Source organism: Camelina sativa, chromosome 18, assembly GCF_030686135.1.
Source record: "Camelina sativa cultivar CO46 ecotype springtype chromosome 18, ASM3068613v1".
Classification (NCBI taxonomy): Eukaryota; Viridiplantae; Streptophyta; class Magnoliopsida; order Brassicales; family Brassicaceae; genus Camelina; species Camelina sativa.
In genome coordinates this window covers 18092389-18308945 of record NC_141897.1, presented here as the reverse complement: position 1 = coordinate 18308945, position 216557 = coordinate 18092389, and the positions used below count along the sequence as shown (strand labels likewise).

Genomic DNA, 216557 nt, shown 5'->3' with positions numbered 1-216557 from the left:
TCAATATTTGACTATTAATAAATATGTATCGAAACATATGTACTATTAAAGAAAGACTAGCTTATATTATATGTTTAAAATAATACCTTATATTAATGAAAGACTAGCTTGAATAACTTCTTCTTTTGAAACAGTTTATGTAAGTGTTTGGATACATATTTATTACTCGTCAAATATTGAGAAAAATCCTTAGTTTTGGCTTATCTAAAATATTTTGAGCAAATAATTTTAGTTCATGTGCACAAAATATGTTTTCAAATAACATTTTCAGAAACCTTGAGCCATAAGAATGATTGCAGATATATTAATTGTGTAGTTTTTCATTACTTAATTAGGTCTAACAGTTTTATATGTTTATTTTTAGTTTAAAGCATAATTACCTTGAAAATCGTTTGTCCACTACATAGCCCAGAACATTGTGGTAAAGCAAGTTTAGATTGAATCATAGTTACCTTAAAAGTCATTATTCATTAATTAGATAATAAGCTCTCAAACATAACCAACCAAAACATATATTAATCATCATTTAAACTCTTACAATTTATAAATGCGTAACACAAAAAATATTATGCTACCTCATATTCATAATGCGCCCGGTGTAACTACTCGTTCATATTCTGTCTATAATTGTTCTCTTGGAACATATTCAAATGGAGAAAAACAAATTTTAAGAGATATGTTAATTTATAAACCATAAACAATCAAAATGTATATTTTGATTTGTCTCTTTATTTTCAAAACATTATATATAAGGGGGATTTTCAACATTTGGATTGGCAAACGCACATTTTTCCTCGTGCCCTAAACAACATCGTATTGATATGGGGACCATGCCCATAATGAATCAAATGATCACAGATTATTGTAAGTAGTGAGACAAGCTGAACCAGTTAATAAACTAAGGCCTGAATGTTTGTAGATTATGATAGAGATTTTGGTTTTTGTTTTTCAAAAACTCATTTTTATACCAATCAAGATTTTAAAATTTTGGTTTTCCTAAAATTTAGAAAACCTATTTTGTTGTAGTCTTCCATTCACGATTCTAGATTTTTTGTTATCCTATAATTTAGGAAATATGGTTTTTGCTTTTTTACGTTAATTTTTCTCAAAAACCAAAAACTATTTTTTTAGCATTTTCATAAATAAAAACTAATAGAAAAATCTAAAACTAAAATCTAAAAACTAAAAACTAAATCCAAAAACTAATTTTAATAATAGCATCCATTCATGGCCTAAATAGTATTCATTTTGGTATACATATTCAAAAAAGCGTAGAATATATGTTTATTAGAGGTAAAAAAAAATCTAAATTAAGAAATATTTCAGATAAGCCAAAACTAAGGATTTTTCTCAATATTTGACTATTAATAAATATGTATCGAAACATATGTACTATTAAAGAAAGACTAGCTTATATTATATGTTTAAAATAATACCTTATATTAATGAAAGACTAGCTTGAATAACTTCTTCTTTTGAAACAGTTTATGTAAGTGTTTGGATACATATTTATTACTCGTCAAATATTGAGAAAAATCCTTAGTTTTGGCTTATCTAAAATATTTTGAGCAAATAATTTTAGTTCATGTGCACAAAATATGTTTTCAAATAACATTTTCAGAAACCTTGAGCCATAAGAATGATTGCAGATATATTAATTGTGTAGTTTTTCATTACTTAATTAGGTCTAACAGTTTTATATGTTTATTTTTAGTTTAAAGCATAATTACCTTGAAAATCGTTTGTCCACTACATAGCCCAGAACATTGTGGTAAAGCAAGTTTAGATTGAATCATAGTTACCTTAAAAGTCATTATTCATTAATTAGATAATAAGCTCTCAAACATAACCAACCAAAACATATATTAATCATCATTTAAACTCTTACAATTTATAAATGCGTAACACAAAAAATATTATGCTACCTCATATTCATAATGCGCCCGGTGTAACTACTCGTTCATATTCTGTCTATAATTGTTCTCTTGGAACATATTCAAATGGAGAAAAACAAATTTTAAGAGATATGTTAATTTATAAACCATAAACAATCAAAAGGGGACCACGTGAAAGTCCATTTAAAACCAAAAGATAGCTTGTAATGATACTATTACCATACATGTGTAATCTTGGATAGGTCACATAGATTTGAGCAAATATTTCTAGTTTCATAGGCATAAAATATGTACTTAAATAATAACTTTGGGTGCCAAAATTATTTGTTGGGGTATTAAATGATGAGATCGGTGAGACCTATTTTAAACACAGATATTTCGTATTGAATGTTAATGTTGTTAGCTATTAGTTTAAACTTCAAACAAACTTAAGTCATAAATAACATAGATATATGTATTTAACACTAATATTGCTAATCACAAATCTATTATCAAATAACAGTTTTTTTGTTAAATTAAAAAAATTATTATAGCATAAATACTTTTGATTACATTTTTATCATTATTTGCAGGTTCACTACTACACAGTAGACAACTACACTTACATGACTGACATTGAAGATGTAGATAGTTCTAAAGCAACTTTCAATTTTGCAGCTTTCATGTCATTTACTGAGGAGCTATTAGACTACCACATCAATAAAAACTATCAAAGTTTAAATTACCAATGTATTTTTACTATTATATCTTTCAATTTTCAATTTATGTATAATTTTTTTGATTGTTTTGTAGTGGATGTTTTATTGTGATCGTATCGAAGATGGACCTATCACCCCTACGCATACCGTTCTTATGGTAGGTTATGGATGTCACCACGGACAACCATATTGGATTGTCCAAAATTCATGGGGAGAATTTTGGGGAGATGGCGGATATGCTTATGTCTACCGCTCGACCGTTGCCTTAATCCAAAATACTTTAGTCCAAAATGCTCAAACGGTTCATAATCAAATGCTTATTAAATTCAATATTAATCCAAAATGCCTTAGTCCCATATGTTGCAAAATTTAATACACAAACGGTTCATAATCAAATGCTTATTAAATTCTCCAAGTATTATATATTTGCAATTAGCAATTTTATTCTCTAACTATCCTAAGCAAAATTTATTCTTAAATTTGTTATTAATTTAGCTCAAAAATTAGTCATTGTAGTAAAAAGAATGATAGATTGTAATAAATAATGATATTATACATGTGAATAAGCCATGCGATGAAAATCTATTAAAAAAAATAGATTTGAGCAAATACAATTTCTAGTTTCATAGGTACCAAATATGTACTTAAATAACAGTTTTGGATGCCAAAATTATTTGTTGGGGGTGTTAAATGATGAGATAGGTGAGAGCCATTTAAAAAACGATATTTTGTATTGAATGCTAATATTATCAGCCATTAGTTCAAACTTCAAACTGATTTAAGTCATAAATAACATCAATATACGTATTTAACACTAATTTTGCTAACTACAGTATTAGTTCAACACTTAGCAAACATTCAATTTTAATCGAAAGGATAAAGTCACAGAAATACTAGAATAGATTTCACATATTTGTAGAATCATGGATTTTGCATAACAAATCAATGTAAATACGAAAAAATAATTTGAATGCTCATATATTCTTTAATTATTTACATTGTGTTGTACCCCTAAAAATTAATCTTATAATACAAATTGCAGTTTTAGCAACATTAATTTTTATGTCAATGTATATGTTAGTTTGAGGATCAAGTAGAATATCAGAAAATTTGATTACATACCTGAGAGAGAAAAAAAATGGAAGTCTAAACACTTAATTAGCCGCCGTTTTGACACAGACTGTCTATGATAGACAGTTTAATTGGGCTTATGATAAACCCATTAAGTAGTGAAAGAAAGGCCCAAACAGCCTAAATCTCCTCCGGTCTCCGTCGTTGTCGTTGCCTCGTCCTCCTCCTCCGTCTCAGTGTCATGGCGCCTAGAATTTTGCTTAGCGGAGATCCTCTTGGACGTCTCAGTCAGCTCTTCAAACGTGTCCAATCGGTATCTCTCTTTCTCTACTCCTTCTGCTCTACGATCTCTCGTGATTCTGTATCTCTTAGGGTTTTAATCGAAGTTCCAATCTTTACAGGTTAGCAAATCCGCTGGTCCGTTTGATGCTCTGATTTGCGTCGGCCAGTTTTTTCCTGACTCTCCGGAACTTCTAGATGAGTTTCTGGATTACGTCGAAGGTCGAGCTCAAGTTCCGATTCCTACTTACTTCACCGGAGATTATGGCGTCGTCGCCCCTAAAATCCTATCGACGACTTCGAAAAAAGCTGAGAATCAAGGGTTTAAGATGGATGGGCTTGAGGTTTGCCACAACTTGTTTTGGTTAAGAGGAAGTGGGAAGTTCACTCTTCATGGTAAGGGTTTCAGAAAGAATCGATTTTTATCAGTTTTTTTTTTTTTTTTTTCAATAGGTTATTTGGTGACTTTGGTTAATGATATTGTGCTTTTGTTTGTTTTGTTTAGGTTTGTCTGTTGTTTACTTATCTGGTAGACAATCATCTGATAGTCAATTTGGGAAATATAGTGAAGATGATGTTGATGCTCTTCGTGCACTTGCTGAGGAACCTGGAGTGGTTGATTTGTTCTTGACATATCCTTTTTTTTTTTTTTGGTATAAGTTGATGAATTTGGAACTATTGGATACATTCTCTATTCTCTATTGTTCGAGCCTTCCTAAAAGTTAAGTTATTTTACAAATTGGTCGTCCTTAATTACTTTACACTAATGAATGGCCTGCTGGAGTCACAAACAGAGCTAAGGTCTCTGATGTTCCTGAAGGAGTTTCTGATTCCTCTTGTAGTGATTTCATTGTTTCTGAATTGGTAATGGAAGTTAAACCTCGGTAAGTACTTTTTTCAATTCTTATATTGTTGTTACTTGGAAATTTTGAGAAGTTAGGAACTTAATTTACTGTTTCTGTTGCCTTTTGTGGCAGCTATCACATTGCAGGTTCTATGGGGGTATTTTATGCCCGTGAACCTTACCTCAATGCTGACTCTACTCATGTAACTCGCTTTATTGGTCTTGCTCAAGTGGGAAATAAAAACAAACAGGTGTGTTCTATATATTTCCTTTCACACAGCTTGGTACCTCATTGTTTTTGTCTGTTGATATTGGTACCTTTTTCTTTGATTACATGCCTCTGAGTGGTACTCTTAACTGTATGCATTGCTCCTTCTAATATGTAGATAACTAGGATGCAGAATCTGTGCAAGTTCATGAATCACATCAAATGGAATTTTTTGTTTGTGTTTTCTGCTAATTTGTTTCTGATCATCATGCAGTTTTCAAAAATTCTTCAATGTTACTTCTTTTCTCCTCTTTGCAGAAGTTTCTTCATGCGCTTTCTCCTACACCAGCATCTACCATGTCACCATCAGAACTTAGTGCAAGGCCTCCAAACACTACAATACGTCCTTATACTTTACAAAAGGGAGCTGCTGAATCGAAGAAGAGACCAAATGATAGTGACCCTGATTCACAGTATTGGAGGTATGATGTCTCAAAGCGGCAAAAAATTGGATCTGAAGGGGAAAAGCTCTGTTTCAAATTTATATGCTCAGGTTCCTGTCATCGTGGGGAAGATTGCCATTTCCAACACAACGCTGAAGCAAGAGAACAGTGTCGTAGGGGTGTTTGTCTTGATCTTATCATCAAAGGTAAGTGTGAAAAAGGCCCAGAGTGCAGCTACAAGCATGAGTTTCAAGATGAAAGCATACAAAGGAAGCCCAGGTCTGAAAATGCTAACAGGTAATTTCTGATTTTGCTTCTGACCACTATTCTTGCAAAGTGGGTGCCATTTTTGCTAGGGGCTGAGACAGTAATTGTTGTTTCAAAATTGCTTTCTCAGGTCAAAAGAATGCTGGTTTTGTCTGTCAAGCCCGAGTGTAGAGTCACATTTGATCGTCAGTGTAGGAGAAAGTTTCTACTGTGCTCTACCCAAAGGTTATCTAGGGTGAATCAGAGCTCAGTAGATACCAAAATGGGCTGAGAAATTGTTATAAGAGCCAAGGAAATGATGCAGTTTTCTTTGAATTTGTCTCTAAACGTGTTTCTCATGCTAACCTCCAGGTAAGAAAAGTCCTATTGCAATTCAGGTAGATCTTTTGAATGATACAGTTGCTTACATTTGTTTGATTTTTCTACTTTATGTAGGTTGTTCCTGTTCCATCATCCAGAGCTCGTCTTCTTCCAAATATCTTTAGTCTGGCGGCTGAAAAACTGGGCTTTAAGCTTGTGGCGGCTGAATTTTCGTATTTCTTTCTCTATCTTATCGAATCCATCTAGATTATATATACCTATGTTCGTCCCTATGTTTCTGAGTTACTTTTTTGATTAAACTATGTTGTCTTTATTGCAGTTAGTGATAGTTCTGATGGCAGAAAATATCTGCAGAAGGAATACGATGCAGCTTTGGGGATCTTCTATGTGGAACTTCCTGATGGAACGGTTTTATCACACACCCTGGAAGAGAACGAAGTTTTCCCTGCACAATTTGGACGGGAGGTAAGACATTTCAGGCATGGGTGACTATGCTTAAAACTACTAAAGAAAGATGCCATCGATAGTTCATATGCATGAAGATTTAAACAGTGTTCTATTTAATACGGAATATGGAGTTGAACATTCACCATAGAACTTTCATGCTTAGACCATAATATTTGAAGTTTTTTGATTCGATTAGATAGATAACATCTGATCCACCCTAACATTTTTAGGATCCCAAAGGCATTTTGTTGCTTAGGAAATGACATTGGATTTTACAGGTTCTAGCAGGGCTGCTAAAGATCCCAGATAGGGCCGATTGGAGAAACTGCAAAATTAGCCAAGAAGAGGAGGCAAAGCTAGCTAAAGATTTCAAGAAACAATTTCAAGAATTCGACCCTTGCCAATAACGTTGCTGAAAAAAAGATACGATCAGATACTATCTTGTGGGCATCAATAATGTAAACTCAAAGTCTCCAGTGCACTCAGGTATTGTGTTTCTGCTCTAAGTTTAATGCCAAAATTTCTACTATCTTTTGACGATTATTTTTCATCTAACCGCCAGACTTAAAATTTTCTCTAGGTGGGAAGCTGAATCATGGGATGCACCATCATAGATAGCTTCGTTTGTCTCTCTCCATCTCTAGAATCAGGTTCATCAACAGTGTTCTTTATTTTGCTCAGTTAAAAGCTAACAGTCTTCTTCCATCTCTTTTCTTACTGTTTTGCTTGTAACTTCTTCTTTTTGCATCTTGTAAAACAGTTTCTTTGATAAATTATAGTTTGTTGAGATGTAAGAGAGTGACCATCACGGAAACACACAACAGTCATGTCTAGCATTTGCTTCACCTGTTTTCACCTAAACTACTGACTTTTTGTTGGTTGGTAAAAAAAAAATTTTCTCATCTACAGTAATTAATCTCAATCATTTCTAGCCAAGACATACGTTAAATTCTAGAATGGTTACTGTAATAAACAAAAACCCACGCAGCATCAACCTTTAATAACTTGATGAAAACCACATTCGTGTCTAAAGAATGAGAGTGAAGCTGGTTTTAGTGAATCAGAGTCAAACTCTCAGGCATTTGAAAGATGGTAGCTTGAGAACGAGGTTAACACATGGTAAATGAAGAGAGAAACATCATCTCTTCATCTTTAAGGTTATAAATCAAGCTTTTTCTTTTGTTGCTGTTGGTTGTTGCAGCTTTAGCAAAAGAGTAAAGGAAACAAAAACCAAACCCTCCTATAAAGGGTTTATAGATTCTTGTCTATGCCTGTGCACATGGCTCTGTAGTATTGTTATCTTCTCAATCCTTTAAATTTGTATGGTCCCATATAGTAGGTCTCTCTCTTTAAATGCATCAACAACCCTCTAGTATTTTAGGCTAATTTGCATATTTTTGTAAGATTAATTTCCCCATTTAATTGTTGTTTTCCTTATTTTGGAAAAATGAATAATAAATAAAATTTGTCAGTGGTGGTAGTACAGTCCCACCTGGACTTAGTCGGTTCCAGTTCAGACTTCAGACATCAGAGAGGAATATTTATTAATATCGGTGGGTATATTAGTAATCAATTTGTCACGAGGCTCGACCATCATACGAAATATCTCATTATAAATAGGGAGGCTGGCTAATAATTTAGTACTAGTACTAGTTAGAATTATTAGGTAATAGGTAGTAGTACATATTTTTGACCACTTTAGATTTCGACAATTTATATAACCTTTAATCAAACTCAGTTTTTATTCTTTAATCTTTGTTTATGGTCTTTCACCTAATTTATATTGGACTTTATAAATACTATACGATATTCAAAGAAAGATTGTTTGAACAGTAAAGAAGAAACAAAGAGAGAGCTAAAGGTCGTTGTCCGTGATCACTTCTTATAGTTTAAACGACAAGAAGCCAAACTCAAATCTGGTCGTATTGAATCGTTTTGCTGATGTCCCCACACATACGACACCAAATTACGATCTGCAATTGCATTGTAATCAAAAATCGTATTGAATCCTTCTCGTTTTCTTCTGAACCTCTATCATTCGTTTTTTTTTGTCGGTGCTTGCATTTGCATTGAAACGAAATAAGATTTTTGATTTTGTTTTATTTAGAGTTTTTGTTTTATAAGTTCAAAACCTAAAAGTCATTAATTAGTGACAACGGAACTGATTCTTACACCACGGGTTTTGTAACGATTTTTTTTTTGTTGTTGTTGTGAAAAAGTATTCTTATAGGTGAATTAATTCTTACTAAAGAAGAGCTCTGGTGTTTGCTTGGCTTTACTCTACTTATGAACAAAAAAATATATCATAATCTACACATATCACCATTTTGCTTATGTAATAATTCAAGATTTGAGATATGCAAACTTAAGTTCGTTTTTTTCCAAAGGGGGTATAAGCTTAAAATACAATATAAATTATAAAGATGTCACTTTCTATTTAAAGGTTGAATATATCATTATATATCAATATCATTCATACAGTGATTCTGTTTGGAACTAGCGTGTGATTATGGACTCACTATTTACTTAAAACGATTAATACTATAATTTTGAGCAAAATCTATGTTTTCTTTTGTCCACGTTAATGAAATGACGTTTCCGAACGTTAATTTTGCATGGTTGTGATCTTTTTATTTCCTCACCAAAAAAGCTACACCGAGAGCGAGCAAAATCTTGGGAAATACGAGCAAGACGATGAAAGTCAAAGTTTGGTGTTTTTAAACTACTACAACATTTTAACAATTTGTTTATGAAGATGTATCCTAGATTGTCTATCAAAGTCCATCTCTTTTTCTTTCTTTTTTTGGTATAAGGCAAGTTTAAATATTAATCCGTGATGGATCGCCTCTGTAATCACTAATACTATATTTTATAGTTTTCCCGGGAGGTCTTCATCCACTAGAGAGAATGATCAGTACACTTTTCTTCTTGGTCAACATGTTATCAAGTGGACCTAATCTTTGACTTACAGTAAAACCTCTAGAAATTAATAATATTAGGACCAACAAAATCTATTAATTTATAAAGGTTTTAATTTTTCGATTATTTAATAATTATTAATTTATAGAGAGACTTTCCTAATTTAGTAAAAAAATATTAAAAATAAAATTTAATAGTTATAACTAATATTTTTATAAAATTAATTACAATGAAAATAACAATTATCATGTTTTGACGATAGCACTCAAAGATTTTTATATTGTAAAAATATCAAAAATGAACTTTACTAAAAATTAATATGTTTATATATACATATATTTAGATAATTCTATAGAATTATTAATTTATTTTATTGATGAGACCATATATTTATAAAGGATTTTTAAAAAAAATATTATTTTATTATATTATCGAATAATGTCCAAAATTACACTAGTCCCAATTTAGGACCGGAAAAGTTTATTAATTTAGAGAGGTTCTACTGTATTAAATCTTAAAATTCGGCTTGTGATCAATTTCAAAAATTTTATAGACTTCCATTTTAATTTGATGGAAGTATATAGAAGATGTTACGTTGGTGCTTTTGTTGTTCCCATCAATTAAAGTGAATTGTTGCTATCAATTTTATAACCATAGGTTTTTTTAATCTATGTATATATCTATCTTTTTTTTTTTTTTCTTTCATAAAGCAAACAAAGTAAGATATGAAAACAACGTTGTGATTCTTGTAATATTGTGAAAAGAATGAGAAAATAATAAAAAGAAAAAAGAATATACGAAACTTGTATTCTAAAACAAAGAAGGTTTTATTGTTATTTTGAATTTGAAGGAAGCGTAACATACGTATTATTACATGATGTTACGTTATGGAGTTATGGAGTTATGGTCATATGATAAACAACAAAATCGGTTTGAAAAGCTAATCCACACTAACTTTGTTTGTTTTTTTTTTGGTGAAGATTGGATTAAGGGGATATAGGATCGGGTTAATTAATTTGTCTCCTCATTGGATTCATTTTTCTTTGAATTCAACAAGTTTTACAATACAAAACAAATTTCAATCTATTCCACCACTTATTATCTTTGACTGTGGAGAATACTGGAGATTAATCATTATGAAAACTTAGACTTCATATGCATGATCGTACAATTCACTAGTAGATATCGACTAACATAAATTTAATTTAGAAGGGCGTGGTGACTTTGAGTTGAGGAGATATTGAAAAATATAAAAGTTTAGTCATGCGTCAATTAAGGGTATGTTCAACAATATTAACCAGTTTAATATTTGTTCCCAATAATCTTTTTTTACCTTTTTTAATATATATTTTGTATCATTATTATTGCGTTTGTAACCAAACGGGACTTGAAGTTCAAATAAGATATGCTTCCAAGTGTTTGGTTATAATTTCAATCGGAGACAACAACTACTGTTTATAACCATGTCCTACATATATAAAAGAATGATTTACACGACAGAAATTTGTTAATTTACAAGAATCATGCCAACATATATCTCTATATGTAGCATATATAAACATATAGTATACTGTTAAAATGTTTCAAAAAGTGTCAAATAAGTATCTTAAAAGTGGGTTTAGCTTTTTGCTAATCTTATCTAGACTGACATGATACAAACTTACCCTTTTAATTATCAATAAATCCAAAAATAATTAAATAAACGGTGGTTGGTTAATCAATCTTAAAGATTCAATTATACAGTATATAGATCTTTGTCTCACTACAAACGTAAAAATAATTCTAATTTTTATGTTTTGGGAGACGCTTTTTTCACATAATTCTCAAAACCCAATGAAATCAAAACATACATGTGTAGGAAATCTATTTGTGTAAGTTAACATAAACATCTTCATGGAAAACAAAAAGAATTTTAAATTAAATTCACTTCTTCAAACCAAAGGAGAGCAAAAAATATAAAAAAGAGAGGTCAATAATAAACAAATGGTTACTAAAACCCCACTAGGCTCTTTCTCAGACAATACACACACACACTAGTTTTCCTCCATTGACACTATCCCACTACCTTCTTCTTATTAAAAAAAAAAAAAATCCCACCTTTTCTGTTAAATCAAATCTCTCTCTCTCTCTTGATCTCTTGTGACCAATTGAGAGAAGAAAGAAACGTTTTTTTGTTTTGTTTTGGGTTCAAACATGAGAGATTAATTGCACAAGACCTCTTTTGATTACTACCGTTCTCTTCCACCAAACTCAGTTCCTGTCTTTAATTTAATCTCTCTTTCTTTCTTTTTTTTGGTGTGAAGTGAACATTAAAAGAGAAAAAATATATAAAAATCATTCCTTTGCTTCTTTCTCACTGTTCCTTTTGCTGAAGAGCTTCTTCATTCTTTCTTTCTTCTTGCGTTTGAAGTCATTTCATCTCCTTGTGCCACCACTTCGATTGCTTTAAACTTGGGAGAGCATTAAAAAAACCCATCAATCAATTCTTTTTCAGTCTTTTCCTCGTGATCATCGAGGAAGCTTGATCTCTTCTATGGAATGGAGATTTTTATTCTCCTTCTTAGGATCTCTCTTGTTTCATCAGTTTTAGTTGCTGCTTCTTCTTCCTCAGGTCTGTTCTTTTTAAATTTCATTTGCCCTAACAAAAAAAAAAAAGGCAATTATTTGTTTTCACCTTTTTTTTTTATTATTAAATTGGGGTTGATCAATTTGGTAAATTTGAAACCTTTTTTTAGTTTGGTTTTTTTTTGCTAAATTCTAGAAAAAAGGAAACTTTATTGCAAACAGTCACAATGCGATTTTATAATGTGAAGTTTTTATGGTTTCGTGTTAGAATCCAACAACTAGCTTTTTTTTTCTTTAAGGATCTCAAATTTTTGGGTTTAATTGTTTGAACTTCAGGATTGGATTTGTTATCTCCGTTATCATCATCACCACCGTCTCCATTACCGGAAATTTCAAAAGGGTTTGGTCAAGCACCGAGTAATTCACCTGAATCTCATAAATCCGGCAATGTGCCACCGTCTAAAGCTTCTCAGCCGTCTCTTCCTCCTGTAGCTGACGTGGCAGCTCCACCACCGTCAGATTCCGTCGGGAGTGAAGCTCCGACCGGTGAGCCTATCGTCTCGGTTCCTGTTGCTCCAGGTGAAGTGTTGATCTCTTCTTACAGACAATTAATCGAACACTTGCAAGGCACTTTTGAAACAAAAAAAAAAGGAACTTATAAATTGGGTTTTGATTCTAATTCAGCTCCAGCTACAGTTCCTGTGAAAGAGTTACCGGGAAATTCGCCTCTGGTTCAACCCATTGCACCGACTGCTTCACCACCTCAGTTCATTCCAAGAAATGCACCAAAGGAGCCTCCGTTCTCAGGAAGAGTTACTCCAAGTATGTGTTATATACTGCGAATTCCTGATATATAGTGATTAAAATCTTGATTCTTTAGCTTGCAATGTGCTCTAGTCTTTGACTTGAATCTTGAAACTTTAGCATAAATCTTGATTCTTTAGCTTGCGATGTGCTCTAGTCTTTTAACTTGAATCTTGAAACTTTAGCATAAATCTTGAAGCTTTTAGCTTCCAATGTTGTCTAGTCTTTTAACTTGAATCTTGAATCTTGAATCTTGAATCTTGAAACTTTAGCATAAATCTTGAATCTTTAGCTTGCAATGTTGTCTACTCCGCAGGCCCGGTTACATCACCTGTTTCGGATGTTCCTCCATTCCCATCAGTGGCTCTGCCTCCGCCTACACCGAGTAGTGTACCTCCTAGGAATTCTTCTAACAGTCACAAGCATCCAGTTGAAAAGCCTATTGCTCCTGGTACAGTTTTGCTCTCCCCGTACCCTATTTATGTTTCAGGTGTATTGGATTCGTTTTATGGCATAAACTCATTTGTGGTCTCTGAATCAGTTGCATCTCCACCAACAGTATCAATTGACATTTCCCCGCCAGTTCTTCCCGTCTTACCAAAGCTAACACCCTCTAGCTCACCTGGTATGCGGTTGCGGAATTAACTTACTCTGTATATATTTTTCCTCGTATTCTTACAAAAGTGTCTCTCTTTACTATCTGAGATATCTCTCAAACTGTGCAGTGCCCACCTCAACTCCAACAAGAAGAAATCCGGCAACTACGCACCCAGTTTTTCCCATAGAATCCCCTGCTGTCTCACCAGGTTTGCTCAAATTTTGAAATGTGTTTTATCCGTCAACAAAACAGTATCCTGAACATCAACATTTCCTCTTCTTTTCTATAGATCATGCTGTGAATCCAGTAAAACATCCACCGCCCAGCGATAATGGAGATGATAACAAAAGTCCTGGTGCTGCACCGTCAAATGAAATTGCTAAACCCTTGCCTGTCATCCCACATAAAGGTTAGACTTTTTCGAAGGCATCAATCATATAAGTTACTGTTATTTCCGGTAATCAAGAAGACTAAATTCATTTTATTATTACATTACAGCTTCTCCTCCTTTGATAGCTCCCTCAGCCCCCAAGTTCAACGGACACTCTCATCATACATCTCCATCTACTACTACTCCACCGCCAGATTCTACACCAAGTAATGATCACCGCCATTTTTCATCATCATCATCTCCTCCTCTACCTTCAAACCATCGACATCATCAAGAACGAAAGAATATCACAAATAGTCCAGCTCCTTCACCACCATTACCGCATCACATATCTCCAAAGAAGTCAAACCATCGTAAAGGTTTCCACTTTGAGATACTTAGATTGGTCAGTCATCACACTTCTCGTGATCTTAATTCTCTGTTTTTCTTATGTTGTGTTGTTGTTATAGGTTTAATGGCCCCTCCTCCATCAGCACACCATGCTCCTTCTTCTCCCATTCCTACTTCTTTGATTTCTCCTTATCACGCTCCAGTCTCTTCCTCTATGAAACGCATCTCCCCGGCTCCAGCACCTTCTCCAACCCAAGGTTTGACTCTGATCTCAGACAACAAATTTGTAAAATCTGTTTATATTTAACCTCTTTGGTTGATGTGAAATCCTAAATTCTGTTTGCTTGTCCTAAAGTTTTTCCTCTCAGGTCCTCTTCAAGACCTTCGAAATCTCGGAAATTCCCACTCGGTCCACCGCTTCAAGCATTTCCTCCTCCTCCCCCTAATTCAGGTTCTTAAAGTTTTTTTTTCATATATTTTGGGAACAAAGCTGTCTTTTTTGGGGGTCTTGTTTCGGTGTGAAACTAATTGCTGTTGTTGTGTTCTGTAGATTGTTCTTCAACTGTTTGCTTGGAACCGTACACAAACACACCTCCAGGATCTCCATGTGGTTGTGTCTGGCCAATTCAGGTTGAGCTGCGCCTTAGCATGGCCCTCTACGACTTCTTCCCTATGGTTTCAGAATTCGCTCGGGAAATCAGTGCTGGAGTTTTCATGAAACAGAGCCAAGTCCGTATAATGGGAGCTAACGCCGCTAGTGAACAACCCGAGAAATCCATTGTTCTTATCGATTTAGTTCCGCTCGGAGATAAATTCGAGAACATGACTGCAATGCTGACTTACCAGAGATTCTGGAGTAAAAAAGTCTATATAGATGAACTAATCTTTGGCAGATACGACGTGATTTACGTTCGTTATCCTGGTTTACCTGCTTCTCCGCCAACTTCTGGTATGACCATTATAGATCAAGGACCATACTCCGGTACTAATAATGGAAGGGCAGTCAAACCGATCGGGGTTGATGTTCCAAAGAAGCCCCACAAGAAAGATCTCAATGCCGGAAGTATTGCTGTGATTGTTTTATCCGCAGCTGCTTTTATCGGTTTATGTTTCGTTATCGTTTGGTTCTTGGTTTTCCGACGACAAAGAGATCAGCGGCGTCTTTCTAAAAGAGTGCCAGTTGCTCGCTCTTCGCTGCCTTCCCTCTCGAAACCATCAGGTAAAAAACGGTTACTGATAAGGCACCCTTGTTAGTACTACTGTTGCTGTTGGAAGAAACAGGAAATAACTAAGTTGAATGTGCAGGCTCGGCGAGATCTTTAACCGGAAGCCGGTTTAGCTCAACGTCATTGTCATTTGAATCAAGCATTGCTCCGTTTACTCTCTCTGCAAAGACGTTCACCGCAAGCGAAATAGTGAAAGCTACTAATAACTTTGATGAAACGAGGGTACTTGGTGAAGGTGGATTCGGGCGGGTTTACGAAGGTGTTTTCGATGATGGAACTAAAGTAGCAGTTAAAGTATTGAAGAGAGATGACCATCAAGGCAGCCGAGAGTTCTTGGCTGAAGTTGAAATGCTTAGCCGTCTTCATCACAGAAACCTTGTGAATTTAATCGGTATTTGTATCGAAGATCGTAACCGTTCCCTGGTTTATGAACTCATACCAAATGGCAGCGTTGAATCTCACCTCCACGGTATGTTTTCTTTCCAGACCTCATATATACCTATGGTTTTGGTTCCGTTTGGTTTTCTTATTTTTGAAGCTAATCTCTTGTTTTCTTTCTGTTTAATATTCAGGAATCGATAAAGAATCTTCGCTGGTAGATTGGGATGCTCGGTTGAAGATAGCTCTTGGTGCTGCCCGTGGTTTAGCGTATTTGCACGAAGACTCCAGCCCCCGAGTTATACACAGAGACTTCAAGTCCAGCAACATCTTGCTTGAACATGATTTCACACCTAAAGTCTCTGACTTTGGATTGGCTCGAAATGCCCTTGACGATGAAGATAACAGACATATATCGACGCGCGTTATGGGAACATTTGGGTAAGATAACAAAAAAAACCACAATTGGTACAAACTGCTGCTAACTTTTTTTGTTCCTGTTCAGATTTGAACTTATTAATGTTGCTTTTTGATAGGTATGTGGCACCGGAATACGCAATGACTGGGCATCTTTTGGTGAAGAGTGATGTGTATAGCTATGGAGTTGTGCTTCTCGAGCTACTTACAGGGAGGAAACCGGTGGATATGTCTCAACCAGCAGGACAGGAGAACTTAGTTTCATGGACTCGGTCTTTTCTCACAAGCACAGAAGGGCTTGCAGCTATTATAGATCGGTCTTTAGGACCCGAGATCTCATTTGATAGCATAGCTAAAGTCGCGGCGATAGCTTCGATGTGCGTTCAACCTGAAGTATCGCACCGTCCTTTCATGGGAGAAGTAGTGCAAGCTTTGAAACTTGTCAGCAACGAATGCGATGAAGCTAAGGAACTCAACTCTGTAACTTCAATCACTCAAGACGATCTGAGAGATGACACTCGAGCTGAGAGCTCTTGTGGTGGAGGCTCAGGGAGGATGGCCCGGTATCCTTTGCTACCTAATTACGACTCTGAGCCTGACACAGAGAGAGGACTTTCAGTGTCGGATATGTACACAGGGTCAGGGAGATTCGAGAGACAGTCTAACTCAGGTCCCTTGGCCTCGGGTCGAGGCAAGAGGTTCTGGCAAAAGATGAGGAGATTATCAACCGGAAGCTTGAGCGAGCACGGGACACCAACTGTCATGTTACGATCCGGTTCACGTTGAACGATCTTTTGCAAGTTATAGAACATTGGAGTTTTTGGTTGCCGCCCTTGTAAGTTAAAAAGACGGAAGGGAAGCTGGTGGCTTGTCTTACAAGCAACTCTTTGCCTCCTAGAAGTGGAAACCGGTTAATCGAAAAAACCAAGAGAGATAGATCATCATTCCCAGGGTCAACAAATTAGTTAAGAGAGATGTTTGCATGTTAGAAGAGAAACAAGAGATTCTGTTTAATTTGAATGTACATATCACGTTTTATGAGCTAGCAGCATGATCTTCCTTTTACAACACTCCGGTACAGACCACCGGTTCAACTAATAAAATTGAATTTAACAAATATAAAAGCCATACATATTCTGATTGGTTGTTGCGTTTGGACCAATGGAATCATATAAATCGTGTGTATATCGATGAATATAAAAAATATGTCAGCGTCGCATCGCTGCAAGGGAAAACAAAAAAAGTGCACAGATCTCATTTATCTCTCTCTCCTCTACACACAGTGACCAAACAGATGGCACGTCCCTGTAAGTTTCGAAATCAATTCGAGACCCATTAACGTCTTTTCACATCACTAATTCTGTCTTTTCATTTTTTTTTCTTTTTTTCGTTTGGTATATATGAGAAAGAGAGAACATTAAAGAAAAAGAAAAATATCCACCCACTTTTGGTTTTATCAGAGAAAAGTCCAACTACATAGTTAGTGTATCGAAAATTTACTCACCGACCAGCTTCCTAATTTTAGTAACTCCTCATCAATTTTTCCATACCTTTTCCTGGATTCCTTTTTTTTTTTCTTTACATAAAAGTATTAGTATGATACTATGAATTTTGAAAGTAACTATCAACATTACTATATCATCACGAGTTTAAGATCCTTGTTCCTTTGTCTTTAGATTTTCTTAGTGGACTTCTAACGAAAGAAAATGCTAAAATTATATTATTAGAACGTGTAACATATTTTCAATAACTAAAAAAGACAGGAGAGCTTATAGTTTATTTGATTTAGACTTAATATAATTTTTATCATTCATTCTGACCCACTTACAGGACTCAATTCACTGTATTTTATTGATATTATCACCAAAAAAATGTATATATGTCTACACTTTTGTATATATAAAGTGTGCAAGAAACAAATATCACAACAGTAGTGGTACGGTCTCATTCTTTATAATTTACTCCTCTCTTTTGAGTTCCGAGAGAGAGAGAGAGAGAATGGAAGACGAAATGAGGAAGAGAGAAGACGAGACGGCGGAGAAGGAAGTGACGACGACGACGAGGAATACGCTAGTCGCCGAAGAGTATACGCCTGATGAAATCATGAGTCTCGTTGAGTCATCATCATCATCTTCACCGACGACGACAATGACGACGACGGAGATCGAAGGTACTAACTTTTCCGGCGAAGGGGGTTTCAGAGTGAGGTTTATCGACGATCCGTACGCGGTTCCGTTGGTTGTTCAGTCTTCTTCCGGTTACATCACGATCAACGTCAACGAAGAGAGCTGCGGACCTTCGTTCTCGGACAGCGACGCTTCGGCAATGGCAAGCGTCGACGCCAGTGGTCTGTACTGTTTCGAGTACGGAGGCGAGAAAGGCGGTGGCGCGTGGAGTACAAACGAGGTGAGCGCGAGTGAGTCGTGTGAGTGGAATGACGATTTGCTTGCGAGGTTTCTAGGCGAGGACGAAGAAGACTGTGTTTGACCGTCTTTGGAGGGTAGTTTGGTCATTGTATTTTCTTGGAGGGTAATTATGGGTGAAAAAGTGAAAATGATTTACACGTTGTTGGTAATAGGGTAGCAAGAAAAATGGAAAAAAAATAAAAATCAGTAAATGGATGGTCGTACTCTTGTAGAAGAATAGGGCTAGTTGGTAGTTAAGTGGTTTTAATGTGACCATTTTGGTAATTCGGCACATTGAAGTACTAATGCTTCTAGGGCTTAGGGACTATTTTGTAAATACGGAAACTATTAATCCCGTGAAAAGTAAGAATGCTTTATTTAACAAATGAATCCCTAGAGTTTTGCATGTTATCATCATCTAACGTACGTTTTTAAATTAACCTAATTGATACTTAATTAGGCCTAGTTGAAGGCCCATTAAGCATAAGACTGGGAGATCAATGTAAAAAGGATTCCTGGCAATATTAAAACACTCATTTGTATTATTTCTGTGAATTTTATTTACTCACTGATAACTAGCCAGTAGTAAAAATATACATATACAGGAGGTATAATTCTTGTATTCATATATTTTTCTAGCTCTGTCTCTATCTTCAAAGCAAAGCCAGAGAGAGGTAGACAAACAAATCAAACCAGCTATGTTCTGTCCTGAAAACTTGGAATCAGAAGAAGCTGTTTTCATGTTCTTTTCACCAATGAGATTCCATTAGGATCACCACCCCATTCTTCAAACACAACTATAACGTTCTGAGACCTTAGCCATGAACGAGGTACATGGTACCATCTTTGTGAAGCTTCACCACAGTTACTCAAACATTTCTTTGCGTCGTAAGTTCCAGCGTAGTTACAACGTCCGCAAGATCCTTGAGCTTTATAACCAGGCCAGTGACGTCCAATGTTTCTACCATTTATCCAAACTTGACCTTTACCCATTGTGTTCATGTCTAAAGCCAATGGTTCATTTCCTGCTGGTGTGGCAAAAGTAGACTGCAACCCAAACAAAAGATATTGGTTTCTCAAATTTTCATTGTTTCAAATCTAGACATGATATTAAGTCCTTGTGTTTTGTCTTACCTTGTACCAGGTCAATGGTTGCCTCTTTACCACAAATGATCCTTGAGTCCATCTTACAGAGGAACTCTCTGTGTTGGTATGAAGACTCAAAGCTTCACCTTTTACACCAACCTGTTAAAATCAAATTAAAAACAGTGTTATGAGTTTAGGTTTGTTACTAGGAAACTCAAACTTTAAGTTTGTTTTGAATTTCAGGGAGAACCTTATAGGACCATTTCCATTTCGACATATCCCATGTTCCGGAGTTAACTCCCTTCAGTGTGACCGGACCAAGAACTCCTTTATTCCACTGTTCAAAATGCGTACCAACGTTCTGCAAGCAAATTAAGAAGCACAAAAGCTCAGAACCTAATTATCTTCTTGGCACCAAAACCGGTTTAAAAGAGAGAGCTAGAGTATCTCATCAGGAACTAACCGGGAGACCAACTGCAACACTCAACAGAGCAAGCTTGTTGACACCTGCATGTAGTTTAATCTTCTGGCTAAATGTTACTTTTGTGTGCGCTAGTGCTCCATAAGCACTTCCTGAAAACAGAGAAAATACCAATAATGTTGTCAAGTTACAAAAACTAAACAACACCGAGACAAAGAAAAGCTTCTGTTGTTGCTATTGTACTACCTGAAAGCTGCCCATTGACAAACACATGAACAACATGTCCAGCTGACATAACTGTAAGAAGCGGGTAGTCACCAGTCTTCAAAAACCTCTCACCAGCACCAATTGTGACGCTGAGTAAAAATACCCGTAAACAAAAACAAACCATGAATTTTCTTTTCGAAGATTGAGACAAAAACAAAGAGAGTTCTGATGTTGGGATACTTACTCAGTTAGATACCAGAAATAGTCAGATTTGTCCCAAGTCATGCTTAACTGTTCCACAAGCCCGTTTCTTGCAAACGTACCAGCTTCATTCGCAGAAGGAGCCGCTTCGTTGTATGATCCCCAAGAGAATCCGGTACCAGTAGGAACCATATTCCTGTGTATGCCTGGTGCATTAACCTGATTATTCAAAAACACAAGAGTGTCAATTCAGTCTAAAGATTAAGAAAGGTAATTTTCTTTTAACAAAATAAAGTTTTCTCTGTTCTGTTTTTACCTTTGCAGTGTTATAAACCTCTGTTTTGCAGTCAGGTAAAATACTAACTGACCAAGGAGGCAAATCATACGGGAATCCACGGAACATAACTCTCGCTGCAGATTTCTCATCTTTATTTGATAAAAACGCAGCACAAGAGGATTTAGACCAGAACACATGAGCCTGAAAGAAACAGTCAAAATCATAAGGTTCCTTTCTCAGTTGAAATTTAACATAACTACAAGTTTGAATAAGGTTTGATCTATACTTCTTGTTTAGCTCCAAGCCATGTAACAGTAGCATCAGCAGAAACCAAAGCTGGCTCACTGAGTTTGATGGCTTTATGCAATGCTTTCAAATGACTATACTTTGGTTCTCTTGTTAAGCCTTTTTGAATTAAACAGAATCAGATTAGTTAATCATTCAGACATATGTATAGTGTTTTTTTTAGTTTGGTTAGTAGCTAGTACCGTATTCATCAATAGGAGCGTCGTAGTCATAGCTTGAAGCCATGAACTCACCGGCTGTTCTGTCGAAATTTGTTCCTCCATGATACTATACAAAAAGATATATAAATAAACACACATTAAGCCAAGTCGATGTGTATTGATATGTAACTCTGTTTTTGTATTATATACCATATAGTAGTTGACGAAGGAACCTCCTTTTGCTATGAATCGTACAACAGAGTATGCAATATCTTCGACTGGTCTGTACGGTACAGCACCTCCAAACTCTGTGTACCAACCGGTCCAATTCTCTGTCCACATCTTCGGCTTGTTGATTGAGTTTGGTTTAAAATCCTCACAGTAATAACCATTGCATGTGTCTATCTGTAATTTGCAATTTTATACACATTAGTGGAAATAATAAAATATGAGGTAACATGCAAATACAATTGTAAATATCTAGCAAAAAAAAAAAAAAAAGTTGGTGAGATATATGGTAGTTATAATATAACTTATCAAACCCTAGTAAAAAATCATACCAACTTAATACTTTAAAGATCAAAAAGCCAAAAAAAATAACTTTTTCGGTAGCAAAACAAAAAAAATTGTTTGTTGTACTTTAGCCAAATTATATTAATATGATTAGAAAGAAAGAGGAATGAAAGAACGTACAATAGGAGAAGGAGCATCTTCTTGCTTGCACATAATCCATGGAACACCTGTCGAGAGTCCTAATGCCATTTGAGCTACCCATTTTGTATAAGCCTTTCCTGGTGCACCAATCTCCCATTCCACTGGTCCATATTCATTCTCAATCTGTCCAATTTTATTCATATTTATTATGTAGAATAAAAGAACTTTTAATTTGAGCCATATATGTCTTGAAATCATTGGCTAATGATATTTAATGAAACAAACCTGTGCAAGAATGATTGGTCCTCCTTGAGTTTGAAACAACTTTTCTGCTTTCATCAGCCATACAATCTTTTCAGTAAATTTCTTCATTGCCGCCTATACAAAATCATCAGTTATAATTAATATCAAATCATCCAATCAGAGAGGATGACAAAAAAAAATTAATACGATGAGAGGGAAAAAGTGAGTTTTGTTTTAGAGTTTGAAACCTTGAAGGGTTCATTATCCGTTCTAAAAGCCATACCGGGAACGAATTTGAGCCAAACCGGAAATCCCCTATAAACCATCAAAATATTTTAAAAATTTGTAATCTGATAACCAATCAGTTTGGTTTTTATAAAAGGAGGGAAATAGTGAGTTTATTATATTTGTACCCAAAGTTCCATTCAGCACAAACATATGGGCCAATTCTGAGATTAACATAGAGACCAGCTTGGTGCGCCAACTTGATGAACTTAACCAAATCATACCTGTCTCCAAAATAATACTGGAAAGAATAATAACAATAAAGAAAAATTTAGAAGAGATGTGACTTGTGAATGAAGAAAATCAAATAAAAAAAAAGATATTTTTGGTAGATTACTTACTTGTCCAGGAGAAGGTTCATGGCCATTCCAAAAAACATAAGTCTCAATAACATCCAAGCCTCCTTCTTTGGCTTTCTGTATAAGACCAGGCCACATCTACACAAAAACAGAATTTTAAATACTTCTTCTGAAAATAAAATAAAATACTTTTTTTTTAATATATTATGTAGATAACAAGCAAAACCCATGTGAAGGAGAAAAGCTTGGGAATGAAACACATTACAGAAAAAACAGAGAAATATGAAAATTTTGAACATAAAACTCCAAAATATCAAAAATTTATAAAAACATTGAATTGTAAAAATGTGAATAAAAGATGATTGATGAATTACCTCAGGGGTGCTTCGTGGATAGTGAATTGAACCAGAGAGAAGGATTCTTCTTTGTCCATTGATGATCACAGCTTTACGATCATAAGAGACTGTTGCTTTTACTATACATATCAATGATGAACAACAAAGAATCGCCACAAGAAGAATATAGGATTTATCTCTAAAGATCAATCCCATTTTCACTGAAAGAAAAAAAAAATCTGATAAAAGGATAATTTTGGGTTTGGATTAAAATGATTGTTTTGGAGTTATATATCTATATATATATATATATAAGGAGAGAAAGAAAGAGAGAGAGAGAGAGAGAGAGAGATATTTATGTAAGGTATGATCTGTATGTATAGTTTTAATGGAGTGTATATCTTTTCTCTATTCTAGGAAGGGATTTTAAAGATAGAACATCTTTTTTTTTTTTGTCACCCTTAGAAGATATATATATAGTCTAATCGTCTTTGCTTTGTTCGGGTGACTTTGAAACGTCACAAACCTTTTTTTTTTCTTTTTTTTTTCATTTTCCTTGACTTTTTTCTGTTATTGACTATAAATAAAAAAATATTCAGAAATAGTTCATTTGATGATACAATTTGCAAAAATTTAAAAGGTAAAGAAAAAAAAATTAATAAAAGTATGTGATTACACACCAAATTTATGAAAAATAATATTAATATTACCTAGATGAAGGTTGATAATTTTTGTTTTTCAATAGTATTTGAAAGCTTGCACAAAACATTCCATCAATTATACTAGTATATAATTAGTCTAATATGATCAGCACATATAATATATTCCGTCTATACTATTGTTGTTGTGTCACTATCCTAAATCATATTCGGTAAATGTTATTGTTTACAAAAAAACAAAAACAAAATGAATATGAATATGATAGAACTTGTATGTATAAAACTTCTTTGCAAGCCAAAAAAAAACAAAAATTGTAAACTTTCTGATTCCGTTTTGGAGGAGTACAAAGCGGAGCTTCATTTTCTTTGTAAACAAAAAGCCATTGTGTATGGGATGATACAACTTTTCTTGTGTTGAAATATTCTCCATAATGTAAGATTGTAGTAATGTGATGAGTTTTATTAGTTCACATCTTTAGTTTCCGCCTTGACTTTTGGGAACAGAGGTCAAGTTGCCGCATTCATGACCCAATTAAAACCTCCACCTTCCCACCGGACTTGGCCTACAGAAATTGGAAAGACTCAAAAACATGCGCCTGTAGTAGATATTATCTAGAACCTCTAATAAACAGTATAAGATGACAGAATCCTCTTTAATTTTGATTAGCTAATTAAATTAGCTTAGATACAGTTTTAAATTATCGTTCTAGTTTATATAGAGCTTAAGTCTAGCTAGTTCATATAAGGTATATGTTTTTTTTTTTTTTAATTATGTATAGCTAAATACTAGAAAACATATTCTCTTCGTTTTTATATACACGTTTGAACATGTCTTTTTATAATTTCAGTATCTTAAACCAAACTTTGGAATAATTCAAAAGAAAAATGAAAAAAAACAAATGTCGTAGTTGTTAACAAACGGGTAGCTTGAAAACTAAGTTATATCTGCTTTTTCAATTAAAATAAGGCTAATAATGTAAGTCATGCATCTCAGATTTTCCATGCATCTATCGCTAAATCAAATTAATAATCAGAATCGATCGGTTGACTCTTTTTGGTGCTTTCTGATAATTGAGATGGCTCTCTGAATTCTTGTTAACCAAGTGGCCAGTGGGTTAATATTGCATTCCTCAGACCTTTTCATTCTACTGCACGTCTATACATACCGATCAAATATATTGAAAGAATTATAACCCATACAAAAGAAAAAAAAAACTTACATTATTTTTTGGGTTGATACAAAAGGTATGACCAATGAGAGTTTTTGACAAAATAACAGGTTGTTGTATGTATTTATTCATTGATATATGATTTCTATTTTATCCTAAAACATTCGTTCATACGATATTACGATGATTCCACATCAGATTTAAAACGGAGGAACCCACAATAACTACAGTTTCACTTGAGACAAAAATGCCTCCATGCGTGTAATTAACCGATCAAGTCTTCTGACGATTCGATTCTCATACCCGTTATCCAGATGGGATAAGGGCTTGTCTTTCTTTCCGCCAAGTAGATTAGTTAGCCACGTCAGGCAGTGTTTCGTCCTAGTGGGTCACAAGTAGGCTCTTCTTACTCTCTTTTTTCTTTCCTATTATATATTTGGGTGACTAATCTTTTGTTACCTAAAAAGAAATATAAATATGTATGAATGGATGACCCCCAAGTGTCGAGGTCTATATATCAATTCAATGAGAAAAGAAGTATATATTATCAATTTTAATTTGCGTTATGGGATATTCAATCTTTGATGTCATAATCAACCACCAAATCTTAATATTTAAATAACGATGTGAATTACGATATTTATATACAAAACTCAAAGAAGAATTTTAATTTTGTGTTTGTTATAAAATGATAGTTACGTAACTAACTCGACCACGAAACCAATACATTTATCCAATCCACGGTTTTTGTGAAAGGACATCGAAGTTTTAATTTTTAGCTTCCATTTTCCGATACTTACGCTACACTTATACGTCAAATGTCTTAATCGCATATTTACTTTTCTTTGGTATTACACAATATTTCTGTGAAAAAATAATCACAATTTATAAACATATTATTCTTAGAGTATTAGAATTACTCTTTTTTAAAAATTGTGTTGACGGTAACTTTGAGTTCAAACTCTGTCTGAAAATAGATGATTTACGTTTTACAAATTAGAACAATTTTTTTTAGATATTGGCTGTAAACTAGAAAGGTTAAAGAAGATTGTGTAGCATAATGATAATTGGTGAATTATCATTTTACGTAAAGCATATATGATATATATCGTTGTATTTGTATATATTAAAAAAAAAGAAGCATATATCGTATGCGTGTGTGCTGAAATGATGTGAGATTCCATGTAATCCGTTTTGGAATGGATCAAAGGATCTCGTTTATATTGAAGGTTACTATGTGAGACAAGACATGCTGATTAACGTAATATAAAACTAATTATCATATAAATACTTGTTTTAATGAGTTGAGTTTGATTGGTAATGCTTCACTACAATGATACAAATCGTATATCATAAAAAGAAAAAAGAAAAATAAGCGACTATCATTTATCTCTCTACTGTTAAGTTTATCTCTTAAAACTATTTTGCTATTGTTTCTGTCTCTTTCTTTGGTGTTTTATATCACTAATTTAAGCTTACATAAATTTTTATGATAGCGATTAAAATGTCGTTGTTCCAAAAATAATATAAAAAGATGATTCCAAAAATAATATAAAAAGATGAATAAGTCAAATCTTGAGTCGCACATTGCATGGTGTCTTTTTCAGGCGGCTATGGTCCGTGGATAACCACTTTTATTTGTTATATTATTCAGTTAATTATACTGCTGAGAACTAGTTAAAATGGTTTTATCTTTAATTAATTGAGTGGTTTCATAATTAATTAGTTAAGTAGTGGCATAAGTCTTTTAACGTGTAGATAATGTTCAACAATCATTGATTGTTGTCAACTTATTAATATGTAAGTTTCAACTAATGCGTTTCTTGATTCGGTCACTAAAAGTTGTCTGAATAGTTTATTCAAATATATAATTATGAAAGTGACATTCTGTTATCACACACACATCAACGCATGGTGATGTGTCCTGTTAATGGAAAGTGCAAGTATAAACCGTTCATAGTAATATCAACATAATCAGGTTTTCCTAGATAATTTTTTAACCAACCAAGCTAATTTATAGACAAATAATTATACTCAATAATAATATTCGTGCATTTCTCACCTTGTAAACTTTTAAATTCTAAGCACATAAATTCTTGTGATGTAAGGAAAATATATGGGGATCAAAAAGTGTTGTACACTTTAGTTAGTTGGATTGGTTAATTGCGCCAAACACGTATATATCACAGAGCCAATGGTGGTTCATGACTACATCCACCGTCCAACTATGGCTCAACAACATGGCTCATTTTTTTGCTTTGACCACACCACACCACGCGCACCTAAAGTTACCTAACCCATTAGGCATTTCCATCTCTCATTTTTACGTTGATTTCATTTCATTTCTATTTTTAGATATCTTTTTTTCCTTGCTTGTAATTCAAACAATGTTCACATTTGGTTGATTTTTAAAACTTTATTCATATTTTTTAGATTTTTTTTATTTAATTTGTTTACTTGTAATGCATACAATGTTCACATTTAGTTAAATAGTTGTTGGGGAGGAAAAAAAGTCTTAAGTATTAGTTGAACGTCGAGTTCGACCTCCAAACCATGTGTTAACAATCCTATTTTCAAGCTCAACTTACAAGAATATCATCCAAATTACTAACTAAGTAGCTGTAAGCTAGTTTATTAGTTAATGATTAAGCGGTTGCAGGATCAAATAATTTAATTAATTAGTTGGAGTCGGATATTAAATCTGATTAGGTGAAGACTTATAGGTCTTGTCAAATTGCTTAGAGTTGAATCCTTTGGTATTAATCTGATTTATTCAGTTTAGTTTGATTCGTTTACACTAAAATGGGTATTGGGGACAGTTTTGGCTTTTCAGGTTTCATCTAATTCAACATTTTAAGGTGTTTTAGCTTTAATATATTGGTTGGTTTGGTTAAGTATCCGGGTTGGAAATAATTTGTTAGATAGTTATTAATTAATCTCTAATTTTCATTTTCTAAAATACCAAACAAATAATTAAGCACGATATCGATGAAAGTTAAACCACGACTGAGAGAACTTGCATCATTTGGACTTGGAGTTTTTGAACCGACTCTATAGACAATATCGAATAATGTTATTATTTATGAATACTATTAAATAGACCAGCATCCATTATTAATTGATCAAATATGAAACTAATGCACTTCATTCCTTGAAAGAATCTTTATATTACTACAAATTTCTTTCGTGATGGATATAATATTGCAAGCATATTTAAACCAAGTTCACACTGAGGAGTCAATACCCTCTTGAACAATAATTTGCACCGATCATATTTTCAACTTACGATTTTTCGAATATTTAAGATCGCATGAACGCAATTGATGACGGACGAAAACAACGCGTTTTCGTTTGCTACCGTAGATGTGATGTGATTGTGAATTGAGTGAGTTATATATGTTAGTTGGGCGTGTGTTATTATTGAAATCCACGTATATCTTTTTATCATCGAATTGCTTTGTTTTAAGGATAAGAAAGACATGACACATCTCTTTAATTTTCTTTTTGATAATCATAACATATATTATATAAACTATATATCATACACTATATACATAATTATCCACGAAATAATTTCAAATAAATCTTACGAACTCTGACTCCTTCAATTATTTTATTTTTGTGGACAGTCGTGGCGGATAAACTAATCTTGTTCACATAAGAAACAAAAACTAGAACGCTATTTTGGTTCTTGTCAAGTTGACCACTAAAAGATGATTGGGCTTACAACTTTAAAACTAATCAGGCTCCAAAATCTACTTCAGTCTTCTGGGCCTGAAAACGTTGTTTTTCAATTTCGAGGTTTTTTTTGGGTTAAAGAGCTAATGAGCTCGCAAAATTAGTGAGAATCCAATCCACAGTCCATATTACATTTTTACTGCTAACTAAAAACGAAATCATGGCTCATGGGTATAATATCTCTCAATTTTATCCAATCAAAATCAACACAAAATGAATATAACTTTCCAAACAAACTCATCTACATCATACGTGGTATCCTATCCAATATAAGTAGTTGTGTGTTAAATAATACAGAAAAGAAACAAAAGATAATATATACAAGCAACAAGAATAATATAACCTTATAACTGCTACTTAATTTGTAAAACACTTTTTTTAACGTTTCAGTAGTTTAAGCTTTTCAAAACCATTTCCAAACCAATTTTTTGTTTACCATCAATAAGTTAATGTTTGCCGTTATTTCAACCGCCACCTTTTACAGCATAAACGGTTGATTAAACCACCGAAGTTTAAAATGTTGCCAAAATTAACTCTATTATATATGTATCCATCCCTAAGGCTCATCCAAGCCAAAATTACACATGTAGATATTTTGTTTTCTGCTACTCCAGACGCATATGATTTGATCGAAATTGAATGAAGTGTTTAATAATCTGTGGACTGTGATATTAAATAAACGAATCATTTCATGTAGGGAGAGAGAGAGAGAGTTTCACATCACAAAAATCAATGTGCCACAAGACAGAGGATACGGCGATGACGATTAGTGAGAGAGATGAGATCAATGGTCCCTTTGGGGAAATTTTATTGGGAAGAAACAAAAAAAGACAAGTCATGAAAAGTACCAAAATGTTGGACATAACTCCATTTGTACTGACACTTAAAATTGACATAATTCATCATAATACAACCCTTTATATATATACATATCTCTGTCTTGTTGCTTCCAAAAGTGTTTACTTCCTTGGAGATTGTGATATATAAGCCGCATACGTAGCCCATCTCTCTATCGTTTATTTTCTTTGGGATCTCCATCTTTCTTTTCATATGTATGTACGTATGTATATGTATATACTTTTGATTTATTGTAATAATCTTATAATCTATCCAAATTGACTATTTTTCCCTTATTATGTTTCAGTGGGTGCAATTAATCAGGGCTTACCTGATGTGCACGAAAGTGATACCGACCCGTAATTATGTTAGTTATCAATCTTTCTATATTAGACGGTCAGCTTTAACCGCTGATCAGCGATTAGTTGGTCAACCTAAAAACCGGTATATTAACCAATGTCACGAATCGCTCTTCTTTTCTTTTCTTTTTGGGTACCATTTAGACCTCCACAGTTAATAACTAAAAACTATATAATTTTAACAGAAACACTTTCAAATACCCCCAAAAATAACACACTTATCAGAAAAATTATCTTAAGTTTTTTAGGTGTCAGAAATATAATACTTATAAGATCTTTTAAATCAGATAGTACTTACTCGTAGTTAAGTACTGTTTTGTTAAAAAATTGTTGGTAATATTTAATAGATTTTGGTAGTAATCTTGGGAGAAAAACATAAAATCTAGTTTTCAGGAATTACCTTTTAAAATTTAATCCAATAATACTTAAATTTGGCATCATAATTTGATTAGAAATCACTTTTAAAACCTTATCTAACACATTTTGTTTTTTTTTTAGTGGTATATTATAAAATCAACAAAAAAGCATAATTAGATATGCTATCTTGCTAATCATTACTTTGGCGGTTTGATTTTTAAGTTCGAGCTAGCCGATCGGGTTAACGACTGTCGGTAAAGAGAAGTGTGTGACCACTTTCCAAATATGAGATCATGTTTATGTTTATTTGGGAAAAGAGACAAGACCAAATTGTTAGAAGAGTTGGATTCGAATGCTCCATATTGCCCCCCTTGCTTGTATTTCAGATAAAATAATCAAAATCTCTTCATTTACAACTTGTCATGTGTGATCTTGTTGGACACTTCGTGTGGATATTTTCTTTAAAGTAATAATATTTTGTAAAATTATAACTTATTATCAGTCCATTTTACAAAATCGGAGATCTATACGAAGGAAGGAACAAAATCTCTCTCGGCAATTCATCATTGTATGTGAACCTTATATGACTATATATGGCGGCCGTCCACTGTCTCCTTTTTTTTTTTTTCAGTCCCTATTTTTGTAATCTTATACTAAAAATTTAAAATAAATACTTTATAATTTCTTTGCCCAATAAATACATATAAACTTTATAATTTTTCTTGGTCCACTTTGATCTCTAGCTTCTTCTTTTTATTTCATTTTAAATTTCCGATTCATATGTAGCTTTTAATATATTATTTTATTAAAAAATATTATTCTAGGTTAAATCGATATTTTGGTGCGTGTGCCTTTTTTTTTTCTTGGGTTAAAAAAAAATCACGTCCTTCTTATTGTAAGATTTAGAATAGTTTTATTTAGATTCGGGTTTTTGATGTAAAATATCTACAGGTATAGGAATAGGTGTTAAAATCTCGAAGGAGATATAATTTAGATTGATGGCATGCTGCTGTCTTTTTTTTGAGAACCTGAAAGAACAAAAACCTTTAAGAGCTCAGAGAGCTAGCCTAGCTAAAGATCTCTCTCTCTCTCTCTTTCCTCTATGGCTCTATCTCTGCTCACATCGATCTCCGTTTCCATGATCCAACGGCTCCGATTAGCTCGCTTTTCAAGAAGACAAGAACCCTGAACAAAGAAAACTAGTCAAACATTATAATATCATCCAATATTGAGAGAGAACTGGTCAAACTACCTTTGATTTGCTGATAGTTTTTCTTCTTTTACAACCTTTAATTTCGTTAGTATAGTGGTTAGTAATAGGGCTAATGTTGATAAGCATATACAGTATTGTAACACTGTTATTGACATCAAACATTCTAATGCTAGTAACGTTACCCACGCTCATCTATATAAAAATACACGTTGAAACCATGCATTTCAAAAGTAATATATATTGATGTCAAGTATTTGTTAATTTCCATATTATTCTACGCATGCATATTGATTTGCTGTGTTAAAATATCTCTATAACTTGTTTTAATTGATGGACTGACCCAATTTGGTAAAGAATGAAAAAGTTGGCTACAACTTTTTTGATCCTGAAAAGCAAAATCCCTAGAGGCCAAGACTGATGAGAAGTGATGTAAAAATGAAGAGTACAATTCATTTTTTTGTACCGTTTTTTTCTCCCTGGATACTTACCGTTAAACTAACCAATAGTAATATTCATTTTTTCCTGACACCTATGCATTTTACCAGTTTCTTATTCAAAAAAAAACAAATGACTTTTTTTTGGCATGTGATGGTCCAGGATCTAAGAACCCACCATTAATTTATCTATACGAGTAAAGGAAGTTGGAGTAAGGAAAACTATCAACTGTGAAAGTACTTCTTTTCATCTTTCTTATCCCGTTTGCATATTATCTTTTTGCCCCTAGTACTATATGTGAGAACGAGACCTGTGAGACTAATCCTAACATCCATGATCCATATAGTTATTGTGCTCTTTTGGGCACATTATTTTGTTTGTTTTGGATTGTTGTACTTATAGTAAACGAGGTATAACTAATGAAAAACACATATATCACTTGGTCACATACCAATGATCTATATACTTATGATCTCTTTATGTTCGATCGGGAGAGTAGATAATTTATGAAATTGCGTAAATCATTTTGCCCATGCAGAATATCTCATTTGACTTTGTACACTGTGATATTGAGCAAATATTTATGTTGTTTAACGAATAGTGCTAAGTTCGGATCTCATAAGATGCACTGGCCAAATCTAAGTTTTTGTTCAAAAATAGGGAGTGATAGATCGCATTCAGATTGATATAAAAAGCTACTAAGGTCCTATTCGTTTGTTCGTTTGTTCATTTGAATGAACCATTCAGATGATCCATCTAAATGTTGTTCGTTTTTGTCAAAAAAATGAGCATCATCCAGAATCATTCACATGGATAATCAAAATGAGTTTTAAAATTTTAGGCAAATATTTGAAACTCATTTGGATGATTCTAGTTGGACCATTTAGATGGAGATACTTCATCCACTACAAGAAAACACTCGATTTGCGATGAAAAAATATCTAGCAAATCCCTAAGGGATTTGCGAGGGAAGTCAATTCTTCGCAATTCGTTTCTCGCAAAATGGTCAACATTGCAAATCCCTCGCAATATTTGTTAGGAACTAAATCCCTCGCAAAATCATTGCAAATTGCGAGGAATAAAAGCGGTTGCAAATTTCTTGCAGTTCTGTTCATAGTACATCTCTCGCAAAGTTTGCTATGGATTTGCAAGGAAACATAAAAACGAAAAAACTAAAGAAAACATTATGTTCTTAAATAATTTAATATATTTAAAATTTTATTTAGCATATATAAATATATATATAATTAAAGATTTAGTGACAGGTTTTTTAAAATTAATATATATATTGATATTAATAAAACCACCCAAACCGAGAATTGGTTAAGAGTTACAAAATTGAACCGATTACAAATTGTCGGTTGAACCGAAGACTAAAATCAACAAACAAAAAAACCCTAATCCCACAGCCGACGAGCCCCTGTTGCCGACGAGCCCCGTTGCCAGCTGCTAGTATGTCGGCCTCTTGGCCAATTAATCCCTCAAAAATGATCTTCAAACCAACCAGATTCTCAACCCGGTGAAGGGGAAGAACCAGCACTAGCTCCACTCGCGGCACAAGCCTTTTGCTCCGCCACCGTCTCCTTTAGCACTCTTTTTCTGTCGCCGGATTTCTGTTTCCATTTTCAATTATAGTGGTGGCTAGAAGAGGAGTTCGGATTCAGAGATCTTCAGGCAATAGATCTAAATCTTGCTCTGTCTTGTTTCGTGGTGGTGGTCAAATCTCTGTCTGCGGCGGACTTTACTCAGGTCTAGATTTTGCTCTGCCACTGTCTCCTTTAGATCTCTGAATTTCTTTGATTATCCTTCATCATTTTTATGTCAAGAGAGGTGACGAAGTAAAGAAGGAATAAGGAATAAGGGATAAGAGATAAACCCATGATTATCCTTCATCTCTGGTCGTAACTTATGTTGTTGGTTTAGGGATAAGGGATGGATGAGGATTGAGGAGAAGAGGTGACGAAGAGGAGAAGAAAAACAAAAAAAGGGAAACAATGGTGTCCATCAGATTTAATCTAATCAACGGTTCATGATAGGCTAAAAGACCAATCCATGTCTCTATGAACTAACCAATAGGGACTCAATATCTTTTGTTTTATTAATTTTGTAATTTGGAGTATTATTTGGTATATTAAAGGTAGACAAAATATCTTAAACGTATTTGTAAATTAAATTCATTAATTTGCTTCGCTTTAAAGTTAAACATATCTTAAAATATATGTATATTCACTAATTTTTCTTAGTTTTTGAGTTAAACGTATTTACAAATATTTATATCTTTTTTGTATACATGAACTTTTTTCCAAGTATTGAACTTTAGAGAATATTAATATTTGAATTTATGATTTAATTTCTAAATTCCAAAATTTAAAAATTTAAGTTTTAGAGTTTATGATTTAGGATCTGTACTAGGTTTTTATGATTTAATTTCTATAATTAAACAGTCACATATAATTGAGATTCCAGGTTTAGAGATTTAAATTTAAAAGTAAATATATAGTATTTTTAAAAGATTGTATTTTATATAAAGTAGATATATATATGTTTATTTTTTCAATATCGGTTTTATGTATATATAATGGAAAAGTTTTGGTTTTGGTTTTACGATTTATGATTTAATTTCTATGATTAGAATTTTTAAAGTTTAGAGTTTATGATTTAGGGTTTTGAGTTAGGCTAAGAGTTTGATGTATAGGATTTGGGGTATAGAAATTTCTTTGATGAACCTTAAGAACACTCAAATGTATTTAAAATAAAATTCTATTAAGTTTTATAAGTAGTTTTTTGAATTTTATTTTCTCAATTTGCTACAGATTTGCGATGGCTCTCGCAATTCCATCGCAGATCCCTCGAAAAATTGCTATGGATAATATCATCGCAAACCCATCGTAAATTTGTAATAGATTTGCGAGGAATGTTAACTTATCTTGCAAATCCCTCGCAAATTTGCGATGGATTGTCGGGGATCCTCTTCCTCGCAAATTTGCGAGGAATTTGCTAGGAAATTTATGTTTATAGTAAATGCCTCGCAATTCCATCGTAAATTTGCGAGAGATAATTTCCCTCGCAAATATTCCTAGCAAATTAATTGTTTTCTTGTAGTGATCTAAAAATAACAAATTACAAATATATCCTTATAATACAAAAATCTATTTATCTACAAAATTATAAATAATATTTTTACAATTCTTACAAAATATAAAAAACGCATGATAAATTTCCGGCCAAAACTAAAATTAAGTATTTCCAAAAAAGTCATAAAATCAAAAAAAAATTTCGCCAAAAAAAACCCAAAATCACATTTTTCCACCAAAATCGCAAATTCATATTTTTCCCGCCAAAAACGTAAAATCACATTTTCCTGCAAAAAACGTAAAATAACATTTTTCTGCCAAAAACGTAAAATCATATTTTTCCGACAAAAACCTAAAATCACATTTTCCTGCAAAAACACAAAATCACATTTTCTCGCCAAAACCGCAAATTAATATTTTTCCGCCAAAAACGTAAAATCACATTTTCCCGCCAAAAACGCTAAATTACATTTTTCCGCCAAAAATACATAATCTAATATTTCCGCTAAACCTGCAATGTCACATTTTCCTACTAATACCGTAAAATCATAATTTCCCGTCAAAAACGTAGAATCACAATTTTCCCGCCAAAATTGAAAGTACACATTTTCCCGCCAAAAACGTAAAAACATATTTTTTTGTCAACGTAAATTTACATTTTCCCACCAAAATGCAAAAATTAAATTTTTGTCAAAAGCACAACAAAAATTTCAGAAAATTAAAATTTATAAATGCCAATAATAATAATATTGATACTAGGATTTTTAGAATTGTTTTTTGGTATTGAATAAAAATATACTCATATATATTTTAGATCAATAATTAAAATTAATATGATTAAGATCAAGATTAAAAAAGTATTATATCAAAACATGGGCATATTAGTCATTTTCTATTCAAATCTATTTAGATGAGAATGTAAATAAACCAAACAAACTCATTTGCATTTAGATGCATCATCCAAATGAACTATTTTTTTGTCTTGTTTGTTGGATCATTTAACATTGAGATGAATCATTTAAATGTATCATTTAAATAGATCATTTAAATGGAAATGTTAAATGATGAAACGAAGGGCCTAAGTATAGTAGATCAGATTTTTTCTTAGATCATTTAGTCTGAGAAACTGATATATAACAAATATAAATTGATGGGCAACATTTTAAATTTTGAAATTAAAGATGGATTGTCTTTTTGTGTGTGGGGGTCCTCAATGATCTGTAAAATCTTATGAGAAGGAATTGAATAAGTTTGGCAATACTAAGGTGGGGATGTTTTCTTCCTTTACCATTCTAAACCTATCTCTTCATCACTCTGTTCATCTCCTCTCTCTAAATCTCTCTCTCCCTCTGACTCATATTTCCTATCTCTCAATCATGGATCCTCTCTTTCTCTCTCCTCTGGGAGAGATTATTGATATATCACATGCACAGTTGAAAGGATCACGAGTTACATTTTAGTATACTAGGGTTTCAAGAGATCTTGAATTTGTTTTGTCAATTGAGTCAACTTAGATTATTAGGAAATAAAACTAACGAATCAGTGTTGGACTTATAATTATTTGATCGTTTGCAAATTCATACTACAAAAGCTGATCCACTGCCATTTATTTGGAAAAAAAACACTAATTCTTTTTGTCATGATCTATTTGAAATTATTAGTTTTCATTTGACGTTTTTCTCTTCTATATATATTTTTAAAGCTAATTGACTTTTTTTGTTGTTGTTTGTTGTTAGTTTTTTTTGTCAATAGAAAAATTATATAACGCTAGTTAGCTTTTCATTATCAATAAGAAATTTTTTTATAACTTCTTAAGCTTACTGTATCAATATATATATTCCAAACTGTTTTCTACTGATTAATTTAGTAGAATCATAAAATATAACATTACTAAGTTGAAAGATCATCTAACCTTTTTCATTAGTGATTCTTTGATACGATATGGTTTTAGTTTAGGGGGTATGAAAAGAACATGAGAAATCCAAATTTTAACTTTTTTCTTCTATAGTAAAGCCTTAATGAGATATAGGAAACCCTAGATTTGAAAAGACTACAAGTAAAAGGATCTTATATGTTCAACAATGATCATGATATTGATTTGTGTGGCTCTCACTCTCGAAAAAAATTATATAAATTAGGGTTTTATTTTTAATGTTCTGTGTTTCTCTAGTGGGGTAAGGAAATTGCAGATAGGGTTCGTTCTGAATGGGGCCGTCCAGTACCATTCCACATACACACACTTTGTCTCATGTGTTTGGTTTCGTATGGGTGCCATGGACTCACGTGAACCTCTAGATTAATCAATTATACATGTACATATATTTTCAACTTTCTCTAAATTTTAATAACGACCATAGTACTATCAACTTTTTTTAATTGCAGATCAACTTCAGCCACGCAGCTTCTCGTTTGGATAGATAAACAATTATGTCCGTTATAGCATTAGCATATGCAGAGACACTTGTAGATTTAATCTCATAGTATATGGTCAACTGGAAGAAAAAAAAGAAGAAGAGAAGTTTGGGGTAATTTTTTGACATTTAGAAAATTAAAAAAAAAAAACATAAAACGGACACGATTACCATTACTATTACTTTTAAAATCTTTGGTAAGGTATCCGGACTTGTCCGAAAGTAGGATTTTAGAACAGTATTGTTTTATCCATATCGTCTAAAAATCACTGTACAAGTTGATGTATACATAAGACATAAGTACCCTGACTCTAGACTCACGTAAACCATATATATAAAATATAAGTATATAATAGCAACCATGTGTGTGTTGGCTCGTGTCTCATCTCATTGCCTTTAAAAAGGATCAAACATAGTATAGCTTGGACTCTTTTTGCCGTCTATGATCTCTCTCAATCTCGCATCTTAACTCTATATATATATATATATATATATCTCTCTGTGTTTTCATCTCTCTTTCTCAGCAATGGGTTCGAATTTTCATTACTCTATAGATCTTAACGAAGATCAGAACCATCACGAACAACCCTTTTTCTATCCTCTTGGATCCTCTTCGTCTCTTCTTCATCATCATCATCATCAAGTGCCTTCTAATTCTTCGTCTTCTTCCTCGTCCATTTCGTCTCTCTCTTCTTACCTCCCTTTCTTGATTAACTCTCAAGAAGATCAACATGTTGCCTACAACAACACTTATCATGCTGATCATCTCCATCTTTCTCAACCCCTCAAGGTATAATTATAATTATATATCAACTTTAATTTTCTGTATAAATTTTATCCTTGCACGATCGTTTTTTTAGCTGCAAAACTTATGCTTAATCATGTAAATTTCTCAAAAAAAAAATATTAATCTGAATTTGTTTGCAGAAAAGTTTACATAAGAAAATTAATTGATTAAATAAAAAGGGAGAATCGAAGATATAACTGTACGTATGCCAGATTTGTATTTCTTGCTTGGTCATAAACCTTGATCGTTGATATATATCAGGCCAAAATGTTTGTGCCTAACGGTGGATCATCATCATCATACGATCACATGGTGCCAAAGAAGGAGACAAGACTGAAACTAACGATAAGGAAAAAAGATCACGAAGACCAAACCAATACTCTTCGTCAAAACCCGACAAAACCCGATTCAGAATCCGACAAGTGGTTGATATCCCCAAAGATGCGGTTGATCAAGAAAACAATCACCAACAATAACCAGCCCACTGATCAGACTAATAATAATAATCATAAAGGAAATGATCACTGCCCTCTAAATCAAAAGACTAATTCCGAAGAAGATCAGGATAAAGATCTCAATATCAAGAAAGTCTTCACCAGGACAACCACAGCTGCGACCACGGAAAATCCCTACAATACGATCAACGAGATTGGTTATGGTAATAACAATGGCGTGATTAGGGTTTGCTCGGGTTGTAACACGACCAAGACTCCTCTTTGGCGAAGTGGACCTCGAGGTCCCAAGGTAATTAATCAATATATATGTCATACTATATGTTTATGTATCTAAGTTTAATGTTAATTCATACTTTTAGTTTAAAAGAAATAGCTATATGTTAAGAACGCATAGATTTAGATTTATTTAAATCTACTACATCCTTTAGACATTAAAGCATTAATCAATATTTAATCGTTTTTTTTGTCATCTACGCATACTAATTTTAATTTATTATCGCAGTCTCTTTGTAACGCATGTGGCATAAGGCAAAGAAAGGCAAGGCGAGCCGCTATGGCCGCTGCCGCAGCTGCCGGTGATCAAGAGGTGGCAGTACCGGCCCGAGTGCAACAATTACCGCTGAAAAAGAAGTTGCAAAACAAGAAAAAGAGATTAAACGGAGGGGATCAAAAATACAATCTTTCTCCTCCAGTGGTGGCCAAGGCAAAAAAGTGCAAGATCCAAGTGGAAGAGGAGGAGGAAATGGAAGTTGAGACGGTTCCGGGAGATTCCGAGATCAGCAAATCAACAACTTCTTCTAATTCTTCGATTTCGTCGAACAAATTTTGCTTCGATGATTTGACGATAATGTTAAGCAAAAGCTCAGCTTATCAACGAGTGTTCCCACAAGATGAGAAGGAGGCTGCTATTTTGCTCATGGCTCTGTCGTATGGAATGGTTCACGGTTGATCAGATAATCACGATCTCCTGATTACAAAAAGGTTTATTTTTATAGCTATATAGACTATAGTGATATAATAATAATGATTAATTGTTAAATCTCGGAGTGAGTAATTTAGTTTTTGCAGTTGGTCTAATATCAGGAGTCAAAAGATTTTATAATAAGTGTGTGAGAGTTTATTACAATAGCTAATAGCTCTATATGTTTATGGAGATTTTGGTTTAGAGTTTGTGTCGTTTTTTTTTTTGTTTTCTTCCGATGGAGCATTAATCACCCGATAATGTGGGTGTTCTTGTGCATTTACATCTTTATATTGTGTAACGAGATTTGATAAATAATATAATCAGTTAAAAGTAAATTTACTTATCTTTATACATATATCATCACAAATGAGATCAATCGTAATGGATGACCGGCTTTTAAATGTACGTATATTAGTAAGGTATAACATTCACAATGTCATTTTAATTTTCAAAGTTTATACTAACTACGTTGCTTAAGACATTGTTTTTTAGACTTGGATATCTATTGGATAAGTCGGTTGCGGAAATATAATAAACACAAGATATATAAAAGGATGAGGCCTGAGGGCAAAGATGATGATATGGGATAATATGAATGTGTATATAAGACAAGAGATCATGTGTAAAGAAGATAATACGTTTGTGTTGCAATTTAAGGCGACGACATCAATATTAAAAGAAGAGATCTTCAAAATTTTGCAAGCCCACATATTTTCCCTTCTAGTTTTTCATAAAATTATCTTACTAATTTATTTCCTACTTTTATAAAAAACATATATGGGGTTGACCTATGTCTCATGTCTGAATCAACCACATGAAGAAATGCTTTTTCTTTTGTTTAGGGTCACTATGTATATAGTACACAGTACTTGCTACGCCAATCATGGGTGGATGATGATACACAAAACAAATTAAAGGCTATAAAAAAAAGTTAAAAAATATCAGAATTTTTTTTTCTTTTCATAATATGTTCAGGATTACGTAACTTGATAAAATATTTATGAACGTAAAATTGTCTCTGATAAAAAGAACGTTTAAGCTTCTAAGTTCTAAATATCACTATATCAAACCAATACTATATTATCACTACGTGACCAATATATTTGGTTTTAAATGTCACTACGTAACAAATATTTTATTGCACAATAAGACCTATTTACATACTTTTGTCAACACACACATTATTTTATTGAAAATAAAAATTAATCCAATTGATGACAAATATCTTTTAACGAAATCATGCACTTATATACTTAATTATTGTAAACTATTGTAATCATGGAATGTAAGATAATTAAGAAAACCCTTAACGATTAAACTATGTTGTATGCATTGTCTCATCATCATGGAATGAGGCAAAAAGCATTAAATTTTTTGGCATATAGAGAAATTAATTAAACTCTCATCAAGAGAACACACACACAGTAATAATAATGGGTCCCCTCTCTATTCCCTCAACATTCAAAAATCTAATTCCAACCACAAACGTATATTTCCATCTAATCCTCTGTTTTTTTTCCTCTTCTTCCATAACCATCAATTTCGTTTTTTTTTTTGCTTCAATCCTGCGTGTGTTTGTGTGTGTATACTGTTACCTCTCTGACAAATGCCAGGAACTATCCAAGTTTCAGGTAATAATAACGGAAGAAAAATAAAGGAAGACACTTTCAATTTCGGTCAAAACACCTTTTTTTTTTAACAAATGTTGTCTTTGTTCAATTCCTCAGTTTTGGGTCTTATTGATGATGTTCAGACATCTTCTCCTCCAGGTTCTTCAAACACTTCCATTAAAGGTCTTAACTTGACTCTGTTCCCTCAAAAAAACATTTACTTGATGGACGAACATTACAAAAAAATTATAATCTTGTCTTCTTGTATCAGTTGCTATGGGGAAGCTAGAGTATCGAACTTTGGATTCAGGGGACTACATTTTGTAATTTCCCTACTGATCCTTTTTGAATTTTCAAGATTTTTTAAGTTTGGAACTTTTTTGAGATTTTTTTGGAACGTGTGACACTTTCTTGTTTCTTTGATTCAATGTGGTAACCAGTCCAGTAACGAGGCTCCGAGAAAATCTGATTGTTAGTCTGTTAGATGTCAATGGAAACATAATCTTACACAAAGGTATCTTTTTTTAGAACTGTAGAGAATCATATTGGTAGGTTTTTTAATTAGACATATTTGATTTTCTGAATTTGGAAAGTTTTGGCGGTATAGAGATAGAGACCAGAATGATAATAGAGAGTGGTTTCTTGGAAGAGAAACTTTCCTTCAATGGCTATGGAAATGTCCACTTGAAAATGCAGTTTATTCTAACTGAAGAAGATCGAAATCGCATTCGTTTCTTGGTAAAAATTAAATTCATTGCCTTTATTTTCTTCATATGTTCTGTTTCATTAAGCTCTGCAAAATTCCAATCTTGATTAGTCCATTGGTTTTGATTTCTTTGAAAGAGACAATCAGCATTGCGAAAGAAGCACGAAGAGCTTGTCAATGGCAGTTCTTTTACCAAATCTAAAAGCATTGCTTCAGGTTTTAATCTTTGAAACTAATTAATAACTTTCTTGTTTTTTTTTTGGTTTGAACATTGTTAAGTTGTGTTTCTAAATGTTTGTTTTCTTTTACGGCTTTTGTTGCACTTGATGTGATGAGAGATCTGTCTTCTTTAAGTCCAATGCAAACCCGAGACATCGTGGCTGTTGCTAATCCTAAGAAAATTCTTGGTCTGTCTCGAGAAACTGAGCTTGATGTATGGATATTAGTCACTTTGATAATGCTATCACTTATACAAATTTCAAAAGATTTTGTCTTAGGCTACTGATTTTCCCACCTGATGTAGATTAATGCAGATAGAGAACCGGTTTCGCCAAATCTTATAATGTGGAAGCCTGATGTAAATGAAACTGTTCGGCCAAAAAAAGAAGAGAAGCCGAAAATTCAACTATCCTCAAGTAAGAAGCTTCCGGAGTTTAAAAAACCGGAGAGTGTCTTGGTAGTGAAGCAAGAATATAAGGGTTTGAGCATACGGGAAATAAACCCTAAGCGGGAGTCAATGAGGAGGAGTATGTCAGAGACAAATTTGAGCAATGTGCGGAAAATGATTAGCAACTTTGAGGTCAAAGTTACTCAGGTATTTCTTGGACTGGTTTTGAGTATGAGTCTCTGTGATCAAGATGTTTTGATTAAGATTCTCTAGATCTTTTGACAGGATACAAAAATTCGGACAACAAAGATTCAAACTGGTTCTTGTAAAGATGTGGAGGAGAAAACTAAGGCGCATTCACAACAGGAAAGCGCTGTGACTCTAGAGAAACCGGAAGAAAGGAAGATAAGCTTTAAGGATATGGAGAAGCCAATGAGTATAGAGGACACACAGAGATGTGATGATTTAGTAATAGTTTCAAAAGATGAAAGGGCAGTAGTTACAGAGAAGAGCGATTCTTTAAGTAAGCAGAGGCGAAAAAGAAGCTCTGTGGTAGAAGTAAGAGATGGTGAGAAGAAACCAAACAAATCTGTGCGCTTGAAGGATTCTCAACTTGAGAATGCACGAGGATCCCGTCTCTGGATATTTCCAGATGAGGCAAAAGATTTATCCTGCGAAAAAACAGAGTTTGGAACAAGACATTTGGATTTGGCAGAGGCAAATTTGTTACAAAAGAACAGAGAAGAGTCCAATAGGGAAAACATCGGTGAGGTACAAAATCAATGGCCTTTGGTGGTTTTTACAATCTTTGTATGATATATATATGAGATATTTTTGTTTACCTAATATATTTTTCAGAGGGGGATCAGCTGCAGAAGTATAGCGAACGTGAATAGCCACAACAAGTGGAAGAACATTGAGAGATCAAAGAAACATAAGACTGAGAATTCTGCAGATTCAGAAAGTTCACATGGACCTGGTGGGCAGGTGACTTTATCAATCGACATGTTTTATTCATGGCTTATTGATAAACCAAAATCTTATCATCATAATCATAGTAATTTTCAGGTAATGCGTGCGTTGATAGTGGCGGGGTTTGCAGGGTTAGTGTTTTTGACACGGCAAAGAACTTAAACAAGGTTAGTGTTACAATATTGGAGTAACACTCTTAAACCCAAACTTTTAATATGGATGTAATGTGCACAGTAGTTTCAAACCTTCAATAATATGCTTATAGCTAGGCGAACAAAAAAAAATAAAGCTTTAAACTTGATGATTGGATTACACATAACTGAAAAAAAAAAAAAAAGAGTTTATAGTTACGGTTAATGATGTTTTTCCTATGACCAATTCTTCTGAATACCGACTGATATAACAGAAAACAAATTTGTTAAATTTGAGAAACATGCATGTATAAAAGGGTTATTTTAAAATTACTACAATGAATAAGGATCATAGATAAAATAAAAAAAAATTAACTTTATCCATGTTAACAAACAGGCCCATTAAAACTTTTATCACAAACGGGTTAGCTGAATATTAAAAGTACAGCCCACATAAATTTTCATAAGTGGAAAACAATTTTTCTAGTTAGCTTTAGTTTCTGTAATTTCTTTTTCATTCCTCCCAAACCAAAATCAGGTCGCAGATAATCTTGCTAAGCAGACCCGTACTCTCTCTCTCTTATGTAGATGAAACGTTGTTTTATCAATAAAAGAACTGGTTGACAAAAAAAAAAAAAGTGGAAAACAATTTTTTTTCGAGATAATTTGTATAAGAATATTGCATCTTATCATTTACAGTATTTTTATTTTATAAGATATGTTGTTTAACTTTTGCAATGAAACTTCTTAATAATATCACTTTTGTTTTCAGTTGATTAATTTGAAAGAATGTAGAAAACAAATAGTGTATATGGTAGGGAAGATAACATATTTTATATAAAGTTTACTTTTATTCTAATATGTTCTATTTTTTTATGTATATGAAAAGAACATTTATAGTCACATCTGGAGGTTGTTAGAGCTAAAATTCAATGCTATAATTAGTTTTTAAAGAAAAGGCTAACGAAATTGTATTTTGAAATTGAATTCAACAACTAACTTGCAGAAAAGGTTAACTAATATGTTCTCCTAAGAGACAGGAACCATAATTATTCCTTCTCTCTCTCGATCGACGTCACATGTTACTATGTTAGAGTCTCCTTCCATGATTTTTTTTTTTTTATAAAAAACAACAGAATTATTATTCGCCATTCCTACCATGTATAATTTGATGACAAAATAAACATTTTTTTTGTTTTCTTTTAGTTTATTAACATATTAACATTTCTTATAATTTACAAAAAAAAATCTAGCTCTTCAAGTTATTTAAATTTTCCCAATTTGTGTGACAAAGAAACATAGTATGTGTAGAGTTTTATTCCCTACGAAGCTAAGATATCTAGGAAATGGCTTATATTTTTTTTTTTTGGGACAAACAGAAATGGCTTATATATAAACAAAATGATCCGTTAGATATAACTCTTGTATAATAGAAACCAAATATATGTGAGACAAAATGATCTAGATAGGATATTTTCTTTCTTGGCATTAATTTTATCGACCACATGATTTGGATCTTTGAAAAGATATATAGGCTTTTGGATTTTTTTTGTTTTTGTTTTTGAGTAACAATGAAATAATTTGAAGCCTCATATGTGTATAGTCCATTGATAAGCATAGGACCCGCCAAAAGGAGTTGGGTGAAACGTCTTTGTAACTTAAAAGTGATTATTGGTGTCTTGACATGATAACCAGGGACCACTCACACCCATAGTAATTATTTTTACTACCTCAATGGAGTGTATCAACCAATGGTTCCCCATATAGAAACAAATATACCTATTTATAATAAATATATACGAAATTTTTGTATATATATTCACCTAAGGTAATTTGATTCGAGTTCATATTGGACTGTCAAATGGGGTGGGTTTTAGGTGAGGGTTTATCAATTCCTTCTTTTTTTTTTCTAGTTTGTGATAAGGTTTTATTTTTAAAACCCTAGTTTTAGAACAAGAAAAACAACCAACTAGAAAAAAAACAACCAACTAGCAATAAACCATATTTAGGCCACCTGACTTAGGTTCACCTAAACTCTAATGCCGTATGAGGAATCACGAGCTTCCAATTTAGAAAACAATTGATAATGAGTCAACTCATATACGGATATACGTCCCTTGTTTCTTTACTTAAAGTTATATTGCAATCCCGACTAAATTTATTCCTAACAATATAATATTTTCTTGATTCAAATTGGGATTCCAATATAAGAAATCCCAAGCAAGAAAGAAAAGCTATTCCTACAAGAGTATTTGCACCCAATCGTAAAAAGTTTTATAGCAATTAAGAAATAGTAATGCAAACAAATATGATTGTGTGTATTTGTGTGAATACTTTTTGAACTTGTTTGGACGATTATTCTCTTCATCTTTTGTAATGTAGATATTTTTGTTTACAAACATATTTTGTTGACATGTGTACGTAAAACCATGTTAATATGAAAAACATTTGTTTCAAAGATAAATCCCAATTTTCTTAGATGAGGATCTATATTAAAATAATTATTCATTGTCTTATTGCCATTTACTTAATATGTTTGGGCCAACTTACCTAATAATAGAATATTTTGTCCTCCAGTCACTATGATTCCTTTCCAATAGTAGTGTCACTATTAACACAGCTTACAGTCTTGCACTAAATATAGAAATTTTTTTAGTGTGACCTATATTTTTTTTTGCCAACAACAAAACTATTGCAATTCTGACAAAGACCCCTTTTTTTTTTTTTGGTAAAGTGGATTTAACGTTAAAGCTTATTTAGCTCTGGTGGAATCTCTATCGATTCCTGAAGTTATGTACGCTATGTTTGAAACTCGTTTTTATAGTTTTCTTAAAAACTATGTTAAATGAAATAACTTTATAGAAAAAAGTATATGGATCCGTGACAAAAGTCTTACAATGCAGAAACCATATAATATTAACCAAATTATCAAAGTAACTATGATGGATCAAAATCTAATTAGACAGGATCATTTGATTATATTTGTAAACCTTTGAATTATACTAGTTATATTTATATTTTTCACGTAACACTAATTGGTCTAATACTCGATTCAGGAGATTGAATGGATGCAAGCTTCAGCTCAAGATCGAGTCCACCGGAGTTACCCGACCCCAATACTTTCGGATCTGGATATCCAACACAAGGATTTAGTAATCCTTGTTTCCAAACAATCTTTGAGGTCGACCCAATATGATCACTACATATACTCTTTTGAAGAGTACTATTTTCTTCAACCTTGCCGGCTGAAACCTGTTGAATTAATAAATAAAATTGACAATAACAGAATTATTTTCTTCTTCTACTAAGTCATTAAGAAATTATACTTATTATGTCTATAAAGCTTAAAAAATTAAACTAATTAAACCTTACTGTTTGACACCAAAAAGATTTAAAAAAAAAAACGAAAACCTTGACTTTTTGGTTTATACAAACTCCGACATTTTAAGTGGTAAAAGAATTTTGGGAAAATAACTTTCTAAAACAACATAAAAAATCTTTTCTAACTTTTGAAGATGTGACTTTTGTTGGATACGAATTTTCCTTAAAAAGACATTGAATGATTCTTTGATTTTTTTTTTCATGCATAGAGTTTAAATTATTTTTGTTATGTATATAGAAAAGACTGGAACTTGCCATATCGAAGAGGCTGGTGCGGCGTCTCTTGTGATGGAGAGTGGTTGTTTGACGGAGAAAGTACTTCTGAGCATGACTTGCCACTTGTGTCGGCGATTTCGTGACAACGAAGTTTCTAGAGATTCCTCTCCAATCTCCTTTTCCAAGCTTCTCTAACCCAATTAGAAACGTCCGGTGCTCTTCCTCCGTCCATGGAACCCCTACACACAAAAATAAATCATTATTCTTTCGATGGCTGAAAACTATATTATTTTTATTTAGTTTAATTTTCCAATCATTATTATTTTTTTGACCACTCTAAATTTTATATGTCTATAGCGGTTGCATGCTTTAGACAGTAGTCCAACTTGGATATGCATACAACTTCACCTTTATGTCAAAAAAAAACAATCGACCATCGGTGATAAGATCGAGGACTAATTTAACATGTTTTGATCATCCCAGTCGATTATATAATAGTAAAATACTATAGAATATAAGAGATACGAAGATTGGATATAGATGTCAAAGTTGCAACCTTTTTTGCGGTCGGGTGTTTTGTGAGTGAGACCGTCGGAGAGGTAACCGGCGAAGGAAGAGGAAGAGGAGGAGCATGCTGGCAAGCAATCCATGCTGAAGCTTTTCTTCATTGCGGCGGCCAAAATTGATGGAGGAGAAGGAGGTGGTGGAGAAGAGTTTGTGGTGTCTAGATGAACACCAAAGAGCCTAATTACTCTTGTATGGTAAGAAGAACATGTTCTTGAGTTATGTCCTACGTTTCCACAGTGTGAACATCTTCTGCCCATTGCAATGAATGAGAAAGAGAATGAGGGACAGAGAGGGAGAGAGAGAGAGAGAGAGAGAGAGAGAGAGAGAGAGAGAGAGAGAGAGAGAGAGAGAAAGAGAGATGATGTTGATGATGAAGAGGGATTTTGGGGTTTATGTAAAATGGTGGAGAGCATAAAGAGAGAATATGATTGGATAAACCAAGTTTATTATTTATTGGAGGTTTTTATAATTTAAATTATGTTGTCCAAGTTGGTGTTTTCTACTTTTAGCCAATAAGAAGACGAGCTTACGTATAAAAAGACAAAAGAAGGAAGGTGTGTCTTTATCAGTGGAAATTTATCATTAATATGGACTAAAATGAAGATTCTAATCTAATTGATTTGTGCTTACAAAAATGAAATTAAAATCTTGATTTATCTTTGACATAGTCTTCTTATTATTATTACTTCAAAAGTTCCGTGTTCATCCTTGATATAATCTGTGATATGAAGAAAGAACGAGGTAGCCATATCAAGAATGGAACATATATATATATGTATTTGTAAATGATAAAGGCTAGCTATATCCTTTTGCAAAGGAAAATATGGATATATGGTTGAGAGAGAGAGGACTTGGATCCTCCAATAGTTTTGGGGAGGTGGGTAGTTGGATGACCTAATAAACTGTGGAAAAGAAAAATAACAAAAAATGATTTACAATTTTGTAGATAGAGAAACAAACAACAAACGGGTCTTGTGTACATAAACAAAGACAAGTCTTATGTTGATGTCAAAAAAAAAAAAAAAAAAAAGACAAGTCTCACTTATTTATCGTTATCGTTTGATAGAAAATAATTTGGATCTTACAATACTTTCATGAATATATTTATATATATAAAGTTAACTTTGCACACTTCTCTTTTCTCCACATCAACATCCATCTAATCAATATTTTTTTTAAATAAAAAATATTCTTTTTAATATTCATTCATTGCATATTTATTATTTATAATTAATAATAGTAAAAAATAAATAAAAAACGAATTAACTAAAATTAATTAAATTTTAAAATAGTATAAACAATAATATAATTTTTTAGTAAATAATTAAAATAATAACTATCTAAAAATGAATTAAGTGAAATAAATAAAAATTTTAAAATAGTAAACATAATACTATAAATTTGTTTTAGTAACCAAAAAATGATTATATTCCAAAATTTAGAATGGGTTAATGAGTTTTAGAATGTAAATAAGATGTTAATGGATGGTGTGGAGTAAAAACACAAGTTATGTAATTGTATTTATAAAAATCTAAACATGAAAATAAAATTGAAGTGAAACATTAGTTTCTAAGAAACATATACCATAAAGATTTATTATTAAATTTTACTTATGAGAAAGAAAAGATTAATTACTTAACTTAACTTAACTTAAAAGTTTTGATCTAAAACAAAGACATATGTTTTTTTTTGGGAAAAATATGAAAAAGAATTTTGAAAAAATAATCTATCTAACAAAACAGAATCAATGGTTAGGAAATATAGAAAAAATAATATGTAAGCCGTTACAAAAAGTGGCATGTGATTTGTGTAAGGTATATTATCAACTGAAACTACAATTTTGTAACATGATATAAAACATATATAACAAATATAATATATATATATATATATATATATTATCAAATGCTTTTAACCCAAAACATTGGCAAAAACAACATATTTAAAGTACACTATGATTTTTATGAGAAGACAAAGCTGGGGCATCACAAAATTAACATCTGCAAATAACATATGAAATTTTAGAAAAATATGTAACTTGGATTCATTGTAGGGTTTAAACATTTCATCATTTAAGCATTCTTGACTTAGTCAGAAATTTTATTATGACAGATAATGCATTTGGACAACCTCATTGTAGCGACATAGCACTAAAATTGTTCATGAAACTTTGTATATTCGCATTTAATGTAGGATATCGATATGTTTAAATGGTCTCTATAATTAGGTCAACGATCGATATTAACGTTAGAACTTTTAAAATTATAAATATGAAATAAACTCTTTTAAAGGTAAGATTGTCGACAATATTATTGCGACACTAGACAATATATGTTGTATATATATTAGTAAAATAAGTACGACATTTATATATATTTATCTTTTAATCTTCAAATTATATTCATATTCAATGATTCTTATTGATAAAAAAATTAACTAAAACCCCACGTAAAATCGCAAATAGATATAACAAATAAATATTATCTTTAAAAATATATATGTTGTATATAACTGAGTAAAGTAAATTTAGTATTTATATAGATTTATACTCAAAAATTGAAATGATTATATTTAAGCTCAACAATTTCTATTGATAAAAAATATTTTAAATTAAAATCCCGCGTGTGCGTGCGCGGATACAAATTCTAGTATATATATATATATATATTAGTTGGACGGAAGAGTCATATGTACATATTTCTATTTGGATTGCCTGATTTGCTCAAATATTGTAATTAAAAGTAGTAGACAAAGCACTACCCAACATGCATTTAACTATATTTATTGTTTATGGTTAGCATTGGTAAAATAGCAATATGGAGATTCTGTTGGTAAGTTCGGTATGCACAGCAAAGTATTGGAGAACAATGATGAGGATTCATATTGATCATATAATAATCTATTAATGTTGATATTTAATGGGGATTCATGTTGATCCTATAATAATCTATTCAAGTTGATTCTATCCCACATACATATAATATGATATGATGGACATTCATGTTGATATACTATATAATAAGAAGCTAATAATGTTGATTCTATCTTCTTCTACATACATAATTAAAGAGAATATGACTGGGAGTCATTTTTATCACACAACTAATCAATAAACTATTGATGTTGATTCATATGAGAACAACGATGGGGGTTTACATATCATCATATGAATAATACGGCTACTTAATTCTAGTCCAATGATATTTGGTTTTAGTGAGGTAGGTTATTTCTTTGGACTAGAATTAATTCTAGTCGCAATGATATTTGGTTTTAGTGAAGAGACACAAATGAAGACGAAGACTCATAAGCAACACACACCTTCTCATACCAAAAACAAAAATAAACTACTAAAAACCCTAAACCCTAAAAGCCATATTCCTATATTTCATGAAAATATTCAAAAAGTGATCAAATTAATTTCAACAAGATAAGAAGAGACCCAGCCCCAAAAAAACAAAACAAAATTTGCTTCTTTAGTAAACGAGGACTATAACTTGAGAATGTCAAGAACTTTTAAGATCTGGATTTTGTAAAATAATATTACATGAAAGCTCATTGCTTCAGCAATAACGGGAGTCCGGAGATACTACATTCTTGAGTTTGTGTCGGTGCAAAATCGATCCTACTCTGTTTTCCTCTGTTCTAAGAGGAGACAAAAATATAAGTCCACAATTAATGCAAAGAAGAAATTATAGATCAATAATAAATCACTTTCAGAAAACCAAGCAAAGCAAAAACCACAACCAATACCAAAACCAAAACTAAAACCAAAACCAAAATTAAAACCAAAACCAAAACTAAAACAAGTCATCTTCTCATTACAACTACTCTTTCTTCAAGTTATGTTTCTTCAAAGATTCGATCACTCTTGTCATCTCCTCATCCTGATTATCATAAGGTTCGGAGTGCAATAACACCTGCTCTTTCTGCTTCAGTAACATCATCATCTGTTTCTGCATCTCCATTATCATCTTTTGATTCTGTTGCACCAACGACAACACTTCTTTTTGTCTCTCCATCAATCCCACTTGGTTTTGAGTAATCTCATTCAACGAGTATAATATCTCAGCTTCTCCTTGAAAACCTTCTTCCACGTTAACATTCTGAATGACCGATTCTTCCAAGGACTCTTGATCAGGTCTCATATTGTATTCATGAACAAGCAAGCAATCGATAAGGACACCAACAGAAAGTGTTTCTGCAACATCCGCCAAGACTCTATCAAATCTGGGAGGCAAAGAGGAAAGAATCTTCTTCACCACTTCTTTATCTTCGACCTTCCATCCACAAGACTTCATACGAAACACAAGCTTCATTAGTTTCTCAGTGAATCCAAGAATTGTTTCCGCATCGCTCATTGTCATATTCTTGTACTCATTCTTGAGATCAAGAAGCTTTCTAGCTTGAAATATAGGACCACCTACTGATCTCACCATCAAAAGATCCCATGCTTCTTTTGATGATTTAGCACAAGCTATCCATGGAAAAATCTCAACGCTTACTCCAGACTGGATCTTAGAAAGCGCGTTCGCATCTTTCCGTTCCATCCATTGTTTCCACCAGATTGAATAGTTTTCAGCGGCCGCATCATATGCAAACGAATCATAACTCACTCCTTCGAATTCATGAGATGTCGATGGAGTTACCTGCACCGGTTCTGGCTGATGGATTCCCATCTCCACCACATCCCATAAATCAAAAATTTTGAGAAACGTTTTCATTTGCGCACTCCAGTACTCGTAGTTGTTTCCATCAAATATAGGAAGATAAACAAACGACGATCCCATTATAATCCTTAATTCGCCTAGAACAATGATCTCTCAGATAAAACCTTAGAACTAGCTAGCTCGTGAATCAAAATGAAATAGAGAACGGTTATGTTGTGTATTGTTTTGTATGAAGACATGAATTGTTGTGTATGAAGAGGTTTAATTATATAAGGATAATCGATTATACAAATTGTTAATGGTACAATTAGATACAAGATAAGTCTAAATATAAGTGAGGATTTATCCTAATCAAACCTGATAATATCTCTACACAAAAATTAAATTTTGATTAGTGTTAATAATTAAGAAGAGTATTTTCGTATGCTAGATAATAGTATATTATCGTCAAATCCTCTTCTCACTTTTTCGTTCAAAATATTTGCAAACAAAACAAATCTGATTGATTTTTTATTTTTCTAACTAATGGCATGATTAATTACAGATTTTTTTTTTTAAAAAACCTCGAAATCTTAGAAGAAAAAAATCAATTTTTTTATTAAGCTAAATACATTCCTGAATCCAAAATAAAATAAAATGACTCTGTTTCTTTGAATGGACTTAACTAACGAAACTTGATAAACAAGGTACGTCGTGTACTAACAAACACATCTATCACAGTTAATTTCTCAGTTTAAGTCGCATGCTCTGTTTCAGATACAGAGTTAAACAAAGTTCAAAAGGCTTATATACGAACAGTTTTTAGTCTAATAATGATTCAAATTCATGTAAAACTATCATTGGAACTATAAAATTCACATCAATAAGATTAAAATCTGGAGAATTGAAACTTGAAACAAACATTCTACGGATTATGCTGGCGCTGAATTACAAGTTGACATGAAGTTGAAGCCTTATATATAGATTTTAACTCCTTCACGATCCTCCGGTCCTTCTTCAGGCCGTTGCGATGGCGATAGTGATCAGAGAGGAAAAACCGAGAGATCTTAGACATGTTTAGACAACAAGCGTTTCCCAAAATGTATTCAGCTATTTCTTTATCTTCCAATCTTCCTACATAGCCTCGCCACTCAAGAGTTTCAAGATGGAAGGTCAAGCACTCAGGAACAGTATCCGGTTTACTAACAGGTACTGTCTGTTGATCATTGAGAGATTTTGAAGGTTTCTGTGGAAACAATTAAGACAATCTAAAGTTAGGTATAGAACAAACAAATGAGAGCCGTTTAATGTAAAACCGTAACATTCTGATTTACCATGTTGAGTTTGAGAGCTTTTAGATTAGGAGAAATTTTGAGAAAACTCAGAATTAGATTCCCCTGAAGTCCGTTGTGCAAATACAGCTCGAGATGAAAAAGACGGTGGAAGATACTATCGGTAAGATCCAGAACCTGCATGCCCTGAAGTACAATATCATCTTCAAAAAACTAAGTCATTGCGTGAAGAATGATACAATAATAAAAAAAAAAGGTAATGAGTTTACCATTGTAGAGAAAGAGTGTATTGAAAGACGTTCAAGAGAGCTAAAATGTTAGTGCAGAAGAGACAACAGACATACAATTTTTAACGAGGTTCACCAAATACCTATATCATCAAACTTTGTTGGTAATACTTATTGAGCATAATTAGTTAGTGCTTAATATTGGACTTACACAAACCTAAGATCTTTTCTTAACTTGTTCCCAATCTATTCCCAACCCACTAAGAGATCCCTAAGATCAACAACACTGATCTACACCCATGACTCTCACTTAGAAACAAAAACCCTCACCCTTTTCCCCCAAAGATGCCAAAAGGCTTACAAGGTTTTTCCTCTCTTTTTCACGTTTTAAAGAGATAAGTTTCTAAGTCTTAGACCCTCTATATTTAAGGGATTTCATGCCTCTCACAAAGCTAACAACTTTCCTAAAATCAAGAGGAAATATTCCATTTAACTTTATTCTTTGTTATACGAATATTTCCTTTTTCCATTAAATCTTCTAAATATCTTCAAGCTTCCTTTTTTTCGTGTTTTACCTTCAAGTAATATCCCAAAACGTGTCTTAAGTATATCTTCATAAATCTTCAAAACCAAGACATACAAACAAAATCAACAGGCCTCTGATGCTCTTTTATCAGACAGACGCTTGTGCATACATCAGACGCCTGTGCCGAGACAGAAGCTTGTGCAGACATATTTTGTACATCTTCCTGAACTTCATCTTCAACTTGAGCTTGCCCACATACACTTATATTCTCCCCCTTTTTTACTGAGTTTTATAACTCAAGCACAACACTTCATGATTCTTGGAAATCCATAGCACAACCTCTTGAAGACTCCCCCATAATAAAAAAACATCTTGGAAAATCCCCCATAAACAAAAATCATATTCTTCTTACACCATCTCCCCCTGCTTGAGTGGTAAAACTCATTAAAAAACATTAAGAGCTCAAGTTTACCTTGACAAAGCATCCTTGACAAAGCATCCTGAAATATCAACCATCAGCACAAGACTTTGATCAGTCGTCAAACAGACAATTGTCTTTCTTCTTATTATCTGGTATGTGAGACGACATCCTTTGGCTCAACATCTCGGTCTCCAACGTTTTCTCCATTGGCCTGAATCTTGGAATTTTTCATGCACATGTCTTAGATGTCGTCTCTTGCTTTGAACACCTCCCTGATTCCTTGAGTAGCCACTGTCAGAATACAAATGTTTGTCCCTTGATGCATGCTTTGTGTAGTCTTCAGGACGATATAAATCATGCTTCTTGATCTAAATTTGATTGAATCTTTGACACTCTTTGTAAAATTTCTTCCTTCTCATGACTTGTGTTACCCTATTCAAGAACTTGTAACACTGAGCTTTGATATGACCAGATTTCCTACAATACCAACAACCAATCACTCTTCTCTTAAAGTTGTTGTGTACAAATGCTTGCCAAGATTTCAGCCAGTTGTAACTAGTCTCCTTGCTGACAGACACCTTTCGGACCTTTGACGGAGATATACAGAGACTTGAATCTACAACTTTTGAAGCCAAGGTTTCTCCTTTAACAAACTGAGTAGTTGCACCAGAATCACTTCCATGGTAACCCAAACCCCATCTGACATTACATGTTCTACCAGTTGTCAGAATCTTGTCAAGATCCTTTGTTCCTCTGCTCAACTTATTGATGCTTCTTATCTGATCTTCTAAACGTTTATCTAAATCACAAGACTTTACTTTCTCCAGAGCTAGATCTTCTTCTAGATTTGAAATTTTGCTTAACAAATCATTATTCTCTGTGACAAGCCTCTGATTTTCCTTTTCCCTTTGTATCAGATCTTTCCCCAGAGTGTTGATTTGATCATTCAACAACAATTTAAGTTCTTCTTCTGCTGGCTCAGAGTCCTGATCCGTACAACAAATTGTTCCATTATCAGACTTCAGTTCCAACTTATCAGCAGCAAGTTTCGTTGAGCAACAAAGTGCAACAAACTTTGACTTGTTTGTTTGAGGCTTTTGTGTGTTTTTCTTCCTTTTTAGCGAATGCAGACTCTTGAACCCTTTCTTCCTCACTGAAGGACAATCTGATTTAAAATGACCAAAGCCCTGACAACCATGACACTGAACCTTATTCCTTTTTTGTTCTCCTATGATCTTCAAACTCTTTTGTCCTTTATGCACCACAAAACTCTTAAGTTCTCCTATTTTATTAGCCATTGCATTCTCTTCACTAGACTGAGAAAACATCAATTCCTTGTGTGTTCTTACCTACATCAGACGATAAGTATTGCAACTCATAGTTTAGCAATCTACTTGTTACCTCCTGAAAAGACATATTGTTTATATCAAGAGCAACATCCATCGCAATTTTTACAGGATGATATCTATGAGCTAAACCCCTCCACAATTTCTTGACCAACTTCCTGTTTTTGTAATTCTTTCCAAGAGATCTAGCTTCATTCGCAATAACATAAATTCTACCACTAAAAGCAGTAATGTTCTCGAACTCATACATCCTTAGGTTCTCAAACTCAGAAGCAAGAATATCTAACCTTATGCGTTTCACACTTGTTGTACCTTCAAAGATAGTTTGCAGAATCTCCCAAGCCTCTTTAGCAGAGGTACAACCTTGAATCAATGAGAACTGATCCCTGCGAACGCCACCAAATATTGCTGAAAGTGCCAGAGAATTCAATCTGGACAAAGCTTTGTCAGATTTTGACCACTCTGTGTTGGGTTTTAGAACAACCACCTGATTTCCGTCAGAATCAACAGCAGTCTGTTTCGGCGACTCCCATCCAAGTTCGACTGCTGTCCATGCATCTTCATGAATTCCTTTAATTCTATGCATCATCAACACCTTCCACATCCCATAATAATCTGGATCTAACACCAATAAGTCTTTTGCCATGAATAACATCGATTGTGCCTCCATGTTCTTCTTCCCAAGATCTTCACCCGTTTGTTGAGTCAGACTCTGCACAGATGCCTGCTCTGATACCACTTGTTAGTGTAGAAGAGACAAGAGACACACAATTTTTAACGAGGTTCAGCAAATGCCTATGTCCTCAAACTTTGTTGGTAATACTTCTTGAGCACAATTACAGTTAGTGCTCAATATTGGACTTACACAAACCTAAGATATTTTCTTAACTTGTTCCCAATCTATTCCCAACCCACTAAGAGATCCCTAAGATCAACAACACTGATCTACACCCAGGACTCAAGGCTTACAAGGTTTTTCCTCCAAACCCTCACCTTTTTCCCCCAAAGATGCCAAAAGGCTTACAAGGTTTTTCCTCTCTTTTTCACGTTCTAAAGAGATAAGTTTCTAAGTCTTAGACCCTCTATATTTAAGGGATTTCATGCCTCTCCCAAGGCTAACAACTTTCCTAAAATCAAGAGGAAATATTTCATTTAACTTTATTCTTTGTTAAACGAATATTTCCTTTTTCCATTAAATCTTCTAAATATCTTCAAGCTTCCTTTTTCTTCGTGCTTTACCTCCAAGTAATATCCCAAAACATGCCTTAAGTATATCTTCATAAATCTTCAAAACCAAGACATACAAACAAAATCAACAGGCTTCTGATGCTCTTTTATCAGACAGACGCTTGTGCATACATCGGACGCCTGTGCCGAGACAGAAGCTTGTGCAGACATATTTTGTACAGTTTCCTGAACTTCATCTTTAACTTGAGCTTTCCCACATACACTTACAAGAAATCTCATGAGGTTCTTATTCTTATATTCATAATCATAAGATTTAATAAGGGCCTCAGCTAACATGGGCATATCCTCAACAAACTTAAAGCAAAAGAGACGACCCGAAATTTCTAAGTACTTCAAAGAAGGAGTATTTATCTCAAACATGGTGCTACGGAGGAATGTCCCTTCACATATAGATAATCTCTGTAAAGAAGGTACCGATATGGTAAACGAGCCCAGACAGTCATAGCGGTCTCTTTTGATGAAGAGATTTAGATCTTCAAGAACAGGACAAGCTGATAAAAGAGTGGTGAAGGATTCTCGGCACGAGTATTTCACTTTGTGAGGTGCAAACATTTCAAGGACCGGAAACAAACCGGGGTTAAAACATCCACAACTACACTGTTCTGGAGTTTCATCACGATCAGTATTTGGTAGACATGAAGACACCGTGAGAATCTAATAGGACTGTGACTGTCACTATTAGAATTGATTGTGATCTCAAGAAGAATGGACTGTATATTTGATAACATACTATCTATACCATTGAGATGTGTCATAAGTTTGAGATCCAAACTCTTAAGAACCTGAGCTTCATGTGATTTCAAGTACATGCGACAAAATTTGTCAAATCGATGGGAGCCACAGTAGGGAAAAGAGTATTCATCAAGATCAAGTGTTGGCATCATCTTCCACACAAGCTTCCATCGTTTAGACAATAAGCTTGTCGAGATGGCATGTCTTGCCGGAATAAACGAGAATGTTCGGAAAAGCAAATCGTCAGGTAAGTGACTAATCCTATCCGAATATGAAACCTCTTCACTTCCTAATCTTGGAGCTTTCATCGCCCAATCGTTGGATATGAAGGATGGAAAGAAAAAAACCCTAGCTAGCTGACGAGTTCAAAAAGAAGTTCTTCGGAGAAGTAAAAACCCTAGCTTTTGTTTTTTTTTTTCTTTTTCGTTTTATTAGTTTTCGACTCTTGATATATACATATGTCATTTAACATTTTCTTTATATTATTATAGCAAATTTTTTCTTTTTTATGTTACATAATTTGGATAGACAAGATTCTACACATAACCAACACTATTACTTTTGAAAAAAAAAAAGAAAAACACAATTACTTGGAATCAAAACTCCGGTAAATAAGAAAGAACCATAAGCTGTACTTTTAACCATTGATTCATTATCATATTTTATTTTAAAGAAACTAGAGATAATGTTTTTTTCCCATCAAAATTAGAGATCCTGTTTTAATTTAATTATTTTATGAATCTGAGTTTATTCATTATTTTGTATAGAAATTTTACTTAAATTAACTAAAAAATTATCTTCAAAAGCTACAATCTAAAACTCTCTAAATTCTCAGTCATGGACATTAAGATTATATCAAAAATGTTAAAGAAAATCTATCAAATGACATTGATTAATATCAATTAAATATATTTTTAATTAAGAAAATGCAGTCTTGTCTTTCTAATTGAGATTTCTTCTTAGATTTTTGTTTTAATACATAACTTTGTTTTTAGATTGTTTTCATCTATTTTGATAATAGGATGCAGATTGTTAATAAAAACATAACTATACATATTTATTTGGAATTAATACAAAATACGTAGATAATTTACAAATTTAAATGAACAATCATAATAATGATAAATCAATACAATAAAAGTAGGATGCATTTCTTTCCCGTGTTGACACATCATCATTTTGGAGAATTATGGAGCTGACACTTCAGTTAAAATAGCTAGCCAATCAAATTATAAGAATTAATACAATTCAACTTTGATATCCAATAATATTCATCTCTCTTTCTATGTCACCTTTTATACTTAATTTGCAGCATTTTTAAAAAACGGTCCAAGCCCAACAGGCTAATAGTAAAATACAATTACGTAGAAATCTAATTGTACTCATAATTAAAAGCCAAGTAAATAGTCCAATTCGTATAAAGATAAAATAGGTAAAGAAATGGTTGTCGTTCAATTAACAAACCGAAAAATTGTAAGAACATCCAATATTTGATTTCTGCTTGTGATTAATTGTGAGAACTACGGTGAAGTTTGTTATTCTTTAACGGAGATAGTAGGAAAAATTGGAATATTGGATGTTCAATGGAAATAACAAAGTAATCAGTCAAAATGACAATGTTGCTTTGTATTTTTTCGGAGACGCATTTTGAATCCAGTAAGAGATACGGTAACCACACGACTTCACATATTGGAATTATCTCTGGCAATAGAAAAATAATGAGAGGTAAGAGTATGAATGCTGTGGGAAAGCTACAACAAGAAGATATAGTTAAAGTATGTGGTGAGAGTCAACACTATACCAAAATTGTCCTCAAAATAATTAAAATAAAACAGTAGAAAAAATATTCCCGTAGCGCGGGCACGATCCTAGTTCTAATATAAATACTTGAATCACATATGGTTTTGAGGTAAAGACATCAATCAATGGAGTCTTCATTTTCTTTTACTCACATCGTCAAAGTATATTATAAGGGAAGCGTCGTAGGGGAAGTCGATATTTTCGCGTTCGAGAACTATAATAAGTGTCTCGTAGATGATCTGTCTAATATGTTTGGAGTGACAGTTAATTGTAAGTAACTTAAAAAAAATGTTTTTAGTTGAAGAAAAATAAAATATATCATCTTACATTTTGTTTCTCGAAAGCTATCATCAAAACTATACAAGAAAAAACAAGTACTTAGTTCATATGCATATTTTCTTTGCAACGATATACAAATACACAAGTAAAAGAAAATATGTAGTCTAATTATTTGTGTTAGTGTGTTGTTTTGTAGTCTAATGATTTGTTTTAGTGGTGTACTGCTTTGATCAGTTCTACAAACGTATTAAATGTACAAACCACATACATAATTTAATTTTTCTAAGTAGGCGACGGAAATAGCTGTGTATGTAGAAATCACTATACGTTGACGTATACAGACAACGATGAATATTGGAGAATGGCCGGAGACATCCCTTGGAGTATGATCCATCTCAATTTTTTTTTTTTTTTTTTTTATATATAATCCCAGTTTCATGTGCCTTGACTCTATGTTTTGTTGCAGCAAATTTCTGAGTACAGTTCAAGTATTGATCCTTTGGAGGCCGGAACCCCAACCGACCACTTTACAACTCTTCAAATGAAACTATTATCTAAATATCTAATTATTTCTGTATTACAAAGTCAACTTACATAATTTTACCAACTATTTAAACAATACTCGTCTCTCTTATTATCGGTCAAATTGTGTAATTGGTTAATATTAATGAGAGAGATGTGCATTCATTCAAAATCCGTTTTGGGGATGTGAGTTAATCTTGAACACATCAACGAGCAGACATGATACAATCTCTCGTCTTGTTTTTGTTATCTCACATAATAACCTAGAGAGTGAGTGACCCCTTGGGAACAAAAAAACAAAGAATAAACTAAACCGGAGAAAAATTTCACGACCGTATTGGGCTAATCAAGAGCCATATTTTTCTTCATAGCTTCATAAACAATGTACCTAATGCTTGCTGCTGGACCACTTTGAGAAGATTGGGTAAGATGTAAAGGTGGATGAGGCAATAATAAAGTGCATAACGTAAATAACACAAAAGCTTTGTTAACGAGGTTTGATTTTTTCTACTCCCCAAGACAACGTCCAGATTTTAATTCAGCTAGAACAAGAAAGCAAATACGATCTATTCACAAACGCGTAAATCAAGTACAATCTTCTTAATTCACCGTTCTGTTCTATTACATGAAATCTTAAAGATAAATTTCTACCCTTAACTAAACTCACAACGAGCCTAGATTTAAACCAAAATAACCTTATCATAGAAAATGTTCCTTTTTCTTTTTACATAATTTGGTTCGACAAGATTCTACACATGGCCAACACTATTACTTGGAATCAACACTATTAGTTTCTATTTTTCTTCTTCTAATAATACATTAAAACAAATTTAAAAGCTAATAATACTTTTGATTACCAACGGATAAAATTTTATAACATTGTATACCTGCAATCAGAATAATTATAAAACCATTTGAAAGGCTAAAACAGAGTGTTTTTGAATTTACTGTTGGTGTTACCACCTCCAAGAAAATACCATGTTTGGTAAGTTTGGCTATTATATACCCACAATGACACCATATGTCCATATGCACTTTACAACATAATCCTATCATATCAATTAGACAAATTACTAAGCTTAAATCATGTTATTCGATATTGTTATTTGCAAGGGATTTGATGACCATTTATTAGATGCACTCTCACGAGATCCAAAATTGCATAATTTTATGATTCGAGAGAGAATGAAATAAGTAAAGTAGAGATTAACCTCTGACTAAAATGATTTTTTAAATTTTAATTATGGAGATACAGACCACAAACAGTCCAAATTAAATCAGACTTCACAATTGTTGCAGACATTAATACTCCTAAAATCAAGGGCTCGTTATACCTCTCAGGCTCACACTCAACTAGTATAAATTAACCCTCTTTGAGATCATTGTAAACACAAGTTCACAAAGAAGAGTCATTCTAAACATATATACATTTTTTTCTATTCTTTTCTTTTCTCAGAAATGGCTCAAAAAAACTCTATTCTTTTTGCCACTATCTTCTTTGGTTTGATAGTCATGTCTTCATTGGCTAGTGAAATATCAGATTCAAACAACGAAGAAAACAAGGCGATGGTGTTGACGAAAGAAGTAGAAGTAGATCCAAAAGGGTTACATCCCATAGAATGTATCGGGGCGATCAAGAGCGTGGAAGGTTGTTTTGAAGCAATTGGTGGGATGTTCAAAGGAAAGTTTCATGGCATGAGACATGCTTGTTGTAAAACGCTTAACGGGATTAATGATAACTGTTGGCCCTCGTTGTTTCCCGGAAAACTCTACCTACGTATCACGCTCAAACTAGTTTGTCTCTTTAGTGAGATGTAGCCCTGGGCAAAAAATCCGGATCCAGAGGACCCGAACCGGAACCGACCTGAAAAAAACCGAGAATTTCGGATTCGGATTTTGTCATTTACCCGATTGGGTCCTGTATGTGTAGACCCATGGGTATCGGTTCGGTTTTGGGTTTTACCCGATACCCGAACGGTTAAACCGAAAACCCGAAAATTTTAATTAAGAGAGAAAGGGGATTTAGGGTTCTACCATTCAATTCCATCGACCTTTCAGTTTCTTTTTCGATACTCGATACTCGACTCTCTTTTAATTTTTTTCCATCCTTTATATGAAACATCGAGATAATATTGAAAACATAAAGCTGGAAACCGTAACTAAGATCTGGGTGCCTTCTCCTCCACCTTCTGCTTTGTCGAGAGTCCAATCAGAGGTAAGGTTTACTACTTTACTTTGTAGTTTGTACTTCGATTGGTCGAGTTCATATAGCTGTATATGTACTTCGATTTGGTCGAGTTCTGGGTTGGGGTTGTGATATTCTGATGTAGTTTTGTATATGTACTTCGATTTGTTCGATTTGCTCGAGTTCTGTATATGTAATTGGTCGAGTTCAAGATTATAGCTGTCTTTGTACTTCGATTTGGTCGAGTTCTGGGTTGGGGACCTGGGGTTGTGATAATATTCTGGTGTAGTTCTGTATATGTAATTTGATTTGGTCGATTTGGTCGAGTTCTGTATATGTACTTGGATTGGTCTCATGATCGGCAGCAGTTCTTGATTATCACCGTGTGTTTTTTATTTTTTTTGTAGAGTTGTAGACAAATAAGATAGAGAGTAGTAATGCTTGAGTTTCTGTCTTATCTAGTAAACTCATGTCATTGCTCATGTCATTGCCCTTTGTTGTTTTATCTAGTAAACTCATGTCATTACTCTAGTTTATGAGTTTATGTCTTCTTAGTTTTGAGTTCTAAGTTCTAACAAAGGGTTTTTTTTGAATGTTTGATGTAGATGGCGTCTTGTGATAATCGAACAGGGACAGACAATGATCCGATGGAGGTTGAAAGTGAAACTGACGATGATGAATTAGAGGGGACATATGATGAGGTTGAGACACCTAGTTCTGGTAAGACTCGTAAGAAAAAAAGGAAAAGAAGCTGAAGGAGTTAGTAAAGCAAAAAATAAGGAAAGGTCGTATGTTTGGCAACATTTCACCATAGTCCAAAAGAAGAAAGACATGTGTAGTTGCAATTATTGTGGAAGAGAATTGGGTTGTGCAACCAAGTCCGGAACTTCTACACTAAGGAAACATGTTGAGAAGACATGCAAGACATATAAGGTATGGCTAAGTGCTAATAAAGATAATGTTCAATCTGTTTTAACTCTTGATGGTGTTGGTGGTAATATTAGAGTGAGTAAGGTCAGTGAGGCAGTGTTTAGAGAAGCTACTAATGAGATGTTGGTTCTAGCTGAGTTACCACTAGCTTTCGTTGAGTGCTTAGCTTGGAGGCATTTCTGTTCTAAAGTTCAGCTGTATAAACCGCATTCTAGGAGAACGGCTACAAGAGATATTGTCGAGACTTATGTGAAGAAGAAGGCACTGATGAAAAAAATTCTTGAGCACAACAAACAGAGATTGTCTTTGACTACAGATATATGGGTTGCTCCCACTACTGGAGCTAGTTATATGGTAATAACAGCTTATTTTGTTGATGATATGCGGAGATTAAGGAAGATGATCATAGGATTTAAGAATGTTTCTGATCATAAGGGTGGAACAATTAGTAACTGTCTTATGGACTGTTTGGAAGAGTGGGGCATACAAAAAATATTTTGCATCATTGTTGACAACGCTACAGCTAACACTTCAGCTATGACTAAGTTCAAGACAACATTTCTGGATAAGTATGGAAGTGATGCATTGATACTGAAAGGTGAATATTTGCATTTGAGATGTGCTACTCACATACTGAATCTGGTTGTAAAGGAAGGATTGCGTGATATCAGTAGCAGCATGGAGGCTGTTCGCAATGGAATACACTATGCAAGATCTACATCGAATAGGCTCAAGGCCTTTGATTTTCGGGTGGAATCGGGAAAACTTAGAAGGGGTAGCCTGCCTTTAGATGTGAAGACCAGATGGAATTCTACCTATCTCATGATAGAACAAGCTCTAAAATTCAGAGTTGCATTTGAGAGGATGGAGGCTGAAGATAAACCTTACAATGACTACTTTCAGGAGAAAGTGGATGGACATAAAAGAGTTGGGCCATCATTAAAATCAGATTTGGATTCAGTTGAGAGGTTTGCTCAAATTCTTGGCATCTTTTATAAGTCGACATTGGTTCTTTCAGCTTCTACAACTGTTGCTGCTCATAAACTCTATAATGAGATAGTTTCTGTTATGAGAAACATTACCATTTTAGGCACAACAGGAGATGATGATGACATGCATAAGAAAGCGACATCCATGTTCGCAAAGCTGGAGAAGTATTGGAGTCCATTTGGTGATAAGGTTGAGATGAACACAATTGTGATGGTAGCAAGTGTGTTTGACCCAAGGAAGAAAATGAAGTTTCTTGAGCTATGTTTTGATAAGCTTTACGGTAAAAGTAGTGTAGAGTCTACTCATCTGTCTGATTCAGTGAAGAATATCTTGAAAGATTTGTATGATGAGTATACCAGAGCCAGTTTGTTGAATAAAAGTAGTGAAGGGTCATCTTCTCATTCATGGTCTGCGGCTCAAGATCAGTTTGATACTGATATGAATGAAAGACGAGCTCCTGTTGGATATGAGGATATGGCTGAGATCTTCGATGATATGGTGAAAGAAACGGGGATTCATACTTCTTCTAATGAGTTGGAAGTGTATTTGAAAGAGGATATGGAGACTTCAAATATTCTAAAAGGTTTAGAGTATGATTTGTTATCATGGTGGAGGGTCAACAGTGGGAAGTATCCAGTTCTATCATTGATAGCTAAGGATATACTTGCAATGCAAGTGTCTTCAGTAGCATCAGAATCTGCTTTTAGTACAAGTGGTAGAGTTTTGGATCCAAGCAGAAGTTGTTTGACACATTATATGATCGAAGTGTTGATGTGTACTGAACAGTGGCTGAAATGTGAGATTCATATCAATGACAAAGGAGTCTCAACCATTCAACAACTTCTTTCTGAAATTAAGTTGCAAGATGATCTTATGAGAGGTACTTTTTTTTCTTTTAGTTCAGTTTTAATCTCTTAAATCTTAATAATGTTCGATTGATTTCTATTTTCTAACATTATGTCTTCTTCGATTTTCTACAGAGTTTTAACCTGATTTCAAAGACTGAAAGATCAGTAGAGTGATTGATTGAGAGAGTGAGCTATTGAGGTATTTCTCTATCGAGTGACTCGGCCATAAATTGTTTTCTTAGTCTCTTACGGTTGAGTGTATAGTTTACCAATTGATTGATATTGTTCTGTGTTTTTTATTGTATTGGGTTTACCCTATTGGGTCCTATACTCGTATATCCGAAAAACCGAACCCGATTGGGTTTTACCCGAACCCGAACCTGATACCCGAATGCCCAGGGCTGGTGAGATGCATGAAGACTTTATCCATAATAAGTACTAGCAAGCTAGTATTATATTATATTTCTGCCATTTTTTTGCTTTTGGAAAAATAAGATGTGGTCAATCACGTCAACGATGTAATCTTCCCATGTTTATTTAGACCAATAAAGGATAAAACTATTTTTTTTAGTTTCTAATCTTCCTATGCAGCAATATGATTACTATTTGGACCTTCTTAATTATAAAATTGGATTAGATGAGTATTTGATGATGATTTACATATATACTTTTGTTTTTTTTTTTTTGTATTTGAAACCAATGATGATAATTTAGATACAGTAGAACCTCTATAAATTAATAAGGTCGGGACCATAAAATTTTATTAATTTATAGAGGTTTTAATTTATCGATAAATTAATAAAATATTAATTTATGAATATAATTTTTTATGAGAAATTCAGAGTTTAGAAGAAATTGCTACTACTATTTTTCAAGGTGATGATGTAGTTGAAGAAGATATGACAGTACCTTTAGAACCAGTTACACGTAAGGAAGCAATTATCGCGTCAAGAACTCTTTATAATTTTTAGATGTGATTTGAGAACACAACACCAGAAGTTTTTGATGCAGTCAGAAAGATTAGAGATGCTCTCCAACAATAATGCAAATTTAAGAACAAACAAACAACAATAGATTCATATTTCATTAGATTTTCTTAGATATATATATATATACTAGTTTATTTGATTATTAATTTATGATATTGATGGGACCATATTTTTACATGGGATTTTCAAAAAAAATATTAATTTATTATTTTATCGAATAGTGTCCAAAATTACACTAGTCCCAACTTGGGACCGGAGAAATTTATTAATTTATAGAGGTTATTAATTTCCCGAGTATTAATTTATAGAGGTTCCAGTGTACTTGCAAACTAATAGACAAATACGTAAGGGGTAATAAGAATAGGTTGAGTTAATTGGGATTCATTATTGTTCAAGTTAGTATAATCTCAATCGTAGAAGTAGGTACTAAGTTAGCTAAGATTAGTTAAGATAAGTAAGTTGTTGGAGTGGTAAGAGAGTCAGTTGTCTTTTGTTTGTAATCTAGTGTTAGTGTGTGTTTTGATGATGTTGTAAGAACCATCCTTGTGATCAATATTAAAAATGTAGACAATCAAAGTGTTATCTCTCTAAGGTTCTTCTTGTTTTTACTTAATGACAAAACAGAGAGTAAAACAGAGTGAGAGATGTAGAGAGATATAGAGGGAACGGACCTGCAACTTGTAGAAGTGATACAAGGTCCTAATCAAAGTGAGAACTATCTCAATAAAAAGGGGGAAAGTTTAATAATTCTAATGGAAATTCAGATTCGAAATAATAAATTTATCTCTTGCTAAAGTTCAAATCCAAGATATAACCCATTTCCACGAGAAATTTCTAAAATTTAACTAAAAGCTGACAAATGGTTGAAGCCTTAGACATAGATTCCAACTCCTTAATCATCAACTGACCATTCTCCATGTCCCTTGAACACAGAGAGATTGTAGCATTCTTCAAACAACGAGCGTTTTTCAAAACGTACGCCGCAGCTTCTATCTCTTCATATGTTCCTGCGTAGCCTATCCACGCGAAAGTCTCGAGGTGGAAGCTCAAACATTCAGGAACCGAGCTCGGGTTAGAGACTGAAAATGGTTGATCCTCGACAGTATAGTTGGGATGTTGCTGATCAGAAACAAAAGACATTGTGTTAGATCAATTCAAAGCCCTCAAAACGCAATACTAATAAATTGGAGACTGTGACTTTTACTTACGTGGTTGAGCTTGAGTGCTCGTAAAGACGGTACATCTTTCAGCAAACTCATAAGTAGATTCGACCTAAAGTTGTCGTAAATGTCTAATTCCAGATGAAGAAGCTGCTTGGATATGAATCTATCTGTAAGGTGAAAAACCTAAACAAGAAAACATGATTATAGTGTTTATCTTGAAAACAATGCTATCTTCAAAGAACAGAGATTAATTGTGGGAGAAGAAAGAAGTTACCATTGAAGGATACAAATCTAGGGAAAGATGTCCAACTGAGGTAAGAACTTTAGGAAGCTTCTCATTCTTTGACAGATTAACTTTAACATCTGCCTCCACCAACTTAGACATATCTACAACAAAACTGTAACAACCTACGCGATCGAAGATCTTCAAGTACTTCAACGAAGGAGCAGTAATCTCGACGATGGCCTTGTCGTCAGCATAATAGCTTTGTTCTTTAGTGAAAGATAACCTCTGTAGAGAAGGGACTGATATGGTAAACACAAAACTGCCTACACTGCAAGTTCTTTGGATGAAGAGATCTTCAAGAACAGGACAAGCCGATAATAGTATGAGAAAGAGTCTTCCTGACTCGAACTTAACACATTTGAGGTACAAACTTTTCAGGGATTGGAAGCAAACGGGAGACTCAACAACATCAACAAGAATATGGCCTTGGAGTTTTAAGACAGCTAGTGTTTGGAAGACATTGAGGTTCTTTGGGAAACTGATAGTACTGTAATAACAAGGATAAGTAGTAGAAGAGATTGAGATCTCAAGGAGAGAGGAATGAATAGTGTTTGGGGAGGAAAACAGAGAATCTAAGGAATCAGAGTGTTTCCTAAGTTTGAGATTTAGGGTTCTGAGAAGTGGAGCATCATGTAATTGCAAGGACCTGAAACAGAATTGGACAAAACCTCCAGCGGAACCAATGTTGGGACAAGAATTTTCATCATACACAAGAGTTGACAACATCTTCCATACAGGTTTCCATCGTTTAGACAATTGACTTGTGGACATTGCATCGCTTACCGGGATTAGTGAGAGTATTCGGAAAAGCAAATCGTTAGGTAATTGGCTGATCCTATCTTCGTACGTAACCTCTTCGGTTCCAGATCTTGCATCATCCATCGCCATATCGTTAGATCTGATGGAAGAATATTAAAAATAAAATAAAAAAACCCTAGTTTTTGGCTCACGCGTAGAGGAGCAGGATTAGAAATGACAGATATGAAACTTTGTTTGTTTGTTAATCTTTTTCTAAGTCTTTTTGGTTTTTTTTTTTTAATCACATAAGATAAGTTATAATTTGTTATGTACTGTACATTTGGAGAAAAATGTAAATTAAAACAAAAAAAAGTGGAAAGATGAAGATCTCACCTTAATAATTTCTCTTTGATTTTGTGTCAAAAATTAAATTTTAGTTCTATATATTTATCAGTTATCACTACATATTTGTTTGACTAACTAGAATAAGAAGAAAGCAGATAAAGGACAAAAATCATCTAAAAAGGTTAAAACAATATTCCCCCTAATTTTTATTACTCTTTGTTTTAGATTATTTGCCATCCTCAATTTCCAATGTAATTTTTACAATAAAATTCTAAATATAACCTTATTAAACTAACACAATAAATAACATAATAAATTATTGGTGAGGTTAAACTTGTTAATTTACACCGTTTTTTAGTTTAAGTAAAATTCTCTAGAATGACAAAGTAATTAAAACGGGAGGGAGTATGTTCTTAACTCGAACTACAACATCCTTCTCCCCACCTGGACAACCTTCTGAATATATAAGGATTGAAGCGGTTTTTAAGTGACGAGCGTTTTGCAGAATGTAAACGACGACTTCTTTCACTTCCTCTCTTCCTACAAAGCCTCTAAATTCAAGATTTTCAAGATGGAAGGATACGCATTCAGGAACTAAGATCGGTGCAGAGACTGGAGGAAGTTGATCCTCGGTCCCTCGGGTCGTATAAATAAAATGGTTCTGTGAAACATATATAAATGCATTTTAAGCTCTCTTGAAACAGAGATCAGTAAGTAACTAAAGGGAAATTAAGTGAAACATATTTTTTCAATACCTCGTGAAGCTTGAGAACTTGTAGTTTAGGGGAATATTTGAGCAAATGCAGAAGCATATTAAGCGGAAGTTTGTGGGAAATATGTAGTTTCAGACGAAGAAGCCGATGAGAAATTCCATTGGCAAGAGGTAGAACCTGCACTCCACAACATTATTTAGTTATTACCAAACTCCAAAAGCATATACAACAAATGCCATCTTTCAAATAAAACAAGACCGAGAAGGGTCATCTAGTTACCAATATGGTAGTAACTTACCATTGAAGGATGTAGATGTATTATTGAAAGAAACTCTACCGAGGTAAGCAATCTGATCAACTTCTCAGCTTGGTATTGTGAAAGTATTACTTTTGCACCCACCAACTTCGGCATATCTTTAACGAATTTAATACAACCACTCCAGTCTATGATCTTTAAGTACTTCAAAGAAGGAGCATTAATCTCTAATTTTAGGTCACCGTTATCGACATGGTCAGTGATATGTAATCTCTGTAGAGAAGGTACTGATATGGTGAAAGGGTGGATGCGAGTATTGACATTTGTTACGAAGAAGAGATCTTCAAGAACAGGACAAGCCGATAAAAGTATCCCCAAAGACGATTTGGACCAGAACATCACACTTATGAGATGCAAACTTTTCAGGGACTGGAAACAAACAGGAGAATCAACAGCAACATTCAGAGTAATAGTGCCTTGGAGTTTCGAGACGACTAGTGTTTGGAAAACTTTAAAGTTTTTTGGGAAACCTATATAATTCTTAGATAAAGAAGTGATTGAGATCTCAAGGAGAGTGGAAGGAAGGTTTGTGAATAACAGAGAATCTATGACTATGGAAGCAGCTTTCTTGTCAAGTTTGAGGATTAAGGTTCTAAGAAGCCGCGCTTTAGGTAAAGACATGCTACAAAATTGGGCAAAGCCAAGGGAACCAATAACGGTGGGACAAGTTTCATCATACACAAGTGTTGGCATCATCTTCCATACAGGTTTCCATTGTTTAGACAACAAGCTTGTGCTCATTGCAACTCTTACCGGAACTAAGGAGAGTATCTTGATGAGCAAATCGTCAGACAAGTTACTGATTCTATCAGAATTAGTAACCTCTTTGATTTTTAATCCCGCAGATTCCATCGCCCAACCAGAGATTAGAAAAGTGCTAGATCGCTTCGTTAGATCTCAAGGAAGAATAGAACCCTTTTTTGTGACAACGAATAAAACCCTAATTTTTGGCTTGAGATCAAAGGAATACACAGATACAGTACAATAAAACTAGAAAATTTTGGTCGGTCTTTCTAATTGTCTTCTGGGCCTTGGCAGCTGTTTGGACTTTGGAGATCCATTAAATATAAAAAATAAAATACTACAGTGTCATATTTATATAAAAATTATATGCTAAACTCACTTGGTCTTGAACCACACTTCATGGCTTCATGCAGTTCCCAATTCCTCAAACTTTTTTTTTGTTTTTCAACCTGATTCTGCCCCGAATCCAACAGTCATACAAACACAAACGCCTTTAAGGGTAATGATAAACTGGTAAATAAGGCATTCCGTCCAATATCCTCAAAAAGACTAATTAGTGCCACATATAGAGCCGGTTATTTACTTCCTTGCACCAGAACTAAAGCAGATGGAATTATCAGAATCAGTACGAACAAAACTTGGTAAGAAAACCCAAAAACTTACTATGTGGTCAAATAATTGTTTCAGAAATATCTTGTTACAAAAAGAGGTAAAAAATCTGATTAAACACAAGCTGACATGCTTCTGAACCTCTCTGGCCACATTCTCTAACTCGTTGAAAATCCGATTCCTCTCTGAAGAGAACATCGCCATCTTTAGATTACTCGCATTTGTTAATATGTATTCCGCCACTTTTTTCTCTTGCTTTGTTCCTTTGTAATGTCCCCACTCGAAGATCTCTAGATGAGACGATAAACATATGGGAACAGAGCATGGTTCGTTCCAGCTGTGATCCATCGATTCAGTACTACATTGAACACAATGTTTCTGTGACAATAGAAGAAAACATTATAACAGATGTGTTAGAAGTTTTAGAACCGTTCAAAAGCTGGAAAAACAAATTATGGGAACTGCATAAATAAATTACATACCAATTTGAGCTTGAGAACCTGAAGTCTTGGAGCGTCTTTGAGAATAAGGTTTAATAGATTCGACCACTCTTGAGAACATGTACATAGCTCAAGATGCTCAAGATACAAGAAGGAAGTGCCGCCGCCACTAGGATATGTGATCTGCAATAAAAGCAAAACACACAAAAGAGGTTAAATATTATATGATTTCATATCTTTGATGACATTAATTCAGATTATTAAAGATGGGGTTTTTACCTTTGAAGTTTTAGAACACAAAGAGAGATGTTGGATTGAGGTAATAGATCTAATAAACTTCTCAGATTGATCACAGTCAACCACTACATTGGCCTTGACCAGCTTAGGCATATTTTCAAACTGTAACAAGTTACTGAAGTGATCTTTAATGCTCAAGTACCTCAAAGAAGGAGTATTTATCACAAATCCGTGTACATCCACGGGTCGAGATACCGCATACGTATAATCGATAGATAAACTCATCAAAGTAGGCACATTGATAGTGTATATCTTCACATTGACATATGTTGTTCGTCTCACAACCAATTCTTCAAGTTTCGGACAAACGTTTAAAAGCCTTTGAACAGATTTGTCGGCTGAGAACAGCAGATGCAGAGTTTTTGAGGGATCTAAACCGCATATAATCATATGATCCATCGTTATCCACGAAAATTAGTCTTTTAAGTATCAGTGTATTGAGATTCCAGTAATCCCAACTACGGAAGCTACTCGGAAATGTTTGAGGTAAATAGTATGACTCGATACTCACCTCAGAGAGATCAACCGAGGAGTTAGCCAATGGTCTGAAGAAGAAATTCAGTTGATCACGTAGGTGTACCTTGAGATGGAAGCTCTTTATAGTCACTCCAGCATTATTATTATTACTAAACCGTAACGAATTAGAAACAAATTGACCAAAGTCAAAACTATTGCATCTTAAGCAATTATCACAATTGAGTATTGTCACTCGTTTCCAGAGACCACGCCATCGGTTCGACAAGACGCTCGTGAATACCAACGTTTTATAACAAAGTGATGACAATATCTTCAAGAGCAAGTCATCTGGTAATGAACTGATCATGTCTATTTTCTCATTATTCAGATTTTTCTTCTGAATTTTACTGTCCCTTTCCATGAAACTCATGGCCAAGAGATGATATAGAGAGAAAAACAAAAAATTGAGATAATTTGTTGTGTCTATATGAATGTGACTTTGGGGTTAATATAAAGAAGAGACTCTAGGCTATTTCTTCTACCCACAAGGCCACAAGTCTCAATGCTAATAGGAATATGCCAAAACACAATTTATATTCTACCCGGCCGATCATATCCTAATCCTACTAATAAAATCTTTTTTTTTTTCTTTTACAATAATTTCATACATTACTTCTTTTTTTTTTTAATTTTTGCCTAATAATGGAAATTAAATTCAGATGTTACATTATCTTTGTCCGACATAGTAAAATCTTTCTATTATTTTAACAAAGATAATGATGACAAGTTTGAATATACAGTATTGGCAGAACAATACAAAGCTCTGTTTGAAACTTTGAAGTTTGAACAAGGTATTCATCGAGCTTTCTGATAAAAATCCACATTCTAACAGCTTTTAAATCTTTGGTAAAGAGATAAATACATTGTAAGCTCACATGCTCTTGAACTCCTTGAAGCAATTTCCAATTCTTCAAACATCTTGTGTCTGTGCACCAACTCATCTGTTTCAGGATAGATAGTTGCAGTCTCTAGTCTCTTCGCGTTCTTCAAAATATAAACCGCCACTTCTTTATCTACTTCCGTTCCTGCATAGTCCCTCCATTCAAAGGTTTTGAGATGGTACAAACATTCAGGAACACTACTCGGCTGAATCGAGCAAACCGTACGACCCTCACACATCAAATGGTTCTGCAACCAATGGTAAAAGTGCATTAGGCTTTTAAACCGGAAACCAAAGCATGGTTGAGAAAATTTGGGCTATGGAAGAAAGTACCATGGCAAGCTTGAGAACTTGTAGTTTAGGGGAATGTTGGAGCACAGTCACAAGCATATTCGTCCAGTTACTTTCACATAAACATAGCTCTAAACTCACAAGCTGAGATAAAACGGTGCCAGTGGGAAAGGGATACTGCATTTAACCAACACAAGCAATAAAGAAAGCAAATGTAATGACATATACAAAAGTCTCAAAGTATTTTTTTCCGTTACCAATGGAAGATCAAAAGAGAGCAAGAACATTACCTCTTGAGGTAAGCATAGAGAAAGACACTTGACACAGGTAAAACACTTTAGAACCTTGGCTTGGCAGGACACAGATAAGAGATTTGCCTCGACAAGTTTGGGCATATTACCTATCAAGGTAAGCTCACCAAAGTAGTCCACAATGGTGAACTGCTTCAAACAATGGTAATGTACCACAAACAAATCATTCTCAGTCTCCAAGTCTTGCAATGTATTCCTAATGGAGAAACTCACAAGGGATGGCACATTAATAGTGAAAGTCGCCACATTGTCATCGTGACAAGTTTCTACAACCAAATCTTCAAGAACAGGGGAATTTGATATAAGCCTAACGAAAGATTCCTCATCTACATATTTCACAAACAAAAGGCGCAACGTCTTGAGGGATTGAAAACTAATCTGAGAAGGAACTTCCAAAAAAATCACCTTTTTGAGTTCCAAAGTCTCAAGTGTTTCACATCTAAATAGCCTATCCGGCAATCTTATAATCCCATATTCATAACAAAAACCTATCGTCAGATCACGGACGAAACGTTGAACTGCAATTCTGACCCATAAATCAATCTCCGAGGGGCTACATCCCGAAGCACGGTTGAGATGAAAACATTCAAGAACCGGTGCCTTATGCAGTAGCAAAGTCCCATAAACCAACTGTGACATATTTATGCAATGACTCTCATCATTAGTCTTTGGAACCTCATCCTCATCTTCCCTATCCTCCGGGTACTCACCAAAGATAAGTGTTGGCACCAATGTCCAAAGAGACTTCCATCGTTTAGACAAAATGCTCATGGCTACGGCATCTTTTGTTTGGAGTAATGACAGTATCTTGATGAGTACATCATCGGACAATTGACTAATTTTGTCCATATTTTTGTAATTACAAGCACAGAGAACTCCCAAAGCTTATGTTTTCCCCCAAACTTTCACTTGTCAGTACCTTAATCTCGAACTCAAAGAAGAAAAAGGTGAAGACTTTACAATCTGATTTTAACCTGGAAACGACATGGATACGAAAGAATCATGAAATCTCAAAAGGGTCTCAAGCAAAATCAAGTCTTTCACAGATTGAGGGAAAAAAAAAAAACAGTAGCAATTGAAACAGAGACATACCCGTGTAAATGTAACTTCTCCTCTCACCGCTTCATCATTTGAGAACTGAGATAAACCTTAAATTGTTAGTTAGTTTGTTCCAATGTCTGAAACTCAATCAGAGGAAGGGAACTGAAAAGCCTAACAGTGAATTTTAGATTTTTTTTTTACTTGATTTTTTAAGCTAAAACCCCCATAAATATTTATGGCACAATAATGGATTTTTTTTTTTTTTCGTCACTTGTTCAAACCTTAGATAATGACAGATTTGTAAATACAGACGAAACATTCTAGGCTTTGTAACCATGAACAAGACAAAAAGCAAATCATTTTACAAGAATGTAATAGCTTTAAATCCACATTCAACTAGTTACTGAAAAGTTACAAATACTTTCAACAATGTAAAATTTTCTTCAGCGGTCAGCACACTGTAAGCTCACATGCTCTTGAGCCTCTCGTAGCAAATACCAATTCATCGATCACTTTAAGTCTGCACGCCAAAGTGACTAATTCAAGATCGATAGTTGCGGTCACTAATCGCTTTGCCTAATTCAAAATATACATAGCAACTTCTTTCTCTTCTTCTCTTCCTTGTCTCCACTCCAAGGATTTGAGATTGAACAATAAACATTCCGGAACACAACTCGGTTGAATCCAGCCAACTTTACGATCCACAGCTATACAATGATTCTACAATCAAATATTGTCGAAAATAGGGTTGCATTAGTTATTAGATATATACCTTGAGACCAGAAAACAAGACATGAAACTAGTCCTAAACTAGGAATTTACATTCTTTGGGTAGGGATGAAAGTTACCATCGCAAGCTTGAGAATATGAAGTTTAGGGGAATGTTGGAGCACAGACTCAAACATGTTCGACCAGTTCTCTGAGCACACATAACTCCAAACGCACGAGTTGAAGTAAAACGCTACCAGTAGGATACTGCGCCTGCAGAGGGCACGACATATAGCAGAAGAGCAAAGCAAAAGATTCAATATTCACAGCTTGCAAGTGTTAGAAACCCATATAGAAGCATCAATTGAGAACAATATTATATCTCTATCCAAACATAGAGAACGGCGTTTGATAGAGGTTTGATAAAAAAGCCATAACAATAAACCCACATTAAACTAGTTAACTGGACAGTTTCAACACTTGGTGAGATTAATTTCTATCCCATTGTAAGCTCACAAGCTCTTGAACTCCTAGTTGCAATTTCCAGTTTCTCAAACATCTTATGTTTGCGCGCCAACTTGACTGAGTCAGGGTAGATAGTTGCAGTCACTAATCGCCTCGCGTTCTTCAAAATGTACATGGCCAGTTCTTTCTCTACTTGTGTTCCTCCATAGTTTCTCCATTCAAATGTTTTGAGTTGGTACAAGAAACATTCAGGAACACGCTCGGGCTGGATCCAACAAACATTACGAACCGTAGCTAGACAATGGTCATGGTTCTGCGATCAATGCACTACACTGTCAAAACCGGAAACCAAACATGACTAATAAATTTGCACTCATTGGACAGGGAAAAAGAAAGCTACCAGCTCAAGCTTGAGAACTTGTAGTTTAGGGGCATGCTGGAGCACACTCACAAGCATATTAGTCCAATTATCTTCACAGGTACATAGCTCCAAACATACAAGCTGGGATAGAACGATACCAGTAAGATACTGAGCCTGCATTTACATAACTTCAGATCATCAAGCTCATAAAGCTCATAACTTCAGATCATCAAGCTCATAAGCAAAGAAAAACAATGTACTCTTTCAGATCATCAAGCTCATAACTTCCATAGGAACAATTAATCAAAAATATGTTGAGATCAACACAAATTACCTCTCCAAATAAGCAGAGATAAAGACGCTTGACAAAGGTAAAAGGTTCCAAAACCTTGGCATAGAGGCACTCGTATTGAAGATTTGCCTCTACAAGTTTGGGCATATTACCTATCAGATTAAGTTCACCAAAGTAGTCCATAACTTTCAACTGCTTCAAACCATGGGAATGTATCACAAACACTTCATCAGAATTTGGTAAATCTCGTAATGTACGAGAAACGGATAAACTCTGTAGGGACGCCACATTAACAGTGAATGTCACCACATTGTCCTCGTCACAAGTTTCCACAACCAAATCTTCAAGAACAGGACAATTTGATATAAACCTAGAGAAAGAGTCCTCATCTGAGTACCTCACAGAGAGAAGGCGTAACTTCTTGAGAGAACGAAAGCTAAACCGAGAAGGAACGTCCAAAGCAATCACTCTACAGAGTTCCAAAGTCTCAATTGCCTCACATCTAAAAAGCCTACTTGGCAACGTAACAGGGCCATGATCATTATAAAAACTTATCTTGAGATCACGCACAAAACGATCAACTGCGATTCGAACCCATAAACCAACCTCGGAACCGCTACATTCTGAAGCAATGTTGAGATGAAAACATTCAAGAACCGCTGCCTTATGTAACAGCAACGTCCCGGAAACAAACTGCGCCAGGTTTCTGGATTGATTCTCTTCTTCATCTTCATCCTCTGAGTCTGAGTAATCATCAAAGACAAGTCTTGGCACCAATGTCCAAAGAGACACCCATCGTTTAGACAAAGTGCTCATGGCGATGGCATCTTTTGTTGGAACTAATGATAATATCTTGATGAGTACATCATCGGACAATTGACTAATTTTGTCCATAACTCCAAAGTTTCACTACTCAGAACCGGAATCATGAACTCAAAGACGGAAAGATAAAGACTTTACCACTTGAACTGAACCTGGAAACATTAGGAATACGAAAGAATTGTGAAATTTCAAAAGGGTATCGGAATTGTAAAAGAGGGATCGATCAAGGTCAAGGCTTGTCGCAATAGATAGAGAGAGAGAGAGAGAGAGAGAGAGAGTAACATATACAGAGTTAAAAGAAGGTAAATCAAAGCCGAGACATATCCTTTCGTAACTTCTTCTCGTCACATTCGAAGAAGCAGAGAGAGTTCACAACAGTCACACATACACACTCACAAGTTCGTCGTCACTTGAGATCGATTGAAACCTAAATTCTCAAATTGATTTTTCTCCAATGTTGTAATAACCGAACGAGTGAACCGGATATTAGACTATGATCAGGTAGCCTTTATATCAAGAACCCATGACATTTATTTTATTTTTGTCGAAGTGATATATTTTGCTTAGGAAATCAAATGTATAAAATAAAAATAACAATATAGTAAAATCAAGAAACGCAAAGTAATTTGTATCTGAGAAATTTTATATTCTTTTGAAGAAAAATTTAAAGGCTTTTACATCTTAGTAATAAATAAATAAATAAAAGATCAAAATTCAAACTGGATTTTTAACTAATATAGGTAGGCATTTGTTCTTGGTTCTGAAGATTCCACCATATCAAAGGACTTGATGAGCATTCCCGTAGTATCGGTTAATGAGCGACGACTGCAAAACGTAAAAAAAGCAAACAGAGGATTCACATTTTCAGAACAAATAGGGAGAAGGTGGTTTGGTTTAATGTCATTTCTTTTGTGCTTACCGTCTGGAATCTAGGGACGTCTGGTGAAGCCTGAGGGTAGAATTTGTAGAACTTCATGTTTTGGAAGGCTTCCTTAGTTTCTTCGCTCATTTCTTCTATCGCTTTCAGTCGAGCTTCTCTTGCCTGCAAGAAATGAATCACACCATATTTAGCAAACAGTCTCACATAAAATGAACAGCTTACATATCTTATCTCAGTCTGGTTACATTTTTTTACCTCTCGTTTAGCTTTCATTGCTTCTCCAACACGCGCTGTGACAAATTCCTGAGTAAAAAAGAACAATGGTAATTAAAGATACACTCAGGCGTCATGAACTGAGAATTGTGTGACAGCCTCAAACTTACTTTGTTCTGCAAATAATCCTCCTTCTTGAATCAGACTATCAACAAATTCCTGAGATAAGATATGGACAAAAAGCCATCTCAACATCAATCATCAAACCATGAATGCAATTTGCACTCTTTTGAAACCAAATGAGGAAGTAATTAAACTTTAATCAAACGCAAACCTCAAGCTTTTGAAGCTCCCAGTTAAAATCACATACAACCTGTAAAAAAAACAGAACAATGTTCCCCTATCAAACCATTTCATGTAAATGTAATACTAGTAGACCTGTAACTTCCAACACAACATTCATTGCATAGTCAGAAATTTTTACCGGCGGATTAGAGGGAAACAATATATCGATTACAGCATCATGTTCAATTTCAGATTCCTCAAATGGTTGATAGAAATCTGCAAATACAAGAGATCTTAGATTTTTGTTGTTGCGTAGTAGCACATTAGCAACAATGAACATAAATTTATGGTATAGGAATAAAACTCACAAGCAACGCAATAGTCGAACTTCTTAGCATCGTCTTCATTCATATCTCTGAGAGCATCTCTGCAGGTAAATGTACAAAAGCTAAATTAAGTACATGCCAGAACTGGTAGGTTCAAACTACACTCTGTATAAAATCACCTTCATACATGCACCCTAAAGAAAAAATCCCTTCATCTGATACATGTTTCTTACCTAGACAGTGTACAGCGCATGCTAAAAATTTGAGAGTTCATCCTACCAACTTGTCCATCTCTGCAACAAGAACAAAGAAAAAGTAATTAGCAACTGCATGTAAAGATCAAAAGTAAGACCGTTAGCATAACCTCTGTCTCTCGTTTCAATGATTTTTTAGGCCATAGAAACGTAAGCAAATGTGAAGCATATAAGAGTTGTTGGAACTCATGCATGGTACCTATTATCAGAAGGAATGTAAGGAACCCATTCCATCCACATCTGCTTCATTGGAATGATTTCCATTCCACGCTGAATCGATCCGATATCTAGCTTGTCAGAAGGCGGAACGGGTGATTCAATCTGCAAAATATAAAATAATATATTACTGATATCAGTGCATGGTAGCAGCAAGCAGACCTTTTGATATATATAGAGAGATTTTAAAACAGTTAGTACTTACAACAATAACTGTTGGGACATTGATAATCATGTGTGCATCATCGTAGAGGACGAGCTGAGCTGTAAACATATACAAAAATGTAAAAAATGAATTTAAAAGTGCCAAAGGTGATTTGAAACAAGTGAGAAACATCATCATACGTTCTGCACCTCCAAAAACATAGACTGACTTCCCATAGAACATTCCTCCTTCTTCAAATGCTTCCTGAAAGATATTAAAAGAAGCCAGAATCTCTCAGGCGACATCAACAATATAAAATTAACCTGGAGAATGTACTAATAATCCAAAACAACTTACTTCAAGAGTTTTGAAACTCCAATTGAAACCATCGTAATATGTATCTAACTGGTCCACCTGCAATCACAATTTAAAACAACCAACCGTAAGCAAAGATTTATTATATCAATGGTGGAGACAGTAACTCCGATCAACAATATAATATTATTACCTCAGTTCCCACTGGAAATGCAGCCTTCCACAAATCTTTCTGAAACACATACCAAAAACAAGCGTACATGTAAATTTTGCGCCATTGATACTACACACGGCACCGATGATAAGAAAAGAGAAGGACACAACCCCTTAGATCTATACATTCAGGTGCTCATGATATATGAAACCCTAAACCCCGGACCAAGAAACGCAATCTAATCATCGTACAAGAAAGAAGAGGACTTTACCATGTTTTCGGATAATGCGAGAGGAGAGGAGAGCGATGTGTTTGCTACTCTTATGAGGTGTATGTGTAAACAAAGAGAAGAGATGAGATGAGAGGGGATGAGAGGGAGATTTGGGGTTTTAAAACAGAGAAATGGGAAGCTTCAGTTTCACGCTGATAACTTATCACCGTTAGATTCTTTCTGTCTGCAATTTTCACGCAGCTTTCTCCACCGTTGGATCCTATTTAGCTTACTGTTGACGCCAGCGTTTTTATTACAGTTTCTTTCCTTTTATTAACTAACACGCGATGGATTTTGTACTCTTTTTTTTTTTTTTTTTGGTCACCGGATTTTGTACTTTAAACCAGACAAAACTGGTTCTATACCAACCTAACCGCAATTTCTTAACTGATCAAGAAAAGGAAGAGAAGATGTTGACGAGATTACCTGCGATTATCAAACAGAACATGAGGAGAAAAGAAGAGAACGATGTTGTCGTCGTCGCCGCCCCCGAGACTGTTTAGTGAAAGTGTTGTAACCTCTTAAGCAATTAAAAGGTTTCAAGTTTGATCTGTCAACCCAATCGGTTTAACCAACAATCCCAATTTGCGGAGTGTTAAACCGAACTATTTAACCTTTAACCGGCCATGAGTCCATCACACATATGATCAGTGTAAAAATCTCAACAAACTTTACTTGAATCTTTTGTCTCAGTGATTCACAAGCTTTTACATATACAAAAGCAAAAAAAAAAACTCACTGAAGCTGTAAAATACCCTAAATAGTGTACAAACTCCATAAGAAGACTTTTTTCCTTGTGAAGCTTCTCTTCTACATTGGATTCATGACAACGTCTCCTTCTAACATCCGCAACACCTTCATTGATGAGAGAGAACACAGATTCCATTAACGTTCGAAAAAAATCCATCAAAACATCAATGTAGAGGTAAGTGTTTTTTTGAGATGCGTTATGGGGTAGCAAACCTGAGACATTCGTGGCCTCGAGTTAGGGTCACGGCGAATGCAGAGGTAAGCACATAGTGCCATACAGTAAACTTCTTGCTCACAGTAGCAATTCATTAGACGTGGATCAAGAAGTTCGTTAATGGCTTGTTTCTGCAACAACGGTCTTGCCTGCAAAATAAATAAAAAAAGCAAAAATGTAAGCATCTGAGCTTTAAAGACTAAAACTTTGATATATATAGTTGTCTTTTTGGTTTTACCCATTCGGTGAGACATTGTTGACCTTTAGGACGTTTAATGTCCATAGCTTTTCTTCCTGTGATAAGCTCAACTAAGACAACCCCAAAAGAGTAAACATCTGCTTTCTCTGTAATCTGTCCGCTTTGTGCATATTCAGGTGCCAAGTACCTGAAGATTAACAGAAAAGGTCATCTTGGTTTTTGTGTTCTACAAGTATATATAAATCAAGAAGAAGAATATCTCAAGATCATGCCATAAGATTACCCGAAAGTTCCAATCACTCGAGTTTCAACTCCTTTATCTCCTTCTGGTTGCCATCTCGCTAGCCCAAAATCTCCAACCTAGGATGTTAAAAAGTTTCAAGCTTTGCACAAAACAGAAAGACAGAAAAGGCTTTAAGCATGTTTTAGTCATTCTTTTTACCAAAGGCTCAAAATCATGAGTGAGGAGAATATTGTTAGGACGCATATCCCTATGAACAATGCAACCGACTCTGCATTCTTCATGAAGGTATCTCAACCCACGAGCTGCTCCAACCGCAATCTTTTGTCTCGCTGACCATCCCAACGGCTCTCTCCCCAAACCTACAAAACTTTTCATTAATAACAATGTTTCAGAAAAAAAAAAGGAGAATGTTCTTCTTTGTATACCAAGAGTAGAAACTTTACCATAAAGATGAGAATGCAAGGATCCATTGCAGATATACTCATAGACGAGCAATCTTTTCCCATCCTCCACGCATAGTCCAATGAGCATTACAACATTCCGATGTTGTGCACAGCTCAAAACCTCAACTTCAGAGCAGAATTCTCTGTCACCTTGTGTACTAGCAATCTTATACTGTTTGACAGCAATGATTTGACCATCTGGTAAAGTTCCTAAGTGAACCGAACCAAACCCACCTTCAGCCAGGAAACTCCCTTTAGAAAAACCCTTTGTTGCTGTCTCCAACTCGCCAAAGGTGAACCATCTTGGAGGGTTTCCGAATTTAGGTGCCTTGTGTTGACATATGGTACATAGTGGAGGAGGTCCAGGAGCTGGCTTTCTTGATAAAGAAACCACTTCTCTCACGCTTTTGTTTAAGCATGTATCAGATTTACGTATTTCCTTTGGTGCTTCAGGTTCTTTCTTTGATAAAGTGAGCCTAAGAACTGAGAATCTTGATTTCCTCGGAGTTTCGGTTTGAGCTTTTGATAAATCACCACTAGGACTCAGAACATCAGCTGAAGTCATAGGATGAGAAGATGAAGAGGCCATTGATAAAGGACTCCACTTTTCACCATCAGAGTCAGAATCAGATTCAAAGAAACTCTTGTTTCCATCACTGATCCACGAATTCTCGTTCTTGAGTCCCTCAAAGACTCGAGAAGCTAAAAACGGCGAGGCTCCAGCATCAGAGCTAGATATTGATGAAGTGCCAATGTCAGTATGTGAAGAACCTTCTTGGTCTGGACTGCTAGCTGGAGTCACAAACGGTTCCCTCAGCTTTTTTCCGGGTCTTGTGCTTCTCCGAGGCTCAACAGACTTTGAAGTTAACCTCGATATAGCTTCTGGATGCTCTGTATCTGCATTTTTCACCAAATTGAGACGAAGAACCTTTGGCTGTGACTTCTTGATTACCACAAGATTGCACTCCAATTGCTCAATACAGCATTTCTTCTCATACTTCAGTCCCCTGTTCAATAATTCTCAAAAATATCACCAAAGCTGTTTCCAAAACTATGCATTTGCAACACACACACACTAACACTTAAAACATATTAGTGTTACCTGTCCAAAATCACCCAATTTGAGTTGGATTTCTTGGCTTCAGCAGCAATAACTCCATCAGGTGAAGCGAAAACAATTTTGATTCTGACATTTATCTGCATTATAAAAGCAAATGAAACTCTTTATGATCCCATTAACCAAAAAAAAAAAGCTGTTACTTTTATAATCTACATGAATAAAAAGTTAGTTTTTTCCTACCTTCTCTGCGTCATAAACATTGTGTAACTGAAACATCATCTGAGAACAGGACTCATGAATATCATCTTTCCGATCTGAATTCGTTCCAGCAAGAAACCTTCCATAACCTGAGGCACAGTCACTGGTAAACCTCGAAAACCCCCAAATCTTTTTACCTGAAAAAGCCAAGAAACAAAAAGATTAAAACTCTTTACACATTAATTCACATTCTTCTCCTCAATAATTAATATAACCAGACAAAACCAAAGCAAATTCTGACTAAATAATTAAGAACAACAGTCCAAGATCTCAAGTTGTTCCCATAGTAACTCTGCCTTGCTAATTAAGAGACAAGAGAAGGGAAGAGAAAAGGATGAATTACTTGTATAATTAGAAGGAACAACAACAAGAAGCCTAATACGATCTCCAGGTTGAACAACGTGAGTTAAAGTCCATAAAAGAGCTGCCTTTGGGATCTCTTTTGAAGCTCTCACAGCAACCATCACTTTCTTCCCCACTACAACACCTCTCTCTTTACAACTCTTCGGCTTCATTCTCTAGATTTAGAAAATCACAACCCCAGAAATTGAAAGAAACCCTAAACTAAACTACCCAAACTACTTCTTCTTCAACCCTTGTTTACATACACTTTTAACACTTCACTCAATCTAAACCCACTTTTGTTCTGAAATGAGAAAGTGGAAGTATCACGCAATCCAAGATGCTAAAAGAAATATTATAAAAAAAGTTGAGAAATTTACGCGTGTGTGAGTGTGTGTAAGTAAGAGTGTGAGATTCAATGTCTCTCAAACTATTTTTTTTTTTATCTAAGAAACACAAAGAACAGATGCACAAAACACAACAGCACAAGAACCCATAGTGCACTGTACTCTCTCTCTCTCTCTCTCTCTCTCTCTCTCTCTCTCTCTCTCTCTTTCTCTCTTTTTCTTAATAGCCAATCCCTAGATCTCTCCCACACACACACTCTCTTTCTTGCTGAGAAATTTCAAAGCTTTTGGTTTGGGTTTAGAAGACTTTAAGCTCCACGAAAATGGTGTGAGCATTGCTTTGCTGTAGAAAACAAGAAAATGTTGCTCATACTTTTGTAAAGTGGGGCCAAAAAAAAGCTGATGCTGTAAGTCAGATTTTGGATTTTTTTCAAAACACTAAATTTCTTCGACAAAATCAGAGGAATTTGGTAGAAGATGATTAATAAAAAGCAAAGTTCCAATCAGAAATATCTAAAAGGAAGAAGATTTATAAAGTATATAAACTGCGGAGAAAGAGGACAAATAAGAAGTATATTGGATTTGTAAGCTCTGTTTCAAGGAAGAGACAAGAAAGACAATGGTGTTATTATTATTATATGATTATAGAGTTTCTTTCTTTCTTCTTCTCTATTTGTTGTCTCTGTATTTTTAAAAATATATTCCAAGAATATTAAAAAGAATAAAGAAATATTCACAAAGTACTCTGCTTTACTCTAAAGAGAGCCAAAAAAGAAGCCAAGGATGATGATACATTGATACTTAATTCCTTTTATAACACTTTTCTTTGGCTCAATTTTGTTGATTTGATTTTTTTTTTATAATTTAGTAGTGTACAAATATAAGACCGTTTCTTTCTTCATGGACAAGTTATGGCCAACTTTCTTCTTTTATGCCGGAAAAAAAAAAGAACATAATAGAATCGGTTCTCATAATCAGTTTCATCGAGAAAGAAAGAAAACAAGAGTACAAAATGATATAAATATAATTAAGGAGTTGAACGTTGCACTTGTTCATCAGTGCATGCTTTTCATGTATGCTTTTATTTCTTTCAGTGGAGAAAGTGAAAAACAAAAGTTGAGTAAAGTTGATTTGCACTTTTATTAAAGCATGAAAGGTGCTTCAATAAATCAAAGTCTAGTGATGCGATCGAATATATCATATGTTATCTTGGAATTTAATCAATTTCTTAAGATCTTATGATTTATTTTTTCTTTCAAAATATGTATATTTACTGTTGTTAAAGTAAAAAAAAAAAAAAGGATGAAAACAACAGTTTGGATTTAATAATAGCAGCATGAGCCACTTGTCGACCTCCCATATAATCACATGGCTCTGGCTCCTCATAGCTTCAACGCGGTTAGCATCCTTAGTTAGGAGTTAGGACAAGCCATCAAAACAAGTACTAAATATGATGATGAGTCAAAATAATGAATGATATGACATTTTAACTGTCTTTAGGGCATTATAGGGGAAACTATTTTGGGTGTTCTTAGAGTATAAATATTGTGAAAATAATATAAAATCAATAGTTAAGATCTTTTGTTAAAAAGTTAGTTATTGGGAGAATATGTTTAAGATCATAAAATTTAATAATATAATATTCTTAAACATATTATAATTATAAAAACTTATAAAATAACATATAAATTGCAAACTTATAAACTTTTACAAAAATTCAAAATACAATACCAAATTTTTATGAAACAAAAAAACATTGTAAATAAAATTAAAAAAAAAACAAACATATTACTTAATTAATTAAAGCACACAAACATTTTATTTAATGAATACATAGTTTATCACGGGTACATACCAAAGATTGTAAACAAAGCTAACAATCAAGCCTAAACAAACATCCAAATAAGCCGATCACGGGTTCACCATACGGAAGCAAACAACAACAACCATACAATTCACGGGTTCACCATACGGAAGCAAACAACAACAACCGAAACTGAAACAAATTTACTTTAGCTGGATCAGTTGGTCCATGAGCTGGATCACTTGGTCCTTGAGCTGGATCACTTGGTCCGTGAGCTGGATCACTTGGTCCTTGAGCTGGATCACTTGGTCCTTGAGCTGGATCACTTCGTCGTTGAGCTGGTTCAGTTGTGTCTCATAAGCAGGTAGTGGTTGAGCTTCACGGCTCGACAGACTTGTGAATCCAATCGCAGTTGATGGTTGTGGAGGATAGTAACAGGTCTCAGCCTCCTCTTTTGAATCGGAACTATAGTCTAATGGGCTGTTTATACCATAGTCGTATTCACGGTCCATGACTTCTTCAACCTGAAACCGAAACACATATATAAGTTCCCAACTAATATAAAACATATTCTCAAACATTCGAGATTCATTCTAAACATAGAGACCATACATAGTTAAACATAAACAACAAACAAGATGGGATTCATTAAAAACATAGAGACCATACATAGTTAAACATATTCTCAAACAGCCGATATTCATTCTAAACGTAAACAACAAACAAGATGGGATTCATTAAAAACATAGAGACCATACATCCGCTTAAAAACATAAAAAAAAACATAGCTAAAACAGTTCAGCCATTAGCTTTTTCTTTAGAGCTTTTTCATCCTCGTCTAGAGTTTCTTTCTTGGCAATGAGAGTATCAAGAATGGACATCTTTTGGAGTTCTTTCATGCCCTCCAAATCCTTCTGTTTTATCTCCCACATGTGACTAAACTCTGCAGATGGTGCAGCCTTCTCTTTACCTTTGTTCCTTACCTTTTTCGTTGCCTTTATGCCCGGAGGCCTGCTCTCGTGCTCACAAACGACATAACCTGTAGATGGTGCATCATCATCAGCTTTTCTTTTGTTAGAGCTGGTTGTCTTCGGAGTGGGGTTCATAGTCTCCAGGTTTGCCCATTTCTGTTCATAGCGTAGCACATTCCAAGCATACTCCAAACCAAACTTCTTCTTGTACATGTTAGTGTAGATTTGGTGAGCATTTTGCAAAATATCTAAATCGTTCATGCCACTAGCTTTCTCACCCTCTGCCTCTGCAAAAGCTCCACAAAACCTGCTCACTTCCTTACTGATTTTTTGCCATCTTTGTCTACAATGGGAAGTTAAGAAGGCTAAAGTAGGGTTGAGACTGACTGTTAGGAGTTTTGTTTGATTCCATAGCAATCAGAATTCAACAAAGAAGAAGCTTAGGCAGAGATATTATTTGAAAGTTCTAAGAGATTGTAGAAAGAAGCAAACAAGATGGATGATAGAAGAGAAGTAAAAGATATGAGAGATTGATAGAAGAGTCAGATGTAATATAGAGAAGTTAAGAAGATCATTAAATCAAAAGTTTGGTGTTGTTTGAGACTTTTAATTCTAAATAACCATTACCTACTTCAGTCCAATCAGAAGTAACTAAAGGTCATTGAGTTTTATTTACCTACTCAACTAGTTTTCTTAAAGCATTACAAAGTTTCAAAACTTTCATAGACAACTCGGTTTCAAAAGCTTTAAAAGTTTCGAAAGTTTCAAATCAGTTTTTAAAGTTTTTAGACAACTCACACCTAAAAAGCAAAACTACAATCACAACAATTAATACTAGAACATGACCATATGCGAACATGACCAGCTGATAAAAGTTTAGATGCTGAGACATACAAAGCTAAACAAATGGACACTACTACACAAACCACAACACTACACAAACCACAACACTACTACACAAACCACAACACCACTCAAATCAATACACCAACCTTGTGACTTACCTATTAGTTTCGAGCAAATGCAGGTTTGTTGATGGTCCTTGATTTAATTTGCCCTAGTTAACCTCACCTACAAGCCTCCGAAACAAAGCAAAATCAATTAAAGTTAATCAGTGTTAAGGTTGATTTCAAAAACAACATAGAACACTCGGAATTCAGTCATAAGAAAAAGCTCACTAAAATCCATGATTGATTAATCAAAACCGTTAATTGACAGATGAGACAAACCCTATACCATGTTACTAAACCCAAACCTAATTCACAGATTTCACTTTTGCCCTAAATCGATGAAACATCCGAGAAACAATGACTGAAAGAGGAAACGACGGGACTACCTCTATATCGCCGGAGATGATCTATGCCAGACAAAGGAGACGACGAGACAAAGGGTCAACAAGAAGATTTCGACTAAACCATCAAATCGCCGGACATATCAATCGACATAAGAAGAGAAGTTAAACGGATTCGTCGGAAAACCTTTGCAAAGATCGATTTCAACATGCAAGAACTCTCGATTTTGGTGTTTTAATCGGAAGATTTTGGTGTTTCTACGGCGAGGATGAAGAAATCGAAGCTTTCGCCGTTTTCTCTCTTTCCTTCGCAAAACCTAGTCTTGATTTGGAAGAGGAAGAAAAATGAAAAAAAATTTCTCAATTGCAAAAAGACACAGCGACTCACGTTATGCCACATATCATAGAAATGGGCTCAAAACTGTTTTACTTCAAAACCCAAAAATATGATCTATGTCCACTATTCAATTTTTTTTATCATGTAAATGGGCTTGGAACACCCCAACTGTTTCCGCGTTAATGATGGCCTTAGGTGTGTGATGTGTGCATATACAATGATATACCTTCGAACTTCCAAAGTGAGAAGGTCGATCACTAAAAGGTCTCTATTGTGCGTTCGACGTATCCACATGCCACACACGACCCGGTTGGTAAAATATCATCCCATGAATGAGATTAACCTTCAACAACATAATTTTTATTTTCTCATAAAACAATTATACAATGGCAAATGTTAATTTGATAACTACTGTCTCTAATCCTAAATAATAATACATTTTTTTTTTAAATCATTTAAGGCATATTTTGTAAATATTGATTTTTTTTTTCCGAAACTTAACAAATAAAATAAAATTGGTGAAAATGAATTATAGGTTTTCAATAGATTTTTTTTTTTTTTGGCTGAGAGAATAGAACTATTGAAATCTGTTATTTCTTTAAAAGTCAAATAAATGGGTACTAAAAATCCGAAAAATAGAAGATAATCTTAAAAGTCTTCATTAAGAATGTTTATATTCCCTTATGCTAATTACGTTCTCAACATATGACTAATGTAGTTAAATATCAACTATTCCAACGGTAACTAATCTATAAACCGTACAGAAGAAGCTTCACAGTTCCAACGGTCACTTAACACTTTTTCTCGTGGGACTCGGACACAATAAAACAAAACACATCCACTTTTGGTTCGATACTTATCGGTTGTGTCTTTAATCTTTATCGGTTGTGTCTTTAATCTTTATCGGTTGTGTCTTTAATCTTTTGACCATATAAAATATCATTGGTATCATCGGAATGGAATTTGGGGACGGCGTTTCCTTCGCCGTCGTCCCCACTGTCTTCAAGAGAGAAGACTACAAGCGGACTAAACACGACTCTGTTTTCTCCAAATGGCAGGTCCTCTCTCTATATGTCTCTCTCTCCTTTGAGATCGGTTTCTGTGTCTGGTTCTTTACTCGATCTTGTGTTTTCTCTATAACCCATTTTGGGATTTCTCAGATTTCAACTGAAATGAGAAATCAGATCTTCAATATTCCTGGAATTTGGTGTAAAGATCCCATTTTTGATGCCTATTGTGTCTTCTTTGATCTCCAACTGCTTAAAATCTATACAATAAGTTTGATCTTGTATTTGCATTTGCGTCATCTATGGAGATTTGCGGAAATGGACTTTAAAAAGTCTTCATTTTCTCTGGATTAGAATTGGGCACTGGCTCTTAGTCTCATTGATTACATTGCTACTTGAAGGGGTTTGTTTGATGTTAGTTTTATCTCTTATGCGCATACACAGGTTCTTATAGGATCCAATGATTGGGAGGACTTCAATAACGGAAAAGATGGTGTAGGTAGATACAGAGTTCAGAACTTACCCCGTAAATCTTTCCCGGGTCTGTATGAGCTTGGTGTAGCGGTCATTGGTCAAGACCAAGGTCGAAAGCTTGAACCTGATGATGTTCTTGCTGCATATCTAGGACAAGCTGAAAGTGTTAGGACTAGACTCCAACGTTATGGAAGATCCGGTGCTCATTTGCGCAATGTTTACAACCTTGTCGACTGTGAAACCGTTGAATCATCTCCAGTTAAGAAGGCTGTTACCGGGGGTTTATTTGAGGACATTTTCTCCAAAGGAGGCTCGATACTATACAGATGGGCTCCGGTAAGTATTTACTACATGTCTTCTTATATTCTCTGTTTGTCTGTTAAGTATACAAGTTTAATACTAACTCATGTGACTGTTTCATTGCTTTAATATGACTTTATCAGATGGGATCTAAGAGGGTAGCTGAGGCAACAGAAGGAATGCTTTTGAGCACATTTGACTATGCTTGGAACAAAGGAAGTAACGGAGAACGACGCCAGCTTGATTTACTCAAGAAGCTCGGTGATCTTGAGTTTATGAGGAAAAGAAAGTCCGGTATATCACGAATGTTTTTTCCTTTTCTTCGGAACCAAGTTGGTATCAGAATCAAAGGCGAGAAGCATGTGCTTAAAGAAGAGAGAAAGCTAAGCTGTGATGTTGTTGATGAAGAGAAGAGTAGTAATTTCCTCACTTCAATACTCAAACTCACCCGGTCTAGACCGCAACCGGTTTCAGACAGGTTTGATGAGATTGATGGTTCTTGTACTGATTCTGTTTGTGGAGTCATACTTGAGAATGGAGGGTTTTGCAATAGAAGTCCAGTTAAAGGAAGAAAGAGATGCATAGAGCATAAAGGGCAGAGAGTTTGCCGTGTTTCACCCGTAAAACAGTCACCGCCGCCAAATCCCGAGATTTTCACCGGACAAGATCATCACAATCATAATGATTCTGATGTTACCTGTGGAGTGATCTTACCTGACATGGAACCTTGTAATAAGAGTCCTGTTCCAGGAAGAAAACGATGTGAGGACCACAAAGGCATGAGGATCAATGCTTTTCTCTTTCTTCTTAATGAGACAGATCGTGAGAAAACAGTCAAAGACGAGAAATCTGATCCTGAATCGCATAAAGAAATAAGCAACGAAGAAGGTTCGCCTCGCTTCTGTGAAGCTACGACAAAGAATGGCTTACCTTGCACAAGAAGTTCTCCTATAGGAAGCAAAAGGTGTTGGCAACATAAGGAGAAAATTTCCCCAGTATGTTTTCAACCAGAAGCCGCAAAAATCGTAGCTTGTGGAGTTAAATTATGCAATGGATTGATCTGTGAGAGATCTCCCGTCAAAGGACGTAAGAGATGTGAAGAGCATAAGGGAATGAGAATCACCTAACCTTTTTATCACTTTGTTTAACCGGAATTGTTTGTTTATACCAAACCGTTTTGGTTTCGGTATTGGTCTGCTGAAAGAATCATCTGTGCCGGATGACTTAAAATTTCATTTTTATTAATTTAAAATCAATTTTGATTTGTTCAGTGAACTTGAAATGAATAAAAAGATAAACTGTTATGGTTATAGTTGCATATTTGCATTTTTGCCTGTATCTTTAGATGCTTTTAGATTTAAAAATACATAAACCCGCCATTTCTCCACTCTGTTACTTGGACTTCCACGATGCAAGGAACTGTAAAATCACCCACCTTTTTTTCAACTTCCCCACACTACTTCCATAACTTTCTATCATCTCCTTATACAATCACACATGTTACGAGAGATCTGTGGAACTGTGGAAGAAAACATAGGCGAAGAATAAATTCACAATCAGAAGCAGAGCCGTTTGTTCTGTTTTGTTTTGTTTGACAATGTCGTTTGTTCTAATATCGAAGATGGCGAAGTTGAAGATTAACCATATGCGACACACATTTACTACCATGCAAAGAAGCACAACCGTTATGCCGGTGCTAAGTCAATTCTTGAATAATAGGTATATTTTCTCATCTCATCTATTCACAATGTTGTTACATTTGTATCCTTTGTTTTTTCTTTCACTTAATGGTCATAATGTATCAACAGATTGATCGGAAAAGAATTCAGTTCCGACGCCATCGACCACACTAGGTTGAAGAGAGAAGACTACAAGCTGACTATACACGACATCGTTTTCTCCCCGTGGCAGGCAATGTCTCTCTAAGTTCTCTAGTCTTGTTACATTGCTATGGTCGCTTTGGTCTTATTCTGTTTTCATATGCGCATTATGATAGCTGAGCATAAACTTAAAACTGCATACACAGCCTCTTATAGTACCCAATGATTGGAAAGATTTCAATAATGGAAAAGAAGGTGTCCGTAGATACAGACATGAGGACTTACCCCCTAAACATTTTGCGGGTCTGTATGAGCTCGGTGTAGCTCTCATCGGTGATCAAGACCTAGGCGAAAAGTTTGATCCTGAAAATGTTTTTGCTATATATCTAGGACAAAGTGTTGACCTGAGATCAAGACTCCAAGAATATGGAAGAAGCGGTGGTCATTTGGCGCCCCACGGTTTATATAAATTCATATTCTCGGAACAAAGCTCGATTTTTTTTAGATATGCTCTGGTATCATGTCATCTTATCTTATCTCGTTACTTCTGCTAAGTAAATATATATATATATATATACCTTTGAATTTGATCTTAACTCATTTGATTTTTAATGATCTGCTTTATTTTGATTCATCAGATGAGATCTAAGTGGGAAGCTGCTGCAGCAGAAAGGATGCTTTTGAGCAGAGTTGAATATGCATTGAACAGATGCAAGAACGGGGAACGACGCCAGCTTGAGTTACTTACGAAGCTCAACGATCCCGAGTTTATGAGCAAGAGAAAGTCACAAGTGCTGGACCAAGTTGTTACCAGAATCAAAGAAGAGAAGAGTAACAATAATTTGCTCACTTCAATAATCAAACAGATGAGACCATTTGGTTAACCGGAGCAAACCTACTTCGACTACTTCAAATCATTCACGTTTCAAAATTGTAGTGTTGGTAGTTAAATTGTATAGTCTCTGTTTGTGTATTTAAGGCACAATTGTTAACCGAATTGTTTTGGTTTGGTTTATCGAAGCAATCTTCTGTATCGGTTTATTAATTTACTAATATAACCAGTGACGTGTTCTCTTCAACAGTGAAAAAAGAAGTTTGGTAAGAACTGTCTGCAGAATCACCACCGTCGATTATGAGAAATATGAATCTAATCTAACGGTGATCGATAAAGATATAAAACCAACGGCTCTGATTTGTTTTCTAGAAAGCACGTTTAAAACACGCCACGTGGGCAATCATTATCTTTTAATCTAATGGATTTAATTATTTAAAATATTTCGGCACGATGAAAATTATAAAGCCTACAAGGTTGGAAACATTGACAGGTGAGGGAGATAGAAATCGGAATCTTATATCGCCGTCATTAAGATGCCACCGGCCGGAGAACTCCGAGATCAATCTCCATCGAAGAATAACAATACACAATCTTCCGATACTCAGTCCGCAGATGCAGCAGCGGCGGCGGCAGCAGCGATATCTGCAGCAGCTGCAGATGCGGAGGCTGCTGGGTTGTGGACACAGATCAAAGCGGAAGCTCGCCGTGACGCTGAGGCGGAGCCGGCTTTAGCCAGCTATCTCTACTCGACGATTCTTTCTCACTCTTCTCTCGAACGATCTATCTCGTTTCATCTAGGAAACAAGCTTTGCTCCTCGACGCTTTTATCAACGCTTTTGTACGATCTCTTCTTAAACACTTTCACCTCCGATCCTTCTCTTCGTAACGCCACCGTCGCCGATCTACGCGCCGCTCGTGTTCGTGATCCTGCTTGTATCTCGTTCTCTCATTGCCTCCTCAATTACAAAGGCTTCTTAGCAATTCAGGTGAATCCCTAATTCGCGATTTGATTTTTGTGAAATTAGTTTGATCCTTCAGTTAGGTGAATCTGCATCATTTGATTTGTGAATAGTGTTTTTAGTTAGATTGATTTTGTTGAATTTGAATCCAGGCGCATCGTGTTTCACATAAGCTATGGACACAGACTCGGAAGCCATTAGCATTAGCTTTACACTCAAGAATCTCTGATGTGTTCGCAGTTGATATCCATCCAGCAGCGAAGATCGGAAAAGGGATACTTCTGGACCACGCAACGGGAGTTGTTATCGGTGAAACAGCTGTGATTGGGAACAATGTTTCGATCCTCCACCATGTGACACTTGGTGGAACTGGTAAAGCTTGTGGAGATAGACATCCCAAGATAGGTGACGGTTGTTTGATTGGAGCTGGAGCAACTATTCTTGGAAATGTGAAGATTGGTGCAGGAGCTAAAGTTGGTGCTGGTTCTGTAGTGTTGATCGACGTGCCGCCTCGAGGTACAGCGGTTGGGAATCCGGCGAGACTCGTTGGTGGAAAAGAGAAGCCGACGAGTCTTGAAGAGGAATGTCCCGGAGAATCGATGGATCATACTTCATTCATCTCGGAATGGTCAGACTACATCATCTGAAGTTCTTATTATCATTGTTTCTGTGTTTTTGAAAGGGAAAACCTTTCGATTATTTGCTTGTAGAGAGATATAAGTGGTTCTATGAACTGTGAGTGAGCTTTGATGTATTTGTAATTTACAAAACGTCTTAGGATGTCGATACAATAAATGGCCTCTTTTACTTTTGGTATCGGGTTTGGCTCTGATTTACAGTTGTCTGCATCCATTTTAAGGGCTCTACGAAGATCGAGTAGCACTGGACTTGTTCAGACTAAGAAGAATTGGTCTCCATTTCCATTTGCAATTCTTCTCTGCTGTCTAAACTCTAAAGTTGAAGGACGATCAAATCTCAAACTAAAAAGGTTTCAATCTGGTTATCCAAATAGTTCAGGATCAAGACTGTAAAACCATTGAATATATACAGGAAGATTCATAATCTAAATAGTGAATCCAAGCATAAAAATCTCTTAAGTCTTGAAGGAACCAAAGAAGGTGCAAAATGAATTTATTACTTGAATCTGCAGAGTCCATCACAAAACAATTGTCACAATGTCACAACAACAGAACATTTTACATATGTATAAAAAATGAAATAATAAACAACATTTTGTGGCTTCTTAACAAGAGAACTGTCGTATCTGCTGACTACAAAAGAATGTGTTATATATATAAGGATGGCTTGAATTTTTCCTCTTCCGTCTTCTTCTCGAATCTCCCTAGTGATTTGTTCTATATCTACAAAAGCCCTAAGATTTTCTCCTCAGCAATTAGAACCAATGAATCAGTAGCACACAAACTTAAGCCGCTGAGAGTCGGGTTTTGATAGGCTTAAGCTTTAATCCCATGCTTTCAGGAGAGAGAAGCTCAGGTGCAATACAAGAAGGGCTAAGAGGACTTCTAGGGCTCTCTGTGAAAAGACATGGTCTATATAATCCATAACCCATCAAGAAATATTCCATTGGGATCAACATTGCATGCGGTTGCTCCTCTGTTACCATTGAACCACAAGCCTGAACCTGATAAAATTTCAAGAAAACATGATAAGTAGCGAGAAAACCAAACATGTTTCGATATGTAGAGTAAATAGGGATGAGAATTTGATTTCTCAAACCTCAACCAAAGCACAGTATCCTCTATCCAAAGTTGCTGCCATGTGAACAGCTTCTGAGTAGAAGGGAGATTGATCTCCGATGAAGATAAGTGTCCTGCATTTTAGTTTCTTCAATCCACTTGAGATGTCAGGTCTCCTGCAAGAGCAAATGTTTTGGTTTGCATAAAGTAAAGAAAGGCAAGATTTGACAACATGAATGAATGCTGCTTAGATAAATGATTGTGAAGTGTATGTTGTGTTACCGATCAATGGCGTCAAGAAACCGCATAACGTTTACGCTTTGTCTCTCATCAAGCAGCTAAGAAATTATCAAAAAGTGAAAGGTGTCAAATCACTGATATAGAGAGATCTATCTATTGACTAATCAGTAAAAACGAGAGTTAAACACTGACTCTTCTGCAAGCCTGTGCTATATCTGACTCTGGAATCTCGACGTTACCACGGACTTCCTGTAGCAAGTAGTTGCAACCGGTTTGAATAAGGGAAGTCTGGAAATGCAACAAGTGTAGTAGAGAGCAATGCTCACTGCAGTGAATATACCTTACTAAAATATCTCTGTAGCAAAAATTCCTTTACAACTCCACACATTCCGTAGTAATATAACAACTTTGAGATCACCTTGTTGTAAAACCATTCTGACCAAGACGGGGCCTTGCATAATGGTGAGACAAGAATCAAACCGAGAACACGTTCTCTATGTTTCATCTGAAAAGTTTTAAAACAGAGAACAGATTATAAACACAATGTTTGTTTGAAGCAACAGACAATGAGAAGAGAAAAATGAAGAGGAACATACCGCGAATAAGGTGAGGATGTAAGCACCTGCAGTCACACCCATACACATCACAACGCCAAGGCTGACCAAAAGCTTATACATTGTTAGTTCCAACATTTTCATTAACAGAACAAAAGTTTAGAGCTTCAATAAGCCAGATATAAGGGATTCAATCATTACCCGAAAAAGTTAAGAACTTCAAGAATCTGGTCTGCCAAGTCATCAGCAGAAGGGGCTGAATCATTAGGACAAATCGGAGCAGCTCCTAACTGCAAGAACTCTTCGTGAAAATGCAAGAAAACGATGACAATCATGTGAGTAATCACGCCAAGCAAATTAATTACCAAACTAAATTTAAAAAGGAACTAAAATATGGACCTCATGCCCTGGTGGACTGATATGATAAATGCAGAAGTTATGTAGCAGCAAAGAAGCTGCTTCAGGGCAGAAGAATAATCCTTGGAAGCATGACATATCTGAAGAATGAAGCAACAAAAACATTCAAAACTTCAGCAAAAGAGACCAAGGATCCTGTAATTTAGCCTCTAAAGATTCCTTAGACTTACGGTTAAGGGCCAAATCAGGATAAGTAATCAATGCTGGCTTTTCTCGGTCTCCATAGACAATGACAGATACAACACCACTTGCAGTTTTGACACGATGCTCCTGAACACAAGAAACCAGCAAACTTTAACAAAAAGCAACATGAACAACAACAGAAAACTAAGCTCTATAAGTTATAAAAACCATACACTATCTCATACCATTGTCTTCTCCATATTGTTTATCTCCAGTAAACAATTAATCTATTTACTAAAGATAGGAATATGACAACTGACTTTAGGTGGAAAAGACATATATGTAATAACACACAATAAAGAAAGAAACACAAAATGAAACAATCTCTGTTAAAGCTTTTTCCATGTGCAGCTTTTACCACTTTAAGGGCAAAAAAAACAAAATCAAAACTTCATCATCAACAACCAAAGAGGATGGCCTAATTCTAATAACTGTGAATTTTTTTATAAAAAGGGGAATGACAGTGTAAATAAAAGATGAGCTAATATGAGTGTTAATGAGATAATAAAGAAGCATTAGTCTTATTAAACAATGGATTAAAGGTAGACAAAAACAGCTGGAGTTTTCTTTATTCTTATAATTTTATAAATAAAAAAGGCAATAAGACAAGAATAAGGAATACAAAAGAAGAAGAAGATATCTTTGAATAGAGAAGAAGATCCCAAGAATAATCCCATCTGGAAAGAATCATAAAACAAAAAAAAAAAAGTTTCACAAATCCACAAGCAAAGAATTTTTCAAGAACCAATTTTTTTGTTTTGTTTTGTTTTTCTCAAATGTATGAAACACAATTGAATCTTAATCAGAAAACACATCTGAATGTTAATCAGAAAACACATAAAAGATTAGTCTTAAGCAAGTTTAAGATAAACCCCTAAACGAAAGTTTCGAACTTGATTCGGATCCGATTTCAAGAAACCAAAAAAAACAACCGAGAAAGATTTGGAAATTGGAGAGTTAAAAAGAAGGGAATGGAAATGAAACCTTGCCACCAAGATAGATCGTTTCAACGTCGACGGAAACGGCGCCGTATGAGTCAGCCATTGGCAACAAAAGCTCCTCAGCTTCCGCCGTCACCGTCGCCGTCGTCGTTTTTATTAACAGCTGGGATAGCAAAAAGCTTCTTCTTCTTCTTCTCCCAACCTCTAGATTGTTTTTTTGGCTTTTCTGTAGCTTAAGCGAATCCTTTTTTTCTCTTTCTCTCTCCTCTCTCTCTCTTAAGACCTCTCTGGAAAAAGAAACGAATTTTTTTTGTTTTTTTTTTTACTTCTTCTTCGTTTAGTCTCTCTCTCTCTTAAATTTTGCGGTGATTTCTCCATAGACGCCGGTAGTCGTAACATGACACGCGAACGGTCAAAAAAATTAATTTGGCTTTTTTATAAAAATGTAAAAACGATTTTTTTTTTTTTTTTTTTTTTTTTAAATATGAGGACAAGTTGAGGAAGGTGGGAAAAATTGGTTGCAATTTAATAACCGAAATTTAAAAACTAAAACTGAATATAACTTTTTTATAGGATGATTAGTTTTTATTATTTTAAAAAATTGAAACTAAATTGGATATAATGCATACAAAATAATTTTTCATTGATGCAATTTTAAATATTATTATTTTATATTTGTAATTTTTATGTAAATTAAAAACATACGTCAATATAACCAAACCATACTAAATTTAATTAATTTTTTTTAATATATTCCAAACTTTAATATAACTAATCACAATCAAATTATTGTATTCACACATGAAAATGTTTTCTGATAATTATTTCTCTTATCAATTACCAAGTTAACTTGATTCAAGAAAATAACAATAATGAATTTGAATATAGTTAGAACATCAGAAGAAAAAAACAAAAAATTTGTTTTCAATGACTTTGCACAACTTTTGGCTTTAGATTCAAGCTGGTGTTATTAAGGTCTTATTTTGTTGGATTCCTAGCTATAACTTCGTCAAAATCTTTATTTTTTTGTAATCATTTTTCTATATTCAATCTACTTCAGTCAATAAACTTATTTTATTTATTTAGTTATATTTTTTTGTAGTATAATTGTTCATTTTAGATCCTATAAACATATTTTTGGACTTTTTAAATAAGTTATCGACATGCTCAATGGGAATCAATAAACTTCCCTATTATAATTGGATACAAGAAAACAAGTGTTACCGAGATTAGTATCAAGAAGCTCAATTTCGTTGGACACCAAGAACAACTGATGAATGTGTTAAAAAGAACTTCATAAACAAATGGGGCGTTCCGAGAATCGAACTCGGGACCTCTCGCACCCAAAGCGAGAATCATACCACTAGACCAAACGCCCTCATTTGAACATGTTTTAAACATAAAAAATATATTCGTCAAGATAAAGCTGAATTAGGTTTTCCATTTTGGGCCTTTAACGGGCCTTGCTAAAAAGTCACGTGCGGATCATGTGGTGTGTATTTCTCCATCTGCAATGCGCTCATAACATTTACATAAAAGAGCCCTAAAGCTGACTGACTGTGTATCATCATCGCTCTCTCCGCATTTTCCCATTAACCCTCCAATTTTCCCGCCTTAGTCTCACTCTCTTCCCGCCTTAGTCTCACCGGAGAATCCATGGTTCAGAAGAAACAAGCCGCCGCCGGTCCAGGTACCGAGCCTAAGAAGCGTCGTCGTGTCGGTTTTTCTCCCGCCGGTGAGTCATTTCTGTTCTTGTTTGTTTTTTTTTCCCTGTTCTCGCGATTACCCCACTTGCGTAGCTCTGATTTCGTTTTTTTTTCTTTAATCCGTTTCTTATGTGAAGATGCTGGTGTGGAGGCTAACGAGTGCATCCAAATTTATCTCGGTGCGTATTTTGATTTTGGATAATTTCAGTTTGATTTTTGGGGATATAGCTTCGTACGGAAATTAGGGTTTCGTATCCTGCTTTCGACTTCCGTGTTTGTAGTTCTTTTTTTTGGTTTTTCCGACGAAGTTTGTTGCAATTCGTATATGAAATGAGTGTAATCTTCGTTATTAGAACATTATGAGACGAATTGTTGTGATTTAGTCCCTTCCTCTGTGTCATGTCACAGTACTCAAATTGGTATCAGTTGGTAGTTCTCTGATGTTGAACATGTAGAGCATATCTATATACTGAGGTTTTGTTGATTAAGATGTTTATCTTTTTTTGCCATATGATGTTAGCTCAATGAGTCATAAAAGTATTTTCTGTGTGAAGCTTCTTTAAGGTTTGTTTGTTGTTACATAAGTTTTGACGTTTGTTTTTTGTGATGGGTGATTTTCTAGTTTCTAGCAAAGAGGAAGTTGATTCCCCTGACATTTCGTGCGTGAAGCCAGTTGACTTGAATGATTTCATTGATGGAGATGGCAAGATATATGGTTACCAAGGTTTGAAGGTAATGTGGATTGACCATGACATTACTTTACTCTTTCTTGATTTTCTTGTTTCCGTTGTTGTAATTCTGTTCTGACATAATCTGGCTGACGATTTCATTTTGATTCAGATAAATGTATGGATCAATAGCATCTCATTACATTCATATGCTGATATTACATACCAGAGCACAACCAACGTAAGTCTTGATTCTATATGTTGGATTGTTTTTTATATGGCTTTCTTATAATGAAACTAATCTTGGAGCATCATTATCATGTTATCTTTTGGTATGTGTTTCAAGGGAGACAAAGGCATCACGGACCTGAAATCTGCTTTACAGGTACCAATCAACTTTGATGTCTCACCCTTTCTGAGATACCTGCTTTTTTTTTTTGCTGTTCTTTTATTACTCTGATTGTCTGCTTCATTCATCCCAGAACATATTTGCTGAGACCATCGTTGATAACAAGGAAGAATTTCTGCAAACCTTTTCAACACAGAGAGATTTTATCAGGTGCATACCTGCTGAATGCTTTCATACTATTTCGAACTTGTTCCCAAATTATTTAACATAGGTTTATCTTTGTAGTGTCTGTATAATGTTAAACATTTTTGTTGATTGTTCTAGAAATATGGTCACGGACGGAGAGGTAATGCAATCTGGAGCGACAGATGGAAGCAGCAATAATGCTGAAGTGGTTTCTTCAGATCTCCAGGTAGGTTTTGCTTGATATGTTTCATGTATCCTATAATCTTAATAAGTTTGAGCAAACTAGTTTAATATGCTTTCATCAGCTGTGAACTGCAGATTTATTATGATATAAATTATGGTTGATTATCCTCAGGTTATACGGATGCAAATTGGTTCTCCAAATGCTGGACTCCTCTATAGCCGATTGGTACCTCTTGTTCTTCTTTTTGTTGATGGTATATACCCATCCACCTTTGCTCTTTCAAATTATCTTGAAACTTTTTTTTTCCCTCTAGTTAGTACTAACAATACATTGGTCCATTCTTTATGATCAGGCAGCAACCCGATTGATGTCACTGATCCTGACTGGCATTTATATCTCTTAATTGAAAAGAAAGAGGACAAGGAAGATCCTTTGTATCGAATTGTGGGCTTTACTGCTATCTATAAATTCTTTCGTTATCCTGACAGGTTACGGATGCGACTCAGCCAGGTATAACAATATATATAGCCCAACTATCTCAATCCTTCTTGCAGTCATATTGATGTAACTGTTTATGTTGTGTTTGGATTTCAGATCCTGGTCTTACCGTCCTTTCAAGGAAAAGGACTCGGAACCTATCTCATGGAGGTAGTAAACAATGTGGCAGTCGCAGAAAATGTTTACGATTTGACAGTGGAAGAGCCATCTGAAAAGTTCCAACACATTCGCACTTGCGTCGACATTAACCGCTTGCTCACTTTCGATCCAATCAAACCAGCAATTGATTCAGCTGTTCAGACTCTCACAAAAGGAAAACTATCGAAGCGAGCTCAGATACCTCGATTCACCCCACCTTTGAACGCCATCGAGAAAGTCCGCGAATCTCTGAAGATCAACAAGAAACATTTTCTCAATTGCTGGGAGATTTTGATTTATCTTGCACTTGATCCTATCGACAAGTACATGGAAGATTACACATCTGTCATCACGAACCATGTGAGAAGCGACATCCTGGGAAAAGATATAGAAACTCCAAAGAAACAGGTCGTTGATGTTCCAAGCGAGTACGAGCCAGAAACATCGTTTGTGGTTTTCAAATCACTGAATGGAGAAGAAGGTAATACCAATGTTCAAGTTGATGAAAACAAACCAGATCAAGAGCAGCAGCTGAAGGAACTGGTTGATGAAAGGATTCGTGAGATCAAGTTGGTTGCTGAGAAAGTCTCTAAGGTTTGTCCAAAGGCGTGAGTTCCAATCAGAACACTTTATGAGAGTGTTTTCTTATCAGAAGCTTTTTGTTGAATGATCAAAACTATATGTGATCTTCAGAAAGACAAACCTGTTTGTATTCGTTTTGTAGTGGAGGAGGTTGAGTAAACTAATGTACTTCCGGATTAGTGGTTTCGTCCGGTTATATTATTATTGGTACAATTTACATCGTTACCTCGTAAACTGCGGTTCAATTAAGACTGTCGACGATAATTGGAATATTCCGATCGAATTTTAGCAAAAACTGGAATTCTGGTTAAGGAAACCAATGCTGGTCGTATTAAAATTACCGGGCGAACCGGTTGTCAAGACCAAAAAAAAACATAAGAAGAACAAATCTCGAAGGTGGGACTAATTCTGCCGTCTCCAAAGGCAGAAGAATTTGTTTTGTGTTCTGTTTTGACAGAGTGAGGCAGAGAGAGAGAGAGAGAGAGAGAGAGAGAGAGAGAGAGAGAGATGGATTTGATTGCAGGAGAGAGCTCGAAGAAGGTCTTGAGGAAACATGGATTCAGGTCGCTGAAACTGATGAGTGTGGACATGGAACAAGAACTCGGTAACGAGCCTGAGCCTTTTGGTGCTGATTATGGAAGACTCGATAATGGTCTTGTCTACTATGTTCGTCGAAACTCAAAACCAAGGATGAGAGCTGCTCTAGCTCTCGCCGTTAAAGTCGGGTAGCTCTTCTTCTTCTTCTTCTTCTTCTTCGATTTTGACGACATTTGAATTTGATTTGTTTCTTCGTTGATGAATTGAATTTACTGTTTATTGAGTTTTTCTCACTGAGTTTTAGGGTTCTCTCTTTGGTTCTGAGTCGAATTGTTGATGTATTTGGTCACTGTGCAGTGTTGATCTAACTTTGATTTGATTTGTGACTTTTTTTTATGAACAGATTTGTGACATGCATTAATATATTCGTAGTGTATGAGCATAAGAGAGAACTGGGATGAAGTTTAGTTGAATGATGCAATGTTTTGATTACGCGTTAAATGATGCTGACACAGTTTTTGGTTTATTGGCAGTTCAGTTTTGGAAGAGGAGGATCAGCGTGGTGTTGCTCATATTGTAGAGCATCTTGCATTTAGTGCGACAACGAGATATACAAACCATGATATTGTCAAGTTCTTAGAGAGCGTCGGAGCAGAGTTTGGGCCCTGTCAAAACGCAATGACCACAGCGGATGAGACTATCTATGAATTGTTTGTCCCCGTTGATAAGCCTGAATTGTTATCACAGGCTATTTCCATTTTAGCAGAGTTCAGCTCCGAGGTAATGTCTCTGTGACTCTGTCTCATCCATTTCTTTTTGTTTCATTTTTTTTTGTCTGTCTGAAATCTGTACTCGGTTTGTTTAGATTCGAGTCTCGAAGGAAGATTTGGACAAAGAAAGAGGTGCTGTTATGGAAGAATACCGAGGGAATCGGAATGCTACTGGAAGGATGCAAGATTCACATTGGCAGCTGATGATGGAAGGTTCAAAGGTATGTGATGTTTATTGTTAGTCCTTTTTGCAGTTTAAGAGAGACTTCAATGTGTTCTTAAATAAGACTTTCATTTGACTGCAGTATGCTGAACGTTTACCTATTGGGTTGGAGAAAGTGATTCGATCTGTTCCTGCTGCAACTGTGAAGCAATTTTACCAGAAGTGGTATCATTTATGCAATATGGCAGTTGTGGCTGTTGGAGATTTTCCAGATACAAAGGTACCACGATTTTCATTTATGACTATGCTATCACTTTTGTTCCCTGGCTATTCAAGCATTTATGATTATGTTGTAAGGTCAGAATTTGTTGATAATCCTTGTTTCTAGACTGTAGTTGATTTGATAAAGACACATTTTGAGGACAAGAGATCAAGTAGCGAGCCTCCACAGATACCAGTGTTTCCTGTTCCTTCTCATGAAGAGACACGATTTTCGTGCTTTGTTGAGTCAGAGGCAGCTGGGGTTAGTCAAATTTAACTCTCTGAACGTCTTCCATATTAGCATGATGTCAATTTCGTAACTACTAAGCTTCTTTTGTGGTCTTTGGCTTGTAGTCTGCAGTAATGATTAGCTATAAGATGCCTATAAGTGATCTGAAGACAGTGAAAGATTATAGGGATATGCTTGCAGAGTCAATGTTTCTACATGCTCTTAACCAGAGACTGTTCAAAATATCTCGTAGAAAGGACCCTCCATTTTTTGCGTGTTCTGTGGCTGCTGATGTCCTGGTGAGCCCATTGAAGGCCTATATAATGAGTTCTTCTTGTAAAGAGAAAGGAACTCTTGCATCTCTAGAGTCTATGCTTCTCGAGGTCTCTTCTCCTTTCCCTCTCTTCCAAGTTTTCTTCACTTTCTTCTTCCACCCCTTTATTGGTTCACTTGTGTTTTAGGTTGCTAGGGTGCGCCTTCACGGATTCTCGGAGCGTGAAATATCTGTTGTTCGGGCTCTCATGATGTCCGAGATTGAATCTGCTTATCTGGAACGTGATCAGGTCCAATCAACGAGCTTGCGGGATGAATATATACAGGTAAAATCTGTGATGAACTTTAATACTCAGCATTCTGTCTTTCCCATCTACAAAAATCTTGCTTAAACATGTTTTTCATCTTGCAGCATTTCCTTCACAAGGAACCTGTTATTGGGATTGAATACGAGGCACAACTTCAGAAGACTCTTCTACCCCGTGAGAACATGCATACTCTGCTTATAGAGTGTAGTCACTATAGTACCATTTTTGTTATATAACTCGTATAAATTATATTGGTTCCTCTTTGATGCAGAAATATCAGCGTCAGATGTAGCCAGATACTCTGAAAAGTTAAGAACATCATGTGGTTGTGTGATCAAGACAATGGAACCTAGATCTGCTGCTACGATTGATGATTTGAGAAATGTTGTCTCAAAGGTTAATAGTCTTGAAGATGAAAAGATGATTGCTCCATGGGATGAGGAAAAGATTCCAGAAGAAGTTGTCGATGAGAAGCCAACTCCAGGGTAAGGTCTTCTTTACTTTTGGATATTGGTTCTACTGACTGTAGTTTTCAGAGTGAATAGAGATCCTAAAAAACTATCTTTGTGCAATTATCAATTTCCTCGAGAGCTGACTAGTTATGAAGAGTTTTCTGAAGAAACAAAATAACATCCTATCGTATCTCTTAAGTCTTTTACGAAACTAAATGTTGTTAAACTAAAAAGTAGACAAAGCTCAACTGACATGCATATATTTTTTTCATTTCTTATTATTTATCATCTGTCACTAATGCTCAATGAAGGGAGGTTACTCACCAGCTTGAATATCCAGAAGTTGGGGTTACAGAATTGACGTTATCAAATGGAATGCAAGTTTGCTACAAGTCCACAGACTTCTTGGACGATCAGGTGCTATATTAACTGACATTACAATAGTTTGGAATCAGCATGTGTGTGTATATGCTTATGCATAGATGGCAATATATTAAGCTCTGAGCTTCTTCTTTTTCTTATTGTTCCATAACTTCATGATTGGCCTTTTCCCCTTGCAGGTTCTTTTTACCGGGTTCTCATATGGAGGATTATCTGAACTCCCTGAGAGTGATTACATTTCATGTTCAATGGGATCAACAATTGCTGGTGAAATTGGTATGTTTGGTTATAAGCCATCAATGCTTATGGATATGCTTGCTGGTAAGAGAGTTGAAGTTAGCGCAAGACTCGGACCGTATATGAGAACCTTTTCTTGTGATTGTTCACCCACAGACCTTGAAACTGCTTTGCAGGTTTGCCTTCTTCCTCCATATGAATGTGTATTTTCTAAGGTCTTCCTGGTTGATCTCAGGCTTGTTACTAACATATTTAGCTGAAACCTCGCAGTAGACTTCATTAAGACATTAACTATGACCTCTTCGATTTATACTTCATTAACCATAACATATTTGACTGAAACAAACAGAACTCTATGAAACCTACAGTAGAGTTCATTAACATATTTGCTAATATCTAAATGATAGAACTTGAATATATTGTGAATCCTAAAATGTTTGGATTCTTGTTTTTCCTCTAATATGTTTCGACTCTCTTTGAATTGTACTTGCATTATCTTGGCCTTAGAGTTGAACTTGATTATACTTCTTTGCAGCTTGTTTATCAACTTTTTACTACAAACGTGATGCCACAAGAAGAAGAGGTTGGAATAGTAATGCAAATGGCAGAAGAAGCAGTCCGTGCTCGGGAAAGAGACCCATACACTGTCTTTGCCAATAGAGTAAAGGAACTCAATTATGGAAATTCTTATTTCTTTAGGGTAACGATATCTTCCTTCTTTTTGTCGAAATATTTCTTGGTTAACGCACAACTGATTCTAACCCCTAGTCCCTCTGATCTGTAGCCGATTCGGATTAGTGAACTCAGGAAAGTTGACCCTTTGAAGGCTTGCGAATACTTCAACAGTTGCTTTAGGGATCCATCAACTTTCACAGTCGTGATTGTAGGGAACCTTGATCCCACTATCGCGCTTCCTCTAATTCTTCAGTATTTGGTAAGTTAGATCACATCGCTGGTAATACAAAAACTAAGCTCGGGGTAATTGACTACATTCTTGCGCTCACTTTATGCAGGGTGGAATACCTAAGCCTCCTCAACCAGTTCTCAATTTCAACCGTGATGACCTAAAGGGCTTACCATTCACTTTCCCTACGAAGATAACAAGGTAAGGTGTATCTTACTTTGATACATCGACCTAACAGAGAAATGATACTGTGTATTTCTATTTCCCTTGATAATTACATATTTGACTTTAAACGTGGAAATATTACAGAGAATTTGTACGAAGTCCAATGGTAGAAGCCCAGTGTTCAGTCCAGTTATGCTTTCCTGTGCAGTTAACAAATGGAACAATGGTAAGGGACTCTGCTTTATCATCTGAACCTAGCCTGCGTTGATTACACTTATGACATTTTTTCTTCTTGTACCATTAATTTTTATGGTAGATCGAAGAAATCCACTGTATCGGCTTTTTAGGCAAACTACTAGAGACCAAGATAATCCAGTTTCTCAGGTTCACGCATGGGCAGGTATATTTTGTTCTTTGCGTTAGTTTTCTATGATGATCACACCAAATCTTTAGTGACCTAACTTACCTATTAAGCAGATATATTCTGCTGAAGTCTCAGTGTTTCTTGGCGGGAATAAACCTTCTAGAACTGCAGATTTGCGTGGTGACATCAGTGTAAATTTTTCCTGTGATCCAGAGATCTCCTCTAAACTGGTACGTCCATTGTTCTCACACGATTGATAATGGTTTCTCTATATTTTTGGCTGCCTTTTGGTGACGAAAGCCACCTCTCTTCGTCTTTCAGGTTGATTTAGCTTTGGAAGAAATTGTAAGGCTTCAAGAGGAAGGCCCTTCGCAGGAAGACATTTCAGCTATCCTTGAAATCGAACAAAGAGCTCACGAAAACGGCCTGCAGGTTTTTTAGTTTTTGCCTATTCACAATCACGAACCCGTCACAGACAAAAACTTATTTTGCTGCTGAAACAAAACGGATTTTATTTTCTGTTCAGGAAAACTATTACTGGTTAGACAGGATTCTACGTGGATACCAATCAAGGGTCTACGCTGGCGATTTGGGCGCCTCTTGCAAGGTCAGTTAAAATATATACTGTGAATACTCGATAGCTGTTATCATTCTTAATAAAGAGTTATATATAATGGGAAGATACTTCTCTATGGTTTACAGATTTTAGAAGAAGGGCGTTTGCGAATGAGAGAGTCACTTGCACCACAAACAGCGCAAGCTGCATTACAGCGAATCCTTCCTCACCCGTGCAAGGAACAGTACACTGCTGTTATTCTCATGCCGCAGAGATCTCGTTTTGGATTTCTTTCATCTATCTTTGCTTCACGGTCCGAGACTCCTTACATCCGTGACACCAAGGTCAGTGTTTAGTTGTTCTTTCTTTTGTCTCCAATCCATAGATGTAATTTTGCAATCATTATAAGATAAATCGTGTCTCTTTGGTTACCAGATTTTGGCGGGCATTGCGAGTTTGGTTGTTCTTGTTTTTGGCATCTGGAGATACTCTCGCAAGTAAAAGTCTGTTCTCTCCTTCTGTTTTGTTTTTGTATTGTTTATTTTTTCGATTTGCTGATTTTTTTAACCTCAAGTTTTCAGAGCTTTAGATGTATCAATGAACCTCACCGTTTATTATGTATGTTTACATTATTTTTACAATAAATTTAGAAAGACAAATTTATTTATTTTGCTACATTGTTTATACCATGACTCCCATAGTTTTTCGGCTTTTGGTCTATGCATTGAGACAGGAATTGGCTAAACCCTTCTCTTCAGCTAGCTCTCGTGCAGAGTCATCCATTTTCTTCCTTGAAAACTCGTCTATACTGAGTCCTTGTACAATCTTCCAACTCCCTTTCTCACAGATAACCGGAAACGAGTAAACTAAACCAGGTGGTATACCGTATGAGCCGTCAGAACAAACACCCATAGAAACCCAAGTTCCTTTAGGGGTTCCAAGAAACCAATCACGGATATGGTCACAAGCTGCGCTAGCAGCGGATAAAGCACTTGACTGTTTCCGTGCTCTTAAAACGGCTGCACCGCGTTGCTGAACTTCCGCAATAAACTCGTTCTTCAGCCAGTTTTGATCTGTGACAAGTTCTTTTATCGGTCTATCTCCAGCTTGTGTAGAGACCGTTGCGTGATTGGTGTCGGGATACTGAGTTGAAGAATGGTTTCCCCAAACGATCACGTTCTTCACACTGCTCACCGGAACACTTAGCTTATCTGCAAGCTGAGCTAGAGCTCGATTATGGTCGAGACGTGTAAGGCAAGTGATATTTTCTTCCGGGATAGATGGTGCAAACTCTTTTAAAATCAGAGCATTTGTGTTTGCAGGGTTTGCTACAACAAGAACCTTGCAATCCTCTGACGCATAATTCTCTAAAGCCGAAGCTTGTGCTTTATATATCACTACATTTTTCGACATCACATCTTTTCTTTCCATGCCTGGTATCCTTGGGTATCCGCCGATCATTATTGCGATATTTACATCTTTACATGCTTCAACAACATTAGTTGTAGCGATAACACCTTTGAGAAGAGGAAAGACTGAATCTTGAAGCTCCATTTTCAGAGCTTCCAGTGATCTTGATGTTGGTTCTATACCGAGTAAATGCAGAATCATGGGTTGATCTGGACCTAGCATCATACCTCTTGCAATCATTGGAGCAATTGCATATCCTATGTTTCCTGTTCAACCGAACCAAACCAAACATTCAGTTAGTTTTAAGTTTTAAGTAATAAAAAAAGACGTAAAATTTAGTATTTAGTTGAGACAATTACCTGCTGCACCGGTGATCAAAACCCTTATGGGATCTTGCTCAATGTTTAACATATTACACATGTATATTATCATTTTCCATGACAAAGCAACACAAAACAATAGAACCAAAGCTTTCTGAATCAAAGAAGTATAATCAATTCCTTCTATAACGAAATCCATTTTTTTTTTTTCCAATTGTAAAATATAATCAAGCAAACGAATGGGTGTTCATGTTTATCCGAAGTTCAATTTATAAAGCTAAAAAAAAAACCAAGAAGACATAAGGAATCTCTGAAAAGCTTCTAAGAGGACATAACTTGATACTTACAAAACTTCATAGTACAAACTCTCAAGTCTTAAGTCATATAACAACAACAACAAGGAATCTCAATCTATGAAGAGATCCTCAAAACTTCTTTTGTTACTTCGTACGGATGTAATCTAAAAGTTTACGGTTTCGGATCAATTTTTCGGTTTTTTTTGGTTTTACCGGTTTATCAAAACCAACCAGTTTATAAATTTGATTAAACTATATTTTGGGCCTTTAATGGGGTACTAAAAACTACGAAAGCGCAAGAAATAGGCCCATTTAAGCCCACTAAATGAATTTTTTAGGGTTAACACAAAGTGCCGCATATATATGCTTACTACTCCTCCCTCGTCGCCTTTCTGTTTTCTCGACGTTCTTCAACCCAAAGGTAAATCTCCTTCTCTCTCTCAATCAATCTTAGCTCAATTCTAATTACTTGACATAGCAGTTCACAGATCTGTTTTAAGCTTTCCGATTAAAAAGTATCGATTGTGAAGTTGTTTTCGTAAATCGCAGGTAAAGAGGTAAGTCGCAGACGAAGAGAAGATGTCTGAGAAAAAGGGAAGGAAAGAGGAAGTGGTGACCAGAGAGTACACCATTAACCTCCACAGACGCCTTCACAAATGGTGAGCTTTTCTCTTAACCCTAGTTTCTTCTTTGCTCGTTGTTAGATTTCACTCTTTGTTTTCATGTTTTTAGCTTCTTGATTGGTTGATTCCGTAGGATTGCTGTGAAAATTATGTTAGTTTCTGTCATATCGTAGTTGCTTTGGTATGATCCTTTATTAGCTTATCTTTTTCAAAATGTAATCAGAGGTTTAGTCCATAAAAAAAGAGATCTTTTGAAAACCTTTCATGGGCAAATGATATCGTATGTTGTGAAAGAACGTCCCAACAGTGTTCAGATCTTATTACTGATTGTTTGGTTTTGATCCAGTTTTTTGAAATGTAATGTTGAAATGAAAGGTTGTAGTTCATTTTGATGTAATCTTGTTCACAGAATTAGGATTTAGAGTTTTGTTTGTAGAATGTGTGTTTTTTTTTCTTTTGTGGGTTTGGTTTTAATGTGATTTAGAATCATTACTTATGTGTTAAGTTGATTTTGTAAACAGCACCTTTAAGAAGAAGGCACCAAATGCCATTAAGGAGATCAGGAAGTTCGCAGAGAAAGCAATGGGGACTAAGGACGTTAGGGTAGACGTGAAATTGAACAAGCAAATCTGGAGCAAAGGTATCAGAGGTCCGCCAAGGAGGATTAGGGTTCGTGTTGCACGTAAGAGAAACGATGATGAAGATGCAAAGGAAGAGTTCTTCTCCCTTGTCACAGTTGCTGAAATCCCTGCAGAAGGTCTCAGTGGACTTGGCACAAAGGTCATTGAAGAGGAGGATTGAGAGAAGTCTTTAGAACAAGTTTTGTTGGTTCTTTTTCTTTACTTTTGTTGCTGTGTTTGAATTTAAAAAAAAAGTCTTGACCTTTTCACTTTCTTCTCTGTAGTGAACCAACTTGAATTTGCTTTATGCAGTTTATTGAAGAGACCCATTTTCTTCTTGATGATTGAATCTTAGTTATACCCATTTGTTCAATTTTACATTTACTGATGATCTTTCTTGAAGATAAACGAACAAACCAAACCGACGGTTTATCCTCTTATCTTCCTTCTTCTCTTCACAGCTCTTTCGGTTTGGTTTGGTTGGTTCGTTTATCTCGAAACGTCGTCGCTTATGAGTGACATCTTCATTTCGAAAGACTCAAATGGCCCAAACATGGCCCAATTATGTCCATGTGAGTATTTGTAACTTAGCCCAACAAAACAGACAATTTTTCCAGCATTTACAGTATACGACAAATAGGAAACGAAGAAGTTCCAAAGTAGCCGTTAACCGCCGAACTCAATTCAAATTCAAATTCAAATTAAAAAATTAAAAAGAGAAAGCATAAAATCTCATCTGATTAGTTTAGTTAGTTGCTTCTCTCTCTCTCTCTTTCATCAATAAATACTGATCCAACTAACAACAACCCAAAGAAGAAGAAGAAGAACACGAAAAAAAAAAAGAAAAAAAAAAGAGAATGAAATCTTCAGGTAGAAGAAAGGCTCTACAGCCCAGAAACATCTTCCTAACCCCAAAAGAGGAGGAAGATACTTTTGTTAAACCAAAAGCTGATGCAGAGCTGAAGAAGAAGAAGGAGAATCTGAAACTGAATCTTGACACAATAATCGATGCTTCTCTTGCGGAGGAGCTGAGCGCTTTCAAGAAGAAACTCGAGAGACTGAGAGAAGATCGTGAAAGAACAGAGAAGGTTCTCAAGGAGAAGGATGTAGCCATGGATCTTCAGATGAGCCATCTTCTACAGAGAGGAGATACACAGAAAAGCCTTGAAATCCAAGTCGATCGTCTCTTCCGATTGAAGGAGCTTCACGCCTATTCCTCCGTAACTAAAAAAAAACACACACACACTCTCCTCCTCCTCCGTTTCTTTTGATTTCGATTTGATTGTTTTATTAATCGCCATTTTTTTATTTTATTTCTCAGCAGAAGATATCTCCGATCCGATCTTTGAGAGCTAAGGAGCATGAGAAGAAGAAGATGAGACGATTCAGCTCCGTAATAAATTGAACACACTCTCAATTAATCTCAATCTCTCATTCGTTTCTTCTTCCTTTTAACTTGTTTTCGACCTACTGGTGATTTCAGGAACCGGAAGAACCAATGGCAGAAGAAGAAGAAGAAGAAAGCTCCGTGAACAAGAATCTCGAGACTGATATCATCATCAACGCAAATGAGGCGGCCATGGAAGAAGAAGGAGAAGAAAGTGAATGAAATGCAAATACAGAAGCAAGCAAATCTGGAGCAGAGGACCACCGAGGAGGATGAGGGTTCGCGTTGCACGACGACGACGAAGATTGCAAAGGAAGAGTTTTTTTTTTTTTCCCTTGTCACTGTTGTTGAAATCTCCCTGCAGAAGGACTCAGTGGACTTGGCACTAAAGGTCTTCATTGAAGAGAAGGATTTAGAGAGTCACACTAGAAATGCTTAGTTTGAATTGAATGTCTTCAGCTTTCACTTTCTTCTTTGTAGCGCAACAACCAACTTGAATTTGCTTATGCAGTTTCTTGGATGCTTCTAAATTGTTGAATTTTAGAGATGATCAAACAGAATCTGAGTATCAAATATATGGATCTAATGACTATAGAATAAATTGACCAAAATGAATAAGGCATAAATTTTGTTAGAAAACATTCAACATTCAAATACAAACCTAATTGTTCTTGGACAACAAAACAGATACGAAACTCTTAATACGACGAGTCTTGGATCATTTTTCAAGTTTCAATCTGGGGAGCATAACATCGTCATTCATCACATGTGCGCGACTGATGTAGATTTCAAGCAACAAGCATGTTTGAAGATAAAAACTCAAGAAGTCCCTATCTTCTTGTCCCTCACTGTTGTACCCTTTTTAAACTTGAAAGTCTCCAGACTATTCAAGAAACATTTAGGAACGGATCCCTGATTATTGCTCCAGCTAACCGGTAAATACACACCATGCTGAGATTTACCGCAAAGTAGCCGACGAAGAAACACTTACGCTACTATCGTCCTCGAGATCGAGTATTCGCAGGTTAGGAGAATCTTTGAGTAACTGGACAAGTAACTTTGACCAATTCTCACGGCATACATATAGCTTCAAACTTTCAAGCTGACTGAAGACAATACCATCCGGATACACATTCTGCTTACAGAAATGAGAGCGCAATAGCAAAGGATTAAATCTCTGTTCTAAGTGAAATAGTGAGACTGAATACTTGTGGATAGATGGAAACATATTTTACCTCTTTACCACTGTTAAATGATATGTGTATTGATAGACGTTTGACATTTGTGATTGATGTGAGGAGCCTTCCCATATCTTCCTCAATATCTTCCATTAAAGTGATATCTACCTCTTCCAGCTCTGGCATATGCTCAATCGTATAGGGGCTTTCACCTCTATAATCAAGAACATCGAAAAACTTCAAAGAAGGGGTAACTATCACATACCCATCTGAAGGACATGCACTCTCTGAACATAAAGATAAACGCTGCAAGGACGGGACAACAACAACTAACGCTTTCACATTGTCATAACAGTGTCGTTCAATTCTTAGATCTGCCAGAACAAGGCAATTGGAAAGAAGCCGTCGCACAGAATCGTCGTTAAGGCATGTCACACATCCAAGTTCCAAAGTTTTCAAGGAAGGGAGACAAACTGTTGGAGGAACATCCACAAGAATGCTCTTGCCGTCAAGTTTCAAAGTCACCAGCGAGTTGCAGGTATACAAACTACTGGGCAATGATACAGCAATTTTGGAAGAAAATAAATCGATACTTACCTCACGCAAACAGCGAGAAACTGCAATCCCAGCCCAGGATTTCAAATCCTCAGGTTGAAGTGATCCATTAAAAGAATTAAAGACCAGGCTTTAGATGACAGGAGCTTTGTGTAATGGCAGATTCTTGGCAATAAAATCCCTCAGGCATGCATACTTCGAACGACTAGTAGGAAAGTTGAACTTGAGTTTAGGCAGCCACATCCAAAGAAACTCCCACTGTTTCGACAAAACGCTGGTTGATACAGCATCTTTTGTTGGAAGAAACGTTAAGATCTTCACCAGCAATTCATCAGGCAACTCACTGATTTTGGCCATATCGTTATACAAACCCTCACACTCTACAGAACTTGGGGTGGGTTTTTAGTCGTCTGACACTAAAAAAAAAATCACAAGAAGAACACCATAAGACAACAACAACAAAAAGTCGGAAGGTAACCAAACAAATTAGTGAAGAAATCAAAAACAAAGCAACAACAACAGAGGAACAGAACCATAAAAAAAAAACGCATAGAATTTCAGGTGATTGACTTAGTGGGAGCGCCCAAAGAACTCTATAAGACGAAAAAGGAGGAGAAGGAAGAACAAGTAGTAGGTTGTTTACCAGCAGTAGTTGTCGGAATCGCAGAACTTTGTCGTCGATAACTCAGTCACTCTCGTCTCATCAGACTGTTTGGCTTCCTCAAACGAGTAGTCGTCACTCTCGTCTCATCAGACTGGATGGGCATGTTATTGGGCCTGTCTTCTTCTTGTGAAACTCTTTCTGAATGCATAGTTGTATATATTTAAGGTCCAAATTGTTGTTTTATTTTTATTACTCTCAAAAAGAATCATGTAAATGTGTGATTTTACATTGAATCAACCTTAATCCAAAAGATACTCGTAAATATTTGTGGAGATATTCCAATCATTCAAACTTTTTGATCGTTTCCTAGAAATTCCATTCATTCGAACTTTTTGATTTCTCAGATAAGGAGACGAATGTTCCACAACCTGAACTGGTTCTGTTCTAGCTAGACTTAAGCCGCGCAAGGCACGCTAATCGTAGAAATTATTATAGAACGTGGCAAAAGAAAATGAACAACAGACGATAGAAGTAGAACTACAATCCACATCTAGTTAAAACACATGTTTTGTTCGAAAAGTAATTTCCACATATATAGTTAAAAACCCAAAAAGACAAAACCTATAAAGCAAGGGAACACATATATGAGATGCATGAGAGGTAGGTGCAAGAAGATTATCAGTCAGGTTGCTGGTCGAAGGGATCCTTATGATGATCTCCTTCAGGACAACTACACTCCTCCTTCTTCATCTTCAGACTAATCAAACAATGGTGAGTTTCTTATATGCTTTTGTCTCTCGGTTGGTAGAGGAATTTGTGTTGGGAGATATATGATTTGACCTTTGAGGGTCTTACGCTATTTTGATATGGGGTGGTAATATTTTCTGTTTAATAACGAATCTTTGGATCACTAGCATAGTGGACGAGTTTGTACATCTTTTCTCCTTCACATTAATTTGTTCTTAGAATTTGTACTTATCTACAGTTTTGTCTGTCAATATGATTATACTTTTTAGGTTAGAAATGGTGTGAACTAGTAGTGTTTGTGTTTCTCTGTTTGCACTCGCTTTCAAATGAGGGTCTAAGCTGTATTGATGATGGGATGGTAGATATTTTCTGTTGCTCTTTGCTTAATTTTCATATTTACCTTGAGCAAAGTATATATTGTTCATCTGATGAGTCTATACGCCTCTTGTACTTAACATTTGTGCCTGGAATCTGCAGTGCTTTCCTCCTATTTATCTTCCATTGTTATAAGTACTTTATTGTCAATTTCCAAGAATCTTGAAGCCTTAAAGAGTTTCAAAGTGACAAGCGATTTGCAAGTATACAAACTACTTGGGAATAACATATCAGGTTCCTTTATAGAAAGGTAAATAGCTGATCCTTAGCTCACGCGCACAACAAGAATCTGCGAGTCCAATCCACGATTCGAAATCCTTGCGTTAAAGTGATCTAAGACGTATCCTGAGCCGCAAACTTTCTATGATGGGAGCTCCGTAGAATGGCAGATTCTAATGTTGTGAAAAAACGTCATTTTCAAGTTTCAGTTGTGGAACATAGCATCATCATATGTGCACGACTGATGTAGATTTTAAGCAACAAGCATGTTTGAAGATAAAACTCAAGAAGTCCCTATCTTCTTGTTCCTCACTGTTGTACCATGTAAACTTAAAAGTCTCCAGACTATTCAAGAAACATGTAGGAATGCATCCCTGATTATTCCTCGAGCTAAGCGGTTCATACACCCCATGAATTTGTTGGAACTGAAATTAAAAATGAAGAAGAATTAAAATCGCAGCAATATTCCATACGAAGCTTTACCGCAAAATAGTTGACAGAGAAACACTTACACCATTGACCTCGAGATCGAGGACCCGCAGGTTTGGAGAGTCTTTGAGCAAGTGGACAAGTAACTTTGACCAATTCCGGCTGCGTATATCTAACTTCAAATTTTCAAGCTGACTGAAGACAACACCATCCGGATACACATTCTGCAGACATGACAACGCAATAACAAAGAAATCAAAGTCAAGAAAATCCGATTACATGTTCTTAAGTGAAATAATGAGACTGAAAACTTGTGGACTGATGGAAATATATTACCTCTTTTCCACTGTTGAATGTAATGCTTAATGATAGACGTTTGACATTTGTGATTGATTTGAGAAGCCTCTCAGTATCTCCGATTAGAATGATATCTGCCTCTTCAAGCTCTGGCATATGCTCAATCAAATAGGGGATTGGACTTCTTTCATCCACAACATTGAAAGACTTCAAAGAAGGGGTAACTATCACACACCCATCAGAAGAACAATCTGTAGTTATACATAAAGATAAACGCTGCAAGGATGGGACAATGATAACCAACTTTCTCAGATTGTCATATTTAATAATCAGATCTTCAAGAACAGGGCAATACGATAGAAGCAGCGGAAGAGAATCTTCATTCGAGTATGTCACACATCGAAGTTGCAAAGTTTTCAAGGAAGGGAGACTAACCGTTGGAGGAACATCCACAAGAATCTTCTGCCCTTGGAGTTCCAAAGTCACGAGTGACTTCAAGGAATACAAACTACACGGCAATAATACATTGTCATAGTGTTCTGACTCTTCTCGGTAAATACTCAGATGTTCCAGAACAGAGCAACAGGATAGAAGCAGTCGAAGAGATTCGTCGTTTGAGTATGTCACATATCGAAGTTTCAAAGTCTTCAAGGAAGGGAGACAAACCGTTGGAGGAACATCCACAAGTATCTTCTGGCCGCCAAGTTCCAGTGTCACGAGCAAGTTGCAGCTATACAAACTACTGGGCAATGATACAAAAGGTTGCATTTTGGAACAAGATAAATGGATACTTAGCTCACGCACAAAGCGAGACACTGCGATTCCAACCCACGATCTCAAATCCTCAGGTCGAAGTAATAAACTATAATAAGAGCAAAGGCGCAGGCTTTCGATGACAGGAGCTTTGTGTAATGGCAGATTCTTGACAATAAAATCTCTCAGGCATGCATACTTCGAACGACTAGTAGGAAAGTTGAACTCGAGTTCAGGCAACCACATCCAAAGAAACTCCCACTGTTTCGATAAAACGCTGGTTGATACAGCATCTTTTGTTGGAAGAAACGTTAATATCTTCACCAGCAATTCATCAGGCAACTCACTGATTTTAGCCATATCTACTAAAGACCTTGATTTTTTTGAATTCATCCGAAGGAGAATTCAGCACTTTACGAGATAGGTTCTATTATTAGCAATAATGAGAAATTGCTGGGTTAAAAAGCCACAACAGAGGAACAGCTTCTATTATTAGACCACTAAAGTAGAAATCGAGTTTAGGCAACCACATCCAAAGAAACTCCCATACGCTAGTGGACACAGCTTCTTTTGTTGGAAGGAAAGATAAAATCTTCACCAGCAATTCGTCAGGCAACTCACTGATCTTAACCATATCTATGTCACAGAACTGATCCTAAAAACAAAAATCACAAGAAACGACCATAAGACAAAAGAGATTTGTCGGAAGGCAACCAAACAGTGAACAAAGCCACAACAACAAAGGAACAGAACCAAAATAAACCAACCTAGAAAGTTTCAGGTGATTGACTTAGAGTGGAGTGGAGGCGCCCGAAGAACTGTAAACTCAATTCAACTCTAAATAGACCGAGTGTTTGTGAGATAGGAATCGAGAAATGGTAGGACCTAAACAAAGCTGATAACGTAAATCAGAAAAGCTCGAACCTATAAAGTGAAGGGAGAATGAAGAAGGAGGAGTTGTTAGTTTATCAGAAGTTATCGGAATCGCAGAACTTCGTTCTTCGCCGTTGATAACTCTCTCTCACACCAATCGAATCACCACCGTCAGCTGCTTTTGACAAACAAAAAAAACCTTCAATGACATAAACATCTCATGGGCCTCTTAATGGGCCTCGATATCCAGTGTTACTAGTTCAAAATCCAGTCTTATTCATTTATTACTGATTTTTTTATTGGATTTTAATGTTTTTTTTTTCTAAAGTGTTTTTTACATACAGTTGGATTGTTAGTTTTTTTTACTAATTTAATTTAAAGATAAACTATGATTTAATCCACGGTAGACTGCGAGACTATATTTTTAAAATTTTAAATATTTAAAATATGTATATTATATTTGTTTGTTATTTTGTTGTTGTTTTATTAATTTTAAATTATATACCTATAACTATTTATTGAATTTACGGGACAATTTTAATGTTCATATATGATTTTAAATAAAATGGTTAAGTTTTTTTTTTTGTTTTCTAATATAAATGTTACTATGTTTTATAAGTTTTGACCCGCGGTACACCGCTTGATTGTGTTTTTTTTTATGTAGAATAATATAGAGATATGTGAGAAGTAATAGTTATTTTATGTGTTTAATGTATATAAAAATTAATTCTTTTCATTTTTAATTTATCAATTACTCGTTTTATTGGTAGCATTTACTCATTCTCTTTGTTATCTTTGTTTAGGAAATTGGAGATATTGTTTGTTTCTATTCTCGATTTTAAGCTAATATAATGTATATTTTTTCAATAAATATAGAAAATATTAAATGAAAACTATTAATTAAGCCGAGATAATTTAGGGAAACTAACATATTTTTTCTATAAAAATCTATTAAAATATATTTGAATATTTTTATGGGATTAAAAATTTAATGTGTAGAGCTGTTTGTGGAAAAATCGAAATGTATAAATGTTGTCCAGCTATTTATGGCAATTAACGTATCAAATTAGATAGATTTAAATAATTCCATTAATTGAGTTTCTACGGAATGTTATTTTAGGAAAACTGTTATGGGTTAATATTGTAAATAAAACATATTAAATAAGCAAAATTTGAAGGTCATAAACTAAAATGTACTTCAAAATAATAATATATATTATTTATACTAAAAAAATATAAAGTAATTATATAATTCATAAACTAGTAATGGTCTCTCTAGAGTAAAAAAACTAGTAACTCAAAATAAAACCAACGACCAGAGTAAGTGAACATAAGGGAGAAGAATGTTCCACAACCTGAATTGGTTCTGTTCTTTGAAAAGAGCCGCAAGACATACACTCAAATCGTAGAAATTATTATTAGTCATCGCAGAATGATAGCAAAAATTTGAAAAAAAAACCCACAACCTTTGATCATTTTTTCAAGTATCTACTGTGGAACATAACATGATCACTGCGAGATTGATGACGATTTCAAATGAGCAGCATGTTTGAAGATAAAACTCAAGACATCTCTCTCTTCTAGGCTTCCCTTGTACCCTTTCAACTCGAAAGTTTTTAAACTCTTCAGCAAAGATTTAGGAATAGAGCTCTCATTGTTGATCCAGCTAACCGATTCATACCCCTCATAGCTTGAATATTGCTGATTCTAAAAAGAGAAATACGAGTTAAAACTACGCTATATCTATTTGTCCTTTTGACCGCAAAACTGTAAAAAACAAAAAAAAAACTTACTTGGAGATTGAGATGGAGGATTTGCAGTTTAGGAGAATCTTTGAGTAACTGGACAAGGAATTGCGACCAATTAACCTTGCATATAATTTTGAGCTTCAAACTTTCAAGCTGATTGAAGGAAATAGCATCAGGATACACAGTGATCTGCACACACATGACAACAAATTTCAAAGAAAACCTAATTGATCAGAACTTGATGTTGACAGATGGGAACATATATTACCTCTGCATTGTTGTACAATGTGAATGAAAGATGTTTGGCACATGTGACGGATTTGAGAAGCTTGACTTCACTGATATCTGCATCTTCAAGATCTGGCATATGCTCAACCAAGTGGGAGATATCACCACGTCTAGCATCCATAAATTTGAAATACCTCAACGAAGGGGTAACTATCACGCATCGATCAGAAGAAACGTCACAGGTCATATCTAAGGATAAACGCTTCAAGGTTGGGACAATGACAACGAAATCTCTCACATTGTCTTTATAGCATCGCCCAATTCTTAGATCTTCCAGAACAGGGCAATGTGATAAAAGCAGTGGAAGAGATTCTTGATTCGAGTATCTCACACGTTGAAGTTCCAAAGTTTTCAAGGAAGGGAGACAAACCATTCCAGGAACATTCACAAGATTGAAGGCGCCTAAAAGTTTCAAACTCACGAGAGATTTGCAGGTATACAAGTCGCTTGGCAATGATGCAACATTGGGATTATCTATATATACACTTATCTCACGCACAAAGCGAGAAACTGCAATTCCAACCCACGATCTCAAATCATCAGGTCGAAGTAATCCAAACATAAAAGTGAAGCTCAAGCTTTCTATGATAGGAGCTCTGTGTAATGACATATTCTTGTCAATAAAATCCTGATATCCTGGATATGGGTCCTCTAAACTATTGCTAAGAATAATGTCATCGTAATCAATGTAGTCAAGTTTAGGCGACCACATCCAAAGAAACTTCCATTGTTTCGAGAGAACGCTGGTTGATACAGCAGCTTTTGTTGGAAGAAACATTAATATCTTCACCAGCAATTCATCAGGCAACTCACTGATTTTAGCCATATCTACTAAAGACCTTGATTTTTTTGAATTCAGCACTTTACGAGGTAGATTCTATTATTAGCAATAATGAGAAATTGCTGGGTTAAGCCATAACAGAGGAACAGAACAAAAACCTAGAAAATTCACAAATCAAGATAAAGTTTTAGACGGTGACCTAATTCCATCATGTCGTAAACATATATAGGCAATAGTCTTTGCCTTAACCTGACGTAATAAGGAAAAGAGATTAACATAAATAAAGTAAATCTTCTATTTTTCCATCACTTCATGTCTTATAGAACATTTTTCTTAAGCCCATCATGTCAATCCACCGTCTAATATAAAGCTCGAACCTAGCTAGAAGGCGAACGGGGATGAATAAGAAGGAAGTGTTTTGTAAGAAGTTTCCGGATGTGAGGGTGGAGGTGAAATAGAACAAGCAAATATATGGAGCAGATGAATCAGAGGTCCTTAATGAGGAATGAGAGTGAGAGAGAATTAGTAGAACATGTTTTGTTGGTTTAACTTGGTTTTATATATTACTCTTCATGATTTATATAATTTGATGTGCTCTTATCATCTGATTTTTTCTTTTAGTTAATCTTTGGTGGTAAATTGTTAAAAATCTCACATTTACAAAGAAACTATCGTAGGGATGATCCATCTAATTAATCCTCAATTTTTTGATAAAGATGTCATGACTCATGACTCATGAGCAGGGAACATAATGTATTGAACACGTAGGGGGGTGTATTGACGGATTTGGATACCGTCAATCATCCCATATAAGACAACATCAAATTTTCGATTTAATCTTAACTTCCTAAAGAAGCATAGCACTGTGTGATTCGGGTTAAGTCAAACCCTTTGAGCTTTCAAACTTGACTTGAGTCGCAAGGCACACACATACATACAAACTACAGGGCAATGATACAAAAGGTTGCATTTCGGTATAATATAAATCGATACTTAGCTCACGCAGACATCGAGAAACTGCCGTTCCAACCCACAAATCCAAATCCTCAGGTTGAATTGCTCCAGGAAAGGAGCAAAGGACCAAGCTTTCTATGATAGGAGCTTTGTGTAATGGTAGATTCTTGGCAATAAAATCCCTCAGGCATGTAGACTTTGAAGGAGTAGTAAAGCTGAAATCGAGTTTGGGCGACCACATCCAAAGAAACTTCCACTGTTTGGACAAAAGGCTAGTGGATACGGCTTCTTCTGTTGGAAGAAACGATAATATCTTGACAAGCAATTCATCAGACAAGTCACTGATTTTGGCCATTTCTTTTACAAACCCTAAGATACTGTCACACTCTACAGATCTTGGGGTTTCCTGACCCTGAACCAAAAAAAAAAAAAAAAAAAAATCACAAGAAACACAGCATAAGACAACAAGATTTGTCGGAAGCCAAACCAAACAAATTAGTAGAAAAGTGAAAACAAAGCCACAACAGAGAACCAAAAAACAAAACCTAGAAATTTCAGGTGATTGACTTAGTGGAGGCTCCCGTAGAATTGCAAAGCCATTTCAACTCTGAGTAAGAGCGAGTGTTTGTGAACTAATTAAGAATCGAGAGAGGGTAAGATGAATCGACAAAGACTCAAAGAGAATGGTGTGGACCGATAGTGTTCATGATGAGACTGTTTGGCTTCCCCTTTAATAATGACAATTAATATTGATGGGCCTCGAACTGGGCCAGTCTTCTTATGAATTTCTTTTAGTTTTCACCAAGTGAATCTGGAGCAGAGGAAACAGAGGTCCACCAAGATTCGTGTTATGCACGTAAGAGAAATCTCTTCTCCCTTGTCACTGTTGCTGAAATCCCTACAGAAGGACTCAATGGACTTGGCAGTAAGGTTATTAAAGAGGATGATTGAGAGATTCACACTAGAACAAGTTTTGCTGGTTTTTTTCTTTTGTTGCTGTGATTGATTTAAAAGTCCTGACCTTTCACTTCTTTCTAAGGAGTAAGGACAGTATCTTGTGACAAGAAGGCACAATTTTTGTTTGAAAGCAATTTCCACATCTATAATTAAACAAGCAGAAACATCCTTAAACGAATACAATGACTCTTTTAAGGGAGCATATAACATGGATCATGCGTGCAAGATTGATGTAGATTTCAAGCAACGAGCATGTTTGGAGATAAAACTCAAGAAATCCCTCTCTTCTTGTCTTCCCTTGTACCCTTCAAACTTGAAAGTTTCAAGACTCTTCAAAAACCATTCTGGAACGGAGCTGTCCCAGCTAACCGGTTTATAACCCAAAAAACGTGACTTACTCTGAGATTAAACATAAAGAGTTAAAACTACGTACACCACATCGTGCTTTTAGAACTACAAAACAAATCAACGAAGAAACTTACATCATCAACAATGAGACTGAGGATTTGCAGATTAGGAGAATCTTTGAGCAACTGGACAAGTAACTTTGACCAATCATCATTGCATATAAACAGCTCTAACTTTTACAGCCGACTAAAGACAATGCCATCACGATACACACTCTGCACACATCACACACACATAATAAACAAAGGATTCAAACTCAAGAGAATATAATAATTTGAGATTGAAAACAAAGGCTTACCTTTTCCGCAGAGTTGAATGCTACGCGTAATGAAAGACGTCTGGAAGATATAACTGATTCGATAAGATCTTGAGGATTTCTCAGAACAACGATATTAGCCTCTTCAAGCTCTGGCATATGGTCAATAGAATAGGAGAATCCTTTACAATAACAATCTTCAACTTTGTAATCCTCAAAGTTGAAATACTTCAAAGAAGGTGTGACTATGATACTCGCACCAATAGAACATGTCGAGTCTATATGTACAGATAAACGCTTCAAGGAAGGGACATTAACAACTAACCCTAGCAATGTGTCGCATCCAACTCGATGAATAAACAAATCTTCAAGAACAGGACAACTTTGTAGAAGCAGACGAAGACAATCTTGATTTAAGTATCTCACATGTCGAAGCTCCAAGGTTTTTAAGGAAGGGAGACAAACCTTCCGGGGAGCATCCACAAGAATCTTGAAGCCTTCGAGTTTCAAAGTGACTAGCGATTTGCAAGTATACAAACTACTTGGGAATAACACTTTATGTTCTTTATAGAAAGGAAGATAGCTGATGCTTAGCTCACGCGCACAACGAGAAATTGCGAGTCCAACCCACGATTCGAAATCCTTACTTTGAAGTGTTCTAAGACGTATCCTGACGCGCAAGCTTTCTATGATGGGAGCTCCGTAGAATGGCAGATTCTTGTAGATAAAATACTGACAAAGGTATGAAGATTTTGAAAGATTGAAATCATCAATGGTGTTAGGGTAATCATCGAGCTCGAGTTTAGGCGACCACTTCCAAAGAAACTTCCACCGTTTGGACAAAACGCTAGTTGATACAGCAACTTTTGTTAGAAGATACGATAATATCATAATCAGCAATTCATCAGACAAGTCACTGATGTTGGCCATATTTTTTGTTAGAAACAGACTAAAAGGATTTGTCAGAAACCAAACCAAAACAAGCGAAAACAAAGCCACAACTAAGGAACAGAACAAAAACCTAGAAGGAAGTCGCTTATAAATATATAAACCTTTGGTGGGCTTTAGGCCTAGGTGAAGCTCTATCAATTAGTACTACCTCATTATTGAAAGGATCCGACCCGGAAGATAAAGGTTTAATTACATTATTAGGGAGGACTTACTAATATGATACCAATGTAGTTTTAATTTTATTCTTATGTTAAGAACCTCACTTACTAGATATTTGGTATTAAATCATGACTGACATTGTTTCTTTTGTTAGCTTGAATCTTCTGTGACCATATGTGATTACTGATTACTGGTTTCGTTAGACTAATTATTTTGACTCTTGTTTGATTTTAGGAAAATTTGAAACTGGAGTATGAGATTGAGATGAAACTACAAAAGACATGTACATTTGTGTGTTTGACGGTTAATTCAAATACAACAACATCAATGAGTAGTATTATTAACTTAAGCAGTGTTGTGTATGTTATGTGACAACTAAGAATCTCAAATTTTTATCGAATTGAGTTGAATCTGATATTTTTAGTTCTTCTTTGGCTTTGTAGTGTAGCGTGTGCAAACGTCAAATTTTTATAAGATGTTATGAGCAGGAAAATACACCCATATGCGTGCTCAGATCGGTTTACATAATTATGGAACCTAGACGGATTTGGGTTGGGTCAAGTTACCTTTTTGACTCCTTACGAAAAGACAACATCAAATTTTCGATTTGTAACTTTTTTTCTAAGAAGCATAATAAGAGTCAAGACTGTTTGATTCGAGTCAGGAGATGAGGTGACCTTTTAAGCTTTCAAACTTGAATTTTACGACAATATTTGAGCATAAGGAGACGGGTGTTCCAAAAACCTGATTTGGTTCTCTTCTTTGAAAAGAGAGTTGTGTCGCAAGGCATACACATACAAATTGTAGGTGATACAAGGCGATATAATTTATCAACCAAATGATCAGAAGGCAATAGTTATTTTTGAAAGCAAGTCCAAAATCTACAGTTAAATATCTAATTCTTGGACAACAAAAACAAACATTTAAAAACCATAATCGAATATACCGACACTTTGATGATTTCCAAAGTTTCTTCTACGTTGCGACATAAAATGATCAGTCCAAAATTGACGAGTACTGTGCGTCAAGCAACGAGCATAATTTAAGATAATACTCAAGAAATATCTTTCTTCTTGTCTTCCTTTGTACCCTACAAAGTCGAAAGTTTCAAGAGTCTTCAAAAAATATTTAGGAACAGAGCTCCCCTCAAGACTAGGCAACTCGTGGAAATCAATGTTCGGTTGAAAGTTGCCAAATTGTATATAACTCTGAGACAACAATAGGATATAGATAAGATTAGTAAACTATACGCTTTCATACTGATAAATTTTATATCAATAAAAACTTACAGAAGCGTCGAGATTAAGGACTCGGAGTTTAGGTGAATCTTTGAGCAACCGGACAAGTAACTTGGACCAATACTCGTTGATTATACATAGCTTATGATGTTCAAGCTGATTGAAGACAATACCAGCATTATGATACCCGAGCTGTACACGTGAAAACGCTTACAGATATAGGGTTAAACTATATATAAGTAAAATATAATGCAATTGATGAAAACTTGGAAGTTTATAGATGAAAGACGTTTGACAGATGTGATTGATACGAGAAGCTTCTCGGGGTTTTGCTTAACAAAGATATTTGCCTCTTCAAGATCAGGCATACGCTCAACCAAATAGGAGCATATACTTCTAGTATCAACAACATAGAAAGACTTCAAAGAAGGGGTAACTATTACACACCCATCATCAGAAGAACATTCAGCGTTTATATTTAAAGATAAACACCGCAAGGAGGGTACATCAATAACTAAAGCTCTCATATTGTCATCATAGCCTCGGTTAATACTCAGAGCTTCAAGAACAGGGCAGAAGGATAGAAGCAGCGGGAGAGAATCTTCATTCGAGTATGTCACACGGAGAAGTTGCAAAATTTTCAAGGAAGGGAGACAAACCGTTGGAGGAACATCCACAAGAATGTTCTTGCCTTCAAGTTTCAAAGTCACGAGCGTTGTGCATGAATACAAACTACACGGCAGTAATACCTGAGAATTAACATCCCATACATACAAATAGCTGATACTTAGCTCGCGCACTCGGCGAGAAACTGCAATTCCAACCCACTGTTTAATATTCTCGGATTTAAAACGAAACTTGAGGACCAAGCTTTCTAGGATCGGCGCTCTGTGTAATGGCAGATTCTCATAACGATACATCAGAAGTGAAGACTTTTTTGTATGATTAATATCTCTGTAATCATCGAAATCAAGTTTAGGCAATCACATCCAAAGAAACTTCCATTGTTTCGACAAAACACTGGTTGAGACAGCAACTTTTGTTGGAAGGAACGATAATATCTTAACGAGCAAATCATCAGACAACTCACTTATTTGCGACATATTGTTCACAGGTTTTGTTGGATAAAAAATCCCTAATCTAGGATCTCACCAAGAGAAAAGGCAAATACAGCCTTAGGATCTCACTAATCTAAGAAAAGGCACTGAGGTAGAAGGATCGCTTCGATCCAAGGACTGGATTTGATGGTTGTAAGTGAAGATGATATGATGATGATGAGACAAAGAAGAGAGATTGAAGCAGATTGTTTATGTTGATTTTTGCTGATTGATTTCATCCAGTGTTCAAGAAAGCGTTAGGCGGTATTTGGGCGGTGACCTAGCGCCTAGCGCCTAGAACGCCTAATCGGGATCTAGACGGTTTTCAGGCGGTTTAGGCGTTTACAACATAAAACATAATATATATAATTATGTATAAATATATGTTAGAAAAATAAAAATATATAAAAATTATAAACAAAAGTAAAAAAATACATTTATTTAAGTTATATTAACCACATATAAACATTTATAATTATTTATACTGATATAAAACTTAATAATTTAAATATATGTAGTTAAAAATCAAAAATATATATATTAAAATTAAATTAATGTAATTTAAAGCGGTTCAGGCGGTCATTTAGGCGTCTGCTGAACGCCTAGCGCCTAGACGGCGCCTAAACGGCTTTCTTGAACACTCATTTCAACGTAACTAACCAAAGGCATACAAATAGAAGCCCTAATCTGAGTTAACCGTTTAGCGAACCAAACCGGTTTAATAATCCTGTCACAAACCCAAGATAGTAGAGTATTACAATCGTCATACTTTGGTCTTTCCGAACCTGAAAAAAATAATATTAAAGAAGGAAAAAAAGAATAGCGTGAGATACAAACAATGCCACATTGACACCGAGCAACAAGAGACAAAACCCTAGAAGATCATGTGATTATAAATATCGACGCCTCTAGCAGAACCTTAGCTTGAGCAGGACTTCAATTACTTAGACCATGATTGAATTAAACTGACCCGTTAATATTAACCAGACCCGTATCAGGGCTTAAGAGAGGAGCTAGAGAGTAATTAATTTGCTGCAATGGAGATGGACAGAAGATGGAGGAACTCAAGGTACCATTTTTTTGTCAATCTCCATGTTTCAGGGGATTTTCAACTGGGTAATTGCATTTTGTTTTCAGGGGATACAAAATTTGTAGCTGCAGTTTATGGACCTAAAGCAGGAACAAAGAAGTGTCCCCTAAACCCAGCATGTGAAACACTTGTGTAGATGCAGGATTGGAATCCCTTAAAAGAATCTTGCCGGTAGAATACTAGAATCTATATTTTCAAAGTTTACTACTCTTTTAATGCAATTGCTCATCAATCGATATCTTTTTTATGACCCTATTCATCGTTAATAATAAAGCTCAAAACCTATACATTTTCTTGTTCGTTACTCTGTTGATCTCTGTTTTGACTTTTTGAGGTAAAAATGGACATATAAAAGAAGGACGTCAACAGCAGGATTCGAACCTGCGCAGGCCAACAGATTTCGAGTCTGTCTCCTTAACCACTCGTACATATTGACTTTTGTTCTCTTATTATCTAATTCTAAAACTTTAAATTGAAAAGTTTTCGGTTTCCAATTGTTATCAACATAGTTTTGTCCAATCATTAATAGAGAGTTTGTGGTATTAACTGAATTTGGTAAATCGGGATAATCGAACAAACCCAGTAAAATAAAGAGTCAAAAAACCATACAATTTTCATTTAACCAACTTAAAGTATAAACTAAACCGTGTCGGTTATCAAAACCAGACCAGTTAATAAAAAACGAAATTGTGTTTGTAGAGATGTCTAGAGAAGAATCAGAGATCAGCTTTTCCAGGATACCTAGGGAAAGGAATAACGTCTCTGATGTTATCAATTCCTGTAGCGAACAGAATCATGCGTTCGAAGCCAAGTCCAAATCCACAATGCTTCACTGTTCCATAACGGCGCAAGTCAATGTACCACTTATATGGTTCAATTGGTAGACCCATCTCCTTGATCCTGTAAAAAAACAAAAAAAAAAACAAAACAGATTTTGCTTCATAAACGATCACAGAAGAAACCAAAATTAGAGCCAAATATTTGAATATTGGTTTCACTTTCACACACCTCTGGGTGATGACATCATATCGTTCTTCCCTTTGGCTTCCACCAATGAGTTCTCCAACCTGATATACAAAGAAAACAGATAACCAAAATAGCCAGTTGATGTGTGTTTTCCTCAATGATTGAATGGCAATATAAGAAGACGGTGAGTTTTATTATTACCTTTGGAACGAGGACATCCATAGCAGCAACTGTCTTTCCATCATCGTTAAGTCTCATGTAAAAAGCTTTGATTCCTTTCGGGTAGTTATAGACAATAACTGGCTTTTGAAACATAACCTCTGTCAAGTATCTGTAAGTGCAAAGACATGTTTGGTTAGCAACCATTTCTTGCAAGTGTTTAAAAAGTTGAGGAATGGTTTTTTTTATGAAGGATTATCACAAACCTTTCATGCTCTGAGGCCAAGTCGACTCCCCACTCCACTTTGTTCTCAAATTTCTTTCCTTCAGCTACAGCTCTCTCAAGTAGCTCTACTGCTTCAGTGTATGTTATACGCCCAAACGGGGTTGAGGCTACCAATTGTAACCTCTCAATGCATCCCCGGTCGAAATTCTTAGCCATAAGTTCCATGTCATCGTAACACTTCTCGAGCAACCACTTGCACATGTATTTCACATACGCTTCTGAGCAGTTCATGTCGTCCTACACAAATTTCAAAGAAGGTTTCTAAGATACTGCAGCTATATTGTGATTAAGAAGAGACAAAAGAATACCATATGTATATATTACCTGTAGATCAGCAAAAGCAATTTCAGGCTCAACCATCCAGAACTCAGCAAGATGCCTTGTAGTGTGAGAGTTCTCTGCCCGGAAAGTAGGGCCAAACGTATACACACTGCTCAGAGCGCAAGCATAGGTCTCCACTTGTAATTGACCAGAAACTGTCAAGAAAGCTTGACGGCTAAAGAAATCATTGGAGTAATCAATTTTTCCATCTTTTTTAGGTAGTCCAGGCTTAAGCTTTGACCTTTCTTCAACTTGAGCTAAATTCGCCTTTGCTATAGTAAGTTCATCAACAGAAGCTTTAATTTCTTGCTTGCTTGCATCGGCAGCTTTCAGTTGCGCTACAGCTGCACCTTTCTCCTTAACGATAAGCCTCGCCGCTTCAACATCAGCCTCGGTGGGTGGAGGGTTAACAATGAGATCCTTCTCAACCTGCTCAGTGTGGTTGATTAAGGTTGTTACTTGGAACATTTCACCAGCACCTTCACAGTCACTTGTTGTGATGATCGGAGTGTGGACGTAAAGGAAACTATGTTCTTGGAAGAAACTATGGGTGGCGAAAGCAAGCGCATTACGGATTCTTGCAATTGCTGAGATCTGAAATCATAACAAATATCACCATAAGCACACAGTATAAACTCAGAGCTTCAGAGGTCAAACAATAAAGTATAGATCTTCACAAGTCAACTTATTCAGTGATACAAATCAAACAGAGAGACATATTAACAAGTTTGAATCAATCTCAGTGAAAGAAGTAAGACGTATTACCGAGTTAGTCCTGGGACGAAGATGAAGCATATCTCTGAGAAACTCAAGAGTCAACTTAGTCTTAGGAAGCGGATACTTAGCCTCCACCGTTCCCACATCAATCACCTTCTCAACGCTAAGCTCAATCATCTGCTTATCTTTACCTTCCGGAGGAAGCTTCAAAACTCCCTCAACAGTCACACAAGTTCCCGTCGCTACCAACTTAGAGAGATCATAAAGAGACGAATCAACCATAACCTGAAGATTCGCTGGACAAGATCCATCGTTCACCGCAAGGAAAGCAAAAGCCCCTTTCCCTTGCTCCCTTCCGCTTTTAACCCAACCGCCGATTCGAACTTTTTGACCGGCGAGTGTAGCTCCGCCGTCAGGTCGACCTAGAATCGATTTAATCAGAACACGGTTAGAAAACTCCGCTCTCTTCACCGTGGATCCATCGTTACCCAATGCAACGGCGGCTAACTCGTTCGCCGGTGGCACAATCTCATCAGCCATTGTTTTTGATCTTCGGAATCTGAAGCACGAAATTTTGGGGAGGCGTCGCGATTTGAGATAATAAAACCCTAAAAGAGGTTTCAGAGTCTTTGTTATTGAGAGGATTCTGCAGGGTTAAAATTGGAAATTTAATAATACCAAAAGATTCCAACGAATAAGATTGAATCTTTTGTTTCGTATCTAAAGTATTGCCTTTTTTTTGGTCAAAAAAAGGCCCACTACATATTGGCTTACTATTTATTTATTGAGCCTAAGCCTAATAAAAGGCCCAATAGAACAACATCAAGGGAATATATAAATTACACATTCATTTATCTAAAGAAACCCTAATTTCTGAGCTTACGCACTCACTCGTTTCAGCTTCTCGCAGCCGTCGTCGGTAACCGAAGTACAAAGAGAAGAAAAGCAAATCAATCATGGGTAAAGCCTCGGAAAACTTCTTCATTTTGTTTATTTTTTCTTCTGATGCGGGATCTGTTTAACAGTGAGTGTTTTTTGTCAATGATTTACAGGAAAGGTTCATGGATCTTTGGCTCGTGCCGGTAAGGTTAGAGGACAAACACCCAAGGTTGCCAAGCAAGATAAGAAGAAGAAGCCCAGAGGTCGTGCTCACAAGCGTATGCAGCACAACCGCCGTTTCGTCACCGCCGGTAATATTCCCGATCTCGATACTTTTACTTTTTATTGGATTAAGTCTCTTGCATTGTTGCGTAATTTAGCTGAGAATTGCTTTGGGGAAATGGTAATTGCTTTAGAATGTTTTGTTGAACCAATGAAGCTATCATCTGTAAATGGATTTTGCTTAACAAATCGTTTACACTTTGTTAATTGATTTGTGCAGTTGTTGGTTTCGGAAAGAAGAGAGGACCTAACTCTTCTGAGAAATAGATTGGCAGAGAAGCTTGAAAAGAATCTTTTGTCTCTCACTGAACTTGTATGTTTTGGTAGAGAAGCTGGGAAAATCTATTTTGTAACTTTGGGAATCTTTGTTCTTCTTCGTTTAATTTCTTTTGGCACTTAACTATTATGTTTTGATTCTATGCTATGAAATACAGTTTTTTTAGTTATTGTTTTGCTCAACAGTTTTACACAAATCAATTACAGCACAGCAATTGCTGATTTCTTCTTTGGATTTCAAATGCTCTGCTATGACTTCTCTCATAATTGAAATCGAATTATGCGACAAATAGTTTGACAAGAATTTTGCAAATAACATTTATTTCCGTGGAATGTGACTTTTACTATTACTAAGAAATATGAACGAGCCAAAATAACTCAAGTCTGGAACTATCTAGACAAATTCAAAGTTCGTCATGAAAGCCTGTGGCAGAACCTTTAGAAGCTTTCTCTTTGAGGTACTGTACAGCCATCGATGCATGGATTGCAGCACCATACGGAAGCACATCCTCGTTAATTCTATAGAGTGGTGAATGAGATGACGCATACCCTTTGGTCTCATCTTGCATTCCCAGGAAGGAGAAATGGCCAGGGATTACTTCTGCAAACTTTGAGAAGTCCTCTGATCCCATCAACGGTTGTGCTTCCTCAACAGCTTCTTGACCCAACAAGTCTCCGACCACCTTCTTGAATTGCTTGTATAAGTCCATGTCGTTCACTGTTGGTGGTAACGGTTCTTTGCCATTTGGTGTTAGATTCACAGATGCATTGCACCGATGGACAGTTGCTTGCTTGGTAATTACCTAGAATCAAAAGTTGCAACCGGGTATTGGTTCTATGGTAAAGCATAATACCACAAAAATTCATTAAGGCACAATCATGGATCGCGTCACCTCTTTGATTCTCTGTTGAAGCTGACTAAACCCGGTAAAGGCTCGAAGAGTTCCTCCTATGGTGATTGAATCAGGGATGACATTGAACGCATTGCCACCATGAACCTTAGACACTGTGACCACCTGAAGAGGAACACACAAATGTGTTCTAGAAAACCAAGACCAGGTATGATGAGATCAAAGAGTAAAAAAATGAAACCTTTGAATCCAAAGGGTCAGTTTCACGTGAAACCAAGTGTTGAAGACTGAGGACAATGCTTGAAGCTGCAACAACAGGATCTATCGTATGCTGAGGGATGGCAGCATGACCTCCTTTCCCACTGATTACAGCCTCAAAGAATCCAGCTCCAGCCAGCAAGGGACCTGCACGTGAAGCGGCTTTGCCAAAGGCAACTCGGTTGGTAAGATGTAACCCGAAAATAGCTTCCACGTTCTTCAACGCTCCTTCTTCTATCATCTTTTTAGCTCCGCGTAAACCTTCCTCAGCTGGCTGAAAGATAAGCACCACAGTTCCCTAACCAAAAAAACACACAAAGAAATGAAATGTATTAGGCCAATGTTACTCATGAAAGTATTTTAAAAAGGGCAAATGCAGGAAATGCATAGAGACCTGCAAATCGCCGCGATGTTCTTGAAGTATCTTAGCAGCACCAAGAAGCATAGCAACATGACCATCGTGTCCACAAGCGTGCATTTTCCCAGGATTTTTGCTCTTATGCTCCCACTCAACAGCTTCCTAAGTTCAAGAATCAATTCAAAACAATATTATAACCCTTCATCATCTTCATTACCTAAGAAATTGGTATTAGTGTATGTGTAATCATTATCAAACCTCTGATCAAGGCATCAAGCAAGTAGTTTAATCTAATTCCATCAACATCATCTTCATTACTTTAGAGAATGGTACATTGGTACTAGTGTATGTATAATCAAACCTATGATCAAGCAAGCCCCTAATCTAATTCCATCAACAAGAATTAAAATCAAAGACTTTAAAATGTATCGAATCAATTCTGGGAATTTGGTAACTACACCTGAATAGGCAAAGCATCCATATCAGCTCTCAGAGCAACGAACGGTGGTTCTCCGGAGCCGATATAACCAATAACACCGGTGGTAGCTACGGGATACCTATACTTAACTCCGATAAGGTCAAGCTCCGACCTAATGAGTTTACTGGTTTCGAATTCCTCGTAACCAAGCTCAGGATTCTCGTGAATTTTCCTTCTGATTCTCACCATCCGATCGAAGACCTCCGGACTCTTGGCTAATTCGAGGTACTTCTTCGAGACTTGACTCACATCTCCGGTGATCCATGGTGATTCGGATGAAACACCAAGTAAAAGGAAGAGGAGTTGTAAAGTCAAACTGAAGAGCACAACAAAATTACTCAGAGCCATGGATGGATGAAAAAGGAAGATGACAAACAAACTATACAGATTTAACTGATGCGCACTGAAGTGAGTCCACAAAATCCGATTTTTAATGGGCTTTGTAGCCCATTTTGATGATGGAAAGGCCCTAAGTTTATCATCACAAGGTCCTTCTTTTTTTTTTTTCTCGTAGGTCCGATTTTGTACGACAAATATCCAAAACTAGGTGAAGTTCGGTGTGTTGCACGGATTTATTTTGTTTTATTTTAAGGGAATTTTACTAAATGTACCACGTTGGCTATAAAAGTTTTCGATTCTACCACATCTTCAAAACTTTTTTTAATGTACCACATTGACAATGAGTTTGTTGAGGTAAAGAGTAAGAATGACTGCTTGTAAAAGAAACAACACAAAAGAATTGATCACCGAGTTCATGGATAACCGCTACGTCTCGGGGGAAAACTCTTGCTCCCAAGCTTCACTATATGAAAGAGAGATTACATATACCACTAACTTATGATGTTGGTCTTTGGTTTACAGATTTCGCACAAAAAGAACAAGGATCACCAATACAACAATGGAGGAAGAAGAAAGCTTGAAGAATAAGAAAAACTGTCTCGTTTCTCTCGTTTTTCACTTTTTCTAGAAAGCACTTTTTGTATATCTTGTCTCACCTACCTCCACTCTCCCATATCTTTGTAGATATTTTAAGTGAACCAAATGGATCACATTATTCCTTCTTATGTCATTTTTGCAGGCCCATTAAAGCCCATAATATGTGTGTTTAGTCAAACCCAATTAACAAATCTCCACCTTTTGAAAAAAACCACACACCAACGACATCGACATCACCGAAACCAATCTCTTCCCTTTGTCCTTTTGTGAAGCTGCTCAATGTCACCGGATCATTGCCTCCTCCGGCGAACTACTCCGGTGAACTCTCCCTTCTCCGGCTAACACCATTGTTCTCGTCGGCAATCAACTCCAGCTGCGTTTATGCTCAATCATTCTCGGCGTTCTAGCTCCTCCGTGAATTTGAGACATCAACTTCATCTTCTTCAATCAAAGAAACGCAGCTCCTTCGATGAGGCTTCTCCTTTGAATCTCATCATTGCTTCCTCTCCAACTCCCAGGTACATCTAATCTCTATCTCTTATCTCTTATCTCTTCACTGTGATAATTAGAGACTAGGATCTTTGGAGATTTGCAGAAATTTTGAAACTTAAAAGTTTCAATTTGAAACCATTTTAGGTGATGAGCTCCACCTTGTCATCACCAGCACAATTCATTGCTTCTCTCTTGAGATCATGTTCAACCTTTGGTAAGTAATTTTCTCACCAGCTCCTTTTTTTTTTTGTGACTCCACCTGAAACTAGAGTCCCTTCCAACATAAATTTCCAGCAACTTCAGGTTATTAACTTCCTTGAGTCAATCTGCTTGAGTGAGTTCTTCAATCTCACGACACTTGATCTCTAACACAGTTTTTTTTAAACTGTTTTTGTCAGGAACTCCACCTGGAACTTGTAACTCCAACACAGTTCCAGTACTTAACAGGTAACCACCAACTCCAATTTAATTCCTTACTCAATCCTGACACTTGAGTACTTCTCACAAAACAAACTCATCTTATTTTACCTTGTTTTGTGAGACTGTTGGAGTTACATGTGGCCACTGCTCCTGTTCACCGGATGTTGAGAAGCTCATAGCATAGCTGGAACTTCTGGCCAGGTACCGTCTTAGTTAGGAAATCTGCTGGGTTTGCTGTTGTGTGAATCTTGTGTAGAACAACATCACCTTGTGCCACTATATCCCTGATGAAATGGAATCTAGTGTCTATATGCTTTGTTCTTTCGTGATAAACTGAATTCACAATGAACCTGAACACTATCTTGCTTAAACCCCAATTCTGAACACATACCTTTCAACCAAAGAGCCTCTTTTACTGCTTCGTTCAGCGCCATGTACTCTGCCTCAGTGGTTGAAAGAGCCACAATTGATTGCAAACATGATTTCCATGAAACTGTATTTCCACCAACTTTAAATACAAACCTTGTGACTGAGTTGCATAATCTGAATCTGAAAAACCTTCAATGCAAAACTTAGAACTCTTCTTGAACGTTGGTCAGCAGTAAAGGGCTCATACACTCAAAATCTGACGTTCAATAAGAGTTCTAAGTTTTGCATTGAAGGTTTTTCATCAAATCTGACTTTCAACACCTTTTCTAAGTACTTTCCATGAAACATGTTTGCATCAAATCTGACTTTCAACACCTTTTCTAAGTACTTTCCCTGAGACAAAATCAATTCTCCCTTCTCTCTGTCTTTGATGATGTCCATACCCAGAATTCTTGAAGCCTTTCCCAAATCTTTCATTTCAAACTCACTTTTCAGCTTGTTTTTGAGATTTTGAATCACAACCATGCTTCCTGAAGCCATCAATATATCATCCACATAGAGCAACAAATAAACAGCTTGATCCGTCTGGGTGTCTTTCATGTAGACACATGGGTCTCTACTAGTCCTTTCAAACTGTTGATCTTTCATGAATTTATCAAACCTTTGATTCCAGCATCTAGGAGACTGTTTTAGACCATATAAAGACTTCCTCAACAGACAGACTTTGTCTTCACTTCCCTGTTGCACAAATCCTTCTGGTTGACTCATTAGAATCCTTTCTTCTAGATTTCCATGCAAAAAAGCTGTTTTGACATCCATTTTCTCTAATTCATAGTCCATGTTAACCACAATAGACAACATTGATCTGATGCAAACATGTTTAACCACTGGAGAAAACACTTCATTATAATCAATGCCATCTTGTTGGGCAAAACCTTTAGCGACTAGCATGGCCTTATATCTCTGTTTCTCCACTCCTGGTACGCCTAACTTTAATTTAAAGATCCATTTGCATCCAATCAGTTTCTGCTTTTCAGGTTTCTCAATTAGATCCCAAGTATGACTCCTTTTATGAGAATCCATCTCCTCTTTCATTGCATTTTCCCATTGCTTTCTTTTACTGCTTTTCATAGCTTCTTCATAAGACTTAGGTTCTTCTGTTTCCAAGTCTTCTGCTGCTGCCAAAGCATAAGCTACAAAATCTGCATCTTCAAATCTAGAAGGAGGTCGGATGTTGCTTCTTCTTTTCCTGTCTCTGGCCAACACATAATCATCCAAAGATTGTTCATTTTCTAATCCAACAGCTTCCTCATTCACTTCTGATTCTTCTGAACTTCCTGAGCTTTCTGAACTTTCTGATGAAGATGTTTCTCCACCTTGAGAAGATGCTTCATCCAAATCAGAATAACTGGTAGAAGGACCTCTGACAAGATTGTTGCTGAAAGACACTCTTTTTTCCAGCTTTCTTCAGTTTTCTTAAAGCTTTATCAGCTTCTTCTTTCTTTTCACTTGTATATGTCAAGGTGTCTTCGAACAACTCATTTTCATTGAACATCACGTTTCTACTTGTTGTGCATTTCTGTTCCTCAGGTAACCAGACCCTATATCCTTTAATACCAAAAGGATATCCCATGAAAATTCCTTTCACTGCTCTTGGACTTATCTTGTCTTGAGTAACATGGACAAAAGCTGAACATCTAAACCTTCTTAAGTGACTCAAATCTGGTTTTGTACCTGTCCACACCTCCTCAGGTAGCTTGAAACCAATAGATGAATTTGGTGTTCTATTTATCAAGTAGACTGCTGTTGAAGTAGCCTCAACCCAAAACTCTTGACCCAATCTTGTCTCAGAAAGCATACTTCTAAATTTCTCCATAATGGTCATGTTCATCCTCTCTGATACACCATTTTGTTGTGGTGTATAGGTACATGTTTTGTGCCTTGTAATTCCCGCTTCTTTACACAAGTTATCAAACTGTGTATTACAGAACTCTAGACCATTATCAGTCCTTATGAACTTAATCTTCTTCCTCGTTTGATCCTCAACTACTTCTTTCCATTCTCTGAACTTGTGAAATGCTTCATTTTTAGTCTTCCGAAAATACACCCATACTTTCTTGGAGAAATCATCAATAAAGCTTACAAAATACTTGCAACCGCCAAGACTTTCTGGAGTAGAAGGAGATCCCCAGAGATCAGAGTGTACATAATCTAATATACCTCTGGTGGTGTGCTTTGCAGTTGGGAAACTTTGCTTGTGAGATTTTCCAAGTACACAACTCTCACAAAAGTCTAGCTTACCAACTTCTTTCTCTGGTAAGTAACCTTCCTTCACTAGAACATTCATCTTCTTCATGCTCATATGACCTAGCCTTGAATGCCATATGCTAGTCATGTTAGCTACAGGTTTTGCCACTGAAACTCTCCTTTTACTACCTTTCCTTGTAGATAGTATAACCCATCTTTGTATCTTCCAGAGATAACCTTTTTTTGCCCATTTTTGTAGAAAGTGACTACAAAATCCTCTCCTTCATACTTGCATCCGCTCAACTCTAATTGACCATATGAAATGAGATTCCTTCCAATTGTAGGCATGTACCTCACATCCGTTAATATGACTACAGAGTCATCTGGATTTATGATCTTAATCTTACCAATCCCTTTTACTTTACTGTGAGTCATATTACCCATCAACACCTTACCACCATCAAATTATTGTAGTTCAAATAGAGAATCCCTGTCTAGTGTAATGTGAAAACTACAACCAGAATCCATAACCCATTCTCCCTTTGTATATTGAGTGCTAACTGTTAGCACTAGTGGTTGTTTGGGTTCTGTTGCAATGTTAGCTGAACTAAAAGCTTTATTTGATGACCTTTCTGGACATTCTCTCTTCCAATGTCCTTCTTTTCCACAAATGAAGCAGCCCTTGTTGTTTTTATTGTACTTCGGCCTTGACTTTGATCTACCTCTGCTCTTAGATCGTCCTCTCCCTTGTTTGTTTTTTCCTCTTTCAGATCTCTTCTCAAATATGTCCCTTGTTTCAACGTACAGACCTTCAGTTTGTGATTTTGAAAGCTTTCCACTTTCTATTAACTCTCTTTCTTTTGATTTTTCAGCCCCTATGACTTCATTTAACCTCAAGGTATCTCTACCATACTTCAGAGTCTCCTTGAGTTGATCATACCTCTCAGATAGTGAGCTCAACAACATGATTGCTTGAACCTCTTTTGTAACTTCCACTCCTATGTTGTTCAGGTCCGCAACTAGCTTAAGAAAATCATCCACATTCTCATCTATACTCTTAGAATCTGTCATCTTAAAAGTATAGAACTTAAGCTGTAAGTAGATGCGATTAGGTAAAGAAGTCTCCATGTATAACATGTTTAGAGTAAACCACATGGCTGCTGCTGTTTCACAATGTGTGATCTTCCTTAGTACTTGATTTCCAACTTTTAGTACTATAAGATCTTTGGCCTTCTCTGATTTTTCAAACTTTACAGGATCAACACTTGGAGACAACCCAAAACCTCCACTTGTGCCCGTTTGAGAGTCTTGTTAAGCTGTTGTAGCTTCTGCTTCTACAGTAGGTGGGTCTTTTAGCAGCTGTTCATCATTCAAGATCTCTTTCAGGCCTAGGACACCAAAGTTAGCCAACATTCTGACCTTCCACAAGGAGAAGTCACCTGTTCCATCAAACCTGTCCACCTCGACCCGAGTGTTGCTCATTTTGTAAGTCTCCTTCAAACCCTAGACTTGAACCTCTTTAACAACCTTACACCAAGTCTGGCGCTCTGATACCACTTGTTGAGTTAAAGAGTAAGAATGGTTGCTTGTAAAAGAAACAACACACAAGAATTGATCACCGAGTTCACGGATAACCGCTACGTCTCGGGGGAGAACTCTTGCTCTCAAGCTTCACTATATGAAAGAGAGATTACACACACCACTAACTTGTGATGTTGGTCTTTGGTTTACAGATTTCGCACAAGAAGAACAAGGATCACCAATACAACAATGGAGGAAGAAGAAAGCTTGAAGAATAAGAAAAACTGTCTCGTTTCTCTTGTTTTTCACTTTTTCTAGAAAGCTCTTTTGTATATCTTGTCTCACCTACCTCCACTCTCCCATATCTTTGTAGATATTTTAAGTGAACCAAATGGATCACATTATTCCTTCTTATGTCATTTTTGTAAGCCCATTAAAGCCCATAATGTGTGTGTTTAGTCAAACCCAATTAACAGAGTTTAATGACGCTTATACCCCCATTAGCTGAGGCTGCAAGAAAACATAGGTGTTGGGCGAGGACAGACTACCTAGGACTTGGCATTAATTACATGGGTAACGTGAATTGGCATTAAATGTGGACAAAGGGGGGATTGTTGGGTAAAAGGAAGCAAGAGATTTTAACGTTTAAAATAATGAATTTTGGTGTTTGAAAAGGACAAGCTCTTGTAGTTAACAAGTAGAAGACGAACTGTGTGTTTTTTATGGTGGACGACGATGAAGGTAAGTAAAAATTTATGATGTTTTTGACTTAAATTTGTAGATTTTATGAGAACGAGTTGGTATGTTCATTGTGTAACATTTATTGTCCATCTGGAAAAGGTATAAAAAGATAAATTTTTGACATTGGAGAGGAAAGTTGTGAAGTCCAAAGAGTAGACAAAAGCATTTAATAGACAAATGTATTTAAGTAGACAAGAGTGTTTAGACTTGTAATGGAGACAGGAGTATAGAACATAAGCATGGATAGACAAGAGTATTTAACCAGACTTGTCATGAGACAAGAGTATAGAGTATTTAAGTAGACAAAAGTATTTAAGTAGACAAATGTGTTTAATATAGGAAATGTCGACTATATAATAGAGAACTCGAAAAGTTAATGGTAATAAGTTCATAATTCAATAGAGAAAATGTTATGTTTAGCATTGCAACTTGAGTGATATCATTACGCTTGTGGACGAGCCTAATTATGAGTGGACAATAAATGACCTCGTAGACAAGTTATCACTATCACAATGTGGACCACAAAATAAATGATGGACACAATATCAGTAGACATAACGGTCTAGTCTTAAAGCAAATTTAAAATGTAAATGCAGTACTTAAAAAAGTTACAGCCTCGAAAGACAAATTCGAAGAAGGGAAAAGAAAGGCCTTGATAGTAGAAAACACCGAAAACATTTAAAAAGTAGGACAAATTCATAAATAGACAACAAATTCTTGGTAGACATCTACTGCATAACTCATTCTAATGTCATCCACCATCTGCTCCATGAGGTTACCAAAGCCCAACCCTTGTGCGTGGAGTTCGATGTATTTCACAGTGAGTGGACCACAATCTCCGATGTTAGTAATGATTGAGAGATCCCCCGTGGACCACAATCTGCAACGGTGGACCACAATCTGCAACTTCCCAGGCAAAATATGGGAAGACCGATTCGTAATGATTGAGAGGAAACAAATAACAAAGAAGCAATGTATATGGAGGACAAAAAAATACCGGAGAATCGACCCAATTGGAGGGTTCGTACAACTCTTCAAAAAAGGAACGCTTAACGCTGGTGCAAGATCTGTGCTCTGCTCACCGACGGAAATGTTAGTTTCCATTTTCGATGAGGGTCCACCGTTAAAGTTGCAGTTCAATCTGATGTGATGAAAACATATTCAGCAAAAAAAAAAGTTTGGGTAAAATTGCCGGAAACATCGAATAAACTTACAAACTTCGCCTCCGACAACTTTGGTTGAGCATAGGAAACTCCGGCGACCGAGAACAGTAATATTACAGAACATTCTCGGGTTGAGTATGAGAGATGAGAGATGAGAGATGAGAGATATCGATAATAAATGCACCCAATGAAAAAACAAAGAAACAAATAATTTTTCTTTTTACAGGAAAATATGAATAGACAAGACATTGACAAAACATTCAAATTAATTCTTTGTTTACACAAACCTTCCACAACGTCGTCCCGGGTTATAAACGTAATTCAACTTTTACAATGTGGTACATTAGAAAAGGCCTAACCAAATGTGGTAGAACCCACAACTTTAGTTAACAAATGTGGCAATTTTGTTAAAAAAACTCTTTTTTTTTTTTCCTTTTTGGGCAATTTGGAATTTGTTTATTTTATTTCAATTTTATTTAGTTTTAAATATCTAAATATTTCCTCAAACAATTTTGAAATTATCAAAGAAGTAATAACCCATTACAATATTTAATAAATTATACTATTATTCATCTTTGCTTTATTGAATTTAAAAATATATAAAGCATATACTATCTCTATTATACAATTAGGACATATTGTTTTGTGATGTAAAACCATGTTACAATAGATTTATGGTGAAATTTGTGATTGCAAGATAGTTTAATATTTTCATGTCTTTTTACCACTTCTACATCAAGTTTCTTTGTAGTATTTGGATTGTGATCTTCGATTTCGAAAAAATGTTAGGTAGTTGGGGGTTGTCCCCTCCAAATGAAAAAATATATGCTTTTATCAATCTGTTAAATTATTGATTAAACAAACCTGGGATTGTTTCTTCGATATCACAAAAATTTTGGACCGAAACCACGACTTAAAATTTTGTATTAATGTGTATCATTTGGTTGTAGTATGTGGCCTTTGGAGAAAGGGATTGTATAGTTTATGGTTCTTTCTTGTCGATATTGTCGTTTGATTTTGAGTAGGAGTTGGATGTGTGGTTGTATTACTTTATGTAATCCATTTGGGTTTTGTTGCTGAAATAAGATTTGATTTTCTGAGTAATTTGTTTTTTTTTTGTTATGCATTTGGTATACTTATTTATAGAGGAATGTGATTATTTGTTACTGTAATTATATCCCATTTAATTGTCATTATTTTTTGTATTAAATTTTAATTTTACCGTCGATTTCTTTTTTGTTGTTAATAATATTTATATATTTAATTGTTATTATTGTGTAATCAATTTGACCCTTCAAAACCTAGTGTCTAATTTAAGCATTCAGTTTTGATTATGAAGCAAAAAAACAAACATGTTACTGTGCAATTGAATATATTTTCCATATGGTTTTACTTAGAAGGGTGTGTTTTGTTTTTTGTTTTTTCATGTTTTTTTGTGTATAAAATTTGTTTGTGTTATGGTTTTTAATATTGACTGTAATTAATATTTTTGTTTATCTTACTTGATAATGGGATTATTAGTTGTTATAGATTTTTAGTATTTTATGTGTTGTATATTGTTTTTGGCAAATATTATAATTTATTTTTCAATGAATCTAGTTTAATTGTATCAGTTTGTAGTTTTTGTCTGTAGATGGTACATATGAATAATTTATTGGCATGATTGTGAATTCAATTTTGTCCTCTTAATCCCAAGGACTGTTGCAAACATAAATATATGTGAAACACATCCACTTTTTATTAAGTCAAACTAATTTAGTGTTTAAGGAAAATAATATTCTATTAAAGCAAACCAAATTATGTATATTTTTTCTTTAAAACAGTCCAAGGAATGAAAGAAATTCTAATATAACTTCAGAATTCAATTTTTTTTTATTTTACTAATTGAACTTATTGTAATGTTTTCAATGTAGAGAATCTTAGAAGAAATTTGTGCTTGTTTGACAAAAAAAAAATGTGTTAATGTTTCATTTTCTTTTTGTATAAATATAACCAGTAAAAGCTTTAACAAAATTATCTCTTCTAATATAATTAGTTTTGGTTTTTATTTAGAAATTGATAGATTAAGAGAAAATTTATTTTTGCAAAAATAAGAAGTAAATTTTTTTTCCGGGACAAGTGTGAGCTCCAGATGTGCCACGTGTTAAGCTCAGAAAATAAAGTGTTATAAGGTAATTCTACTTGTTTGTGTTCATTGAACAAAAAAACAAAAAGATTATGGTAATGTTTTATTCTCTTTTTGTATATACACTTGGGTAGAAGCTTTAACTAGCTTATCTATTCTAATATAATATTTTATTTTTTATTTAGAAATTGGTGGATTAAGAAAACATTTGTTTTTACAAAAATGAGAAGTCAAATTTTTTTCCAAGACAGGTGTGAGCTCTAGATGTGTAACGTGTTAATCTCAGAAAATAAAGTGTTAGAAGGTAATTCTATTTGTTTGTGTTCGTTGAACAAAAAAAAGATTGTGGTAATGTTTTATTCTCTTTTTGTATATACACTTGGGTAAAAGCTTTAACTAGATTATCTATTCTAATATAATATTTTATTTTTTATTTAGAAATTGGTGGATTAAGAAAAAAAACTGTTTTTGCAAAAATAAGAAGTAAAAAAAAATTTCCAGGACAGGTGTGAGCTCTAGATGTGTAACGTGTTAAGCTCAAAAAGTGTTAGAAGGTAATTTTATTTGCTTGTGTTAGTTGAACAAAAAAAAAATGGTGCTAATGTTTTGTTCTCTTTTTGTATAAATACACTTGAGTAAAAGCTTTTAACTAAATTATTTATTCTAATATAATTAATTTTGGTTTTTATTTAGAAATTGGTGGATTAAGAGAAAATTTACAAAAAAATGAGAAGTAAAGTTTTTTTCCAAGACAGGTGTCAGCTCCAGATGTGCTAAATGTCAATCAGAAACAAAGTTTTAGAAGGTAATCCTACTTTATTATATAAGATACAGAATATTTTAGATTCTAAGAATATTATAATTAAAAACCATAAAGTCTAAATTGAAAAGAATCTAAAACGAAATCAGTTATAATAAAACTGAAAATCCAAGTGTAATTAAAACTAACACTTGTAAATAGATTAGATGTTAGTAAATCTATATAGCTGGACATGAGTCACATAACACATATCCTGGTTCTAAAAGGGAAACTAAAATGTAAGAAGTTGACCAATTTTAATTTTTTGTTAAGAAAGTTAATCTAGTATAAACAGTACTTGTTAACAAATAATAGTAATCAGATTTGATTTTAATTATGGATTCTGTTTGTTTAGAGGGTGAGTGGTGGATAAATATAATTGGTTTGCTAAATAAAGGTCAAAGATAAATTAGATTTGTTTCTAATTATAGAGGAAAGAACTTATCGTCTCTTATCTTATCTTTTTTTCTTAAAGCCATATCATCATCTCTCACTACAAATACCCCTTTTGTGTTGTGTCTCCCCATCAAATTACATATCTTCATTCATAGACATTCTCTCTTCGATCTTTTTGTTTTCACAATTAATTCATCTTCTGTTTTTTTTTTTTTTTACAATTTGAAGATGACTATCTCTGTCCAAACCCCTGTTTTTGGTAAACATATACTATCTTCTTATATGATCATTCTTCTATTTCTTTGATTCTTGTTTTTTTTTTTACTCTTGTTTAATCTTAAATATAACAATTTTACGTTCTTCTTTTTTAAAGAATACGAGGACTCTACGACGAATAAAAAGACCGGAGAGTTACAATTGGACAGCGGGATTCCAATGTCGAAGGTATCATCCGATGATGAAGTGTTTTTGGCTCCTGAGATGAATGCATTTGGTCGTCAATTCAGGTTCTTTTATATATTAAAAAAGATGAGTTTAGGTTTTCAAAAACATTTCATTTTTTCCCTAAAAGATATGGATTTGATTTGATGTGAGTTGTTTACAGAGACTACGCTGATACAAACAGCGAGAGGCAGAAGGGAGTCGAACATTTCTATAAAACACAACACACTAATCAAACTGTAGATTTTGTAAGACCTCTTATCTATTTTAATTTCCGGTTTATTTGTTCTTGCATCGTTATATATATAATCAACATGAAAGTTGAGTCCGATATATGTTTGCATGGACGTGATTTATGAACTACTAATGCAACTAATATATTTCCTATAGCTTTTAAGCCAAAATATATACGATACAGATTTGAGTATTATTGTTTTTAACTTATATCTAACAATAATGTTAATTTATTAATTGTACTTTTGCAGGTGAAGAAAATGAGAAGCGAATATGGCAAATTGGACAAGATGGTGATGAACATTTGGGAATGTTGTGAACTCCTTAACGAAGTGGTGGACGAGAGTGATCCTGACCTTGACGAACCACAAATTCAGCATTTGCTTCAATCTGCGGAAGCAATCCGTAAAGATTACCCTAACGAAGATTGGCTCCATCTCACTGCTCTTATCCATGGTAATTAATTTTTATTTATGGCTATATAATTAAAAGAACCTAAATGATCATATATATATATATGAAAATCCTTAAGAAAAAATGCTAAAATGGACTCAATCTCCAGATCTTGGGAAGGTCCTGACTCTTCCACAGTTTGGAGAGCTTCCTCAATGGGCAGTTGTTGGTAAGTCTAATCTGTGATTTCTTAATTAGTAAACTTATAATCTTTTGAGTAACTTATGGATTCTCTATTATCCAAAACCTGCAGGTGACACATTCCCTGTTGGATGTGCATTCGATGAATCTAACGTACACCACAAGGTACATATTCATAGTTAAAATCTAAGTTTTTAAACAATTGATTTAGAGTTTCATATTATATTCCTATTCATTTAATGCAGTACTTTATGGAAAACCCTGATATTAACAACCCAAAGTACAACACCAAAGCTGGGATCTATTCAGAACGATGTGGACTAGAAAATGTTAATATGTCATGGGGACATGATGACTACATGTATATGGTAATTACATTATTTGATTCATAATTCATTACGATAATTTTGGTAAAAATATTAAATATTAATTATGATATACAATGATTAATTTACAATTCATTAATTATATGTTAAACAGGTAGCCAAAGAGAATGGAAGCACCTTGCCATTCGCGGGACTGTTCATCATTCGATACCATTCCTTTTATCGTAAGCTTCCTAATCTAATAAAATGATTATCAACGATCTAATCATTTGAATGATTGATTAGCATTTAATTATATGTGATTAATATGTGTGTAGCATTGCACACGGCTGGAGCTTACACTCACCTTATGAATGAAGAAGACAAGGAAAACCTTAAATGGCTCCATGTTTTCAAGTAATTTATTTATATTAAATTAAAAATCTTAACTTAACTCCATGATAATTTTTTCTCCGATGATGGAGTTTTAATCCTTAAATTTGTGTTTATTATATAGCAAGTACGATTTATACAGCAAGAGCAAAGTACACATCGATGTTGAGAAGGTTAAGCCGTACTACATGTCTCTTATCAATAAAGTAAGAATTTTAGATTTATATTTTGACAGCATTGTGAACATTTTTTTTGTATGTTGTTGTTTTGTTATCTTCAATTTAAAAAACTTTTGTTAATTTGGGATTTTTTTCCAGTATTTCCCGGAAAATCTGAGGTGGTGATGATGCACAATCAATGGCGTTTGATTGATTAGTAGTCGATTAAGCCGCACCTGGAAAGCATTATTTGCCCAGCTGATAAAGTTGTATTATTACATTAGCATTAGCTAATGTTGAAATGAACTATATTGTATTATGCCTGTCCAATTATTAATATATATAAAAAAAGTATTTTATCTTATGTTTTAAAACTTCCGAGGTGTATTGTTTCTTCAATAAAACCAGCAAAAGAATGACTTACGATTAGATCCAAAACGCTTTTATCAGCACCAAATCATTAAGATTTAACTTTAAACCAAATTTCCTATTAAGTATTTTACTTGTATTATTATACATTCTCTCATCTAATTTTCTTTGTATTATAAGTTATGTGTAAATGAAAACTACAATAACAAAGATGATTAAACGTTACGAAGTTCACTTTCTTCATTCATTCAGATGTTAAAACTTGAAAGTGCAAAAAAGATTACAAAACTAATAAACATCTAAGAAGAAAACTAAAATTTGAGTTTTGTGTATGCCAACAAAAGGGCAAAATCGTCAGGGTAACAATTATTCCACTTTCGCCTAAAACGGCATTGTTTTCAGAAACCTCTGAGCAAAATACTGTATGAATATGTGCCATCATGCCCTGAAACTTCACTTAGTGACCTCTTTAGTCACAGGAGGGATATCGACAGCTCCGTCGTCAAGAAGCGGCGTCTCTGGCATCTCTTTCTTCTCTTCAGATATATCCTTAGGCCCCAAGAAACTTGGCTGGTTCGTAGAAGACAATAACCTCGCCCACATTCTATCCGTAATCACTACATTGTTCTGTTTCTCTGTGATCCTCTGTGTCAGAAAAGGACAAACAAACAAACAAACAAAAAAGACACGATTCAGAATTTCTCACAAGTATGGGACCAAAAGATCAGAGTTAGACAGGTATCAGTAACTTACGTAGTAAGGGATGTATGTTTGTCTTCCATTGACAAGACCACTGGTGTAGCCAGTGTAACCAGCCATTGCACCATGAACTGCGCTCTGAGCAAGAAGTGTACAGTAAACATTGTCTGATGCATTGCTTGGAACAGCCCGGATCATGTATGTAGGATCAATGTATTTGAGATTCATCACCATCTTAATCTTTTTAAAATAATCCTACAACAAAGAGAGAAAAAAAACATCAAACACTATGATGAATTTTTTTGTAATAGCATAAGAATCTCATGATCATGAAAGTAGTCTTACCTTGATGCTTTGTGCTAACCACAAACCAACATCTTTAAGAAGTTTGTTCCCAGAAGCATCTTTAAGAGTAGATTCCATGCTTTTGGACATCAAATCTTGTCCTGCACCTTCAGCTAGAACAATCACCATGTGACCATGCTCCTTGAGCCGTTTTTCTATGAACTCCAAGAGTCCACCTTCTCCTTCGAGGTAAAATGGTGACTCAGGAATCAAGCAACAATCAACATCTCTGCTGGCTAATGTAGCATACATCGCTATGAAACCTGTAGTAACAATCATCAACTACCCTTAATCAGTAACAGCTCAAAAAGTTTTTTAAGTTGCAATGCTTAAAATCAAGAACTTACCGCTGTAACGACCCATAAGCTTGACAAAACCGATACCATTCTCATTACTCTCGGCTTCAACATGTGCTGCGTTAATCGCTCGTTGAGCTTCCTCCACAGCAGTGTCAAACCCAAAAGATTTATCTATTACCGGAATATCGTTATCTATCGTTTTTGGAATTCCAACCACAGCAACTTTAAGTCCACGCCTTCTAATTTCCTACATGGTTTTATACAATTTAGGTTCAGTTGTTGACTGTTAAAACTTATAACTATTATTCTAATAAGTATATCACAGTGGCATTACCTCAAATATTACAGAAGCACCTCGCTGTGTTCCATCTCCTCCAATAATATAAACCTAAATGATGACAAAAACTACATTAAGAACAGGTCGATTAACTTTTCTTAATACAAAGTAAAAAACAGTGGATGTGTGTTCTTCTCGAACCTGATTGATTCCTCGATCTTGAATGCTATCAACTATCTTCGTGGTATCGTGTCCACCTCTTGAAGTCCCGAGGATTGTTCCTCCTCGCTTATGGATATCATTCACGACTTTAGAGTTTAAGGGGATGGTATTCTTGGCGTAGAATCCTCTGTATCCACCCTGAAAGAGTTCCACAAATGAGATTCATAAGGACAACAACAGTAATGAAAACCAAACCATAAATGAAGAGATTAACAATGATTCACAAAAACTCACATCAATTCCAAGAATTTTCTTTACTCCATACATGTACGATAAGCTGCTAACGATTTCTCTGATGACGGTATTGAGACCGGGACAGAGACCTCCACATGTAACTATGCAAGCATGAACTTCATCCGACTCAAAGTAAACCTTTTGACGTGGACCAGCGCGTCTAAAATGTATTCCTCTTGGACCATCCTTGTGAACAACAACCTGAATAAGAAGAGGAAAGAAACAAAGCAGTTTAAAACCTCGCTTTGAGAAAGACATAATCAACTAACATCACTCGTCTCTTGGTGAAATTACCTTCTCGGGAACACTATCGTCTGCATCAACAAAGTATTGCCTGATAAATTGAAGAAAAACAAATATAAAAACACATTCAAATGTGAACAAAAACTAAAGCAATCAAAACGTCTGATATAGGTGAAGACACTTACTTAACCACTGAGTAAGCTGGATTGTCTTGCAATGGATTCGTATAAGTCTGCAAAAACATGGGAAAAGAATCAAACCACTAAACATACTCAAAAAAGTCAAAACTATGAAACAGATCAAAGCTAAAGGTTCCTCCTTTAATTAACTAGAGCGATCACAGATTCGATCTTTTTTGTGTAGATCGAGAAAACTATCAATCAAAATCAAAATTAAGCAACACAATCAAAATTTAGCAAGTGAACACATACAGGAAGATCAGGAAGGTAATCGATGAGATGAGGAACGTCTTGTAGAATATAACCACCAGGACCGTTGACGATCTTAGGCTTGTTACTTCTCGGACTAGTCATAACGGAAGGAGACACAATCAAAATCAAATCAGATCAAAAAAAAACTTCGTCAATGGGTGACGAAAAAAATCCAATCTTTTGAAATAACAGAGCAGTGAATCAAACACGTTGATCTAATACAAGGCAACCCGTTTTTGTAGGAATGTAAGTCAGATTAAACAAATCAGAAGAGGTAAGAGAGAGAGAGAGTGAGAGAGAAGAAGAAAGTTGAAGCTTTTTTTTTTGGTTTAGATGAGGAATTTAATCGAACAGGTGGTGGGCAATTGTAGAAAGCTTAAGATATAAAAAAAGAGAATATAAAATTTTATATATACATATACACACATTTACATGTATGTATATGTTAAATTGGGTTACTGGAATCTCGTGTGTATATATATATAAAAAAGGTGATGATCAGATCACAGAGAAACGAACGTTGAAACTTGGAGAAGATGATTCACATTCTTCTAGAACAAGACTATTTTGTTTATTCATTAAATTTCAAGTTTCCTTTTATTGACATCGATTGATTTTTGGACCTTGCAAAACAAGTTCAGAATTATATTTTAAAAACAAAAATTGTAAAAACAAATCTTATTTTTGTGTGAAGTTACTGTTTCAGATCTTTTGGAATATTCCTATAGTTTTTTAAATAAAAAGAAAGAAGAATCTTTTTAAAGAGAGAAAGACAAATCAAAATTGTGTATGTCGGCTGATCTCTATTTTATGTTTGTGTAATAGTTTAATAGTGTTTCGTCGATTTGGAGATTGTTTTTCTTACTATTTGCTGGAGTATAATTTATGATATTTTTCATGAGTTGACAAAAAGTTTAGTAGTTCATTATGTTAAAGGATGACATACTTGCTTACTGCTTAGTCGTTTTACATTGGAAAACAATATACAGTATATGTGTGCTGACAAATATGCAATACTTTAGAAAACAGCTTGCGCAATGTTAATTATGTAATCGTTAATGATTCTTGGTAATGTAATGTGTATCGAGGTGGAAAGAAACTGACGTGCATTTATTTGCAGCCTTGCAGGTCGCTTTCGAATCAGAGAATCACAAGTAGTAGTAGTGAAGTTGTATTAAATATGGCCGTTATTTCCGTTTCTTTCATATGATTCGCTAATCTCCCGCTTAAACGTTACACAGTATTTTGAGATCGATCTCCTGCATACATCACCGTGAGCCGTGAGGTCCCGACACACATAACGTAGGACATACCTATTGGGCCGGATATGAAATCAAATTTCTGAAAAGAACGAAAAAGAAAGAAGCTAAAATTTGGTCGATTGTGAAAGCCCAATATAAGTCACAGGTTGATGATAAAAAGATTCACCACTTGGCTTTTGAATTTTTTCTGTTGGTATCTAAATACCATGGCTTATTTATATTATTTACTGCACACTATATATTGTGACATCTATTGAAATCCGTAGTAAATAATTAACAGAAAAAAAAAACTGATTTATCTGAAAGCATTCGTTGAACCATGGTATAACAGTTTAAGCAAAACTCTTACCAATTTTAAAAATAGTATCCAAAATAATAATAATAATAATAATAATAATAATAATAATAATAATAATAATAATGTTCATATATACAGCTAATATAGTATATGTTTATTCTATAGTATAACATACATTGTGTGTAGCCTTGCTCACCGAATTTTTTACTTTGTTTTCTTTTCCCTTTACAAAGAAAAAGAGAAGAAAGAAAAAAATGAGAAACCTAATAGTAATCATTAGATCAAAATAAATGATGACCGTTTGATCTGTTGTTCAACCAAATCTGCGGCTAGGCCCCATCCTCCCGACACCATCATTGGACCTACAACAGTGTAGAAACTAGAAACCATTGTGTTCAAACGTCCAAAGAATATTACTGCATATATACTTATATTTGCTTATATTTTGCATATTTCAAATAATGTGAAAGAAAAGTAAAAAAGAACAAGATTCTTAAAAGTTAAAAACATGTGTTTGTCCTATAATCCAAAGAGATTATCCTTAACTGCTTTTGTTTCCTATGTTCTTTTCCTATGTTCCTTCTTTATTTTAAACTAACAAATATGCTTCTCATAAATTAACCCGTAACTATATATGTTCAAAAAGTTTCGTGACCACAAAGGTTAAAGAAGGTTTACCAATTTTATACTCAATAATGGATGTAAGAAGAATAGTGTGCTATCAAATTTTACGTAGAGACATAATGAGAGGAAAGCCTCAACAAAGTTGGGGAGAATTTGTATAATTACGAATGGATCCTCTATTGACTTTCTAATTTCCTTTTTTCAATAGATATATAAATTTATACATCAATCAAAAATCCCTTCCCAATATTGTAGGAATCATGAACTATCTTATTGTCACAAATTTACAAAGTTTAAGATAGATTTTAGAAAGCAGAACACTGTCAAATTTGATTCAGTTATTCACCTATACATATAATATTTCGTTTTCAGTATAACTCCATTGTTTATTTTAAAACACAAGAAGTTCAACAGTTACGAAAATCATACGAATTCATATAAAGATAAGAAAGTTTGATTTCATCTCTAAAAATTATCATAATAGATAATATTAGAAGGCCTTAATTACATCTTTTAGTACTACAACTAAAACTTTAATCAATTTTAATTACGAATATTATATTATTCATAATATATATGTCTTCACATTGCTTGGAAAAAAAAGTGGTTGACATGGTCTGATATGTGTAAAATGTGTCATACAAATATTGTTTGCACAAAAAGCAACATATATGCATATTTTTTTACAACAACTCTACTTGCAGCTTGACATAACAAAAGAAAAATGCTACTGTATTATACAGACCGCCTTAAATATGAACACAATAATACAGAATACACTACACTTTACTTAACTTAATTAGACAGAAATAAATAGATAAAACAAAAAGAAAAATAAATAAAGGTTTGGTCAAGAGACTGTTGAGTCGCACAAAGACAAGAGGGAGAGTGCAACTAGGGTTTTAACCTTTTCAGTCTCAACTCCTTTTATTTCCTTTACTCTTCTTCTTCCTCATTTCTTCTTCATTTCTTTATCTACTTGACATAAATTTTTTCTGTACTTAAAGTCGTATCTACATGTGTTTCTGTGTCTCTTCTGGAACCAAAGAGAGATAATAACAATACTGTAATTGTAATTGAAAAAGTACAAATATTCTTATCTTAATATAAATCATATTGGTTATTAAATCTCACTTTAATTACTATATATATTGAGATCACTCCCGTCTTTATCAAATTCTTCTTCCTTCCTCTCCCTTTCTCTAATCCAGTCGATCTCATGTAGATCTGGTAATCTTTATACTATTTGTTTTCACTTCTTCTTTCCTTGTTTTCTCTTTCTTTCAATTGTACCTATGTGATCATTACTCTCTGGCTCTATGCATGTTAATGACATCAACTGATCATCTTTCAGTTTCTTTCTTTAGCTTTTAATAGTGGTAGATCTCGTACTGACATAAAATTTTGATAATCTTTATCTTCATTTTACTATCTTTGTCTTCTTTTGGTTACGCTAGAAATTGTGTATCGAGATAAATATCTTTGAAAACTTTTTTTTTTGGTTATAAACTGCAGATCATTTTCTCATGCAATCGAGATAAATCATTTAGCTATTGCTCTAAAGGAAATGAAGAATAGTAAATTTAACCTCATAGATTCAAAGCTCGAAGAACATCATCATCTTTGCGGATCAAAACATTGTCCTGGATGTGGTCGCATGATTCAAGCTGCTACTAAACCAGTAATATTCCATTCCTACCTATATACATGTATTCCCAAGAATAAAAATAAAGATATCATCCGTCGTCACTTTTTTCTTTTGTTCTTTCTTTAAACTTGTTCAGCCTTCTTTTGTTTTTTAGAATTGGGTTGGATTGCCGGCAGGAGTGAAGTTCGATCCGACGGATCAAGAACTTATAGAACATTTAGAAGCAAAAGTGAAGGGAAAAGGCAAAAATGAGAAATGGTCATCGTCTCATCCACTAATCGATGAGTTTATTCCCACCATTGATGGAGAAGATGGGATATGCTACACTCATCCTCAGAAGCTTCCAGGTTCATATCAATTCGTTAGATATAAAAAACTCTTGAAGTTAACTCGATATCTATATGATCTGCATGGAACGATTTTTTGAAGTTAAGGAGATGAAGATATTTTGTGCTTTGTATACAAGCAATTTAATTAGTAATCACCACTCCATTAAATTTATTTATTTTCTTTTCTATTTATCCTAATATTTATTATATAGTTTATTTATTAATTTATTAAAATTTAACGTAGTAGTGATTACCAAATTTTATGTATTTTACTACTAAATCAATAATCAATCTTTTATTAGTAGTAATCAATTAAATGGAGAAGTGATTTCTTTTGAAACATCCTATTCCTGTATATATTGTATCGATATGATTTGGTGTAAAAAAAGAAACACAACTTTTCAACGAAACTTCTTACGAAAACAAAAGAACTGATGCGATGCATCTTAATTTCTTTTGTTTGACGTCTTCTTAATATCTTTTTATAATTGGATAACTTCTTAGTTCATACATATTATATATAAATATGTAACAAAGTATGTGCATGCAACTTGAAGTAGTAGTATCGGAATCTTGGATAATGTTTGGTGACCCAACTTTGGAAACCAAGTTTCCTCATAAATAATAGTATAACTTGCTCCTCTTACACTAATTTAGAAATTCAATTCAAAATTATTATTATTATTTTTTTTCTCTTGCAATTAGGAGTGACAAGAGATGGCTTGAGCAAACACTTCTTTCACAAGCCATCGAGAGCTTACACAACCGGAACAAGAAAACGACGCAAAATCATCCAAACAGATCACGACTCGGAGTTAACCGGATCATCAGAAACCAGGTGGCACAAAACGGGAAAGACAAGACCGGTTATGACCAACGGTCAACAAAGAGGATGCAAGAAGATATTAGTACTTTACACAAACTTCGGCAAGAACCGACGACCGGAGAAAACAAATTGGGTAATGCATCAATATCATTTGGGGATTAATGAAGAAGAGAGAGAAGGGGAGCTTGTAGTATCTAAGATCTTTTATCAGACACAACCTAGGCAATGTGTAAGTAATATCCATTGGTCTGATCATCATGGTTCCAAGGAGGTGACTGGAATTGGTGTCGGTGATGAGATCTCCGGCGTAGCTGCAGCGTTGCAGAGTCTTGGCTCCGGTGATGTCGTTTCTAGGGTTAGGACGAATCCCTATACAAGAGGCTTTGATGAGGTATATATACAGCATATACCATACTAAAAATAGATATATATATATATATATATAGTATGATATATATTACTTTTTTTTCTCTAATTTTACGATACATTTCTTCTCTAGCTAATGCTCAACTTTTTACGTGAAAGAAATCGAATTATATATTGTGGGAGTCTTAATGCAACAAAGGAGAGTTTAATTAAACAAACATTTTCTTGTTGTTGGCAATTAACATGTATGTAATCAAGGGGACAGCCGAAGCTTCAAAGGGAAGAGAAAACCAGCGTATGTCTGGCACGTGCGAGGAAGTACATGATGGGATCATAAGACCATCAACAACATCATCAATGTCATCTCATCATATGATTCATGATCATAATCAATATCATCAAATCGGAGATAGAAGAGGGTTTAACATATCATCATATCCAATGACCCCTACTATCACATCGCAACATGAGTCAACCTTCAATGTCACAAGTACTATGCCCTTTCAGGTAAATTATTTTTCCTTTAATTATCAAACCCGATAAATTCATTCCTCCAAAGAAGCTCAAATCTAGTAAAGTCAATGCACGCGAACGTGCATGGGATTATGTATATAGTAGTGTTTCTTGTGGTCGTCTTGGACATTTAATCATAACCACTCATTTAAATAAAGACTAATGATTTTGGATCTACAGGCTCATGCAAAAAAGTAATTCATGCAATATATACAAGATCAATTCTTGTTCATCATTTGTTATATTAATAACTCATAAATGGGATCAATTCATAAAATAGCTTGCAAAAGTAAAAAAAAAAAAAAAAAGCTTAAATGGGTTGCGTAAATGGTTTTCTAATATATTCAAACTACAGAATATGTTATTTAATTGCCATGACTCTTTGCTAGTGGGATGTACTGTTTATATTAGTTAGAATGGTTTTAGTATTGATGCTTTTATGACATAAGAAAAGTGAGTATTCGTATATATAAACTGACAGCAGCAGCAATTAAGAGGTCGGTCGTCTGGTTCGGGATTAGAAGACCTAATAATGGGTTGTACCACAGCTACTTGCACAGAAGACGTAAGTTTCTAACCAACATGTGTATTAAATTAATTTAATACGTAATTGTTCTAACATAAATTCTGTGGTTACTGTATGGTTAATATTGATTAAATTCGCAGGAGCATTCAGAAGCAAACCCACCGCAAAATGCAGAGTGGTTAACGTTTCCACCCTACTGGTAAGACCAAAATCAAATTACGTACATATAACACTAAAACATTGTACTATGGACAATTGTTAATCAATATTCAATAATTAATCAGCTGGACCGGCCACAATTTTGCAGGAACCAAGCCGGATCAGAGGGTCAAACCATAAATTTTAACAGAACCTCCGATCCTGACTAGCTTTTGATCGATGCTGGAATTGCTGAGCTACGTAAGACTGAGTAATCTCTGCCATTTACATTAGAGGTTGCGGCGAATGCTGATTCACTCAAAAGAAGATTGTAGTCTGTTGTTATATTCCTCAACAACCTAATTACACATGAAAATCACATATCTTTTAGAAACAAAATCATAGACTCTGTATTAAAGAATCACACACACACACAAAAAAAAAAGATCATGTTTTGCAGCTTCATTATATGACTGTCTCATAGATAAGGCGTATGTATCGATAAATCCGGTAAGACTTTACCTTCCTCTGCGAAGGATGCAGTAAAACACGCGGTCTCATCGAGCGCACATGTTCGAAAGCTGCAGCTACGGTCATACCCTTATGCTCAATCAGATAGCAGAGAACAACAGTAGTACTTCTTCCGCGACCAGCTTTGCAATGGACAAAAGTTGTCTTACCAAGCAAAGCATTCTCTGTTACATAAAAGGGGAATGCACATAATAAACAACCGGACTAGATGCAAATAAGGGTAAAAGAGAGCACAACATCACATAACACTCACTGTGAATGAAGTTGACAGCTCGAGTTATGTCAGCAATCAAAGGAGCAAACAGGTAATCACGTGTTGGTATCACTAGATGCTCCATTTCATAAGCCTTTAAAAACAATTTTGAAATCATCAAAATACTCCACAAACAGATTTTGAAAACACAAGACTTGGGGGGAAATTTTTAAAAAAACCTACATTGTACAAAGAAGATGGTACCAAAGTCTCAAAAGGGTCATTAAGAGTGATTACGCCACCAACACCTAATTGTTTTAGCCTCGGAACATCCTTACGAAATGGAACAGCTCCCATCAGAAGATACTAAACACACACACAAAACAAAACAAAAAAGCTTTATGTATCAGATAAACGTCACATAGACTCAAATTGAACAATTGATACACAAAAGATTTGAAGAAAGAGCTCAAATTTCAACTACATAACTAACTACACAGACAGAAACAATCCTGACTTTTAGATCGTCTGAAAAATCTGACCTTTAACATCAAAATTGCTTCCTATTTCGGATTCCTATTTCCTAATGCTATAAAGTTATGTCCTTTGAATCTCATTAGCAAAAAAGTTTAGTGGAATCTAGTGATCAGAAACTAAAAATAGTCTCACTTTCTCAGGAAATCAAATTAACAAAAAAAAATCAAAAGACCTCATCGATTTGATCCCACCATCGGAACTGAGACTGGAGTTTGAAACGGACGAGGTTGTACAACAGAGTTGGGTAAAACAGGATCCGACCACCAGCTCCGATTAGAGCTCTCTTTGCTTTATCTCCCTTAGAACCATAATCTTCTTCTTCTTCCTCCTCGAAACGGTGTCGTTTCGTGATGATCGCTGCTGCGTCTCGCCGTCATCTTCCTCCGTTTCATCGGTCATCGCCGGGAAGAAAACTATTTCAACGAGTTATATGGTCAACGTTTTTATTTCATCATTAATATTCTTCAACGATTTTAGACATATTTACAAAATCACCCCTCCATTACAAAATAAAAACGTATTAAGGCCCATTAAGACGTGTTAAGGCCTACTAAATTAACTATAATCAAAAAGGACAAAAAGGGGAAAAGGACTTGTTAAGAAAAAGATATCTATTTGACACGTGGCAAGCATTTATAAATTCTCTATATTTGCGTAAATGCCACTGCCACACACACACTCGTAATTTCGACGCTATCTCTCTGGACTCTAGAACATTCCGATATAAACCACAAGTCGACGATTCAGAGCCGAGGAAGGGAGAAGAAAGAAGAAGATGTCGTGGCAGACTTACGTCGACGATCACTTGATGTGCGATGTTGAAGGCAACCGCCTCATCGCCGCTGCAATTCTCGGTCAAGACGGTAGCGTCTGGGCTCAGAGCACCAGTTTCCCTCAGGTTTGGGTTTATTTCTTTTATCAAGTACTGATCCTTACTTGCTAGTTGCTACGCGTGTTCTACTGTTTTTTTGGTTAGATCTGTGTTGAAATTTGCAACCTTTATTTGTTTTTTTTTGGCTTTTTTTTTTTTACGTTTTTGAATCGGTTCTATTAGATTGAATTGGTATCACTATGAGATCACATTAGCTCATGCGTTTCAATTTTTCTAGCTTTAGCTACTGAATCACCAAAATTCAGCATTTTTCTGGTTTGGTTTTGGTTTCTGATTCATATGTTCTTGTGGTTATAAATTGTCAAAGATGTAGTAGAAAACGTTTGATTCCACTAGTTTAAAGCTCCCTTCAATGGAGAAGTTGTGACTTTTGAAAATGGAGAACCTTTTTGTGTTGTTGAGTTTGGTTTCCTGATTCACATGTTCATGGGTTTTGTAGTTCTTCCAGATACTAGTTGTTGTTTAAGCAATGCTGGTTATGTAGTTCGTTCTGATCTTTCTGTATTGTTGTTGTTGTTTTAGTTGAAGCCAGAAGAAATCGAAGGCATCAACAAAGATTTTGCTGAACCTGGAACACTTGCTCCAACAGGATTGTTCCTTGGTGGCAACAAGTACATGGTAATCCAAGGAGAGCCAAATGCTGTCATTCGAGGAAAGAAGGTAACTAGAAATTTTGATTTTTGGCTGAGTTTGATGAATCTTTTGTTTCACTGCTAACTTGTTTTTTAATGAATTGATGTTGCTTTCCCTTCCATTGTAGGGAACTGGTGGTGTTACCATCAAGAAGACCACCCAAGCAATGGTCTTTGGTATCTATGATGAACCAATGACTCCTGGACAATGCAATATGGTTGTGGAGAGGCTCGGTGACTACCTCATCGAATCAGGGCTCTGAACCTAGCTGATGCTATATTCATGTTGCTGATGTAATATTCTAGTTGTGTCGTGAGAGAAAACTATATATATATCGAAGGTGATCGATCATTCGACTGTGTATTACCTACCATGTGATGGATATTGGGGTTGTATGATTTCTATAACAATATGATATTCTCTCCATTTGTGGCTGAGTTGAAATTTTTAATGAATGGACAGTGAGTGTGGTGCTTTAGCTATAGAGTTCATGAATGGTTATGCAGATGGAGATTTTTGTGAATTTCAGTGAGGACAATTCAGAATCTCAGATCACATGACAATGGATACAATATAATTTTACTATGGATACAATTGATTGAATTCAGACAACTTTCAGATAGAATGTCTGTACAACGATTTCACTGCAGGAAGAAAGACAAAATCACAGACGGTCACTATTTCTATATCAACTAAACTATTTAGGAACAAATTTTGCATTTTTCTCGCTATTGCTACATTCCTGCAAAAACACCGACTCAAATTTCTTTCAGATTCCGGGTTACAGCTCCAGTGAATTCATAGTTTGCCAACTCCAGGACAACGAGATCATGAGACACAGTTTAAAAATCCATCTGAGTAGTTTGTTTCCGCGTGAAGTTGAAGCAGAGGAGGTCAATGCAGTTGCATTCGTTGCCTTGGTTTTGTTCCTGCAAAAAGATATTAACAAATCTGTAAGAACATGTATGTATTGTTCTCTTTTTGCAAATCTGAAACAAGTATATTTATGACATACCCTCCTGCAGTTATGTATATGCATTTGTCATAACCTGTAACAACATTGAATCAGATGAAGGTAAGATCAAGACTGTTATTGAAAAAGTAAAAGCTGGTGATTTTGTTTACTTACTAGGGTCCTTGTTGACCTTAACACCAGCTCCTCCAAAGCTACAAGCGACGTCTGTTGCTCTATTCTGCTGGAAATAGCTATTAAACACGAAAGAAGCATGAGAAACCAAATTATCTGGTTGGAAACAAGGCTGGCTCGGTTGAATAGCTGTGCAATCAACATTTCCAGGACCACAAGCCCAATCCAAAGCACCTTTCAGATCTCTCTCCGAAGCTTTAGAAGAAGCAATGCACCAACTATTACTATTCCCCCTAGAGTTTGTACCACTCGAATTCGAGTGAAACCCGTTGCTCTTTCCCGTGAAATCCAGCTGATAAACACTTGTCTGGTCAGGGTAGAACAATCCCCAGTTTCTCTCTGAATCTAAACCCGTTTTCCTATTCTCGTTAAACAACGAGAATATATAAACGTTCATTGCCTCTCCTGGCTTTGCAGGTGTGCCTTGGTTGGTAACCACATGGCGGATTATGTTTGAATTGTATGTCTCAGCGTTGTCAGGAGACGCAGCAGCTTTCTCCTTTGGTGAACCTTTTGTTGGCCATCCAGTCTCAGTAACCATAATCTTGATAGTCCTGAAGTTTAAAGCCGTGAGAGCGTAATAGAGAGCATCAACTTGAGCATCAAACATGTTTTTGTAAAGCAACCCAGTGTTGGGGTCAATCACTTCAGAGGAAGACTCAAACAAGACATAATCCAAAGACACATTGTTTGGAGAATCTCTGTAAGCGTAGTAGGGATAAAGATCTATCATGAAAGGTGACTTATTCTCTGCAAGGAACTCAAGCATTGGTCTCAAGAAATAAGCGTAGCTGCTGTTGAACGCTCCAGCAGAAGGAGGGAAAGATCTAGAGAGAACACCAAGGGAAAGAGTCGTCGAAACTTTGATTCTCTTACTCAAACCGACTTTTCGAAGCCCGGTTAACACGTTCTGCATCGCGGGGACAACGAAAGATGAAGCATTGATGTGTGGATCGTCAGTAGATTCAGCTCCAACGGTAATGTAAGTGATCTTGGTCGTTGGATAGTATGGTAAGACGCTGTTCTTGAGCCACGTGTCTACATTTGTTTGGGATTGTGAGAAAGCGTTGAGATCAGAGTTCGGAACACCAATCATAAGCTCAATGCTTGTGTTTCCAAATGCTTTGAGGACTTGTGAATTGTAATCATAGATTCTAACGTATTTGATGTTGTGCTGTTGAATCAATTGAACAACTTTTGCCGGTGTCGGAAGATCGTCGGCGCTTCTTCCGTAACAAACTCCGACCTTGCCACCGTAGCAACAGTCTGCCAAAAAATTAGGGGAAAAATAAAGACAGAATCAAATGTCTAGAAGATGTATAAAGGCTCAAAATTGGAATGAGGGTTTAGATTATGCAATTAGTATAGCTCTATGAAGATGTCTAGAAGCTCAAAGGTCTAACAGTAGATAAGACAGAATCTATTTAAAGCAAGAATCGAAATTGGAAACCATTGGATGATACTTTTGCTGCTCAAATTCAGAACAAAGTCTCAGACCACTCTTGAAGTGAATACTAAAAGAGAGAAACAGAGGATGAGTAAGAGAGACAAACCTAGAAGTAGAAGCAGAAGCAGAAGTGAAATGGAGAAGATGAGGTTGAAGTCTCTCGTCGTCATTGCTGAGTAACAAAACTAACACACTTTGGTTTGCTTCCTTTCCTCGAAAGAAGGAAGCTTTATCTTCTGGCAGCTCCTTCTTCTTCGATTTTCTGAAATAAAGTTCGAAGCTTTTTCTCTCTCTACCAAAGAAAGCTTCGTTTAAAGCTCTCTCTCTCTCTTTCTCTACAGCGAGAGTGGGAAACTAGTTTAGTTATTTTATTTTTTATTGTTTTTTTTTTTTCTTGTCAGAAGTTGAACACTGGTCGGGAACGAAGCGGGCCTCAGGCAGTACAATTAATTAGATTTGATAGAATTGTCTGGATTCCGCTAAGCTCTTTGAGAGATTCCATTATTATTCCAACTTTTTTTTTTTACTTTAGTCGCCCGTTATTTATGCGTTATTCTCAAAACTACCCTATTATAAATTAAAAAAATTGGTCCCATGGAATTTAATTTTTTTTTTGTTGTTGTTGAGCTTTTGTATATGCTTTAAATAAGAAAATCAATTTGATCACAAAATACATATTTTGCTTAACAATTTATAAATTGTGGGAGAAACATAATTTCAAACCGACAAAACAAAAAGTAATGACACTTTGGTTTTATCAACAATCAAATAATTATATAGAGTAATTCGGATCTCCAAAACGAGAAAAAAAAAACAAAAGTAATTAAGATTGTTATTATCGCCAGCTGTCAAACATACCAGAGATAGCCAGCCGGAGGAATGGCTCTGTTGTGGTGCAGTTTATGGGCCGCATCTATAATTCAAAGCCCATTTAATTTTTTACAGCCCGTTTGATTTAACTCTTTTTTCTTAATTAGTATGATTTTGTTATTTTATTAGTTTTTTCCCGGTCTCACGCGTTCAAAATTAATAAGTCCGTTACGATTGACGAATCGTCGTCTTCTTCTCTCCGCACTATCTTGAAATTGCTTATTCCCTTTGCAAAACCCTAGAAAGAAATAAAGAGAGAGAGTTAGAGAGCGATAATCCCAAGAAAATTCAAAAATGGTGAAGATCAAATCGAACTTGAAGCAGCTTAAGCTCCTCTCCGTTCCAGCTCAAGAAACCCTAATCTCTTCCTTCTTGTAAGTTTTTTTCGCGATTTCTCCTTTTTTTTTTTTTTTTTTTTTGTTGTACTTCGATCTGTTTCATTTCACGGGATTGCAAAACCCAAATCGATCGATTCGAATCATTAATTTTTCTGGGTTTGAATCTGTTCTGTGAATTTTGATTTGAAAAAAACGAAAACAGGACTGCGAGTGGAACGTTTCATGATGGAGATTTTCTTCTGAATCAAAAGGGGCTTAGGTTGACGTCAGATGAGAAGCAATCAAGGGTAATAGTTTTAAACCCTAATCTTGTTTTATTGAGAGATCTCATAAGGGTTCCAGAGAATTAAAGTAACTAAAGGGGGTTTCTTGTGTGTTTCGTTATAGCCATCTGATAGCAAAGAGCTTGATTTCGAAATCACTGCTGAAGACTTAGAGACTGTGAAAGTCATTGGAAAAGGCAGTGGTGGAGTTGTTCAATTAGTTCGACATAAATGGGTTGGCAAATTCTTTGCTATGAAGGTAATGTTTTTGACTGGTCTCTTATAATCTTGAGTTTTTGAAAAGATGGATTCATAAGATGGGAAGTAGGAAAGTTTAGTTCTTTTGATGATATGATCACTTGGTTAGGACTAATGATTCACATATGGTGAATGAGGCCTTTTGAGTATACAAGTACATTTGGGGTTTGAGTTTGTTTGTTTTATGAATCACAGGTCATACAGATGAATATACAAGAAGAAATCCGGAAGCAAATTGTCCAGGAGCTCAAAATTAACCAAGCATCATCACAATGTCCACATGTAGTTGTTTGCTACCATTCATTCTACCACAATGGAGCCTTTTCACTTGTGCTCGAATACATGGATCGAGGATCTCTTGTTGATGTGATACGACAAGTGAAGACTATTCTTGAACCTTACCTTGCGGTTGTCTGTAAACAGGTACGATGGAACTTCCTACAATCCACCAAATGATTTCAAAAGTATTCTCATGGTTTATCATCACTCTTTACTTATTTGACCCTTGTTAACAGGTTTTGCAAGGTCTTGTGTACCTCCACAACGAAAGACATGTCATACACAGAGACATTAAACCATCAAACCTTCTTGTAAACCATAAAGGGGAAGTGAAAATCTCAGATTTTGGTGTAAGTGCAAGTCTTGCTAGCTCCATGGGACAGAGGGACACATTTGTTGGAACCTACAACTATATGTCGGTAAGAAATCATTTCCAAATCATCTACATTACAAATTTCTTGATGCTGCAACATACATAACCATGCTTTGTCTCTTTTTCACTTCTTCACTTCACAGCCTGAGAGGATCAGTGGAAGCACATATGACTACAGCAGTGACATTTGGAGTTTGGGCATGTCAGTGTTAGAATGCGCAATAGGAAGATTCCCTTACTTAGAATCTGAAGATCAGCAAAACCCGCCAAGCTTTTATGAGCTTTTGGCAGCAATCGTAGAGAATCCACCACCAACTGCTCCTTCTGATCAATTCTCACCTGAATTCTGCTCCTTTGTATCAGCCTGGTAAATAGGAATTCATTATTTGCATCATCATAAACTTTTCTTTGAAGCACATCTTAATATTAATGGGTAAATGATTCTTCTTTACATTAATAACAGCATACAAAAAGATCCTCCAGCAAGAGCATCATCTTTGGACCTCTTGGTAAGTAATTCCTACTCACCACGCTCTCTTTCATAAGGTTTGGTAACTAGTATCTTTGATGGAACATTCTAAGACTTTTCGTTCATGTTCTCAGAGTCATCCATTCATAAAAAAGTTTGAGGACAAGGATATTGATCTCGGCATACTTGTTGGCAGTCTGGAACCACCTGTGAACTATCTTAGATAAGTAATTCCTCTTCTTCTGCATTTGCATTTGGTATATGATATGATATGATATGATAAGATACATGATATTGTGTAATGTGTCTCTAAAAGATTATTACTTGAGGATGAAAGTTGAATGATATTTTATTATTCATTGTGTTCTTTCTTTAATATGAAATATACAAGGTTTTGGTTTGTGATTAGATAGACTCAGTCAATTTAAAAAGTCACTTTTCTCCCAAATTATGACATCTCATTCAGGCTAAATCAAAGGATAAGAATATACTATAGTCTTGACTTGAGAGATCCTATGATCCTATATAAGCAGAATAGCATGTGGTGGAGATGAGTCATGGACACTCATTGGGTCCATACTCCAAAGACTCATTCATGTATATATCTTTTAGAATATATTATTTACAAATCCCATCTGTTTCATATTTATTAGTAGTTTTTAGGAAGTCCCTTCTAATTCAAGTAAGGGAATCTTAGATGTAGAGTAAAAAAATTAATTATGTAAACAAAAACGGATCTGTTTTCACAGATTAAAGTAGATTCGGAGATTAGAAATCAAAACCCCACAAAAACCAAAAGTAAAGTCAGGGAAAAATAGGGAAGAAGAAAGCGAAGACCCTCTGTTGTGTCTTCTAGAGAGAGACACACACAATCACATGAAGAGTTTTTTTTAGTCAAACACAAACTGACATTTCTCTGAAACTATGTGCATAGACGTTATCTCCCTGAACCTGGTATCACATTGGTTTCTACATTTTGTAGAGAACGTCGCCTTCTTTAGACAAGGAGCGTTTGCTAGTATGTACCTAACCACATTCCTCTCATGCCTGGTGCCTGTATATCCTCTCCATTTCAAGATCTTAAAATGCGTCGATAAACATTCAGGAACAATTGTTGGGTTTTTCCAAAGGTTTTTCGGATAGTCCTTATTGACTTCATGTTTCTGACACGAAAAATAAATATAAGAAAACATTACGTGTGTTAGTGCTATAGATCGTCAAAACAAAAAAAAAGTAATATCTTATCATTCAAAACATTGATAAAGTTTTAATGTTCATCTAACATAAGTATATAAAAAAGTTGCATTCAACATACCAACTTAAGAGTAAGAGATCGAAGTTTGGGAGCGTCACTGAGCATACAAGCAAGTAGATTCTGCCATCCAGCAGAACATGTACATAACTTAAGATGTCGAAGAGAGGAGAGTTTTGTGCCTATAGGATATGGAGTCTGCAATTATATAAAGTTTTATTCTAATTACAGTACTGAGAATAAGAAAACATAAAAGGGGGAATATTGACATTATTGGAGTAAGAAAGTTTTATTACCTTTGAAGTTAGAGAACAAAGAGAAAGATGTTTGATTGAGGTAAGACACCCTATGAACTTCTCAGACTGGTCACATATAACCTTCATATTCGCTTTGGTCACCTCAGGCATAGGTTCAAACATTATAAAGTTGCTGAATGCATCCTTGATATTCAAATACGTCAAAGAAGGAGCATTTATCAAAAAGCCACGACTCTGTCCAGTGGTGCGCCCTTTTGTCCTTTCCCTGTTTATGATAGACAAACTCCTCAAAGTAGGCACGTTGATAGTGTATATCATCACATTGTCATCTTCTTTCTTGTTTACAACCAAATTTTCAAGAACAGGGCAAATCTTTAAAAGACTTGGAATAGATTTGCCCACTGCCGGAACAGATAAAAGTTTCAGAGTTTTGAGTGACGGCAAACGAAACCAACGAGGGACAACCTTGATAATCAAATTATGGAGTACCAATTCTTTTAGGGTTCTGCAAGTAGTCAAGCAACACGGAAAATATAGGGTTTTGCCAGAAAAGTCGATCCTCATCTTTCTCACAGACCGATTAACAGCGACTTGAACACAGAAGTTGATTTCTGTAGCCGAATAGTTTTGTCTAAGCTTTCCAAGCTTGATATGCAAGCTCTCTAGAGTTGGAGCATCGCTAGACGACATCAAAGATCCATATACAAAACTCATGGAAGTCCTAAAAATACTGGTCGATTCATCACTAAACATGACATTCGGCTCCAGTATTCTAGGACCTTCCCAGTATTTTGATATGAAACGTGTTGCTAAAGTCTCGTTAAACAACGGAAGCATCGAGAATATTTTCAAGATCAATTAATCTGGCAAGTCACTGAGTCCATGTTTCTCCACTTCTTTTTCCTTATTCTTCTAGCAGAGTCTTCTCCTTTTCTTCTTCTGGCAGTTTTCCATTGATCTGGTGAATTTTTCTCTCAATTCTAGGACGTGCGTGCGAAGGAAGAAGAAAACTAGGAAAGAACCCTAGTCAAATTGGGTTTGATGCACGATTTTTTTTTAAAATAATTAATTTGCTATGTATGTTTAAGGATATATTATTATATTATATATATAGTCGGAACTATTAATAATTAGTTTATTACCTTTTTTTATATTTCGATAATAATAATTCATGCTATTTATTATCAAAGTTTTGAATTAAAATACGATTATCAATTATAAAAAGATAATCAATAAAAGTTAGTTTTCTAATTTTGATTTGACGTGGGGAAAAAGTCTTTTTTTTTTGTCAACAGTCTTATTTTAACTTTGTTACTGAATTGTAAATTCCTTTTTTCAATTTTATTTATCCATGTCCTAATTATTATTATTATTTATATATAAAGGCGAATTCAACTACATTTCCATTTTTATTCTATTTTTACTTGGACTAGAGAGCCCGACCTGAAATATTCCGAATCCATACTAATTTTTTCTTTGTCAAACAATCAATACTAATTAAAATGTTTTTTTCACAGTAAAATTAAGATACTTTAAAATTTTATGAAGACAATATACTCAACTGTAAATCATAATATCCTTTTTGTCCTCAGATACTAAGTCATCTTCTTCTATATTTGCATTTCGTATCTGTTATGATTTGATAATTAATATACATTTCTTATCCGGAAAGGAATGATAGGCTTCACTCAACTAACTTCCCAGCAGAGGATTCCATTCGCAAGCAAATTCAACTAATCCTAAGAAGACAGTCTAGTGGGACTTGACGGGTAAAGGACCATTTCATATCCGTACACCCCCAAAAGTGAGAATTACTACATGTACAAACAAAGAGTGCTAATTTAGATATGTACCCTAGTAAAATTCAAATTTCATACTTGTATTTATAAAATTAAGCCAATTTCAAAGTCTACGTTAACGGATTTAAGTCAACCGTTAGAGATGCTGACTCAGAATCCACATGTATATTGACGTGCCATCGACGCCATGTGGATTTTCCACAATTTTTTGCATAGAAAACATAACAAAACGGACGCCGTTTTGCGTTTTTGATGGCACGTCAATACATACGTGGATTTTGAGTCAGCATCTCTAACAGTTGACTTAAATCCGTTAACGTGAATTTTGAAATTGACTCAAATTTATAAGTACAAATATGAAATTTAAATTTTACTAGGGTACATGTCTAAATTAGCATTCCTTATTTGTACGGACAATAATTGGGGGATGTATGAGTATGAAATAACCTTTTTCCCCGGACTTGACAATAAAGACAAGTGTACTCCACCAAGATCACCCCAAGACACCTATCTCTATCAATGGTTTTCAAATTTCTAACCGGTTTCATAGTCCAGATTTATTGGTTATTCCTCCTAATGAAATCTCCCAGTATAAACAATACTCTGTATTCTCTACGTTATAATGGTATCTATTTTTTTTTTTATAAAGATTCTAACTCTGTAAAAAAGAAAAAAAAAAGTAGTGTCTCGCTAAAGATTATTACTTGATATGATGAATGAGATTTTAGTATTATCCACTCTACGTTATTCTTTTAATTTGTAATATACAAGAGGTGTTGGTTATATATGTGATTCAATAGATTCAGTCAATTTCAAAACTGATTATTATTTTTCCGAAATTATGACATGTCGTGAAGGCCAAATCAAAGGATAAGAATAAACTATAGTATTGACATGAGAGTTCAGACTTGATACTCCAAAGGACCATTCATGTATTTTATTCGAATAAAAGTCAAATATATATTTACTTACCAATAAAATTATGATCATTGTCTCATTGATCAACAACAGCGACAATTCTTACATTTAGTTTTTGAACAAGTCCCCCATCCACAATGTTTTAAGTTTTAGTTATACGAAACTCTTTGTTCTGATTCTCTTGTTTAAAATCCATGAAAAGTATTGAATCCTAAATGTAGTGTAATTTATTCAAAAAGAGAAAACTCACAAATTAAAAAAGAATCCGGAGATTAGAATTTAGAAAGAAGAAAAAATCATACACACCAAAAATAAAGTCAAAGAAAAGGAAAAAGAAAGCTAAAATCTTTTGTCTCATAGATAGAGACACACTAAGACACATACACCATCACATTAATGTTAAATGTTAAACTTAAGTTGTTTTTGGTATCAATGTTAATTTGTCAAACGTAAGTTGACATGTCTCTGAAACTCTGTCCATAGACTCTAACTTCCCCAACATGCGAATGCGTTGATATTTGCTTTTACTTGCTGTTGAGAATGTCGCCGTCTTTAGACAAGTAGCGTGTGCTAGTATGTATCCAGCCACATTCCTCTCTTGCTCTGTTCCTTCGTATTGACGCCATTCCAAGGTCTCGAGATGCTCCGATAAACATTTAGGAACAACTGCTGGTTCTTCCCAGAGGGTCATCGGATCATTGTAATTGAAATTATGTTCCTGAGACGAAAAGATGAAACGGGCATGCACACTAGTTTTAAACGGGACTATATGTTCATCTGATCATTGTAACGGGCACTAGTTTTATAAAACTGTTCATCTAAACATACCGACTTAAGCTTGAGAGACCGAAGATTTTGGAGCGTCATTGAGCATACAAGCAAGCAGATCCGCCTATCGTGCAGAGCATGTAGATAGCTCTAGATGTATAAGAGAGGAGAAGGAAGTGTCTTTAGGATATGGAGTCTGCAATTAAAGTATCTATATATTAGTTAATTACTATAATGAGAATAACAAAACATAAAAAGGAGATATTTTGACATTATTGGAGATAATTTTTTTTTTTCATTTTACCTTTGAAGTTAGAGAACAAAGAGTAAGATGTTGGATTGAGGGTAGAGATCCTATGAAGTTCTCACATTGGTCACAGATAACCTTGATGTCAGCTTTGATCACCTCAAGCATAGACTCAAACTTTAGAGAGTTACCACATGTATCCTTAAAGCTCAAATATTTCAAAGAAGGAGCTTTTATCACAAACCTATGACTTTTCTCAACATATGCATATTTCCCACGTTTCCCTTTCGAGTTATCGATAGATGCCAAGTTCTTGTTAGATAAGCTCTTGTTAGATAAGCTCTTGATAGATATGCTATTGATAGATAAGCTCCTCAAAGTAGGCACATCGATATTGGATATCATCACATTCTCACTGGTTTCGCTTACAATCAAACATTCAAGAACAGGACACCCTGTTTAAAGACTTGCAACAGTTACGCCGCCCAAGAGCCTAACCGAGAAAAGGTGCAGAGTATTGAGTGATGGCAAATGGAACCTTTGCGGAACAACCTGGATACCTAGTCCACAGAGTATCAATGTTTTTAGGGTTCCGCAAGCAATCAAAGTAGGCACATTCATATTGAAGACTTCTCTGCTGGTTTGGTCTACAACCAAATGTTCAAGAGCAGGGGAAATTTGTAAGAGACATACAAGATATTTGTCGGGCGATAATGTTGTAGGACACTAGAAAACCGAATGATGAGAAGAAATAACTTGTTCTTCTCTTATTTCATAGAAGGCCTTAAATAGCCAATTACACAAAGCGACTGCCTCTTACATTATCGGAGGTCTTTAACAAAACGTGAAACAAACAACTAAGCCACAACTCCATATACAACGGAGCCTTATTCTAACAATGCGAGACTAAGTCTAAACGACTAAGTCTAAACAACTCAACAAATTCCTTCCCTAAACTGATATTTGCCAATATATCAGTTTACTTTGGAACCTCCACAAGCTCGAGTCTCTCCTTGAGCTTCTTGAACGTGTCTAGCTTTAGTGGTTTGGTCATGATATATGCGAGCTGGTCTTGAGTTCCACAATGTATCAGCTTCACTTTGCCTTCCTTAGTTAAGTCTCTCAAGTAATGAAACCTTACCTCAATATGTTTGCTATGGCCATGATGAACTGGATTCTTCGACAATTGAATAGTTGAACTGTTGTCACATTTGATTGTAATGCACTCTTCATAACTTTCGCCAATTTCATTGAGCACCCTCATCATCCAAATTCCTTGTGTTGCACACGAGACTGCTGCAATATATTCTGCTTCTGTAGTCGATAGAGCAACAATAGACTGCTTCTAAGAACTCCAAGAGACAGCTCCTCCCGCCATGAGAAACACGAAACCAGAGGTGCTCTTCCGATCATCTAAGTCACCAGCATAGTCACTATCCGTAAAAGCCTGAAACTCTTCTATCACTCCAACCTTATACATGATACCAAGCTCCATAGTTTCTTTGACATACCTCAATATCATCTTTACCACTGCGAAGTGTGCTTCAGTTGGGTTCTCCACATACCGGCTAGCCAGACCTACTACAAACGCCATGTCAGGTCGAGTAACCGTGAGATACATTAGACTCCCTATGATCTGTTTGTAAAGCGTGGAATCTATGGCTGCTCCACCTCCTGTCTTTGAAAGCTTTATCCCTGGAACTATTGGATTGTTCACCCCATTTCTTGCAATCATGTCAAATCTTTCAAGAACCTCTCTTGCAAATTTCCTTTGACACACATAGATACCTTCTTCCTTCTGCAAAACCTCCACTCCGAGAAAATATCTCATCTTTCCCAGATCAGTCATATCAAATGCCTTTTGCATCGACTCATTTAACTCAGCTATCATAATCTCACAATTACCAGTAAAGATCAAATCATCAACGTACAAACTAACAATGAAAATCTGACCTTGTTGTTCTGTTTTCACAAACAGAGTATGCTTGAAGTCACACTTCACAAATCATTCCCGAATGAAATAGCTTTCTATCTTGCTGAACCATGCCCTTGGTGCTTGCTTCAAACCATATAAGGCTTTCTTTAGTTTGTAGGCTTTCTCTTCATCTCCTTGCTTCTTAAAACCTTCTGGCTGGTCTACGTAAACAGTTTCATATAATTCTCCGTGTAGGAACGCACTCTTTACATCAAGTTGGTAGATGATCCAGTTTCTTTCAGCTGCTTTAGCAATGATCATCCGAATTGTATCCCATCTTGCTACTGGAGCGTAGACTTCATTGTAGTCAATCCCAAACCTTTGTGCATACCTTTTTGCAACCAAACGAGCCTTGAACTTGTCGATCTCACCGTCTTCGTTGTACTTAGTCTTGTACACCCACTTGACTCCAATAGTTTTAACACCCTTAGGCACTTCTGTCAGCTCCCACGTCTCATTTTTCTCTATGGACTCCAGCTCTGCTATCATCGCTTTTCTCCATTCCGGATACCTTACTGCTTCATCATAATTCACAGGATCACCAATTGCAGTAGTAACCTGGTGAGCGTAATCCTCGATAAAATGTGCATAGGCTTCTTCTTTAGATAGTGCAATTCCACACTCATAGTCTTGTAGATAGGTGGGAGCTGCTCTATCTTGTATTGGCCTTCCCTGCTGTTCGAGATTGGCACCTGCAGCTTCTTGTGGTGTTTCTACTGCTGGTTCAGGTTCTGATTCTGGTTCTGCTTCATCGACATCTTGCAGATACTCTTCTTCTCCCGTCATGATTTCTCCATCATTTTCCCAAGTGAGGACAGAAGAGGATTGAGTTGAGCTCGAGCTCTCTGCATTTTTCCTTCCCCAATCCCAATTCGCAGCTTCTTCAAAGATCACATCTCTACTCACTGTGATCTTCTTGGAAATGGGATTGTACATGCGATATGCTTTTGAATCCTCACTGATGCCAAGACAGACACACTTACAGCTCTTATCATCGAGTTTTGTACGCTTTGCTTTTGGGATGTGGACGTGACCAATGCACCCAAAGACTCTGAAGTGTTTCACATTTGGTTTGATGCCGCTCCACACTTCTTCAGGTGTTTGATCTTGCAGTGCATTAGTAGGGCTGCGATTAAGAACATGCGTTATCCATTTGACTCCTTCTGCCCAAAAAACTTTAGGCATTTGTCTCTCTGATAGTGCGCTCCGAACAAGATTCATGACAGTTTGATTTCTTCTCTCAGCTACCCCATTTTGTTGAGGCGTGTAGGCAGCCGTTAGTTGATGCTTAATGCCTTGAGATTTGCAGAAATCTTCAAACTCTCTCGAACAGAACTCTCCACCTCAGTCTGTTCTTAAACAACAGATTGCTAAACCAGACTCTTTCTCCGCACTTGCTTTGTAGTTTTTGAACATTTGAAATGCTTCTGACTTCTCTGCAATTAGATAGCTCCACATCTTTCTGTTGTGATCATCAATAAAGGCAAGAAGATACCTCTTTTGTCCCATGGAAGCTGGAGTGATTGGTCCGCATATATCGGAGTGCACCAACTGCAACACTCTCGAAGCTCTCCATCAGCTTTTCTTTGGAAATGAATCTCGCTTCTGCTTCCCGACGAGACAGTTCTCGCACACTCTTTCACATGATTCAATATGAGGGAGACCGTCCACCATTCCCTTTGAGCTCAATGTCTTTAAACTTTTATAGTTCAGATGAGCGAATCTGCAATGCCAGAGGTGTGTCTCGTTTGATGTCTCCACTTTGAGACTTGAGTCTGCTCTCATTGTTTGAGAAATGATCACGAACATTCGATTTGCACTCATCGGAGTTTCGATGATGAGTCCTCTTGATGGATGATAGATTTTGCAGATACCTTCTTGGATTAGGATCGCCAACCCCTTATCCTGCAACTGCCCCAAACTCAACAGGTTGTTGCTCAGCTCTGGGACGTAATAAACGTCCTGTATCACCTGAATTAAGTCGTTCACCTTCATCTTGACACTTCCTTTACCCTGGACCATCATACGTGCACCGTTTCCAAGTTTTACTGAGTGTCGAAAGCTCCCATCCAGCTCACCAAACCATTTCTTTGCGCCGGTCATGTGATTGTTGCATCCACTGTCTAAGAACCACAAATTCTCCATTGTTGACTCTTTGTCCTTTACATAGGACATCAGCAGAATTTCGTCATCTTTGTTAAACTCCACAAAGTTTGCTTGTCTCTCAGCGCCGGGACATTCAAACTGAAAATGTCCAAGTTTATGACACTTGTAACATTCCACCAACACCTTGTTGAACGATCCTCCTCTGCCACGTCCTCTACCACGGCCTCGGAATGAGCTTCCTCTTGCTCCACTCCAGTTGTTGGCTTCGTGTGTCACCTTTAGCACTTGTTCTTCTTTTATGATCCCCTTAGCATGCCTTGTGATTTTCTGCTCCTGACACCGTAACGAACTTTGGAGTGCATCCACCGAAAGACTGGTTATGTCTTTAGATTCCTCAATCGAACATACTACGTATGTGAACTTTTCAGAGAGCGTTCTTAAGATCTTCTCCACGATCTTGAATTCTTGCATCTCTTCTGCAAGGTTTCCCATATCTGTTGCAACCAACAACACCCTTGAGAAGTACTCTGCAATGCTCTCTGTTTCTTTCATTTCCAGAACCTCAAACTCCCTTCTCAACCGTTGCAGTTGTGCTCGTCTCACACGCTCATCGCCTTGAAACTTGGTTTTCAGAGAATCCCACAGTTGCTTGGCCGTGTCCTTCTGCATTATCTGTTTCAGAATCGACTTGTCGATTGCTTGAAACAGATAATTCTTCACCTTCAAGTCAGTTAGCTTCTTATCGGCTAACTCTTGTCTCTGTGCTCCATTGAGGATCTCCCCACGAGCTGGCTCAACGTAGCCTTTCTCGATCAGATCCCACCACTCCTTGGATCTCAAGAGATTCTCCATTAGCATAATCCAATGCTCAAAGTCACCATCAAATTTTGGAATTGCAAGCATGCTCTGACTCTCTCCTGACATCGTGTTTCACTCACCTGTTTAAACTCTCTCTCTCTCACGAAATTCTCACCACTCAGATCTAGCTCTGATACCAATTTGTTATAGGACACTAGAGAACCGAATGATTAGAACAAATAACTTGTTCTTCTCTTATTCCATAGAAGGCCTTAAATTGCCAATTACACAAAGCGAATGCCTCCTACATTATCGGAGGTCTTTAACAAAACGTGAAACAAACAACTAAGCCACAACTCCTTATACAACAGAGCCTTATTCTAACAATGCGAGACTAAGTCTAAACGACTAAGTCTAAACGACTAAGTCTAAACAACTCAACAGATAACTTAACTGATATAAAGTGCAGAGTTTTGAGTGATGGCAAATAGAACCGATACGGAAATACCTCCATACGTAGGTCACAGAGTTTCAGTGATTTTAGGGTCACCCAAGTACTCAACTTAAGCACTTCAACGTTGAAGATTTTGGTTTGGTGTACAACCAAATCTTCGAGAACTGGACAAATTTCTAAGAGACTTGCAACATGTATGTCGGCAGAGAACTTAACCGATAAAAGGTGTAGAGTTTTGAGTGATGGTAAACAAAACCGACGGGGAACAACCTCGATACATAATTCACTAAGTATCAATGTTTTTAGGGTTCCATAAGCACTCAAAGTAAGCACATTTTGATTGAAGACTTTGGTTTGGTGTACAACCAAATCTTCAAGAACCGGACAGATTTGTAAAAGACTTGCAACAGATTGGTCCCCCGAGAACTTAACCGATAAAAAGTGTAGAGTTTTGAGTGATGGCAAACAAAACGACTGGTGGACAGCCTCGATACTTGCTTCCCAAAGTATCAATGTTTCTAGGGTTCTGCAAGTACTCAAGCAACTTGGTAATTTTAGGGTTTTGCCAGCTGACAAGTCGAATCTCACCACTCTCACAGATCGATCAACGGCTGCTTGAACCAGATGATTGAAGCCAAATAGTTTCGGCTAAGCTTGAGATTTAGTCTCTCTAGAGTTTGATTCTCTAACACCAAAGATGTATGAACAAAACTGATAAAAGTCTCACCAGTACTCTCAAACGTTGTATCATCAAACTTGAGATCCGGCACCAGTTTCCAAAGATCCCGCCAACGTTTTGATATGAGAGTTGTTGCTACAGTCTCTTTAAACATAGGAAGCGATGCCAATATCTTCACAAGCAGTTCATCTGGTAACTCATCGATGCTCTCCATATTTTTTTTCTTCCTCAAAGAAAAAAAAAAATAAATATCGATGCTCTCCATATTTGAGACGCACAATGAGAAAACTAATTAAGGGCCTGACTGGTTCAAACGCTGCGGTTGCGGTTGCGGTTGCGGGAGATTGCGGAAGCGGGCGATTGCGGTTTCAAGCGTTATTAAGCGTTTTGAACGACTGGTTTAGCGGTTTAAAATTAGTGCGTTTGCGGGAGGTTTACGACTGGTTGATCAGCGGGTGCAATAGCGGTTGAAACATAATACATGTGATATATAATATATAAATTTTAAAAACACCTATTTTTTTATTAAACTTGATTTATAATTAAAATTTATTAAAAAGGTACTAAAATAATTATTCAAAAAACAAATAAATTTCATATTGAAATACTTATTCCTTTATGCATTTGGCTTTTCACTAAAAATTTAATCAAATAATTTGATAAATGACAAAACATATGGTTTAGATTGTAGATCTTTTCTCTTTTCTCTTAGATCTTGGCTCAGTAGTTTCATCGGTAGGAATAGTCATGTGAGAGTTGAGATGAGTCACTGATGATTTGTTTTAATATTTTTTACAATTAATCTTATTTTCTTAAATTTCTGATAAAATATTATATTTATTTAGATTTTTTTGAACTTATGTACGATGTGCCATTAAATTTACATCAAGTTTTTTGGGTTATTGTTAATTGGAATATTATTTAATTCTAATTGTTTATTTTATAATCTCTGCAATCATATTCGTATTTCATTTTTTCCCATCCTTAATGAGTAAAATGGATAGATTGAAGATATAACAAAAAAAAATCATTATCATTGATTTCTTTTAAGTTTTTTTACAAAAAAAAAAAAAAAAAAAAAAAAAAAAAAAAATCAATCGCAATCGCCCGCAACCGTTAACGCTTACGGGAGACAACTTTTAAAATTCAGTGGTTTGAAGCGATTGGAAGCGATTTGGAGCGACTGGGAGCGATTTGTGTGATTGGTTCCAATCGCTAGCAACCGCTACCACCCGCAAACGCAGCGTTTGCGAGAGGTAGCGGAAGAACCAGTCACCACCTAAGAACCCTAGCGACAAAGGTAATTAGCCTAATTTCCTAATTATCCAATTTATTCAATACCTTTTTTATAATGATAATTCAGACACATATCTGATTAATTTATTGTTTGTAAAAATGAATTAAATATCCCCAGCGAGACAGCGAATAATATGAAAGTCCATTGTAGCTATCAATTATCAAAATAATTAGCTAGGGCTCCTCGGTCCATTATATATAGGATGTCAGCAATTTTATTCATAGATTTTTTGTTCAATTAAAATTTCGTAGTTTCTTATCGATTAAACCATTACCAATATTTACAAAAACTAAAAGTTCGTCATCGTTGGTTAGTAGTATATTGCTTCGAGAGGCTAACTACATGTGAAAACTTTAATATTTCCAAAATCATGACATTTTCACAAAGGCGAAATCAAAGGACCTCTTAGGTTAATTCTTAGGTTTTATCAGATTAAAATTAAATAAAAAATCATTATATTGTTAAGAAGTACCTCTTAATTAAGAGGTTTGAGAGCATCTAATAGGTGTCGACGTGTTCAAAAACTGTTGGATGAAAAAAGAAAAAAAAAAGTTGTCGACTATTTTCTCTTTCTCCTCTTTCTCTCTTTGTCTACGAAGAAATTGAAAAATCAGAAGAGATCTCTTTGAAACTCTGTACGTAGACTTTAACTTCAATAAAATGCCGCCGTTTTTGTTTTGAAATCTTGTTGAGAATGTCGCCTTCTTTAGACAAGTAGCGTTATTTAGTATGTACTTGGCTTTGTGCCTTTATATGTTCTCCATTCCAAGATCTCGAGGTGCGTCAGTGAGCATTTGGGAACAACTTTAGAGAGAGTTATATTACCAATGTTACAACTACTTGTATGTTTATGAGATAAAAAGAAAAAGACGTGTGTTAGTATTATTACAGTTCATCTACGTACGACTTACCGACTTATCTAGCTTGAGAGATTGAAGTCTTGGAGCGTCTTCAAGTATATTGTAAAGTAGATTCCACCATCCCGCATAACTTGTACATAGCTCTAGATGTTCAAGATAGAAGAAGAAACTACCTCTATGATATGGAATCTGCAAATTGAAGTATATATTTATTATTTACTGTCATAAGGAAAACAAAACACTGAAACTATTGGAGTAAGAATTTTTTCTTACCTTTCAAGTTCGAGAACAGAGAGTAAGATGTTGAATTGAGGTAAGAGATCCTATGAACTTCTCAGATTGGTCACAAACAACCTCGATATTAGCTGTGATCACCTCAAGCATATATTCAAACATTAAGAAGTTACTGAATGTATCCTTAATGTTCAAATACATCAAAGAAGGAGCTTTGATCACAAACCCGTGAATCTCCGCATTGTTGGTGCGTACCCCTTCAGAATTATCGATCGATAAACTCCTGAAAGTAGGCACACTAATATTGAGTATCATCACATTGCCATCTTCTTTCTTGTTTACAACCAAATTTTCAAGAACAGGGCATCTGCTTAGAAGGCTTTCAACACATTCGTCACTCGGGAATTTAACCGATAGAAGGTGAAGATTTTTGACTGATGGCAAACGAAAAAACTGCGGTAAAAACTCGATTTTCAAGTCTCGGAGTTTTAATGTTTCTAAGGTTCTACAAAGACCCAAGCAATTCGGCAGTATTAGGTTGTTGCCACACATGTTGAGTTGCAGCTCTTTAAGAGATCGAGTAACTCCGGTTTTAACCCAATCATTGATGGTTGAAGCGTTGTAACAGGGAATTAGAAGCTTGAGACACAATCTCTCTAGAAATTGAGCTTTTCTAAACAAGATATTAGTAAACATACGGTCCAACTCAAAACCAATTGGCTATGAGTGTAGAGACCCATATACTATATATATTGCCCCACAAATCTCTATTCTATCGATTTGGGATATCTTAATACACCCTCTCACGCTCAGGGCTGGACATCTGAAGCGTGAAGTTTGTGGGACTGGACATCTGAAGCGTAAAGTTTGTGGGACTGGACATCCACAGATAAACCCACAATCGAGAGAAATTTACCATGGGCTTTGATACCATATTAGTAAACATATGGTCCAACTCAAAACCAATTGGCTATGAGTGGAGAGACCCATATACTATATATATTGCCCCACAAATCTCTATTCTCTCGATGTGGAATATCTTAATACAAGAAACATCTATAAACAAAACTCTTAAAACTCTCACCATCATTATTATCATCATCATAATCATCAAACAAAGCATCATTTAGATTGAACACCCGCACCAGTTTCCAAAGATCCTGCCAACGTTTTGATATGAAATTTGTTCGTATAGTCTCTTTAAACGTAGGAAGCGATGACAATATCTTCACGAGAAGTTCATCTGGCAAGTGGCAAGTCATCGATGCTCTCCATGTTTTGAGACGCACAAGAAGAAAAGAACCCTAGTATTCAAATCAAGTTCCGTGATTAAAACTGAAGTTTATTTATAACTAGATGAGGACTCGCCCGATGTGCAGGTTTAAATTTTTATAAATGAAATTAAATTTATTAAAATTTGTTGTATGTTATATAGAAATTTTATTTTTGTTATAATACACTGATTTATATCCATTTACAAATCTTTTATGTATGTTACTATTAAAAGTATTTTTTTTATACCTAAATGTACTCTTGTATGTTACAAAAATATTCTTTATCACCATCTAGAAACTGTCTATATAAACACATTAAGCCAAGTATATTACTTTCACTTTGCATAGTTTTTTAATTACTAAAATTGTTGACTCAAAAAACATTTTGATTATAAAATATATGACATAATATACTAATCAATGATGTATCATCACAATAATGTATGACCACCATGGAGAAAACATCGGCTCCGCCTTCATCCCTTATGGAGAGAATCTTGCGTCCAACCTCCTCCACCATGGAGAGAACTTTGGCTCCGCCTTTCTCCCTTGGAAAGATAACCTTGCGTCCAATCTCCTCCACCTTCCTCCCTTGCGGAGATGACTTTGTGTCCAACCTTCTCTACCATAGGGAAAACCTCGGCTCTTCCCTCCTCCTATGTGGAGAAAATATGTTCACGTCTTTTTGCTATCTCAAAATGGCTTGTTCCGACAACCAATGAACGTAAAAACAATTTTCTAACTTCACAAAAAAATCTTTTGATAGTAACTAATGTTAAATTTCCCAATGTATTCGTGATAGTAATTATGCTAAAGTGAAAGTAAAATAGTTGGCTTAATGTGTTTCTAGATAACATAATATACTAATCAATGATGTCTCATCACAATAATGTATGACCGCCACGGAAAAAATCTCGGCTCCGCCCTCTCCCTTATGGAGAGAACCTTGCGTCCAACTTCCTCCATCATGGAGAGAACCTTGGCTCTGCCTTCCTCCCTTAGAGAGATAACCTTGCGTCCAACCTCCCCCACCTTTCTTTGTTGGGTAGATAACCTTGTGTCCAACCTTCTCCACCATAGAGAGAACCTCGGCTCTGCCCTTATCCTGTGTGGAGAGAAAATGTTCATGTCTTTTTGCTATCTCAAAATAGCTTGCTCCAATGACCAATAAACATCAAAACCTTTTTCAATCGTCACAAAATCTTTTGATAGTAACTAATGCTAAATTTCTCAATGTATTCGTGGAAGTGTCTTTGACACATCATGATGTAGCCTCTGTCTCTGTAATGTTTCAACCGCCACATTGTTTAGTGAGTCCATGTCTACTCTCAGTCCATGGGCACACCTTCCCAAGTGGGCTCTACATCTATTCTCGGCTTGTGGACCAACCCATATTCGATGGCCGGTTTGTTACGTCTGGAAGTCTTTAAAAACTTGATTGCCGACCTTACAAATCAACAAATGATATTTTCTTGTGTTTTGTCCTCACTCGTACAATTTCGACAATCACTTCCAGAAAGGTCACCCATTATGAAGTTCTCTTAAGACCCTTGAATGAAAAAATAAGTGCTTTTTGGTGACGTATGTGGCTAAATTAATTTTTTTAATCATTTTCGCAAACCAGGGTGTCAGAGTCTTTGAGCTCCTATAGATCTATCAACAATGATTTATTTTTTCAATCTATGTTTGTTGTACGCTTGTGTTTGATTAACCTATTTTATCAATTCATTAGGTGATGAGCTTCTATCGTTATCTCCCTTTGGGATTGAATGAATAATGGTAACAATTATGTTTGCCAAAAAAAAGAAGGGTTTATGACCAACCAATCAAGGTTGAGAAATTGAAAAAAAAAAATTTGGCATAATTAAAGAAACAATAGAAAATTATAAGCATGTTAATATATGAATCCCAAATCATTCAATGATTAAAATATAAATTGAAACAATATAAAAATACTACAATAAATTTTAAAATATAGTATTAGAAAAAGATGACTCATATATTAATCTTTTTTTTTTGTCAACATAATAATCTTACTTATTCCCAACTGAAAAAATGAGAAAGTAGTAGAAAATTTTGGTTTAAGAAAATAAGAAAAATTTACCTTCCCATTAAAATATATTCCCAATTAAACAAAGTTGAAAACAATGTTTTTAAATAAATTATTTAAATATGAGACGATTTTTGATTATATAGAAGTGAGTACAAAATTTAGAATTAATAATCAAAAGTATATTTTCCTTAATCCTTTTTTCTATTTTTTTAATAATTAATCACTTAAAATTAAAAATAAGTAAATAATATTATAATTTCGAATTTATGAAATATATATATATATATAATCTCTTTATAATTGTTTCAAAAAACTTTGTTTTTTTCTAAGTTCTGAAATTTTTTATAATTATCTTTTTACTTTATTAATATTTTTTAAAACAAAATATTTTCTTTTTGTTGTAATCAAATTCTTCCTATTAAATATTTGCACATGTCAAAATCTCAAATTGATAACTTGATATATGTCCAAATCTTGTTAATGACTAACTTGCAAAACCCAACTTTATATAATAAGATACCAAGAAAAATTAATTTCCTAATCCTACTCCTAATTTAACTTATTAATTCTAATATTCGTTATTTAGAATTATGGAGAGTATTTGAATTATTTAATTTTTGATTTTTATATAAGTTAATATATTGAATTTTGCCAATAATGTAATAGTTAAAATAGTGTTAGCAGAAACTTCTAACTGCCAATGCGGTGTCGTTTTTATGTCATGCAAATTCTGCTCTTGCTAGATTGGGCCATTTTAGATGGGCTATAAAGTCTACAGACTCAATTAACACGCGCTTTATATATCTAAGATCTGCGCGTAGGATATTTTGGTTATCAACTTGAATCGCACTATAACGCTTTTTTTTTTCTTTTTTCATTTTTTGCACTTTTGTTTTGTAATTTCATGCAATATTGAAACTTCGAAATATATCTTTGAAATAAAAAATGAGTGTTTTTTTATTCGTATTATATTAGAAGAAAAAATCAAAGGACACTTCTAATTTGTAGTAATGTTTATATTCATTTTATAAAAAAAAAAGTGAAGAATATTGAATGTTTCATCAATTTTTAAGTTGAATTGTTTGAAATTTAATAACTGATAATTTGATATTATCCTCTATATATGAAGAAGAAAAATAAAAAGCCGTTTTTTTTTAAATGTGTCGGGAAAAAGTTGTTTCAAAGACGGACAAGATTCTTGGTTTTAAGGATATACAGCGTAATTGCTTTATTAACTTTGCATAAAAATGTGAAAAGTCAATATTATTAGTGATGGGAACTAAAAAAAAGTACGGTCCAATTAACAAAATCAGAAATTAAAATAAAAAGGGTAAGGGACTAAAAGGATAGAGAGGTGTGACGAGGACATGATACGGATATGTTTTAAAAGAATGAGTCTTATCCTCTTATGCCTACTAGTCACTCTTATAGGGAATTGAAAACTCTCCTAAGCAAATCTAATCCATAAAAATATAATACTACTCGAGTACTATTATTTTTTTAATTAGAACTAACCGACCTTTAAAATATTTTTCTTTAGGGATCCTCTGTGTGCAAATCTTTACACCTAATCACTTAGTTTATCTTTTCGTTTTGTTGGTAAATCGCTATATTTTCTCACCAAGAACATCGTATGTTTTATCTTTTATCAAACTACAAAAACTACTAACCATAGTCGTTTAGAAGTTTATGGTGTATATAATCTTTGTAATGTTATAGAAAAGGTATAATAATATCTAATAAATTAACAAATTAAAGGGCAAAAGTGTATTCAGAAAAACAAAAAACATAAAGCAAAAAGCTGTGATATGATGCTGACTGCCCATAGAATGAGAACCGCATACCACAAAAAAAAAAAAAAACACAATAATAGCAATTAACATATGCGATGAGATAATAATAACAAAAAACAATTTGGAGATAAAACTTGAAAAGTGAGAAATTTAATTATTTTAAAAGGGTCAACGTTATCCACGGCTTGCACGTAAGTAATACCCACACAAATATATATTTATCCTCTTTTTTTTTTTTTTTGAAAATAAAGAAATAAATCAAAAACCTCTTCACATATCCCATTTGTATATATTTTGTAGATGATGTCTATCTTCAAAACAGAACTCATGTTTCTGTGTTTCCAATTCTAGAACAACAACACACAACTCTCCCATCCTTTTTTTTTGACAAAAACAACTTTGTATCTCTTCTCTTCTGTTTAAAACAAAAAAATGAATATTCATATGAATCTGAATCTGAAGCAAATGGCGGGCAACATGATCTATCAAGATCCAATCCAAGAAGAAGAAGAAGACATTGTTCAAGGAGTTTCAAGAACATTCTCAGAAGAAGAAGATTCATCTTCTTGTTCATTATCTTCCATGTGTTCTTCATCTGATTTAACAGAGGAGGATGATGATGATGATGATGATGATGTTTCTTCATCTTCTTCTAATGGACCTCTTGAAGATCTCTCCGACCTCATGTCACATCTCCCTATCAAGTAAGAAAACAATCTTCTTCTTTAAAAAGCTTTTAAATACCTAATGGGATCTAAAAGATTTTGCTCATTTCATATTTGTTTGGTTCATCTCTGTTCTGTTTTCTTGTAATAACAAAAGTTTTATTTATTATCTCTCAGGAGGGGATTATCAAAGTTCTATGAAGGAAGGTCTCAATCATTTACATCACTAGCAAATGTTAAAAGCCTTGAAGATCTTATGAAGAGAGGGTTTAAAAACAGAAACTATGGAGCAAGAAGAAAGACATGTAGGAGTACTGGGGGAATTATAGATCAAAGCTACAAAAGGGTTTATAGTCCTAAAGCTACCATCTCCAAGAAACACAACAACAAAACAACTTCCTCTACTCTCTCTTGTCTTTCCAGAAGAAAACATTAGAAAATCTCAGAGAAACATTAGTCTTTTTTTCCCCACAAGTTTTTAACCCTTTTTACGGTTTCACCAAAATCGGTTTCAGTAACATAACAAGATTCCAGTGTTGTCTTAATTGTGTAGACTAGACTTGTTTATACCTTTTTTTTTTTTTTTTTGGGGGTCGTTTGGTTGTATGTATCAAAAGCTTGTAAACAGGAGTGATTCCGAGAAGGTGGAAGCAGTTCCACATAACTATGATGTTGCTTCACATAGTAAGAAGAGACGGCTTGTCTCTTGTTCCGATCCAGTAACCTGACAAATTTTTATAATGGACCATTTGTTTAAGTTAAGAATCAGACCATCATAGTTTGATTTATGCATAAAGAATCAATATCCTTAGTAATAGAATGTTTGAAAATATACCTGCAAAATCATTCACAGCATTGATCTAATAGTATTTGTATATGATCTTTTTCATTAAAGAAAAACCAAAACAGCGCTATTGACTGAATCAATATTAATGCCTAACTACCTCAGCAAATTGTAGCAAGTGAAGTCCTAGTGCTCTTTCATCTGCATGATCCACCACTAGATTTCCTGTCTGCAACAATGAAAACAAGATGTTGACAAAGTGAATTCAAGAAACGCAAAGAATCTATATAAGCCAAGTAAATCTGAGATTATGCAGCCAAGAAAATACACCTTAATGGCTTTGCCAGACTTTGTTATGATTGAACAGATCCGAGCATGGGTGTAGAGAAGGTAAAACAGCTGTGTTTCCCTGCTCATGACATCTTATCAGTAAGCGCGCATTTCTTTATATGTAAAGAACTAGATGGTGTCAGTTACCTTAGCATTGAGCATATGAACAACCATAAGAATATAAAAAAAAACTAACTATCTGAACCATCTTAAAGAACATCCAACCCATTGGTGCTGCCTTCGCTATCATTACAAACATTTTTCAGAAAAAAAATAGTACTTTCATAAGGATGCATCATTTGCATAGAATAAGCACTTACTTCACAGCACCATCTCCAACTACCTCGGCTGTTTGGTCAAGCTAACTCTTCATCTCTTCGTCCTTACCTGGACAGAGTAAATATCAAGGTTGGATGATTTCACATTAGTAACTGAACAAGTGAATGATTCAAGAATACAAAAATGTAAACAATAACAAAAAGGCATCGTGCCGTGCTCAATAAGAACATCTTTACTGCGAGTCTTGGCCTCATCTAGCAAATTATTTTAAGTTACGACTTCTGGAATCGTAAGAACATCTTTATAAGTGATTGACTGATAAAATCATGCGTGAGGACGTACCTCAGCAAATCGTAGCAAGTGAAGCCATAGTGCTCTGTTTTCTTAAGCACATCTATATATGTCTTTGCCAGACTTTGTCTTTGTGATGACTGATGAACAATCCCTTTAGCACACCTTTACTTGCGAATCGTTAACCGCAAAGTCACTAATTAATGTGAAGCAAAACGATGCTCATGTGGTCAAGAGAAGGAAGTCATATCAAACAGGGAAAAGAAAACCAAATAAGAGGACTGAAGGTTTTATTTTTTCATTATTCTTTAATTACGCAAATAAAGGAGAATTAGTCCTCTTATTAGTCCAATTTCCCATATCCTCTATGTTGTCCTTTGTATCTGTTGGACCTTTGTATTGCTTAAGGCCTTACCCAAAAATTTTGGGAGGCCCATTAATGAATTTATTTGATTTTTTTTCGGAAATAAAACTAATGCAATTAGTTTATACTTGTAGGGCCGGAATTAACTTATTTATCAAAAGCCACTTAATCTTTACTATAATAAAAAAGAGCCTTTCAACCAAAAATGCCTCTACGCCAACAACATTAAAACAAAGAGAACAAGGTCAAATATAACTTAACAATTAACTGGGTCAGATCAAAATAAAAGAAATAACCCGAAATTAGACAGTCGGATAATTAGATCCGACTTTACTCGGTTTCAACGTTTTTTTGATTTTTTTTGGGTATTGGGTAATCACAATTCAGAATCTTAATGGGTATTGATTTCTCTCAACTGGAAAACTAAAAACATCTCTAAATTATCTCCTTATCACGCAAATAACGCACAAAAATTATTCTATTGTTATGCTATTCAATCTCAGCAATCAATTTTGCAGATATCAATCTCCTAATAAACAAAAAAAATCTCATGATCTAGACAGTATATGATCAGAATTATACACGTAATACACCTATTATATTTCCTAAACAGTATATGATCAGAATTTATTCCTAAGCCACAGATACAAACAATATATTCTCCAAAATATTTTTCTACTCGATTTGGCTTAATAATCGGCTAACAGAGAATATTCCCAAACTTATAGATCTAGAAAATACCTACTTTAGTATACGTCTAGCCATCTCTATAAATACAATGTTAGGAAGCAAAGCTTCAATCATCATACCTACAAATCTCTTCCCTTATCTCTACTACCAACCTTTCTGCAATGGCTCATGTCGTCGCTGCTACCACTGATTTACTGTCAATCAAACCATTCAAAAAAAAATTGGAGAATACAAGTCAAAATCATTCACTCTTGGAAGCAGAATACAGTCTTTTCGGGAGATACCATAGAAATGGTTTTAGCAGATATTTCTGTAAGCTTACTAAACTCTTCTACTCACATATACTTAAAGTCATATTACGATAAATGCTTATTTTTTAAAGATCTAATACCTTTATCTATTAAAATAGGGTACCCTCATCCATGCAACACTTAAAACCCACAGTGGGAAAAGTTCCAGAGGCTGATTATTCCTGGTCAATGGGTTATCATTGAAACTTTCTCATTGACTAAATCAGTGGGAAAATATAGGGTTACAAACCATGTTTTATCGCATGTCTTTGATCAACACGACCTCTATCTTCCCATGTGCATCGTTGTCTGATGACATATTCCTGAAACTGGTGGACTTTGAAGATATTAGGGACGACACTACACTGAATGAGAACATTTTGGTTGGTAAGTACAACCAAATTTTTTGTTAAAATATTTGAATGAGAACAGATGTTGTTGGTCAAGTTGTCAATGTCGGTGAACTGAAAATCCACCAAGTCAATGAGAAGGACAAGAAGAAACTTGAGTTTGAACTCAGAGACATATGGTAATTTATTCTCTTACTATAACGACTTATATTCTATAGATATTCATGCTTTCTTTTCTTCTATGTAGCGATGCACGTCTATCATGTACTCTTTGGGATGTATTTGCTGAGAGAATTCTAGATGCTTGCCAAAACAATGGTCAAACTCAAGTCATTTGTCTGTTGCGTTTTGCTAAAATCAATTCTTTCAAAGGTAAATATGTTTATGGCTTATCTTTCTAGACTATTTTAGTAAACTTACACTGCTCGTCTATAATAGGTCAAAGATCTGCCTCTAATGCTTATGACATATCTTTAATGGAACTAACCCCATATTTGCCTCAGATTGTAGAGTTTTGTGAAAAGTAAGTTATAATTATATTTCTACAAAGTAAGTTATTATTATGTGACATTGTAAGCTTCTAATATACTGTTTTACACAACACATTTGGGTTTAATAGTCTGCCTAAGGATGGGCTTGCCTTGACAATCAAAGAATCTGTACCTAAGGAGGAAAAAGTTGTGTTGAAGGCTGAATTTTACAAATATTTCGAAAGAAGAACAATTGCAGAAATCATTGAGTACAATAAGGTAAATTTTGTATATATTGTCTAATTTGTTTATTACAATATAGCACATTCATTAGATTCCATAATGCGTAATTACTTCTTATATATTTGTAGGAAGGTAAATTGAATAAGGCTGTCAATGAGAAGGTTGTCAATGAGGATTCACAATTGACAGCTTGGTTCTACTTGAATACTATCAACCCTGATGCTAATCAGTATCTTTATGCCCAGATACCAGCTCACTTTACTTGGCAGGGAAATAAAAAACAATGGAATGCTAGGAAGAGAGGGTTTTCACTTGGTAGGATTGACTATGTTCCAAGACGAATGGAGCCTGAGTATTTCATGAGAATCCTCTTAAATATAGTTCGTGGACCTAAATAGTTTGACGATTTAAAAACTTACAAGGGTGTAGTTTATAAAACGTATAAAGAAGCATGTTTTGCAAGGGGTATTCTAGATGATGATCAGATCTTTATAAACAGCATTGTGGATGCATCGCAGTGGTGTTTCGGTCCTCAGCTACGTAATCTATTTGCGAATATGATTTTGTCAGATTATCTATCACAACCAGAACATGTTTGGGAAGAAACATTGATACATCTTTCTGAAGACATTGAGACAAAGAAAAGATAAGAATATAACAATCCAGGTTTGTATTAGACTATTCTGCTTTGTTTTTTTTTTTTTTAATAAGATCTTTATATTATTATAAAGACACAATCTAAGATTATTTCAATAGAAGTATAATTCCACTTCAATCTAAGATTATTATGTGTTGATTTTCCTCATTTTTTTGGTTGAACATTTGCAGATTTAAACCTAACAGATGCCGACAAAAGGAATTATACTTTGATTGAAATAGAGAAGGTAATGTTGATGAGTGGTGGGTCATTATCTACCATTGAAAAGACGCCTCAGCCGTCAAGAGAAACAATTGATAATTCCAATCATTTGATTGTAGAAGAGATGAAATACAACAAGGAGGAGGAAAAACAAAATCATGATAAATGGGTTAAGATGTTAACTTCGGAGCAGACAGGAATTTATGATGAGATTTTGGATGATGTATTGAATGACAAAGGAGGAGTGTTTTTCGTTTACGGATCTGGTGGCAGACGTAAAACATTCATCTGGAAGACTTTATCTGCGGGTGTTAGGTATAAGGGAATGATTGTCATTGATACAGCTTCAAGTGGAATTGCGTCTCTTTTACTTCCTAGTGGCAAGACAGCACATTCCAGGTTTCGAATAAAAATCACTCTTGATGATAGTACATCATGTAACATGAATCCTAATGATGATGTTGCAAATCTAATGGATGTGGCTTCCCTAATTATATGGGATGAAGCTCCAATGATGAGCAAGTATTGTTTTGAGAATTTGGATAGAAGCCTGAATAACTGTATTGGAAAAGGATGCAAGAAGCCTTTTGGTGGTAAGGTGGTTGTTTTTGGGGGAGATTTCAGACAAATCCTACATGTGATTAATGGTGCAGGACGAGCAGAGATTGTTTTGTCATCCTTAATGCATCTTATTTATGGGAGCATTGCAAGGTATTGAAGCTAACCAAGAACATGCGTCTACTAAATGAAAATTTAACAGAAGTTGAGGCAAAACATATTGAGGAGTTTTCAAAGTGGATATTAGATGTCGGAGATGGGAAAGTTGCAGAACCGAATGATGGAGAGGCTGTAATAGATATCCCTGCTGAGTTTTTAATAACAAATGTTAATGATCCCATAGAAGCAATCAGTAGATCAATATATGGGGATGTTAAGTTGTTGCAAACGAAGAAGGATCCTAAATTTTTTCAAGAGAGGGCAATTTTAGCACCGAGGAATGAAGACATTAATACTATCAATCAAATCATGCTTGACAAGTTACCTGGTACGATTATCATTCTCATTATATTATCTAATAATTAGAAATATCATTATATCGTTGTTCCTTTTAAGTTATAAAAATTTAAAATGCATTGGGGACTAATTCATAGTTCTGTAGGTGAAGAGAGAAGTTATCTTAGTTGTGATAGTATCGATCCAACTGATTTAGACTCAACAGATAATCTGATATTCACTCCTGACTTCTTAAATAGTATAAGAATGTCAGGATTACCAAATCATAATTTGAGTTTAAAAGTCGGAGATCCTATTATGTTGTTGAGAAATCTAGATCCTAAAGGTGGATTATGCAATGGAACAAGGCTTCAAATTACACAGATGGCTGATCATGTTTTGGAAGCTATGGTTATTACTGGGGATCGAAGTGGTGATTTGGTGTTGATTCCTCAGACATTTATCAAACCATCTGATACGAAGCTACCATTCAAAATGCGGCGCATGCAATTTCCTATAGCTCTAGCTTTTGCTATGACAATCAATAAGAGTCAAAGGCAATCATTGAATGAAGTTGGATTATATTTGCCTAGACATGTATTCTCCCATGGGCAATTATATGTGGCGCTATCTAGGGTGACATCTAAGAAATGATTGAAAGTTCTTATTGTTGACGAAGATGGTCAGATTCAGAGGCAAACAATGAACGTCGTGTTCAAGGAAGTTTTTCAAAATTTATAAAAAGAAAGATCATATTAAATTTATTTCTGTCCATTTTTTTAAAACATTTATTCACACTATTTTATGATATTGATAACTTTTATTGATAAGTTTAAATTGAAGCTTATTTTGATTTCAAAAGTCCTTAAATTTGGAAAACCACTGAAAAAAACTAATAGTATAATGTACACAAAAATATTTATTCTTTATTTCAAATATTTTAATATCACAGTTTTATTTCCAAATACATTTTTAAATAAAAAATCAGTACTTAGTAATACTCTTGATATTTGAGAATACTTTCTTTCCTATTGTTGTGGTGTATTAGTTATATGAGAATATCCACACCCAATATGTAGGAAATAAAGTATTGTAGATCAATTACGAAAAAAATAGCAATATCAAAACCCTAAAAATTTACAACTTATTCTTTACCTTATACATTCCAGGAATCAGCACCGAAGCAAATCTTTTCAATTTTCATTATGACTAAGACCGAGAGAAAAAAAGATATCAAAGATCCAATGCTTAAGGCTTGGTTCGATCTCAACCTAAACTGTGAAGTTGCAAGACAACTCACTTTCAAAGAGATCCCTGTGTTTTTTTCATGGAATCCTAAAGGAAAATGCTTTGACAGAAGGAAAAGGACAATCAACAATCGAAGAACAACTTCTATTTCAAGTAACTTTAAAGGTAACTTATGCATCAAACTACTTTTTCGTTTTCTTAAAGGGCCAATAAGTGACGAAGATCTGAGGACATATGATGGAGTTGTATATCCATCGTACAAGGAAGCATGTGTGGCAAGAGGATTATTAGAAGGTTGATTTTTTGCGTGTTTTGCATTGCTGAAGAATCATTTTGTTTATTTTTAACTACATATTCGTATGTTTTCATTTCATGTTGAATTTTAAAATAAATGAGCAAAGAATTAGTTTTTTTTATTATGTTATTATTATTAAAAATACATAACGAAGATTATAGAATCTTAATCTATTTAATTGTTAAATAAACTAACCTTTAGAATATAGAAATACTTACCTGTTAAATGTAGTCTTCTAAATCTCCTACTCTGATATGAATAACTTGACACACAAACTGTAAATGCGATATTCTCCTCACAATCGAATCGAAGCTGATACATAAACAGAGCATTATATTCGTATTAGTGAACAACTTTTGGAACCCTAGCTATATCATTTCAAATCTTTCAAAAATTTGCCATCTTAATATATCTCCTTGATGAATATTTACACATTTGCAAAGAACCAATGTTGAATTCAAAACAAAAATTTGTTATAGGAGCTTACCTTTCATTTTTCCTCTCTTTGGTCCTAAATCGGTCTACAGATGAAAATAGTCATCAATTGAAACCCTGATGCGTTCTCGAAAACAAGAAAAACAATCAGTTTTCCCTCTTACAAATAAAGCAACACTTCCAATCAAAAACATAGTATTCGGAGGATATTTGAATACATATAACAACAGTAGAGAAAGTGTTTATATCAATTAAAGTTTAAGAATCTAAAATTGAAGCAATTTCGAATCATAGACAACTTACCAACCCAATTGAATTGGTTAACCAGTGTCTTATAATTCTTGGGTGAAAATCGATTTCGCCAATTCCCGGATTAGTCTACCCGAACACACACATCTTGGAGTCGATTCGACTAAATGAATCTTCTCTCCTTTCCCGCTTTTGTATATAACCAGAAATGATTTGCCTGAATTTAGATGTGGTGAATCTGAGTAGAAGTTATGAATTACGAATCATACGTTGAAAGCTTGAGAAAATCTGGAATTCAGATCAACCGACTGGAAGTTGTCTGAGGGGAAAAAATTTTGTTCTCTCACTCAGGAAGAAGAAAAGTCGAGAATAAGATTGAAGGGTATGAGATGATCAAACTAAAAGGCCTAAGAAGCCCAATTTTACAAGTATTAGAAATAACTTTCATGCCCAATATTTAATTAATACATTTGTAATATTATAACCCAACTATATATATACATATACATGTTAAGTTACATTTTAAATTACAAAATTAAAAATCATAAATTAAAAATAAAGATTTTAAATATGGTTCATGTATATGATATCTAGAAGAATAAATACATATTAATATATTTCGACCAACTATAATATAAATTGTCTATAATATTATTTCTCTGTTCATGTTTCGACAACCACGTCTTACGGTTGTTAATTTTTAGTTTTATTAAAATCCCATCTCATTATCGTGTGGAAAAAAATGTATACTCACAAGATAAATTTAGTTCAGATAAACCTCTTAACTACGGTAAAATGTAAATTGAAACACATATATTTTAAGCACAAGATAATACACCGCATTATAAATGATCATCAGTTTCAATAATATTAGTATTTTCCCCCGCGTTGTAGCGCGGATCTGGCTCTAGTTTCTCTTGATATTTTCACCGAACCAATACGAAAAAAATCATCAAAAAAAAAGGTTTCGTATTGTGTATCGAATCAAAGGAAAACGACTTTGTTGGTAGAAGGTTAAACATGCGTCAATATACCAAACAAATTAGAAACTCTTTTATTTCGGGTTAAAATAAGTTAAAAGATTTGCATTTTTGCTTCAAAAATATCCCATGTGAAACGAACAACGTCTCCAAAAGAACCAAAAACTCTAGATCTACAGCTGCCGCCGCCTGCTTCCATTTTGCCTCTTCGCCGCTCTAGGCTTTCGCCGGCGGTGTGAGAGGGCTCTGCTTCCTTCTTTTCTTTGTCTTTTGTTGTCGTAGTAGTAGTAGGTGACCCGTTCTCTTCCTCTCCGGCGTGCTAAGGAGCAGTCCACTGAAGCGCCATGCCGGTGTGGTGGAAGACGAGATCTCGGCTCGCTTTCATCTCCAGTGACTGGTGGTAGTTCGTAGCTGCTCTGGGCGTCCTTTCTTGCAGTTTTGGGGTTTCGGATCTGTAATTTGGATCGCGACCATCCGATTTTCTCTACCTTTCGCCAGAGAAGCTAGCTGTTCGAAGGTATTTGGTCGAGTCGGGTCTTAGCGTCTTCAGGTTGTCGAGGAGACTTCAAGATGTGTCGGTGACCGAGATTTGCGGATCCCCACAAAGCCGACGTTCACTTGAGAGCTTCCTTAACTTCCGGTATCATTCCGACCAAGATGCAAGATAACAAAGCAGTTGAGACATGGCCAATCCGGATACGCACCGTGAGGTGATGATATGTTAATATGTGCTTCAATTCCTTATCTTGAATCGTTTAGCATTGTGGTCTTGTATGATTAGTATGGAAAAGCTTTAGCTCTTGCTGGTTGTGCTTGTCTCTTGGTCGGTTCAGTCGGATGTATTATCCGTTTTAGGTTTAGGACCGGAACATTGAAAGCCGGGAATTCCAAGCTTTTCTGATGATGCGCCTCTTGGTGTTGATGCTATTGGGACAAGTTCTACACGCTGATCATGAGGATCTTATAGCTTGGTTTTGATTTGTTCTTCAGTATTAGTTTTGGCTTTCTCTGTGTTAGTATTTGTTTTCGTGTCATTAGGTTAATTTAGGTGGTTTAAGAGATGATTTCACTCCGAGTTGTGGTGTGTTATCTATCTCGTTGTGGTCAGAAAATGCAATGGTTCTCGATTAGGTAGCGTTGGATCGCTTAGTGTTCCAGGGTTGTACTTGATCAACCATTGCATTTGGTCCAATTCTATTGAGGTGAATGTAATGTGCCTTGGATTTGGTTGTAATATTTTGGTTAATGAAAGGTGATGTTGAGCCAAAAAAAATATCCCATGTGAAAGCTTGAAAGGTATTTGCTTTTTGTCCGCTCTCACTCCACAAAAGAAAAGCATATTAGCAGCTTTCAATTGCTTTTAGATTTAAGATTACACATCCAGATAGATCCAGCTTAACGGTATATGCAAATTTCTCAGTTTCTGTTTGCATCATATCTACATTTAAGATTTTTAATTTGAAATTAAAATATACAAAGAAAAAAATATAATTAAAAAATAATACTAATAAATAATGATAAATGATTATTGATATTCGAATTATGTCAAATCCAACAACGATACATAATAGAGAGATACACAGAGATCAAACATGACCAACATAACAATCAACTACAAGATGTCAAGAACTGAAAGAGACACAACAAACAAGAACCGGACTTAAACATCAATTAGTTGATTTGACTTCAAATTCAATTAAACTTAAAATAGCAAGTTTAAGAAAGAAACTTCTTAAAAGAGGAACCCAAAGGCCATCACCGCTACGGAGGCCAAGAAAGTAGGGATAACTGAGGAAGCATCGGAGGTAGGGCTAGGAGCCGGAGCGTCAACCGCTGCAACCGTCTGCTGAACCGTGGAGAACGCTATCATAGCAACCAAAACCGCCACGAAAAGCTTCATCTTCATTGCCTCCATTGTTATAGTAATTTTTTTTTTTGGATTTGAAACTCAGAGAGAGCAATGAAGAGAGTTGAAAACTTTCTTGGTGCTTATTGTCGTTTTTGATGTGTGGCTTGTGAATTACATTTGTTAGTGGTTTATATGCACGAGTACGCATGTAAGGCCAAGTGTGTACATGTCACTTTACACCAACGCATGTGAATAATTTAATTTTAATGTTGTTAATACTTTATTATATATCCCACTAAGAAATGTAATTTAATCGTTAGAAAGTTATATAAGAAATGTGTTATGTTGTACTATTGAATTGATTTAAGACACGTAAAGGTTTTAGTTCATCAACTATGTAAATAAATAGTTGGAAAAAGGAAGAAACAATAGTTGGAAAGAGCAGTGCGCACTATTTTGGACGGTAATATTTATTTTTTATCAATTACGGTGAATTATTATTTTTAATTTATTTGTTAATAAATTCATCAAACTTTGGTGAGTAAGTTACTTGTTGAAAAGTTAGGTTTCAAATTGTCAAGTGTGCTCATTCAATGAATGTTAATTTCTTTCCCCGAATGATCTTCTTTCCTCTCTTGGTACAATTCATCTCTATGAGGTTTGTCCATAATACTATGTTTAATAAATTTTTAATTTTGTGTTTGTGAAATGAGTAGAGAGAGATATGAGAGAAGCAATGAGCTGTTTTAGTTGTTTCTTATAGGTATAGAAGATGGAAACTAGATGATGGTTCCATGTGCTCCAAGTAACATGATTTGGCCTAACCCCATATTATTGTGTTTTTTTCTTTCTTTTCTCTCTTATTTCCCACTTTTAATTTTGTTATTAATCGAATTTGATACTTGATTTGGCGTATCATTTTTTCCGGCGTATCAATATTTAACTCCAACATTATTTAGTAATTATCGAAATTTTTTAATTATGTATATTATCATAAGTATTCATTGAAACTTTTTGTCGAAAAAAAACATTATTATCGGGGCAATTCATCCAATCTAATAATTAGTTATTTTACTTTGTAAGATTTTATTTATGATACATCATTTTTTTACAAATTATATTAATTTTACAAACCAAGAAAATTTATTTACAACCAAACAGACAAATCTTACATGCATCATATTTTAGCATTTAGTCATTTAGTAAGATCATGTTAATAATAATACTTGTTTTCCATGTCTGAATTTATTTACATCTATTTAAATAGTTGGCATATAATTTTCCGTCATGTTAGTCACTTAATTGATTGATTTTGAAAATTTAACAACTTAATTTTTAATTATTATCATATTTGGTTAAAAGGTGTTTCTTTTGGTTAACCACTTAAAGAGTTAAAGCTGAAATGACATTTTCATTGATTAACAGAATAATTAGTTGGTGCAGTGAATCAGACCTCCATCATAAGCAAACTCACCGAAGGAAACAAATAAGGTCCGTAACCTTCTTTAACTTTCATAAGGTTACTCCTACGCTACAAGAGAGGGACACTATCAAATTCTCTCTTACACACTTACAAACTTGTTATCTTCCAAAGCAAGTAACAAATAAAAACCCCATACCAAAACTATCACCTAATCAAAACCTAGAAACCAAAAATAAAACGCAAAATAATGTCCAGAACCAAAACACAGTAGTGTAAGAAAAATCAACAAAAACGATATTTTCACACTTATCACAAACACTAGGAAAATTCCAGTACATATGTTCCTCTACAGCTTCATCTTCAATCATATTCTTTCTTTAGTTCATCCTCTACTGACATTTAGGGTTTCTTCCAGGACCTCCATAGTAAAAGTAATGTCCCCAATCATCATTCTTACCAACCTCAACATCATAGCAATTCGATTTTTCAGTGAAAGTGTTGAGCCCTTTTGGTTCTTTCAGATTATTAGAGCTATCAACGACTTGAATGTTCCTAAAGTAACTTGCTTTCGTGAACCCTCCATCCGGAAATTGACCGCTTCCCATTTGTGTGGTTGTGTGGTGACCATCTTCTTCCATGTTCACTACTTCTCCTCCCCATTCTACTATTGATGCACTCTCTGCTAAGTATGAGAATAGAAAGTTTGGCCAGTATCCCAACACATACCCGTCCCCAAACTGCATCCACCAGTGCCCTTCTTTTGGATCCTACAAGGAAAATGGTTCTTGAGTTATTAGCTTGATTCATCAGACACAGAATCAGATCCATAAAGTTAACAGTTTTGAAGTTAAAAGCTAAGAGTTTTAAGAATGCTCTTAAAAGAACTAGTACTCTAAGAGAAGCTTTAACAAATGAAGCCTGTTCTTACCTTCCAAATGGTAATACTTATATCGTATTGCGGGTTATGGAAGCCAGATACTGGTGAAATACTCGCTCCCATTGCTATTTGACTGTTGATTTGTATAAAACCCGAACAGAGGAGATTATAGCAGCCAGTAGCTTGATAAGCATCACTCTGTTTTGTTCCAAGAAGACATATCCATTAAAATTACAATTGTTAGCCAAAAGGTATATAATGTACTCTCAGGTCATTAAATACTGAAGAGAAGTTATACAACTTTTTCGAGCTTACCGTCCAGTATGTGAACAGCCTTGTGTTGTTATCGCCATATAAATCTGGACTAACCTGATTTTGTATTATATATGTCAATGAAGTTAAAAAACACAAGTGTCTTTGAGATAAGTTAAAATGGTATGACTTTATATATATAGGTGGTTTACCTGCCAACCAGCTTCAATACTATTGAGATCTTGACCAAATGAACCTCCAAGAATCCATAACTGAGACAAGCTGAACTCATTAGAGTTTTGCACTTTGGGTTCCCATACATTTATTGTTGCCTTTGCCCCGTAAAACTTGCCTCCTTCCACATAAGCTATAGCGTGCTATAACCAGATCAAAAACACACACAAAGGAGAACTTTCAGATCAAGATTTCACACAACACTAAGGTATATAGGTAGCTATCACTAAAGTCTACCTGATGACCACTTTGGTTGATGAGATCAGGATCAGCAGATCGGGGAAGAGGAACAGTACGGAGCTTCTTCTTACCATACCTTTTAACAGAACTAGCCCTCAAGACATCCTCTTTCTTTGTCCTCCTCACTGGTATTGTCCCTTCAGAACAAACTCCGCTCTGGTGCCATAGCTGAGTTATTGGATTGACTCTTTCTTTTGGCTTCTCAGACACTTTGTTATCATCAAACATCCCTTGTGGAGTATAACTAGGTTTCATCTGTTATAAAACCCCATAACATGTTAACAACAAAAACAAAAATTGAAGTGAAGAAAAAAGAGAGTGACTTTAAGGCAAATGCTGAAACAAATTACCTGAATCTTGTGATCTTTGAGGAAAGGATGATCAAAAGCTGGTTGCTTAGATATGTGAACACAGTCTATTATGTCCCCATCTGGACTCTGTTTCAAACACACACAAGAGAAAAATGTAAATCAGTTTGGAGTAATCACAAGTTTCCAACTTTTTCCTACATTTTTATCACTAACAACAACTAAGCGATCGAACCAAAGTTAAGGGATTAAAGGCTTTATAGTAATCATCTTCGACTCATAAACTCTCAGAAAGCTATATTACTGAATCAATTAGGTTGGTGTCAAGCAAACAAACAAACAGACAAAAACAAAAATTGGAAATGGAGGTTAAAAAAAAAAACCTGAAAGCTCTTAACGGCTGGTTTATTCAATCGATTCAAGTGTTTGTGCACTTCAAAATTCTGCCTTGAAACACTGAGTCTCCCAGAGCATGTTAGAGAGACCAGTCCCCAAACGCAGAACCAAACCAGAAACCCTCTGAGAACCTTCTCTTTGCTGAAATGCGCAGCACTGCCCATCTTCCTCACTCACTCACTCTTAAAAGTCTAAAGCCAAGAAGAAGAGACACAAAGAAAGAAAGAAAAAAAGAGAGAAAGGGAGAAGCTTTTTTTGTGGGTAAGTGCTTCTCACTTGATCTCTAAACGAAAGGCTTTATTTGGTGTGAAGTGTTGAAGAAAAAGCTAACACCTTTTATCTTCTGCTTACTAGTAGTAGTAGAGAGAGCTCTTTACTCTGTAACCCACCACCACTAACACCAGTGATTCTGCAGCGACATTGTTGAAGTGGGTCTCTCTCTCCTTTGATGATGAAAAAAAAGACCACTCTCTCTCTCTCTCTCTCTCTCTCTCTCTCTTGTCACCTTGTCACATTCTCTCTCTTTACTTTTAGTTATCACTAAATAAACATTTTTCTTGGTAATTAAAAAGACAATTAAAGAGTAAAGACCCAATTTTTTTTTACATAATTAAATCCCCCTTAATTAAAAGACAATTGAATTCGTAATTACAGCCCCCCAAAAAAACATATACTACTACTAGTTATGAAAACGAAACAGTCTATAAAATGATTCTAAAAACCTCCCAACTTTTTCATCAAAAAAGTGTCAGCCTTGGTTTGATTAACAATAATGCTTTTTTGAGGTGATGGGTATTCAAATGATTATTTCATAATAATAGTAATAAGTAATAATTCACTACAAGAATCAAATGATAAAATGAATCAACAAGGAAAAAAATATCTTTACTTAACTAATGACTTTTATAAAATGTGAGTTTACATAATAGTTGAAATGTCATAATCTAACCAAAGAAACATAAATCTAAAATAAGATTGCGAGTGGAGCCCCATCAGTCATGGCGAGGTAGTCGATGCAACTTCTCGTGAAAAAGTATTCACGAGCTCCGCTCCAAAAGAGCGACTAACTTACTTAACCACAAAAATACATAAGTTTTCAATTTGTACTCGTTTCATATGTTCACATGATTAATGAATTAATAATGATCCTTGCATTAAATGTTGCATCTAACTAATCTATTAGTAGTACTTAATATGGTAATTTAGTGGACCTAATTACTAACGAAGGAGAAACACATAATGTTTTCAAAAAATTAAATATTTTGCGTACTTTTCAAGCATATATTCCTCTTTATATTTTTTTTTATGTGATAAAAATATTCCTCTTTACGTTTGTGTTTTTCTTTTGTGTTAAACTATAATTTGAAACGAATAAATTCTGAAACATCGTATCGAACGATATCATGAAATTAAAGATAAGATAAAGAAACGAGAACAAAATTCTCTGCAAAAAGTATCAACTTTATCAGTAGTCTTCTTCTTTTTTCTTAATATATAGTTTTTGAGTTTTGACCCATCATACTACTGGTCGAATAGCTTATTGCTTTGTGTTAGCTATACAGAATTACAGATTAAACAACTAACTAGTAATGCTTAGCTTTTGCTTATCACTTTATATGCTATATATAGTTAAGATGTGTACTCTAAGAGACCAAGTTTTTTCGTAGATATGAAGAAATAAACAAATATAAATAGTAGCTCATAAACTTATAAAAAGATACTCCTAAACTAATCAACGGTAGTTCAATGAGCATCGTTTTTAGTTTTTACATTAGTCTATGTTAAGAATCAATTCTCTTTGAACCCTTTTTTTTTTTGTTACCACTTCAGATTCGCAAAACCATAGAATATAATCGTCTATCTAATGCAATGGTGTGTGATATTTGATTGATTAAAATAGATAATTGCGAATTGATACTAGTTGCATCGTAATAATAATGTTTGTCTTTATAGTTTACTTTCAAATATACTAGTTTCAGTCAATGGAGTAAGTATGTTTAGTAGTAGTACTTATTAATATGATGGGGAAGCAGACACAAGATTCTGTCTCCCGATGGAGCTGTTTTGGTCCTTTCTGCTTCTTCTGTTTCGGTTTGCTCGCCGTTAACCAAGGACAATGAATATCGCCGTTGATAGTTTGACGACGTTATCTCATTACGGTCGATGACACGTGTACGGTGAGTAGAAAGGATCTAACGAACGGTGAGGAATCCAAAGAGGTCAAAATGTGTAGCAGTGAGCATCATTATGAGATTCCACAAAAAGAGTTTTTTTTTTCTTACTTGGCAACAAAATAGTAGACTAGAGTTAGTATAAATTAAAAGGCTTCATTCATACTATTAAGCAAAATACGGAGTAATCAAATTAATTAAATCTGAATGCTAAAACTCTAATTGACAAAATAAAAGATGTTATTAAAAGTATGAAGAAAGAAATCTATAACTCTAGTATAAGCACAAGGTGTAGTTAAAATCTTAACTCTTTTTTTTTTTTCCTTTTTCTGGTTAGATAGATAGATAGCCTTGAGTAGGTAAAGTAGTAGAAAAGATGAGCTTTCTCATGTTTCTTTCTGATTGTTTTTTAGAAAAATATAAAAGTAATAATAATCTTTAACTAATTGGGCCATCATCCTCGTTAATCACCACCCTTGTCTCTTCTACTTTTTAATCTATACGCTTATTAATACTAAAAGTTTATAACGTGCGTGCACTAAACAAACAAGTGATTATTACAGTATTAAACCACAATAATTACTATCAACCCTTCATTCTATTTAGATAAAAATCCATAAATGCTAATCGAACCGTTGGATGCATCTATAGACTTACCGTTTTTTTGTTTTGTTTTTGTCCTTGTAAAAAAAGAAAACATATATCGCAATTTTGGAAAATGTCTGCATAGCATATTCGTTTCATAACTCTTTTTTTTTTTTTTCTGTCCTTAACCAATTTGGAAATATGTCCAAGTGGATCAGGACTCCCGAGAGTGAGAACAGTAAATATAATAATAATATTACAAAGGAAAGTGAAAAAACCAGTTAGTCCAATCTGTCTAGTATGACTGGCCATATCTATAAAATGCAGTGTTCTTACATCAGAGAAAGATTTTGTGGATCTTTGAGAATTTTATCAAAATTTCGTGATTCTTCATTGTGGAATCTTATAGATATATTGTGTTTTCATCATTGCGTGAGTCCTGTTTTCGTAAGCACGAGAGCTTCCTGAAGAAATGCCTCATAGCCAAGTTTAGATTATGTTTTTGGTCATTTGTACACTGTAGGGATTGGACCCCATTCGTAGAGACCTAGCCTGCTGGCCCAAATTTGATTTGTTTTTGATAATCACTTTGGGGTTATTCCAATCTTTATCGAGCTGGCCCAAATTCAGTTACCACTACTTTTAGCTAATGAATGAAACTCGTAACAAAATAATTTCTCTAGTTAGAAAATTGGAACATCGATCAATGTGAAACAAGAGCAAATTCTAAGTAAGAGTCAAGTTTAATTCCCAATTTAAATACCTTGGAAGACTCGGAAACCTTATAAACTTTTACATAAACAAAGAGTTTTACATCCAAAGAAAAAATGACAAGAAAATTTTGAAATGGATTCCAGAAAACTTCTCCAACCTTGCAGGAAGAAGACTAGGAAGAACTAATCAGTAGGAGATCTCAAACTTTGATGTCTCATCTCTGACAAAAACACATCATGATCACACCTTCACACGTACCCAAAAAATAAGGTCAAGACTTTATTAGACAATCAGCACAAACGTAATTCACTTCCAAATAACACGTTAAAGAGAGTTCATAGATTTGATAGATGTACCTTCTTGCTTTACCCCCAAGCTCACTCGTCATTTCTGGTAGAGCAATATGTAGCAGAGCAAACTATCCACACAATTGCAACAAAGGATCTAGAAGAACCCCACAAGAAGAAGATAACACTTGAACTTAATCATCCAAACTAGAATATGCATACCATAGATAACATCTAAGGTATTATGCTCTCTGTAACCTTATATGTCTTCACAAATACAATACATCGACAAAAAGACCAAGATTCTAACTAAAATTCATCATGATAAGCTCCAAAATCCTTAATCTTCACCCTCCTAATTCCACTAACTAAACATTCCTAGGTCAAACAAATATTCCCACATTCCCTAAAACAGAATAAACTCGAATTGTGCTTACATAATCTCCATCAATCTAGAGCAAGATTTGAACAAGTATTAAATCAAAGCAAGCTCCTTTGACTCCCTTTAAGATGATGAAAGCTAAAACTATATATGCATCACCAAAATGCTCTCTGATTCTATAAATAAACATGGATTAAAAGAACAGACTCGGATTATATCCAACAATCCCAAGAACTTCAAACCCCAATAATCAAAACATGAACTTTTCTCTATACAATAAGGGTAAGAAATATATTAAAAAAAATGAAAACTTTACAAATCAACAAAATCAGAAAAAAATAGAAACTTTCGTCACTCCAAATGAAGATGATAGTAATTGTGATGATGAGTAGCGATCGAAGACGAAGAAGATGATCCATAACCATCATCATCATCGTCGTTACCATCACGACCACCATCAAAATACAAAATCTCAGGAGGTGGAACACAGATATAGTTCCAGAACCAAAACACGAACCGACCCAATTGCTGAAGCGGGAAACAACAAACGAGCTGTAACATCTCGCCGCTGCTGATTCGATCCGACGGCCGAATCAAACGTAGCCGCTGAAATATCTCCGCCGATATATGAGCTACGGACATCACTGTGTCGCCACGGAACACCATGTCTCTGGCTCTGCTATGCACAATCGTCTTATCTCAACAAAGTTTGGATTTTTATCTACTTTTTCACAATCGTCTTCTCTTTGATTTGTCTCTGTGTGTGTGTGTGTGTTGTATAAATTGTAAACAAAACAAAAAAGGTGGGATTTTTTTTTGTTTTTGTTTTCCCATTTGAGATGATGATTCGGTGTCCTAAAAGATCAGATTTTTAAACCGATTCGATTTTCATTAGAAACAAATGTACAAAGCCATATCAAAACCGAACTATTTAGGACCGAACCGAACCAGGACCGAAGTGAAGCCTTTGACTCTTTCTTCATCCTCTGTGATTAGACACTTGTCGTGGTCATCATCGCCCACAAGATGTGGGGGTTTCAATAGTTTAAACACTTTATTATATTCTAGACACGATCAATTCATCTTGTTTTTGATAGACACGATCATCGTTACACTTTATTTTATTCATGTAACTGAAAAGTACGGGCCAACGGTCTATTTCCCCACGAGATGTATTGTATCGAATCAGATAGATCTCGTTCTTTACTATCGGTCTATATATCCCCGAAATAAAAGTTCGAAACCTATATCTCCCCGAATAAAAAGTTCGAAAGCTATATCTCCACAATTCTGGATTATATTGGTTTACCGTCTAAACCTGAGACCAAACCAGATATGTTTCGAATGTAAACCATATGTTGAACCAGTTTGGTAATAAAACCCGACCCGTTTGATCATATACCCAGAATCCCCAAATAAAACCTAAAATCGATTTTCGTTTTTCATAATCGATTCCTTTTATTGAGTTTGGTTCTTCTTCTTGAGATTACTTCTTCTTTCATTTACAAGTTTGAGTATCACAATGAGTAATGTATCATCCAATTCCACTGAATCTAGTTTGCAGGGAAGAGGAAGGGCTATCGGTGTGCCAAAGAGATGTTGGTGCGGAGAAGGAATCATATCTTTGATATCGAAGTCTGATTCCAACCCTTACAGGAGATATTATCGGTGTCAATTTGCCGTAGCTAATAAGGTAAGTCGATTTTGTTTTATTTTTGATTTTTTCTGTTTTCGTGTATAAAATTAGGAATGTTGCAGCTTAGGAATGATGAACACACTTTCAAATGGGTGGATGAGGCATTTGTCAATGAGTTAGACACATTGAATGCAAAGAATGCTGACCTTGAGAAGCAGCTGAAAGAGATCAGAACAGAGAGGTTTGAGTTTGAGAAGATGGTCTATGAGAAGATGGAGAAGGAGATATTTGAGAAGGTTGAAGATGGTTTGTCTGAAGCCAAAGCAAGCCAGAAGAAAATCATGATTTTCTTAGTCTTCTTTTGTATGATCATGATTGGTCTCACTAAGCTACTAGGTTGAAGAACGAGATGAGTGTTGTTCCTTTAGTTTGTTGTTGCTATGTTTTTGTTTCAGTTGTAATATGTTGCTATTAAAAGACTATGAGATGGTAATGAGAAGCAAAAGTTAAGAAGTTATGATCATTAATGAAATCCTAAATCGTTCACAAAACAGTTAACAAAAGACATCTCAATTTTTGACAAAAGACATAGGGATTACAAGTCTATGTGGTCAAAAATACATTCAAGGCAACCACAAAATTAGAACCCTATTTCTACTTAGCTAGTTTGATTAAGCTTGAGTGAGTGAACCTTGGCTTGGTTCAGGTTGACTTGGCTGCAAAACAAATATAAAACATTGAAATATTAGTAAACCGAAACAAGCTCCACAAACTGAAACCATGAAAAAGAAAATACATTCACCTTGGGAAATTCATTCTTGTGGAACCTAGAATTATGATTAGCTGCTCCACAAATGCCACAATGCATGATTCTTTTTTTCTCCTTTGGTTTCTTCTTAGTTGGCGACTCATTAGCACCCTTCTTCCTTTTTTTGTCAGGCTTTGTCTTCTTCTCTTTAGCTTGATCGTTATCTTCATCTGGTAAACACACATTAGGAGTCTTTGTTTCAGGCCAAAACCGTGGACCTCTCTGTGGAACGAGGCCTTCGGTGTAATTCCTTTTCCATATAGCTGTCCGGAACCATTGACAGACATAGTTCTCAGCTACAAGTGTTTTGTCGATGATGACTGCATAGGCATGTTCACATGGGATGCCACATATCTGCCACTTCATGCAAGAACAAAGCATCTTTTTCAGGCAGACTCTGTGTTTATCTAAGCCATGCGTTACTTCATATGCTCCATTGGTGCTTGAGCTGACCTTCGACTCAGATGCATACTTATGCTCTTTAGCTAGAAACAATGCAACATATGGAGTACAAATCCCTGCAAACAAGCATACACAATCATTATCGTGTACAACCATAAACAAACATCATCATTTAAAGGAAAATGAGGAAATTACCTGTGTGAGAATGAGATTCTGCAGACCTTTTGGCAATCCTCACCATCGCAAGTCGTCTTATTGTCTCTAGCATAGCAATGAATGGTTTCTCTCTTGCCTTGTTAATGGAGCTGTTAAAAGACTCTGTGGGGTTATTATCAACATCTTCACAATAACTCCCAATCTTGTGAAATGCCCTACACCAGCTTTTTGGATTTGTCCTCATGACATCATTGTACACACCAATATCATAGCAGTAGATCCTCTCCAAGTGCCGCTTGTAGTCCACCTCATTGTAAGACCATGCTAAATCCCACAATAGTGGCTTCATTCGGGTTTTATTACCATGATGCTTCTTCAAGTTCCCATAGATGTGTTGCACACACATTCGATGCTCCATTTTTGGTAACTCCAGCTGAACAGCCTTGATCAATCCCTAAACAATAAGAATAATCATTGTTAGTTGTCATAAACAAAAGAACTATCAACATCAGTTACAAGCCAAGAGATAAAAAATTACCTTTTGCCTATCAGAAATCAGTATAAAGCCATCACCATCATTCAATCCAAGGTCAGTCTTCAGCAACTTCATAAACCAAACCCAATTATCTGTGTTTTCAACTTTAACCACCCCCCATGCTATTGGATAAATAGCATTGTTTGCATCCCTACCTAAAGCTACCAAAAGTTGTCCCTTCACCTTATTCTTTAGGAAGCAACCATCAATTCCTATTAGAGGCCTACAAGTCTCTTTCCATGTTCTTCTTATGTTGTCAAAACAAACATAGAACCTATTGAACATGTCTTTCCCATCATCAGTCGTCACACATTCAACCTCTACATGTGAATCCTTGTTAGATTCTAATATCTCAGCAGCATAATCTCTTAATCTAGCAAACTGTTCATCATACTCCTTATCAATCCAAATTAGTGCCTTCTTTCTAGCGGCCTGACATTGATGCCTAGTGACACTAATCTTCCACCTTTCCTTTATGATTTCTTCCATTTTCATTGGCATGAAGTACTCAGGATTATCTCTAATCTTATCAAGAAACAACCTAGCTATATGTGGAACCTTAAACATCTCACATTCTCCATTAGGGATACAACTATGCTTATCATTAAACTTTCTAATCCTCCACATATTATCACTTGGCAGAATTGCAGCTTACACCTTCCACTCACACCGTGAACCATCATCTCCATTACAACCAACACATATAAAGCCAATTTTGTTTTTATCATACCTGTATTGCTTTAGATTGTTTCCAGTTCTGAGAACATAGTCCGTCACTGCTTCTTTGAAAGCGACTCCACTGAAGAATGTCTGCTTATCGTACAAATGCCCATCACCGCGCCTGATATGTGTGTGAACTGGCTCTGTACCGTCACCGTTTTCATCGGTATCACTCTCCGGATACACATCATGGCGGACTGGTGGTTCATCGTCGAACTCATTCACCAACTGGTCGATGTGAAAGTCATCTCTGTCGTTGGCTTCTTCGTCGAAATCTCCACCAAACTCTGCATCTGAAACGACAATCGCCATTATCGTTGTCTTCGCTAAGGAATTTCGATATTGATTTTGGATTACACTATCTAGGGTTCTTCGCAAATTGGGGATTTTTTGGATTTCACTATCTAGGGTTCTTAGCAAATTGGGGTTTTTCGAAATCGAAGTTAATCGGGTCGAAATCGGGTTTGCTTTGGTATAATGAAGGTTTAGTTTTTTTCTTAATCGGTTAGGTAAATAGTAAACCGATATAATCCACGATTATGGGTTAATTGATGTAGAAAAATTAAAATGTGGAGATATAGCTTTCGAACTTTTTATTCGGGGAGATATAGGTTTCGAACTTTTATTTCGAGGATATATAGACCGAGGGTAAAGAACGAGATCTATCTGATTCGATACAATACATCTCGTGGGGAAATAGACCGTCGGCCCGAAAAGTACTGAATGAATTATAGCGGTCCAACACGTATGAGAAGCCAACACTAACTTTTGAATCTTGAGCATACATTTCTTTATTCATTAGCTCTTTTTATATATATATATTATTCAAAACCCCCATTTTACTTCTCTTACCATACCACGAACAAGATATGAATCTTTTTATGTATAATGTATAAGAAACATTTTGATATGATCTATCAAATTGTCCAAAGGAAAGAGTCGAAACAGAGCGTAGATATTATATATATTAAGATTTAAAGTCATTCTATGGATTTTGTTGTCTCTTTTTGAATCCTTCAAACAAAAACAACCTGCGAATTATGCTCTTATTATATTACATTTACAAGGTAACTTTACCAACAACAAACAGCAACATTTGATAGAAACCTGCAAGTTTCAAATAGGAAACAATTAAACCATAAGTGAAAAGAGAAAAGAATGAATAAAAGATTTAGAAAAGGTTTTGAGTTCTTTTTTTACCTGCTGATTTACTTCTTGGAGCTAAGTGCAGAGAGGACTTTTTTACCGTATGGATTGGTACGAAGAGATGGGATGTGAAGCTTAATGGCATCAACCAAAAGACTATGCACATTCCCCTACAACAATAATATGTTTTTTTTTAGGGACTGAATTTGCAAAAACAATATATCTGAATCATTGAACTGTTGTGTATTGTTTTTTGTTTACCTTGGATTGTTTTAGAGCTGCTTGAATGACGTAATTACCATAAGGGTCAAGCATGACTTGATCAATATGTCCATAGTTTATTAGTTCTCTGATGATGCGAGCTCGGTGTTTGTCATCAGCTAGTTTCAGACACCTTTCAACTACATTACTGCTACATTTCTGCATCGATAACGCCGTGTAGTTTCCTTCTAATTGCTCGAGGATTTCGAAGGTTGCCCATTGAATTTGAAGCTCAAAGACATATTGAAGAACGTAGTTCCTACGAAAAAGTTTGCATCCTTTCTCCATTATTACAAGAACTAGATTTAAAAAAGCTCAAAAGAGAGAGATTGAAAAGTATACCCGAATGGGTCTTGGGAGAGGTATAGAGCATTGGACGTGATTTCAGAGACTAAGTGTTTCTGTTGTTCTCCTTCAGAATTGGCAAGACACTTTTGAAGAACACAACATCCATGCTTATCAGTAGCAAGGTCAACACAATGAGTGATTGCAGCTTCGAAAAGAAACTGAAGAGGATATAGAAAGTGGATTAAAGACTTAACAAATACCCATTTTGAATATCAGTGATCTCTAATGTAAACTGTAGAGAAAAGTTTTTACCTTTCTGCATTGAGGTAATAAATACTGCAAGCATCGTTGAACAACGTGATTACCGTTTACATTCTTTATCGATGTCACAATGTCATACTTCAAAGCAGAAATGATTAACGAAATCTCCTCTTGTCGCTTAGCCGTTTCAACGATCTTTTGGACAGCTCTAGTCCTGTTTAAAAATGATAATATAGGTCAGGTAAAGAGCATTAACAGAGACATTCATATCGAACAGAAAAGTTTTACGGTTTTTACCCGTGCATATCACAAGAGATTCTGATAAGCAATCCTGGCTTTCTAGTAATGGAATGAACAATCTTCATTCTCTGATCTTCGTTACATACTTCGAGCAGCTTTTGGACCAGATAATTTCCAAAGGGGTCAATCATAAGCTCACTGATATAGTCAGTGATCTCATTAAAGATAATCTCTATATCATTCCCATCTTTCTCAGCAAATATTTTCTGCAAGAAGCGACAACCAAGCTGATCCTTGGCCAAGTAATATATCCTCCCTCTTGCCTCTGCAAGAGAGTTATACTTCTGAGGCTGCAGTGTCAGATTGTTGAGGCTCATAGTGAGATCTTCATTGAGTTGATTCTGCAAGCAAACTCTTCCATCTTGTGAATCATCATCTCCAGCACCATACTTGATGACTTTAGCTGTGTTCAAACCGACCTGTGGTTTCATTAAAATTTTCTCTGGATAGTACATTTTCCTTACCCCATCATCCATACGCCTCCTTCCTCTTTCATGACCATCTTCTCCATCCCAAAATAAGTTCCTGTTAGACTGTTCAGCTTGGCGATAATCGAAATGGTCCTGTCTTGGAGAAGTATGAATGCTCTGATTGTTATTGTAAAGATGGAGGAAATGAGGGTTCATGGAAAAATACTGTTCTTCTTGGAGTTTAAGCCTCTGAATATGTTCTTCTTCGATGTTCCTCCAATTCATATGAGGCTGATCGAACTGCGGATAGTGAGACAGAGGCTGCGAGGGTGGCAGGTAATGCTGAGGCTGAGCAGGTGAGTACCCGGAGGAGAGATTAGGAAAGTATCCAACTTGTTGCAGCTTCCTAAACATCAGCTGGTCGAGTTTTCTTGAATCAAACTTGTCATATACACAAGGTGAGCTACTTGGAGAGTGGTAAGAAGGATTGTTAATGAACATAGGATGGGGAGGCTCTAGAGTTTGAGTCGGGAACCCAAAGTTTAAGTTCGACTCAGCAAAAGAAGTACTGGTGAATGAGCGGTCTTCAGGAACATATTGATCCAACTTCTTGATGGGTTGTGATGATCTGCTTGAGCTCATACATATAGGGAAATGGTTATGATAGTCATTCCCTGAAGTAACTTTTGGGATCTCACCAAGAAGTTTCTCAAATTCGTCATACTCTGGCTCATGTCTGCTTCGATCCATCTCTGACTAATGTATATACATACACACACACACTCACCCAGTAGGTAAAAATGCAAACTTTGATGATGATCAGTGATTTACTTTTGACAACTGCAACAAAAACAACAAGGAGAAACTTTTGAGAAACTTATAACAGACAAAAAGATCTTAGTGTGTCACAAGCTTGTTGTTCTTATTCAAGAAGACCTTTTCTAAAATATAATTAAAAAAATCGTTACAAAAAACAAGACATCATCATCGGGATAAGAATCCACCACTAGCTAGCTAATCAGCAGCAGCAGCAACAAAACACTAATCTTTTTTCTTTCTAATTACTTTTTGTCTCTTACTTCAAATCAAGAAAAACCAAAAAAAAACTCAGTACTTTAACAAAACATGTATGACTTTTACTGTCACAGAGCTGAATCACTCAAAACCGTATAACATATGAATCAAAACACAGAGCGATCAAACAAATCATTAGATCAAAAACTGTACGGACGATAAAAAAAAAAAAAAGAGCCAGAATCGAGTATAAATCTATCTCTATGATCGATCGTAGAGAAGAAATAAACAAACAAAGCTTAGGAAAAGATATGAGTTTTGAGAAAAAGAACCCAGATGATAATGTACGACGATCAGGTATGAAAAATCCGATCTTTAATTATATATGTCCGATCAAAAACTTAAAGCTTTTATTAAGACGAAACCCACTAGAGAGATCAGTGACGACGAGACAATGAGAGGTATAAAGAGAGAGAGAGAGAGAGAGAGAGAGAGAGAGAGAGAACAATACCAGTGAGGTTGAAGAAGAAGAAGAGGCGCATTAAACATATAAAATCACCAATCTGAAAAAAAGGTGATGATGAAATAGGAGAAAAATATCTCACACACGCAAAGAGAAGAAGAAGAAAGAAAGAAGAAGAGAGATTTGAAAACCAGAATAATAAAAAGGAACACACTTTTTTTTTTTTTTAACCCAAATAGGAAAAATAAAAGATTATTGAGAGAAAGAAAAAAAAATTCCAGGGAAAATTCAGAGGAAAATGCAAAGAGAGTGCGAGAGATTAGAGAGAGTGTTTATATTTGGTAGGCGGCGTGAAGAAGAAGGAGAAATATAGTGAACAACAACAAATATTGAAGTCTTTAAATTTTTTATTTTATTTTTTTTAGTAACAATAATAAGTTGGTTAGTGTAAAAGTAAAACAAATTACAAAAAGAAAAAAGGGATCTTTGATTACTTTTTTTTTTTGGTTATGAGAAGTGGAGAATTGTAATAAATAAGATTTGGAAGAAAAAAGAAAGAAATAGGTATGCATGAAAATGGAAAGGTCTTTTATGAATATTGGTTACAAACTTATAAGTCTCTCTCTACCTTCTTTTGGTACGTTTCTGTCCCTTTTTTTCTTTCTTTCTTTCGTTTGATTAATGCTTCTGTTTGTTTTCTTCTTCTCTCTCTCTATATATTTATATCACATTTACGCGTAATAGATTTATGTATGTATACAAGTGTTATAAATAAGTAACGTATGTGTTTCTATTAATTTAATTGGGTTTTGTGATTAAAAGCTAGAAAAGAATTCATGTCATGAATGAGTGAGTCTTTGTGGGTTGCTACCTAGTATCTCATAATCACCTTCACACCAATACTTTCTTAACGTAACGATTATGAAGGTGTATACGAAGTATGTGTGTATTGTATATACACGTCGGTTGAGCTTTAAACAATTAACACCTTTAATTTTTTTAAGAGTTAAGACTGATATTAAACGATTTGCAAAATGCAAAAGAGATACAGGATCATACTATAAACATATTTTACAAAAAAAAAGATTTTTTTTTAAGTATTTATCGTGAAATCTGATTGACGTAAAAAAATAAGAGTTACTGAGTGATGTGATAATAATTGGCTAAAAATAGTGTTATCACATATCTCAATTTTTTTTGCAATCAATCAATAATTAATTAAAAAGAATTTTAATATTAATTTACAAACAAGCTGGAGGAAAAAAGTTTACAAACGAAACGAAAGTAGGGGAAAAAAGTTTACAAACGAAAATTCACAACAAAAAAAGATTTGGAGGATCACGCAAAATCACACTTTTATATAGTTAAACTATAATTTTTTTTTCTTTCGTTTAATTAATGCTCTGTTTGTTTTCTTCTTCTTCTTCTCTCTCTACATTTATATTATGCGTAATAGATTTACGTATGTATGTATACAAGTAACGTATGTGTTTGTATTATTTTAGTTGGGTTTTGTGATTATAAAAGCTAGAAAAAAAATTCATGTCATGAATGAGCGAGTCTTTGTGGTTTGCTAGCTAGTATCATAATCACATTCACACACCAATACTTTTTAACGTAACGACTAACGAGTATGGAGGTGTATACGAAGTATGATGTGTATTGTATATACACGTCGGTTGAAGATTAAACACCTTTAATTTTTTAACAGTTTTACTGATATTAAACGATTTGCAAGATGCAAAAGAGATACATGATCATACTATAAATATATTTTACAAAAAAAAAATGCTATGTATTTATTTTGAAATTTGATTAACCTGAAAAGATAAGAGTTAGTGAGTGATGTGATAATAACTGGCTAAAATCAGTGTTATCATATCAGTCGGTCATATTTTTTTTTAACCAAACATTTATTACAACTAGAGGAAAAAAGTTTAAAAGGAAAATTCAAAAAAAAAAAAAGATTTGGAGGAACTAGCAAGACAGCCCGCAAAATCACTCTTTTATATACTTAAACTATAATTTTTTTTTTGTCAACAATTTACATTTAAACCAAGTATGTAGAAAATTAACGATGATGGAGGGATGTGATATAGTTATTCCAATAACATGCTTTATATTGTGACGATTAATTAAATATATTTGTAATAGAAAAGTAAAAAATTACTTAGTGATTAGTGATGAGAGTTATGTATATTTTTCCTTACAAAAAGAAATAACTAGAAAAGAACATATCATTTATAATATATGACAATTAATATATATATATATATAACATGTCATTTGTAACTAACTTTTTAGTATAATTTGTTATTTATTTGAGAACTATAATGTTATTCAGACAATTAAATTAAAACATCTTATAGACTTAGTTGAAATGAATGAATTTTGGTAATTGTAATAGTTAATACTAGTTTCGATCTCCATTCAACAAATATATCTCCGGCTCCGCTTTTGTATTGCCACCATTCAAACTAATTTGTTTGGTTTTACTTTTGATTTTCGAACGTCTTGATTTCTATAAAAATGACTCATATACAAATTGCTACGCACTAATAAATCAAACGTTGAAAAGAAGTTTCTAGGAAGACTACTAAATTGTTGTCTTTTACCTTAAATTCATGATCAACTTGGAGCATCTTTACTTGTAGTGTTTCACTCTTTTGGGTAACAATAAAGAATATAGTTTTATACGAACTTGTAAATTGAGAAAAAGAAAATAAAATCGTAAACGTCTCTAAAAATAGTACAGTAAAACTCTTGAGAAAATCTTTTGTTTTGTTAATTTCCTGAGAAAATAACTTGAATTTACCCTGCTGATTTGTTTTTTTTTCAAATAAATGATTCGGAAACAATATCTCAATAGTATGAGTAAAACAATCGAATAAAGATTCCTTTGAAGTTGAAAAATTAGATACTACAGTATTACTTTTCAAACTAAAATAAAATAGTAAAATCAATCAAATCATTCAGCCGTCAAAAGGTTTTTTTTTAACAAGAACACAATAATTTTATTTATCCTCTTGAAAACCAAAAAAAAAAGAAGAAGATAGCGAATGGGTGACAAGCACAACTGGAACCCTAATGTACATAGCTCACAGTGACACAGTCTATATCGATTTATTGCAATCAAACATCTTCTCCATTGTCACGTGATCTACAAGCTAAAAAAGTGTTTAATGCAATTCTTCAGTTCAAAAGATCACTTCTTGTTTTGATCTGGAGAACACGACCAAACTATATGTTTGTGGAGCCAAATCAGATTCTAACTCTCATCAAGTCACCAGAATTAAAAAAATATATAATTGTATATACGTACATTAAGAAATATAGGTGTTTTTAGATCGGACATTGAAGACTTTTAGTGGTGGCTTTTGCCTCTTCAGATTATATTCTCATTGCTAATTTAGAAGCTGTATATAATAACACTATAACAGTATGACCTATAACTAATTAAACCAAGAGAACTCGAAATGGATTTGCTCCTGCTGGATCTACAATAGATAAATCTTATAAATCACACTAAAGACGTAAAGTCATTTAATTAGAGGAAAAATAAGTGGCTAAGAGATGTTTGCAAAAATGGTATAACTTTGCTTGCAGTTTTCAAAGTGTG

At 35.0% G+C, this 216557-nt stretch overlaps 39 protein-coding genes, 4 long non-coding RNA genes, 2 other non-coding genes and 13 pseudogenes across 103 annotated transcripts; 22 read left to right on the top strand and 36 right to left on the bottom strand.

Moving 5' to 3' along the window:
• Positions 1–3824: 3824 nt before the first annotated feature.
• On the top strand, positions 3825–7267 carry LOC104761757 (zinc finger CCCH domain-containing protein 64-like; annotated as a pseudogene). The gene is made up of 11 exons (XR_015589206.1): positions 3825–3977; positions 4066–4339; positions 4449–4575; positions 4708–4827; positions 4921–5038; positions 5314–5735; positions 5836–6056; positions 6141–6238; positions 6350–6491; positions 6752–6959; positions 7054–7267. The product of XR_015589206.1 is annotated as a zinc finger CCCH domain-containing protein 64-like (transcript).
• A 3903-nt stretch (positions 7268–11170) lies between these two features.
• Positions 11171–17169, top strand: LOC104761756 (receptor-like serine/threonine-protein kinase ALE2). 2 transcript variants are annotated; one of them, XM_010484873.3, is made up of 14 exons: positions 11171–12003; positions 12294–12536; positions 12642–12779; positions 13078–13212; positions 13303–13386; positions 13487–13567; positions 13649–13768; positions 13858–14109; positions 14200–14337; positions 14436–14531; positions 14631–15299; positions 15386–15775; positions 15879–16125; positions 16221–17169. In XM_010484873.3, exons 1-14 carry the CDS (start codon positions 11931–11933, stop codon positions 16885–16887), a joined length of 3333 nt encoding a protein of 1110 aa, XP_010483175.1. In that variant the 5' UTR covers positions 11171–11930; the 3' UTR covers positions 16888–17169. The 2 variants fall into 2 exon arrangements, with proteins under 2 accessions (XP_010483175.1, XP_087355022.1); XM_087498896.1 differs by lacking the exons at positions 11171–12003; positions 12294–12536 and having other exon boundaries at positions 12720–12779; positions 14449–14531.
• Positions 17170–18013: 844 nt separating this feature from the next.
• Positions 18014–18892, top strand: LOC104761755 (uncharacterized). The gene has a single exon (XM_010484872.3). It carries the CDS (start codon positions 18100–18102, stop codon positions 18586–18588), a length of 489 nt encoding a protein of 162 aa, XP_010483174.1. The 5' UTR covers positions 18014–18099; the 3' UTR covers positions 18589–18892.
• Positions 18893–19028: 136 nt separating this feature from the next.
• On the bottom strand, positions 19029–23718 carry LOC104761752 (beta-galactosidase 4). Its single transcript, XM_010484871.3, has 16 exons — positions 23000–23718; positions 22668–22763; positions 22455–22567; positions 22290–22356; positions 22084–22176; positions 21838–21981; positions 21355–21549; positions 21187–21271; positions 20985–21103; positions 20738–20899; positions 20465–20640; positions 20260–20369; positions 20056–20165; positions 19843–19953; positions 19641–19751; positions 19029–19553 (listed from the first exon to the last, which is right to left on the bottom strand). Exons 1-16 carry the CDS (start codon positions 23174–23176, stop codon positions 19245–19247), a joined length of 2178 nt encoding a protein of 725 aa, XP_010483173.1. The 5' UTR covers positions 23177–23718; the 3' UTR covers positions 19029–19244.
• Positions 23719–37446: 13728 nt separating this feature from the next.
• LOC109124631 (GATA transcription factor 21) lies at positions 37447–39753 on the top strand. Its single transcript, XM_010484870.3, has 3 exons — positions 37447–38002; positions 38261–38743; positions 38957–39753. The coding sequence occupies exons 1-3, from the start codon at positions 37739–37741 to the stop codon at positions 39401–39403; spliced, it is 1194 nt and encodes a 397-aa protein (XP_010483172.2). The 5' UTR covers positions 37447–37738; the 3' UTR covers positions 39404–39753.
• Positions 39754–40839: 1086 nt separating this feature from the next.
• Positions 40840–47375, top strand: LOC104761749 (uncharacterized). Of its 37 annotated transcripts, XR_015588688.1 has the most exons (13): positions 40840–41049; positions 41146–41211; positions 41300–41351; positions 41469–41542; positions 41636–41766; positions 41872–41950; positions 42073–42167; positions 42258–42548; positions 42627–43112; positions 43200–43328; positions 43410–43480; positions 46501–46625; positions 47064–47375. XR_015588688.1 is itself a non-coding variant. In XM_010484865.3 (12 exons), exons 1-11 carry the CDS (start codon positions 41025–41027, stop codon positions 43473–43475), a joined length of 1494 nt encoding a protein of 497 aa, XP_010483167.1. In that variant the 5' UTR covers positions 40840–41024; the 3' UTR covers positions 43476–43480; positions 46501–46732. The 37 variants fall into 37 exon arrangements, 24 of the variants coding, with proteins under 24 accessions (XP_010483167.1, XP_019095427.1, XP_010483166.1 ...); XM_010484865.3 differs by lacking the exon at positions 47064–47375 and having other exon boundaries at positions 46501–46732; XM_019239882.2 differs by lacking the exons at positions 46501–46625; positions 47064–47375 and adding an exon at positions 43983–44082.
• Positions 46286–48094, bottom strand: LOC104761750 (transcription factor MYBS3). Its single transcript, XM_010484869.3, has 3 exons — positions 47598–48094; positions 47081–47280; positions 46286–46696 (listed from the first exon to the last, which is right to left on the bottom strand). Exons 1-3 carry the CDS (start codon positions 48019–48021, stop codon positions 46466–46468), a joined length of 855 nt encoding a protein of 284 aa, XP_010483171.2. The 5' UTR covers positions 48022–48094; the 3' UTR covers positions 46286–46465.
• A 2063-nt stretch (positions 48095–50157) lies between these two features.
• On the bottom strand, positions 50158–58354 carry LOC147923042 (putative FBD-associated F-box protein At5g56820; annotated as a pseudogene).
• On the bottom strand, positions 51224–52477 carry LOC147923043 (uncharacterized). Its single transcript, XM_087497540.1, has one exon. The coding sequence runs from the start codon at positions 52393–52395 to the stop codon at positions 51433–51435; it is 963 nt and encodes a 320-aa protein (XP_087353666.1). The 5' UTR covers positions 52396–52477; the 3' UTR covers positions 51224–51432.
• Positions 58355–62755: 4401 nt separating the features above from the next.
• LOC147923041 (uncharacterized) lies at positions 62756–63503 on the top strand. Its single transcript, XR_015588866.1, has 2 exons — positions 62756–62862; positions 63438–63503. It is a non-coding gene; the product is annotated as an uncharacterized LOC147923041 (long non-coding RNA).
• A 3830-nt stretch (positions 63504–67333) lies between these two features.
• LOC104761747 (putative F-box/FBD/LRR-repeat protein At5g56810) lies at positions 67334–69107 on the bottom strand. Its single transcript, XM_010484863.3, has 3 exons — positions 68027–69107; positions 67798–67935; positions 67334–67708 (listed from the first exon to the last, which is right to left on the bottom strand). The coding sequence occupies exons 1-3, from the start codon at positions 68924–68926 to the stop codon at positions 67424–67426; spliced, it is 1323 nt and encodes a 440-aa protein (XP_010483165.2). The 5' UTR covers positions 68927–69107; the 3' UTR covers positions 67334–67423.
• A 387-nt stretch (positions 69108–69494) lies between these two features.
• LOC104763534 (putative F-box/FBD/LRR-repeat protein At5g56810 pseudogene) lies at positions 69495–71071 on the bottom strand (annotated as a pseudogene).
• A 520-nt stretch (positions 71072–71591) lies between these two features.
• On the bottom strand, positions 71592–73126 carry LOC104763533 (putative FBD-associated F-box protein At5g56560 pseudogene; annotated as a pseudogene).
• Positions 73127–73428: 302 nt separating this feature from the next.
• Positions 73429–75482, bottom strand: LOC104761746 (F-box/FBD/LRR-repeat protein At5g56420-like). Its single transcript, XM_010484862.3, has 4 exons — positions 75331–75482; positions 74218–75212; positions 73970–74104; positions 73429–73884 (listed from the first exon to the last, which is right to left on the bottom strand). The coding sequence occupies exons 2-4, from the start codon at positions 75085–75087 to the stop codon at positions 73582–73584; spliced, it is 1308 nt and encodes a 435-aa protein (XP_010483164.1). The 5' UTR covers positions 75088–75212; positions 75331–75482; the 3' UTR covers positions 73429–73581.
• A 102-nt stretch (positions 75483–75584) lies between these two features.
• Positions 75585–78412, bottom strand: LOC104761745 (F-box/FBD/LRR-repeat protein At5g56420-like). The gene is made up of 6 exons (XM_087499804.1): positions 78216–78412; positions 77148–78079; positions 76853–76987; positions 76437–76765; positions 76128–76260; positions 75585–75999 (listed from the first exon to the last, which is right to left on the bottom strand). The coding sequence occupies exons 2-4, from the start codon at positions 77997–77999 to the stop codon at positions 76484–76486; spliced, it is 1269 nt and encodes a 422-aa protein (XP_087355930.1). The 5' UTR covers positions 78000–78079; positions 78216–78412; the 3' UTR covers positions 75585–75999; positions 76128–76260; positions 76437–76483.
• Positions 78413–78552: 140 nt separating this feature from the next.
• On the bottom strand, positions 78553–81483 carry LOC104761744 (protein HEAT INTOLERANT 4-like). 2 transcript variants are annotated; one of them, XM_087499803.1, is made up of 14 exons: positions 80987–81483; positions 80755–80793; positions 80604–80660; positions 80456–80510; positions 80307–80365; positions 80085–80206; positions 79865–79924; positions 79674–79732; positions 79505–79581; positions 79355–79393; positions 79191–79239; positions 79063–79110; positions 78847–78969; positions 78553–78752 (listed from the first exon to the last, which is right to left on the bottom strand). In XM_087499803.1, exons 1-12 carry the CDS (start codon positions 80987–80989, stop codon positions 79070–79072), a joined length of 660 nt encoding a protein of 219 aa, XP_087355929.1. In that variant the 5' UTR covers positions 80990–81483; the 3' UTR covers positions 78553–78752; positions 78847–78969; positions 79063–79069. The 2 variants fall into 2 exon arrangements, with proteins under 2 accessions (XP_087355929.1, XP_087355928.1); XM_087499802.1 differs by having other exon boundaries at positions 80447–80510; positions 80987–81218.
• Positions 81484–81635: 152 nt separating this feature from the next.
• LOC104761743 (inactive protein kinase SELMODRAFT_444075) lies at positions 81636–85628 on the bottom strand. 2 transcript variants are annotated; one of them, XR_015589205.1, is made up of 9 exons: positions 84498–85489; positions 84137–84291; positions 83939–84033; positions 82837–83843; positions 82592–82760; positions 82433–82509; positions 82189–82336; positions 81950–82099; positions 81636–81841 (listed from the first exon to the last, which is right to left on the bottom strand). XR_015589205.1 is itself a non-coding variant. In XM_010484858.3 (9 exons), exons 1-9 carry the CDS (start codon positions 84667–84669, stop codon positions 81797–81799), a joined length of 2010 nt encoding a protein of 669 aa, XP_010483160.1. In that variant the 5' UTR covers positions 84670–85628; the 3' UTR covers positions 81636–81796. The 2 variants fall into 2 exon arrangements, 1 of the variants encoding a protein (XP_010483160.1); XM_010484858.3 differs by having other exon boundaries at positions 82592–82752; positions 84498–85628.
• Positions 85629–87043: 1415 nt separating this feature from the next.
• On the bottom strand, positions 87044–89080 carry LOC147923039 (uncharacterized). The gene is made up of 3 exons (XR_015589204.1): positions 88955–89080; positions 88623–88689; positions 87044–87171 (listed from the first exon to the last, which is right to left on the bottom strand). It is a non-coding gene; the product is annotated as an uncharacterized LOC147923039 (long non-coding RNA).
• LOC147923040 (uncharacterized) lies at positions 87426–87941 on the bottom strand. The gene has a single exon (XM_087499801.1). The coding sequence runs from the start codon at positions 87877–87879 to the stop codon at positions 87436–87438; it is 444 nt and encodes a 147-aa protein (XP_087355927.1). The 5' UTR covers positions 87880–87941; the 3' UTR covers positions 87426–87435.
• Positions 89081–90031: 951 nt separating the features above from the next.
• LOC104761742 (protein EFFECTOR OF TRANSCRIPTION 2) lies at positions 90032–92337 on the top strand. Its single transcript, XM_010484857.3, has 3 exons — positions 90032–90304; positions 90698–91063; positions 91171–92337. The coding sequence occupies exons 1-3, from the start codon at positions 90203–90205 to the stop codon at positions 92152–92154; spliced, it is 1452 nt and encodes a 483-aa protein (XP_010483159.1). The 5' UTR covers positions 90032–90202; the 3' UTR covers positions 92155–92337.
• A 287-nt stretch (positions 92338–92624) lies between these two features.
• LOC104761741 (protein EFFECTOR OF TRANSCRIPTION 3-like) lies at positions 92625–93731 on the top strand. The gene is made up of 4 exons (XM_010484855.1): positions 92625–92746; positions 92836–92938; positions 93054–93362; positions 93498–93731. Exons 1-4 carry the CDS (start codon positions 92625–92627, stop codon positions 93729–93731), a joined length of 768 nt encoding a protein of 255 aa, XP_010483157.1.
• Positions 93732–94094: 363 nt separating this feature from the next.
• On the top strand, positions 94095–95450 carry LOC104761740 (serine acetyltransferase 5). 2 transcript variants are annotated; one of them, XM_010484854.3, is made up of 2 exons: positions 94095–94668; positions 94794–95450. In XM_010484854.3, the coding sequence occupies exons 1-2, from the start codon at positions 94216–94218 to the stop codon at positions 95286–95288; spliced, it is 948 nt and encodes a 315-aa protein (XP_010483156.1). In that variant the 5' UTR covers positions 94095–94215; the 3' UTR covers positions 95289–95450. The 2 variants fall into 2 exon arrangements, with proteins under 2 accessions (XP_010483156.1, XP_087355926.1); XM_087499800.1 differs by having other exon boundaries at positions 94127–94668; positions 94882–95450.
• Positions 95451–95758: 308 nt separating this feature from the next.
• Positions 95759–99087, bottom strand: LOC104761738 (protein NDL1). Of its 2 annotated transcripts, none has more exons than XM_010484852.3 (10): positions 98717–99087; positions 97720–97819; positions 97532–97629; positions 97334–97422; positions 97175–97235; positions 96919–97083; positions 96771–96827; positions 96621–96676; positions 96379–96514; positions 95759–96283 (listed from the first exon to the last, which is right to left on the bottom strand). In XM_010484852.3, exons 1-10 carry the CDS (start codon positions 98774–98776, stop codon positions 96065–96067), a joined length of 1041 nt encoding a protein of 346 aa, XP_010483154.1. In that variant the 5' UTR covers positions 98777–99087; the 3' UTR covers positions 95759–96064. The 2 variants fall into 2 exon arrangements, with proteins under 2 accessions (XP_010483154.1, XP_010483155.1); XM_010484853.3 differs by having other exon boundaries at positions 97918–99000.
• An 892-nt stretch (positions 99088–99979) lies between these two features.
• Positions 99980–100051, bottom strand: TRNAP-UGG (transfer RNA proline (anticodon UGG)). The gene has a single exon. It is a non-coding gene; the product is annotated as a tRNA-Pro (tRNA).
• A 137-nt stretch (positions 100052–100188) lies between these two features.
• On the top strand, positions 100189–103218 carry LOC104761737 (histone acetyltransferase type B catalytic subunit). Its single transcript, XM_010484851.3, has 10 exons — positions 100189–100408; positions 100517–100558; positions 101002–101111; positions 101220–101288; positions 101394–101432; positions 101530–101606; positions 101721–101808; positions 101938–102019; positions 102119–102276; positions 102361–103218. The coding sequence occupies exons 1-10, from the start codon at positions 100330–100332 to the stop codon at positions 103012–103014; spliced, it is 1398 nt and encodes a 465-aa protein (XP_010483153.1). The 5' UTR covers positions 100189–100329; the 3' UTR covers positions 103015–103218.
• Positions 103219–103305: 87 nt separating this feature from the next.
• On the top strand, positions 103306–109251 carry LOC104761734 (zinc protease PQQL-like). 4 transcript variants are annotated; one of them, XM_087499796.1, is made up of 21 exons: positions 103306–103709; positions 104055–104301; positions 104387–104512; positions 104597–104734; positions 104850–104977; positions 105070–105327; positions 105406–105543; positions 105630–105699; positions 105797–106010; positions 106289–106394; positions 106538–106771; positions 107131–107295; positions 107380–107529; positions 107609–107700; positions 107809–107890; positions 107981–108064; positions 108142–108258; positions 108350–108460; positions 108555–108635; positions 108731–108928; positions 109020–109251. In XM_087499796.1, the coding sequence occupies exons 4-21, from the start codon at positions 104689–104691 to the stop codon at positions 109083–109085; spliced, it is 2340 nt and encodes a 779-aa protein (XP_087355922.1). In that variant the 5' UTR covers positions 103306–103709; positions 104055–104301; positions 104387–104512; positions 104597–104688; the 3' UTR covers positions 109086–109251. The 4 variants fall into 4 exon arrangements, with proteins under 4 accessions (XP_087355922.1, XP_010483149.1, XP_010483150.1 ...); XM_010484847.3 differs by having other exon boundaries at positions 104843–104977; XM_010484848.2 differs by having other exon boundaries at positions 103383–103709; positions 104060–104301; positions 104843–104977.
• On the bottom strand, positions 109175–110569 carry LOC104761735 (malate dehydrogenase 3, cytoplasmic-like). Its single transcript, XM_010484849.2, has 2 exons — positions 110354–110569; positions 109175–110260 (listed from the first exon to the last, which is right to left on the bottom strand). The coding sequence occupies exons 1-2, from the start codon at positions 110511–110513 to the stop codon at positions 109302–109304; spliced, it is 1119 nt and encodes a 372-aa protein (XP_010483151.1). The 5' UTR covers positions 110514–110569; the 3' UTR covers positions 109175–109301.
• Positions 110570–110938: 369 nt separating this feature from the next.
• LOC104761733 (large ribosomal subunit protein eL31x) lies at positions 110939–112192 on the top strand. The gene is made up of 3 exons (XM_010484846.3): positions 110939–111031; positions 111160–111269; positions 111755–112192. Exons 2-3 carry the CDS (start codon positions 111190–111192, stop codon positions 112032–112034), a joined length of 360 nt encoding a protein of 119 aa, XP_010483148.1. The 5' UTR covers positions 110939–111031; positions 111160–111189; the 3' UTR covers positions 112035–112192.
• A 376-nt stretch (positions 112193–112568) lies between these two features.
• LOC104761732 (uncharacterized) lies at positions 112569–113770 on the top strand. Of its 2 annotated transcripts, none has more exons than XM_087499799.1 (3): positions 112569–113073; positions 113178–113246; positions 113337–113770. In XM_087499799.1, the coding sequence occupies exons 1-3, from the start codon at positions 112711–112713 to the stop codon at positions 113460–113462; spliced, it is 558 nt and encodes a 185-aa protein (XP_087355925.1). In that variant the 5' UTR covers positions 112569–112710; the 3' UTR covers positions 113463–113770. The 2 variants fall into 2 exon arrangements, with proteins under 2 accessions (XP_087355925.1, XP_087355924.1); XM_087499798.1 differs by having other exon boundaries at positions 112617–113073; positions 113175–113246.
• Positions 113771–114198: 428 nt separating this feature from the next.
• Positions 114199–115330, bottom strand: LOC104763531 (putative FBD-associated F-box protein At5g56700; annotated as a pseudogene).
• Positions 115331–116814: 1484 nt separating this feature from the next.
• On the bottom strand, positions 116815–119453 carry LOC104761731 (putative FBD-associated F-box protein At5g56700). 7 transcript variants are annotated; one of them, XM_087499793.1, is made up of 6 exons: positions 119322–119447; positions 119165–119234; positions 118080–119052; positions 117684–117920; positions 117431–117571; positions 116815–117343 (listed from the first exon to the last, which is right to left on the bottom strand). In XM_087499793.1, exons 3-6 carry the CDS (start codon positions 118788–118790, stop codon positions 117146–117148), a joined length of 1287 nt encoding a protein of 428 aa, XP_087355919.1. In that variant the 5' UTR covers positions 118791–119052; positions 119165–119234; positions 119322–119447; the 3' UTR covers positions 116815–117145. The 7 variants fall into 7 exon arrangements, with proteins under 7 accessions (XP_087355919.1, XP_087355917.1, XP_087355916.1 ...); XM_087499791.1 differs by having other exon boundaries at positions 119165–119453; XM_087499790.1 differs by having other exon boundaries at positions 117684–119052; positions 119322–119449.
• A 1326-nt stretch (positions 119454–120779) lies between these two features.
• LOC104763529 (putative FBD-associated F-box protein At5g56700) lies at positions 120780–123396 on the bottom strand (annotated as a pseudogene).
• Positions 123397–124211: 815 nt separating this feature from the next.
• Positions 124212–125592, bottom strand: LOC104763526 (putative FBD-associated F-box protein At5g56700 pseudogene; annotated as a pseudogene).
• A 1103-nt stretch (positions 125593–126695) lies between these two features.
• Positions 126696–128116, bottom strand: LOC104763525 (putative FBD-associated F-box protein At5g56700 pseudogene; annotated as a pseudogene).
• A 1441-nt stretch (positions 128117–129557) lies between these two features.
• TRNAS-CGA (transfer RNA serine (anticodon CGA)) lies at positions 129558–129633 on the bottom strand. Its single transcript has one exon. It is a non-coding gene; the product is annotated as a tRNA-Ser (tRNA).
• A 130-nt stretch (positions 129634–129763) lies between these two features.
• Positions 129764–132357, bottom strand: LOC104761730 (asparagine--tRNA ligase, cytoplasmic 1). Its single transcript, XM_010484842.3, has 6 exons — positions 131695–132357; positions 130933–131523; positions 130589–130845; positions 130365–130494; positions 130206–130264; positions 129764–130097 (listed from the first exon to the last, which is right to left on the bottom strand). Exons 1-6 carry the CDS (start codon positions 132184–132186, stop codon positions 129914–129916), a joined length of 1713 nt encoding a protein of 570 aa, XP_010483144.2. The 5' UTR covers positions 132187–132357; the 3' UTR covers positions 129764–129913.
• A 97-nt stretch (positions 132358–132454) lies between these two features.
• LOC104761727 (small ribosomal subunit protein eS30z/eS30y/eS30x) lies at positions 132455–133253 on the top strand. Its single transcript, XM_019240507.2, has 3 exons — positions 132455–132606; positions 132699–132836; positions 133028–133253. The coding sequence occupies exons 1-3, from the start codon at positions 132603–132605 to the stop codon at positions 133072–133074; spliced, it is 189 nt and encodes a 62-aa protein (XP_019096052.1). The 5' UTR covers positions 132455–132602; the 3' UTR covers positions 133075–133253.
• A 134-nt stretch (positions 133254–133387) lies between these two features.
• LOC104761728 (IAA-amino acid hydrolase ILR1-like 2) lies at positions 133388–135432 on the bottom strand. Its single transcript, XM_010484841.2, has 5 exons — positions 135011–135432; positions 134587–134712; positions 134176–134490; positions 133977–134099; positions 133388–133886 (listed from the first exon to the last, which is right to left on the bottom strand). Exons 1-5 carry the CDS (start codon positions 135374–135376, stop codon positions 133488–133490), a joined length of 1329 nt encoding a protein of 442 aa, XP_010483143.2. The 5' UTR covers positions 135377–135432; the 3' UTR covers positions 133388–133487.
• A 747-nt stretch (positions 135433–136179) lies between these two features.
• Positions 136180–141456, top strand: LOC109130641 (uncharacterized). Of its 3 annotated transcripts, XR_002036603.2 has the most exons (7): positions 136180–136482; positions 136601–136670; positions 136855–136903; positions 136998–137077; positions 140365–140503; positions 140749–140977; positions 141226–141456. It is a non-coding gene; the product is annotated as an uncharacterized LOC109130641 (long non-coding RNA). The 3 variants fall into 3 exon arrangements; XR_002036604.2 differs by lacking the exon at positions 140365–140503; XR_015589203.1 differs by lacking the exon at positions 141226–141456 and having other exon boundaries at positions 140365–140390; positions 140749–140881.
• A 783-nt stretch (positions 141457–142239) lies between these two features.
• Positions 142240–143104, bottom strand: LOC147923038 (uncharacterized). The gene is made up of 3 exons (XR_015588480.1): positions 142969–143104; positions 142752–142895; positions 142240–142654 (listed from the first exon to the last, which is right to left on the bottom strand). It is a non-coding gene; the product is annotated as an uncharacterized LOC147923038 (long non-coding RNA).
• A 3220-nt stretch (positions 143105–146324) lies between these two features.
• Positions 146325–148736, top strand: LOC104761726 (inositol oxygenase 5). The gene is made up of 11 exons (XM_010484840.3): positions 146325–146496; positions 146611–146743; positions 146842–146926; positions 147164–147368; positions 147475–147534; positions 147619–147671; positions 147752–147874; positions 147987–148056; positions 148150–148228; positions 148329–148410; positions 148522–148736. The coding sequence occupies exons 1-11, from the start codon at positions 146466–146468 to the stop codon at positions 148546–148548; spliced, it is 948 nt and encodes a 315-aa protein (XP_010483142.2). The 5' UTR covers positions 146325–146465; the 3' UTR covers positions 148549–148736.
• Positions 148737–148946: 210 nt separating this feature from the next.
• LOC104761725 (ATP-dependent 6-phosphofructokinase 7) lies at positions 148947–152385 on the bottom strand. Its single transcript, XM_087499786.1, has 10 exons — positions 151482–152385; positions 151236–151282; positions 151102–151141; positions 150808–151008; positions 150553–150711; positions 150409–150462; positions 150123–150321; positions 149776–150038; positions 149485–149685; positions 148947–149376 (listed from the first exon to the last, which is right to left on the bottom strand). Exons 1-10 carry the CDS (start codon positions 151581–151583, stop codon positions 149185–149187), a joined length of 1458 nt encoding a protein of 485 aa, XP_087355912.1. The 5' UTR covers positions 151584–152385; the 3' UTR covers positions 148947–149184.
• Positions 152386–154603: 2218 nt separating this feature from the next.
• LOC104761722 (NAC domain-containing protein 75-like) lies at positions 154604–158591 on the top strand. Of its 3 annotated transcripts, none has more exons than XM_010484835.3 (8): positions 154604–154895; positions 155181–155346; positions 155468–155660; positions 156348–156859; positions 157093–157341; positions 157832–157912; positions 158014–158072; positions 158181–158456. In XM_010484835.3, the coding sequence occupies exons 2-8, from the start codon at positions 155233–155235 to the stop codon at positions 158239–158241; spliced, it is 1269 nt and encodes a 422-aa protein (XP_010483137.2). In that variant the 5' UTR covers positions 154604–154895; positions 155181–155232; the 3' UTR covers positions 158242–158456. The 3 variants fall into 3 exon arrangements, with proteins under 3 accessions (XP_010483137.2, XP_010483136.2, XP_087355913.1); XM_010484834.3 differs by having other exon boundaries at positions 154620–154895; positions 157829–157912; positions 158181–158591; XM_087499787.1 differs by lacking the exon at positions 158181–158456 and having other exon boundaries at positions 154620–154895; positions 157829–157912; positions 158014–158076.
• Positions 157966–159704, bottom strand: LOC104761723 (phosphatidylglycerophosphate phosphatase PTPMT2-like; annotated as a pseudogene). Its single transcript, XR_015589202.1, has 5 exons — positions 159445–159704; positions 158979–159101; positions 158796–158889; positions 158534–158706; positions 157966–158370 (listed from the first exon to the last, which is right to left on the bottom strand). The product of XR_015589202.1 is annotated as a phosphatidylglycerophosphate phosphatase PTPMT2-like (transcript).
• Positions 159705–159915: 211 nt separating this feature from the next.
• LOC104761720 (profilin-3) lies at positions 159916–161279 on the top strand. Its single transcript, XM_010484832.3, has 3 exons — positions 159916–160170; positions 160687–160824; positions 160925–161279. The coding sequence occupies exons 1-3, from the start codon at positions 160048–160050 to the stop codon at positions 161057–161059; spliced, it is 396 nt and encodes a 131-aa protein (XP_010483134.1). The 5' UTR covers positions 159916–160047; the 3' UTR covers positions 161060–161279.
• An 81-nt stretch (positions 161280–161360) lies between these two features.
• LOC104761721 (glucan endo-1,3-beta-glucosidase 13) lies at positions 161361–163891 on the bottom strand. The gene is made up of 4 exons (XM_010484833.3): positions 163498–163891; positions 161927–163210; positions 161813–161846; positions 161361–161726 (listed from the first exon to the last, which is right to left on the bottom strand). Exons 1-4 carry the CDS (start codon positions 163559–163561, stop codon positions 161579–161581), a joined length of 1530 nt encoding a protein of 509 aa, XP_010483135.1. The 5' UTR covers positions 163562–163891; the 3' UTR covers positions 161361–161578.
• A 481-nt stretch (positions 163892–164372) lies between these two features.
• On the top strand, positions 164373–166600 carry LOC104761719 (mitogen-activated protein kinase kinase 6-like). Its single transcript, XM_010484831.3, has 8 exons — positions 164373–164635; positions 164802–164886; positions 164987–165121; positions 165316–165543; positions 165636–165818; positions 165916–166139; positions 166236–166281; positions 166376–166600. The coding sequence occupies exons 1-8, from the start codon at positions 164556–164558 to the stop codon at positions 166466–166468; spliced, it is 1074 nt and encodes a 357-aa protein (XP_010483133.2). The 5' UTR covers positions 164373–164555; the 3' UTR covers positions 166469–166600.
• Positions 166601–167131: 531 nt separating this feature from the next.
• Positions 167132–168719, bottom strand: LOC104763524 (putative FBD-associated F-box protein At5g56560; annotated as a pseudogene).
• A 2160-nt stretch (positions 168720–170879) lies between these two features.
• Positions 170880–177708, bottom strand: LOC104763523 (putative FBD-associated F-box protein At5g56560; annotated as a pseudogene).
• A 1600-nt stretch (positions 177709–179308) lies between these two features.
• On the bottom strand, positions 179309–181147 carry LOC104763522 (putative FBD-associated F-box protein At5g56560; annotated as a pseudogene).
• Positions 181148–185166: 4019 nt separating this feature from the next.
• LOC104761717 (protein OXIDATIVE STRESS 3-like) lies at positions 185167–186432 on the top strand. The gene is made up of 2 exons (XM_010484830.3): positions 185167–185709; positions 185848–186432. The coding sequence occupies exons 1-2, from the start codon at positions 185438–185440 to the stop codon at positions 186104–186106; spliced, it is 531 nt and encodes a 176-aa protein (XP_010483132.1). The 5' UTR covers positions 185167–185437; the 3' UTR covers positions 186107–186432.
• Positions 186433–191352: 4920 nt separating this feature from the next.
• On the top strand, positions 191353–192267 carry LOC147923037 (uncharacterized). The gene is made up of 2 exons (XM_087497883.1): positions 191353–191665; positions 191780–192267. Exons 1-2 carry the CDS (start codon positions 191353–191355, stop codon positions 192265–192267), a joined length of 801 nt encoding a protein of 266 aa, XP_087354009.1.
• Positions 192268–196332: 4065 nt separating this feature from the next.
• LOC109130546 (arabinogalactan protein 14) lies at positions 196333–196847 on the bottom strand. The gene has a single exon (XM_019240207.2). It carries the CDS (start codon positions 196733–196735, stop codon positions 196553–196555), a length of 183 nt encoding a protein of 60 aa, XP_019095752.1. The 5' UTR covers positions 196736–196847; the 3' UTR covers positions 196333–196552.
• A 1301-nt stretch (positions 196848–198148) lies between these two features.
• Positions 198149–201104, bottom strand: LOC104761716 (protein neprosin). The gene is made up of 7 exons (XM_010484829.3): positions 200387–201104; positions 200046–200132; positions 199693–199950; positions 199434–199598; positions 199285–199338; positions 199021–199167; positions 198149–198859 (listed from the first exon to the last, which is right to left on the bottom strand). The coding sequence occupies exons 1-7, from the start codon at positions 200561–200563 to the stop codon at positions 198482–198484; spliced, it is 1266 nt and encodes a 421-aa protein (XP_010483131.2). The 5' UTR covers positions 200564–201104; the 3' UTR covers positions 198149–198481.
• Positions 201105–204689: 3585 nt separating this feature from the next.
• LOC104761715 (uncharacterized) lies at positions 204690–205354 on the bottom strand. Its single transcript, XM_010484827.3, has one exon. The coding sequence runs from the start codon at positions 205202–205204 to the stop codon at positions 204890–204892; it is 315 nt and encodes a 104-aa protein (XP_010483129.1). The 5' UTR covers positions 205205–205354; the 3' UTR covers positions 204690–204889.
• Positions 205355–205968: 614 nt separating this feature from the next.
• LOC104701489 (uncharacterized protein At4g04775-like) lies at positions 205969–206672 on the top strand. The gene is made up of 2 exons (XM_010417179.3): positions 205969–206231; positions 206297–206672. The coding sequence occupies exons 1-2, from the start codon at positions 206061–206063 to the stop codon at positions 206573–206575; spliced, it is 450 nt and encodes a 149-aa protein (XP_010415481.2). The 5' UTR covers positions 205969–206060; the 3' UTR covers positions 206576–206672.
• Positions 206673–206845: 173 nt separating this feature from the next.
• LOC109130512 (uncharacterized) lies at positions 206846–209107 on the bottom strand (annotated as a pseudogene).
• Positions 209108–209731: 624 nt separating this feature from the next.
• On the bottom strand, positions 209732–213629 carry LOC104761713 (pumilio homolog 12-like). Of its 2 annotated transcripts, none has more exons than XM_010484824.3 (7): positions 212987–213629; positions 211049–212301; positions 210803–210965; positions 210545–210708; positions 210203–210461; positions 209996–210111; positions 209732–209902 (listed from the first exon to the last, which is right to left on the bottom strand). In XM_010484824.3, the coding sequence occupies exons 2-6, from the start codon at positions 212209–212211 to the stop codon at positions 210004–210006; spliced, it is 1857 nt and encodes a 618-aa protein (XP_010483126.2). In that variant the 5' UTR covers positions 212212–212301; positions 212987–213629; the 3' UTR covers positions 209732–209902; positions 209996–210003. The 2 variants fall into 2 exon arrangements, with proteins under 2 accessions (XP_010483126.2, XP_087353557.1); XM_087497431.1 differs by having other exon boundaries at positions 212808–212996.
• Positions 213630–216557: the final 2928 nt, after the last annotated feature.

Bases quoted from the DNA above. Each gene is read 5' to 3' on its own strand.
- LOC104761756 (XM_010484873.3), top strand. From the start codon at position 11,931: ATGGAGATTTTTATTCTCCTTCTTAGGATCTCTCTTGTTTCATCAGTT. The intron at 12,537-12,641 runs GTGAAGTGTTGA...ATTCTAATTCAG, and splicing joins CTCGGTTCCTGTTGCTCCAG to CTCCAGCTACAGTTCCTGTG. The intron at 14,338-14,435 runs GTTTGACTCTGA...CTTGTCCTAAAG, and splicing joins AGCACCTTCTCCAACCCAAG to TTTTTCCTCTCAGGTCCTCT.
- LOC104761755 (XM_010484872.3), top strand. From the start codon at position 18,100: ATGGAAGACGAAATGAGGAAGAGAGAAGACGAGACGGCGGAGAAGGAA.
- LOC104761752 (XM_010484871.3), bottom strand. From the start codon at position 23,176: ATGGGATTGATCTTTAGAGATAAATCCTATATTCTTCTTGTGGCGATT. The intron at 22,764-22,999 runs GTAATTCATCAA...GTTTTTGTGTAG, and splicing joins ATCCACGAAGCACCCCTGAG to ATGTGGCCTGGTCTTATACA. The intron at 22,357-22,454 runs GTACAAATATAA...GATGGTTTATAG, and splicing joins TGTGCTGAATGGAACTTTGG to GGGATTTCCGGTTTGGCTCA.
- LOC109124631 (XM_010484870.3), top strand. From the start codon at position 37,739: ATGGGTTCGAATTTTCATTACTCTATAGATCTTAACGAAGATCAGAAC. The intron at 38,003-38,260 runs GTATAATTATAA...GATATATATCAG, and splicing joins ATCTTTCTCAACCCCTCAAG to GCCAAAATGTTTGTGCCTAA. The intron at 38,744-38,956 runs GTAATTAATCAA...TTATTATCGCAG, and splicing joins GTGGACCTCGAGGTCCCAAG to TCTCTTTGTAACGCATGTGG.
- LOC104761749 (XM_087498792.1), top strand. From the start codon at position 41,025: ATGCCAGGAACTATCCAAGTTTCAG. The intron at 41,543-41,635 runs GTATCTTTTTTT...TTGGCGGTATAG, and splicing joins AAACATAATCTTACACAAAG to AGATAGAGACCAGAATGATA. The intron at 42,549-42,626 runs GTATTTCTTGGA...ATCTTTTGACAG, and splicing joins TTGAGGTCAAAGTTACTCAG to GATACAAAAATTCGGACAAC.
- LOC104761750 (XM_010484869.3), bottom strand. From the start codon at position 48,021: ATGCTCTCCACCATTTTACATAAACCCCAAAATCCCTCTTCATCATCA. The intron at 47,281-47,597 runs GTTGCAACTTTG...TTTTGTGTGTAG, and splicing joins AACACCCGACCGCAAAAAAG to GGGTTCCATGGACGGAGGAA. The intron at 46,697-47,080 runs GCAAGTTCCAGT...TTAATTCAACAG, and splicing joins GCACCAGCCTCTTCGATATG to GTTTCAGCCGGCAAGGTTGA.
- LOC147923043 (XM_087497540.1), bottom strand. From the start codon at position 52,395: ATGGGATCGTCGTTTGTTTATCTTCCTATATTTGATGGAAACAACTAC.
- LOC104761747 (XM_010484863.3), bottom strand. From the start codon at position 68,926: ATGGCGATGGATGATGCAAGATCTGGAACCGAAGAGGTTACGTACGAA. The intron at 67,936-68,026 runs GTAACTTCTTTC...TTTCTTGTTTAG, and splicing joins TAGATTTGTATCCTTCAATG to GTTTTTCACCTTACAGATAG. The intron at 67,709-67,797 runs GTAAGTAAAAGT...GTTTCTGATCAG, and splicing joins GAGCACTCAAGCTCAACCAC to CAACATCCCAACTATACTGT.
- LOC104761746 (XM_010484862.3), bottom strand. From the start codon at position 75,087: ATGGACAAAATTAGTCAATTGTCCGATGATGTACTCATCAAGATACTG. The intron at 74,105-74,217 runs GTAATGTTCTTG...GGTTAAATGCAG, and splicing joins CTCTATGCTTACCTCAAGAG to TATCCCTTTCCCACTGGCAC. The intron at 73,885-73,969 runs GTACTTTCTTCC...CATTGGTTGCAG, and splicing joins AAGTTCTCAAGCTTGCCATG to AACCATTTGATGTGTGAGGG.
- LOC104761745 (XM_087499804.1), bottom strand. From the start codon at position 77,999: ATGGACAAAATTAGTCAATTGTCCGATGATGTACTCATCAAGATATTA. The intron at 76,988-77,147 runs GTAATTTGTGTT...ATGTAAATGCAG, and splicing joins ATCTCTGCTTATTTGGAGAG to GCTCAGTATCTTACTGGTAT. The intron at 76,766-76,852 runs GTAGCTTTCTTT...CATTGATCGCAG, and splicing joins AAGTTCTCAAGCTTGAGCTG to AACCATGACCATTGTCTAGC.
- LOC104761744 (XM_087499802.1), bottom strand. The intron at 80,207-80,306 runs GTAAGTACTAAC...TATATTTTGCAG, and splicing joins ATGTCCCAACAGTTATTGTT to ATTGAATCACCCGTTCCGCC. The intron at 79,240-79,354 runs GTTTGCGTTTGA...ATCTTATCTCAG, and splicing joins GGGAGCTTCAAAAGCTTGAG to GAATTTGTTGATAGTCTGAT.
- LOC104761743 (XM_010484858.3), bottom strand. From the start codon at position 84,669: ATGAAGCCGAAGAGTTGTAAAGAGAGAGGTGTTGTAGTGGGGAAGAAA. The intron at 84,292-84,497 runs GTAATTCATCCT...TGGCTTTTTCAG, and splicing joins TGTTCCTTCTAATTATACAA to GTAAAAAGATTTGGGGGTTT. The intron at 82,100-82,188 runs GTAAAACCAAAA...TTTATTTTGCAG, and splicing joins AACAATGTCTCACCGAATGG to GCAAGACCGTTGTTGCAGAA.
- LOC147923040 (XM_087499801.1), bottom strand. From the start codon at position 87,879: ATGAACGATTTAGATATTTTGCAAAATGCTCACCAAATCTACACTAAC.
- LOC104761742 (XM_010484857.3), top strand. From the start codon at position 90,203: ATGGAATTTGGGGACGGCGTTTCCTTCGCCGTCGTCCCCACTGTCTTC. The intron at 90,305-90,697 runs GTCCTCTCTCTA...GCGCATACACAG, and splicing joins CTGTTTTCTCCAAATGGCAG to GTTCTTATAGGATCCAATGA. The intron at 91,064-91,170 runs GTAAGTATTTAC...TGACTTTATCAG, and splicing joins TACTATACAGATGGGCTCCG to ATGGGATCTAAGAGGGTAGC.
- LOC104761741 (XM_010484855.1), top strand. From the start codon at position 92,625: ATGTCGTTTGTTCTAATATCGAAGATGGCGAAGTTGAAGATTAACCAT. The intron at 92,747-92,835 runs GTATATTTTCTC...ATGTATCAACAG, and splicing joins AGTCAATTCTTGAATAATAG to ATTGATCGGAAAAGAATTCA. The intron at 93,363-93,497 runs GTATCATGTCAT...ATGAGATCTAAG, and splicing joins TTTTTTTTAGATATGCTCTG to TGGGAAGCTGCTGCAGCAGA.
- LOC104761740 (XM_010484854.3), top strand. From the start codon at position 94,216: ATGCCACCGGCCGGAGAACTCCGAGATCAATCTCCATCGAAGAATAAC. The intron at 94,669-94,793 runs GTGAATCCCTAA...ATTTGAATCCAG, and splicing joins AAGGCTTCTTAGCAATTCAG to GCGCATCGTGTTTCACATAA.
- LOC104761738 (XM_010484852.3), bottom strand. From the start codon at position 98,776: ATGGCTGACTCATACGGCGCCGTTTCCGTCGACGTTGAAACGATCTAT. The intron at 97,084-97,174 runs GTATGTTCCTCT...AAAACTTTTCAG, and splicing joins ACATCCTCACCTTATTCGCG to ATGAAACATAGAGAACGTGT. The intron at 96,828-96,918 runs GTATATTCACTG...TACTTGCTACAG, and splicing joins TACAGAGATATTTTAGTAAG to GAAGTCCGTGGTAACGTCGA.
- LOC104761737 (XM_010484851.3), top strand. From the start codon at position 100,330: ATGGTTCAGAAGAAACAAGCCGCCGCCGGTCCAGGTACCGAGCCTAAG. The intron at 100,559-101,001 runs GTGCGTATTTTG...GTGATTTTCTAG, and splicing joins GTGCATCCAAATTTATCTCG to TTTCTAGCAAAGAGGAAGTT. The intron at 102,277-102,360 runs GTATAACAATAT...TTTGGATTTCAG, and splicing joins TACGGATGCGACTCAGCCAG to ATCCTGGTCTTACCGTCCTT.
- LOC104761734 (XM_010484847.3), top strand. From the start codon at position 103,492: ATGGATTTGATTGCAGGAGAGAGCTCGAAGAAGGTCTTGAGGAAACAT. The intron at 107,891-107,980 runs GTAAGGGACTCT...TTTTTATGGTAG, and splicing joins AGTTAACAAATGGAACAATG to ATCGAAGAAATCCACTGTAT. The intron at 108,461-108,554 runs GTTTTTTAGTTT...TTTTCTGTTCAG, and splicing joins CTCACGAAAACGGCCTGCAG to GAAAACTATTACTGGTTAGA.
- LOC104761735 (XM_010484849.2), bottom strand. From the start codon at position 110,513: ATGGATTTCGTTATAGAAGGAATTGATTATACTTCTTTGATTCAGAAA. The intron at 110,261-110,353 runs GTAATTGTCTCA...TCGGTTGAACAG, and splicing joins TTTGATCACCGGTGCAGCAG to GAAACATAGGATATGCAATT.
- LOC104761733 (XM_010484846.3), top strand. From the start codon at position 111,190: ATGTCTGAGAAAAAGGGAAGGAAAGAGGAAGTGGTGACCAGAGAGTAC. The intron at 111,270-111,754 runs GTGAGCTTTTCT...TTTTGTAAACAG, and splicing joins CACAGACGCCTTCACAAATG to CACCTTTAAGAAGAAGGCAC.
- LOC104761732 (XM_087499798.1), top strand. From the start codon at position 112,711: ATGAAATCTTCAGGTAGAAGAAAGGCTCTACAGCCCAGAAACATCTTC. The intron at 113,074-113,174 runs GTAACTAAAAAA...TTTATTTCTCAG, and splicing joins AGCTTCACGCCTATTCCTCC to CAGAAGATATCTCCGATCCG. The intron at 113,247-113,336 runs GTAATAAATTGA...TGGTGATTTCAG, and splicing joins AGATGAGACGATTCAGCTCC to GAACCGGAAGAACCAATGGC.
- LOC104761731 (XM_087499790.1), bottom strand. From the start codon at position 118,790: ATGAATTCAAAAAAATCAAGGTCTTTAGTAGATATGGCTAAAATCAGT. The intron at 117,572-117,683 runs GTAATATATTTC...TCATGTCTGCAG, and splicing joins CATTCAACAGTGGAAAAGAG to AATGTGTATCCGGATGGTGT. The intron at 117,344-117,430 runs GTAAGTGTTTCT...TTTTAATTTCAG, and splicing joins TCGATCTCGAGGTCAATGGT to TTCCAACAAATTCATGGGGT.
- LOC104761730 (XM_010484842.3), bottom strand. From the start codon at position 132,186: ATGGCTGATGAGATTGTGCCACCGGCGAACGAGTTAGCCGCCGTTGCA. The intron at 131,524-131,694 runs GTAATACGTCTT...TTATGATTTCAG, and splicing joins TTCGTCCCAGGACTAACTCG to ATCTCAGCAATTGCAAGAAT. The intron at 130,098-130,205 runs GTGTGTGAAAGT...GTTTTTTTACAG, and splicing joins TATGATGTCATCACCCAGAG to GATCAAGGAGATGGGTCTAC.
- LOC104761727 (XM_019240507.2), top strand. The intron at 132,837-133,027 runs GTAATATTCCCG...TGATTTGTGCAG, and splicing joins CCGCCGTTTCGTCACCGCCG to TTGTTGGTTTCGGAAAGAAG.
- LOC104761728 (XM_010484841.2), bottom strand. From the start codon at position 135,376: ATGGCTCTGAGTAATTTTGTTGTGCTCTTCAGTTTGACTTTACAACTC. The intron at 134,713-135,010 runs GTGTAGTTACCA...TCTTGAACTTAG, and splicing joins TGGATGCTTTGCCTATTCAG to GAAGCTGTTGAGTGGGAGCA. The intron at 134,100-134,175 runs GTTTCATTTTTT...GTTCCTCTTCAG, and splicing joins CTGACCCTTTGGATTCAAAG to GTGGTCACAGTGTCTAAGGT.
- LOC104761726 (XM_010484840.3), top strand. From the start codon at position 146,466: ATGACTATCTCTGTCCAAACCCCTGTTTTTG. The intron at 146,497-146,610 runs GTAAACATATAC...TCTTTTTTAAAG, and splicing joins TGTCCAAACCCCTGTTTTTG to AATACGAGGACTCTACGACG. The intron at 146,927-147,163 runs GTAAGACCTCTT...GTACTTTTGCAG, and splicing joins CTAATCAAACTGTAGATTTT to GTGAAGAAAATGAGAAGCGA.
- LOC104761725 (XM_087499786.1), bottom strand. From the start codon at position 151,583: ATGACTAGTCCGAGAAGTAACAAGCCTAAGATCGTCAACGGTCCTGGT. The intron at 151,142-151,235 runs GTAAGTGTCTTC...TCAATTTATCAG, and splicing joins CCAGCTTACTCAGTGGTTAA to GCAATACTTTGTTGATGCAG. The intron at 149,377-149,484 runs GTAAGTTACTGA...TTTCTGACACAG, and splicing joins AAACATACATCCCTTACTAC to AGGATCACAGAGAAACAGAA.
- LOC104761722 (XM_010484834.3), top strand. From the start codon at position 155,233: ATGAAGAATAGTAAATTTAACCTCATAGATTCAAAGCTCGAAGAACAT. The intron at 155,347-155,467 runs GTAATATTCCAT...TTTGTTTTTTAG, and splicing joins TTCAAGCTGCTACTAAACCA to AATTGGGTTGGATTGCCGGC. The intron at 157,342-157,828 runs GTAAATTATTTT...ATAAACTGACAG, and splicing joins CAAGTACTATGCCCTTTCAG to CAGCAGCAATTAAGAGGTCG.
- LOC104761720 (XM_010484832.3), top strand. From the start codon at position 160,048: ATGTCGTGGCAGACTTACGTCGACGATCACTTGATGTGCGATGTTGAA. The intron at 160,171-160,686 runs GTTTGGGTTTAT...TTGTTGTTTTAG, and splicing joins AGAGCACCAGTTTCCCTCAG to TTGAAGCCAGAAGAAATCGA. The intron at 160,825-160,924 runs GTAACTAGAAAT...CTTCCATTGTAG, and splicing joins CTGTCATTCGAGGAAAGAAG to GGAACTGGTGGTGTTACCAT.
- LOC104761721 (XM_010484833.3), bottom strand. From the start codon at position 163,561: ATGACGACGAGAGACTTCAACCTCATCTTCTCCATTTCACTTCTGCTT. The intron at 163,211-163,497 runs GTTTGTCTCTCT...ATTTTTTGGCAG, and splicing joins GCTTCTGCTTCTACTTCTAG to ACTGTTGCTACGGTGGCAAG. The intron at 161,727-161,812 runs GTATGTCATAAA...ATCTTTTTGCAG, and splicing joins ATATACATAACTGCAGGAGG to GAACAAAACCAAGGCAACGA.
- LOC104761719 (XM_010484831.3), top strand. From the start codon at position 164,556: ATGGTGAAGATCAAATCGAACTTGAAGCAGCTTAAGCTCCTCTCCGTT. The intron at 166,140-166,235 runs GTAAATAGGAAT...CATTAATAACAG, and splicing joins TGCTCCTTTGTATCAGCCTG to CATACAAAAAGATCCTCCAG. The intron at 166,282-166,375 runs GTAAGTAATTCC...TCATGTTCTCAG, and splicing joins CATCATCTTTGGACCTCTTG to AGTCATCCATTCATAAAAAA.
- LOC104761717 (XM_010484830.3), top strand. From the start codon at position 185,438: ATGAATATTCATATGAATCTGAATCTGAAGCAAATGGCGGGCAACATG. The intron at 185,710-185,847 runs GTAAGAAAACAA...ATTATCTCTCAG, and splicing joins ATGTCACATCTCCCTATCAA to GAGGGGATTATCAAAGTTCT.
- LOC147923037 (XM_087497883.1), top strand. From the start codon at position 191,353: ATGCGTCTACTAAATGAAAATTTAACAGAAGTTGAGGCAAAACATATT. The intron at 191,666-191,779 runs GTACGATTATCA...ATAGTTCTGTAG, and splicing joins CATGCTTGACAAGTTACCTG to GTGAAGAGAGAAGTTATCTT.
- LOC109130546 (XM_019240207.2), bottom strand. From the start codon at position 196,735: ATGGAGGCAATGAAGATGAAGCTTTTCGTGGCGGTTTTGGTTGCTATG.
- LOC104761716 (XM_010484829.3), bottom strand. From the start codon at position 200,563: ATGGGCAGTGCTGCGCATTTCAGCAAAGAGAAGGTTCTCAGAGGGTTT. The intron at 200,133-200,386 runs GTTTTTTTTTTT...TGTTTGAAACAG, and splicing joins CAGCCGTTAAGAGCTTTCAG to AGTCCAGATGGGGACATAAT. The intron at 199,339-199,433 runs GTAAACCACCTA...ATACAAAATCAG, and splicing joins GTATTGAAGCTGGTTGGCAG to GTTAGTCCAGATTTATATGG.
- LOC104761715 (XM_010484827.3), bottom strand. From the start codon at position 205,204: ATGGTGTTCCGTGGCGACACAGTGATGTCCGTAGCTCATATATCGGCG.
- LOC104701489 (XM_010417179.3), top strand. From the start codon at position 206,061: ATGAGTAATGTATCATCCAATTCCACTGAATCTAGTTTGCAGGGAAGA. The intron at 206,232-206,296 runs GTAAGTCGATTT...GGAATGTTGCAG, and splicing joins AATTTGCCGTAGCTAATAAG to CTTAGGAATGATGAACACAC.
- LOC104761713 (XM_010484824.3), bottom strand. From the start codon at position 212,211: ATGGATCGAAGCAGACATGAGCCAGAGTATGACGAATTTGAGAAACTT. The intron at 210,966-211,048 runs GTAAAAACCGTA...ATTTTTAAACAG, and splicing joins ATCTCTTGTGATATGCACGG to GACTAGAGCTGTCCAAAAGA. The intron at 210,462-210,544 runs GTATACTTTTCA...ACTTTTTCGTAG, and splicing joins CTCTCCCAAGACCCATTCGG to GAACTACGTTCTTCAATATG.